This window comes from Pempheris klunzingeri, chromosome 14 (assembly GCF_042242105.1).
Source record: "Pempheris klunzingeri isolate RE-2024b chromosome 14, fPemKlu1.hap1, whole genome shotgun sequence".
Lineage (NCBI taxonomy): Eukaryota > Metazoa > Chordata > Actinopteri > Acropomatiformes > Pempheridae > Pempheris > Pempheris klunzingeri.
Genome location: NC_092025.1, coordinates 21,829,122 through 22,117,479, shown reverse-complemented (window position 1 = coordinate 22,117,479; position 288,358 = coordinate 21,829,122). Strand labels below are relative to the sequence as shown.

At 40.6% G+C, this 288,358-nt stretch overlaps 2 protein-coding genes across 3 annotated transcripts; both read left to right on the top strand.

The window, feature by feature from the left end:
- The first annotated feature begins 45,467 nt into the window (after nucleotides 1-45,467).
- ncam1a (neural cell adhesion molecule 1a) lies at nucleotides 45,468-115,918 on the top strand. 2 transcript variants are annotated; one of them, XM_070844237.1, is made up of 16 exons: nucleotides 45,468-45,586; nucleotides 49,132-49,269; nucleotides 49,997-50,114; nucleotides 53,610-53,770; nucleotides 54,286-54,428; nucleotides 65,078-65,228; nucleotides 70,773-70,957; nucleotides 71,538-71,634; nucleotides 73,800-73,967; nucleotides 78,863-78,988; nucleotides 90,517-90,641; nucleotides 91,404-91,584; nucleotides 108,641-108,848; nucleotides 110,348-110,464; nucleotides 111,060-111,521; nucleotides 115,773-115,918. In XM_070844237.1, exons 2-16 carry the CDS (start codon nucleotides 49,221-49,223, stop codon nucleotides 115,891-115,893), a joined length of 2,412 nt encoding a protein of 803 aa, XP_070700338.1. In that variant the 5' UTR covers nucleotides 45,468-45,586; nucleotides 49,132-49,220; the 3' UTR covers nucleotides 115,894-115,918. The 2 variants fall into 2 exon arrangements, with proteins under 2 accessions (XP_070700338.1, XP_070700339.1); XM_070844238.1 differs by lacking the exon at nucleotides 111,060-111,521.
- Nucleotides 115,919-144,176: 28,258 nt separating this feature from the next.
- On the top strand, nucleotides 144,177-277,825 carry zbtb16a (zinc finger and BTB domain containing 16a). Its single transcript, XM_070843473.1, has 7 exons — nucleotides 144,177-144,356; nucleotides 147,590-148,916; nucleotides 196,295-196,392; nucleotides 225,987-226,073; nucleotides 263,765-263,935; nucleotides 273,240-273,410; nucleotides 276,962-277,825. The coding sequence occupies exons 2-7, from the start codon at nucleotides 147,679-147,681 to the stop codon at nucleotides 277,189-277,191; spliced, it is 1,995 nt and encodes a 664-aa protein (XP_070699574.1). The 5' UTR covers nucleotides 144,177-144,356; nucleotides 147,590-147,678; the 3' UTR covers nucleotides 277,192-277,825.
- The last annotated feature ends 10,533 nt before the right edge of the window (nucleotides 277,826-288,358 follow it).

The following is a 288,358-nucleotide window of genomic DNA, read 5'->3' as shown; positions in this document are numbered from 1 at the left end:
TGCAAATATGAACTTGTGCCGTGTTTTTTGAATGTGTTTTTCGAATGTTGGTTAGTTTCAGCTAACTGACCACTGTGTTCTGACTGGCCTCTCGTGTTCCATTTTCTCACTGTGTGGTTTAGAGTTGACAGATTCAGTGTGACACTTTGGTTTGAAACAGATTCCCAGAGGCCAGAACTGTGCTCAGCTGTATTTGTGTGACTGCCACTAAATATGCAGTGGTAAAAGGACACAGACATATGAACTCAATCATTCTTTTTAATGTTATGGGATTTTGAAACCCAATGATATTCTTTATATATGTTTGACCAGTTCTCACTTTGTTTAAACGATATTGACAGGAATTCTAACTTGAGTAATGTTTTATTACAGCAAGATTATGGTACAGGAAAACAAGTGACCCTAACTGGTTTTGTCTTGCCTCAGCTAACAACAACATTCCCAAATATGATTCCTTAGCAAGCAAGCAATCTGAAAGGGTTTTTGCTCTTGAACAAAGGCTTTGTGTGTGTGTGTGTGTGTGTGTGTGTGTGTTTGTGTGTGTGTGTAGCCAACAACAGTCTCTAGCATAGGGGAAAAAACTTGAGGAGGCCCAAATTAATAAAGCCATATATTATAATGTAAATCGGCTATAATCTTTTATAGACGGTGGTAGTTGAAAGTGTTTACAGATGACATAATGAATTACTTAAGTAAATACATTAATAGAATTTGGTCCTAGCTGAGTAAGTGATATGTAGATCAGAAGCATCATTTTGGACAAGCTGTAATTTCCCAAAGCTTCTCTCTGATAGCCCTGAGAACATTGCCTTAAAAATAATCTAATCTGCTCAATATTAATGCATGGATTGCCGTGAGAGATCATGTTTGGACATGAATATCCCAGCAATATTATCTAGATGATAAAAGGCTGATGCTGCAACTGTGTTATGCTGTGCAATGATTTTCTGGCTTTCATTATAGGCACCAAACTGAATCCCCCCTAGTCTTTATTAAGCAAGAGATAATTCTGACACATTCAGTTATTAATTTGTTAAATGCTCTGTAAAAGTGTGTCAATGGGGAAAGTGATTTCTGGCACAACTCCAGAAATCACTCCAGCAACACCTGTACCATAAAGAACAACTTTATTGTAAGACTATTGTGTGTGAATGGGACTATAATTATTGTTTCGAGAAAAACAGAAAAAAAGAGTTGAGTATCATCTGCATAAGTATGATAATCAATAATGTTTTGAAAGATCTGATTTAACAGCAGCATGAGTTCAATAGAAGGGGGCACGTTTTGGACCTTGTGATACTCCACAGGTCATACTGTCCTGCTTGTAAGTAAAATTTCTCATTTAGATGAAGTAATTCCTGTCTTGCAAGTAGGACTTCAACTACCACAGAGCAGAACCAGAGAGGTCAACAGTTCAACAACTCTTCCAGCAACAGATTATATGATCAACTTCGTCAAAAACAGCAGTGATATCTTACAAATAACAGAATAGAACGTTTGCCTGTGTCATTAGCCAAAAGGTGCAATGTCCTGCAAGGATAGTACATGGGGACTTTACTTTAAACATTCTTCACACTGTGTCATCTGTTTTTCTTATGTTATGGGTCCGTAGCAGACAGGACACAACATAATAAGTTATGTTACTGACTCGACAGAGAGAGGCGTACATTCAGTTGACCGGGGCATCTTTCTGCCAGCGCTGCGGGCTGCAATGTTGGTGGGGTTATATTCATATCTCCCCTATGCACTGGTTTGTTTGTCAGTCACATGGTAGACTGTGTGTTTCTACTGACTTTTATTTTCTGTTAGGACCCCAACTGTTGCAGGCTACTGCCTAATTTGAGTCATTTCCTTATTCTTAATAGCACTAATTAGCATGTATAAACCCTCTGAAGGTGACATTCAACTTCTGCTTGCAGAATACATGATCGGTCATATCAACCCTGTACACTGAAATACTGAATGTAATCTTTCAGAATGCTGCTTAAGTAGTATTAAAATTTCGGTATTCATATTAACTGTTGCCCAGAGCTTCCAAAAGAGCTGCTGACAATGGTTAATTCATCAGTGCTAATTTGCTGTATTAGAGAGAGAGATTGCCTGCGGTGGTTGTTTCAGCATTTCCCTTTTTTTCCATACTTACTTTTTTCCGCTTCCTTCCTCACTACCTTTCCCTGTCCCTTATTCCACACCTTGCATGTTGTCCAGACATGCATGGCTGATGCAGTGCAGCTCTCGGCTAGTATTCCCACTTGGCAACCTGGTTGTTAGAACTTGTGTATACATATACACTGTGTGTGATGGAGGTCGTAACGATTGACGATGACCTCTTGTGGCTGTGCAAAAAATAATGTTGTCTTTCAGCAGCAAAGTTGTAGTGTGACATGCTCAAAACGTCTTTGGGAGATAGTGGATGGATGGGTCGACAAAGCATGTGACTTTGAGACCACAGACAGTTCCTGTTGACGGTGGTTTCTTTTAACCATTACCAAAATTGCTCTCTAGCCTTCACAGAGAGGTTTTTGTGCCTAAACCTAATCAAACCTTACAAACTATAGCTGTGGCAAGTTCGAAGTACAAAAACATAGTTTTGCCAAGTTGAGTAAAGCCTGTAGGGACACTGAAGTTTATCCATCCTCCCAGGTCTTAGCAAGCACTATGGTGAATACAATTTTGTACAATCTGATCCAAATGATGGCCAAAACTATGACATTAACATGCAAATTGCTAAAAGTAGGAATTATCCTTCACAACCCTTTTTCAAAAAGTACCTCAGTAGTTGGAGGGGAGTGATACCCGTTCTCTTTCCCACCCACACCAGGGATTCAAACCAGCAGCCTACCTCTGACCTCCAGGCATCCCACATACAGAGCTGCTAGAGGAGACAAATTTCCTTTGTCCCAACTTTCCTGTGGTTTTCCCCTGCTGAGTGTGTTTTCTCTCATAGTTTGACACACAGTATGCCATTTCTACACACACCACATCTCACCATCAATATCTGCTGCTCATCTGGAAAGAGAGGTGAAGGTCTGTGCAATATCTTAGGCCCTCACATTTGCTCAGAATCAGGCGCTGTACCACAGCTGTTTTATCAGAGCAGATAAATAGCTGTGCCTTTTAAAGAAAGAAAGAAACAAATGAGGTTGCCTCAAGGTTCACAACGTATTCTCATGCAAAAAAAGGTTGGATTTCAAGGTATGACATTCCTTAGAGGGAAAAATGTTTGAGTAACCTTTTTTTATGAAGTATTTTCCCTTATATATGAGCTACGTACGGCTGTTTATCAGCTGCAAAAGCATTCCTCCCACTGATTTCTGCTTTTTATTATTCGTTTGTGATGCCTGGGTTGTGCACCGATAATTCAGTATATTCATATTCAATGTTAAAGCTGTCACTGAAAACAAACAAAAATGTTGATTGTTGCTTCTGTTTCAGTTAAATTAAAATTCAGCCAGATGGAAAATACTCAAAGGCACAATTTTGGTGATGAGGACTGAGGCACTATCTGAAACCAAAATGATACAAGGTTACCTAAAGAGTGCAGACTTCCACAAAGAGTACATGATTCTTTATTTTTTATTTTATCTATTTCTTCATAATTTCCATCAAAAGACACGTGACAGGCAAATCTGTGTTTCTAAGGGCAGCCAAGGTATACACCGCATTCTTCCCAATCTTACCAGTATTTTTGCTCTGGACCAAAGTTATAGTTGAACAAATAGACAGATGCCATTTAAATTTCAGTTTAAGTTTATGCAAAATTTTTGTTTTAGAATATGAGAAATCTTCATATTAAATGTGATTGTCTTGGGATCTTCAAATTTCTCAGCTATGCTTTGAGCCCCGACTATAACTGTTCTACATCGCTTTGCCATCTCAGAACTGAGGAGAGTTTCGTTGTTTTTACAATCTTAAATAAAAAACCATAAAAATAAAACCACTTTGCTCTGCTGTGGCTGAAAACAGTTGTCGGCAGAGCAAATAATTTAGTTTAGCTCTGCATTCTCTGAAAAGATGAAACATTGTTTGTGTGATAAATTTATAGTCTCCCTCTCTTTTTCCTTCCTCCCTATCCGCGCCTCCCCATTGCTGCTGCCTTGTGACTCCTGAACCATCTTTGTGTTGCATCACCCCTCTGTGTCTACTTAAAGGTAAGAATCTAGTCCACTATGATCACTTGTGGTGCTGCTATACAGGACATTAGCTGTATATGTGAATGGTACACCCATGCATTTGATTCTTTTTGAAAGTAACTGCGCAGTTAAATCATTTTACTGGAAATCCTCATTGATTTGTTAAAGCGTCACATCAAATGTGATGGAACAAGATCAACTTTCCTCAAAAAGCAAGAAAAAGATAGAGCCAGGACTCCTGGGCAATAATCCTGGGCAATGTGCCTTTTACTTCAGACGGGTAGCAACAGTACACGACATGAAACCCCAGGATAGAGCTGAAAAAGTGCTTGTTTTTGAGGCAGCCCCCTTATTAAGAAGTGAAACATTCTTAAATGAATTCTGGGAAGGTTTGAAGTTAATCTCTCTAACCCCCAAGCTCCTCCACAGCCATTAGGAATCAGCCATCAGCCTTGCTGCCTTTGAAAACAATCAAAGCTGTTCTTCTGCTTGTGTTGCTGTTGCATTGGCATTTTTCAAGCTCAAAAACTGCAGAGATTAATTTATCAGGCCCGATTATCCTTCTGATGCTGCTGTTTGGGGGAAACTAAATGCATGTGTGAATGGTGTTTCTCATCCGGTGCTTTTGATATTAACTCTTTTTTGAAGATAACGACTCACTTAAAGGGCACACCATTCTATTAAAAAAATCACAGAGTATGTTACAGCATCAGCCACATCAGACTCAGTGAACATGATTAACCGTCCTCTAAAGCACGAAGTCAGAAAACTCCTGGGACTCATTCTGTGCCGTGTCACAGTCTCCTTGCTGCTCTTTACTTTATTCATTCTACGTAGTGTAGAGCTTTACATCTGCCACAGATCATGGAGCAGGACAAAAGAATGTCTTCACCTTTTGTTTCCAGCTATGATTGGAACTGACTGTTAAACGGAGCAGGAATGGTAACAGACGAAACTAATGTGGGAGCGTCGTACTGTATGTGAATGGTAAAACCATTTTGATATGCTTTTAAGATAACACAGTGTAGCGCCAACCTACCGCATCTCCAGCATAACTGTGTAATTTGTGGTGGAGGATGACAGGAAGTCATAAACAAAATAACTGAAGCACTTAACTACCTCTGCCAAGTACAACAGTCTTCCCTTGACTCCAAGCAAACATTTGGAAACAAAACAAAGTCACCGTTCAGTTCTGTATTTCATTCAAATTGGAAGTGCATTTCCGTTCCTGTTGGATCAGACATTATTTGGAAACAAAGGAGATTCAATTAAGCAGATGCAAGAATAGGAACCAGAAACACAAACCAGAAAAAAAGGAATATGTCTTCCCTTTGTGCCTTATCTCCCAAGAGCCTGCCACTGCAATCCTGGGTCTAATCTCCTTTTTGTTTTTGTTGGCATTGTTTTCCCTTGTGTCCATCACGCTTTTCTACTCTTATGGTTTATCTCAAATTCAGGGAAACGTACACAAAAACACCCAAGGCTGCTTAAAGTGGGGGGGGTGAGGGCACTGGCAATGGGGACAAAAAGCTTTTGGCCCAGTGAACTAACCAACAGCCTCTCTTGACAAAGGTTTGTATTGATTTTCTGAAGGACCAACAATGTGTTAGCTATTACCAATGCTGGCGCTGGATGCTGCATTCTTCCTTTGCACAATCATAAAAATGTCAGACATGTCAGTTTCTTTAGGCTACGCTGGCATGATATCAGTGAGGGTAGCAGCCTGCAGTCAGAACCTGGGTCTTCCCATCAGTGATGAAATTTAGATCAAACGCCGTCCTGGAACAGACCCCAGAGAAGAGGAGTACAGGAGCTACTTATTAAGGAAACAAAGCCATCCTGAAAAGAATTTGTGGCCAAGTTAATCTCCCTAACCTGCACACTCCACCGCCACTATTTGGCATCAGGCACGGGTGGAATGATTCCTCTGAAATCGATCAAAGCTGCCTTGCTGCTGCATTGCATTGCAGTGGAATGTTAGAAATCACACAGTCCAGTCCACAGTGTTGTTTTCTATTGGCCAATTCTGCTGCTGAATCAGCTAAAGCATCATACCCACAATCCACACAGGCAATGATGTGCACTTGAAAAGACCTTACATTTTAACTACGTGGATGCAGTTCGAGTCTATTATACAAGTGACAGCCACAATGGGTAGTAGTTAGTACTACCAAGAATGCAGTGCGTTGCCAGGATGGCCCAATATTTTAATGCTAGAGCCTTTTGCTTTTTGACTCACACTTGTCGTCTTAGTGATATGAGTGTGAAGTATGAATTTTTATGATGCAGTGCTTATATCAGCCAGAACATTGCTTTAATCCTTGAATCCTTTAAACCTATAGCAAATCCTCTATAGTGCCACTTTCTGAACAGTTCCAAATATATAGAATGTCTTTTAAGTCCTATCTTTTGTCCTGACAGACATGTCATTTCCACGACTTCCACTTCCAGCCATTCAAAAATCTCACTGCTATTGTTTTCAGCCACACTGGTTTGATTAACAGATGCCCCTCTATCTATAATACAAAACAGAGGTGACCACTGCTTGTTTATCCCACCTAGGCTTCACCCAGGCCTCCACCACTTTGACCAAGTGAAGACTTTTTGATTCCATTAACTGACAAAGATAGCATAGCAAAGCCAAATCCAGGTTTCAAAATTCAGTTCAATCATTTATTGTCATATGTAGAGATAAAAACAAGCTTCACCGCACAATGAAATTCTTGCTTTGCCCTTTCGCCTTCAATGCCGCTGCAGGATTTTAAAAAATAGACAAATGGATGGATGGAAAAAGAAAGGAGATACATAAACTAGTAGTAGCTATACGAGAAAAACTAAATACAATTCAAGTAATATTACAGTTCAGAGTAATAAGATATGTCTGTTGCGGAAACAATGTCTTCATTAAAATATAGGTGACATCACAGATCCATGTCTGCAGTCCTTGTCCGTAATGTTTGGGCAGCACTGTGTTTGCCTGTAATTTGTGATAAAAGCACACCTCTGCTTTATTAAATTAATTAATGTAACAGTGATACACGGTCAAGGTTGTTGAAGCAGTGAAGTTCCTTGAAAGTTTTGGTACCTTACCGACGGACTGACAGGGTGACTTATGCTGCTGGTCGCAGGTAAAAATACCCATGGTATTCTTTGGCACATTGATGGATATGGCCCAGATGTTTCCTCCCTGCATTTCTCCTTCAGAACAGCGGCGCTCTGTGGAGCAGCTAAAACTGCATCATTGTGACGCAGCACAACGTTCTGCTGAGTTTGATAGCAACCCCCCCTCTGAAACTCGACGTAGAGCCTGGAGATGGTCATTATCAGCTTGTTGTTCAGGATGATGCAACATGAAGCCCCATTTCCATAAATAAACTCCCTTTTCTCTGTAGCTCTTGAAGTCATTTCTTCTTGTCTGATCATCAGCAGATGCTCAGCAGGGTCGTTGATTGGTGTCATGGTATCAAGCAGTGAGTGCAGACCATGATGGGAATTAGAGAGTGCTGCTGATAGCAAACACTGTCTATTGTCTACAGCCCAGCCCCGAAAGAGATAAGTAGCTGTCATCAGCAGCTGACACCTGACCAGTCCTCTCAGATTAAGCCAAACTGCAGAGTCCAACAGAGAACTTCCTCTGCCTGTTCTTCAGTCTCATCCTGATCATGCTTCCTTCTCTTCCTTCTCACTTCTCATTCTTGTTCGCTTTTCTTTAACGAACTCGTTCTTCCTGATTCTGCCCTATTAGGTTACTAGTTTGGTCTCCTTGTTCCTTGTTTTGTGAGTCAAAAGGAAAATTCTATATTTTTGCACCTCAATGCTGGTTCCTTTCATGTTCAGACTGATAAACAGATCAAGCAGAAAAGACAGAGATGTCCCACAGTGGACACTGCACTGAGGCTAGCAGGCCCAGCCAAATAAGGTCAATACAGGAAAGAGACAAGCAGAGATACAGTACAGCTGCAGCAGTGCATTAACAGCAGCCACTTTTCATTTCTTTGACAAACCCATTGACCTGCTCCACAGGCAGATGGAAGCAAAATGACGGCAGTAAATTATAGTGGGAGGCTTTTAATTTGCAAGTCTGTCCTCTCTTGGAAAACAGCTGCATTTATTTAGTGTGTGGATCCGTTGTGTTGCTACCGAGCAAAGGATTCTGGGTGTCATTTGAACAGTTTTAGAGGTGAGAAGACAGGATTGAACGACCTTTGAACACTGCAGTTTTTGTAAACATTTGGCCTGATGGCAACAATCAGAGAGCTCACAGCTTCACCGCTTGTATTTCATGTTTGAGTGTGTTTATATCTGCTTCTCCCTTGAGTCCCTTGAATGTAGTGTTTTATATAAAGCTGAATATGAATTTGAAATGTATTGTTGAATTGTTTATTTTGAGTTTACGTCAGAATAATTTAATCATAACAGTCTCATTTAATTACAGTTTGAAATTTTGCAATTTAAAGGACCTTACCTTGTCAATTAAGACTAAAATAAGGCCTTTGTAGCCTTGACAAGCCATGTACTTCAAGTCATTCCCAAACACAGGTAGTGAGAAAATGAATTTCAAAATTAGAAATGGTGGCCATTATTTGTAATGATTGTTCTGCAAAGAGCCCAGGAAGCAAATTAGAATATTATACAAGGCATGCCCAAGTGATTGGACTGCATACATAATAATAATGTGAGCCTCGAGTCCATTCATGAGTGTTTTTTGCTGCCTTCACAATGGGGCCATTTCTGGTCAGTGTTACATATCTCAGCAATTTTTCCTGCAGAAGAAGAAGGAGAGGGAGGGCGACACATCTGTTGTGCAGTATGAGGAGAGTCCTGCTACAAAGCCAGCATCCACCCTTATTCAACCATGCATTTGCAGAATGGTCTATACATTCTGAGGGATAAATGAATGAATTATTTAGAGCCAACCGCCTTTGCTCCGGCAAAGAATAGGGTCTTATCGTGTGTCATGCTACTGATGCAATCTGACACTGAAAATCAGGAACGGTGTTTATTATCTACGAAGTGGCATACTGTGTACTGTGTAGGTGTTAGCTGCCATTGAATCATGTGGTGCTAGACATGATTTTGTCATTTTATGTTGAGAATATAAATGTTTGGACACAGCTAGTTGAACTTGTGGATGATGTTGTGGCTGACAAAGCATAGCATTCAGGCTTTCCTTTCACTCCCAGCCCATTCTGAAGGCACGCTGAGGGAGGGAAGGGTGCTGCTCATCTCCATTATATGTTGGAAGTACTAGGATTTCCAAACTATTCAAAGTCTCTAAACATGTCACCTGTGTGTTTTTTTTAGTTTTGCTCAAACCACTACTGTTACCACTCTTGTATCTGTACGCTGAATACTGTTTAAAGCTAAAGCAAACTTAACTTAGACTGAAAACAGGGGGAAATGGCTTGTCTGACTCCAAAGATGACAAAATCCACCTATTAGCACCTCTAAAATTCACCAATCAATATGCTGTATCTTAATCTTGTTTAATCCATATAAGAACATTTTATGGAGGTTAAGTACCAGTTATTGGTAGTCACCATCTGGCAATGCACTGCCAAAGAAGAATAAGTGTGGGGATGTTGGCAAATATTAGATTACTCCTGAGTAGTTGACTAATGCTCAGAGCACTGATTAGGTGTTTTAACTGTACTGTGTACAGGACTGAGCCCAGGGCAGCATCTTGTAAGTGTTAACATTCAACTAAGGGATTAAGTAGAATCAAAACTAACTATTTCTAGCCCATACAAATGCTTTAAACTTAAGCAAACACTAGTACATAAGAAGACCCAAGAGTTCAAGTGCATAAACATCACAGGCACAATGAATGTAAGTATGCAGAAGTAAGTCAGGTATGTTTACAAAATGTTATAGGATGCAACTTCAGGACCAGATGTTCACAAAACATGATGGACTCAGTCAAGTGTCCTTTTGAGCGACATGCTTCAGTTTACTGTTTCCACCTGCCACCATGTTAAGCTGTTTTCCCCCCTGAAGCCCTGCTCATTGCATCCTATTCATAGGATTACTAGAGATGCAGGTGTTTCCATAGCAACTGCAGTGCAGGCAGTGGCAACCAGGCTATGGTGGGGCCTGGTGGCTGTAATGTGTGTGTGTGTGTGTGTGTGTGTGTGTGCGTATGAGTGCATATGTGGGTGGTTGAGAGTGTTTGTGAGAGAAAGACGTGGAAAGAGAGGAAATACAAATAAGACACTTAAGAGATTGTGTCCATTTATAAAACTGAAAGTAGGTTTCCACTCTACCGCTCGTAGCTTGTGTACACACACCATGCACACACTCGCGCAAAAACACATACACATTAACCAATCGCTGCTGGTGGCAAGGAAAGGCAGTGAGAGGAAGCGGTCTACGATAGCAAGTGGTGGGCTAACTCTACGTTTAAATAGCACTGTTGCATTCAGTCCGTTAGCATTGTGCGTAAAGCTGTCTACTGTTGCTACTACCCATTGTTGCTGTCCGCCATGTGCTTCGTGATGACATTACTACTTTCCAGGATTATCCTGACGAACATGTGGTGTTAATCACCTTAGCAAACAGGCATTGTGTCTGGAAAGAGGTATTCTGGCTGAGACAATCCCTTTCCTAAAAATGCTGTGGATGCATACAGGGAATTAGCACAGGGTGACATCATCATTATGGATGCCAGCTTTATATTGTAACAGTTACACTGCAGCTGGTAAATACCACCCTGATGATAATTGAATTGGAGATATTCTGTCTTCTCATCATGTCTGTGTTTTTCAGTCTTACTTCTTTATTTCTTCAAACAACATATTAAGATGGAGAAGCACAACAAATGCAGACGGGACAGGAGTGCTCAGTAAGGGCTTCATGAGTATGAAAATGATGTGACTCGTATGCTTTGGCCTTCAAGTCACCAGATCTCAACCCAGCTGAACACCTTTTGGAGACAGTGCTCTCATCCACCATCAATGGTGGAAGGAGAGGGGATTTATTTTGGATAAATTATGTTCATCCCTTCATGGGGGTCAAGTTACTGAATTTTTGACAAGGAGCAAATTGTTCTGAGTTGTAAGTTAGTTAGTTGTTACCTAGTTAGTTGCTCTTACAATCAACCATGTTGTTATTTGTTAAGTGACCCCTGTATTTGTGCATATAATGACTGTGCTCCTTCTAATTGAAAAGTAGCGTGGCAGTTGCTACACCGCTGAAAACACACTTTCTACACTGTGTTTCTCCTTTATTTTTGGCTCACATCTTTCAACGCCATCCATCATGTATCAAAATGACTAAGATCATCTTGTCCTCTGTTTGTTTAAAATAACTCACAAAGACGCCCAGAATAGACATAGCTGCCAAAAATGTGCATGTTAATAGAATAAATGCAGTTAGTTGAACATATTCCAGTGCATAACTTGTTTTTTTTTTTCTAATTTTCTATTGAACACTATGCATTAAAAAAATGCATTGCATATATGTGAAATGTGTTTGGAAGCAGATACGAGAGAAGCGCTTTGTCTCCCCCAGTGAGATGAATGAGGTGGACTCTTTTTGACATGAGATAATATCAGGTTTTCACCAGTGGATTTACAGCAGGGGCACTCTCAAAGACGCAGCGAGAGATCAGATGGCCCACCAGCAGTTAGGAAACACTGATAAGTAAAGTAAGACTCCAGTTTTTAACTGCCATAATGTGCTATCAAGTTTTTTGCTGAAGCTGACAGTTGTCACATTGCATATACAGTGTGCTTTAGCATTAAGAGACACACATGTGTAAGCAATTTGTTGGTACAAGAGGATAAAACATTAAGGGCACAGTTCATTGCTTTCGTTCTGTACAATCTTAAAAAGTAGTGGCCAGATTTTCATGAAATTTCGTGAGGGTAGTCCTGAGTACCGATCCTTTTCATTTTGACATTCCATGAGCTTTTCTGAGAACCAACCTGATCCTTGCACTATTCTTAGTACAAGGTCAAATAATCACTGCTCTCCGCAGCAACTTATCTTATCTGCATGGAGCTTCCACCTGTGAGCACCTTTTCACCCACCTTTGCATCATCCATTTAGCAGCAGGCATGATTTACTAAATACAGAGACAATGAAGATTTTAAATCGAGAAAATTCAGTAACAATATGAAGGAGAGCTGCTTACGCTGTGTTTTTGCTGCCATGAAAATAAAGCCCTTAGTCTCATTTCACCATGCACTGACAGATTAGTTTGTGCTGAATGCAATTGCTTGACTATAAATACTTTGGCATCATGCCGTGTAGAGTTCATTTCTGTTCTGACCTGTTCATATTTGTAGATATTTTTTTGCTTATGATAGTGATTGGGTCATTATGACTTCTTTACATTGGCTCTTGATTTTATCTTGCTCCAAGTAGCAAAAAAATGTCTTTAAAAAAAGCACAAAGACACCCTATTTTGTATTAATGTACCCTTGGGTCTTGTTTAAATCACATCAGTATAAAGAAATCCCTTCACCATTAATAGCTCTACCAAGCACTTTTGAAAGAGCAGAAGTAGGAATATGAAAGCAGTGTTAAAGAAATAATAAGCTCACGAATTAAGGGAAATCAATTAATGGCAAACACCCACTATCTCTTTCTCTGTGGTGTTAATACTGACCCTGAACATCACACCGTGTTTGTGTCTGTTCATCTTGAATTTAGGAAAAAAGCAGGACCTAAGATTATTTAAATATGCCCATGGAATGTAGTTTCTGTTGGCATTCAGGGTAGACTTGAGCAATAAATCAGAGTGAAGAGGCCAGTTATAAAGGCAGCAGGGTTAACTGGCTGGTTTGCTACATAAAAGGCAGAGTCTGAAGGCCAGAGCTGCTTAGTGAGGAGACCCATTTGGCATCTATTTATCAGGTGTACACTGAGCAGCGTTTTTTAATGATTTGAGTGGGTGTAAAATAGACCAAAAGGAAAATTCCACCCACCTTCACATCCACCGTTGCATATCAGCCTGTGATGTTCAGTGCATTCCAGGAGTAATTTTCTGATGGAAAGTTGGAATGTACTTTCATGTTGAAGACATTTCCCTTAGTGCGCCCTAAACTACCCCCCACTTACTGGTTTCAGAGCCTGTCAAATACATGTAGGTGATAGGAACAGCACCAATACGAATAGCGATAAGGATAATTATAGCAACAGTGAGAGTTTCCAGACAGGAAAGAGTGAAACTGGCATCCCTCTGGTACTCAGTACCTTATACTCCTCCAAAGCCCCTTAGGAAATCTCCTGTGATCTGAACTTGTAAAAACCCTGATCCTTTCATGGTTCCAAAGAAATGAGGTTTATATAGGTGGTTTGAGGAGGTTTAATAGCGATTAGCTAATTAACAGCAGGCTCCGTAACCTCTTCAAAATGCCACTTAATCTTCAAAGAATGCCCAGAGTGTGGAAACAGTGATGAGCAGACCTGAAATCAGTGTTGAGGAAATCACTAAATATTGCACTTACTCATTAGACCATGGAGAAAACAATCCCATCAATTATTACTTAACTTTGCATTAGTTTCTTCAAGTCCTACCAGGCCTCATGCGTCATTAGAAGCAATTTTCAGAATTTCTTACAATAGTGACCACTTGAGCGTCGTGCTGTGGCTACCATTGGTTGTGCTAAGCTTTGTTCAGGCCAAACAGGATGCAAAGAAGAAAGTTCTATTTGTGTGTCTTCTCATTCAGCGCAGCAGGGTTATATGTAATTGGAAAATCATGCATAACTACAGTAGTATAATAGCTTTCTCCAACTGGGCACCTTTTTGTTCCCTCAAACATTAGTGTTAAGACGGTCTGCGATTGGTCAAGCAAGTAAGTCCATAGAACAACAACAAATTCAAATGTTCTTGGCCGCCACCAATAACTTTGTGATTCCATTGAATTGAATTGACGTCGGATCAAAATTTCACTAAATCCAGAAGTGACTGAGTCCTAAGACCACGTAACCTAAAAGCTTAAGCTGTTGCGCTAAGCTCTTTTGGTTGTGAAACCATTTGAGAGGCTGAAAGAAAACCTGCTGTTTAAGAAGCCAGACCCTTTTGGATCCACTCCAATTTGCTAAAACATTGACACTATTTCAAGATTTTAGCAGAGATTTCACTGCCTCCAAATCAGCAGCCTTAACAGTATGACTGCAAGCTGTGGTTGGCATGTTCACAGGATGTGCTAGATTCCTTGCAGAGACGACATGCTTGACATCTGGTTGGCCATGTTGTGACCGCTGGAATTTGGTTGCATTGGTGATGTTAACTTTGTCTTTCATCAAATGCTGTCTGTAGGCCTACAGCTGATCAGAGACTCATTAAGATGTACAATTTTGTCTTACAAATACTGTAAGATACAAGGCTACACACACTACAAAGCTGTGATTTGCTCTTGCATTTTTGTTGAAGCTTGAATTTTATGTTTTTTAAGACATTGCAGAGAGTTAAAGTAAATTGAAACCTCTGATCTTCTTCACATGCACACCATCACTGTGGTGGGTGTGAATTTTCTCTATGACTATATATTCTATAAAAACAACTTAATTAAAAGGTAAAAATGAATCTATTAGAGAAAACTAGTGGGTCTTCTGACCTACTGCTAATGAATTTGTCGCATTGTGTAGTGGAGCCTTTCAGAAGCTTAATACACTCAAACACATGACTGGTCATTTTGTAGCACTCAGTTTCAATGTTTCTCTGCCCACTAACACTACAGCTTGTGGATTGTGCAAGACAAGCAGATAATAGATAGAGTGATGAATAATATTTGTAATCAGGAATCCATCATGCCACTGCCATTTAGCTGGGCACGTCCATATTGTTTTCCTTAAAGAGTTATTAGGATTATGTTTTCTGTTGCACCATCCTCAAGATTAGAGATTGTAAAAACACCCCCAAGGCCCTTCCCATGGTTGTCTCTACATTACAGAATCTGTGAAGCACTGGTACCCACCAGGACGCATCCAAAACAGTCCCTTTGCTTTGTCAACACAGTGTTTATGTGAGCGTAATCAGCATTTCAGCTATATGTTGTGTTACATCGTTTCATTATGGAAAGACCTTGTTGCCATGTCGAACACTATGCAGTCTCTTCTCATTAGGGCAGACATACAACAATGTGTCATGTCCTAACTCGCGCTAAGTGTATTTTCATGTTCATTTGTGCTCTCCTGTTGCCTGTGTGACTTGTTCAGATAACAAGCTTATGAAACAATCAAGCATAACATATTGTATAAACAACAGTCCTCAGAGGAATTGCTAATTGGAAAGTGTAGGTGGATTGTTACAATATATACGAGACATATTTGTTAACTATTGTCCATGAGGGCTGCATCATTTGTGGAGAAGAAGTCACTTCCTGGTGATTAGTGTAAGAAATGATGCTGGATATATCGAGCTGCACGCTTTGTATTTTGATGGCTTCAAACAGTGTTGAAGAGTGAATGAGGACTTCATTAGCAAAAGATTCTGTGATAAGTCTTCTTGTCATGTGTAATGTCAGTGGGTGTGGTGTAAGGATCTAGTTATTTTTGACGAATATTCTCCTTTGGAATACTAGTTTTTTCTTAAATGTTGTCACTTCCCATACTCCCCATAGACCACCCACCACCTTCCATTGATGCTATTACTTTAAAGGTTCCACATTATGCAAAATGCACTTTTCATCATAACTGTGAGTCCCGGTGAGCTTAGAGACCTCTAAACTCTGAGTAAAGACGTTATTCTCTCTTGTGTAAATGTGTGAAAGCATGCTGTTCAGATTTGGCTCCCCTTTATGATGTCATAAGGGGATCTATTAATCATGTAGCTTCCTCCATCCCGTTCAGCAGGCTGACTATCCCCACCCACTGAAAACCTCATGACTTTACCTCGCTGCCTGCCAATGGTTTTTCCTCACTATCACTGACATGAAGATGTCTGAGGCAAAAGCAAAGCAGCAGGTTCCTCTGTTCCTCTAAAAACGGAGCATTCAGGCAGAGGCTGAAAACAGCTGCAGCAGCCGTGACTGCTATTAGAAGAACAATGTGTTTTTAGAGCATTAAACCACCTTTAATACCTATTTGATAGCACAGCCTTTTTTTTTCTGTTATTTGTCACACTTGATCTACATATTGGTTCATTTACTTCTCACAAGTATTTCCATACTTGTGAGGAAACCCTGCAAGGTTATATTCAACTGTTCACAAGAGGAATTGGCAAGCTATTTCAAAGATGACACTAACTTGAATTTGTTAGCGATGGTGAACCCCGCACTTATCTTGCTGTGTCTTCAAGTGTGCTCAAAGGAATGTGACTGTCTCAACAATAAGAATGTTTCCCACCCCTAAAGATGAAGAAGGTTGAAGTTAGTAACTAAAGTAGCAGAGCAGTCTGTAAACAGTGGCCCATTACACACAGATTGTGTAATAACACCATAAAAAAAGACTTGCTATTTAGCCAGCTCCACTTTTTTTAAATGAAACAAAAGAGTGAAATAGCTGCCCCGGTGTGTGATTTGTGTGTGTGATAGCATGCTGGCAATCTGGAACCAGAAGAGGTGTGACGGGCGTGATGTGTAATATTGTTCTTTTAAAGCATGTTTTACAGACGAAGAGGCGTCACATTAGCACAACATTGCCACCGTGAAAAGGCTTTAGTTTTAACTTTGTTTTTCACCTTTAGTTTATCCTCCAAATATAATTGATTAACTTGGGATTTGCTTGCAACCAGATATTCTGGCTGCTTGTGTTTCTTGTCCTATCTAACTCTGTTGTAACAATGTCTCAAGAGATGTTTTACCCAATCACATGGACCGCCCCTGCCACTTTGGCTGAATTAAGGGATTTAAGCGTGACTCAGTGACATTTTTGTGGGAATGGGACGTACTTGCTTTTTTGTAATACTGCTGTAACCACACATTCAGCATGGGAGTCATTTCCTGGTCATATGAACTGATTTGGATGAAAAATATTTTCAATCTATTGTACTGTTGACTCAGTCTAGAATAACTCTTGTGTTACTAGTGTTTGTGTTCCCCCCCCTCCCTGCTGTGGAAAGTCCAGCCCTCCATTTCAAAATCTCATAGAAATGCATGAGGCGTCGTAGCTGCTTTTGCACTCAACACATATTAAGAGTAACTTTTCATTTTGAGTTTATGAGAATTTATGACCCGTTAAATGGATTAGCGTTATTGTCAAAAGAGCCACAAGTCAGCGTAACCATGGTTTATGTATTCTGTATCCATCTTCATAATGTTTCTCTCCCAGCTATCACAAGCCAAAATAGCTTAAAGCAAATGAACAGAAGCTACGTTTTTTTTTTTTTTCCCCTCCTTTTAATGGCAATCAAAGAGGAAACCTTGGCCTGGGCAGCAGGGTTTTTTGGGGACAAGACCAAAGAAAACCAACCAACAAAGAAGTCAGCGTCCTAAATAACAAACCCTACTGCTTAAGTCTATCAAAGTGTGTTTTGATGGTTTTAAGTTTCTTCTCATCTTGTCTCTTTGAAATTGTAAACCTTGTCAAAAGTGGGTGTATATGGCAGGACATGTACATGTCTGGAGGGAGTAGCCGTTTTAAGAGCATAGAAATTCATTTCCCTTTTGTTTCATATGCATATATACATAATTGGTGTAGGGGGTTGCCATAGAAACCACCATAACTCAGATTAACTCCTGACAGCGGTCGCAGGCAAAATAAATGGCTTTGGGAATTGGGGCGCACTCCACATAAGCAGAGAATTGGGGTAAATTTAGCAGCCCTCAGAAGAGGGGGGTTGCTAGAAACTGAAGCTAAAATGGAAGAAAGCAATAAGTTTGCTTGTTTCCTCAGAGCATGAAAAAGTGTTACTGGGTAACCTGTGCACTGGTCTGCCAACAGGGTGAGAGATAAAGCCAGATTATTCTCCATAAAGATGAGACTTCAGTTTCACTATGGGATGTGTCGTTATCAGTAAAATAGATAGTGGACCTCTGTGCTCCCTGATAGGCAGAACAAGGAAATCAGCAAGGGTTGAGAAAAAAGTTCCATTTGAAAATTTCCATTTAAAAACAGGACCACACACACACACACACACACACACACAGGCACATAACTGAAGTGCTGATAGCTTGTCTGTATCAACCGTAACCATGTCAGCGGTCATTTTAGCAGACACTAACAAGTGACCTATTTTGTATTTTTATGGATGAGAGCTTGTTGAATAAGTGCTAGAGGGAAATTCATAGGGTTTCATAAATGACAGTGGTTCATCTTTGGGAAGCATATATGTACATTTGTGTGCATGATTGTATATTTTTGTCTGATGGTGGCTCTAACACAGAGATTTTCTGTTAGGACAAGCATTTCAAATAAGTCTGGCCATTCGACTGACAAAGATTCTCTTCACTTCTCTTCAGAATTCACTCTTGACCATGGACCTTAGAGAACCTATTACGTATTCAGACACAGTATATATAACTTGTAGCCCACGACTTTGGATCTCTTACCATTTTTACTGACTTACTCTTTTGCAGACAGCTATTCCTTGTCCATTGTAACAGTGGCTTTGGGTCGGAGCTGTTAACCCACCTGAGAATCCAGAAGTGTAACTTCCAGTACAAAGTGTTTGTCCAATAGTTCAAATGCTTTTGTTCCTCTGCCCTGACAATAATACAATGCAGGGAGAAACATTTTAATACACCACCTGTCCACTAAAAGTGTGTGTCCAAAAGCCACCTCACATTGACGACCCTCTGTGTTTTGTACCACCATGTACAAATGCACTCTGGCAGTGGCACTAAACAGAACAAAGGCAGGGAGTGCAGAAGAACACAAGATGTGGATGAAATGCTCTCTGGCTAAATTGAGCTCCAGGTTGTGCTTATGTAGACCCCCCCTCTCAAATCTTGGCTGCCTTTACAATGTACATCTGGGCCCGCGGGAGCCTCCCTTTGTTTCTGCGGCCAGAGGAAAACAATAGATACTCTGGGTAAAGCACACTAGCAAAGGTGTCTGTTTACCATGACAAAGCTGAGGGCCACGCAATGGTCACCATTGCCGCAAGCAAAGCGGCTGACCAACATATAAATCCTTCAGCTAAACACACGCAGTCACATACACAGTCTGTGTCGTGTACAAACACACGCATAAACATACACACAAGTATAAACCCAAAGAAAATACAGAAACACACACACCCCTCTCTGTAACACACCACCCACAGCTGACCACAGCTATGCAGCACACAGGATGAGAGATTGGAAGCATTTGGGGAGTTCCAAACACTGTTTCTTTTGTCTCTGTCTGCTTTTCTTCAGATTCACATTTTTAGGAAGACTTTTGCAAGCGGTGCAAAATTGAAATAATCAAAGTATTCACTTGCCTCTTGCTGTTAGAAACCTTTTTCAGCACTCGTTTGAGTCACATCTGATGTGAGCTGCGATGCGAATCCTCTGCACCTCTTTTGTCATTCTCATTTCATAATTCTTACTCCGTGTACAAGGATTTCTTGGCATGGACATCAAGTGTGGCATCTTGTCTTTTGTCCTTAAACAAATCATCAAGCCAATGAATGTCAATCAGAAACACAAAATGTTTCACCTTCACTCATCTTTGCTTTTTCTTTTATTCATACAGTCTGTGGTAATAAAGATAAACCAGTCAAACTTATACTGTACCAGTCCATATGCATCGGCACAGCACACATTACTTAGATTGCTACATTTAAATAGCCTAATTTTATGTTTTTTTAAGGCAAAGTCAATATCATGTTTTTATTTTATTTCAAAAATGCTTGGCAAATGTTCTCTGGATTGGATTGGATTGGATGATATCCAATTAATCAGAAACTTGGGACTTAAGACAAGCTTGCTTTATCGATTAACAAGCAAATAAATATTCCAATTGAAATCTTAAAAGCTTTTTCAATGATTGCTCATCAAATCGATGAATACATTAAATTCAGAAAAGAATACATTGTCTATATGATATATATTTATTTTCCCAGTTACACCAGACATCAGCATTTTAACAGTAATATTAACAATATAAAGTGTGTGCTGTGAGTGCCTACGCATGACTATCATGCTTTAGTTTACATGAACAGATTTTGTAGGAAGACATTAAATATGTTTCCCATAATTCTTTATTTTGAAAAGTGCTGAGCTTTAAGCTCTGAACAGTAAAGCCTTCTTATCCATCATTTTGCTGCTTCAGGTAAGCAGATTTTTAGCCTCCATAGCTGTTTGCAGTATTGTAATGAAATTACAGAGTTGGATTACTAAACATGTTGACCAATGCAGAATGCACGCTGCATTTATCTATACGTTTGTAAAATTTCATCAGCATACTGCATGGCTTCTCAAGAAAGGACGCCAGCAGTTGTTTCTCACAGATAGTGCTGTAGATGATAGTTTTCAGACCAGCTGGAGTGGAAGCCAACAAATGTACCCCCTTTTTAAATATTATTTGAGCTGAAAAACAACAAACCAGAAGGAAGGAAGTAGCCATGGAAGTATGGAATCACTACCATGTGCTACATTTAAGAAATCCTTCTTCGGTATATTGCTGAGAATGCTCGACAATTTGGCAATCAAAAGAAATAGTAGATTGAGTTTCAAGGAGTCAAGCGATCCCCTGAAGGCATGCTGCATACTAACTGTTACCGTTATCGGATTCTCCCCATGAGGATGAGCAGTCAGATAGTGTGTTGCTTGCTGCTTTGTTGATAACACTGGTCAGGGGAGAGAGCCAGGGATGGCACTCTCGACTGCAAACAGCAGATTGAGGAGATGAGGCAGGCCACGGCAGAACCGTTTGCTTCAGGGCCAAAGGGTAGCACTGCTATTTAAAATGTTGCATCAGGGCTTCATTTGCTGCATTCTAAGATGTTGGCTGTAGACTGTGTTTATGCTTGTAGCTTCATGCATTTAATGTTTGATTTAAACATGCCAAGATTTGGCATCCCAGGCTTTCTGTCATGCCACCTCTGTAGTGTTAACCAACCAATCAAACCATGTTTGTTTGTTAATGATGCATATTCTCATTTGTGACATTAGGCTCTGTTTTTTTTTTTCCACACAAGATAAATAAGCTAAAACACAAAATTAAAACACTCCTAAAATTGCTTGTTATTTGCTTGTGCTATCCATGGCAATGACCAGAGCGGACAGATAGACAGATAAACATGTCACCCAGTCACCATTTGGTGAATTTTCAGGCCTCCTCTGAAAATTCACAGCTGGAGGCACTTAAGAGATGCTTTCAGCTGAGACACTGGTTGTTATGATACGGAGGATCCATGGAAGTAAAAATGTCGGCACTAGGTAGATGACTTGCTCTGCATTCATTCTAATGTTGATATTGTGGTAGCCCAGGGATGTCATCTGTTGGATACTCACAGACCAGCATTGTTCATTTCTCAAGCAATTGTAAAATTAGACATTATGCACCCCCGTATAGCTGGAATAGAATGATCCTTTGTTTCATAACCACATTTTCATACAGTCCAAAAGTGAAGATCAATTGCAGTTCTATGACTATACATATTTCGGTCTCCAGCATATAAAGTGGATAGGCCACTGTAGATGGCATTCACCCCCCTGATGTCCAGGCCCTTACTTTGTTTCTATATGGCACATACCTCCTGTGATGGCAATTAGCATTGGTGCAGGACATAAACCGTGATCTGCAGGAACATCCATTGTGAATTTAATTCCTAGGATACTGGACTGCAGTAGCAGAGGAGAACAGTCAGCAAAACAGTCTCCTCTTCATTGTTTAAGAGAGACTTTAATGGTAGGCAGTTGCAGTTTTAGTCTTAAAACAGCCCTGCTCTCATCCATCTGACCTAGATGACTGAGAATCTCCAGAGACTGAATGAAATTAGATCAATGTGTGGGTCCTAAAAAGGCCTAGACGGTCAAAGTTATTGATGAAGTCTGCCCTCATTAGTAACGCTGGCAGTTATGATTGCATGGCATTATCTCCTCGATATGAGAAGCAGATAATAATGATACTCAGCAGCAAAACATGGTTGGAAAAATCCATATGATGAGGCACCACTATTTATAAGTCAGACGCACCATATGTACTTTTTGGTAACTTGGGAACTAAAGTCAGCTTACTTCTGGCTGCTTGTCCTCATTTTTCAAGGACAACTTTTGTTTTTTGTTTTTATTGCACATTAGCACCAGTGGGCTGCAGTCACCAGTTCTCTTCCTCCTCTCTGTCTATTCCTATGTTACTCTTTCCTCTGTTCTCCTTCTTGGCACTGGCTTCATTCTCCCTCCCTGCTGCCTTATGTACATACATTATTTAACAACCTGAGGAGTGAAAATGCTATAATAGAGTGTCTCAGCATCCAGCTGGACCACAGAGACATGTTATTTTTACCAATCTCCTTCACCCCATTCAGAAGGTTAAATAATGTATGTGTTAGCAGCACATCCACTCTGTTGGATGCAGGGGGTGCAGATGGGAGTCATCAGTATGCCAAGTATGTCATTAGGATGACACCATCCACTGACAGATTGCAGATTTTGAACAAATTTCACCATAGGATACTTGCAGCAAAAATGAGATGGGATAGAGAGGTGGTGCAGGAATCTGATTTCATTTGCTGTCTGCAAATACCCCTCGCTGTCTGTTTTTTAGTCTCCGTGCCTCACTGTTGAGCCTGGATTCCTCATCCTGTGAGTTTTTATTGCATCCCAGGAAATGTGAGGTTAGGTGAGAAAAATACTGAGGTTTACGTGTTGCTTCTCACTCACTCTCCTCCTGCTTTAAACAATCCGATTTGTTCTTCAGCATTGAAGTAGATGGATGTCATGCTTCTCTGCTTCACCTCACTTTAAAATAATAATCTTTGATATTCTTATCACCACCCACTGTTATCTAGGCTCACAATGACTTTATCGCAGTGCCTTTCAGCAAATTAGCAAAAACTTCCCTTGATCCTGCTGCTCCAAAACAGCTGCACTGTGCTTCATTCACATGGATACACACAGACATGCCTGTAATGCCAACAGACGGTGAGTTAAGGCCTTGGTCCAAGTCTTCTGTCATCAGGAAAACACTAAAGGTAATGATCAGGTTGATTCTCCTCATTTTGATCCACTGTGTTCACTGTAACACCATCCACAGTCTAAACGGCATAGGTCAGGGTCTTACATGTCTTACATTCATGACATGACAATGGATCATGTTGCACATTAGTGTCAAGTGACCTGTTTGTCTTGTGACAGGTGGCTTTTTTTTAAACATATTTCTTTTAAAAGCAAGGACCTGCTGGTTGTGCTGTGTGCTGTGCTCCTTGTATGGCTCCTCCAATGACTGCAACCCTGCTTGATGTTATGTAACTTGGGAGTGTTGAGCCATTGACGCAGCTCACCCTGCCATCAGACTGTTTGCAGAAATAGTCAGAACTGTTGTAAGCCCATTTTGAATTAAAGATCTCTACCTTCCAAAATGTTTATTTGCAACTGACATCAGTCCATCTGTTATGTATGCAATGAGCATACTAAGTAGGTATTCACATTTTGTTAATTACTGTTATTATTCATCCATTGTCTCTAATTATTACCTTCAGCAACAGGTGTAGAGCATTCACTGCCACTGCTGTGGCTTTTGGCCGCAGAATGGATCCATTAATAGCAAACACCGTAATTAACGCAGGTGAAACGAATAACCCACCAAATCACCCATTTATAGTGATGCAATGCCTCTCTATTTCAGAAGGGCAGTTGCTTATATCATCTTTTTTTCATAAAATACTTTCTGACCAAGCTTATCTGGCTGAAATCTTGAAACCTGTTTGTTCATTTAAAATGGCAAATTATCATTCCTACTTTCACTCAGTAATGGTGTTTCCAGATTCAGTGAAGCCACAAATTCGAAACTAATGTTTTATTTAAAATTGTATTGCCAATATTGATATTAAAACTGAGTAGGGGGTTGTCATACCAACTTCATCTCAAAATTGGCCATCGTTTTACAACTACTTAGAAAATGATAGATGCAATTTGCATAAAGAATTTACACATCTTCTTCTCAGTCATAACTTTTACGCTGGTAGGATCACACAGACGCAGTGTGCGTAAGATGTGAGTAATATATGATGATATTCTCCAAGTGATATTGATACTTTGTTCTTTTTGGATAAATGTACATAAATCTGCTCTATAATCATATAGAAAAACACTTGTTTGAGATCTGGCTATATAATCAGTTGTAACACTCATGTGCCAGGTAATGGAACAACAATAACTATTAACATGTAGAAACTGCTACTGTTCTTGCCTGTAATGTGTCCGAACTTATACTTATGCACATACAGTAGATATAATCAAACATGTCTGATTTATTTTTTATTAGGTAACACCTTTCTAATTATATTTGAGAACACACTGGAAAGTGCTGCCATCATCAAAATGAAAAGGGCAAAGAAAAAAAACCCAGCCACTATATTCCCTTTCTGCATTAAAGCCCAGTCTCAGGAAACTGCATTTTGAGCAAATGCGAGAGCTATCAACTATTTAATCGATGGTTCTCTGGCCTTTGTTGACGATGACAAGTGTCACATCAGTTGTCCTTTTGAGGAAGATTTATTCCAGAAAGAATTGGACGGAGAAATCCAATTAAAATAGAATCTGTCAGGAGCAAAGTCTCTTTAGATTGAATATGGGGATTCTGACTGAATCCCTCTCCCTCCACATCTCAGACTTGCCAGATAACTTGTAGATCACAGATTTTCCTCATTTCCTCACGCAACACCCTGACAAACCATCTATTCTGTGTCCTACCTTCCAATCAGTTTATAAGCTGAGTCTAATGCCCAGCGGCCATCCACTGAAGTTCAAACGCCACATCCCACAGCCAACTGTAGGAGTTCTGCATTTCCAATGTTGATGTCATGTTCGTAATCATGTTTAAACCAGACAAATTTATTGGGCGACAGTGAGGGTGGAATGATCGGGGGGGACTGCGACCTAGGAAATATGTGCCTAATGTGCTTTAAGTACTGCTATAAATTAGTTAGCATATATTTCATGGTGAATGCTTGTTTCACTTCTCCTGCTATGTTGTCCGTTCGAGCAGAGTTTCTTTGAAGGCAGAGACATTTTTGGAGAATCGTTTTGGATAATTGTGATGAGAATAAAGTGCTGTGGCCACAGTGATTACACAAAAGTTAAGTACAGCTGCATGGCTAATGAAGTTGACATGGCGCTAATGCTCTTGGTACAGTTCCATTCATTTCAGTTGTCAATGGCGTAACGAGCTTAAGTTCATCATACTACTCTATTCAGCAGGATAATTCAGAACCTTTGAGCCGCATCATACACTGTTCAAAATAGTGAGTCCATGTATTGTGCATGGTCAGTATAAATACTATACACAAGCATAATGATCATGTAATATTTTATGGTGCTCTGTAGAAAGTGGCATTTGATGACATGCTTTAGATCAGTACTTATTGCTGTGGGCTGCTTTGGTTTAAAATATATAGAAAGGGTGCTTATGAGAAGTGATTGTGCACCTTTGAGGTTCACTGTATGTCTGTCATTTTTTGCTTTTCAACTCTGAGAAAATAACCTCTGATCTCACAAATCACTTTGCATTTTCTTAAACATAGTGGTTGGATTTAGCATTTTTGCTTGTGATGATTTACATGTTGAGTTTGTGCATAAATGAATGTAAAAGATAACAGAGGCTTTTTACAGACTTCCAAAATGTGATTGTGCTTTGTGTGAAAGCAGAAAGAGATTATACAGTGTTGTTGCAAAGTGTGACTTAATGATGCCGGGTGAGAATTCTTACTCAGTCATTGAAGGATTGCTTTAAAGTAAAAATGAAAAACTTGAATGAGTACAGACATCATCAGGTGTAACACATAATCATTTCAGAATTATGTGTCGCACACAATGTGCCATCGATGTCCCCCTATTGTCCGCCGATGCTTGTTTTGTTTTCAATTGTACTTGCAGTCACCATCATGAGAAGTCATTCTGCATTTGCTGCTTGAAGTTCCTGTTTTTGCTGTAACCTTGGATGTACAGGCATTCAAAAACTGTTTACTGTTGACTGTAAAGAAAAGGTCTGAATTTGCTAATGAGGGAAGATGTGAGATTGTAAAGAACCCCTTTTTGAAACAGATTCATGAACATTTATCCTCAAACTTCAGAAGAATTAACTGCTATCACAACAAAGAATATTTTTTCCCCGCTTATGTTCTTGATACCTAATTTCTAGCTTGTTACTGAATCAGTATGCAGCAGCAGACGCTCTCTACTGTCTCATATGGTGGGCTGTGGCTGTTTTCTTTGATTGAGATTACAAATACGCTGTGGGAGCTCAGCCCAAAGTTGAGAACTGGATTAAGGTCTCCCTATTGCAGCTGAAGGATATCCAAGTTGCAGCTGTGTGTAAGTGATAGACGGTTGCGAGAACAAGTCGTCTTTCAGGGGATCGGTATCATCACTCTGCTGGGTGATAGACAGAAGAGGGTTCAGGAAAGGTTACAAGAAAGTTCTGAAGCCGACTCTCAGCTACACCCTGGTGATGTGTATAAACGGTTACTGATGAATGTCCTTTTGTTTGTGGAAGTGCTGTCAGATGAAGCTTCCATCACAGCGAGCATTGCACGGTCAAATGAAATGGCTCAAGAGGAATGAATTAACAAGCCACACTCAATTATGTAAAAGAGTTTTATTCTATCTCAAGCAGTCAATGTGGGATCCCCATCAATTATAAATCCTGAACCACATCCCAGCAGTTATGGTTTCTGTTTCTTAATATCTACTCTGGCTTCTTATTATATCATCCACTGGTATGTGACTGAGTTTCTTTGGTATGCGTTTATGTCTGTGTGGGGATGATACTGAAAGTGCTTACAGAGAAAGGGAAGTGTCTATGTTCCTGTGAGGGATGGTGTGAGGAGTAAGCACAGAACTGGCCAGAGGCTGTAAAGCGATTGCAAAAGATTCAATAGGATTTAAGGTTAGCCTCTGTTCATGGATTCTGCCATATCCAATACTCACTGCAGGCTCAGTTTGATTCAGTGTGCTATAGGCTGAGGTGGCTGAGGTCCCTGTACCCTGGACACCCGCCACATCTTATCCTCCCTCCTCCACCACAGCTTCTACTACCCCATACGCACACATACAAGTACCTTCCAGTTTGCTTTAAAATTGCAATGTTTAGCATATTTAAACACCCATATATCACTGTCAGATTAATTGCAATACCTCTGTATAATTACCCGTAACAAATGAGAACATGGCTAAGACTATGTCTCACACTAGGGTATCGTTATTGCTGGTGTTTCTCTAAATTAAGAGCACTTCCTGTGAACCACATTGCATTATGTTGCAAAGGAAACATTTCTACTTGTTCCCCTCCTCCTGTCAAGTCGTGCTCTGGCCGTGTTTGTTTTAAAGATTACGAAGGACAGCTGAAATAGCCTTTCCAACGGAACAACAGCACCTTGCTTCTCCTTTGTGCTGTAAAGGACACTCTCTTCGTGTGATAGAGTTCAGATTTTCCTGCAAGCTGCCCTTTTTTGTTTATTTTTTTTTTCCCAAACCAATCAGTAGCAAGTGATGTGTCAAACAGGGAACCCGTGGCAGGAGCAGTTAACTCCTCAACAAGATGATGCCCCCGTTCTTAATCCCACCTACAAAGCCCTAATTGGTCGATTGTTTTTCCATCCAGAAAGTCAGTGAGGAAGCAGTCAATGAGCACGATGCCAAATCTATTTGAATCACTGAGTGAATCAGAGATAAGGGCAGCCAGACAAGGTCAGTAAGTTTGATAGTGTATGTGAAAGTCTATGGGCTTTTGTAGGATATGTCCAAATCTGAATTGTAAGCAATGGAAGACGAGTAAATATGCATAGCAACTTCACAAGAATTTCATTCTGTTCCCATTTTTCTCGTTACGCCACTCACCACCATTGATTCTGACCTCATTATCAACCAACACAAATGTCTCCTGCCCCGCATGGCCCATTAACAGGCAGCAAAGATACAAAATTAAAAGGGATGTCATTGACCCAAAAGGGCAGACAGTAATAACAAAAGTCAATCCCTCCATGAATGTGCTAGACTGATAATGATAAACTCTTCAGCAGAGGTCAGGTCAGCAACCCATCTCTGAGAAACACAAGATCCACTAGACTCATTCTCTCCCCCTCCACCTATTAGGATCTGGGACATATTCCATTCTCCTCTGGCAGAGTGACAGATAATGTAATCACTGGGCCTTTGTCTTTATTTACTAGGTTTTATTTCGTTCAGCTATTTGATGGGATCAACTTTTGAGGGTTCAAAGATTGTCAGGGAAGTTTCCCTTAAATACTGAACTGGTGGGTTCTCTAAATTGTGATATGACAGATCCACTTGAACAGCTTCCATAACACCTTACTGTGTCTCCCATATCTGGTTTTAAGATTGTAGTAAGAAATTGAACCCAGATTTCTACATTATCTCTCCACAACGTATAAGTGTGACATGTATCAGGAGAATGGTATCTTGGAAGGCTTGATGCGATAACCATTCGACCCTGGAGTCAGGGGGCTCTCTGAGGTGCCTGAAGGGGAAGCTGTGACTGACTCCATTTCAGCAAGTTTATCTAAACCACTTGCTGCCAAAAATGCCTCTCGGGTCATTTAGCCACTGTCAACAATTCAGATGAGGCTGCTGGCCCATGAAGGATAACACAACGGCAGCTCCTCAGACACTCTACGTGCGAAGGAAGCTTTTAGTCAGAAGCTTTGTGTGAGCCAGAAAGGACAAGGTTTTTAATTAAATCTGTTTTGGGTCATCATTTATCTTCTATGTTCTTATGGACGGCTTGTCATATAGAATGTTAACCAATTACAGCTCCACTAATCAATATTTTCAAATGAACAGAGGCATTAATTGAATGTGCAATGAGAAAAGGGTTGTTCATAGTCGTCTCTGCAGTCTGCAGCTCCCCTCAGCTTTAAGGAGCATTTTTGCCTCTTTAAGCTCATTGTCTTGTTTGGCCGTAGCTAAAAGGAGAGTGAATAGTGGTGCTCATTTGTCAGGAAACTTGCCAGGAAATGTAATGGATGTTCAATGTTAAGAAAACAAACGTACATCCAGAATATTGACAGTAGTATTTAGGTTATGAGGCCATAACTCAGCTCTTTTTTTTTCCTGAAGTATTAATCTGTCTCTGGTTATGAATATGATTTTAATAATGAATAATAATGATTACACACGAATACAAGCTGAATCTGTAAATTATAGCATTGCTACAAATATTCACATTTTTCCAGGGGCTTTAGCGGTAAATAGAACGTGAATGACCCCAAGCTTATGATCGGCCTCACAAGCCCAGCCATGTAGGCCTGGTTATTTATCTGTACATTATTTATTGCAGAGCTGGCATCCATACACCGTGTACCAAAGGCAAAACATAACCTGGTGTAAAGAGAGCACAACCATGGAGCCCTAAGCAATGGAACCAGCTTACAGAATGGCAGATACTGCCAACGGTGCACATATTCTTTCCTAATAAGTTTTCTTAGGCTTTTGTTGTCTGTGGAGTTCCTCCATAGGTACAAACAGCAGATCTACCGTAAGGCAGGTCATGATACATTAAAAGCTAAATAGAATGTGATCAGGAGAAGATTAAATCACAACCGAACATTATGATTGTTCTCTAAAGCGTTGTGTAACTCTTGAGAAACGATCTCGGTAAAAGGATTTTGATCTAAGATGACTACTGCTGTACTGGTATATTAGTTTCTTTGGCATTAGTATGCCATGGAGTATTCTGTTGCTCTGCAGTGATTATCAGCTTGGTGAGATGCAGGGCCACCTCTGGGTCAAACAAAGAGAGGATGGGGGCAGCGGTTTAGCCCTTTTGGCCTCATTAGTTAATTAGGGTGCAGACTCGCAATTTCATTCACAATGGCCTCTGAGCATGCAGAGAATTCATGAAAGATACTGGCCTGCCAGAGCCAAAACAAAGCTTGGATGGGAAAGCGAAATGGAGACTGTGTGTTCCCATTTAACTGTCAACTGCTTTTTGCATACACACTTGAATTTGGTTCTTGGATGACAAACAGTTTTTCTAACAAAAAGGGAAGTTCTTCTGTGTATTAGTTTTGGGCAAAAGAAAAAATCCTGTCTGCAAATGTTGCTCATGTGTCTACAAGCTATTATTGGGCACCTCTGCTATGTACTTTACATAGAAGTGTTTGTAGGCTGGACATCTCTAGAGAGGATATAACTGCATGTGTTTTGATTATTCAGTCCAACTGAAATCCCTTTTTCGAACTGTTCTGATCTTTGATCAGACTGAGATAACATAACTATAATCTTCTACTTTAAATACCCATTATCTAATTTAGTATATTGTATTTTTCTATACTAACAATTAAGGCTTAATGTTCTCACTTGGGGATTTTAACATCCCGGACTTACAGAAGTCTAGAAAAAGCTACAGTCAAACAGTTAGTAAACATTAAGGTTAGATTTTTCATGGGCATGATGGAAAAAAGATAGAATTACACTGCTGATCCTGTAGCACTCGTCCTTTTGCTGTTGTTTTAACTCTTAACAGTTTTCAAGGAACCATTTAACAAATGCAAACAACAAATTCAAGTGATTCTTTCATCATTGACTCTTTACTTTGCCTGGAGCTCCAACTTTACCAGTTTAATTGTACTTTTGCCCTGATTAGGTGACTTTTCTCCAGTTTGTTACTTAGAAACTGCTGCATCATTAAAATGTTCCTGCTGTAAACATTTTCAGGATTCCCTGTGCTTTTGGTAAAGGTCTCCGCTGAAGAACTGAGAGTCCACACATTCTTTCTCGAGGAAAATGCATTCAGCATACAACCATGTCTGAAACATCTTAAAAGCCATGAGCTGTATTTGGTGCTGAGGAGTAAGTGCTGGAAGTGGAAAAGACAAAAAGGAGCTCTGCTGCATGCCTAAGTTTTTCATTTTTGGAAGTAGAATTATTTTTGTAGTTCTAAAGAAGACATGAGTTGCCAGCAGTCACCACAGCTGAGTTTGTTTTTATCCCTCGCAGAGTTGAGTCAGCATAGACCAGAATAGTCAGACTGGTTTACACTCGTGCTAACCGACTTCCTGCATGCACATATCTTTAAATATATTGTATAACATTTGAGATAAATAAGTCATCAGCAAGTGAATACAAAATACTGCATTCATGCTGTAATTTTATTTAGAGGGAACTGTGATGTCCTTGTTTTCTTATGAAGGTGAAGTGATCATTGTTTTGGTTGAGAATCTGTTGTAATTTCCATCCTCTCTTCATTAGAAAATGAAAACAAAACAAATTAATAAACATACAGCTTTTTTCTTTAGCAAAATTATAGCTTAGTCTCAGTTGTATTGCTGTTAATTATAATGCACCAGGGGATTTGACCTTGTGACAGAAAGACCCTGTAGGAAGTTAATTGGTAGGAGCTGAGGCATATTCAGGTCAGACCTGGTTCAAATTACTCGGAAATACTTTTCATGATCTGCTTTAGCTGAGAAGTGCAGTTGGAAGGGTTTGCAAAAAAAAAAAAAAAAGCTTTGCAGAACCAACTTTTTCACTGCATATCACTGAATTTTCCCAATTGGGTAATGACTACCATATCATACAGATTACAACAAATTACTTGCTTCATGCTACTAATGATATGTCAGTCGTTCCATCCACAGCAGAAAACTCAACAAGGGAGTCAGATTGTAATGGATTTTTTTAATGGGTAGTCATGGTTCCCAGAGGATTCCTAATTTTGATGACCCGCTTTTTTCGTTGTTTAAAAAAAACACAGAGTTTCCCTTCAGTCAACATTTTGTTCCATGAGATAGTACAATAAAGGCAGGATCCATGAAATTGGAGATGGTTATTCATGTTTTTTCATCCAGGGAGGTTAAATTCCAATATAACTGATGAATTCCCTTTTCCCTAGCAACATGCCAAAGTGTTCCCTTATACACGAGAAGAGTCAAATCTTACCCTGAAATTTACAGAGAACATTTATACTCATCAGATGGTGGGCTATTTTGATTCTGGATACTCTAAAAGCCTTTCTGTTGTTCCAACATCAATTCAAAATTTCAACTTTGTACACACAGTATCTGCTAATGTACTGGGCAGAGTGCCATGGAATTTCCCGAGCTCAGTCTTCCTCCTCAGCTACAGCCTGCATGGGCAGCTAGGAGAGCTTTAGATCTTTGCCATGTGTTTCATAATCTCTAGACATTCCACCCTTTACCCTGTAGTTTATCACTGTAGTTTACACTGCCAGATTCATTCTGTTTTTTTCATTATGCTGCCCTTTTCAGCCTCTTGGCTTTTTATGTAGCATTCCCTCAACTTTTGATAATTAGGTGCTGTCAGAATTAGAGTAGAATGAAGAATAAATACCAAAATTAGTCATATTAAAAAGGGGCATTTAACTGTTTGGCCTTTGTTTAACATTCAAATATGTCAGAGGAGGAGCACCCAATGGAAAAGAATCAGTGAGTTGTTTTTTGGAGATGATGAGGTGAGACAACTGAGTACATTTTTTATCAATATAGGAGGGCAAATACGAGCGTAGGAAATAGCCTATGTCACACCATAGCCTGTCTCTAACACCGTAAGTTGGTGCAAAAGAGCACTTTAAACCGTTTCTTTTTGTAGCACACATTTGTGTTCCTCCACACTCAGTCCTACTCGCTCGTAATGCACTTGGATGACAACTGAAGTGGTGGCGGGTTGCTGGAATGATGGCAACAACCGTAATCCTGACAAAGCTGCGCTAGTGAATGACTGAAAGATGTGAAGAGAAGCAGCTTAGTAGCTGACACGTCTATGTCAATTTGATTAAGGCCTGACACCCACACACAGCACATAGAAGTGGCTGCTTAGTGCTTTGTGCAGTTTCTCAAACTACAGCAGGTTAATGATAAGTGGTGGAGACAGTTTGGAATGTGCTTCCAAAAGGCTAATTTATCTGGCTCCCAAACAGAAATTGGAAACATAATACTGAAAGTTAGTTCTGTGTGAAGGTTGAATATAACAGCTGTTATGCACATTATAGTCATTGCTCACCTGTAGATTAATGTAATTTTAAATTACATATGAGTGTCCCAGCTATATAATTCTTCTGTTAATTCTATAGTGTTAATGCAGAAGTACTAAGGTTATTACTCTTATTATCAAGGATGGAGCTTAATGTCATACTAAACGCTGCACAATATTAATAGCTTTTGGATTTGATGATTAACGATAATCTATATTTAATGGTACGTGTTCACAGGATTATTGGACAAGGGGGTGGTGGTTCCCAGCAGTGGACACTTTCACTCATGGACTGTCTGCTCATACAGGTTGTGTTTAAGAATAAGAAAAATGACAAAACCACATAGAAGACACTACTAATGAAGGGTCATAACCCTTTTGTGTGGAGTTCAAACTGAAGTTCTGGGGATAATAAATTGCTGAGAGCCATATGAGGTGTTTGTGTGGATTGACTGGCAGGAAGAGAGCGTACCAGGAAGGCATGATGAGAGCGATGTCTTGGCATTTATGCAGTGCTGTACAGGATGTACTGTGGGTTTTGGCAATGCCTGCCAGGAATCCTTTTTGAAGTTTGTGGAGAAGCTTCTTCAAGTCTGCAGGGGTTAGAGAGGGATTAGGAGAGCTCGGGTCTGGGTCTGTGAAGTCCATTGAGACATTCTTTTCTATGTGATATCAGGGAGTACAAGTGGACTTGACATACTGACGAAGCTATGAGATGTTAGAAGAAGGCAGTGCACTGTGTTCAGGTGAGGTCATATCTTACACTCGTACTTGAGTGGTGACTGACGCATCATTTTTCTATGTAGTCTTTTAAAACCTTTTCAGCTTTAAATTGCTAAGTTGCTAATAGACATTGCGAATTGACGTAATGGAAGGTATTTTTATTGATGAGATGATGCAGTGTTTTTTCTAATAGGAGAAGAGCACCGTAGAAGTTGGAGGTTTGGAAGATCGGATGATTTCTAGTTTAAATCACTGAAATAAACTTCTCTATTTCCCTCTGTGACACCAGCTTCATCAAATCTATGGCAGACTTCAGGTCAAATGACAGTTTGCTGCTACGTTCACCGAGCACAAAACACACTAAAGCCTTTAACCCACTGAAATCTCAAACTAGTTTCCTTAAATGCTCAGGTTGTAGAAGGAGGCCACTGTAAATGGAAGAGGGTCATGACAACAAGACAGACTTAAGACCCAAATTTGAGGAGAATAATCATGAGCTGTAGCACATATGCCTTTAGGTCTTTGATTTTTTTCTTGCATTATTGAGAGTGAGAAGTCAGGGTTGACTCACTCAGATATTCAGCTAAGTCCCACCTTAACTCCAAGCTATGCTTCAGTGCCCCCTCATTACAGGGCATGTGAGGTGAATACTTGTATTAGAAAATTCCTTTGGACTCCATAGATCTTGGTCTTAGAGATGTGTTTCTCTTACTGCTCAAATCCCACTTCAGAGACAACCTTATGCCAACCAGGAGTTCTCTAAACAATCTGAAAGTGATTTGAGTTCTGTCAAAAGTGTGCCTGCATAGCCCTGTTATTAATATAAGATGTAATAGCTTCAATTTAAGTCCAAAACTGTCTAATAATATCTCATCATAATAGAATTCAGCTCCACATTAACTCCTCGTCACTGCCTGAGAGGAATTAAGGAGGAACCTGTCTACCTAATTTCACAAGAGATGGAAGAATAAAATGTGTTTTAGGAAATGTGTTGTAACAGTACGAAGTCAGTGTTTTTTCTCAGGTCTACATCCTCAGCGCTAACATCTGCTTGCTACACAGTACATCCTCAGACGGTAGCACTCTGAGCGTATGTGCTGGTGATGTATGCATCCCAGTGTGGTCCTACAGGGTGCTGTCTGCCCCTGCATAGTGTGTGCTTGCTCCAACATGACTTGCATGTTAAGCACCAACAGCTGACTGTTGTAGCCTCCTTGTAATGGAGCCAGTTACCACCGACTGCCAGACTCCAATTAGGCATGCAAAACTCCTGATCCAAGACGAGAAGGAATCTGCTTCAAACTTCAGAGTTTCCCCAGCAGAACCGACTGTGTTTTGCTTGTTTGCTTCACAAACTCACACGACCCTAAGATGAAATAACACTGGCCATGAGACCTGTATAAATATTTGTGCTGTTATATAATTTGAATTAAAGAATTCGACTCAGTTGATGCCAAGATGCTAAAAGCCTGTTTACAGTAGCTGCTCTAAAGTCCATAATTCTCTCACTAGAGAATGGCCAGCACTCTCATCTTTACTCAGCGGTTATGGTCATTGTTTTTAAAACCTCACAGGCATATTTGCTTCAAAGAGTTGGGGGATTATCAATAAATTAATACACCATTTCTAATACTGCTTCTGAGCTTACCATGAGTAGCTTTGAATGTGCTCTGACATCTAACTTCTTTTCTAACTTTCTCATATTAATAACTTTAATAATCAAGCTGCTGACAAGCACTTCACTAGGCAAACATAGGGTGTGTGTGTCTATGTATGCATGTATATGTGGTTAAGGAGGAGTTAATTATTTCAGTTTCCTTGAGCTGTAATAAAAGACACTTTGTTTATTTAAGGATAATACCAGCATCATTTAATTTTCATCCCATTACCCTAAATTCTTATTAAAGGTGGGTTTAGACCGTCAGTAGGTAAGCATAGCATTCATTTCTTTGTTTTTATGTTTATGTCTCATTAATTAAAACCTGTACGGTGATTTATTAGCATAAAGTAGTTGCATTTAGGCTCAAATGTTCTGCTATCATGTTGCTTTAAGGTCAGAGGAAGTTGTGCGTGACCTTGGTATTTCAAGCACCCTGACCTCGGCCCTACTCAACACTGAGACAGGGTTTGTAAGAAGATATTAGTGAACAAACAGTACCTATGTGGAGCACCTGCTGATAAACACTGTGGGACACCATCCTCCATGTGGATACAGTGAAATAACTTCTGGTGTCTCAGGTTGCTGTGGCCTCTAATTGCCTGTGTGGATGGTTTCAGGCAACAACCTGCCTGTTTTTTTTTCTGAAAAAGAGAATAGGCTGCACAAAGTTCTGATGGTGGAAACTGTCACCTCTGGTTATAGTTGTGTGCCCCTCAAACGCTTGGAGTACCATGTACATGGCTCTGAAAGTCTGCAGGGAGAGAAAGGCAGATTGTTTCTGCAAACATTTGGTAGAGGCAAAGCTGCTGTGCAGTATTTTCTGTGAATGACTGAAAGTACAGTGGATGAACCAGACACAATTTCCACAATTTTCATGGGGTTTCGAAAGTTATAGCATATTGAGTCACTGTATCCAAGTTAACTAGTTAGCATGACTGTGTCTCAACAATATCCTCTCAAGGAACAGTGTAAATTGCTGTTTTCACTCACCATCTTCATGCATATTGATTGAAAATCTGAAAAATTGCAAATATTTGGTTTAACCCTCAGTATGGATGGTTGGAAGTCTAAATTGAGTCTCAAGTCCTCATTTTTGTGAGTGAAGGCTGACCAAGTGTCACACCTACAGCACAGATCATTATTCAGATCACACTTGTGTTGAAAAAAAACACAAATACTAGTTGCCACAGACCAACATTACTGGAGGAACTGGGATGTTTTAAATAGATCAGTATTCCTGCCAGATATAACTGAGAGCATGCAGCCATGTACATGACAATAAAGGATGTAATTCTGAGAAATATCCAGCGGCTGTCTGCTGTTACAGAGTGAGACACAGTTTAGATTTGCTGTGATTTACAGATTCTTCTCACCCGTGTATCCACACATTACTTTCATCTCTAAAAACATGCTAATCTGACTGATAGTAGTGCCATTCGTTAAAGAGCAGGGTGCTGTGACTGTAGGTGTCTGAGTGGTGGAGTGAAGAGAAAAGAAGGACTCTTGAGAGAAGACAGAGAGGTTTATGAGTCTTTAGAGAGGACTGAGGACTGAAAGTGAGGGACAGGCTTAGTGGTAGATATTAGATTGGTGTCATGAATGGACACATCAGGGCACAGATAGCTTCATCCTTTATCCTAGCTCTCTCCTCGCTATGCACTCCTTTCTATCCTTCCTATTAATCTACACCTTCCCCTGAAGCTCTTTTGCTTCTGGGCTTTTTAGTTTACCTTTTATTCATCTAATTTAGGTCAGGTTTTCTAAATTTCAGTACTTTGATATAAGCTTTCATGCTGGTGTTTTTGCATATTCCCGCATATTTACAATACATTGTTTATAATTAATGTTACTTCCAACCATCAAAACTACTCAGAGTTAACTCGCCAAGTGAATAGGCTACATGTTGCAGTAAATGCAGATACAATATTATAACCATTATTTAAAAATATCACTTTTTATTGAAAGAACTATATTAAATCAAACGTATATCCATCCATTATTAAATGAGAGATCTCCATTTTATCCAGTTTTGTCAACTATATTCATCAGAACAGAGCAATTCCAAATTTCTCCTAACCTATAGTGTCCACATGTGTAAGTCAGTGTACACTTTACTACAACATACTGTATCACTGTACGAAAGCGCCACATAACACTGCAGTTTAGCTTAAAAACCACCTCCTTTGCATCTGAAAAGACTGCATTCAAATCCAGAGCACCTTCTCTGGCAGTCAAGAAGAAAGAAACCAAACTCGACTCACAAGAGAAAGTAGATTTCTGTTTTTATATGTCCTCACAGTGGGGTGTTGCCCAGATCAAAACCTCGCCTTGTATTTGTTCTGGGGGCATAGTGTACCTAACAATGCCATGGATATTTTTTATTTTTGGTCTACAGCAGCTCCGACGCCCCTAGTTTGAATCAAATGTCAGAACATATTTTCATTGAAAAGGGAAAAAATGAGTCACTATGACTTTTATTCCTGTTCTTTGTCTTACTTCAATTTGGTTAACTAACTGATCGATTAGCCCAATCTTTCAGCTCTTAAGTCTGCCGGTTCTGTATCAAACTCATGTACCAAACTATACTGTTTTCCTAAAACATAGAATAATACTTTCTTTTCTTTTCTTACTCTTCATTGTTTACCACATGGACATGTAGACAATTATTCCTCTCACTTGAATTGTGTTATCTGTATGTTGACTGCTGTACCAAGTTTGTTCTGTCGTATTATTACACTGAGTGTGAGCTTAATTCCTAACAGGCATTGGCTTAATTAGGTTTTGAGATGGTTGTGATTTTAGTGGGACATATTCTCAATGGAATTTGTCTCATATTGATTTCTCCTTTTAATACTTCTCTTTTTTTGGTCTCTTTTCCTTTGTCATTTTTGGCAACCGGTCCGAGCTTCATCCGAACAAGAAAAATCCTGGTTCAGATGAAGGATTTTGAAGAAAAAGTGTTCCTACTCACAATATGCTCTCAGCAGAGACACAGTCACACTTTTGCTTGACGCATGAAACTCAACAGCCACTTCATCCTGGGGACACTGAACAAGTGGCTATTAAGAGGCTACACTGAGAAAATGAAGCTGGGAGTAGCTATCTTTCCCACACCACCCGAACTCCTTTTGTTGTCTTTAGTGTTGCAGATATGATCTTTTGATTTTTTGGCCAGTTGTCTTAGTCTTAGGAGGCATGGCTAGGGTGCATGCTATCTGTGATCTTACTAGATGATGGAAAGAAATGGATATGTTGTTTTCTTTGTATCTACCTCCAGCCTGTAAAAGCAAACAGACCGTGGGTAGTGGATTTCCATGCCTCTAGAGCTTGCATGCTAGCCTGGAACAAAGGCCAGGCCATTTACTGCTTTACTGCAAATCAATATGTGTATGACTTCATACTTAGCCATGAGGAATACACTATTTTCCTTGAATCATTTAATGAAATCAATAAAAGATGACCTTGACCAGAAGAAATACAGCTTTTCTTGTCTGTTCGATTGGCAAACTTGTGGTATTCACTGTAACCTGGCAATCGACCTTTCACGCTGGATCTTCTCTTAGTAGCAAAGGTGGAGGTGCTGTGATGCCGTTATACGACCACAAAACCTGCTAGATCACCTATATACCTGCTTTTGAACAATATGACACTTGCATGCTTGTGTATTCTGTGTGTACTTAAAGGATTAAAAATGTATCAACCTAGGAAAGACTGGAATATCTTACTTGAGAGCTTAAAATTTGCCCAACATAAACACGAGTAAAAATGGCAGCACTCTGAGCGCTTCTAAACACAAAGGCTTATTGTTTACATCCACGCAGCTCTAAATGCTGCGTACACCCTCATCTGTCCAATATTGTGGCTGAGGTTCAGCTTCACGGTATAATGATGATGGCTTTTCACATTATCAAGTGTGTAAGAAAAAAAAAAAGAACAACAAAGGCCTCTGTTGTGACAGTTTCTTCTTAGTCATGGATGTTTTTCTATAGCTCTGAGACTGTCGCATTATGAAACACCAAAGTTTCGTTGTGCTGAAATGATAGTTGGCTACCTGTCTTTGAATGGCGAGTCCTTGCAGCCATTCCCATGAATCTCTTGGTGAGAATTGGGCTGAGACTGACTCACTCATTTGTGTGAAGTGGCGACATGCTGAAGGCTCAGCGGGATTTCTCTGTCAAGCTCCGGATCACGATTCGCTGGTGTCTCTGCTTCGCAGTCTGTGCTCCACTCTCATGCCACACATCACTGAAGATAGGAGTCTTAAATTAAACCATGTCACATCAAAAAATCATCACATCTTCTGTCATACTGGTGCACGTGTGCTCATGATGACATCCTGATTAAACCTTTGAAAATGATTACACATTTTAACACTTGTCATTGAAAATGTAAAATCTTTTATTTCAACTTGTTAGCACGCACGAAGGAACAAACACCAGGTGTTTCTCTGCACTAAAACTCATCTGTGTCACCGTGTTTAGCTGATGCTGAGAGATGAGGTGCATTAGAGTCTCAGGAAAAGGATATTCTTTGATTTTTAGTATTATGCCTTCTAAATCATCTGTCAGGGGAAGCAGGGATATGGAAAACAAGTGTGAGGGCACCCTGGGGTGACTCATTCAGGTAGCTTATATAAAAACTCAGTGGAAAAAAAAAAATCTTTAGGTTATGATAATGAATATACTGAATATAGCTGCTGATGACTGAATCTTACCCCAAACTAATTGGAAATGCATATCTGAAATGTCAAATTCTTTTTTAGTCTTGAGAACATAATTGTCAGTAATAACTTAGTAGCCATAAAGTTGCCTTCCTTCCACACCATGCCCTCTTCTTTTCTTCTCAATTTACTGCTGTCATGCGGTGCCTGCTGCATGCTTTCTCTTTGTCAGGTTGTCACAGGTTCATAGGTAGAAGTTTCAGTAACAGCTTACACCTTGGACGTGCTGATGGCAAAAGGTGCAGTTTCTTTTGAGTGAACCACAATGCTATAAAGTGCAGTCATCCATCACCTTTTTTTGCTTTCGTTCTTTACTGGCAGTGCACAAGTGACGTGCCATTGACATCAAATGACTTATTTAGGATAGAAAGAGTGTACAAATAAGGAGATAAATGCAAAAAAGAATTAAGAAAACCTTCAGCCTTTATTAGCAAAATATTTTGCAGCTCACTTATATCTATTATAGACATGAATTGTATATAAAAACAAAAAATATGTAGTATTGTTTTGTATTTAATTCCTGCAGACATTCATGGGTTAAACATCAGCAACTTGTCAGACAGAGACCAGAAGAATGAGAGCTATGAGAATGGACAGGGAGGACCAAACACCATGGACATTTTTAGACCGCAGAGAGTTAGAAAGTTGTAAAAATGACAGTAAAAGAGGGTGTGGGTGAGTGTTATGGTGCTGCTCATTTCTAATTGTAAAATGTCAACTGCTGTACGTGCTGTAGATGCTCACATGTAGGAAATGGATAGAGAACTCAAAGAATACATTTCACATTTTACTTGACAGATGTAAGAAAGCCTCAGCATTGTGCAGAACAGGTGAACAGCAGGTAGCCAGGAAGGCAAAACATCTGCCACATTTTCACGTAGTGAAAAGCCTCCTGAAATAAGAAAATGTGCGAAATAATGTTTGCACAGTTGGCAGTGCCTTCTATTTGTACCATATCCTCAACAAGTAAGCCTGCTAACAACTAGGCATTTCAGAAATGTCCTTATAGAAAATCTAGACTCATAACCCATCTGCACATGGAGATGTTGCACTCTAGTGAGCATGAAAAATTCATCCCAGAGTTTCATTCAAAGAGGGTATGCCAGAAAAAAGCTTGTTCTTTTGAGCAGGCAAAGCAATTTGATTTTTAAGCCTTTCCTTTTTGTGCTTTGCCCCTGTGTCACCACTCCTCTTGCTGGAACCAGAGACTAATATATATTTTGTTCTATCTTCTTTGCTTCACCCAGCTGCCATCCAGGTGCAAATCACGCCAACACAAGGAGAGATCAGCGTAGGAGAGTCAAAATTTTTCCTCTGCGAAGGTAAGTATGGTCTCAAACATGAGTCATTTAACACCTCATACAACAATATTGGCAGTACTAATTGAGATCATTTGATAAAAGCGATACAAGTCAGAGTCAGTTATAATAATGAGACCAGTGTACTTGTGGATAAAATATAAGCAATTCGAGATATTAAAAAAGAGCGGTTTATTCTGAGGAGGTGGTGGGAAGTTGAGATCACAGTCGGGCAAGGAAGAGAGCTTAGAAGAGGTGGGAGAGGAGTGCAGTCTGAAGAGGTAATGAGTGAGAGGTCTTAGACTTCCTGTGTTTTCAGTGTTAGATGTGCACCTGTCATCTCGTCTGAGATACAGGTGGTATTTGCATAAGGTAGGTCAGCTGGCATTATAGAATATTCAGCACATGAATAAAAACCTGCCAGTCAGGCGGTTATAGCTATTATTGAGCTTCGCCTAGAGAGCCTGTAAACTTAAACTGTTCTATTCACCCAAACTACAAAATGGTATCTAACCATGCAGATGATTGTGACTTGACAAAATCTGAATTACTGTCACCATTACGCAATAAAACATAATCTGAAATAGTACATGCAAAATTCCACACACCTCAATTGCATTGGCATCAGGTAAGAAATCAGCCTAGACCAATTAACCCTCAAGTATCTGCATGGTTAAATGGCACTGGAGTAAAGTTTCCTGTAGTTTGGGTAACCAGTTGACCATTGACCATCATTTCTACACTGCTACAAGGATAAAACTCTCTGTGCGATTAAAACCAAGAAAGTAAAACTATCTTTGTGTATGCGGAATATGAAGCGTTTATTATACTAAGTGATTTTTGTACTATAAAGGAACATGGCTTTGCTTGAACTCTAATTCTCCACTTGAAAAGAATGTCAAATGCATTTAGGGCCCTTTGTGTTCCTCGAGCGATGATATGGCCTTAATATGTTTCAGGGAAATGAAAAAATGTCTCATCTTGCACTCGTCTTTATAAAAAATGAATGACATGGAAGAGATGTTTGATTTTTTTTTTTTGCTCAGTGAAATTTGCCTCTTACTGAATAATCCCCAGTCCTACTGAGCAAATACAAATTATTTATACCACACTTTTTATGTTTTATTTTGCAAATTTAGTCTGATCTTGAAAAGGCATCAACTGTAGGGAGTTGGGTTTTGATTTAACAATAATGTTTCCAAGTCATCGTCACACAAGGAATTCTTGATGTATGGAGTGGAGATGTCAGCTTTTTTTGTATTATAGAAGCGATAATGACTTTCATCTTTCATTTTTACACGTTTAGTCACAGAATGCTGTGATGTGAGAACAGCTTTTCTTAAACTTGCTAAAGTAGTTGCCCATCTATGATGTAATACATGAGGGATGTAACTCAATATGAATATTCAAATATGAACAGATAATGCATTCTGGACAGATGCAAATTTACAAATAATGTTGGGAGTTCAAACACTACTACTACTAATGATGATGATGATGATGATGATGATAATAATGGCTGAGGTCCCCAGACACAGCTGGAGGGCCAGAACAGCAAAGGCCCAGTTAACTTTAGTGACGAGTCACCTCAAGCAGTGATCAAGGTCATAGATAGCAGATCACAGGCATATATGCAAAGATTTATAAACAAGCAGGAAAACCTTACAGTCAATTCTAAACCTCACAGGTTCACAAATCCTTGCTGTCCAATTAAGGACAGTGGGCGCTTCTCTCAGTATGTGTCAAAAGCCTGGTGGCAGTATTTTGTATCAGCTGCAGTCCTTAGATGTTTTGCCAGCTGATTCCAGAATAGCATACACTGCAATATTCAAGTCTTGATGAGATAAAAGCATGAGTGACCTTCTCTAAGCCTGCAGAGGAACAGAATGACCTGATCTTGGTTAGCTGTCTCATTGGAGAAAGGCATGACTGCACCACATTGGTCACCAGTGCATTAAAAGACAATTAGTTGACAGTTGGAAATAAAATCTAGGTTGCTGGCCTCTTTTCGAACATTAATAATAAAGCACCCATAATAGAGGAGACATTGTTAACAGTGTTTGGGCTAGAGGGGCTTCCTATAAACAAGTTTGATTTTGAGTCATTCAACTGCAGTAAATTTTTAATTTCAGCAAGGCAAGACATAATGTAAGAAACATCCGTGGTACCAGGCTTTATTGGAACATTCAACTGGGTGTCTTTCCCGCAGCAATCAAAATCAATGTCAAATATATGTATGATGAGAGATGCCCAAAAATAGAACCCTGGGGAGCTCCACAGAAGAAAGGAGCACAGGAGGATCTCCAAGCATTACAGAGAAAGACCCAGTGGACATATATTGTAGGAGATTAACCCATCTAGAGCCACATCACTGATGCCAACATAGTTCTTCAGATGGCTGATTAAGACACTATGGTCCACCGTTTCAAAGGCTGAGCTGAGGTCAAGATGAATTGAATTGGAATGCATTCATGTGTCGGCACGTAGTAAATCACTGCTGACCTTGACCAGAGCAGGTGTGCTATGTAGAGCACAGAAACCAGACTGAAACTTTTCAAAAATTATATTTTTGGCCATAAACATTCGCTAACATCTTTAAAAAATGGCAGCTTTGAGATGGATCTAAAATGACTTAAAACAGAGGGATCTGCAGAGGGCTTCTTTGAAGGGGATAAGGAGGGGAAAATACCACTGGACAGAGAAGAGTCAATAATAGCTTAAATATCTGGAATAACCATCTGAAATACAGCCTTTAAAAACCAAGTGGGAATGAAGTCAGAAGGGCAGGTGAAGGATTTAGAAAGTGCAACAGTGCCTTCCAGGGTTGAAAGAGAGATTACATTGAAGTGGGTTCATGTTGAAAGAGGGCAGGAGTCAACATCGAGCTCTCAGAATTTAGTTTTGTGAAAGCTGCCGAATCTCCACTGTTTTGTTCTAAAATTAATTAAGAAATTCCTCCCATGTCTTTGGGGAAAAAAAAAAATCAACTGGCTTTCTGAACAGGGAACCAATCACACAATTCATGGATTTAAAAAGGATTCTGGGAAATGCAATACAAATATTTAACAAAGCTGGAGGCATAGATAGGCTAATGCAAATTGCTACTACTAAAAAAAACAAAATTCAACTTTCTTTCCAATTATAAACCTGTCTATTGTATCTCCTTGTCTTATTCTTCTTTTTCTGTCTTTCAGTGGTGGGAGATGCTAAAGACATCGACTGGTACGCCCCCAGTGGGGAGCAAATCCTCTCCAACAGGCCAGACATTTTTGTGAGCCGCAGCGATGAAACGACGTCGACCCTCACCATATACCACGCCAACGTAGACAGTGCCGGTATCTACAAGTGTGTGGCAAAGAACGGAGACAAGGAGGCTCAGGCCACGGTCCAAGTGAAGATCTTCCGTAAGTCTCATTCACCATTACCATTTACAACAATATAAATTAAGTTGAGTTTGAAGGCTTATGAGATGCCACAACTCTCCATGATGTTTGGTAATATTATGAGGAAGGACTTTACTACTCTGGTCACGGCGATCCAAACACAGTTTTACACAAAGTTGAGCTGGGTTAAACTTTTTTGCTCAACACCTCAGCAGAGCCTCTATGTCAGTATCCATGCCTTGTCAACAGCACTGTCTTTTTCACATAGTCCTGATGTCTGTCAAAACACGAACTAAGACTTACCTTGGCTACCTTCCCACCCCATCTGTGATTATGTAAAAACTAAACCAACAAAACATGTATTAGAGAAACAGAAGCTCAACCATATGGTGCCTCGTTACACTGCTAATCAACTGTGAGATTTTTTTTTTTTTAAAGCAATGTAAATATGCAGCATGGCAGTTTTCACATTCAGAGGTGTCAGTCTAAATTTCTAAACATGAACAATGTTTGTATTTGTCACATCTCCTTACAGAAAAGATCACCTTCGAAAGTGCTCCCAGCCCGCAGGAATTTAATGAAGGCGATGATGCTGACATTGTCTGCGACGTGGTCAGTTCACCGCCACCGACCATCATTTGGAAGCATAAGGGCTCCAAGATCCAGGCTGCCAAAGATGGTGAGCCAGTTCAAATAAAAGTGTTCTAATACTTGAGCTACTTCCTCACCTCCGCCCTGCCATCCACCTCATCCCCCTCACTTCCTGAGCAGTCACCTTACCGTCCTGCCAATGCCGTCTGCCAATTCATGCTTTCCAATCAATTTGCCACACTCTCCTTCATCTCCCTCTCCTCCTGCCTATCATCTATGAACAAAGCCATGCATTTTCACTGGGGAAGTCTTAGACCTCAGATGATGCATGAACATGGAAATTGTATTTTTTCGACCCCCAAGAATTGGTTATTGTCACCAGAAATGATGTCTCAGGGCAGATTAGACTTTAAATTCCCCAAATAGAGGGAAAAATACTCTGGAGGCTGAAATAATCAGAAAAACTGAAGAAAAAATGGAAAAGCTGAACGGTAAGAGCAGAGCTAACAGTGAATTATGTGTCTGCCACTGCTGTCCCTAACAAAAAAGAGAAAATGGAATCTAGACACAATGCCAAGTTATACAGGTCAGTTAGTTCGACAAGCTAAATAGAGAGGTAACTTTATATTTTCTTATTATACTTTTATATTGTCACCATATTTCCTCTGACACAATCTTTTTTTAACACAAAAAGACATTAGGGCTTCGAGAGATCATACTACAGTTCACAGTTGGGCATAGTCCTGGGCCCACCACTTTTTGTCATTCCACTGAAAATGTGTCTTTTACATCAAATACTCACTGTCTGTAGGCTTGAAAGGTCTGAAAAGTTTGTAGCTCACTCTCTAACAGAGGGCGGAAGCTGTAATCTCCTTCGATTTGTAGCCGTTACCATGGATTCGTATGGCGAGTCACGGCAGAAAAAAACAAAACAAACAAAAACATCAAAAGGTCTATAGAAATGTCTCAAACCACCCCTGCATTGTAATCCTTTTTTGTACTGTTGATTCCTATGTTTTAAACAATTGTTGTTTTGCCAGTAAACACTCTTTGGAGCTATGAAGTGTGACAAAGAACTAAGGTATTTTGATCTGTTATGGAAAAACTGTGAGGGTATTGAACATAGTAAACATCCAAATAAACTCTGTAGAGATGAAGAGTCCTGCAGGAGTGACTGCAGCTGTTGTCCACCCTTGAGGAAAAAGTTTGACATTTTTCAGGGTTTGCCCTTTTCTGCCAATAAGCTGAGGGGTGCCGGACTGATGGAGATATATTAATGTACAATGTTTGTCAATAAGTTCATTTGGCAACTTCAAGCAGCAGGGAGCATTAACAGCATTGGTTCAGAGCAGCTCTACCTCAGAAATTCAACTGAAGCTTAAATCTTCTGTGTGAGGACTGAGGCGGATGAGGACTGGGTTTTGTTTTACACTTGGACTTGGCCTATTTTCACCTTACAGTAACCCCTCCTTCGGTGACCGCTGGAGAGCCTGGAGTCACCACAGTGCTGTGCTAAGCCCGCCTTTATTCTTGGAGCCTGGTCAAGGAATGTGTTTTTCACTGGAAAAACCACTAATTGTAACCGACACTGAAAACTGCTTATGCAATTTTCCTCGGAGCAGCAGTTGACCCAACCATGTGCTGCATGCTGCATTGGTCCATCAGAACTGTTTCAGTGTGAATTAAGACCTGGATAATGAAATGTTACGTTTTTTTGTGTTGAAATTGCTTCTTAAACTTGCAGAATATCGTAGTTCACAGTTCTGTACATGGAGGACAGGAAGCAGTAAACAAACAACAATATTGTTGAAATCAGTGGTGGAAGTTAAAGATAAATCAAAACATCATAATGCTCACATACTACAGAGATCCTACATTTCAAATGTAGTAGTAATAGCAGCTAAAAGTACTCGTAATGTAGTCCCTGTATTATTACTGATGCTTTAACATACTGCAAAGGCTGCCTTTAAATGCTGGAGCTAGAGTAGGTGAACAATGTGTCATTTCTGAAGAAGATAAAATGTTTTATTTACTTAAATGTAATATGCAAATGAACAATTTCAGAGAAATTTTGAGTTGTGTATTCCAGTATGAGTGTTCTGATTCTGGGTGATGTGAGGAGCCCTGTATGGTTGCCAGATGCTGGATGTGATAGAAGCATTCATTCAGGAGTACATGACGCCCCGTATGAGTGATAGTATTTGTGGCAATGATAGCACTGAGACGACCTCAGGCAGTGAGTGCTAATATCACCTGCACTATAATGTATTCATAGCAGTGGTGATATCATGGAGATCCATAGGCCAGTGTTACAACAGGTGTCAAAGCACACCCGTGTTGAGCTTCCTTAATGTGTTTGTTTGATTGGCCTTCATTAAAAGTGGCTCCATGAGACGAGGCAGGATGGCTGTTAGAATGTGGGCTAAGCAGTTTACTGCATTTACCTATTCACAGTCAGCTTTGTCCATTTTAACCTGCAATTCTGTAAAAAAACAAATCTAGCTGTTAAAAAGCCAATTAAAAGTACGTAGTGGAGACAAAGCGAAACGTAGCATAAAATTGAAATACTTAAGTAAACCTCTTAATTGTATTCAGGAACAGTAAATAAACTTAGTTACCCTACAAAATATAATCAGAATATAGTTATATAATAAGAATAAAGGTGCATCTTAATCTTAATCTTAATATGCATGAAGTGGTTTTATAGCACACAGTCTTTCTTTACTTTACACAGCGAGCTTCTCTATTGAACAGGTGGAGAAATCAAAATCTCCTACCTACTCATCAGCATGGAAATTGAAATTGCCTTTCATCCCCAACTGGCGTGTGAAAGTTGCGCTTAAGAAGTACACCCTAAATACCCACAATGTTTAATCCAGTGAGTTGTAAAGTATACACTGGTCCATTTTTCATTTGTCAAAGTTGGGATGTTTAAAGAACCAACAACAAACAAAAATGACTCAGATCTTTGCACTAAGGCTCTTAAATCAGATGTGGTCAGAACCCTGGATTTTAATATTGAGCTAGAAGCTTTTTCCCATAAATGTGTGAGACCCAACACATGGTTTCAGTTAAAACAGCTCACTCAGTTACTGCGTTTATGGATGGTGTAATTGAAGGTGCAACTGTTTTTCAGGCTCTATCATCCTTGTAAAACACTGCTGAAATACATTTGGTGTAGCCACGGTGACACCCTGGGCTCTCTATATTCCGGTTAGAGCTTCCTGTCTGAGCATTTAAGTGAAATATTTCAGTCCTTAAGTGTTCCTCTTGAATCTTTACTTGATTTAATGTACACGGATTTTTAAAATTCAAGGAAATATCTGAATAAGATCTGAGATTTCTTAGATTTACAAATGTGGTCTTACATTTAGATCTCTGTTATTCACTCACAAGAATTAATTCCTAATTTTGATTTGGGGCTGCTACATAATTTCGAGCAGTCGAGCAGTAAACTGAATAAAGTGTTGCATAACAATAGAAAGCAAAGTGTCATATATCTGTTAATATTATTGTTATCCATACAGACATTGGATTGAAATGTACTGCCTTTTTTTGTGTTAGGATGATCTTGATAATCTTGAATACCATGTATGAAAAATCAGTGCTCTCTGTTTTCCTTTTAATTTTTAGTGCGATTCAGGATCATTAGTAATGGCCACCTGCAGATCCGCGGCATCAAGAAAACAGATGAGGGCACGTACAACTGTGAGGCTCGTGTCATGGCCAGGGGAGAAATTGACTTCAGGATGATCAAGGTCGTTGTTAACGGTAAGCAATGCATTTCTTTCACCTTCTGCTCCCTGCATGTCCTGTTGCTTAACATAGTAGTGTACAGTAATGATGACCCTGAAAACCTGGAAATTCTTTTTAAAGCTTCAAATATGGTTCACTTGCCCTTTTTATCCCAGATGGTGTCAGTTGTTAAGTTAATCTCTCAGGTCATCTATCGTGAAATTTGTGTCCATGGTCCCCAGACAATGATTCCTAACCCCTGACTTTTCCTTCAGCAGCACCATATCTGCCTGTACATGCCAGACATCAACATCTAATTGGCAAAATTACTTTGTATACCACAAAATGTCAATTATGCTAAAAATGTATCTCATAATTGCATGATAAGGCAGATTAGCCTGCAAATTGCTCCCCACATTTCCTGCAAGAAATTAATGTTTAAGTTTCAGCAGGCAGTGCTCTTTTCTTGTCAGAAGTACAAATAATGTTTTCCATGAAAGACCACTAGAGTTGTAGACACACTGGCTGTATAAAAGTTTTCATTAATGGCAACTACTACTGTCCTACTGTGTATCAACCATGACAGGCAGTACCAAAACAGGGATTAAATCCCCTACGAATGTAACAAATGATTAGCTTCATTCTTCTTCATTCTCCATATCTAGACGGAGCCCCTTCAGAATACCTCCTCCAAATTTTTGTACTCATGTATGCACTCATTACCTATTCTCTATCAATTTTTGCCATTTCTTCTTTCTTTCAGTGCTTCCCACCATCCGTGCCAGGCAGTCAGACGTCAACGCTACAGCAGACATCGGCAGCTCGGCTCTGTTGGCCTGTGATGCAGACGGTTTCCCTGAACCCATCGTCACCTGGGCTCAGTACGTCATTCACTGCCGTCATTGGCCTATTTCGATGAGTAGGACCAGGGGTAGATCTGAGCTGTCACTAAAATTAAGCCCAACTTCTTTTTCTTGACCTCAGGGGAAAATGAACGTAAAGATTTGAAGTAGGATGAATTATAATAAGATGCACTGAGCAGAGTGAACTTGCTTGTGTCGCCTCACCAAAATCAAAGACAAGGTGGCCAATAACACTGAAAGCAAATGCCAAGGCAGCCTGATAAGATACACTTGTATGAGCATGACGCAGAGCAATGTAAAACAAAGAAGCACTTGAGCTAAACATCTTATGTCCTAATTCTGGTTGTACTGTTAGAACTGTAAGATCAGGGGCCATTTGCATAGGTCCATATGGTTTTCATTCATTTTAGGGATTCTGTGTAAAACTGTAACTCTTCTTCTTCTGATTTTTATTCCCTTAGTTTTGTCTATGAAAAATGTTAATAAGACCAAGAAAGAAGCAAATCATTTATAAATGTTGTTTCCAATCAGACAACGAAGCTCCAATTATAGAATTTTCACAATTCAGCAATAATGCTTTTGCTCCCTGCAGTCCTGAGACTGTGCGATGAAGAGATTATCTGATGACTTTACTTCTTAGCTAAAATCTGTGAATCTGAAACTTTCACTATACAAGCAGTAATCAGTCCCTAATGCCCATATAGTGTTTTGTCTCTTGCCAGAGCAGTAGGATGGTGCTGTGTCCTATCATAAAAGAAAGTCCTTCCTTAGTGTTTAGAAAACTATCTTAATGGCTGCAACTGATACTTCCAGGTCAGTTCAGTCAGTTACAAATGTTCCCAATCGAATAAGACCTCAGGTTTATCTTTTGGGCAGGCGAAGGTTGAGCTTTATCAATGACACTACAGCGGTTAGACAGTGCCCTTCAGTAACACGATGCACTTTATTGCCTGTATCACGGCTGGATCCGGGGGCGATGTAGTAGTCTGGTGGATAGTTTTTTTGGGGATGTTGTTGGGCTATCTCTGCCCTCTGTCTCCAGCTGCTGGACGTAATGACAATGGCAATGTGCAGACAGACCGAGGACATAACACTGCATGTGTTCCATTACGTTACTGTCTTACAATATAAACTCTATGCATGTGACCATTAGCATACTGAATACACAGTAAGAAACAGAACATCAGTTAGAGTTCAGTTGGTGTGTGATGCCGACATTTACATGTCAAGTGTCAAGATCCAGTGTAGTCAAGTAAACGGGGGGCTTAAAACAATACATTTCTAAACAACATATATCATTTATTGGTTTCAGAGCTTGTTGTCAGTTCAGTCTTATTGTGCTCAGACTGTGAATGCTCCTGTATTTCAAGACTGTATGTCTCAGTCTCCTGCAATCAACTAGACGACCTGGAAACAAAGTCTGGAATTTACTTGTGGCTTCATGTCAACTTTTAACTGATGAAAACTCGGCCTTTCTGGCCAATCTCTGTTCAAAGTGTTTGTGCCCCGTTTGAAAAGATTCATTATGCATGACGTACATTTTCGGGGAATTAGTGTTGTAAGGTGTAAACAGGGCATAGATCTTAGTTAGCGTGGCCCTGCATTCAAATGTTGTGAGGGAGACATGATTGAGAAATAGGCTATACAAATAGGCTTGTATGAGGATTGTTTGGCAGGTTTCCACTCTACACACACTACTGACATTGCATGTCATTTCGCCTGCTATAGAAAACCACACTACCATTTCTGGTTCGTGTGGTTTCTAAAGCAAGCACTAGCGCTTCTGTAAACCTGTAGTGAGCCTGAATCTGCACCTGGTTGTGCACCAATGCGTTAAAAACACAAATATGAGATGGAACACTGGAAGTGGAGATAGAGAATAGGTGGCATATTTTTGTTTATTGGTGTGCAAAGAAATGGGAGAAATTGCACAACTTGTCTTTCCAAGATCATCTCAAAAATGAACAACTTGTCAAATCCCATTGCCCTTAAAAATAACCCATATGTTTGGCTGATATCAACAGAATGGCATCATTTCTCAGTGCCAGTCACTACTGTCAAAGTTGCACACTGTGTTGGTCCATCCACTCACACCAACTTCCTCTGTATGAGGTTTTGAGGCTCTATATGAATCTCAAACCACTTCCACCTTTGTTCCTGACAGATAATGCTTATGATTCACATGGCTGCTATAGAGGTCACCTGTCAGGTGAACATGAGCTTGGTTTAGGCATCCAAACATATGACTGATGCTAACTTTTCAAAGCTTAAAATACCAATATTATCAATCTTATGCATGAAAGTTAAATGGAAGATTCTAACTAGTGATTTTAATGTAACTCAATGAGTGTTATTTCACAAAACAAGAATCACCACTATCTCAGTGCTGTTGAACTAAAAAACAAGCCAGTCCCAATCACACAACATCGTGATATATAGTGATCTCTCTAGCAAGTGATATTTGGCATAGACAAGTACAAATAGTGGTAGTTGACGGACCTGGAACTAAATCCAAACTACAGTAGAAGCAGCTATTGGAACCCAGACATACATACGACCCCAAAATCTCTAGATTCAAAGTGTCTCGTACCTTCTAAGAAATAAGTATCGACTTCACACACAAACTTGGTAATGGATTTACCATTAGCTGATTTACTATGTGTCAAGTAACTGTATTCAGTATGAAATTTTGATGCTTGATTACTACTCAGTTTTGACAGGTATGAATAACCAAAAGGCCTTTCCCTTCATACAGCTGTTTGCTCAATGTACTTTCATATTAATGGTGCATCATTTACGGCTGTCATACAGCGGGACCACCGCTGTGCAGAGAAATCTTTTACTAAGGCTTTTTTTTTTGCAGAGATGTGAGTGAATAAGACTATTTAACACTCTGATGCTGCTCACAGCTGTCATCCATGCAGCAAAGCTGATGTGTGATGTGGGTGTTGGGGCTGAGGGTGATGCAGTTCCTGGCCAGAGGAGAGTTGAGACAGACAGCGAGGGTGTAAGGAGGACAGATGGGTTAGGCTGGGAAAAAACAGAGGGGTAAAGCTCTATTTGTTATTTGTCATTCACTGTCTGCCAGCAAAATGCTTCAGGAAGGCTGTACTCCAGGAATACTAATACTTAATTCCTCACAAACAGGATTCTGACTTCTTGCGAAGACTTCTGATTCTCAAGAGCAAAAGAGAGTATTCTCAGAACTGGAAAAAAACGTCATCAAATTGGTGTATGGCCTTCTTAGAAACACAGATGTAAGGGCTAAAGGAGAGCTGAGGCAAACAAAAGCTGTGGAATTGTTGGAGACGTACTCTGTGGCGTACAGTACGGGACAGATTTTTTGGTCTCCCAGCCTTTGTTGCACACCAGCTGCTCCCTTTGTGAGATAAAACCCCAAACACATCATTGTCACTGAGTTAAGAAAGTTATTGTATCCCCCTCAAGTTGTGTAAGCAAACACTTATGATGTGCACGCTGCCATGTCTTTTCTCTGTCTTCTTTCTGCTACAGTAACAACATTGTCCTTGAAACGGGTGATAAATACAGCCTGAACGAGGATGGTTCAGAATTGGTAATAAATGATGTCAAGAAAGTGGATGAAGGAGATTACACTTGCATTGCCAAGAATAAAGCAGGAGAGAAAGCCGAGGAAGTCAGCCTGAACGTGTTCGGTAAGAGAATAACTCCATTGGTTTACTATAGCATAAAGAACACTGTGGCTCTTTTTCTCACTCTGGCCTTTACTTTTGTACTTATTGACATTTGCTGTACACTTCTGCACAGCCTTTCCAGTGGCTGTGTGCAGGGTTACACAGCGTGAAGCATACAGTGTAAGGAGAAGCATGTCCTATTGAAAACTAATTAAGCCACCTCATAGAAAGATATCACACTAGAGTTTCTCTTCACGAGGGACTTTGCACTTGCAGCCTTATGTAATCATGTGCTTGCAGCTCTATTATAGGTCAATGGGGTATGAAACCACAACTCTAATGAAGCCTCTCTGTATACATTGCTACTGTAGTGCTAACAATATGTAACGGCAATGTAATGCTGCACTAAAGAGTATTTTTAACAATGGATTAAATTACCCTGCAAAGAATTATCTGCTAACTCTGCAGCAGCACTACTTTTTTAGATTTTTTAGCCTCTTAACAGCCATGATTTGCATTTCTTGTCTTGCTTCTAGTGCAACCCAAGATTACCTACCTGAATAACCAGACTGCCTCAGAGTTTGATGAACAAGTCACCCTGACCTGTGAGGCCTCGGGCGACCCCACACCCACCATCTCCTGGAGTTTTGAAAGCAGGATATTCACTGAAGGAGAGCAGGTAATCTTTTTTTTTTCTTTCTTTTTAGCTATTGTGGACAATGACAAGCAGATAAATCATTCAAACCAAGACAGGATTTTTAGGATCCTGTTTTTAGGATTCGTGTTTGTATGTGAAAAGCATCATGCCATATAAAGACCTTCTACTTAGTCTTAACTGGCTGAAAAAAACACTATCAACAAGTCTTTTAATGGACCAGTGTCTTTGGGAAAGGAATTGATTTATGATGTATTCAAAACATTTCAAATCTCATTTTGGTGTTTCACACAACTCCATTTAATATTTCTGGACTTTGTCTACACTATATTCTTAATAAAATACAAAACCTGTATCCACATTCCAGTAACAACAAAATCCATCATGTTTGACTAAGTCCTGAGGGGGTTCAGTTGCTCAAAAGCGTCAGTAAACCAAATGTTTAATCTTGCAGTGCTTTATTTCCAGCCACTCCATCTGAGGTCATTAATAACCAATCCATTGGCCAATCAGCTCAAACTGCTTACTGTGTTTCATACACTCAAAACCTCTTATTGAATCCTGCATTACCACCTGAATTAGCACCTTGAACAGTAAAGTTTGGTTCTACCATCTCTCTAAATTTTCGGCAGCCTTCTCCACTACTGCAGGAATTGTACTGATGATTTTGTACATCATGAATGTGAGAGGGGAGAGAGTGCAGATTGCCATAAAACCAATTTCCAGTCAGTGCCATGGTAGGATATGTCAGAGAAGTAACATTCGACTTCACCCCCCATTAAGCAGTAGCATATATAAATATATATATATGAAATTACTATGTCAAGTGCTTATTGGAAACTCGCATAAAATTAACTTAATTAGTGCAGTGCTAAAAGCCAGAAGCCCTGAGTTCTCCGTGTATCTCAAAGCCAAATTGTTTTGATCATCATCGATGCTACTCTGGCAAACAGCTGCGATTATCCACTTTGGATTTAAGTAGGCACTTTTTATCAGAATGAACATGGTATAAGAGCAGAGAAGTCTTTGCACGTGAGGCCTCATAAGGGCTATGCATCTTTGTCATGCTGTGGTGTATATCTTCGTTTTTCTCTTCATGTCCTTCAGGGACACTGGAGATAACACAGGATTAAACCTTTGTCTGTACAACACGGTAAAAGGCTTCTTAAAACGTGTGAGCTATGAATACCATCCTTATGCATTTTCTCCATTACAGTGTTCACAGCATGTTGGCACTCGCCAGCCTGAAGAGAGAATCTCATCCCAAGTCCATTGTTATGCTCTTATCAGGTCTTTAAAATGGTATAATTTTGAAAATCCATCTTAACGGTCTTTTCTGACAACAGACATCATATGAGCAGTAGACGGATTAGCCACTTCAGAGGGGTAATTTTCTGCTGTGAATGCAGTAAACAGTATTAAGATAATTACCTTCCTGCCTCTAGCAGGTTTGTGGATTCAGAAAGATTCACATACGTTGATTAGTGCTTCAGCTTGCATTAGATAATACAAAAATGATAATGTATCTTCATATTACTCATGAAAATAATGAAAGTTAGGTACTATGTGTTACCTTTGAAGAGTTCTCCATCGCCTGGGTTTTGGATTGGTACTGGTACTAAAATTTACTACCGTGCTGCAAGGAAATAATATGATTGATGAATATTAATGATATAACTTTATAGGTTTTTATAGACTATTTCTGCGGTAATACTCAGTCTGTGCTGCATTTTAATCACTCCCTGTCACGCCCTATATACTAATTTGTGATTAAAGTAAGTCATTGTAGCTGAGCTAATCCGTCCATCATCATCGGCATTCAGCAGTACATGAAATCTGTGTGAGGCTACAAGCTGAGTACTGCTGAGAGGTCTGTATGTGTTTTTGATGTAGTCAGTAACCATTAAAAAAAAAAATACAGAGTAAACAAACAGAAGGTTTGGCTTCTAGTTTTGGCTTCATGCCACTGTCTCTGTTAGATGTTTTCTAGTGCACTCTCTTACAACAGAATTGTCAGTGTAATATTGGTGCTCTTCTCCTTATATAATCAAACACAGTTGTATGAATGTTACAAACTATATATGCATGTAACAATAGGTGTGCTATTCTTGGAGACGTGCACAGTAAATGCAATGAAAGCACCTGTCCCGGTGTGTCCCAAAGGACACGAGGGTCCTCAGTTGCAAAATATTTGGGCCACACTGGCCTACTTTAATTCACAGCTCTGTCAGCTGTATTCAGCTAGCGCTGTGTGATGAATTGTGTCTCAAAGCTGCCATGTAGAGCATTCTTTAACAATAAAATCTTCAAATATTTCACTGGGAACCATTCTACCTTGGAAACATTTAGATTTTGTAATTTCTTACGGTCAACAAATCCTATTGAAAGACCAAAACCTACACGGTGCTAAGGCACGATTGCATATAAAGTTAACAGAAAGCCAAAAGTGGGCACTAATTTGTGTCTGCACATGAGTGAAATGTTTGCACTCATCCCGCAGCTTTAAGACTCCGGGTCGTTGATGTAAATAGAACTGGATAAAGAAGAGGAAATTAACAGAATAAATGGCTTTGTGTCACATTCTGTGCTGCTTTTTTGTTCAAGGGGTTTCTCCTCAGGAATAAATATCATTCAAGTAATGAGGTTTCACTTTTTCTCCTTCCACCATCTGTTATTAGGAGAACTTTCAAATTTTTGGCTCGTTTTGTGTTTCGTGCCAATAACCAATTACGGCAATTTCCACCAAATTCTGTGGAAGCGGAGAGCTGTGGTTGTTTGTCATCAAAGGCTCTGATGAATTTAATCCAGAACCTCCCTTGTATTATGAATGGTTTTCTATTTTTGATTTCTGCCCTCAATTCAATAATGCAAAGTGAGCATTTTTAGACTTTTAAAATCTTGCAAAAGGGGGTGCTTTAAAAAAGGGCCCTGAAAACTACTCAAGCTCTCTCTCACAAATCTTAGAGTAATCGTTTTACATTAACTTATTGTTAAATATGAAGGTATGGTATGTGACACAGCAAAAGCATTCCAACTTCAAGCTGAATTAGTCATTGAAATAAGTAAGTCACTGTGAAATTAGTCGCATGAATTGAAATAAAAAACATGGACTGTGTACAAAAACACGAAGAGCAAGGACGGATGAAATCAGGGATTTCCAACATGCGGAGGCTTTGCTTTTACCTGACTGTGCAAATGCAGCCGAAAACAGTCTTGTGGAACTGGGTGTTGTGCCAAGAGTTGAAATGCATGCAAAAAGTGTTTCTGCTGGTGGCATCTCATCCTCACTTTCATGCAGGAGAACATAATGGCATATTTCATAGGAAACATTCCCCATAATGATTAAGAATGTGCCTAAGAAGGTGCAGATTAAACATATGCTTTTGATGGCTTTCCTTGTAGCACCACCCTCAGGACAAGCTTTCAGTCTTTTTTTTTTTTTTTTACAAATATTATAATCACTCTGCTGTTTTTTTTCCATCCACTACTAGCTGTGTGTTTGACTTTCCAGTTTTTCCTATTAACCGTGCCATTTATGACTGCCAGTCAGTGGATGCATTCACACTGCAGAGTGCGTTTGCAGTGTGCTGAGTTTCTGAATCTTATCTTCCACCTGCAAGACAGGACTTGCCCGCCACCACTCACAGTTGTCACCGAGTATCTTCTTCCATTCACAGCCTGTCATCATCCCTCTCTTTCCTATCTATCACGGTCAGATCAATTTTGATTTAACGCCGCTGTAATCAGAAAATCCTGCTGATCATTTGGTAATGGCTGTCACTAATTTTCATTGGCTCGTCATTCATCACTGGTCCGTTTCCTGTTTGGCACAGTCTGCACTCCATTCACGTTCTGGTTCTACATCATGCCAGCCAAGGTACAAGAGCGCAGACATATTCATAATGATGTGAAATGACAGAACAGTCATTTTACTGGCTGCTGCTGCCTCTTTTGAAATTCACTGTCTTGTAAAAAGTGTAGCAGATGTTATAATTGTATCGTGTCTTGAGAAGGGATTTCAGTTTGATACTGAGGTCCTTTGCACATGTCATATTATATGCTTTTTTTACTCCATGAGATTAGAATTATCTGTAAGTAATTGTTATTAACGGAGGTGGTGTGCACATAACTGAATGAGTTAATCAAAAGACAGAATACCAGGTTGAGAAAGCCTCTGATTAGAAAAACAAAGTCCCCAGATACCGGTAATGGTTCCCTCATAATTAGTTTCAGTGCCCTGTTTTTCTTAGTGTGCCTCCAAATTCTCCCTTATTACAGTACATTAATTAATAGCCGACTGAGAAGCCCCCATGCTGCTCTTGGAAAATATGATCCAGTTTGGCATTTTGACCACTTCTGTAAAATCCCAGAATGCAGCTGAACTGCCAAGCCAGACATCCTGACCTCAGCATGACAGTCCTTTTCACTTCGAGAACCTTGAACTTAATGATGGTGGATTATGCTCTGTTTTGAATTTTAATAAAGTAGTATACATATATTTAACTGTGACAGAATTAATTAACTAATTGTATGTAATACATCTTGGCTGAAAGAACATTCAGTCTGAAAGTAAATCCCTCTCATCTTTATCAGTGTTTTTTTTATTTGGCTAGTTGTCTTTACATGTTTGTTAAGAACAAAACCAGTATTTATTGTTAACATTGTATACATGTCCTCTTAAGTATAAATCATGTTTACATTCCTGCTGACCTTTCCATAGCAGTGCTGTAGATGTTAGATTATGTTATGCTACTTTTCAGACAAGCATTGGTTTCTATTTATTTCACTGGGCAATGGAAATCAATGCACAAACTTGAGTCTGGTAATCTTTCACAGTAAACATTATGTCTGCATTAGTTTTTATCAAAGTTACATTATTGTTGCATACTTACAATACCAAGCAGACACACACAGTTCACCATGACTGATTACCTAACTCGCCTAACAATTTCAAAGCCACTGCAAGTTGATTTCCCTACCAAATGAAAATGGATGTAAATTAACCACCTGGAAGGTAGAAAAATGAAAAATCTCTGATATGTCCTGGAAATCTATTGGCAGCAATGAGCTAAAACACTGGTACGGTCCTTCAAACATGAAACCATTGCACGTCTCCTGCAGGTGCACTCATTCTGTGTGGATCCTTGACAAAAGCTTACTGTGCTCCACTGTGTCGCTGTTTGTCTTTGCTTCCTCTGTTTGTCCTCTCTAGGCTTCTTGGACGCGACCAGACAAATATGAGGTATGGCTACTAAATATGGTAGCCTGACTCTAGTTGTAATAGCCCAAACTTACACAGTAGACCCCCCCCCTCCTTTTTTTTTATTGCAGAGCAGAAGTGTTGTCAATCAACCTACATTTAATGCTCACTCTATTTAGTTATGCACTAAATATGTAGACCGTTAGACGCGTAGTACAGTACATTTAATCCATTTAGCTCCAGTACATATTTAGACATGCCCTATTTACTTGTCCTTGTTTATTTTTGTCAACAAATTTCATCTTGAGACATAAACAGTCAAAGCATCTCAAAGTAAATGTTGTATTATTTTTTTGCACATACAACATGCTGCTATTTCCTGCTGCATGGTCTGGTTAGTTCCCAGACTAAATGATTCGGGGAGGAAACGGATTCTTACATTGGGTCGTTGGTCGGCCAGCAGTTATGTACCTCCACACAGAAAACACTGTCTGCTCTGCTGTGTGCCATGGCACTAACTCACCAAGCAATACTAAATGTTAACAGAGTGATTTTGAATAGTGTAGCCTACTATCAAAAGCCTGGAGTCTGCATGTTTTCACCTCAACTGCACCTTCAGTCAGAAGGAGTCAAATCATCTGGGGCCTCATTTATATAACAGTCTTACTGTGTCTGCTCAACCAAACAGGATGTCTTACTTACCCCTGGTAATATCGAGGTAAGGCTATCCACTAGTCTTCTCTTTAATTTAGAGTTAAAGTTTTGAGATGTCGATCTCTGAGATGTCTGTGTCCATCCCAACATAATGTAAGTTGATGGAATTTCATTTGTAGTGTGTTCATTTAAGGTGCAGACATTACAGGGACTTGCAATTAGTTTGGTCTCAAACTTAAGCATGTCATAGGAAATGATGACAAGCATATTCATTCATAACATCCTTTCATACATGAGCTCCCTGCTGTAGTTCATTTGGACAGAAACATGCAAACTCTTGGCCCTCGTTAAAAAAAGAACTACTGTCCTCAGACACCATATAACAAGCTAACTTCACTCACTGCCCCACAAATGACAAGGAAAGGAATTAATTTACCATACTAAGCTTCACTGTGGAAATACTCAATGGACACCCTGAACCAATGTAACCATTAATAAAAAAGAAAAGCACATGATAAATGAACTTGTTCAAGAACTCTTCTACCACCGACAGCGTGCAGAGTGTGTGCACACACCCAGAATCCTAACCACTCGCTTCTTCTAAAAACATACAATTTGCCTCTGACTGCTTTCAATAATTTCATCAGCCGGTTGCATAATCCAGTGCTTGCATTGCTACTTCCCCTGTTTTTGTGAAATGTATTAAAATTATCACATAACATCAGTGTGTTCAACACATCCCAGCATGGGACCGATGCTGTGTCACATGGTCACCTGGACTTCAGGTTGTGTGATTTAAGGCTCTGCAGAGCACAGCTGCAGCAGATTAGATGCACTATTGTGTACAGTTCTGTATGTGAGACACACGTACATTGGTTGTAGATGTATTTATTAGTATCCCATAGGTCTTCCTTGCTTTTGTAGACTATTAGTTACCATTAGTACATGCACTGTAAAATATAGCCTCATGCTGTGGTTAAGTGTTGCTCTTTGTAAGTAGATGATTGCCAGTATAAAGATGTTTGTCCTTAACCCTTTAGTGTTCCCTTCTCGCACTGTTTTTTAAACTGCTTGTCTCTACTGGGTGAGAGGAAAAAGAGTAAGAACAGTATGTTTTCAGATATCCATATCTGGCTGTGCAAGTAAAAGCATAGAAGACAGGGATACCATAAAACTAAAATACCAGTCTTCATGCTTTATGTGTGTGAAGATCGGCCCATTGTTCTGCACAACAGTAGACATAGAAATGTTATCATGTTAGATATTATAATGTAGCCCATCTTAGAAAGTCAGCTGCTGATGAATGCATTTCTGACACCACGACAGTGATCAAACTAATCTATTGTCACCGATAATGGCTTCAGCCCTGCTTGCTTTAGATGGTATCTCCATTCAGCTCTGTGATAGGCGTAAATATCATGCTGCTAACAAGCAGCTACTGTATATGATTAGTCACACTGATAAATGCATCCTGAATGGTGATAATATGGTAAAGAGAACTGCAAAGTATTTACAGTGTGCCTTTATTTAATTGAGAAGTGCACTTTTGAAAGGAGAATGACACTTGAACTATCAAGGTCTGATTATAATAACTTGCCTACTAAATGCCATTGATGTCAGCAGTCCTGAATAGACCATTCATGCAATCCGCTTCAGCTCATAAAGTCAGCAGAGATCACATGACTATGTTGTATTAACCACAGATTTGTTTGAAGGTTCATCATTCATTACTAAAGTTGGTACTCACACTACACCAATGACAAAGCTTCTTGCAAGGCATGAACTCTACTGTTAGCAGGATATCTGTATAAGGTGCAGGGAATAGCAGATGAATACTCACCACTAGTCCATCATGAGCTGCTTTGTGAATTCATGGTAAGTGACTCAACAGCTATGTCTCTCGATCACCACGGCCCCCTCAATGTCAATGTTTTTATTCCTTTAGTTGACAAGGACCACTTAAACCATTAGTTTTAACAGACTGTTTAGTTCCTGGAGGACGCACATGTTCACCTTCATGTACAACATGCTGCAGGAAGATCCTGCTCCCAGTTTGGGCGATTTTTTTGTCTATTAGTTTTTAGCTTGTGTGGCCAGTTTAAGACATTGTTGACCATTTAATTACAGTATTTCTATCAGTAAGAGAGGGCAACCTATTGTTTAAAGAAGGTGACCAATGGAGAGGGCTTTTTACGCAAATGAAGGTGTCCATGTCCTGATTAGATTAGATTAGATTAGATTAAATTAGATTCACTTTCTCGTCCAACTCATTGGAATTTTGTCTTTGGCTTCTCCTGAGTGCAGCAAAGGTGCCTACAATACCCATAGGACTACTCACCATAAAATACATACAGAATGTAGAATATATAGGCGTGCAGACAGCCAATAAGTGACATAAATAATGCTTAAAGGTTCTTAAAAGTTCAGGTTATGGGAAGCCGTGGGTTATAAGTTCTAATGTTCCTGTGTTGGAAAAGAGCTATAAACTATAGGTTCTCACGTCTATGATACGTAACCAGCAGGCTGACAGGTTATTCCTCCAGAGGGAAATGTCGCAACAACTTTTTGGATCGCTCACTATGAAAATGAGACTCGACAGCTATGTGACACTCAGTCACAGACAGATTGTAAAATCGTTGGTGATACATATAAGATGTTCATCTAATCCCAGTAGTCAATCAATCGTTTATGACCCAATGCCTGACAGACTATTTATTCCCGTCATGTTGTTAACATTTTCATTGCTACCTTGTTGTCTTGTTAATAACGTGGCCTGTTAGAATTATTAGATTCTTTGTCATGCTTGTCTTTCATGTTGACTGCTGACAAACCAGAGTAATTCAACTACAAAATTCTCACATGCATCAACATCAACTGGTTTGAACATTTGTTCCCAGGCGGCATTTTGTATTTCCAGAAATCCATTATATGACATTTAATGCTGGATTAACATCTTTTTATAAAGCCCCAGTAGGGCTGTAGGTGTTGAAAGCAGCATGTACAAAGAGTGAATGGGGTTTGTCCACCGCATCACTGATGGATGCAGCCTGTGCAGATTCTGGCTCACAGTTGTAGTGCAGAATTTATGACAAGCAAAGCATATGTATTGACAGGTTATGTAAGACAGTGTCAGTCCCACCCTGCAAAACAAAAAGCAGTGAATTTACAAACAGGGAAAACTGTGAAAAATAATTTCCATGCTCTCCATTACAAGTCCACCTTTTGTAAATAATTTGGCGACAGAGCTGTATGATTAGAATTTATTAATTAATCCTGTTCAAAGGTCTGCCTGTTCACTTCCACCCCTGTTGTGTCATTTAAGTATTATCCTCCTTTAACGTTATACCCATTTACATTCCAACTATGTGCCCAGTGCAGACCCTACCTGTGTCACTGCAGTAAGACAAGATTAATGCTGCCCTTTCAAAGTGTTCCAGGACACTCCCTCAGATCCTCAGTAAACAGCAGAAATGTTTCTGCCACATCTGCATCCTCCTGCTCTGCAGGGGATAGCGCTTCACACCATAAAGCTAATACAACTAATATCATTCAATTATTTATAAAACATAAATGCTGAAGCACCTAGAATGCCTGGAATATTAATAAAAAAATCATGACAGCTAGAAGGAAGATGTATATCCCCTGTTGGTTTGAACTGTGTCGCCCAGAGGCAAGAAAAGCTGTTACTGTATTTTTAACAGCAGAGTTTTTATAGGGCCCGCTACATGGGTCCTCTTCATTATTCATGCCTTTCTGCCTGCTACCTTCTGCAGCGTATTTTCAAAATTTTATCTAGTTTAGTGTCCCGGTGGATGGGTTGCATTGGCTTTGTATGTGAAAATGGTCCGATGTGGTTACTGACAACAGTGTGGAATAGAGAACAGCCATTCTTTGGCCTCATATTTGTATGTGGTTACATGCACACTGCAGATCAAGCTAGGTTGCATTAGCAAAAAGGTAAGTGAGGTCATGGAGTGTACTGAGATGTCAGCTGCACACCTGTGCTGAGAGCTTGCTCTGCTTAAGGCAACCCTTAGTTGACCCCGCATATGCACAACTAAGATTCAGCTAAGTAGGCAGGGCAATAAAGGCAGATGAAAACAAGGTTTAACAAGCCTTTTGGCCCACCTGCAATTAGACTGTTACACTAACTCTAATCCTCCAACTAGACTGCTAAATGGCAGAGACAGTAATTGACACTCTGAAGGAGTTTGCAGTGTATTGGCCTGGGCTTTGTGCACCTGCTCATTCTCAAGATGAAGCAGGGATAGTTTCTCAGTGGCCATGATATCCTAAGGGACAATAAGTTGCCTCCAGCTGTAATTTTATTACATCCACACTGGAAAGGATAAGACTGTGTGTGTGTCTATATTTTTCTTATTGTCAATAATATCAATGAAAACACTTTGGTTCTTTTTTTTTTTTTCATTAAAAAATTAAAGACACTTCCTTCCAGTCTGTACAAGATTCTCTGTTTTTCCATTCTGTCTTTCTCTATTTGAACTACTGAACTTTAGGTCACCTGTCATTCAAACATTATTCATCACGGTCTCTTTGTTTGGAGTTTGTGTTCAGATCACAGTGCATCTTGTATTTTTTTACCGTTTAATTCCAAACAAACCTGATGCCTAACCTCATCACCTCTCAGGCTTGTGTTTTCTTTCTTTTTTCTACTTAGTGGGAAGCTTCCAGTGTTTACACCAATAAATATAAAAACTCTCAGAGACAAGCAAGGGGAATTACAGGATAGAAGGACATGCATTCATTTCAATGTCACACTTTCTAAGTATGAATAATTACTTTCTCCTCTTCTTTGTAGAGCCTTGATAGAAACATTGTGGTTCGCAGCCACGCACGTGTGTCCTCTCTCACCTTGAAAAACGTCCAGTTCACGTATGCCGGCCAGTATCTCTGCACCGCCATCAACTCCATCGGTCAGGATGACCAGCACATGTACCTGGAAGTCCGCTGTAAGTCACCCAACTCTTTTTACACTATTCTGTTTTAGTTTGTAGTGTCCTAATACAACATACAGGAATGCATGCATGAATGAATGAGTAAATGAATGAAGAAGAGGGAATATGGAATTTTTACTTTTCATTTCACTCTCAGAATGAAAGCAAATAAGGTGCCGTATTTTGAAGTTGAACTTAGAACTTATGCTTTTTATTTTGACTTTTTTAGAGTTCTGACATCAGTACCTGATTTTCAATAATATTTTTCACACAGTCAGAATCCTATTTCAAAACAGAGTGACTGCTGCACTACTTAATGACTAATATAGATCAAAGAATAAGTGTCAGTGCTAGAAAAACTCATCAATTCTCCGCTGAAACAGGGACTGAAGTTGTTAAGTCAGGATATAAAGACTGAATAATTCTCAAGAAAACTGTAATTTTTCCAAAGACAGTCTTCAGATGAAATGACACAAAATCATTAAGTCAGTTAAAAGAGTTTGTCTAGTTGTAAATTGTAAAATTCCTTTCTTTGACGGTGATACAGCAGCATTCTGTGGAGTTCAGTGCACTCCAGGAGTAATTTCTTTGGAAATGATGTTCTTGGTGCCAAGATGTTTTTTTTTCCAATATGTCTATTTCTGCTCAAGTAGTGATTTCCTCTGTTTCTTAAAATGGTTTTTGACAGCACCCTGAGAACTTTTCTGGGCTTTGTTCATTAGCTGTTGATTTTACCTGTTGGCAGAAAAATCAATAATGCTCGCAATATAACAGTAAGAGTAAGAGTGCATGTCTTTCCAGTCCAGGAAAGCTTAAACTTCAGGCCTTTTATTTAAACCACAACATGCGTTGTAATGTTGTTTGCATGTGTACATTTTTTTTTCCTTGTGTGATTGGCTGATGTTGGAGTGAAAGAGATTGAGATTTTTGATTCTGATGGGCTGACAACAAAACCTGGAGCTGGTTTCACTCGCAGACTGAAAGACTAGACTAGTATTCCATGTTCAGAAAGAGTTGTGCAGCCAGTTGCACCAGCTGACAGATCAGTTGCTACTCTGCTCATTTCTCTCATCCCCGCTCGCCCACAATCAAAACATTGTTGCAGAGAGTTTCACCCAGTGCATTTTCAGAGCAAAAGGGAGAGAGAGACGCTACTATCAGAGAAATCAAGAGGCCTACAAGACTATTTAACTATAAAGGAAGGATTCTGTGCTTGTGGTGTGTGTTCTTATCTCAACAACTATTCATCTGATCTACTCCACTCTTGGCATGTGTATGGCTGGGGACTGAGGGAAGTGCAGTGTCAAGTTTGAAGTTGCTTGGATGTGAAATGTTAGAGATATTATTAAAAGAAAACATTCAGCGGATCTTGACCTCTGCAATATGCCAGCCTCTCTACATCAGATGTGTGTGTGAGCCTGAGTGTGTATGTGTGTTCTTCGCACTTCTCAACAGCTGTTCATTGGCGGGTGTATTGCTGGGGACCCATGGAAGTGCAGTTTCAAGTTTGAAGTTGATCAGATGAGCTGCTCTCTAGAACAATGCAGGGGGCCAAACCATTGGCCTGCTCCGAACAGCCACGCATTCCCAACTGCATTAGTTTTATTAAGAAAGAGAACTTAACGTATGCTATCACGTGAATGATATTTAGCTTTGGATAAAACCGACGGCTTCAGTCAGTTAACATTTACGTCTTTGCTTGGCACAGGCTGCAAAGAAAGTCCCAAAAATAATCCAAACCAAAGTAGGACCACAGGAGGAGCTTGTAGACCACGGAAATGTGTCAGAAGATGCAGTTTGTGCAGCCACCTGACCCAGGCCTGTAATAGGATGCTAATGTAACCATGATAGTGAGCTTGCTTCAAGTTGCTTGGAGGTGTTCATATCCATTTAGGGTCAGCAATGTAACACTAGCTGCCCCCTTTTTCTTTAAACCTTTGGCTCTACGATCTACATGGGTCATTTATTGTCGATGTAAACACTCTCAAATTAAAATTGAAGGTCAGAACCTGAACCTCATATTCACTGTTTCACTTCAACTCTGATGTGCTGGAGTACAGAGGCAAAACAAAACTGCCTTAATAGTTAGAGACTATGTATCTAAACATCAGGAGAAATGAACATACAAGCATGATAACAGAAATGTGCTTGTGTCCTGCTGTTGTGTTTTGGCATGCGTTTTCCCATCAGTAACTGAGCAAACTCAAAACATATGCTTTGAAAGATTTTACTTGCATAATGGAAGCTAAATTGTACGTGATCTTGTTTTGGAAATCTATCGAATGTTACCTCTGTGAAAAAAGAAAGTGATGAATAAAGCCAATGAATGTTTAATTGGATTAATAAGCCCTGCTCTCAATGCACCAACAATTTGCTCAGAGATATAATCACAATGCAGCATTGATAGAGTTGCTTGAGGGCTTGCAGTTAGCTAGAGTAATCAGCAAATAATCAGGTAGTTGATTCACTGTTGCCAAGCAATTATCGATAAGAAAAGGTGCTTTGTCTTGAGCACAGCTCTCACTCTGTCCGCTCTATCACCACTCACCCACTCACACAATGAAGACGTTATCTCAGCATAGAACTTCCTATCTGCTGCACAGCATGATCCCATTAGCTGGGCTGAGTGTGTCTATATTTTTCTGCTGAAGGACTGATAGGAAAGTGTTAATATCTTCACTGTTTGAACTCCTTTTTTGTCAGCGGCCGAGGTTTGTTTTGCTTGAAAGTTTAATGAAAACACTATTTGAGCTGCAAGCAGGCAGGTCACCTCTTAGTAGTCATCACTACGTCCTGTTGGGTTTACAGTCAGAAATGCCAGCATTTCTTTTTTTGTAGTTGCCAAGTTCGAAACACAATTACAATCAGGATTGGATGGTAACAGATTCAATGTAATTGGGATCAGATAAAAAGAAATAATCTTCCCAGATTGCATTTATTATTATTAGTTATATATTAGTTTATAGTTATGTTGTCAAAGACTACATCATAAAATTTTTGCTCACATCTTTAAAATATGACAATTTTAAAATTATCAAACTATTTTTCATGTTGTACTTGTTTCACATGGCGGCTGAATAACCAATTTGTAGAACTCAAACTTTTGTGGTTGCATCAATTTCTTAGAATAACATGCAATATTTTTTACGTCTAATACTGAAGTAATCCAAAAGTAATCAATAAATTGTTTGTAATCCAACGTTACTAGTTACTAAAACTGGTATGTTGCAAATTGTATGTACTTTCTGAGATGGTGCACCAAAAAGACAGTGTGTGAGACATTGATTGGTTGATTGATTGTTTGGTTTATTGATTGATTTAATTATTTCTTTATAGACCTAGTCGTTGTTTTTGTTTTGTATGACTTTTGTGTTCTATGTGATCTACATGAGCACCACTAGCAGACACATCCCTGTTATTTGCAGACATAGCTAGCTTAGACCAACAGACTGGGAGGCTACAGAAATCAAACAGGTAGGTCACAGGTATTGTAGTGAGTCAATGAGGCCCAAAAGCAGAATTGATGGAAGGAGCGAGAATGTAATCAGTGCTGCAGGCATTTGGGCATCTATTGACTGAGCCTCTTCCATCAATCGCAGTGGCAGTTCTCAAGGATCCAGAGACTGAAGTAAAATCCCAACAATGTCAGGGGCCACAGCATTCCACGGCACTCGGGAAGCAAAGCATACTTCACTGCATTCAGGAGCACTGCTCAACGATATGAGGAAGATATAATAAAAAGGAAATAATACAGTAAAACAGTCAATGATGAGGCAAAATGCAGGCTCAAGGTTAAGAGTTTTGACCACATGATATCAATTTAATTCAGCGAGCATGTCAAAGTATTGCTAAATGGGGCTCACAGTATGGGATGAATGGAGCTGTGTTATTGGTATCTCTGCAGCTTTCATAGGGCAGTCACAGAAAGAACGGATGTCATGCGGATCAAACCAGAAATTAACTATAAAAATCTGTTTTTGTAGGCAGTTGGAAGCGACAGTGTTCAGCTCTGTTGTTTTTGTTGACGCGATTCTCTCGCTGATGGCACTCAGCCATTAGAGACATTAAAGTTTTCATAATTGCTGAGCTGAAGCATCTTGCAGTAAAACAACGCGTTTACTTTATGTCATAAATGAAATGAGCTAAATTTAATGTTCCACAAATCCAGCACAGGTCGTTATTAAAGCTGAAGTAGATATCATAAAAGAACTTGCATGGGATGTATAAATGTAAGGCAAATACAGCAACACTTTGTATTTGTTTACTATAAAGACTGCAGGTTCTGCTGTCATTGCTCTGATTGCTCCAGCTGCTTTTAGGAGTGAGTTTTAAATGTTTTTTTGATTACAAAGATTGCTAAATGAATTATCTCACTGGTTGCCATGATGACATCTGCTGATAATGCTGAGAAGATGAGCTTCGGGGAGGGAAGGAAATATTGCCTACCCACAATTTTTTGCTCCTGCAATAAAAGACTCTGTGGGCCTTTCGCAGCTGACTGATTTCTATCAGTCCTGTGGATTTTTTATCCAGAAATTTGATGGGTTTGGTGATAATGCGCATGTTTGTGTAAAAAGGATAGAGTCACCAGAGCATCACATTTTTCCTTGTTCCCACATAATTCTGGAATGACTTCAAGATTTGGTTCTGGATTATAGAAATATTACATTAAGATACCTGTTGGATGAAAATGAGAATGTACTTGTGAGCATTTTATTCATGTTGGCAAAATGCATGCACAAACCAAAGCTGGTCGACCACTCAGTTCTGCCAAGTTGTGCCTGTCCAAAATAAATGTTTGAGGTCCAAAGAAAAATCCTCAAGTTGGAATAGAACTCGTGCTCACGCCTGCCGAGACAGGTCCTCTAGTCTGAGCTGTTCCAAGATGGATCTTGTCCTGTTCCTTAGCTGTCCCAGACGCTAGGACAGTGTTGAAACATTTTGATTTTAAAAAGAAGTGTGAGCAGAACAGTAATTCTGAGATTCTGAGACGTAGCTTTTCATATTTAATTCTGTATAACAGAAGCATACACAATCTTCTCTTACTTATCTGTTCTATTGATTTTGTTAGGACATGTCCACTTGCTAGCTATGCCTTGTCTGATGATATTGTCTTGTTTTGCCTGGATGTGCTGTATAATGTTGGTGTTTACTTCTATTTGGCACTTTAGCTTCATATATAAAAGAAGCTTTTCCAATCGATATTGCTTCTATGTGTTGACTATTGTATGTTCAGTCATTTTTTTCTTGGGGACATTGTTCCTCTAAATGGAAGATTTTTCTTTGGAACAATTTTCAATTAAAGTCACTGAGAAAAGGAGAAAACACATACAGCAAGTCCCTAATTTCATTGTACCGCAATGACAATGAAGCCTATTCTATTCTAAGTCTACCTCGAAGAGAAAAATATGAACATGAAATGAATTAATTTTTCCTGTGGTTAGTTGATCCATGTATCATGGCCACATGAACCAGACTGAAGCAGTTAACACTTCAGATTATCAGTCTGCTCGCCTGTTGTAATGTTTGCCATCTTTACTCCCCTGTGTGTTGCTGCAGATGCTCCAAAGATCCTGGGTTCAGTGACAGTGTACACATGGGAAGGAAACCCCGCCAACATCAGCTGTGAGGTGGAAGCTCACCCCGGAGCCTCGGTGGTTTGGTTCAGAGACGGCCTCCAGCTGCCTTCTGCCAACACCACCAACCTGAAGATCTTCAACACACCAACCATCAGCTACCTGGAGGTCTGCTGCAACATTACTGACATAGAAAAGCAGAGGAGTTACTAGAATACAAAGCGACAAATTATGAACTATTTGAAGCAATTGGAAATAGTTTTAATTATGATGTGATTCTTAAACAAAGCTTCATAAAGGCTTTTTTGTATATTTTTGTATAATTGAGTCATATTAACAGAAAAAAAACAACAATGTAGAAGTAATGTAAAAAGGAATTTCTATTTGTTTTCCATAGATTGAAACAGGAAAACACATTGTCATGAATAGCTAACAAGTAATTCCCAAGCAGCTCTGAATGCAATAATTGAGTAATTATTGAGTACAGAGTGCTATATACAGTGTAATGAAGCAGTGTAATGATTAGTTCCTACAGCAGATATGCGTTGCATTTGCATACCGGCCCCAATCCAAATGAATCACTCTTGATGAATAAACTGCTGAATTTCAATATCCCAATAAGTACCAATTACATCCAACGATGTACATACATATTCAAGTTTTTGGAGGGTCTTTTCAGTTATTTCTTCACAGGTTCTCACTACATGATCTGATGTTTCTCAGTGTTTCCTCTTTTTCTCTCTCTCAGGTTACCCCTGATTCTCAGAATGACTTTGGGAGCTACAACTGTACAGCAACCAATACGATGGGCACCGAGTCCAAGGAGTTCCTTCTTATCCAAGCAGGTTTGTTCACCAAAAAATCAAGCATTACATTTAACTGAATGTGTGAAAAAGTTCATTTAAAATCCCACATTTGGGGTTAGTGGGGAGTGTTGGAGGTTTTAGTGACTTCATAACCCACCCATGATGTGGCAGCACCTGCCTGTTCAGTCTGTGATGCTTTAAACCAAACCACACCACCGGGAAGAAACAAACAAGATAACATTTGTGACTTTACCGGCTCATATTGCACAAGAACTGAATACCACCCGAAGCTTCTCTCTCCCATGTCAATCTTCACCCAACCAACGTCATACTACCCTATATGGTTCTAACCTTTCTGTGTGGGAAGACAGGGGGTTAACAGCTCAGCAATAAAACCAGGCCAAGGGCCATTAGAAGTCAGAGATAACATTTAAAGTGAAAGGCAATCAGAAGGCAGTGTAGGAAGCTATGTAAAATATGCATATGAAATCCCAGCAGCAGACCTTTTAACAAGCTGTAGTCAGTCAAGTGATCTTTTAATAATTCCAGTAAAAATGGCTTTACAGTAGTGAAGAAGCGAGGTAATGGATGTATGAATGACAGTTCCCAGATTTCTAGTGAATTTTCTGACACGCCTAAACTACTGTTATAGTAATTTAGGCTCTTAGTTTAGATACAAAGAGGGATAGAGAAACAAATCTATTCAAAATCTGGATTTCTGCTCCATCAGCGGAGATGATTAGAATCCCTGTTTTATTTGTATTTAATCGAGAAAAGATCTGAAACGTCCACTTCTGACTGTTCTCCTTGAGACAATTAACAGCGTCGTAGCTAAGATACATCTGTTAATAAATGTATGTATGAGGTGTCCAAAAGGCAGCTTGTAAATAGAAAATAAATTCAGACCATGCAGTCCACAAATTCTAATTTTCTTTGCACTGCTTTTGGTTTGTGGAAGCTTCATTTGGTATACAAAAAACGTTTCGGATCCATTAGAGGAGGCGGGTCACTCAGGACTTTGTCTAAATACAGTGTAGTTGAATTAATTGTGCTAACAACCTTTGCTGCCACTGTGTAATATATTGTAGTCCCTCTGAGGTGTTTTCTCTCTGCTTTTTCATTTGCTGCACAACTCATCAGTATGCTGAAGTGACTCCTTCCAAGCATAGCTGGTCTAAAAGGGTACTATAAATCCATAAAGAACCTCTCTAATATGTCTTCACCTTATTTTCCACAGTGATATGTAAATGAGAAAATTCAACATTTAGCATCAGGCAAAGAGCTTCGCTAAACAATGTAATTTCAATTTCAAGGGTAATTAAGCAGTTTCTGCATTATATACTAATGGTACACAATGCAGAAAAGATTAGGCAGTTGTATTATTACAGAAGGAGGATCATTTTCAGTCATGTCTGTTTGTCTCTGTTTGCATGATGCTGGTGAATGTCTCTTGGAGGTGTGCAGACATACATACATGGTTTAAGGATTAGATGATTCATTCACCTGCTCTGAGATTAACATTCAGTGTTGCTTTCTAATTACCAGCACTGAACATTGGTTCCAGTACTTGTATTCATACAATGCAATGGACATAATGCCCACCTGACAAACTGATTGGCATTATTCGGTCCTTCCCATCGAAAGATAAAACATCAGCATTACAGTGTGAACTTCTAAACTGTGTAGGATGCTCCATTGCTGTGATACACTTACTTATACACTTAATGAATCAGAGTACAGCTCAGACTGGAGGTAAAAGTGTCCGGCACATCAGTAATCAGGGGACATTAGGCTCTGGGGTACCGGAGGCATGTGAAAAGAGCTGATGTGGAGCAGTACATTATCAGGAGGTGTTGCAGTGGCTGGTATCAATCTGAGCCAATCACGTCAGCTCCTTTAATGCCTTTAAATGCCATGCTCTCCCTGCAGTCTAGTAAGGCACACGTACAGTCCTGCAACCTTACACTGTAGGGACACTTAACTCCTTCATAAAGTCATGCTTTATTTCAAAAGCCCTCACACAACAACCTAATGCTTCTATACAGTAATATCTTCCAATAACTAGTATATCATAAGACAATAAAAATCCAATGGGTTGTAGTCACTACATTGACACAAGCAGTAAACAGTGTATACTGTGTATACTAGAAGGTATTTTGCATATATGTGTTTTAGAATGAGCTTTTGTGTGCACTCTTTTGCAGAGGTTCCATCAGCACCAGAAATTCAACAAGTGGAACCCTTCTCCAGCACAGCAGTGGTAGAGTTTGACGAGCCCGACTCCATGGGGGGCGTGCCCATTATCAAGTACAGAGTGGAATGGCGTCTGCCTGGCCAGGCTTGGATTAGCAGGGAGCATGATGCTAAAAACGGTAAGTTATCTCCTGACCAAGGTTCATTGGATGGCAGAGGCATTTATAAAAAGCTGTGTAAGTTAGTAGATTTACGAACACAATTTCAGAATTAATTTTGGACCGCTTTTGCAATTTCATTTTGTTGATAACTAATGAAAAACACCTGCTACGACATAGATCTTTGCCTAAATGTGATTCAGTGTTGAATAAGTCCCTGAGCCCCCAGCACTTGCCTGTGTTCTAGACGTTTATTTATTGTTTAATGAAACACAAGTTGCACGTTTGCACACATGGCCACACTTCCCCTGCTTTCATCATAAATCTGCATTCATTATTTTTAAATCTATTTTAAGAGGTGTTCTAAGACACCACCAAACAAACCGCTGCAACACATTTAGATATTACAGGAATGAACTTAGCAGCTTCGTTGTGAAGTTCTGTCCATCATTGAAGTGCTTGCAATATAGACTCCTGATATATTGTTTATTCAGCCTCCTTTTAAGACTCTCTTCCTTTGTTGGGTTTACTTTGCAGTGTAGACAGTTGTAACTAATGCTGGAGTAGCAAGTTTTCCTGCAGGATATTCAGCCATTGAATAACTCTTACCCTGGCATCTGAAGGGACGTGCACATGCATCTTCATTTGTAGAAGAGCCAATAGGAACACTCTCATGACTGAAGTCTCCCATCACGGGCTACATTGTTTAAAGCCTGAAAACAGGGCTGAGAGAGCAGAAGTCTAGTTTTCTCTCAGATCACACCAGATGACACCAAAAATAAAGTGCCGACCCCAGCTTTATGATGCATCCGCTGCATCAGCTACACTATTTCTCATGCTATTCTAGTCTGTAGCATCCAAATGATGCATCTTGCTTCAAAAGGAAGAAAAAGCTTGAATGAATTAAGGATTTTTCTTTGTGTGTCTGGTCATTTACATTACCCATCTTGCATGTCATTATTCAGACACATATCTAACAATAATGGTGACACTGGAAAGGGAGACTGAAAATGCCTTTTCATGGTGCAGCTTTCACAAATATATAAAATTATGATGTCCAAATTCTGGCAAAAATAAATAAATAAGAGTCCTCAGGTGTAACATCAGGAGTACATGGTAACATTAGCTACATATTCTATGTTCATTGCGCACAAAGGGAACTCTAGTGTCAAAACGTAAATCCCAAATGTAGATTAAGTTGCAATGCAGCAATGCAAGTAAATACAAAAAACAATTAATTCTTCTTTTTCTTCTCATTATTATAATTACTATTATTATAATAATAATAATTATTATTATTATTATTATTATTATTATTATTTGTGTTGTTCTTGTTATTTTAGTGTTGATTTCCACATGAAAGAAATATGGATCAAATCTTCAGAAAACAACAGCCAGCAAAAGCAGTTAATCCAAACATGACAGTAGCTGATGTCAGGAGAAGAGGTGGATCACACAGCGTCGCCTTAATGACAGTCAGCTCAGACTCTGACAGGCCCCAGATAATATCCCCGTCCCACTGAGGGTTTGTGGCTTTTACAAATCTGGATGGTTCTGGTCCTGGCTGCCACATGGGACGTACCAGTCAGTGGCTGACGGGATCTGCTGTCAGCTCAAGGCCCAAGAGCCGCCTGTCATGGCAGCGTATACTCAAAACAAAACACATGCACCCACGCACCAACACTAAATGTTACCATACATATCTCATTCAGCCACATCAGCTACTGCGCATCCAGTAAAGTAAAGCCTTTCCAAAATTCACTGAATGGAGCTTGTCTTGTAGCACTGTGCACATTTGTTATAGTGTGTTTGTGACATTGATTAGTGCAATCAGGAATACTAAATGCTTAGGTATTTAACATACAATGGAAAGTATGTTTTTACTGATGAAGAATTATCAAGTGACTGAAATGTAACAAAAAAAAAGGCTATTGAGTTTCAAATGTATCTCACAATATTGTGAATCAGGGCTGCCATCACATGTTTGAAAGCAGTACTGCCAGATATAGATACCACACCCATCACTGTCGGTCCATTTATAGATACCCACATCTGGGGTGAGCATGAAGCTAGTTAAAGTAGACCTGCTGTGCTTTCCACTGCACCTGTAAACCTGTGTTTTAAGGCTTTCTGTCATATGTCTTATGCATTTTCTAAATGATCATGTGCCTGTATTGAATATGGTCTCTGATAAAACACCAATGCACTGCAGTGAAATGTGTGGTGCAGAAAGACTGAAATACTTTACCCATTTGTGTTAAAATGCCAGCAGACGTGTCATTATGGTCGAAGTGCCGACAGGAGGGACTGAATACATTGATATTTTTAATCTGTGTGGCATTTTTGTTCAATTTCAGTTGAACTTAAAGGATAAAGCCGGTGTTAAGCTGTTTTTTTGTTAACAAATCCAGACCAAACCCAACAATAATTATTCCGTCTCTCAGTAGTTTCTGACTCTCCTACCCAGACCCATCCATTCTTAGTGAAAATATAAATCTTTTTAAATGATTCACAAATAAATAGTTTAGGCACTGTGTGTTTTAGCAAACATTATTCAAGCAGGGCTGAAATAAAAAGGGCATGTTTTGGTGACTATTTTAAACAGCAGAAAGGTTGTTTCCTGTGTGGGATTGAGTCAAAACAAATGTCTCCATGTTTATGGGAATGAAGCAACATGTCAATCTTTGATCAATGATGCGTTCATAATAGTTCCACCATGAGTTATTGTGCTGTAGTTCATGGATTTCTTTTTTACATGACATTTGGCTCCAAGATTACAAATAAGACCAGACGCAAAGTGCTGTTTGGCACAAAGTCATGTAAACTGCTGGTGAACATCACAGATTGCTTATTTGCACAGTGTTTGCTATTTGTTCGCTTGTCTTCACTATTGCTCTGGACAAGGCCCACACACCTTCCTGTCAGCAGTTTTTCAAAGGGACTGTTTATTACTACATTCCTGATGAATTTTTAAACTGCACTTCTTCAATACTGTGATCACCACAGATCCCTTTCCAGTCACCTCCATTGTGTTTGGACCATGACAAAAAACCTCAGTGACGGATGCCTCAAAACCTGGACAAACAGCCTGTGAAACGAGCCAGAGCAGAGGGATTCTCTTAATTAATTCACTGATTTAGGATTTAATGCGAAACAAGTTGCACATTGCAGGTTTAAGACCTGTTTGTGTTTAATTATTGATGTTATATGCTGCCCTAATACCTTCAAAGATTGATCTCTCAGACATCATTACACAGCCACTGATGTTGCAGTAATCTTAGACTGCAGCACCACAATGATTAACACACCAAAGTCAGTCAGATTTGTAATGATTGTTGTGATTTGTGGAGATAACCTTTTAGAGGAGCTGGGGAAACCAGCGTGATATAATCAGTGTTAAATTACTCCGGGCTAGCTTGAAATCTCATCTGAACATGGATGGTTTCAGCGGTGACATTAGTTTTACTGATGTTTGCGGTGCTAAAAGCTTAGTTGTGACATAATTTGGCCGTATGCTTTTTGGCTGTATTCATACAGTCTCCCCAAATAGTCACTTATGCATGATTTATTCTCAACGTCCTTCTCATTGAGACATTAATATGAAACACAGTCAGATTTTTTCTTAATAATCACTGTAGAGACTGTAATCGATGTTTGTCAGCTGTTTAGCACCGGGACCTAGATTTGTTCTCATCCATGAAACTGTTTTTTTGTATTACATAGTGATATATTGGCCACATGGCTTTATATAACAAAAGTCCAGACACCAGTGTGTGTGTGTGTGTGTGTGTGTGTGTGCCCTGACTAAAATGTCAACAGTGCCTTATTAATATGGAAATAACAATGTCTGTGTAATGAAATGCAGTCAAACATATGATTTTTTATTGTTTTTACCTCTAGAAAAAAACACTTTCAGCATCTATTCTCATGCTAAATATTATAGCTATCAAAATCTCAATGGGTGACTAATTAGGTTAATTCACATCACCCATGAAAATTAGACCTAAATACAGTAGCAGGCTTTCCTAATGCTCTCTTTGTGTACTACATGTGACAGTTTTTGTGTTATAACTTACTTTTAATCTTATTTTCCTGCACTAAAACCACTACTCATTAAATACAGAACCCCACTGTAATTAGAACTTGACCTTTTCTTAGCATTTGCTGCTCTGCTTTGCTACTGCGCTCAGTGTCTACCATTACATGCAAGCTGGTCACGCAATTTATCTTTGGTCCCATGTTTAAACCATTTCAGCCAGCGGCTTCTGTCTGTTCTGAAGCTATAGGTGATTTCTGATGCAGGGGAAATAAAAAATGATCACAGCACCAATGGTAAAGGCAAATACTGCTCTGGTGATCTCAACACGTTCACATCGATACATCAATGTGGTAACCTGGTCGTTGTAATGAATGTAATAAAAGCAGGAACAGAAAGCAAATGCGGGAGCCAAAGAAACTAAATCAAAACCAAAAGAAAAAATGGTGATGAAAAGATTATTACAATAGTGCACTGGAGGAAACGAGGGGACGTATTTATGCACCATCAAGTTTCACAAGGTGGCTCTAAGATTTCCTGGATCCCACATGAAATGATTATAAAAATAAAACCTAACAGCAATAAGATCACACAGAATCAATCAAACACATACGGAACAGGATCTGAAACAAAAACCGCAGAAAACAAATGAAAAGAAAAATAATTAAACTATCCAAACAAAAATAGTTCAAACTAAATTATCATTAAAATGATCAATGATTCATCAGTGTTTGTTTCAGTCACTTTCTTTTTGTGCTATGATAATAATAATAATGTTTGCATATAAAGATCTAAAGAAGAAACATCTATTGTTCCCTTCTTTCTTGTTCACCATTTCTCGGTTTCCTGTCATAGAATAACACCACTTTGCCTCCGACAGACATTACCAAGATCACCATCGATGGCCTGATGCCGGAGACCACCTATGAGGTCAAGATGTCCGCCATCAACGGCAAGGGCGAAGGCGAAAGCAGCCCAGCCAGCACTTTCAAGACTGAGCCAGTCCGTAAGTACTGCCTTTGCTGCTCATGTCCGTGCTCTCAGTGAGACCCCGATGCTTTGAACCTAATGCTGTCGCTCACTCCTCTGCCCGCTCATGTCTTGCTGAGCCCTGATGCTTTCATCCCTACAGTCCTCTATTCTAAAGCCAGCTCGTTTTCCAGCCCGGCCGGACGGAACGATGATTCACTGTGTCACTGCCACTTGATAATCCAACTTGGTTAAAGGTGTTAACTATGCGAAATATAACCCGTGTAACCTGCAGCACTATTACTGTATGTGCCTCTTCCCTCATGAATGTTTGCAGTGTGTAAGGCAGACCATGCTTCCCTCCATTTATCAGACCTATAACTCAGGTGATTTAGTGAAAGTTTACTCGAAAGTGCTATGCATTCTTAAGGCTGATTTATACCTCAGTGTGAAGGAATGTCAGTTCTGTATTTATAGTTCAGTGTCAGCACATATTGTTCATATAGCAGCCAGAGGTCAAGCCCTGCTGAAGATTGCTTACATTTTGTGAAGGAAATGGCAGCGCATGATGAAATGTTGGCGGTAGAGAAAATGTTCTCTTTAACTGCGTTTGGAAGAAAGCGTGAGTGGAGAAAGAATCACCTTAACAGAACAAGGGAGATACAAGGAGAATACCAACTTGTCAGGAAGATAAAAGGAGGGTTTGACCATGTCGTATTTGTTCGTCAACCACTTTCATCAGTTTGCTGGTTGTGTGGAAGCAACTTGTTTTCGCCTATCATATTCTTACCATTTCAGTTTTTCTTTCTTTTCTTCAAATCACAGCTGTGTTAGACATATGGCATTGTGTGCAACCTCACAGCAAGTAGCAGGTGCACAACACCTGCCATCACCAATCAGAACGCGATGGCTTGACATAAAATGTGTCATGTTTGTGTTAATTCAGTTGCAATTATGTCAGATAATGCTCTCTCACTGAAGTACAAAATAGGCTAATCATCTCGAACGTCTAAAGTATATTTCTCCAGTATTGTTTGATATAATATCGGATAACTGCACAGAAACAGTGTGTCATGGGAAAAGATTCTTGTTTCCTGAGAGCAATTAGTATAATAATGGTATATTCTTGTATATGGTTTCTCTTCTTTATGTTTGATGGCACAAGTATGGTATTAGTTCTGTATGGCAATCAAACAGATGATGATAAGGTAGACGTTTGAAGGAGAATTCTACTTTATCACAACTTGGGTCTTATTTTCATAGCTTTAACTACCAATGTAATTATTCATAATAACACAGTACTCACCAAAGTAACTCCTTAGATTGGACACACGGCAACATTGCTCCAACAAAGTCAGCCAACAGTTAATCCAGATTATCCAAACCAATTCATTTGGAGGTTAAACCAAAGGTGAGCACACCAGCAATGTTGGTAATTATCCCTAATTGTGCAGGAAATCTGTGCATACCAACTATGTTAAGTACAGTGGGTCAAAACTGGGCCGTCAGACTGAGCTCCCTTGGTGAGTTGCATGTTATTAGTAATGATAGAAATGATGACCCAAACTACTAAAAGAAGAACCAGATCGTAAAGAACCAGAATTATCCACTAATCCGTCTATCCACTGTGGAGCTAGTTTACCAAGGCTACAATTAGAGGGCAACAGACCTATTTCTCAGTCAGCATTTCAAATCAGGGTCATGAATAAATCTTTGTTTTATTTAGTACCAGCGTCTATGTCATGCCTTCATCTGTGCTTCTTTGCCCCACTGCTTCTGTAGAAATAGAACTCCTCAGCATCCTCCCTAGTTTTCCTGTTTGCCTAAAGCTGAAGAAAAGCTCTGTCCTACTTCAACATCAGCAAAAATCAGCGTGTGATGTATTTATTGAGCTTATGCTCATAAAACTTATTTTTTAAATTTATAAAGTTTTCAAGACTTTGAAGAACCAGTTTAGTTATGTGCATGTTGTCTTGTATGTTAACTTGCATCAGAGTAACCTAGGGGAGATTGTCATTGATAAACCCAGTGTCCTCTTAAGGAAACACTCAGTCACAGTCCTCACAAAGTTAGCTGCAGAACAAAGCCAGAAAGCCAAATAACATACAGCAGCAGTGTGACAGTGGGTTAATAATGTGGCAAGATGTTTGCCCTCTCTCATTGTTCATGTTTCTCATTTCATTGTCTTTGTTTCCTCTTTTTATTTTATTGTTTTCTCATCATGGTTTTCCATCTGCTCTGTATTCCATTGGGCTTCTCAGGGTATTCTTTCACAAGTAAGTTTCTTTTCTCCCTGTCTTGTCCACTTTATTTTCCTCTGTACGTGTTTCCATCACCACAGCATTTATTTGCTTTACTTTGATTGTTTTCTCAGTATTAGAACATTGCTTTAATGATAAAAAAAAACAAAAACAAACATGCTACGATAATGCTAATGCAACAATGTTCTTGACCACATGATGTCTTCCATAGAATATTCCACATAAATCATCACTCAGAACCTCAAAACCTTGAATTTACTCTTGTCTTACATAAACATCAGAACTCATTTCATTGCTTTTTGTACTAATTTTTCAGACGGCAGTCCATTCCGTCACTCTAATGTGGCGTCAGGTTAGTTTTACAGTGTGATTGACTGATATAACAGAGCATAGTTTAGCGTGTAGCCAGTGAGTTATTTGTGCTGTAGTCCTTAGTGCTGCTGCTTCTTTAGTATTGCTTGCTCATAAAGTCTTTCTGTTGGTGTCCCTCTAGTGCAGACATGTCAAACTCAAGGATACGGCCCGCGAGATAATTTCATGTGACTATTAAGAATGGCCCGTCGGTAAATAGCACTCCCACCTTTCATACTACAAATCCCACAATGCACTGAACAGCTGCCGCGCTAGTCAAGACCCGTGCAGCAGCCCTCCTCCCGCTGGTATAATGACACACCAATCAGCGGATCAATGCATCGTCAGCACTTTTATAGTGACACTTAAGTTAGCCCCGCCAAAATAAATGGCTGAACGAAAGGTGGGAGGCAGAGTTTTACCTGTTTGTCGATGCCGGAGGTAAACTCATGTGTCTTGTTTGTGGAGCTAATGTAGCCGTAATTAAAGAACATAAACATAAGACGACACTATGAGACAAAACATGAGGATAAGTACAAAAAATACAAAAATAATTTTATTTATTTTATTGAGGAGAAGTTGTTGAAGTTTGGCTGTTTAAATTCATATTTCTGAATAAAATATGTATTATTATATTATATACTATAATAAAATAGTCACTTTTAGACTCTTCACTAAATGTTGAGCCCATTTGGCCCGCGACTTAAACCGTGTTTTAAATTTTGGCCCCTTCTCTGATTGAGTTTGACAGCCCTGCTGTAGTGTAAAGTATATTGTTCCTGTGCACTGCTGCAGTTCAGTCAATGAGTGTTATATCAGGTCTTCAAAGAAAGTATATGCCCTTTAGAGACAACAAAGAGGAAGACACTTGTATTATCATGTGGTAATTAATGTGGAAATGGAATATTTACTGCTTGTAATGTTAAAAGCTGAGCAACTTTGCACATAAATGACCTCGTATGCAAGCATAAGGTTTAGTTATTCAGTCCTTCAGTTCCCAGAAATCTTTAGGATTCCTGTTCCTGCCTACAATGTGCTTTTTTTTTGACAATGGTGTCTCAGAGGTCATAAGAATGCTTATTAAGAAAGACTGTAAATAGCTTCCTAGTATTTTTTAGGTACCGGTGGGGAAGAGCTGTCTTTGCAGCTTTCTTTTGACAGAGCACATCCTTACTGCTGCTCAGGAAAAGGTTTTAGACATTGCTTTAAAAACCAAAATTCCTGATTGGTGTTTGTTTGTTGTGAATACACCAGTTCTATGATACTATGATACTAGTGTGTATGAAAATGCACTAATTGCTGCCCGCAAGAAATCCTTGACATCGCACTGGTTGCATCTTTTTTGCTTCTGTGTAGTATTCAGTTTTGGACAATTGAGTAGTAGATATGTGTGCATTTTTTTAAATCATCACCTTTGGCATCATCTTAGTTGAAAGAGAATATGTGTGTGTGTGTGTGTGTGTGTGTGTTGTGCTTGTAAGTGTGTTAAGCTTCAGAAGAATGTAGGCTAGACTTTGTAGAAATCTGACAACTTGAAGTAATTGCTAGTTGCTGCTGTAAACGAAACCAACAGTACCAAAACAAAAGCAGTTGGCAAAGTACAAAAGGAAAGGAGGCTGACACTGTACTGTACACTCACTGCTGAACAAATGAACGCAGCATAGCATGCACAACAATCAATTTGCTGAAGTCTTACAAGCACTGCAAAATAGTTGAAAAGGATTGTTCTTGCTGAGAAACTGTGTTGATGAGAAGTTGAAACAATGTTGATGGGATGACCCTTTAAAGCTTACAGGCATTCGCTCTGTAGCTATAAGGAGTTCCATTTCAATACGTAAGTTGTGTTTCTATGGTCTTAAAATCAAACTCTAAGACCAAATCTGTGTCGCTGTCAGTTTGGTTGAAGACAAAGTTAATATTGATGTATTCCAGTGGGTTGTTATGGTTGTTGTTACACAGCATTGCTGATGGCTTATTCCCCTTACACAGGATGTTTGTGCGTCACAGTGGGTAGATGTTATAAAATAAGAGGTCATCGTTCCACTGGAGCAGGAAAACCAAGCTGTCCCAGCCCTGAGTTGCTCTAGTTGAGGAGAACTCCAGCTCCTCTCACTGTGTTTTCACCATCTTTCAGTTTCATCAGAGATACCACCCCCTATCGCTGCTACCAGTATGGCCCGTAGTGAGTATGCCAGTCACACAGTGTGCAGTGTTCCTCTCTTCACCTCTTACCTGCTTGGCCTTACAGTTAGATGTTCTTTTATTTCTGGTGTGCCTCATAGAAGAGCTCTTAAGCCCTCTGTAGAGCAAAACGGCAGCGTGAGTTTGGCAACATACTACTGTAGCTTTGCTAACAGACTTGGATTCTCATAGATTATGATTTTACTAACATTTGTCAAAGGATTTGATGGTTGCACTTCTAACCACCTGCTATAGTGTTGTGTATGACGTAGTAACACAATGTCTCTGATCATGAAGAACTAACACACAATACATACACAAGACTCCCCCTGATTGTGGTGGAATGATTTTGGAATACATTTAAAGCACTGCAGGTTATACTAGGTTTGCTGTTACCTGTTTATTTGCAAAAATGCACATGTCAAAGAGAAAGACCCTGGATCAGTGGCTGCAGAACTCTTTGCTTTTTTTTAGAGACAGTAGGTTTTACCATAAAGTTAGTAGAGGCTCCAGGCAGCACTTAATGTTTATGTCATAGAATTACTGTAATAACAAATATTGAAGTGAGTCGATCATTTAAGGTGACTAAACACTAGTTTTGTCATGGACGCTGTTTGGCCCCCATATAGCTAAAGTGTATTTATGTATTCAACGGTCGCCATCTTGGATCGTATGACAGCGTTGATTTGTTTTTCATGTAAATTCATTGATGGATCGGTGGGTCACTTGTGACAGCCTGTCTTGAGGCATGACTGTACTAAAAAGATGAGGTGCCACCCTTCAAAGATGCTTTTTCCTCCACTTCCCACCGAACCTGTTCCTGCCTCTCTGCCATCTACACGTTTTAGTTCTTATCTGAAAACACTCTTTCATTGTAAACGTGGAGATAATCCCATTGTTACTTAGCAGTGTGTCTATTCAGCTGTGACACAGTATCAAATCATCTGACATTCATGACAGAGAAGTTCACACTAGTCTTAAGGTCTGTCTATGCAAACAGTAATGCAAAGTATGCTTGCTGTGACAGCACGTCCTGAACAACGACTAAGAGCTACTATCAGTCAGGCCTGCTTTGCCTGTTGAGAAATCCTCCACAGCCATTCAGGTAGCAGAGCAGTGACTGGCACTAATCAGCAACACTTGGAACTCCTGCTGATATTTTATTATTATTTTGTACAAAGAGCCAGTAAAATTAGAACTGATTGCAACTAACCTATCTAACTCTGCATTGCTTTGATTTGAAGTTTACACAGACCTTAAAGCAACATTTTAGGTAGCACTGTGTTAACAAACATGACTTGTCTGTTTGCTACGAGGTCATTGGGATAATTATTGTATGTCTATTGTTTCCTCTTGACATCCTGATGTGCTGTGTGAGATTTGTACATTATGTCCTTGCAGTGTTTCTAACTAATTCTCTCCCTTAGGACGCACTTTTAATAGCATATGTCAGATACATCCTGGCTTAACATTAGATTTAGGGAGCAGTTGTTCATATATTTGCTCCAGCAACATATATGTTCCAGCAACTACTCTGTGTTTTCTGCAAGTGCATCACCCGGAGCGAATGTCACAGATGTTTGTTTACTATCATCTGATGCAGACCTTATTTCTCCTGATGTTTCATGTGCTCATACTGTCGTCTGCTGTGTTGTGTGTGTTATCTAGTTGGCATGATTTGTATTCCCAAAGCTCCAGAGTTTCCTCTGCACTTCTTTTGGACCTGATTTCTTATTCGTCGCAGGGAAACCAAACACACTGCTGTTTTCTTCTTTCTTTAATTTGTCTTTAATGGCAGTCATGGTCTTGGGAATGATCGTGCTTCAAATTCAGATTGGGCATTAATGTTGCTTTGCTATTACAATAAAGGAAAACCTGTCAGAGGAAAAGCTGTTGGTTATCTGGATGTATGAGGCAATTTTGGGTGTATAGTTTTGGTTGTATCTGAAATCTATATCTGAATCAACATTATGTATTTGTTTGTTTTTTTTAATTATTGATGCCCTACATTTTTTCCAAAAACCAAAACTAAAAGTCTACAACTGCCTCATATATTCAGTAATGTGTTTTTTTTTACATGTATTCAAAAAATAATCTGTTTATCGATTTATGTATTTCTCTTGGTTGTTTGTGTTCCTTTTGTTTCATTTTGTCTTTAACATATTTGTTCATTTGTTTAATTCCGTTGACATGTTTTCATCATTTCAAAAATGTTTTGTATGTTTCCATGTGCCCCCGCCCCCCCCCAACCCACTCTCCTTCTCCTATATTTTCCATTCAACCAATCATGTGCGTGCACATCATGTGACTTTGTCATATGGCTCTTGCATGGTGCTGATGATGTCGTCTTCGCTGGCCAACAGAAGGTAATTTTTTTTTGTTTAGTTTGAGATCATAAAATCAGCAATAGTCATTCAGAAGGCATTTATTTAAATTAGATTCATAAGCGAGACATTAAAACGCTTTTATTTTACCATTTTCGTCCATCCATCTTTAGGCCGTTCTTCAAATATGTACTAAACCTTTAGTAAACATGCATTTCACTTAGTAGTCCACAGAATTTCATCATCTGCATTCATCTTAAGACTTTCTCTTCTTTCTAGGAAACACCTTTTGACCATTTCCCAGTGCAGTCATAAGATAACACCACAGGACTATTCTCCTCTTAGTGCCTTATTACAAAGAAAATCTAGGCAATTTAATATAATCATGTAAGAAATACACAACAGGGCACCTTATTTTTACTGTGGTTGTCTGAGTTGGCTTGATGTTTATGACCCCAAGTGTTCTGCTTGCATTTGTGCCTGAATTAATATGCACTTGTTCTTATTTAGATCTGATATCCAGATACAGATTGTATTTTAATTTCAGGTAAAAATGGGGTCATTGGTTTAAGTTCCTTTGATTTGAAATTTGAGCTAGCCAAGAATTATTTGAAGCTATCTTAACTCGATCATGAACAAGACGTTTTAATGGTACCCATCTGTGAAGTAATTCAACAACCATGTGGTTGCTCCTTTCTGTAGAGGCACCAATGAAACAGTAATTAAGATGAATGGATTACTAAACATATTTCAGTTGAAAGAAAACATCTATACGTTGAAACACACCAAAATACCTGTTCATTTTAGGGGCAGTAAATTGCAGTGGTGCCACACATGCTACAGATCAGCTGTTCTCAGGCTAACACATTTCATTCCATCTGTCTTTTTAAATCTCACTTTGCATTTGTTCTCTCATTTTGGTTTACTTAGAAGCCATGATTAAGGTTCCAGATGTCTCAATCAGCCATACTGCTGCGCCATCCAATCATATGAGGGCTGGATTAAACTTTTCATGCATTTCCCCATTAAATATCCTCTGAAAGCTGTTGAATAAAATTTAAATTAAGATTCATCAAACGAGGAGCTGGACTAGCTAGATGAAAATTAACAACTTCATTTACCACCGTATTAGCTTAGATTAGTTAAGTGACATCCAACACACTTAAATGTTTTATCTTTTTATTATTTACCATGTTTTTCAATCACATTTAAAAATCACAGGAGCACCACTGACTGCAATTGGCATTGCATGTTCTCTTAAACGTAGCCCTTATACTCATCCACAAAGCTAACTTTTCTTATTTTTCCCAAATTATCTACTGTAGCTCAGTGTCTCTCTGATTTGACTCACAGCAGCCCTTTGCATTACTGCAGCATGCAAGTTTATTTCCTGTTTCTTGTTGCATCCTTCTTCTTCTTCTTCTTCTTGTTCTGCTGTTTCCCAAAGAAAACTGTTTGTCCTGTCTGCATGTGTCTGTGTCTTTGGTGTCATGTCATCTTGGTTCTTGCATTTCTATAAATGCACCAAGAACTGGACAAAAATTCAAAAATTCATTCTAAATGCAACCACACATATTCCACATTTTAAATTATGAATTTGGCTCAATTATACTAACTGGGTTATATTGTTAGCAGCAATTTGAGATAAATACCAGAAAGTCTGATAGAGATTTCAAGATCAGAATTGTGAAAATGAAATGCTTTTGCTATTAAAGAAGAATAATTGGCACATACTCCTAAATAATATGTACTAACACCTTTGGGTGCAGGTTACTTTCAGTGACATTCACAATAACATGTATAATTCATTAAATGAATCTTATTGTTGGACAGTGTGGTGCATGGCATTGATAAAAGAGCTCTGTAAATGCTTACTGTTGGTGTCACATGTTTCCTCACAATAATTAATGTTAATATTGGCACAAACACAAATGGAACTGTTGCATGAATTTCAGCATTAAACTTTGCACCTGATGGAACTATGAACCCATTCAACTAAAATGAAGAATTTCTATATCTAACAGCATGTTTTCAATAACTCCTCTTCAATTCTATCCACCTATCTCTGAATGTACGCTGGAAGATGAGGGAGGATGCTGTATCAGGTCGGGCTACATGTGGAAATATGCCTCCCACATATGTGTCAGGTCATGGGCATAGATCCACATTTCCCCTCCAAATGTGTAGCAGCACCCAGCACTTCCAGCCTGCATGGAGAAGCCTCTCATTCTAACCAGTCCTTTCTCTGTTTTAGCCTCAGAAAAAAAAAAAAAAAAGAGCTAACCCTGAATGATGCTCTTGAATACCAATGCTGAATGTACCAGTGCCTTCCTGCCACCATGTTATTGCTGCTGTTACTAACTAACACTGATTCACTTCCAGCATCTGTCATGTTCACTCCAGTTTAGTGGAATGCAGTTTTCAGACCGTGCACTCAGATACATTTGGTCAAGAAAAAGTGCCTTTATCCTTCAGTTAACTACAACTACTAACACGGATGTTTGAAATGTTAACTACTGGGTTTGGATACAGAATGCTTTGTCCACTTGAAATGTATGCCTATGTTATCTTTTTCCTTACCTACTCCATGCCTCACTAACAAAGGCATGTACTCAAACCTGCATCATAGATTTAGATCATATATCTCATATCACAAGTTTTTTCCTCTTCCACCTGCTCATGGGCTGTTCTTGTTAGCACAGGGCAAAGGCTGTAACTTCACAAGGGAGTCAAATTAATAACAAGGCTAACTGTGTGTAACCAATATGTGCATAATTAATGAGTTTGGCTTGTTATCCTCCTCCCTTACAACAGCCCTCACAGTGGCTTGAAAGTAACAGCGAACCTCACAGCACACGTCCCACCTCGAACTTTCCCTCCCACAAGTCGATGTAGATATTATTATAAGTAATAGAGTAACATGTCCAATCAAGGCCTTCAGGCTCATTATCCAGCGACGGAGCAGTCATTACTCAGGGGGACAGGGCAGATAATGTGGAGCCTCAAGGAGAACAATACCACAGCTATTAGTTCTGAAGTAGCCATGCTGCCCTCTGCCCCTTCAGGCAGCCCTCAAAGGGACATTCCACCCAAAATCTAGGTTTTTATAATAACATACTCCCTCACTGCTTGAAGTTGGTTCCAGCAAGTCTTTCAAATTTACCAACAAAGCACAATGGTCATGGCCTTTACAAAATAAGTCATTCTCACTTTTTTATCTTGCAGTCCAATAATTGTCTCCCAAAACGGTTACAAATCAACAAATTAATTTGACTGCTTCCTGATCTGCCACTGCCATGGTTAAAGTTTAGTCAAGTTAAGGCACAAACATCTACTTTTGTCAAAGTTAGGGAGAACTGTGATCATGGTTAAAAGAAAGCAGCAATGATTCATGATGAGACACAAACGACTCTTTCAGACTCATTCATCAACCCTGACCTCTACCTCAAGAGATTTTGAGGCAATACAACACTGTCACACTATGTCCACCTTTGCGTCTTACAGACAAGATTCATAATTCACACTTCCATCTTAATCCTCAAAGCTATAAATATTTTACACCCACCTTTAAATCCGTGGGTGGTGAGACTTCAAAAAAACTACAAAAGAACATCTAAGTCGTTGATCTGTTCCTGGTAGAACATTGAGTTTGATACTAACTTTTCAACATACAGTATGTCATTGGCTCTCATTGTATAATCATGTCCTATATAGGGCTTAATACATTTTAAAAGTGATACAATACACTAACTCTAACATAACTCAAACCCTATCCATGTCTGGAAATGCTGCATAAACACTGAATGAAGCTAAAAGGTTTTAATCCCACATTGTGTGTGCGCATGTGTGCATTTGTGACAAATTTCGTCTGCAGCTGCATGTCATTACATTTAATTTAACCATTCTCCCACACTAACTAATCAGATGTGACTGCATTTCTTTTAGGATAATTGCATTTTACTGCATCTCTAAGGTCATATTATCTTGATATTGACGTAATGACGTAATTTCCAATAGCTCAAACATGCATTACTGTTATACGCCATCATGGAGTTTGCTTTAAGTCACCATATTGTATCATGGAGGCAATGACCTACAGGGAAGAGTTCTCTGGTCTCTGCGGTCTCATTATTTCAGCTTAGAGCAGAGAAAAACAACAAAAGGATGCATGCCTCAATCAAACTCCAGTTAACACATCTACATCTGCATTATCTGCAGTGTTACCCCATTGTAATGCTTGTTAAAGCTTGGAGAAAAACATCTTAATACACTAATGTTTGAATCTGCATCAGTTTATGGTTTAGCTTTGCTGACCTATGAGACAGAACCACATTTTGATACAGCTGGAAGGTGAGAAGCACAGTAGGAACATTGTGCCTAAGGATGGTGTTGAAATAACAAGCATATTTATGGAAACTAATCATAATTCCTTGATTTGTTCTGTATAGGGGAACCCAGTGCCCCCAAACTAGAAGTCAAGCTCCCAAACAAGGGCAATACTTTTAAAGTCAACTGGATCAAGCAGGACGATGGTGGTTCCCCCATTAAACATTACCTGGTCAGATACAAGGCTGTGAGTATACTGGGCAAGGAGGTAACTTGATACCACTTTGCTATTTTGCATTTTTTTCTCCAATTCTTGCAATAGTTTCATAAGAAATCATATGAGATGCTTTGAAAGGCTCATCAAACCAACCGGAATCAGGAATAAACTGCTAGCATGTGTCCAAAAACACTTGACACCAACTCCCAAGTATGTTAAAGCACCATTTCATGCCAGTCAGATTTTGAACCCTTACAATGTGGACCTTCTCAGATATAGTTATGTTGATTAAGTGACCAAATTTTACTTTTAAACAACGTTATTGTAATTGAGTGTTTATTTTCTTCTACCAATTTGGAATGAAGAGATGTTATTGGAGTAGTTGTCAACAGAAAGGGACACTGTCAGGACAGCCCGTAAGCCATGATCCCCCAGTGGCTTCGCACCACTGAACACTGTGTGTTTAGTAGAACACCAAGCCAGAAGGACCACTGCCAGCGATTGATTCTAGTTTTGGTGGGCCATCGTTTTTCCCTGTGACACCCAGCCTCAATCTACTTTCATTGGATTTAGTAACTGCACCTGTAATTTAGACTGAACTGGGACCAATTTGTAACTTAAACTACCAAAAGCATGCATCTGAGACCTGTTTTAGTACATCTTTGACCCACTTTGAATACAAACATGTATTTTCACATCTAAAATGACACTTTCCGCTGCCTGTACACAATGACCATAATCTCATTTGGTTACATGGTTTTGAGATTTGTCCTCTCTACATTCCTGTCTCAGAAACATGTATCTGACTGGAAACCAGAGGTCCGCCTTCCCCATGATAGTGAGTATGTGCTGCTGAGTGGCCTGGACTGGAATACAGAGTATGAGGTTCATGTGGTGGCGGAGAATCAGCAGGGCAAGTCGGAGCCTGGCATCCTCTCCTTCAGAACAGCTACAGAGCCCACTACTATTCCAGGTACTACTCCCATCATCCCACCCTGCGCATCCACACAAAGCAGCTACAGTACACAAAGGCTTCCACCGTGACCATCATGATTCTTTGTTATCGCTACCTCCTCATTCAAAGCTTGCTGGCAGTATGGTCTGACATGGAGCATCCATCTCTGCTGTCTGTTGGGGGAGATGTATCTTTGATGTCCTTATTGGTGACAAAGTGGAAATGTATGACACTACTGAAGTGAAAATCAAAGGCTATATCATTTGCACATGAAATACTGTGGCCTGTTCGGTAGGCTTAAAATGACAAGAGGACAGTGCAGTCTCACAAAACTATGTGAATGAGCACAAACGTTGAAATGCATACAAGATGCTGTAGTTGTTAATAATTAGAAGAATGTACTGCTCCACCTTGAAAGGATTGTATTAGAGCAATATGAAGTGGATGTGAAATGATCCCATTAAAACGAATGCTTACATATAAAGAAATAGTTGTGTGTCAATAAGCAGATGAGTCATTACCTCAGCTTAATATGTTGGCAATGAAGTCATTGTTTACAGGACTGTGGGATTAGTATTCTTGTCCTTGCTTAGGAGCAGAGAGTTCGACGTCCTATTGTAGGTTTTCTCTGCAGTTTTGAAAAGAAATCTTTCCAGACTCAAAAGCCTTCATACATGAAAAAAAATTGAAGAGACTGAACATAAAATGTTAATGTGCCAAGTTAAAGGATGCAATGGATTTGACAGCTGTAACATACACATAAACAATGTCAGGAAAAATTGTTGAGGAAGATAAATATATTTATACAGTAGCTAAACAAAGATAAAGTAATCTGCACATGTGAAGTCATCCAGCAGTTAGAGCGCCACATGTGCCTCAGAAGTTCACGAAAAGTCCATCTTTGTGTCGGTAAAAATACACAAGTTGTGACGTCGAGCTGGGTCGTCTGAAGTTCATTCTCCTTGGACCCCTGGCCTGCAGTCTTTCTTTCTGCTGTTAATGCCAGACCCCTGCTTGTTTAGAGTTACGTCTCCTCCACCAAATCCTTTCCGCTTGGAGAAGTATATTTCTTTGTTTTTTCATGCACAGAGCATGTCATTTTGCACTTTAATACATTGTGCTCATTCCACAAAACGTCAGAGGCCAGACTGCATAAACTCAACAGTAACCAATGAATCCATATGAAGAGCAGAAGGAAAAGTCACTGTATTTTATTTCTTGCCTTGATGTTCAGCGGCTACAGATAAAACTCAGCATCGTGGTACTCTGCTCTCCTGCTCTTCAGTAGCTCCTAAAGGCAGCCGTTTCTGCTCATGTTCAGTGAGCAATAAAGTCAAACCAGATATCAGTCAGACCCAGAGCGTTTTGTTAATGCCAAATATTTCTGTACCGAGGAGGTCACGGTCGGCCTTTGCTCTGTTGTTGTGTTGTGTATAAGGTGCACGTTTTAACTTGGGCTGCCTCCCCATTACACTATACCTGAGCTATAAAACAGGTTAAACTTTCTCTTCCAACTACAGTATCTTTATCTTCTATGTTTTCTTTCCCCCTGCATCACCTTATATTTCTTCCATTGTCACCTTCAGTGTCAGGGTTCACTCTGCCTGCCCTATTTCTCCCTCACACAAAGAGAAACCTTGATTGCTTCAACCAACTTCAAGACTCTTTAAGAAATTACACCAAATTACAAACTGTATTTAAAGCGATTGATGAGCGATGTCACATTCATGAGAAAAGAACTATTATTTTCAGTATTATTAATTATTGATTAGCTTTGGGAATGCGTAATGTTTACCGTTATCTCATGCTAAATAATGCCCCATAATATTCTAGGTACAATATATTATTGTTAGTGTTCCAAATTGGTGGAATTGTGATGGAGATGAATGAAAAGACATTTCTGGAAGGAAAACAAATGTTCCCAATGGGCCTTAAATCCTTAAACTTCCCTCCTACTTGTCACTGTAGTTCACAACTGAGTTTCAGAACATGTAAAAGCAGTCATTTCCTTAAATACGGAGATAATAAAGACAAGAAAATGAACTATGCAGTTAAGTTGGGAGACTTCCAGCATACTTAAAAACCTATAAGATAGCACCCTTTCAGCTTTTCAACAGTTAACCAAGAAATGTAATCATGGCTATTAGAAAGATTTATGACTTGTGTGGAGTCAAAAAGAACATTTCTGATTGAGCTATTCTTTTACTTTGATTTGTATTTTACAATCAGTCCATGATTTATTTCATATTTCTTCATCTTCTTTTTCCTTTCACTATTCCATTATTCATTTCACAAATGTCCATCTCTCCCATGGTCTCCTTCACCTTCTTTCCACATTCTCTCTTTTTATATTTTCTGTCTGCCTCTATTTTTCTCCTCTACTGCCAGGTTTAGTGGGTCTCAACGTTCACGGTCCATTACTGACCTGAATATACAGTGTTTGGCCTAGTTAGGTGGGGATGCAGCCCTTACAGTCTTTGCATGGTGCCACTTCCAACTGGATTAATTTTGTCCGTTCTTTACCGGAGACCCTAAAAGGCAGCGGCTGCCAGTGCATGGCCTGTAAAGAAACCAGTTATTTTCTCTTTCATGCGCTTGCTGGGCAACAGCCATATAGCAGTGGGAGGTTTGGATCACATATAATAATACCAGAGCAGGAGGTCAAATGAGCTTCATCCAAGTCAGTCCCCCTTTAATTCGCATAATTACTTTCATTTATTTTTCTAGTTTTGGAAAGAAGTATTGCTTCCAAGTTGCTGCTGTTTTTTTCTCCACTTCAAGGCAAATGGGAAATTACCAAGTTTTATTTTTAGCTACAACATCTGCATTTAATTTTAGTAGGTTTCACAGCTGTTCTTGGTTACGTTGTCTTAAAACAGCTGCACTTTTGCAGACTTATTCAGGCTCTATGTGCAAAATTGGCACCGTGATGCAAATTGTTAATGCAGGTTTGATCCAAGGTTGAATTTCAATCTGTTCAGATTTGTTTTCTGTTCCATCATAGAAGCACATGCTCAGAAAACAGTCACATGTACAAAATGCCACAAAGACATATTGACCAAATGCTGAATGCATTTTAGAATGAAGGATTTCTGAAAACGTCTTTGTTAAGCTACCTTCCACTTAGTAAAAAAACCCCAAAAGCTTTCTATAATTAGGCTTGCCGTTATTTGTGCTCTCTGCAGGCACAGCTGGGCAGCATTTACATGCCACACACTGACAGAGGGCAAAGTGCTGCCCAGCTGAGGAGAAATAAAACATCATCATAGTTCTCATGTGATGGTCAGATTTAACACAGTCTTTGTAAATTAACACAGAAACTAAAGTGGCAGATGTTGACAGCTGATCCATCCAAATCTCCCCAGCTACGGTTGATATTGGAGTAACACTACGAACAAAAAAGAGCTATTAACTTTTGCAGTTTTGATAACATGAGATCACCCATTCATCCATGTCATAGACTTGACCTTCATAACCAGCTTCTGTTTTGGATGTGTGGTTTTGCATGGGCCATTCTCCCTGCCATGACCAGTGGTGTAATGGTAGCTGAAGAAGTGGCTCAACTGTGAATCCTACCCCACCCCCTTTCTTTCTACATGTGCACACATTCAGACCAACCATCTGTCTGCTGAAGTAGTCTACTACAGTAGTAGATGTCTTAGTGCTAGTGCTGAAGAATCATACAGGTGTCTGTGAAAATAACGCTTTCCTTTATATTAAACTCAAAAGAGCCCCCGTGGTTGTTAATAAACCCTTTTTTTGTTTTTCCCCGATGATCTCTGCTCTTGTTAGGGGATGACTGGCTTTTCCAACAGTGGCTCCTTGAAATGTCATTTATATTCCACCAAATTGCAGCAGCAAATATGTATTGAAGTATTCATCAGCATAATGAGGAAAATGTTTCTCATTGTGTCTGCAAATTTGCAAAAATGGAAATCTTAGCATAAAATGCCTCTAATTTATGAACCAAGGGTTGTTATGTTGTCAGTAATGTGTACTTTCCTCTGTTATGATTTTACATAACAATTAATCAGTCACAATAAAACCCATTCTTCATAATTGCAAGATTTTCTTATATATTATATCTCTTATATATATATATATATATATATCTTATATATGATGCTGCTGCTTCTGCACATCAAGTCAGTAGCTGATGCTACAGCAGCAAGCCTTTCCAGGATCACTACTCTACAGCCCTGGAAGGGAGCTGCTAATTGGATATTGGAATGGTTTTTTTGTCAGTTAATATACCAGACTTTGGCCTACGTTTCAAAGATACACATTGCAAAATAAAGGGCCCTACTGTGTCTATAGTTTCTCCATTAATGATCTATCGGGTGAATTAATGAGGCTCTTGGATCAGGTTTACGCATCAGTGGCAAGCAGGCATATACTTGGATTTACCTTACATTACACCACTGGCCATTACGAACGAGAAATAATAGCCTGACTCCCATGGATATGCTCTCGCATCGAGGTTGTTATCTATCTGATCCTAAACTCTGCCACTAATCTGCTGATTAAAGTGACTGCTTGTGTATACTGAACCTTAAAGCAGAGAGGTTGGACTGCAGTGGTGTCTTTGAAATGTCTTCCTTTCTGTTCTCATTTCCCATTACCTTCATTTCCGTGACCCTCCACCCTTGCCTGCCATGAGCCACGTGTCATTTGCCGTGCTACTAACATGTTATGACTTCTTTTTACGTTGATCCTCTAACTTAGACTTCCTTTTATCCCTCAATTCAGTCTCTAATAACCTTTCAAACTTGTATTTCTGTATTTCTGACCTTATTTTTCTATCTCTCTCCCTCTTTTCCCTCTCTCTCTCCTGCTTCCCTTTTCTCCGTGTCCTCTTCCTGTCTTCATGTGTGATCTTCTTGGGCACCTATGGACCATGACATTGCCATACACACAAATTTCTTTCTCTGTTTTTGCTTTTATTATGTTTTTTTTTCTTGTCACACTTTGCTATTGCTATTATTATCGCTCCAAAAACTCTGATGTGGATATTAAAATATCTCTTTGTCATATGTGGTTGGTCACTAACCTCAGCTACCCTTGGTTGCCGATGTGTGACCTACAGTCTGGCAGCTCTTCTGCTGTCCATGCTGACTGCGCTCTGGCTCTCATAAACTGATTTCATTCAAGGAGAAAGAGGATAGTCTGACCCTTTGAAATCTTTGGGCCCAGACTCCTTTGCTTTCTATGCCTTTTGACCCTTGTGCAGCCACACACAAGATAAAAAAAGATGAAGAGTCAAGACATTGGTTTTATGACATTATTACAGGGTGCTCAGTACTTGCATCATTCTCAAATTTTGGGGATTTAGATTCTGTTAATATTTTGTTTTCATCTGTTTTCATGTTGTATATGAATAGAGTCAGAAAGGGAACATTTTAGAGGGTTTTGTCAATGTTACAAGTTGGACTTGAGTGCTCCATTGGGATACAATGTAGACAAAGTGCTGCCACTTTGTTTTAGCTACAATTAGTAACACATTCATAATGCCTTAATGTGATCTTAAGAGGGTTGATAAATAGAATAATTACCTTACACTGTTTATTATGTGTCTACAGTGTGCTAACCGGAAATGGCAATTGTGAAGAGACTTTTATTTTGGAATTTATTGCCTATCAAATAGACACATCATTCCACTGCTATGTCACAAATGACATAAAAGCATGAACACTGCATGAAAGCTGACACAAGGCATGATCCAGTATTCATGAATGTGCTATGCAGCTGCTTTAAAGCTCAGCCAGTCAAGCATTATGAATGTGTTAACCGGGTGAAGAGTACAAATGCTGTGCCTAATTTCAGTTTTTTGGATACAAGCTTGAAATGTCCTGCCGTACAAAATGAGGAAAGATAACATTAGCAGAAATATTTAGTATTGACTGTGGTCAGAGTATTCATTTTTCAAAACATTGTTACTTTTCGACATATTATTATGCTCACTTTCAAATCCATTATTATGTAACCACCTTGTCAGGAGAGAACAAAAGGCTGTGGAGAAAAACTAATCATGTTTTGTGACAAAGTGTACATACTCTTTTCAAACTGACCTTCAAGAAACCTACAAGAAATCAGATGTTTTTTGATGGTTCATGTTCTCTTTTTACCTGAAAGCAGAGAAATGTCTAAAAAAAAAGATACACGCGAAAGCTGTTTAACACTAAAAATTTCATTTTCAATAATGTGAAATTATTCTATTCTCTGAGACATTTTTGTAAGTACATATCAGTGTGTTTCCATGTAATCATTGTAGGGTTGAAATAAATCGTGTTTCTTTTTCTTTCATGAAAGTAATGGCTTTCTGAAGCTTTAGCAACTAAACATGCTGAGATGTGTGACGCAGTGCTGAGTTGTACTGACTGTTCAAAGCCCTTGTTTTCCTCTGGAGCTTTAACAAAATGTCTGTATTCTGCATTCAGTGTTGTATTACACCACACACACACGACTGTTAAATCCAGATGTTGAAAGAGTAGAAACCTGGCTATAGTCTAATTGAATAAATACAGTATGCATTTTTAACAAGAAAATGAACAAATGGTAAACAGTATAAACCGCAGAGGCTCATTCATGTGAAAATAAAACTAAAAAACTATAACTAGAAACTTTATAATCCCAAGCTACCTCAGCTTCTGTTTTTGCATTGAGGGGCATTTTCAATTGTTGGCCAATAAATAGTGAACACTTTAAGTTAAATAAAGATACGACTATGCACTTTTTGTTAGCAACAAAAGCTACTTTTTAGTACAGTAGAAACATCATGGGAGCTGTAGTTTTTGAATGCTAATGAAAACTTCATTATCATATCTGTTTATATGTGGAGATTTGTGAAATAGCGACACTTTTAGATTATAATATAGACGGGACAGCACTTTCATGTTATCACGTCGCAGCCTTTTGATCGATGAAAGAAACTAACTGATTCTGGGCAGAAGCTTCCCCAGAAATCGATATGGTGGATTTGATGCCAAATTTAGGTTAGTGTGAAGTAGTGTCATCCGTAGCAGAATGAGCTGTAATTTAAAACCTTTAGAACAGATCAGATGTGCAGAAGCAAAATGAGAGCGGCTTGTTTGGCAGGTTTTTGTTATAGCTAGCTAACAAGCTAACATGAGCTAAGCATCAAATCAATGTATTCAGTGTTGAGCCAGAAACAAAACAGAAATTTGATTATTATAATTGTAAAAAATACAAAATACAACCTCTCAGTGACCCTAACCAGTTCTGTGGGATGACATTGTTTTTCAGTGTCTTCTGTAACCATTAAAAACCACAGTTACAGGAAGATTCTTATTAGTGTTTACTGACGTGTCGCTGCTATGATTAAGGGTTAAAAAAACGACTTTGTTGAGGTTAGGAAAATGTTGTCATCATTATTAAAAGACAGAAACTGTTGGTAGGAAACAGGAAGTGTATAGCAGTGTCCGTCTTTGCTTATGACAGACCAGAGTCATATATTTCCCATGGCCACTGTAGGTCTTTTTCTGTTCAAAACATACTTCCTTTTAAGCATTTGATCAAACAACTGATTCTGTGTTTTTTTTGGAACAGCAGTCTTACTATTAAGGTAGTCAAGCAATAAATTTAGACATTTAAAAAGCTCCTTTTTGACACTAACTAAGAGCTATAAAATGGCCATCAGAGTGTTGGTTACTCAAAGCCCTCTATACAGTTTCCATTTGTTCAAATATTTGTTCCATAACCTGCTCTGCATCTCATTAACGTCCTGCAGAGTCATGAGAAGTCAGAAGATGCAATGCATAAATGAAGAAATTACAGTAGAATCACCTACGACCATGATCAACAACAATTACAATTCAATGTGAGAGAATTAATAAAGCATTGATACATTTACAGTAATCGGACAGATGTGAATGGTGATTGTTTTCCCTGACTTGGTAAAGAAAACATTGGAGAGCCTGCAATGTGGTGACCAGTGATGAATACATTTTTATACATAGTCATTTCAAGGCCAAAACTATTCAGTCATTTATCAGGATTTTTAGTTGACAGTTAAAAAGTTACTCACCATGCACATAAGAAAAAGACCCACTCTTGTGGTATCCATAACTTTATTTAATGGTAAATTTTGCTTTCTGCTCTTTTCATCCACTCCAGCATGGTGTTGGAATAAAAGAAAATCATTCACTATTTTACACACAGAACATATTTATTGTCTGTTGCCTATCAAACACATTCTCATGGGTGCTTGAATTCCTATTTGAAAAACAGAAATGCACAAGGTTACATCTTAAGCAGTGCTTGTGGCAAAGAGCACTTCAACCACTTCAACTCCAAGTAAGCAAATGTCAAAGGTCTTTCCATCTGATTTGTAACCTTTGAAAGGGGCTGTGGAGGGAATGTGATCGTGAAGAGGCTCTCTGGCTGTTACTTAGGATGTAGAAGCACCATAAACATAAACTGCTTGCTGTCTACAAACTTACATGCCTGAAAGTAGAATAATAGTAATATGTGGTTAAGCCCTGTTTCTCCAAACAGGAGTGAAAAATACCCTTTTTTCCCTTTCGGTGGTTTGCTTCAGGCACTTCTCATCTCAGAATGGCCTTCAGGCCATTCTGAGTTTGGATCTGAAATGAGACTTGCATTCTATCAGTTTATTATTCCTGGCACTAGTGTTTAATCTCAACTAAGTTCTGTCAGAAGGATAATAAGAGCTTACAACACCCTTGAGGTCTTTTTTGTCAGTTGTTGGTCCCTCCTGTTGTTCATCAGTGTCTATTGACTGATGATAGTGCTGATCAGTGCTGAGTGATTTTCATTTTTGCTAATCAGGACCTTCATCTAAGTGTGTGCATCAGACTTACATGCAATGCATATAAACAGAATATTTCTCCTCCCTGAGGCAAATGGTAAAGTCGCCCACTGCATACAGACTACAGCCAGAGCTGCTGCTATTGTTCAGGAATTTGAGATTCGCTCTCTTTGCATGGCCTGAAACATTTTCTCAGCTTGTTAGTTCAATTTGATTAATTGATCCTATCCATATAAACATCTCATTAAAGTCAAATTAGCAGATCTGTTTAGGAAATGAAGCTACAAATTGTATTTATTCCATAATCTAGAAATGTTGCTCCACTGTTACTTATGTCTTTATCTACTTAATTGTAATTATTCGCACCTTCGATTTTCATTACAGATTTCAACTACACGTTGTACTTAGTTTTGTAATCAGATTAATCAGATGGGGATAATTCTGACTGAATTTTGTATACAACAAAAGCATAGAACAATCAGAAAACCTACAGTAATCATTTCTGCTTAACATTATTGTCTATATGAAGTTAGATATTTTATCATAAAGTTAAACCCTTTCCTAATTCTTCCTCCCCTCATCTTCTACTTCATGAAAATGAGTCAGCAATTTATATTTATTTAAAGCCAACATACACATCCGTTTGTAGAGCCTGTGGCCTCACTAGTAACTGGAATCTTCATTTAAATGCTTGAAATCCCATCCAAGCAGACACACTCCTTCCTGCATGAATAGTTTCCAAAGATCTTAATCAGTCACTTGTCAGCATCACTCTGCTTCCTTGTGGCCTAAAAGCAAACAGAATCTGAAGTTCACGTTATCTTAATGGTGGTGCAGTGCCACACTGTGGAAGAGCTCTGATGGAAGATACAGACATGGGAATTATTGAAGAAACTTTACTGAGCCAGATATGGTCGGTGTAACACCCAAAGAAAGAAGATTAGAAGATGGAAGAGCAAAGTCATGAAATAAACAGTCGGCGTTGATTTGGAGAAGATCTTGATTTGAAATTGTTATTAAGTTATTAACCTCTTCAAACACTTGATTTCCTCCCTATTTGCTTGCTCCAATTCATACTTGATATTCAGTGCTGCATCAAGTTGAAATGAAACTTTTCACTGGACTGTGGCACTAGTTGAAGTTGTTTTACCTACATAAGAGGCTTCTTCAGTGAGTTTTAAACCTGCCAAGGGTCACACAACCCTTTGAGAGTCCTTATAGTTAAATGGCAGCCATGTGGGAGTCGAAGTCGAAGTAGACTTATAAGTATTTAGTCATTTCAAATGAGAAAACTGACAACATGTAATATACTCTAACAAGTCGGTATTTATGCTAAAAATGCTTAATTTGTGAGTATGTTGTTGGACACTAATTTATGTAATGCAGTGCAGAAAGGAAATAGAAAAGCTGCTTAAAACTACAATTCACTGGTGGGAGTGAGACGTCTCAAGAGTGATCTTGGAAAACCAGAAAAAAAAAAGATATGAAAAATGTATAATGTCTGTGATTACGCATATTCCATAATTTCCTATTGGTAAAAAGTACATAGATTTTTTTGTACTGTAAACTAACTGCAAAGACATAATGATATGACCATTAGTATATAGTCTGTACAAGTAGTGTAGAATAGAGTATGAGGGTACTGGCTCAGTTGTACTAAAGGTGATGCATGCTGGCAATGACCCAGATGATGCTTTCCAATGTTAGGGGATCTGCAGAGGCAGTAGAAAGGCGGTGCTGCAGTCCCTCCCTCCCCCCCCCCCCCCCCCCCCCATTCACTGAGGGTTGCTCACATTAATTGCTTTCCACCTTCATTAAACCATCTGCCAAGGAGATATGAGTATATTATTTCTTAAAGCTGTATTTTTTCTTCTGTAGAAGGGCAAATACTATGTTTGAACCTCTACAATATGATGTGCTGTGTATTTGGGGGCTTTGGTCTCTGTAATGTACAGATGTGTACAATCCTCACTGCACTTCAGCGTGTTGGTATTGTTAATATTGTTGATGCTTCAGGGTGTAATCCCTCTGGTGAAATGAGCGTTGCCTCACTGCATTACCAGGATGAGTCCTGCTAACACACAAAATGTCTTGAACTGTACTTCTATAGTCCAAAAAAGAGTCTCATTTAGATTTAACCGTGTTATTGATTGCTGCATTCTGTTAAAATGATGCATCCCAATCAGTCGCCACTATTTGAATGCAGTGTTTTAATAATTTGTACACATTAACTGCCAATATGTAGGTTTTTCATGAGGGTAACGGTACAGTCTAGCAGAATGTTAATGCTGGATAGTGACCTATTGATTTCTCAGGAATTTGTGGTTTTCAGTGAAATTTAAGCCTATCACATGCAGTCTCTTATCAGCAGTCTTCTGGGGAACTGGCTCAGTACTGTACCTGACAAGCCTGTAAAAAGAAATGTTTGTGTAGTCCATCCTGACACGTAGATTTGTGGTGAGAACACTCGTTGAGAACCTCCCCCCAAGGCACTGAATACATGCCACATGATTTATTGTGCCTGTTAAAATGCAAATGAAGCAATGGGCTGAGGAAAAACTGTTGTCCGCAACACGGCAGTCACCTATGAGTACACAGAGCTGTGGCGCACTCCTGCTATTTTGATCACAGCCATCAGAGAAAATTAAAGATTGCATACTACAGTGCAGCCAAGGACGGGAAGATAGTGAATATAAATGAAATGTCTAGACAGACCATGGGCTTTGCTTTCGCTTGAAAATATATGTCATATAAGTGAAATGGATACAAATTTAACATGTTTGAGAGGTAGACAAACTGAGGAAGACATGTTATCTATCATAGCAAATGCTATTCCACGGTGGCTGGTTGCTAGGTTTTAAAAAGGACAGGAGGGAAAATCATGTGCTATTGAAGGCCGAAACGTCTACAGGATTTTTAAAGATGTCTATTTTGAAGTCTGTATTTTAAGACTGAATATGTGTCAACATGACTGTCCTAGTTCAAAGACCCGGAGAATTGTGGCCATCATTCGCCCTAATTTGTGTCAGTTACTTGTTAAATGGTGCATTCAGGCAGTGCTTCTCAACTCGTAAAGTCTGGAAATTTTACATGTCAATAGTAAAACTGTCACATAAACTGGACCAATGTAATTGCAGGATGTAAATAATGGACGCCTGGGTTAAACTTAGCTGCTTGAACATATTCATCCCCACACAGGCTGGTTAAATCTTTTGTGAATATTATTAGAAAAATCATGTGATGGAGAGAAATCTCAACTCATACTGTAAAGTTGAGTAATGGGTCGGTCAAGTGTTAACAATTAAGTGTGGTTTATTTAATGGAAGGGGTGAGCTGGTTGCCCCAAATCACATTTGATTGGATAAATGTGTGTGTTTGTTCCCGAGGGCAGGATGAGTCTTCAGAAATAATTTACTATTGTACAGGAAAATAGATTCAAAGAACCATTAACACAGGCATTAGAACTAGAACAAAATGTCATAGAGTATGATCCTGCTACTTTTGGTTATAAGTGTAATTTTAATTCTGAAGTGTACAAGCCAGCAAGAATAACGAACCATCTGCTGCATTGCAATCTGACCCATGGTGTCAATTCCTGGAGGAGAAACGGATATCTTTCTCCTCTATGATAAATTTGTCTTTCTGTGATCAATCAACAATATAAAAGACACCTCGAGGCACCCTTGCACATTAATTCAGAGGAGCTGACATTTAATCCAAATGTTTATGGTTGATGGATTGGATCAAAGTCTGGTGTAGCTGCAATATGTTGATGTACGTAGTCTACATTTGGCCGATTACAGCACCTACAATTATTCAACTCCCACTGCCAATGAGGTATATTGGCAAAATTTCCAAACGTTCAGCTGTGTTCAATGAAGAACTCAGACATGAACAACTGAAATAGCTCAGCACAACTAATATTGCAGGTGGTTTCTCCAAATTCAACAAAATATGGCACTTTTAATGACTACTGCAGTCTCAAAATTATTCAACCCCCTGAATAGAATCCCTCATAAGAGCGCTAATTTGCAAATCAGGTGCTGTCTCAAGCACACCTGATGCAACTAATCAAGGGCCTCATTAGTCTCATCATGTGTGCTTGAGATAAAACACATCAAATACCCAGAATGGCTAGGGGTTTGTTCACAGTGGTGTTTGGTTGCCTGTTAGAAATATGGGTACGTCAAGAGAATTGTTCAAAAAGTTAAGAGAGGAGATGATTGCCCTTCACAAATATGGAAAAGGATACAAAAAGATAGCAAAGGAAATGAATGTTCCTAGAGATACTGTTGGAAGCATAGTTTGCAAGTTCAGAGCTAAAGGAGCATTGGCTACACTACCTGGACTTGGCAGAAAGAGGAAGCTATCAACAGCTGCCACCAGATTTCTGAGGAGGCAGGAGGCCAAAAACCCACGAGTGACTGCAAAAGACCTGCAGCAAGACTTGGTGGCAGCAGACACTGAGGTTTTAGTTTCTATAGTAAAGCACATACTAAATGCTGAAGGCCTCCATGGCCGAACTCCAAGACATACACCACTTCTGACCCAAAAGCACGAGGCAAGTCAGCTCCATGAAACCATATAAATAAGCCACAGAAGTTTTGGGATTCTGTTCTGTGGAGCGATGAAACAAAACTGGAACTTTTTGTGTCTATGGATCAGCGGTATGTCTGAAAAAGGAGGAATGAGGCAGACGCTGAAAAGAACACCCTGCCTACAGTGAAGCATGGCGGTGGCTCTGCTGCTTTGCTTCTTCTGGCACTGGAAACCTGCAAAGATAGATATTGGAGGGCGAGATGGATTCAATCAAATATCAGGAAATCCTCTGAGAAAAGGTTATGCCATCTGTGAGGAAGCTGAAGCTTGGGTGCCATTGGACCTTCCAACAATGATCCCAAGCATACCTCAATGTCCACCAAGGCTTGGCTTCAGAAAAAGTCCTGGAAGATACTAGAGTGGCCGTAACAGTTGCCTGACTTGAATCTCAAAGACAATCTCTGGTGGGATTTGAAGAATATTAGAGAGCTGGAGGCTGTTGCCCATGAGGAATGGGCCAAGATTCGTCAGGAACGCTGCCAGAACCTGGTGTCTGGTTGTGCTCTACTAAGCACTGATGATGTTTGTCAGGAAGGGGTAGAATAATTCTGAGACTATAGTCGACATTAAAAGTGGCATATTGTGTTGAATTTGGAGAAATCACCTGTAATAGTAGTTGTGTTGAGTTATTTATATTGTTCTTGTTTAAGTTGTTCATTGAACACAGCTGAAAGTACAGTTTACAATGCTGTTTTTAGTCTTTTCATGCAGTTTTGCTAAGCTTGGGTTGTAGTCAGGTTGTTGTACATACTGTGTGAATACAACAGTTGCAGTGTTACAGACATGCAAAAGATATTTGCAGCTTGTCTCTAACCAGCTCCTTAACCACATCTTCAGGGAAGTGGGTATTCATATCAGTTTACATAAACTAAAAGAGGGTCCTCAAACTGCAAAGTGCTCACATCCACCACAGATGGTTTGATTAGTCTTTGCAGAGCCCAAACTATGCAAGGGAGACTTTTAATGAAAATACTTCATATTTGATTGGGCTCTGAAAAGCCTGTGTGACACAATAGTGGTCTATTTAGTGATATACTTTTATAAAAACAGTTCCAGAAAGTTCCAGTGTGATGAACTTGTGATGGTATAACATGGTAATTCGATTTTTTACCATGTTTGGCAGTAATTATATTGACTTAATAGACTGTACACAAACATATTTATGACAGTACACATTGATTATGAAAGGACATTTTATATCTGGCTCTGCATTCTGTTCCACCTTCATGTCCTTTCATGGGACAACATCAAAGTGGCCACTTTGAAAAGCATACTGCCCAGCACTACTCAAAGACTCAAAAGTCAGCTAGCAACACAATATGGGTAAGTTAAAAAAAAGATTCAACTTTATGCAAATGCATTCTGACGCAAAGGAGCAACAACCGGGTGACAACCAATCATGCTCATTTTGATTTCCTCAAGAAGTTCAAATACTCAAATACATGAAAGAGCTTCAAACATGATTGTCATGGTCAGTGGCTTCCCAGTTCTTTGCAATACAACTTGAATTAGTTCATCGGACTTGAATAAGAAAAAAACTTTGCTGTGAGAATCAACTACTTTACTGTGCGTCAGTGCAGTGCAACATGAGAAAAGTATGTAAATGAGACGAGATACTGCATGCTCCTACTATTGATATGCTGACATGATTGAATATGACAGTATTTGTCAGGATCATTGATTATTTACACTGTGTGTTCCATGCATATCTATTACGCACTGTGAGTCAGTAGGTAAGCATTGCACCACAAATGTTTTTCCTGTTTGAAGCATTGTGGTAAGTAGCTTTTCTTTTGTCCAGTGAAGTCACAATTAGGTTTCACGTTACAATGTCTTTAGAGAGTTCAGTGTCATCATAAGTTGTCAAAAAGTGGAAGGACAACAAATTAATCATTAGTCCAGTGCTGCAGAAATGTCTTAAAAATGCCAAAACTAATGATTAGAGCCGAGACAGCCATTCTTGAAATGCAGAGCCGCAAAGCCTTAGCTGTCTTGGACCTCCAAATCCTGTTTCTTCCATCCTGTGTGTAAACTGCATGAGCATTTGTTATTGTGGAATAATATGTGGGGGAAAATAACCTGCATTTGCACTTTGCCCTCAAAGTGGAATTATGAATGTGATGGCTGCTTGTACATGTGGAGATAAACGGCTGCAAAGAATCATTTTTAACTTTAAGAACATTTTGGAGCAGCTGAAAAGGATTGAATGGGGACTAAGAAAAAATCACAACAGCTGTAAGTTTGGTAACTTTGTTTGTAGGGTTTATAAGAGTTGTAAGTGCAAGGTCGGCCTATGAAGCACATCTCCAATGTTACCTTTAAAGAAAAAGTCTGTTTTGAGTAGTGTTTTCCTTTGACGAGTTCCTTACTGATAGATTACAATTACCATGTATTTGTATTCCAGTGGTCTGCCTCTGAAAAGCTAGGGCAAGGACACATTGCACAAACAATGTAAAAAAAAATTTCCCCATGGATTTTCAGTGTTTTGATCCAAGGCCAAGAAATCTTAATGATTATATATATTCTGCTATGTTGACCTGAGTGTGGCCTGAGTTTTCTAAATAAAAGTTTTCTCTCATCTTTTTTGTTGCTGGAACTTAGTTTGTTACTTTTTAGACGCCCCTGCAATTCAGCACAGATTTCATTAAGTTCCTTTATCAAATCACTGTCTAATTAATAGTCAAACCATGCAAGTGATCTTTGAAAAGCATCTGACCTTGTCAGAGTTTTGTTTTTCCTCATTGAACTATCTCTTCATTTACCTGATAGATTAGCACAAACTTTGCAGCAATGTTTTAACAACCATGTTTCCGAGAAATTCCATTTATATACCACTAATTTGCAACAGCAAGTCCTGAATGCCTCCCTACGAATTTCATGGGTTAAAATAGGTTCAATGGGAAATACTTTCCCTTCAATCAGTCCTGGTAGCAGTTACATCTCCCTCAAAACGTCACTGGCAAAAAAGAGTGGTTGTATATAAACATGCTTTACAGCAGCAGACAGGGTTGATCTTGATGACTTCGGTGATCCCCTGGCTTTTCTCTCTGCATCAAATGTCTCAACAACTACTGGTTGAATTGCCATGAAATTTGGTACCGACATTCATATCTGTATTTTTTCATTTTCCAAATGTTAATGGTAAAGTCATGAATGCGTCAAACATGTAAGCCTGATAATTATTAGTGTGATACTTGGTTTGTATATAGTACACACTAATGTTGAACCCTAGATGTTTTCCACATCCACTTCATCTTCATACTGATTCAGATGTGTGATTTTTATTTTTATTTTTGTCATCTTTGGAAGTTCTGTTATTGTGTGTGAAATTGAACACCTCAAGTGCAACGGCCATGATGATTTTCAAGAGTAAATATCGAGTTGCCATAATGAAAGAAGAGATGAGGGTTTTATTGTGTTTCAGGGTATTAGTTAGGCGGCGCCTCTGCCATGATTCATCGATGTCTTGAAAGGAATGACACACTTGAGGTCTTGACATCTGAAAAACTGAAGCTGTGTGTTAAAAGTTTGACTGCATTCCTCATCACCCCTCTCTCTTTCTTTCTAACTTTCTTTCTATCCCCTCTCCTTCATGTTAAACCCTCTCCCCTCTCCTAACTCCTCTTCCCCCCCATCTTTCTTGCCTGTTGTGCTTGTGTATCCCCTCTCCCTGTCCTTGCCTTTCAGATGCAACAGGCGGAGGCTCTGGCCTCGGCACCGGAGCCATCGTGGGCATCCTCATTGTTGTCTTTTTCCTGCTGCTGGTGGGTGTGGACGTCACCTGCTACTTTCTCAACAAGTGTGGACTCCTTATGTGCATTGCTGTTAACTTCTGTGGGAAGGCTGGGCCGGGTGCGAAGAGCAAGGATATCGAGGAGGGCAAGGCAGCATTCACGTAAGTGAACGTCATCTTTGCCAGTTTATGACTTTAATGTATTGCTCAAAGTTGCACTAATCAATATTTTATATAAACAATAGATCAAATTACTGTGTAACATGAAAAGATCTGCTCACAGTTATGGTCCCGCCCACAGCAATTTTTCAAAAAAGCTCTAAAGCTCCACAGAATGCTACCTGCCAAGAACCAAATGGACAAAGTTAGAGGCTAGCTTGTGAATGTGAATTGAAGCAATATGTATGTGCAATATGTAGAATGTATTTATGATATGTATTCTGTTCAGCATGTAGAAATAGAAATGTCATAATGAGACAATGTGGCTTGAGAAGCAGTCAGTCTTGGAGATATTTCAGAAGTCATGTTCTGTTCTGTAACTCTGAGCAAAACTACAAAACTGCAGGCTCTTGGAAGCACAGTATTACTGACTTATTTTGTAAGATCACAGTGTACAGAGTGTAACTATGTGTGCAACTAGCTGCATCTTCTCACCAGTCTTTGTGCCCGAACCTATTGCTACTGCTCTAGTTGCTACAAAGCATATTTCCCAAAATGTTGAACTAAAAAGTAAAGGTTTGTTTAGCATTGAGGGGAAGCCATAATATCCCTGTGCCAATGTAATGTCCTATTACATCTCAACTTCATGCTGTTTCCTTCAGCTCACCTAAACCACATCCTAGATTTCCAGACTGTACAGGGATGTTTTGATCAGGTTTGGGGGATAAAATCCAATCACATTTCCAACTTGAAAAGCTGTTAGAATTCACAAATAGAAACTGACTTCCTACTGAAAACATTACGCCACAATTAAAGTGTACAAGAAGAATTCAGAACTGCATTTAACAGATTACACTTGTAAACATCAAATTATGTCAAATTCAGTTATTGCATGTTAGTCATTGTTTGATCAAATATTCTGTTCAATATATTGAACTGTCTCTCATCATAGCAGCTATCAACTTCACAGCACAACACAGCAAATAAATATTTCAACTAAACAGCTCACATGAAACGGATTTATTTAGAATGATTCATTATATGTACAGAGTTGATATTTGGCACCAACATGTCACTCCCAGCATGCAAAGACTTTAAAGCTCAGCACATTCAGAGAGCACTGTGATGATAACAGACAAGCCCCCAGGGGAAACCTTCAATCAGAGCCTGCAGGTGGATGAAGGTGGAGGATGATCAAATGTGAGAAGAATGAAAGTGTGTCTGACAGCTTAAAGGACTATGCTAGTATGCTAGTGTTTTTTTTTTTTTTTCATATTTAACCCGTTAAACACAGATTTAGTTTAACATTGCTGCTGAGTGTTCCTCAGGTGGGTGGGGTGGGGTGGACATGTGTTACACAGGTAGATTGTGTATGTTGGACATCGAGTTATCTGTCTGACGTAGCATAGTGGGCCATGTTCTTCTGTGATCTGCCGACGTTAATCAGGTTAACAGCTAATAAAGTTAGTGTTTGCTTGCTGTCTGTTGCCCGCCAACAACAGGAAAGATGAGTCTAAGGAGCCCATTGTTGAGGTGAGAACAGAGGAAGAACACAACCCAAACCAAGAAGGAGGGACCACCACTGAGCCGAATGAGACCACACCTTTGACAGAACCTGAGTGAGTACAGAACAGGACCACTTCCCCTGTCTGGGGGGCGTACAATCGTGTAGTTAAAGACTGAGAGGCCTAAAAGTAATTAACTTTATAACTACCACTGTACATTGTTACAGATCTATAACTTAACAGAACTCTTGACCCTATAGTCTCCAGATAACCTGTAGTTTCTATAGAAATAATCTGCTTTTATCTTTTCACACCAAAACGTAGCAGTTTTTACATGTAGTCCTGAGAGAGGCTGCCAACAGCAGACCCTGCTTTTTCCTCAGTCTTTGCTTTATTGTGAAAAGCATTTTAGCATCCTGATCCTGAAACCCCTATATAGTTCTATAGTTTGTTGTTGTATTGTTTTTTTTCTTTTCCCCTTCACAAATATTTTGTTGCTAACATTTGGATTGTGTAGATTTTACTTTTTTTACTTCAGCACAGTAGCACTCACTCTGTCTTGTTTATGCCCTGACCTGCACTCTCCCTCCCTCTATATTTCTCTTGTTTTCCTTTTTCTTTCTTCCCCTCACTTTTCTGGTGGCTCTATGCTACTGCCCCTGTGTCCACCTCCCACTCCTTCCTTGTCCTGCTCCTCCCCACCAAACAGGCCTGCTGCTGCAGACACCACCTCCACGGTGGTAAACTTGCTCCCCTCCACTGCCACTAACTCTGTTGCTGAGAGCTATAGCACGGCACAGAGCAGTCCTGCTAGTGAGAGCACCACGCTAACCACCAGCGCCTCCAGCCCAACCAAAGCTGCCCCTGCCAAGTCCTCCCCCACAAACAGCCCTGCTGCCCAGTCCAGCTCGCTTAAAGCTAATGCCCAACCTGATGTTGGGCCCCTGGTTGACCTGAGCGACACCCCTAAAGTCCCCCCCTCATCCAACTCAACACCCCCTGTCTCAGAGCCAGTCAGCCCACCATCTGCTAAAGCTGACGGGCCACAGAGCCAGCATGACCCAGTCAAAGCCCCTGACAGCACCCAGAATAAGGACTTACAAGTAGATGGCCTGACCAAGGATGCGCCCAATGCCCTGTGCACAGACTCGACCACACCAGCCCAAAATGAGTATGAACACCACCATAACCCCATTCCTCAGCTTGTCGCCTCTGCTCTGGTAGCATCCCAGCAGCCCATAAATGTGCAGCTTTCTAAGGAAAATCCACCCTAAAATATAGATGCACTGGTTTTGGTTTCATTTCATCACTTGCACAATTTTACATCTGCCAGATATTTTGCCAGCAACAGTAGGTACAATTTAGGTTCAATCCTATCAAGTGTCACAATTTGTTCTAATCAATTCACTGTCCCAGAATTTGTGGGAGGCAAGTTAAAGTATTTATCTAGATTTTTTTCTTATATTCTCTGAAAATGCATCAAGCTTTTGATAAGTCACAGTTTGATTAACATAAGTAAGAGGCAGATTTTGGAAAAGTTTAAGGATAAAACTTGCAGCCTAATGATAGAACAAAGCTGAATTGATTGGCATTGCGTTCATTTCACACAGATGCTGAAAAGCTCACTGGCATACAAAAACAAGAGGCTCAAAACCTCCAACAATCATGAAACGGAGATCAAAAGGTTTCTCATTTTTCATTGCATTGTGAAGGAGTTGAAGTGTGCAAAAAAGTGAGGTTACAGCACGGTGTGTCAGTCTCACAGACTGTGATCAGTGCTTCCAAGCACAGCTGCCTTTCAGTTAATTTTTACAGTGTTGCCTGATCACCGCTTCATGTTTGGCTGTGGGTATGGCACTATATGTTCAATAAATATATATATTGAAGGAAAAGACCAGGATACCAGTGTCTCCACCAACAGCTGAATGAATGAAATGCAGCCCAAAACCATACTGCAGAGGGAGCACAGCTGTGCCCCAGTTTTTAAAAGCTGTATAACTCGCCAGCGATCCTGGATTTTTACATACACCCACCTTTAAATCATTCTGGTCAAACTAAATTCTGTTCCCTAAACAAAGTTATTCACAACACCTGCCTTCAACGTATCTGCTGAAATCTACTGAACATCTCTGGTTAATGATTATTATAAGATGCTTTAAGGGTGTAATTTTCCTTTAAGAATGCCAGATGTTACAGTCTAATGGGATGCCACCAGTCAACAGATGCCTGTCTTCATTCAACCACCACGTTCACCTGTCTGTTTGCTCACTCAATAGAGTCAACCTTTCTCCTTCCATGCAGCCTCTTTGTATTTCACCCAGATTATCTCTGTGATTAACCAGTTGCTGCATCATTATGGGCAACATGTAGCTGAATGATGCTCTTGTAATTGTAGCAACACACCTTGTTCACACTCCAGGGCTTCCAGTAATACTTACGTGAGCAGTAGCAGCACTTCCAGTACTCATACTAACAACAGAAAGTCTTGTTCACTCTGAAGAGTAGAGAGAGAGAGAGAGAGAGAGAGCGCAGAACTTGAACATATTGAATACAGACGAACATAGTCCCTCTCAGTTGTGCAGGGTTGAATGAGCTTGTTCAAGTAAATTAAATTCTCGTCACAGAATGACCTTCAGCAGCATCACTTCCTTGTTCGGTGTCCTTGTCGTTTTTAGAAAGGATGATATATAATGTAGACTAATGGAAATACCAATCTCAGAATCTCTCCAAGACACCTTTGTTTTTTTGTTTTTAAATTCTTATAGAGAGCCCTTATTTCAGTGGTGCTATAAAAGGTTAGTAGTTGGAGTTTTGCCCCTGGGGGGTTGCAGATGTTCCTGATTCCTGCCACCCATTGAGGATGGTGAGAAAGCTATGGCAGAAGATGAATTACAGAGGCTTACTGACAATCAGTCCTCTTTCTCTCCCTCCTTCATCTCATGCTTTGCTCAGTCAGATGGCCAGAAGATGTCAGTGATGAAGTATGGGGAATTGAGAGCTAGTTGGAAGCAGGGCTCTTGTCAGCTCAACATCACCTTCATATAACCAAACTTGTCATTGGAGGGATTTTTCTTCATAACTTTTTGACAGGACTGAAGCACAGCTCTCCCACTGATCTATGCGGTGATCCTTCTTCAGCATCCCAACACTAAAATGTCTTGTCAAGCTTCTTGTGGGTTTATTGGATTTCGGTGTGACGCACACCTCCTCAAGGGCCATTTTTCACTCTTCAGTAGAGAAGTTTCTTTGTAGATCTTTCCACAGACTATAGAACCCTACATATCTCATAGATGATAAAGGTTTCAAACCAGATTTCACTCATTCCATGTAGCTTTGAATTGCTCTTGATTGTGTAGGAGTATTTTTTTTTTAGATGTTTCAACATAACAGTGGCCTGGGTAGCTATAAATGAGTGCACATCCTTCAAGTACATTAGGTAGAAGTATAATACACTTGTGTGAAAGCAGGGTTGTGCCTATTGCCTTGACAGTGACAGTTATGGATAATGCTGCATGAAAAGGTTTTACAGTTTTAAGGTGTTGGGTGGTTACATCATTTGTTGACTAAGCCAGTCGATTAAGGATGAAATGTGTTGAGAAGCACATTTGTGCGACATTCTCAGAAACCTGTGACAAATCACAAAGACGTTTGCTGATGTTTACAGTACAAAAAGTACCATTCAGTTATTTTAACTAAACATGTCCAGAAGATATCAAGTGTAGATGGACGCTGACATGGGTGACTTTAGTGCAGTAGTTATATAGACATGTCAGCGCTTTGGTTGATATGTTAAAAAGGTTGTAAGCTGAATTTTAAGCCTGTGTAGTCATGTGCTGTGTGGATTATTGCTTGTAATGCACAAGTTTATAGACAATGAAGGTGAGCACAGATGAATTTGGTGCTGAAGGCAGTGGGTCTGGCCGTGACCTACTTTACTTTACTTTGCATAAATGCATAAATCTGGCCTGGCTGAATCCAGAAGGGTCGTGTATTTTTCATTTTTTATACAAAAACTATGAAAGAAATCTGTTGCCTGATCAGACCTGCAAAGTGTTTCACTCAAGACTCATCTAATCTAAAGGAGGGCTGAAATGTGACAGTAGGTGTGCGGGGCTATACATAATGCTAAATAATAAATCACACAATCATTGGTCAGTCGGTCTGCAACACTGTCAGGTCAGAGCTTCCCCATCACCAACACTGTGGTGCATGACGAGGTGTCTCTAAAACTAACAGACGGATGAAGTCAGTGGATATTTGAGGTCTTCTTAGGCTGAATGTTTTTGGTTTTGAATGTTTGGATTTTCAGGCCAAAGTTCCCACCTGTACACATGAATGGACTTCTGCCAAATGGAACTGAATTTAAGGGTGTGTTCATGCTCACTAAAGGAACCTTTCCATTTTGGGTGCTCCGTGGGCTTCCCTCTAGCACCACCATCAGGCTAAAGCTTGGATACAATAAAATGGTATCAGATTTGCTGCCGAGGGGATTCATATTGCCAGCCCCACTGCTGCTCCACAAATAGTTCAGTGGTAGTATTGTCTGATGTAATGTTCTTTGCAGCCTCTCGGGGATGCTAGTGAGCTTTAGACTTGCAGCCTGTTTGTATGGACAATAACACATCATTTAAAGTAACATCAGGGATCAAAGGATTCAAGAAGACATGTATGTGTTAGTTTTAAGTCTGTTAGAGCTGGATGTATTTAAAGACTCGGTATATAGGGCAGCTGCTGGCCTAACTTTGTAAGGCCCACAGAGAGCATGTATATATGTCAGCAGAAAAAAGAGGTGAATTGAATTAGAGTTGCTGTTTGAGAGCTTATACATAAGTAGAGATGTATGTTACACAGCAGTGAGGCGCTACATTGTCCAGATGGAAGCACCAGCAGCATATTACTGTAAATGTATTATAACAAAGTGCATGTGCTAACAGCAGCAAATGTTCAACTTATGTGAAGTATGGCTTTAAAGTCTCTTTCCATTGTGTCTTGACTCAGTCCAGACAGTGTGTAATCCTCTTGTATATTGTAGTTTGTGTTGTAGGTTATGCCTCAGTCTTTCATTCCTTCATGCATTGTGCCTACTGTACCGGTCCTGTCTCATTCCACATCGCCATTCATTGTTCCTTGAAAATAGCTGTGACATCCATGTACTCTTATTTGATGTCTGGCGAGGATAGTGAGCTTGATCCCATTATGTGTGAAATGCATTCAGTTCCAGGAGGGAAAACAAATTCCCTCAAAGCATCTTGCATGTTTTCCCCCCCATTTTTTTCTTCCTTTCTTTGAAAAATGACACAAAAGGCAGCTCAGAGCAGACAGTTTAGCTGTGAGAGACAGACTTACTTATTCACTGTTAACACAATCTCCTCTCTTTTTGTCTCTTTCTGGGTCTCTCTCGCTCCTGTGTTTGTCCCAGTAGCGGTAAGACTGTGAAGGATGATAACACTAAAGGCGACACGGAGGTGAAGAATGCCACGGCTGAGGTGAAGACAGTTCCCAATGAGGCTCCCCACACGAATGGCAATGAAAGTAAAGCGTAATCTCTTCACCCAAGAGCAGCGGGAACAAGAGGGTGTTTGGGGGGGGGGGTTGGGTGTGGGTTTTAAGGTTCAAGGGGGCGGGGGGTCACAGTCACTGAAACCTCAAAGCAATGTCATACACCACCCGATCGCGTCAGAAAAAAAGATCTAAAAGCAACAGAAAAGCTTAAAAAAAAAAAGAATCATGGGTTTCTTTCTCGAGTGTCTTCTGACCAGGAAAATGTAAAGACCTCATACACATGCCTTAGTTCCTTTTACGTCAGCTCCTATTTGGTTATTTGTCACAGAAAAAAAAATTTAATTCATACTCATAGTTCACCCTCTTTCTTGTATGTAATATCAGATTGACCAACTGTTAAATAAGGAACAGAATCTCTACTATTTTCCTCTAGGTAACCATGGTTGGACTGTAGCTTTACTTCACAGATTACTGCCCTCATTATGTACACACATGTAAGAATGGTCTTTACCAGTACTACTATTCTTTATGCAGTATGGTCATCATCATGGTAATGGATTATGGGTCCTTTTTCCTTTGTCTATATTTTGTTGTGTTAAATAATGTGCAGATGTTACTGCCTATTTAGCTTTTTTTTAATGTGTTATTTCCAGGGTTAGAGATTAGAACATTAGCATGCCTGTTTTTGCAAAGTTACTGTATTTCTGTACATGTTGCTGTCATTTGGTTCCTCTTTTAGACGTTTTTTTTTTTTTTTTTTTTTCTTAAATGTTGTCTCCCTTTGGTTCTGGTTCAGAAATCATTTAGTCCAAACTATGAGAAACGGAAGAAGACACCAGAGGAGGATCATAATGTTATGAAAGTCGATCTTCGGGGGGGTTTCAACCCTGTCTCCCTAAAAATTCTGTTAGTGTGTATATTGGTTAATGGCTTTGGCTAATACTTTGTGAACAAACATACCAGGTGCGAAGATAATGTTCACTGGCACAAGAGTTGCTTGGTCAGTGACTATTTTGCGCTGAGTATGAACATTTTGTTACTTTGCAGATCTGTTCATTAAAACATTTGCTTATTATGCTAACGACATTACATTGATTACGCTAAGTTTCTTTCTAAATGTATTTACAGCTGAGCTGTATATGAACATAATTTTTTTAGAGACAGGGTTGGATTGGGTTTAGGTAAGGGAACCATCACACTGAAGATTGTTCCTTTTCAGGGGCCACATCCCTCAAAGCCCAATTTTCAAGACTGAAATTGACATAACTCAACTTGCGTGTCCCATTCCAAAAGAGAAATACTGCCTTATTTTTTTGAATTTGAGGTAGAGTACAGGTGTGTCCTCAAGTCTTGAATATCCTAAAATCCGCCACTCAATTGTTTTACACTGTTTTCATTCCTCATCAACTCGTTAAGTCAGAAAATGATCATGTGACCAAATATGCCAAGTGTATTTACATGGTCACTGGTAATTACAGTATATGAGCTGGACCAATGTAGCCAGTAGCCATGTAGGAAAAGTTAATGTAGTTATTTGGACATATTTACTAGTTAGAGCTCTACCTGAACTACAGTTCGAGGGCAACTTCCCCGACCTCTCAGGTTGATGGGATGGGAAATAGAAAACATGCTAAGGTGAATCCTTAGACTGTTTTATCTTGGGAATCCGTTAGCCTTCGCCGCCACCACATGTAAACCACATTGAAGGAGGTGGCGCCTGTAACAGAACACAGCTTGTGGATGATATTTGGTTCTCTTTAGATCAGTGTAGGAACACGCCTTTATCTCCTGTCGTCCCACACATGTACACCTCAGCAGCTCCAGAGGTCTCCTTTAAGCATTTCGGACCAGTTCTCTACCTGACAGGTTTGAGCTTAACTGTGATTTAAAAGGCCACATGTGTTCTGACAAAACAGTTTCAGTCGTCAGGTTTGGACGAAGAACTGGACACGTTTGCTGAAAGAAAACAAGCCCTTCAGGCTTGTCGGCCAAACTCGTTGAATTATTTATACAACAGTTTCCTCTGCCTGCAATTGGTCTCGAATATCACATTTGGTTTGTTTCCTTGGGGTTAACAATCTCTACCTTCTTCTCTGGTTCATAGCCATCGTTGCCTTCTCTGTGCTAACCGCTATTGTCCACTGCTTGTAACTGATTGGCCTGAGGGCTTAGCTCGTTTAGCTTTCTCCACCTGTGAGTGACCAAACATCTGTTTCCCTCAGCCGACGTTTTCTCTCTTTCACCACAACTGTTGTCAGTGTGAGTTTGTGTCACCACTGCTTCCATCATCTTGCAGTTAAGTCTTTGATTAGTTTGTGCCTGCAGTGATGTGACATGTATTGTAGCTTTAGTGCAGTTTATCACTTTATTCTAAATACACTTTGTCACTATATTCTTAGCACAAGGTCCACTTACTGGAAATTTTCTGGAAAATGTCTGGAAATTATTGAACGAGCCTAGAGATTTTTGTCTTCATCTGGCACTCTAAAACAGGAAATTAACGTTTGTTATGTTGAGCAAATAATGCAAAACCACAAGTGAATGTGCATTCGCTTGACTTCAGTAGTACCACCTAAACGGACTACACTGATTTCCTTGAGCTGTTTGGCCCACTGTGTCTCCTATAAATATGTCTGTTCATTCATCTTCAGTACCCACAGCTCACGAGCATCATGCTAAACATAAGTGAAGACAGCGTGCTGGGCAGCTGAGACCTGTAGTGTTGTTTGATTCCATGTAAATAAAAGTAAGCATTTTACTGCTAAAACAAAAACCCAAACTGCTGCAACCGTGAAAGCAGGCAGGTGACTGCGCTAAGTTTTGGCAGTGATTAGCATCCTTGCTATATTTGGTGCTAGTCTAAGCATGGATGGTTTACTAATTTTGATGCACACATCACCAGGGATTGATTTGAAAAAAAAAAAAATGCTGGGTAAGCAGCAGGAACACTGCCAAAAGCACATCGCAACATGACGATCACCACCAGCTTAAAACAGTCCAACTGTTTCTTTCAGCAAGGGAAGCTAATGCTGGCCTGGCACTGATCAGCGTAGTCATTTTGAGCACATGCTGACATTGTCCACCAACATCTGTGATCTCATGTACCACCAGCATCACTCTCTCATCTCTGTCCAGCTAAGAGCAGTCACAGTCCAGCTCAGACCATCCAGGAGTCAGCTCTACCAATCTGCTGCAAGCAGAGTTTTTTTTTTTTTTTTATCCAGTTACATTTTTGGTTCATAACAGTAATATAATGCTGAAGATTGAGATTTTGGAGAGAATGTCAATTTGCTGGTTATTAACCATGCTACATGCTAACATTTTAGCATGCACACTGGACAGAAATACCCAGACAGAAGTGACTTTGTTACCAACTCTCATTATGTATTTGGTAAGGTTAAACTCCCCAAAAACAGTCTGGCACATTCAGACAAATGGAAAAAGCCCAAGCAGTCACAGGTCATAAGGATCTCTAGGGGGAACTGTGCTGAGTATAACTCTTAAATTTGGCTTAAATTGTGAGACTAGTACTGGGTCAGTGTCTGTAAATGAATGTACAATCTCAAGCCATTAAGCATAGCCTCTCAGTGGTCCTTTTCTCAACGAAACTGAATGAACAACAACTTTGGCCTCTTTTAACTAACCAGGAAGGAAATGGGTCTGTGGTGTTTATAGGTTTTTCTTTTCAAGCCTAGAAAGTAAATGAAGGGATTTCACAATGTTTTTCAAGCCATAGTACCTTGCTATGGATTTGGGAGGTGAAATGATGAGTGCGACCATCTTTTTTTTGTACAGTGTTCCTCCTACTTTAGACTGCAAGCTAGTACACTGTGAATGTGTGAATCCATTGTGTCCTTTGTCATAGAGTTGAGCTAATAGTTTGATTGTGAAAAGATGTAGCTGATAGTATGCGACAGAATCCCCAGCGTACAGAAGTCTGACAGCAGCAAACTGGAGAGACACAGTGCCTTTTGAAGGAGAAAATGGTGGCATGCATTCCATTCCTCTCAGTGTCTGTCCATTAAAAGTTTCACATCTTCATCTTCCTGCCGGTTTTGCTTTTTCATTTACTCCATTTGACACATGTTAATGTTAAGCAGCGCTTTGGTCAAGTTGTACCGTATATACAGAATGGTTGAGTCAATGTGTCCTGTTATATCTGACGGGTCCTTTACACTGTCGTTGTTAAGGGACGCTTCTGGTTTATCTTATTTTGGTAGGTTTTGCCATCATTTTCTATTGTTATGCTGAACAGTGTACCCACAAATTTAATTCCTGTGGCTGCTTGTGTTTCGCTGCCAATTAACCTTGTGAGAATAATGTTAGCACAACAAATAGAGAGGACGGCTAAAGCTACAAAAATAAGAGCCAAACTACAATAAACTGGAATTTCCCTTAAAAAGAAAATATTTGGACATACTGACACCTCATCCTACATAACTGGCATTACATGAGAGTTACATCCAGCGAGCCTTTACATCTAAGTACAAGACACAATGACACTTTTCTCAGGTCCCATGTTCTCTAAACTATCTGAAATTGGTGGATTTGTCTGCAGCAAGCATGCAAAATATATTAGAAGTGGATATTACATCGTAGCTTTTGATATGGAAAAAAAAGTTTCATGTATTGTATTGATCTTTTTTCAAGTGTTGTGTAACTTGTACTATTTCCCAAACTTTTTATTTTTGCCTTACAAAGCTCTGAAATGTAATTTAAAAAAAAAAAGGGGGAGAGGTGTCCTAAGCAAACTTTACTGTTTCTGCTGCTGAGTGAAAATATACAAAAAGTCGTTTGTTTTGCTCGACAACAAGGTTGAAAATATTCCGTGATTGCAAATGTGGGACCAGTTATTGTGCAAGTTTACGTGAAAATTGTCTGCACCCATTGTCTCATTTGTGGGGGACACTGGGTGAGCAAGTCCCCCTTGTTCAGATACCTCGAAAATGCAAGAATGACACAGACACAGCCTTGCATTTTTCTCTTTGAGTCTGCCACTTGATTCGGTAGAATAAAGACATCGAGGAGACTTTTTCATCTGGCTCAGTGGCTGCAAGGAGACAAAAGCAACATGAATTTTTCAGGGTTTGAAAAAGAGAAAAAACATTCTGCCAAGGTTCTTAGTCTCACAGTAAGAATCACCAACACACAACTGTTTATCACCCAACTGCTTCACAGTCAGTCAGACAGGAGACTTGAGCCTCCACTGCCAGCAGCTGGTTACTGTCATTGATCCAGAGCTCCCTGTTCTTCAGCTCTTCTCTCTGTAAACAACAGCTCTCATACCGTAGGTCAGACATTGGTAAGATACCTCTCCTGTGTCTGTCTGTCCACTGTCACCGGTGTAAATACTGAATACTAACTGAGGAAAGAAGGAAAACACATCTGACTTTGCATTCTGCCAGAAATTCTTGTGTTCAATAAAAGTAAATGAAAAACAAAAACTTCTTTAAGTGTCTTTCTTAAAGAGGCTTATCATTTAAAACGCAATGTATTCATATCGTGAATAAGATTTAAAGGGCTTATAATGTTACAGTGAACAAGAATTAAGCTGAAACCATCTTCAATGTGAGAGCAGTAATAAAAAGAAATTATACAGAACATTAAACATTTATATACAATATCAGAATACAGATGAAAACATTACAAATAATCTGTACGATAAAAGATACATCAGACCTCCGTAAGGTTCACCAACATTTTAATGTACTTTCTTTGAAGGACGTAAATTAAGAATCAGTGAAAAACTGAAATGTTTAGCTTCCAATTGACAAAATACCACCAATACTGAATAATGTGTGCTGAAACTATGCTGAGTGTAGGAAGTTATTATGTGATACTGATATCAAATAATAACTTCCTATTTATTTACTGGTAAGATGCATAAACAATATTTAAAAAACTGGACCTTGTCTGCGAATGCATCTGTAAACGTATTAGAACAAATATGTGCAGCTCAGACCTGCAGCAGCTGTATGCTCTCTGCAGATCTACCAAATGTAGAAATCTAATAACTCTTTAATGTTGTGCTATTCTGAATGCTGATTCAGATCTGGCAAAGCAGCATATACAAATGGATATGAATATGATGCTTTGCACAAAAGTAGCACAATAAAATGGGATCAGGGGGGAAAATCTCTTCCTTAAACTTAAATGTGTTTTTCCAAAATAAAGCTGTGACATTTATGCTTTAACATCTTACATTTCTCTCTTACTTGTTCAGAGTTTTGGTAATCTGGTCTTCAGCACGCAGGGAGAGATATATTTGAATGCACCCAGGCTTCAGCCTTGGGTGAAGGATAGATATCAAACAGCACAACTCCACACACTTGTGAAACTTTATGAAACTGAATTCAACATTTCTACTCAACATTCTGTATTTGCACAAAATCTGCACACTGACGTAAGAAGATAATCCTAAATTTGTTTCCATTTTATCTGCCTACACTATAGAATGATTTAGTTGGTTATCACTCTATTGTCTTCATGGTATGTCATGTTAACAATAAAACAGTTAAACAAAAAGAAGCTACTGTACATACACACACTAATCACCCACTTTTTAGGGACTATTTTTCATTCACATCAAGACAGACTTAAAGGATGTTCAGTATTATACTGCATGTACATCTGTGCATCATGTACTTCTGTGTATTGACCACTAGACAGCAGTGTGTTCCCAGTCTAGATACACACTGAACCTCACATACACAAGGACCTACATCATCTAACAGCTCAATCACAGGACTCACTGTTTTTACATGCAAAATAATTATTATTAAAACCACAACTGTTAAATTCATTCCAATATTATTTCATCTTGATTTAAGAAACTAAAAATGACCCAATTCAGATGACGTACCAGAGAATCATCTCCTCACATATTATGTATTGCTCACATTTCAAAACCAAATTAAAAACAGCCACAGCCACATGGATCCCTCGCTGTGATGCACTGAAGACTCACGAGAGCTTGACAAAGACCTCCAGGAAGATCTTAAGTCATTCTCTGATTTGTCCAAAAGGTGGCAGGCTAATTCAATTTAACAAGCAAGTCAGTGATTTGTCATACTGCCTTGTAGAAGACATCACTTCTAAACCACTACTCTACACACTAAATACTAATCTATAGCGCGTCTAACCACCACGCGTCACTTTGAATCAGCTCTGCATGACGCCGGACAAATTGAGCGAGGACACTCTGCTTTTAAAGCTGAGTTTAAAAATGTAAAACGCCTCTACATTAAAAATATAAGAAAAGTCTGACAACTCCTCCATTCCACCACATTTCAGAGGAAAACCACATTTATTTGATGGCAGGAGATACAAACGACTATGTGACTTTCACATTCACATAAAACATATCAGCAGGTGTTTTTAAGAGATGGCATAGGAACTGAGTCACGTCCACGTTTTATCTGTTTGTGCACAAAAAAGGAGTAATTCCACAGCACCAAATTACTTCTGCTCTTGACATTCAAGTATATTTTACTGCTAAAACTTCTTGTGAATGGAGGAGAATTTTTATACTTTTTCAATCAAGTAAAAGAATTTAAAAAACTTATTGCAACACTGGAACAAAGAAAGTCATTGAGTATATTTACATGCACATTACCTCTTCTGAATGATAAGTGTAATCTGATTTCAACTGATTAATAAGAGACAGAGATTAATATGTTTCAAAGGAACCCATCATTTAAATTTAAATAAGACTCGGTGTTGAAAATTATGTTCAAATTGGCATTTAGACATCCTCAGAGCTTCATGACATCCCTCTTCCCGCCTGCTGCAGACTTAATTTCACTGCTCCACCACTAACCCCAACTTTGCACACACAGATTAGGGTCCCTTTCAGGAGAGCCATCCCTCCCCCATACTATAACAATGATCCAGTGTGGTCCTCTGTGGTCTGGGATTGATCCTACACACAGATAACTAAAGGCACAGAGCCTAGTCTCATGGCTATTACCTGTTTGAAGACACATTCACCTCAGCGGTCACACACACACACACACACACACACACACACACACACACACAGCCTTGAGAGAAACCTTGGGTTAAGCTGTTTGATACACACTTCACCTATCTGGTTTAGAGCGGACATTAGTTAATGTGTGGTAATGAGTTAATTAGTAAAGTGGCCTTTATGCAACCATCAAAGCCTCCATTAACATATTTTACACTTTAATTCATTGTCAGATTGAAATGTACAAACCACAGTTGTAAAAGTGTGACATCACCAGTTCAGTTTTTCTGAATGGACACTTCAAAAAGTCAAAATGGAAAAGTGGATGTGGTCTGGATAGAGCTGAGGTGGTAGGAGTAAGGAATAACAAGGCAGAAACACCATCAAACACACCCTTCTGTAATCCTTAATATCTCACAGAGTGTTCTGAAACACCTTGTAGCTGTTTAATGTTCCCATTGTAAGGTTATATGTTTTTTACTTTAAAGGGTCATTCCGTTTTTGTTTTTTTTTACAACTTGGGTCTGGGCCTGGATCATTTGGCCATGATTTCCATCAGTAATAATAACATCATACTCAAGTCCAACCGCACAATAAAACTGGCATCTAATTGGATGACTTGACTTAAAGGTCTTCCATGATTAATGTGAAAATAGATGACCAAGTGGTTTGCAGTAAGTAGCATCTGTCTCATGACAACTTAGTTCCCCGTTTCAAAGGCTGTTTCAGCATTTCCTCACTGACTTCCCCAGGAACCATCATTTGTGTGATAGCTTGAGGAACTTTCTGAGATGGACCATTGGAGAGCTTTAGGGGGTGAGTCACCAGCCACGTAGATAAGAGCTGTGCAGCCTGTCCTGAATACACAGTGGACGGGTCAGTTCCTCTGCAGTGTCCGGGATGAATGACTGAAGTAACAGCCAGAGTTTTAAGATGTTTGGATGAAATGAACTAATTCATGATATTTTGTGACACAAGCACATTTCCTACATTATTAAAATCTTTTAAGACTAAATTTACATAACAAAAATCCATGTGGAACCCCAAATGTGGTTTTTTTAACGAATGCTACCTTTTTCCTTTCAAAATCTTTCAAAATTGACAACATTTTTTAGAATGGAAATATCTGAGAGCAGATGAAAGTGATAGATGAAAAGGACATTTCAGCAAGAAGATGAGGAAATTTTACATGGTCACAAATAACAACCAAAATATTTGAAGAGCAGATATGGTTTACATTCCCATCACTTCTTTTGCCTGTTAGATTTTTTGGAAATATAGTTTATTCCTGTCTGTCAATACAGACTGAACAGTGCATTTTTCCCTACATGGAGTGCTGCAGGCCGAGGTCAGCTTTGTTGAGAAAATTAGAGTATAGGCTGAATATAACAGAGATTGAGCTGAAGTTTGTTTTGAGAAATACAGAAGCAAATGTTTGCACAGCAGATTCTCTCTGTCTCTTTTTCAGGCTGTTGAGGAATATTTGTTTTTTCATGCAGAGCCACATTTTAGCATTATCATTTCCAGGCTACTCCTATCTTGTCCCTTTTTGCTTTTGCCTCAGCAAAGAGCCAGTCAGCCATGCATTCCTATCCAGAACACTCTGCTTCATCTCTGCTTCCCAACCTTTAAATCACATCAGAGTTACATCATAGCACACAGACACACACACACACACTTACTTCCTGCTGTGGCGACCATGCCAAAAACATTTTCCTCACAGTCTCTTTCCCTCTCTTTCCCCCCTTTTGTCCAAACTGTGCTGTTGTAGCAAAGAGTCATCATCTACATGGTTTTATCTGATCTTTAGTTTGAGAAGAAACTGTTCTGTTTTCTTGGTGAAAGCTTTTATCCTAATTATTTTGGATGAACATATAGAGTATGTACTAGTGATGGGGTACACCAGGATATTATGTTCAGTCCTAAGAACATTTATCTGATGAGATTTTATAGATTTTTTATAGAAGTTATTGCTAAGGTTAAAAATGAAAAGGCAATGGGACTATTATCATTATTATTATTTTACTTTATTTTAATTATTATAATTAGTAGTAGTATTTACATATTATAATATTTGTCTATATCATTTTTGGTATTGTTTATTTTTTAATCTATTTTATTTAATTATACTGTATTTACTAAATAGTAAATATGATTATTGACTAAAAGAAAAGAATCCAGAAAATAAAAAAAGTGACAAAATTACAGCATGTCAGACCTGAATGACATCAAAATGTGTGCGGTAATGTTTTAATGGGGTTTTAAAATAATAATAATAATGATAATAATAATGATAATGATAATAATAATGATAATAATAATGATAATGATAATAATAATGATAATGATAATGATAATGATAATAATAATAATGATAATAATAATGATAATAATAATGATAATGATAATGATAATAGTGACACAACACAAACAGTTATTATTATTGTTGTTGTTGTTATTATGGGGTGTGTAAATAAGAGATAACAAATAAAGGGGGTCTAGATGAGGGAAGGGGAAAACAGACCAGTAATAATTTAAATCAGTGTATTGTGTTTCAGGAGATATTGATTTTTACCACTGTAAAAGAGTGATACATCACTCCTAAGGTATGAGAAATAAATCAAAGTAATATTTTCATTTGTTAAACTCTTTGTCAGGAGCAACCACTGCTTTAATGCTTTAAGAATAAAGACACTTCTTATACTGTATTTCAAAATGAATCAGTAACCATAACTGACAGATTTGTATAATACAAGTTTATTACACTTTTTTTTAAATTATTTAAGTAATTCCTTGTTAAGATCATCCAGATAAAGGAAAATGCACATATGTAAATATTTAGTGTTCACATACATTTAGCAGAAACACTGGTTACACATTTTCCTTCCTGTTTTGGCATTTTCTTATTGCACTGGACCTTTCAAAGTAATGCACCAGGAGTTCCAGCAAATTACAGAACCTTCGGTTTTTGATCACCAAATCTTCAGAAGGGGGCTTCTTCAAAGAAATAACTTCCCACTTCACTTCTTAAGCTGAACAAAAACTCCTCTTAAATGAATGGCTTTTGCTCACAGCTTGTGGCCGCAGCTGGCAGTATTGTTGCCCACTCTCATCCTCTGGCCACAGAACAGACAGACAGAGGATGAAGGGCGATAGAGGGGGTTGACACAACAGGTACACACATGAAACGACTACAATTATTGCCTTCCCTCCTCCTCAACACCGGCGTCTGACTTGACAGGCTTGGGGTTGATTTATTTATCTTTTTTTCTAAGGGTGATTTCCTCAGATAACTTTTTTTCCGTCTTGCGTCAGGAGGAAAAGCTCAGGTCAAGACGATGTTTGATTCTCTTTTTTTGCTTTAATGAATCACATAATACCTGCACTGCAGGCCATTGATCATCACTTGAGGCAGGGATACAAAAAAAGAACAAAAATAAACGAAATAAACAATACCTCTAGGAAGACCCGGCCTTGATAGATAGTCTTTTGTTTGTTTGTCTCTAAACGTGTCCCTTAGCTATAATATCCATAATAAACTGTGAAGGTAGTCAGGCTATGGACAATCTCATCTAAATGAGCCTCTTGAGTTTAATAAAGTTTGATTATGATTCGGGAAGGACATACATGGGCAAGCAAAAGATTCTGCATTTTAAACAACACTGTGTTGAGCCACTTCATCTGCTGAGGAGAACCGTGTCCAGAAAAAGATGATGAGCGGACCTTAAGCCATCCGAGACACTAGAGGTGCTGTCCAGGTAAAAATGTAGGTCGGAGTAAGATTTTGACCAAGCAGGAGGACAGTCTTAACTCTGTGTGTGTATATATATATATATATATATAAATATAGACATAGCTGTAGTTAAAGGTTTTGTTTTGTAACTTATATTTACATTTAGTTGAATATGGGTCATCTCTCAATTGTGCAACATTCCCTCTGACCTCCATCTTCCTCCCAAACTCTCGTCTCTTTTCATTCGGTGTGGGCATGTCAGCTCTTTGAATAAGGGGTCAAGTGCTGTTGCTGCCTTCAGGTTTGAGATGGATCCTCTTTACTTGGCCAGCTCTTGTGTGAAATGCAGCCTTGAGTTACAGCACACATGCTGGCTCCTCGTATAAAATCTCACTCCAGGTGAATCTGTCCAGGAGCACACTGACATGCCAGAGATGTGAGCAGAGACGGCGCGAAAATGAGTCGCCCTAAAATGAAGTAAAGACAGCATTAAAGTGAGAAGGTTGTGCTGCTGCTGCTCTGTTTCTGTCTGTTCTACACCACTATGTCAACGTGTCTGCGGTCACTTTTTTCAAGGGTGTTAAAACAACCATTGATTATGTATGCAACCTATTGTCGCCACGGTAACGACCTACTGTGGGGAGTGATCATGCTCTTTTTGAAATCAAGTACGGTAATTTTGGTGTCTGAACCTGATCAAGTAGTTTTGGCGATCAGTTCTATATCGTAACAGCTGAAGAAGGTGAAGAAGGAAAAACATTGTTCTGCAGGTACATGTTACCTGACAATGGTCCTCTCTGGTGATGCACTTTCTATTATTCTTTATTTTTCCTGTAGCTCTGCTTGGAAGTAAAGATAGTGTCAACTTTTTGGCTAAAGACACCGTAATGATGTCACACTGGGGACAGACGGCCTCAGGGCCTCCAGGCCCTGACCTGGTATGCTCAGGGGTGCAAAGCTGGGCCTGGGTCCAGGGATTATAGAAATGTACTGTTAGAGCTGTTGTTGAGCCGTTTTCGGGGAACAGTTTTTGTTGTACCTCTGGCCTGTGTGATCATGGCCTAAGGCACATCCACATTTGCTTCAGCACTCAGACCATGGTTGTTGACACTGATCCTTATGTGCATTGTTCCCTTCCTTTTTCCAAATGTGTGCTGAATAGTAAATGATGAATAGTAATGACTGGGTTGCAAAATGTATGAATGAGTGAGTTGCATTATGCTGCATTTGTTTATCGCTTCTATATTGTTTTTTCCATCACATCGTATGTCTGTTGTTTATGTTCATCCTCCTCCTGTTGTGGCTCCTGATGCCGTTTTGACATTGGCTATAAGGGTTTTTCAGTGCTCTCCCTCTTGACATTGAGCACCTTTGCAGTTACTGACATTCTGCTGACATATTGTTGATCAATGCATCTGTAGTTTCAGCTCATATAATGTCCTCTTTGTCGTCTGCTCTGTAGTCTGACATTGCTTTGAAAACTTATACATCCAAGTGCTGATTCTCAGACTCCTTGAATAGCTGACAAACTCTGCTAAACTGAATCCAAGCAGGAATCAGAAATTTTATTTTGTTGACCTCGCTTCATAGACGGCTATGAAGTGTTCTGTATCAATACAATACAACATTACTCGTACTTCCTCAATACTTTTTATTTTTAAAACACTTTTCTTTATGGAACTTGGTTTTGTCCTCCTACACCAGTTCTGAATATTTATTACTAACGGATCCTCAGGAAACTCTTAGTTCACTGCTTCGTGAATGTGGCCATGACAGTTTTGACTGTACTGATAGTCAGCTGCACATCAGTTCTTAAGAATAACTGAGATCTGAGATATTCATGCACGTGCATATATGTGCAATCATAGTATATTTATTTATATATATTCATATTTAAGTCTCTATTGCTTTTGTTATGGCGTGATTAAGTTTTACTGTGAATGTTATTTTGGTATTTTCATCAATACTTTTTGTCCTCAGGTTTGTCTTAATATTCTGCGTGCCAGAGGAGCACAAGATAGAACAGCGAACAGTGTCGAACAGCAAGTATCAAACTTTCCTGAACTGCATGGCTCCGTGTCAGTTATGTCGTATTCCTTTTGGGAGAGAGTTACAGAACACACATAAAGAAAAACATGTTCATTGGTTGTGCTGTGGTCAGGAGGGCGTCACAGCTGCCTGAAGGCCAAAACAGACAGGGTGAGGAGGAGTTTCTTCCCTCAGGCCATTCGGGTCCTGAAGTGTACAGAGGAGATTTGCAAATAATTTGATATCCATAATTCATAATTCATACACCTGTTTTACTGATGTCACCATGACTTCTACATGCATCTTCTATTCTTTTGTTAGATCCATTCTACTGTATTTGTCTATTTTTTTAGATTTGTTCTGATAGATTTGATGACGTGTGAAGATCTCATTAGAATCCACATTTTGTCATCATTTATTATCATTTTGAGATGCTTGCATTACATTACACTCACCAAAATAATTGCTGACATCTGAGAATAGAGCAACATTGCTGCATTGAAATCTGACGCAAAATGCTGTAAGTCTGGCTAACCTGCTGGTTGTTTACAACCTGTCTGATCATTTGACTTCTTAAATTTCTTGCCACGACAGCCTCTTTTATAGAAATGTCACTGCATACACAGGTCTCAAGTCCCTATTTGCACTAAATCAGACACATTTCACATGAAATCTGACTGGGTTTTGAGACTTTCAAACTATCTATAGACTGTAATTAAATTTGGTTAGAGGATAAACGAATAAAGGTTATCCTAAATGATTGCTGCACAGATATTGGAAACAAGATGGAAGAGAGAAGAGGGACAAAGAAAGAGAGAGATGTGCTAAAGGATTAGCTGTGAGGAGCTTCCCTGTGGCGAGCAGGCCTTCTTTTCCGCAGGAACACTGTAAGGTGATTACTGTGTCGTTTGCCATCGGTCCAGTGGTTAAGCACTATGGACACAAGAGCTTGACTGCCTCCATTCTGCACAATGGGAATTGGACTTTTTACATGCCTTCCATTTAGCAAACTCTGGAAAAAGTGCACTCACTTTGTGAAAGTTTCAGTTAAAAAGGTTTAAAATAATCAAAATTGAAAAGCAGTCGAAAAAAGAGAAGAAGAGAGATGTTGCTTTGGAATTCTGCTTCACTTTAGGCAGCTGGTTCCTGCGTTTGTGTGTGTGTGTGTGTGTGTGTGTGTGTGTGTGTGTGTGTGTGTGTGTGTGTGTGTGTGTGTGTGTGTGTGTGTGTGTGTGTGTGTGTGTGTGTGTGTGTGTGTGTGAATGAAAGCCAACGGTGGCCTTGAAGTGTAATACCTTGGCCAGAGGAGGTGTACAAGAGGTGGTGGACATACACCCACCTAGACACCGAGCACAAATGTACATGTAGCTGCACAGAGTAATGTATGCTTGGATGTTTTGATGTTTTATTTGTGGCCGGTTAGTGTAAAAAACACCATGTGAGCTTTTTGAGACCCATTGACTGATGAGTCATGTCCCTATGAGCTGGGTAGGACGCCTTCAACACCACATTTCTTTTGTTTGCATTTTTTAATAGTTATTTTTTCACATTTTATTTCGTTCTTTATTGTATTTATTATCAAACGAAAAAGTGGAACCAAAAGTGGTTCCCAACAGCAGGTACACATGCACATCAGTGCTGGAGGAGATGTAGGCTACAGTTTAACGATGTAGAGCATCAATCTCTTTTTCAATTTCAATTAAATTAGTTATACACACTTATTTGCAGTTTGAGAAATATAGGCATAATTTGCGTTGCAAGGTGGGCATTAAAATCCAACATTTAGAAGTAGACTCCAAAAATAACTCTTTCTGACTCTCTAGTTATATCAGTGTGTGTGTGTCAGTGTGGTTACAGGTTAAATGTGCTTAGGCTAGTGGTGATGATGGATCTTTCAAGGAGGCTGAACAGTTTGGAAAATAGGTTGCTACTGCTCAGTTTGAGCTTTTATTGGCAAAGAGACAGCGCAGTCTCATCTGTTCTCTGCTGCTTTCTAATGCGTCGTGTTTGAAAATAAAAATCTGTTACCGTGTTGGCAGGTCCCTTTCATCCCGTTTATTATCTATGTTCTCTAAATCAACTGTGGATATATTGTCCTTTTTTATATGAATTTATGCTCCTTACAGTTTTTGGGTGAAGCAGAGAAGACGAAGAAGAAAGGTGGCAGTGGAAAAGAGAGCGAATAAGTTTGTGTCGCTTTCAAACACCATAACTGCACAAATAACCGACATGAAAATCTCTAAATAAATAGACGGTATTGACCCTAATATAAAGTGAATTTATAGAATAATTCCCACAGATGTCTTTTTGTATATGTATGTCAAAATCATATGTCATTATTTTCTCTACAGGTACCCCTGCTCTAATTGTGCCTCCCCAAGAGTTTCTGCTTGCATGACGGTCCATCATTTTAATTTATTTTGACACAATATTTTCACCAAAAAGAACTTGATGCACCATACCAAGCAGGGTAGCCCACCCCAGCCCTAACCCAAATATTACTTCTACATTTTTGTCCAAACCCACGCCGACCCTGTGGGTGCCAGCGGGTCCTGTCAGGCTTTGGTTGGGTGTCACTGGCCACCTTCTACTCTGATTGCACCATATTTCATTGATAACCAAAGGGCAACACCAGCAAGCAAATATATTATTCTTACAACAAACTCTTTTTTTCAAAAATTCGACCTGAAAGGCGACGGTGGATTTCCCAATTTGGAAAGGATTTCAGTTTCTGTGTTAAGTGGGTCACCTCTCTATGCACAGTGTCCAAGAGGCATGAAAAGCCTCCAGTCTCATTCATGGCAGGGTCTTGTGTGAAAGTAGACTTGAGTGGGCCGAAAATACAGAATAAGCACTGGGTAGCACAGTAGGCTGGTGAGGAGGAGGCTGGGGTATACACTGATCTAAACATCCTGTTTATTTTTGAAGCTGTTTTGCTATTCGTCATTTTCCTTTCATGAAAAATAACTGAAGTGATGGATTTGTTCAGTTCTTTTGCCATTATTTTTCTTCAGTCAGTATAACTGTGTACCAGCTGCACTGACTGCAGCTTATACAGTAAGTGTCACAGAGTATTACTGTACATAGTATTGCTTAGTGATGTAATGGATTAAAAGACTTTACACTGTTTGAGCATTACATTTAATCTAATACAACATTATACCAATCATTGGACCTACATTTTAATCTTTTTCCTTTTCTCTCAATCCCCCTTTTTCCTCTTTACTGCCTGTCTCTCCACATCTATTTCTTCACCCACCATTTCACCACTGAGTCCTTCCCTTACTCATTACAGTGATGTGAGATTAATTTAAGTACACAGACTTTGTGCTAAACTAGTCTATCTCTGGGCTTTTTGGCCCTTCCAAGATGTCCATGCAATCTCCTCTGAAAGGAAAGAGGCTATTAAGCAGCCCTTCAAGAAAGGATGGAAGGAATCAGACCGAGGGCAATTGAACACAGGTAGACAAACAAATTCACACAGTGACACTGGGAAGAAATTGAGGTGTGTGTGTGTGTTTGTGTATGGTATTTCTTTAGATGTGCCCTTTTAGTTCTTTATTCAATTATTCAACAAATATCCTGAATGAATGAACGATTTCTGCTGTTTCAGTAAATAAAGCAAACATTTGGTGATTCACACATTTTTTTGCTTTAACAAAAAAATTCTTCTTTACAAAACTCAATTTTGTAAGATCATAGTCAGGTGTATGATTGACCAATTATACCAAACAGATGCTAATGATCATTTAAACAAACAGCTGTAGGAGGGTTAAAACTGGGTGAGGAACAGCCAAACTACCAAGGTGAGGTTGTGGAAGACAGTTTCATGTCACAGGTCATACATCACGGCGAGACTGAGCACGGCAACAAGACACAGGGTAGTTATACTGCATCAGCAAAGTCTCTACCAGGTAAAGATTTCAAAGCAGACCGAGGTTTCAAGATGTGCTGTTCAAGCTCTTTTGAAGATGCACAAAGAGAAATGGGCAAGTAGATGAAAGGAACATTATGCTTACTTCCCTTCAGAATCAGAAGAAACCAGTGGGACCCAGGTGCACCCATCTACTGTCCGGAGAAGTCTGGCCAGAAGAGGTCTTAATGGAAGAACTGCGGCCAAAAAGCCAAACCTCCGACGTGGAAACATGGACAAGCAACTCAACTATGAACGAAACCATTCGGAACTGGGCTGCAGGAAGAATGACAGGTCTGGGTGAGTCCAAATTTTAAATACTTGGCTGTAGCAGAAGGCAGTTTGTTCGCTGAAGGGCTGGAGAGCGGTACAATAATGAGTGTCTGCAGGTAACAGTTAAGCTGGTGGAGGTCCCTTACAAGTTTGGGGCTGGATTTCTGCACATGGAGTTGGGGATTTGGTCGGGATTAATGGTGTCGTCAATGCTGAGAAATACAGGCAGATGCTTATCCATCACGTAATACCATCAGGGAGGCGTCTGATTGGCCCCAAATTTATTCTGCAGCAGGACAACGACCTCAAACATATAGCCAATGTCATTAGGAACTATCTTCAAGGAGAACAAGGAGTCCTGGAAGTGATGGTGTGGCCCCCACAGAGCTCAACATCATCGAGTCTGTCTGGGATCACATGATAGAAGATAGAAGGATTTGAGGCAAGATCTGTGGTTCGTTCTCCAACATGTTTGGAACAACCTACAAGTGTACCCACAAGAACTGATGCTGTTTTGAAGGCAAAGGGTGGTCACACCAAATACTGATTTGATTTAGATTTTTCTTCTGTTCGTTCACCTTGTATTTTGTAAATTGATAAAGGTGAACGACCAAACTTTTGAAAGTATTCTTATTTTAGAGGCTTTCTTCACACCTGCCTAAAACGTTTGCACAGCACTGTATATAAAATATACTCTCTTGATCTCAAATTTGGAAAGTGCAAACAGGTATGATATAAGTTAATTGCTTTTGAAAATTTTTTGAGAAAAATGTACATATTTGAATTGTTTAGCAGTTCACATTTGAGCATTTGTGCAAAACTGACACTGTGCCCTCCCATTGGTGTGAAAGGGAGGCCGTTGGAGTGAACAAAACAAAAAGGATGATGAATGTGCTCAGTGCAAACCCATTTGCACCTGGCATAAAATTGTGATCTGAATATATTTTCTAGACAGGGAAGAGTTCACGTTAATGCAAATGTAAATGCAGGCAGAACACATTTGAATAGGAATGTGAACAGATTGGCCGGTCAACTCCTGGCACTCATTGTGATCTCAGCTAGGTGTAAATGCAATCTGTGCAGTTTGGCCACATTCTGAAGAAAGAAATCTGTCCAACAGCCACCTAACTATTGCACTAAAAAGCTCTATAAAGCCACAGTACATGACCTGTTCAGCAAAACACAGCTGGGGAACAGACACAGTTAGCTGGTGAACATACTGGAGCATTTAGCAGCCAAAGAGACACATACAGTATTTCCCTTAAGAGATGGCTGAGATCAAAAACGGTCAAAATGGGAACTAACATTAAAGTTACATCATGTCAACGGGCCAGTGACACAACTCCATGTGAATGATAATATTACTCCATAATGGCTGGATGTTTGAATAAGCAGCTTTTGCGCACAAGCTCATCAAATCAGCTTAAAAAGTGATGATATATCAGTTTTGTGCTCACACCTTGTTTCCACTGCCCACAAGTGGCCACAAGAATCAGTTACTGCATTTCTAAAGTGTTTTTCTAATGTTCAAATGAAAAAGAAAATGCCAAAAAACACATTTAGTCTCACATCTTTAGCCCCTTGCAGACCACATCTTCAATGGCCCCCGTACTTCCCACGTGCTTAAACAAATATTAAGGCTGTGAAACAGGATTCCCTGAAGAAAGACTGTTCGATGTACAGTGAAATCCCTCTGGTTTATTTGGTCGATGTCTGCCTCATCCACTCTCACTGTACAATGCACAAGGACTACCTGAGGCATGGGAGAGAATTGATCTCCTGTCAGATTGTAACTGGGGCTCTCTCCTCTCAGATCACCACTTCTCTGTTGTGATTTCTTCAACCAAGGAGATCAGCTCACTGTGGTGTAGAGTGTAAATGGGTTCAAATATGTTAATTATTAATGAGAAAATTACCCCACCAAAGTCCATGTGGGGTTTTGTGTTTGTCTGGGCACATTTGTGCCAGACTCCTTTTCCTATGTACCACCTGTCTAAACCAGAATAGATTCAGACCTTGAAGCTTTGTTTTAGAGCTGAGAATTGAGAATGGCAAGAAATTTGTGACAGACGATAAAATTTTAACTAAAAAAGAACTAAAATGACTGTGATCTGCTTTTTCTTGTACAATTAGCCTCATCGGTGCTCATTTAGCAAAAAGAAAATGGTGAAAAAGATGAGTTGGCTGTGTCCTCACAGATACAAAAGTGCAGGGAAAAACATGGAGCTTATAGAGAAAAGATGTTTTGCCTGCTGCCCTCTGCCCGCCTTGTCTCTGCTCATGCCTTTGTTCTTATGTTTTGATGCTCATATTTTGTTTTGTACTGAATAATCTCCCCTCAGGTGTGACAATACAAGCTCAAAGCTAGGATGAATCATCAAGTTAATGTTGTCCTCCCTTAAAAAAATAGTGGCCTGTCACACACACACACACACACACACACACACACATAGTATATGTACATTCCTACCAGTTTTCTGTGTCAGCTGCATGACTACCTGCAATGTTAGATCATAAATTTCTTCAGTATTGTGGCTGGACATCACAAGGACACATCTATTATTTGAATGTGGTTGCAACTGACCCACTTGCTCCATCAGTGTTACACTGTGTCCTTGATTGGTCGTATTTGGTTTTCAGCTGCTCATTTTTCACTTTCAGTGAATCCAAATGTCCTCACAGACTCAAGGTCACACAGACCTTGCACCTTTAACCTAAACACCTACACATCCAACAATGCTGCCACAGAGTACTGACAGACCTGGAGTACACTTCTATGTCAGTGCAGCAAGGTGAGAAGTCAAAGCAGCGCAAGTCATCACAAACTTCATTGAAATTGAGTTGTGTTATCTTGTTGACAAAGAAGTTGTACAGAACCCAAGTGAGTCATCTCAAGCGCTCTGTTGAAGTATGTAAAACCCAAAAAATCCCCAGGGGGCAGTGCAGTTTCCAGAATCAGGCCAGTTCAGGTCTTCCTTCCAGGAAGTTTAGAGCGGAAAAATCGATGTTGGCATTTGGCCTGTTTATGGTGAGTTTCCACTATCAATCATATTTTTTGATGCAGTTTGTTGCACACAATGATGTAAATGCATGCTCCAGAAAGAGTTACACTACACCACTACAATCCAGGGAAATATTGTACTTTTTACTCCACTACATTTACTTGACAACTACAGTTCCTTCACAGATTTGGATTTTACGATGATGACACACTGTATTGTTAAATACAATAATGTGATACAGGCCCACCCACCACCCCAACTTCTACACACATTATCTGTTTCAGAACATAAAGAACACTTCCTGCACTGAACATTGGCATCGGGCATAAATCGAGGGCTGCAGAATTGTCCATAATAAATGTAATCGTTAGGAATTCTGGGCTGCTTTACCAGTGTTTAATGGCTACCTCTATATACCGTCATACAATCAGTCCTTTCTGGAAAGGAAATGTTTTGTGGTAGTAAAAAAAAAAGTCATGGTGCCTTTCATGCACAAATGTATTTTCCAAGATGACAGATTAGCATGACTTTGGTTGACATAGAGATGAACCTTTCTTTAATCTACAACTGTACAATTGTAAAAGAAAAGTATAGTCAAATCCTTTATGAATGAATTCAGCATTTGACTATAAAACATGTAGAGAAGTTTTTCTCTGTGTGTGTGTCAGGGAGGTATAAGTCTTCTTTATCAGATATCAGATTCTATATCACATATCAGATATGATATTTAGCCAAAATCCACAGAGCCAGTAAATCCATAAACAAATATATTAGTCATATATTGGTCTAACCTCAGTATGTCTCACGATATTTTTTTTTATTGCTTTTTAAGTTGAGAAATGCAGTCTGCCTTTCAGCAGACGTAACTTCAGATGATATTTTGTCATATTTCCTCCCTTTTAACACACAATCCCCATGTTGCAATGCTCTGTCATTGTTCAGTGAAGAAATGATTGCAGAGTCTTAGGTCAAGGTACTCTTCAGCTGAAACTGACCACACAGGCCCAGTTTGTTGGGCTGCCATTCTTTTACTATTCAAGACAAGAGGAGTATTGATCCAGAGGATTCTCTTAAGCGCTGAAGTTTGTCCTCTGAGGGTGCAGCTGAAGGCTTGGAATGGAGAAGTAAACAGGCACTTGGTAAATAAAACACCTAGGTCAACACAGCCATTCCACCCATTAACCTGAAGCAGGTTTGGCCATTCTGTGAGGTTACACAGTGTGTGTGTGTGTGTGTGTGTGTGTGTGTGTGTGTGTGTGTGTGTGTGTGTGTGTGTGTGTGTGTGTGTGTGTGTGTGTGTGTGTGTGTGTGTGTGTGTGTGTGGAAGTGGACAAACCTGTAACTTAGTAAATACAAAGAGCTTGGTCGTTCAGGGGTCAGAAAAGTTTAAACCGATCTGGCTTTGGTTGAATGAAGCAATAACGGGACAGTCAGTTTTTTTTGTTTGGAGTTTATAAGACATGTGTCATCCTTTGTTCCATCTTCTGACCGAAACTTTCCTCAGAATTTGTAGAAATTTTATTTGTTTCTTCTTTCTAAAAAAATAAAAACCAAACAAACAAAAAACCTTGTTGCTGAACTGTCATGTATTTGCAAACGATATTTGCAGTTATGTAGCCTACTTGAGAGGCTGAGGGTTAAACTAAGATCTTAACTGTGTGATATTCTGCTGTAGCCATGAGCACATGGTGAGCAAAAAGTACTTCCCGGCCAAATCTGGCAAAGGTCTAAGGTGAGGGTCAGGGGTCAGAGAGGCGTGGCCTCAGTGCCGGAGACGCCCCCAGGTTTACACAAGTGAAAAAAGAGTCCATTCAGTCTGGCTGCATGGACAGAGTTTCACAAAGGTCCACTGTGTGAGGCCTATACCCCCCCTCCCCTCCACACACACACACACACACACACACACACACACGCACACCTCCTCCAAGCGCCATGCCTACACAGGACACAGACAATGGGGGGTTTTTGGTCAGCAGACCAACATACATGTTAACCTGAAATACTTTCCTCCATTAGAACAGAAATGTTCAAATCCATCTTTATTTGCAATGTACTTCATCTTCTAACCGATCCGTTATTTATTTATGGTGCTTCACCAAGAAGAAGGATAAATAGCTATGATAGAATAGTAAGAGAACAGTACAGTAATACGTTTCTATAATTCATGAAACAAATGGCTCTCAAAAAAACAGTAAACCACAAAATGCAAATATTATAGTTGCATTATTGTATATTTTTTCTTACTGTCGACAAATCTCATTAAACTACTGAAACCAACAATGTGTCCTAATACTTTCCAGCTTTTGGCCCCGAGCTTATTCAGACCCACTGATCTAAATCTTAAGAAATGAATCAGTATCATTTTATTTTCAATAAAGGCTCAATTATTCTGTGAAACAGCTGGGCACTGTAGTTTTTAGCGAGCATTACTCAAACAGTAGTAAATAATGCATTTGTTGGGGACTATTTTCAGTGGCAGATTAAAACACATTTGGTGCTCTTGTGAGTATTCACTGCAGCAGGCCGTCTATGTGGGATAGACTGGAGATAAACAGCGCCTGTGCTCATGGTAATGAATAAACATGTAACCCAGTGCAATTTTGTGGCTCACTGATATGTATTTAATAGTTATTGGACAACAATGGAGGTATACTTGTTTACAATTCTCTTGTCTTTTGATGACAACAAGAAAAACATAGAATATTTCCAGCTTTGTATATTTTATAGCTGCTTTGTGTCGATTTATTAGATTATAAGCATTTACACATTTAGATGACTCTTTTTGCCAAGTCTGTCTAGTTCGGTTCAGTGTGGTCATTCCAACTGCTGTAATTAATTTCAGTGTTAAAAGTGAAATCACATCTATTCACAAATCCCAAGTGTCCTTTGAATGAGAAAACGGCTATTTCATATAGAAAGCTAGTAGGAGGGCACTTGATGAGTGCAAAACTAATTGCTGCAGATAACTGCTGAGATAAATTCACCAGTCCTTCATCATAACTGCTAATTTTACATTTTCAAGGTTATTTAGTTTGAAATAAAACACAAAATTCATATTTGCATTTTGTTCTAGTCGATCACCTCCTTTCTCTACAGAAAAAGAAAAAAACTGTGGGAACACAATGGGCGCGTGCAGCCTACTGTAGATAACCTCTATAAACCTCTATTGACTCACTGACAGTTAATGGTCCCATTTCTAACCTCAGCTACAAACCAAAACTTCCTCCAGGCAGCCCATCTTTTTCTAACTCTTGGTATTATTTTAAAGTGCAGTGATGATCTGGTTTTTATAATTTAGCTCTCATCTTCCTTTCCCTCCGTAAAACGGTGGATTATTGCCAGATTAAGGGAGTGCCTTTTTCTTTATCCCTGGGTAAGCCTGCACAGCACGCAGCTCAAAGGTAATGAAGCACTCTGTGATCCGTGCCCGGATGAATCTAAAAATTCCCAGAGCACCACTGTATTTTAAAGGAAATGAGATTTCCCTGAAAGCCCCCTTCAAACCTATGCTTTCCATTTTGAAACAGCTCTAAACTGTGTGACTACTTATAACCTGGTGCAAGAACCCAGACCTGTTGCTGTTTTAAAATTAAAATAAATAGGAAGACAGAATTATGAATGGCAGTGATTTTTTCTAAGGAAAAGGAATAATGCTTTGTGTTCTTTAGAAGTGAAAACCTGAATCTGTAAGCTTCTCAGAAAATAAATCTAAACCAACATTAACCAACATTTTTAGTTTTGTCATCAAAATACAGTTCATTTTGGCAATGATTGGACTAGATTTGATGAAACTTTAATGATTTCAACAGGGGGAAGTGGGTCAGTGCAGCAGTGGCAAATGTGACATAGTTACTAATATAGCAAACACATTATTCAGAATTGTATTGTATCAGCAATAAATAGGTACTCTGAATATTTAGGATCATATTGATATTAGTGAAAATACATTTACATGCGAGCAAATGAACTAAATGAAAACCATTTTTCTAGTGTGTCTTAGTGGTAATTTTGATAACCGTTGCTCCTTTCAGAAGGTATCAAAACTATGGGCTGTTCACTTACCCTATCACAATCAGTCGTGGTGGACCCTGGTTGTTTATCCCAACAGACCACCAACAAGTCCTCCTCCTACAGGCCCATTTTAAAATTTTGTGTTTCCAAGATGATGGCAAGTATTAAACCTCAACTCTTCAAACTTCCAAAACTTCCAAATCTATAGAAAATGGATGATGTCACAGACATACACCACATTCACATTTTTCTACAGTTTATAACCATCACTAACTTTGTCTTCTCAACAAAGATCAAGTCTGACAAACGATGTGCTAAACCAATATAAAATGGTCTAATGGTTGTAGAAACTAGAAGTGAAGGAAGTAGATGTGTGAAAAATGAGAAAAGAGCTTTAGAGAGACCTTCAAACCTGCCTTACTATCACACATCTGAACTGAACTGCTGTGTAATGTCATGCCAAAGTATTTGTCTGTCATTGGTTGTGTGGAATGTTTAGGTCAAACGAGGCAGCTCTTGATAACAAAGAAGACTTACAACCCTTTTTTTTTTTTTTTGTCCTCCTCAGCACTGCGCTACAAGTGATGAAAACACTGGCTCTTTTAAGTAACCCGGTTTGTTTTGTTCACCTGTCACTTGTGAACCAACTCATGAAGAACTCCTACCTGCCTTTGGCTCAGTGGGTGTGCATTGTGCTACTGGGTTTTGCTTAATGAATGAGAGTCTGTCGCTGAGCAGCAGCTCTCTTATGCACAACTGGGCATGCACCATATAGAAGCAGGGTTTTGGATTCACTCCTGCTTGTGAACTGAGTTAAGTTGTTGCTGTTTGGAGTCATTGATTCTGATCCATTGTACGTTTTGACAATTTCAGTGACTATATCCTCACAGTCCGCTAGCTGTCCATTCTGAGTGTGTGCTGAAAAAAAAATGTGGCTTGGACCGAGCCACACAACACTAGCAACAGCCCATCAGCAACAGGACGCATTCATGCTTGTGCACAGGACAGGAGGAAGAGGAGGCAGAGGGGAGAAGAGGAAAAATGGGGCAGTGTGAGCGAGAGGGACAATAAATCTGACACATGCTAACTATCTAAATATACTAACTAGGTGAATATCAACAAACTCTAACCAGAATCACTGAGTCCACCTGAAAGAGTCATTCAAAAAGAACGAGTCTTTTGCAAATCTAACATCACTAATGACCACAAACCTGAGCAGGCTGTCAACCACTGGTGACTGATGGAACATGCTGAGTGATGTGCTGCAGACGCTGAATGACCCCAGCCTCCCTCTGATAGTTCTCTGACCTGACTCGCTTCCATTTTATCAGCCTCGGTCTGTGAAGTGTTGATGTGAGTCTGAGACGCAAAGTTGGCTAAACTCATCATCCTTGATGATGAGGCCCTCCCAGCTTCTTGGGCTCACTCACTTGGTCTCTATTTGAAATAGATCTATTTCTATTTTGACCTCAGAATTCCCTGTCTGGCTATGAACTGACATGTGTGCCTGAAATATTGACGAAAGTCATCTATGTATGTGTTTCATCGTACCTAATCTGCAGATTAGTATTATGTGAGCATGTTAGTATCCTTTTTTTAAAAACCAAAAATGGATCAACAAAATAATTAGTAGAAAATATAAATAATGTGCTAGTACATCCAGTCGATGCTGGGTTATTTCAACACATAACTGAAAGCGCTACTCTTTGTGGATCAACAAAACCAACTGGATCTGGGGAACACAAACACATTTACACATTCACTGGGATCATATTTTCCTCTTCCCTCTACTGCTTCAGTCATGATATTTAACTCAAACAGACAGACCATTTGTATTTCGTATTTGTGATTTAGTGGAAGCTTACAAGGAGCACTGTAGTAAAATGAATGAACTATTAAAGAACAGCCTTCAGGCAGGGACCCTGTTTATTTTCAGAGAAGCTCTGAAGAATGGTTTTACTAAAAAGGACTCCATAAATTATATCAGGCCAATTCGCTGCATCCCTGGTTACTGATCAACAAGAAAATCAAGAGAATAACAATTAACACACTGACAAACTATCTGAGTGAAAGAGGTTAATCAAGGAAGTATTTTTATAAAACAAGAAAGGACGTCCCCAGTGCAGTTTCTTTTGTTTCACATTTTTTTTAAATGAATGTCTATATCTTAAAACATCCTCTTCCTCTGCAATAAACTCAAGAAAATTACATTTGATTCAAGAAAACTGTTCAAATCCAGTGCTTGATTATTTTGCTCGTTGTCACACAGGGCCTTTGTACATAAAGTTATTGTATCCCAACAGGATAAATGACTTCATCTTAAGTTTCAGTTGCATTAAAAGCATGTTCATATGATAAATTCCCACACCTGTGTGGACTGATGTGTCAGTGCCGTTGGCTGGCACTGTAGAGCCTTCCTCTAAGAGCAGACCCACACCTACGTACGCTGTAGTCATAAGTGGGCACATGACCGAGGTATCTTCGGCTCAGGTATCTGTCACAGCTGCGATGTCTTGCAGTGGATGGTCCGCACCAGCTTCACCACTGAGGGATGATGAATCTGCAGCCTGCTAAACTTTGATATTGTTGAGCATTATGCATTGAAGGGATGAATAATATAATCTGATCTACTAAACCACTTTATATAATCTGCTCCTTCCTCGTCTTTCATGGTTTTCTTCAACGTTCTATTGCCAGATTTACAAATTGTAATACCAGTAGTAGTTTGGATTGAGAATGAATTTTCTTTGATATTTTGAATAAAGCAAGAAGCAGAATGGGGCACTATTGTAGCATAAAAATACAATTAAAGAAAATAAGAGATCCTTCACAAAATCCCTCCCAGCTGCTCTCAGCTTTTCTGACATTAACACTTTCAACCTGTTGACACATGATAACTTGATGTGTTTGCACATTTCTACACATTTTTGGCTCGAGATCGCTCTGTGACCCCTCCAGTGGCGTTCTTGCAAACTCTTCTGTTTTTTTTTAATATTCAGGTAACAACTTTTTTTTAAAGCAACTTCAAAATTCATCTGGTCCTGGAGGGTGGTTCTCCTGCATGGCTTTATTTTTTTTTTTTCTCCAGCTTACCTTTGATCCACCTGTGCTTAAAACACAAGTAGAGTTTCAGTGAATGAATTAAAAATGTTTTGAGGTGGAGGGGAGAGGAGGGGACTTCAGGAGCACTCATGCTTGACTTTTCTTACAGGGTCGCCAATCCAGTAAGTCTGCCCCTGGCTGCAGTATGTATGCATGTGCATTGAAACAGCTGGAGGGAGAAGAGTGTCGCTCACCTTTCACTGCCATACTGTAACGCAGCCGTTTGACATGAGACAGCCCCCTAGGTGTCTCACTTTCTTAGTGTTTGTGCGGGCTGGAGCGCAGCGCCGGCTGCCCGCCTGCCTGCTGCTCGTCTGGCTGACTGGCTGCGTTGACGTCAGCGCCGTGTTGATTTGCTAAGGCGAGAGAAGAAAGGAGTTAGTGCGTGTTGAGAGAGCGGGTACTGCGAACTGCCTTACTATGCTGTAGCCCCACTCCCCCTACACTATACGGAATCAAAACGTGCAACTTAGGTGAGTACCAATCCGGGCTAAACGCAGCTGCAGTTTCCCGGCGACAAGTGCCAGACCCGCTGCTCTGCATGCGTCTATCACTGTTTTCTCTGTGTACTTTCATTCACCATGTGGATGTTTTGATGCATTTATAGCGCTGGGGATCGTTCTGCTTGTCCCCGTTCAACCTCATGCTGAAGTTAACAGCAAACGCGACTTTGGCAGCGCAAGTTGGATCTGCGCACCGGACTGCTGGATGAAAACAAGTGTTTAGCTGATTGCGCTGCAAGGTGTTGAAGTTTGCATTAACGCACGGTAGTCTATTGTAGAGATGTTAAGGTTGACGTAACCCCCCCCCCCTCCACACACACACACACACACGCACACACACACACACCTCCCTCTCGGTCTGGTTTAGTATGCTGGAGATCGCAGCCGGAGGACGTGAGGTCTGGCTGTTTCACCGGGAGCCAGACAACACATGACGCCCCGCTCCATGTGACTGACTTACTGGAGAAATCGCGTTTGCTCGTTTTCATGGAAATTATGCAATTTTTTTTGACAGCGACACTCGTGCCCGTCCTTGTGTCTCCAGACGCACCAGTGTGGCTCATTTAGCCGTGATGACATCATGACGAGGACTGGGGACACGGGTCTTTAATCCAGAAACAATCCCAAATCCAGTCACTGTACAGTCAGACTGCAGTTGATTGACAGGCAGCTTGATGTTTGATTGGTTACCAATAATCGGCTCGCAGTAGCACAGACGCGGCACACTGTGAAGGTGGGGAACTGGTAACAGATGCAATGGCAAATTGATTTGTTATCGAGACTGTCTGATCTCTCTCTCTTCCCCCTTTCACTCTTTTTTCCTTCTCTTTATCCTTCAGGCATCTCTCCCTCTCCACCATACCTCCCTCTCGCTAACCGTACAGAGGCAGTATCTGAGTATTTCACCCTGCCTCAAACAAAGTCCACCTGTGCGTCGGTCAGAGGAGAGCTGGCTTGAATCGGAGAGAGATTCTGGCAGCTGTCTGTCTCGTGTGTACTTTTTTTTTTTAGCACGCTCGGTGCCTCTGATTGTCCCCCTTTGAGACGCTGTACCATTTTGCTTTCTGCACATTTGTGTGTGTGTCAGTGCGGCTCGTGGTCCGGAATATTGAACGCTGTTTATTCTTGTTGTGGCTGGGTCGCCAAGGCGCGCTATGGCAGACAACTCGTGATCAGATTGATTATGCTGCCTTTCTCTGAAGTCGGCCTAATGTGGTTATTGTCAGCGGGCTGCGGCGAGAAAATCTCCCCTGGTTTAATGTACTTAATGTAGTGCGTGGTGTTTTGCATAATGCATAGCGCGCTGTATAATTTGTCTGGTGCGGCTCGCCAATATTAACGCTGTCTAGACGCACGTAGCCCCGTCCTTTTATTAATAGAGAGCTAACAGACGCGGTAAAGTCCCCCAACAGCAACTTTGCATTGTGTCCCGGTGAAGCCACAGCTTGGTTTGTCGTCCTCAGAGCGCATCAAGCATTTGATGGTTTACGGGGCCATATATCGCAGCTATTGGCACACCTGTAATAAAGATAATGTCGGGTTTTAGGCTTGACCTCTGCTGACTGAGGGGCTGAGCTCAGTTAAATGAGAACCTGTGGTTTCATCATTACCCACCTCCTATATCGATCTTATCAACGTGCCGAAAAAACAAACTGTCCTGCGTCCCAAAAGCCGGCAAGACTATTTCTTTTCCACCATCCTCAAACAATAGCCGGTCTCATCCTGCACATCGAGCACATTCACATTTGGACCTGTGTGGCTGTAGGTTTTTTTGAAGTGACCTTACAAATTTGGGAATTATTTATGTGTATTTTAAAGTGGTTTTCTAGCTGGAAGGCTGATGATGTTTCCTCTTTTATTTTCCGTGTCTCTCTGTGTGTATTGTTCTCAGGCAGGAAGAAAGAAAAGACATTCTCACAAACTTCTCTTTTTATTCCTTCTTTTCTTTTTTCTTTTCTTTTTTTTTAAATGAACGTCAAGCTCTTTGAAAATGAAACTGGGGTTTCTGAAAATGAAAATGAAGTTTTTGAAAATGTAAATTTTGTCAATAGAAACTGATGAACGGCACTAAAATGAGCCCCAATATTTGTTAGAAAGCTTCACATGTTGAATAGATTGATTAGACAAGAATTGGACTTCAATGAGCTCATCCAGGATGTGGGTCAGTGGCACAGTCATCCACACATTCATTCATTCATTTAGAGTATATATTGTGGCAAGACTGTTTATTTAGTGGTCTTAATGAAGAGAGCATTGTTTCAGTGTAGGTCATAATAATTAGCTGACAAATTGTGTTAATGGGAGTCATAGAGACAATCCTGTATCACTGAGCCTGCTTAGTGAGACTCTTTAATTCAAACCTCTCTGTATGACTTAAGTGAGGGCCAAAGTATTCTGTAGATATGAGATGGAGCAACATGTTGCCTTGTTAACTCGGATAATCAAGTTCAACAGTCGCAGAGACAATAATTCATTTGGAAATTCGACATTAGTGACTAAGAGCAGAGGAGGGTGTTTGGCGCTGCAGCGTTGTGTGCTTTTGCCTCGTCCTGCTTTCCTTTCCATCCATTTCTGGCCGCTGCTCTCTGCTCCCGTCTGTGATGGGAATACTGAGTAAGATGCTATTTAATTTCAGAAAGGCTGCTGACGGTCTTTGTGAGCCAAGCAGCAGTGAAAAAGCACAATTCACACTTGTTTAACCGTGTGTACATCCTGATCAGATAACCAAATGAAGACATCTTTTTAACATAGCATATGTCGGACTGATTGGTATGCAGGGTGAGCCTGTTGGTCCGCTCACAAATTGTCTCCCTTCAGAAATGTACGGTCAATACTCTCCGCTGATTTTAAGAACAATGCCTCTGCACAGAGTGTTTACCATCCCTGCAGGAAATTTGCAATTTGAAACTCCACTGACTTCACTCTTGCAATTTACAAAACAAATAGTGCTGTTCTACAAAACATCTATTGACATATTAATTCCATTTATGTTTTCAAAATTATATTTATTGAATGTGCTTTGTATACTTTTTGGAAATTTGACTTGACTTAATTTTTATGCATGTTTTGTCTTTAATTAAAAAACAACATTCACTTATTCAGTGACTTTTGCATTTGTTGCATTTGGAAGTGTTTCTGCTTTTGCATCAGATATTACCAGAACTGATTCTTTATTTTTTTTTTTATTCTGATTTTCCATCCAGGTTTCTTCTTGTTTACATAGATCGCTAAAAACACTGCTGAGCGGGGAAGGCAAGCCTCATGAGTCGGCCTCGTGGATTGCATCGACATAATGGATTTAACTAAAATGGGTATGATCCAGCTCCAGAACCCCAACCACCCCACTGCCCTGCTGCAGAAGGCCAACCAGATGCGCCTGGCTGGGACTCTGTGTGACGTGGTCATCATGGTAGACAGCCAGGAGTTCCATGCTCACCGGACTGTGCTAGCCTGCACAAGCAAAATGTTTGAGATCCTCTTCCACCGCAGCAGCCAGCATTACACCCTGGACTTTCTTTCACCAAAGACTTTTCAGCAGATTTTGGAGTATGCTTACACTGCCACACTCCAGGCCAAGGTGGAGGACTTAGATGACCTTCTGTATGCAGCAGAGATCCTGGAGATTGAATACTTGGAAGAGCAATGCCTCAAGATACTGGAAACCATCCAGTCCTCAGATGAGAATGACGTAGAGGTCAGTGTTAATGATGGGAGCACAGAGGAGGATGATGAGCGCAAAGGCCACAATGGAGCCAAGAACTCCAAAAAGCATTCCATGGAGAATCCCTACATGTCAGCTAACCAGCAAGTCTCCATCATGGCTGGCATGGTGGATCAGAGTCCCTCTGTCTCCACCTCCTTCGGTGTCTCCACCCTGAGTCCCACCAAAGCTGCTGTGGACAGCCTGATGAGCATCGGCCAGTCTCTGCTCCAGCAGGGCTTTGCGGCCGAACAACTAGTCCACGGTAACTCCCATCACCTGATGACTGAAATCAAGACTGAAATGATGCAAGTAGACATGGGTGGCAACGGCCATGAAAGCCCTCCGAACATGGAGTCAAGTGCCTCCAGCAATGGAGAGCGAAGTGGGGAGGACAGGAATCGAGACGGTCCAGGAACACCAACCAGGAGCAGTGTAATCACCAGTGCCCGAGAGCTACATTACGTCCGCGATGAAGGCGTGGGCGACCCTCAAGGTGAAGTCAGCCAGATGGGACTGGAAGCAATGGCCGGAATGACAGAGAAGCATCTGGCCTCGCTGTACTCCCTACCTGTCAATCATAAATCAGACGCCATCATGTCCATGCCAGCATCTATGGCCTCTGCTCTCCCCATGTCCCCAGCCCTGGCTATGTCTATGGACTTCAGTGCCTACGGGGGACTCCTGCCTCAGAGCTTCATCCAGAGAGAATTCTTCAGCAAGCTTGGAGAGCTGGCAGTGGGCATGAAACCAGACAGCAGGAACCAGCATGAACGCTGCAATGTTTGCGGTGCAGAGCTACCAGATAACGAAGCTGTGGAGCAGCACAGGTAAGACGAGTTTTCTTTTGAGTAGCATTTTCCTTATTGTTTACTGTTTAGGTCTTGATTTTTTTTGTCCTGTTCAGCCTTTCAGCACAGTCGTTTTTTTCTTCTTCAGTGAATCACATTTTCAATGGCCTACGCAAGTTTTCAGGCACTCTGTGCATCAGAAAGTGAAAGAAACAACTTACTAATCATACATTTTAGTTATCTGATTGCTGTGTAATAGGGACTCAATTTACGGCTTTCCCAGGTGTCAGTTACCTGTTTTTGGCAGTACATCTTTAAAAGATTTGCTTTGTGGAGAATGCTGGAAATCAATTGTTTTCTTTTGGCTTTCTTAAGCTAATACCACTCATTTTGTATGTGAGTGATTAGGACGACTAAGAAAAGAAACCATCCAAACAGCTGTTTAGTATATGATTAAGTGACGTCCTTTGAAGGACACAAACCTTAGTTTTGTGTGACTGCAGGCCCGGAGATCCACTCCTTCAGTAACTGCCAAGCCTGCCCAGGTGACTGCCGTAGCAGTGCTGTCGTAACATTGTCTAAGACCATTAGCCACATCTTACAAGATGTGGGCGGCAGCTATCACACACACTTACCAAAGTAGCGCCCCCCTATCCTGGACCTGACTCACCTCCCCTTTCCAATAACTGCACAAGGGGTTCCCTTATTAGCTTGATAATTGGAGTAGACGGTCAGCCCAGGAAATGAGCGCTGAACCTGGGCTCTGAGACAAGGAGGTAGTTCTGGGACAGGGGAGTGGCAATAAAACCAGCACAGCACTATTTCAATCAATGTATAGAAATAAATCTTAACTCCCGGAAACTTTTTCGAGACTGCATTTCATGTCATAGTAGATGTCATGTCATTGTATGTGTCTCTGCCTCTGTCAAAACTGAATCAATCCAGTCAGGGGACAAGCACTTGCGTCACTTCTTGGTGGATTTTTGCGCCATCAGTGTATTTATGACTGGAGGCCTTTTGTTACTTGACAGCCACCTTCTCACCCTGTAATGTTTGCTTAAATCGATAGGAATGCAGGAATGGAATGGTTAAAGTTCATCTGAGGATTTGAACCCCATCACCCAGCCCCTCATGCTTGAGCCAGTCTTTTGGTATGCATGGCTAAGAGTGGGGCTGATTGAGTCCAAACTTCTCAGTTCATCTTAAATCTTGTCTTTTAGAAAATACTAAATATTGCAGAATGGCTTTTATCCCAAAGAGAAGGGTCTTTGTTTGCAGCCTTACACTATGTTATTTTGCAGGGTTTTTTATTCCGTTTCATTCAGGTGGTTAAGTCAGTTACTTTGTAGTTTTGCGGTGTGGGCAGTTGCTTCTAAAGGTCTGCAAATGTGTGTGGCCTTCATGATCACTGCTCACTATTCATTCATTGAATAATAGAGAAGTTTTTGCATCAACTGACTGTTAGTCTTTTAAAAAAAAACAGCAAATGGAGGAATGAATTTTGAGCTGCTTATGATCGGTCCTTCTTGAGCACTGCTCTAAGATTTAACGACCACTTTAAAATGCTTTATAATTTCAGTGTAAGATGCATTAATATAGTCTCACTGTGTTAAAGGACAGGCTACACTAGAGTCTGTCTTGAGAAAAGTCTGGCGTGTGAAATGGTTGCCTGTGTTTCAAGAGGAATTTCATCAATTCGCTCAAGCTGGGAAATCTTGTATCAAAGGAGATTTCCAAACCGTTTCATGCATTGATCTTCCCGCTTCGCCCCATAGCATACTAATGGGTTAATTTAGACTGGTTGATACACCGACACGACACTGTTTAATATTGTACACGCTGTCCTGACAGCCTCCTGAAGTGTAGAAATCAAACATTGCATCATCCGCTGTCTGCTTTGCTGTCCGCACATGAAAGGTCTGCTGTGCTGCCCTGAGATGTTTGATAATTCAGACGCTTCTCGTGTCCTCACAAATTCCAATGTGGGTCATTTGATAGTATATCAAGTCCATGCGTTTTTTTTTTGTGTGTGTACAGCCTGTCAAGCTGCCTGATTCTTTTGATGTGAATACAAGATGTTTTATTTCAGACGAGCAGAGTCGTGTTCCCTCTGACTAATTACACATCACTTCCCCACAGCCACTGTGTCAGGGTCACCGCTGCCTCTGCAGCAAACACATAAAAAAGTTGACAGAGTTCACTTGGTGCTGGCAGGTCAAGTCAAACATGAGTGTAATTGTTTCCAGATGTGGCACAGGTCATTGGTGTGAGGTGTCTGTGTGTGCGTCTATGTTAAAATGAATGCACCAGAAAGTACCCGCTTCCTGTATAAATTTAGTCTCTGCTCTCCTTCATTTCTCCGTGTCCTGGATTATATCATAAAAAACACCCCACCCACACTGAATACGTTCTGCATTGGCTCCACAAGTCGGGTGTGAGGAGTCACCTGTGGGATGCAATAATATATGCCAATAGGATGTGTAAGCACAAGAGACGCTACCTGTATTTGGGCTGCGTATTGAAATTTCTGCACTTTTTCTTAAAGATGAAAAATCTGGTACTGATTCAATCATCATCTACCATTTGGTCAGATCACATAGCTCTTCAGTCAGATCAAACTTATGCACATTTTAGACTACTTTATTTACATTATTATTTATTATTATGTTAAGTTACTGAATGGCAGGTTATCTTTGGACAACATGCAAAATTACTGAGCTCTGGCTTCTTTTAAGGAAAGTATAAAGATGTATTGTTCTGGTGTCAGTAATGACACTCTGCTACTGTAGCTCAGGTAACTCAGCAAACTTCAAGAAAGGGCCGGATGTGATTTGAGCTAGTGCATGTCACGTCCAGCGCCCCTTCTAAAGAAGTGTATGAAGCTAAATTAAGGGCCGCACTTTTAAGGTGTCATAGAGGTTCCGCTGACTGAATCCAAGCAATCCCCATCTGACCACAACAACTTTTCCATCTCTCCTCCAGCAGTCCTCTCCACTGACAAGCCCTAGATTTATTTCTTAAAGGAAGCCCAGGGTGAGTGTTGTTACTGCTTCGGGGAGACAGGATTACAGCAATATTTTAGTAACCCTTGCTCTGAGAAAATAATCAACACAGGAAGGACCTGAGTGATTATTGGGAAAATAAATGCATGATGCAGGGGGCTAATTCTGCAGTGGTGGGGGAAAGAAGAAAACCCTCCACTGCTTGGTATTCCAAACACAGCATCCAATTCACGGGAACTAGCCTTGGGTTTATCTCTTTCACTTAATCGTCCATTCTCATGCAAATGACTGACCCTCTCTGTAATGTACATCACATAAGTGAAAAAAGAGCCTATTTTAAAGGAGAGCTTTTCCGGCATATAGCCGTTAAACATTGCTGATAACATCAGTGCTTTTACTCTCTCTTTTCATAATACAGCCTGGGGTTTTTTTGAAGAGAGGAAGAGGGGGTGCATGAATGAGACAAGTCAATGAATTCCTGCCTCTCTTCTCCGTTTTGACTCATGTTATTTTTTATTATTGATGACAGTGGTGAGGTACTGGGTGGGAGTGGTTGAAATAATCAGCCCTGCATTAACCTCCACACGCGCACACACTCATGTGTTCATTACTTTTTACACACATTCCCCCCCAGCAGCAGCAGCCAGCTCTCACTCTTCCATTTCCTCTCCTTTTGTGGCGAAGGAGTGCGGAGGGCGCTCTAATACCCCGGGCCCCAGGTGTTTAAACAGTGGGCCCAAGGCCCTTATCTGTGCATATCAGAGTGGGACAGATAACCCCTGGCACTCTTCCTCAGTAAACCAAGAGCAGATTGAGCGCAGATAGCGGCCCATAGCGTTTGTTGCAGGTGATAACGATGTATGCACACACACATATACTCTGTACATTGAGGTGAGGCCAGTGGAAGGTATACAAGTTGTTTCCCTACACTGACACTTGTGTGCTTTGGTCACTATCAACCATTAACCACTGCTTTCTTACTTTACATTCATGCCATTAGCAACGGAGTAGTTGGGTTCAAATGGCCGAGGTGTGTAAATAGCTTAAGATGGAGTACAACAAAAGGTCGGTAGATGCTGGCTGTTTGGGAAGGCAAACCATGATGTCAATAGGGAATATTGCTCTGTATCTTCACTAAGGAGATACTAAAGCTTAAAGAGAAGTTTTACAGCAGGTTTGCTTGATTGGAAGGTGATTCAACCTCTCACAATCAACTGTGTCCCCCCTCTTTGCCTAAATTTGGAGTCTCTTGCTCCATTTACCTACCGAGAGTTTCTCAGTCTGTACAGTAACTGACAGTAAAAAGAAAAACCCCAAAAATTCAGATGAGTTTTCTGAGATTTGCAGAGAATCTACGCATTGGCTGAGTTTCCTGTTGGGCTCTGTAGAAAATTAATGGACTTTTGATGGTGCTGCTTATGTGTTCAAAACATTGCGAGTGTTTCAGTGAAACAAACGCTGCTGCAACTATCATCAAACAGCGCTGATGTCCATGAGGGTCTGCTCAGGTCTGTGTGATTTCAATTCCATGGGACATTTTTGTGTGCGGACCCAAATGTGCTAAACAAATCAAAATGATGTTGACATCATTTTTTGACTTCACATTCACATTTTGATGTGTGGAGTGCTCTTCAGTGGATAGTTGTATGTGCAGAACCATGTGTGCATCCCATCTGCTTCCTGCTGTCTGCGTCCACATGCATTTTGGACGATATCAAAGGCACATAAATAACTGTGTTAGCAGTAAAAATGATGGTTAACAGTGTGTTCTGAAGTAGGTAGTCGTGCTGTCTGAGTACAATATTCACCTTTGGATTGAAAAAAAATAACTCAAAGTAAAACTGAAGCAGTTTCAAGCTTATGATCTTAACCTGTGAAACTGTGGAAGCATTTTGCTGCTTTCTGAAAGCAGCCCAGCAACAAAGCATCCATTACATGGCAGTGGATTACCCTCTATTTGAAATCACTCAGTGAGCTAAGTCTCCCCGGCTTGCACTCAGAGGTACAGTACATGTTGGTGTAATAATCCAATAGCACAAAAAACCTCACTCAACGAAAAACACCTCTCCAAGAAATACCTCAACCACAGACAACAGTAGAGGGATTATTCAAGTCTGACTGCCACATCGTCTCTCTTTTTATCCTCACACAGGTGCTTTTTTGCCCTTATTGGAGGTGTGGTGTTTGTTTATGCCCCTGAGGAGCTGGCGCTTTGACCGGGCCCACGGTGATGGCCACAGCCAAGGCAGCTGCTGGCTGAGGCCCAATTATAGACAGGCTTTAAAAGGCTCTGGTTGAACCGTAAAGATTTACACCGCCATCGCTCTGATCTCAGATCTGGGCTCTGTCCTCACTGTCAGGATAGGGAGATGTATCGATTAAAGACTTAACACAGGGGGCTACATCATGTGGAATGGACTACACACGCACAGACACACACACACAAACACAAACCTTAGTACAGATCAAGCGTTTTATTGTTGTGTAGTCAGGTGGCAAGTCATCATCTTCCATCTGGTAAAGCTGCTTTTTAGAAGGAATTGAGATGTTTTTTTGGAATGGGAGGAAAAATGGAAGGACAAAACCAAGAGAAAGAGAGGCTCAGTCTAATATCTAGACAGTGGCTATGGCAATGGAGGGAGGCGATCTAATCAGCAGGCTGATTAGATCGCCTCCCTCCCTGAGATAAGAGTGGAGGGAGGTGCTTGTGCAATAAAAGTTAGCAGCGTGACTTGGTCCGACCAGCTGCCTCTGTGTGGCTAACAGCGCTCGGCAGACGTGGCCTTAGCTGATGTGGTCTGGCAGGGACTGCTATGAAACGAACACACTGAGGCCCCTATCTTTTGTCCCTGTGGGGGCCTTGTGGTCTGGAGGGAGGGATAAGGATAACATACTGTACTGGAAGTTGGCCTTGTGTGTGTGTCCATGTGAGCGTGTGGGGTTTTTATCCTTTTTGTTTTGTGTTGTTGTGAGGGGATATGGTGGGGGGCTCAAGGGGAGTACTAATTACAGCCAGTTATCAGGTGACATGCAAATGTGTTATCGGCCTTAACTTCCTGATGTCTATCTCTGGTCCTGTGCTGTAGCTGTGAGTGTTGGCAGGGGAAGAGGTTGTGCCACTGTTTCTCTGTAAATGCACAGTGAGTGTATTCTAGATTTAAAAAACAAAACAAAAACATTATTAGACTTAACAGACCTTCTTCTCTTTTTTTTTTTTTTACTGTATTAAGGTGCATGCATCATTGTCACCTTTCCCATTAAAAAAGAAGAAGTCAATAGAATTAGAATGATCTGGCCTTAGAGCAGAGTGGGTTTTAGTTCTAGTTCATAGAGCCCTGCCTCTGTTCTCCAGCTCCTGAACGCTCTGGGTTCTAATCCCATCGATATCCCATTAGCATCCCCTCTCTGGGTCCCTGCCACATGAAAGAAGATGTGTCGGTTCCCCCTCTCTGATTCTATTGCTCTGGCAGACCGTAGGGAGGACGGCCACAATGAGCAAATGTGCTAGAGCCAAAGGGCCAACCCAAGTGTGCTCACAAATGTCCTGTGAGTGTGTGTGTGTGTGTATGTGTGTGTGTGTGAAAAAGCTGCCACTGCCACCTCAGAGGCCCCCTAGCCTCCCTGGGAAGTATCAAACCAGAGCCCTCCGCGGGCTTCCAGCGAGAGAGCTTCTAATTAGCCTCTTTGTTGCCACTTGAATGGTTTGCCAGAGATTGGCAAGGGGCCCCAATGGAGTGATACCAGCACGCTAAGAAGCTGGTCATAAAAATTACACCCCATTCTTTCCACCATCACCTGTCACAAAGGAGCTCTCAGGTAGGAAACTGAAGCCAGAACAGCGCCATGGTAGCTTTTAATCCACCTCTTCAGAGCTAACATCCGTGTTTGCTCAACAGGTGAATGCTGGAATAGTGCTATAGACTAACCGCTCTCAAGCTGGGAGGGTCTCGGCAACAGATGAAAGAAAAATAAATAGCCATTATAACTTCCAATGATTCCTCTTACTGGACTTACAAATGGTCATTATGCTACTGTAGGATTGCTAAAAAAAAGTTGATAAGACACGAAGCAGCATTTGTTACATTAAAGACGCACCATGCAAGATCTGACCAGAATTTTAGTTTAAATAATTCAAAAAATAAAAAAAAACACACACCTGCATCTGGCAAAACAAAGAGATAACATTGATGTGACTGCTGGAGAGAGATGAAAGAGATGAAGTTTGATGCTGAACTTGCCAGGTTACTTCTATACTGTTAACAGCTAACGTTGGCTATTAAGCAAAACTTTAGTGAAACTACAACACAAACGGTACCAAATAACGGTGTTGGTGTTTGGTTTTGCTTTGGCTGGTTTCTTGCTGCTAAGCACACACTATAATGTAAACTATAGGCTGACGCCACTTATGAACATTATAGGTTAGCAGAGTTATCTTGAACGGTGGACGGAGAAGGTAGAATGCTGCCCCCCCGACTGTTTAGAGTCGGTGGTCAAATCCCACGTGTTGCAACTTTTTAAAGTAGGTATGCAACTATGATGGAAAGTTTAGTGAAACTAATTTAGCCTTAACATTAGTAGAAATAAACTGTGCTAATGTTAATCAAACTGAAAATGAAACTTAATGCAACAAGGGTTCATGGGTTCTCATGGCCACTCAACATGTCAATGTTCCTCTTAATATATGTCAAATTATTTAACAATTTTTTTTTTTTAATTATTAAAATCATTTTATTAAGATGATGATCAAAACAATTTGAGTGAAATATTTCAGAGGCAGAGTGCGTCCTCCTATTTCATACTGCTTAGCTACCAGCATGTTAGTCAGCAGACCACTAGCACCTTATTTGTAATTCATTATTTATTTTTTTCAGTGATTTTTGTCCAAAAATAGTTCATTTAATTTGACATTGTGAAGTTAATCTCTTCAGTTGTGGTATGAGGATGCAATCATACTGTTTTACTGGGATGAGCAGTCCACAAAATGTGTTAACTGTTAATTTTTATTTATTACCAAAAAAAATAAGCTTTTTTCCTTTTTTTTTTTTTTTTAACCAAAGATGAATGGCATTACATTTTCACAAAGCAGCCTATGTGTCTGTCAGCTATTCAGAACGCTTTCAGATCTATACTCGTGGCATCTGACATGCTGCTTGGTGTGCGTCGTGGCAGGAGCGCAATGAATGTCAAGGCGACTTGGAGCTTTAGGGCCGACCGACACGTTTTAAGCTCCGCTGTAATCCAGGAGGGATCAGTTGGGTAAATCATGGCATAAAGCTTAAAACCATAATTGATTTATGTATTTGCTGACCGAAGACGCCCAGAGAGATTAGAAGAGGGAGAGAGCTGATGATGGATAGGCTGGCCCCCTCACACAGGCTGCGTTCAAGGTGGGGGTTGAATTCAATTGAAGGGAGATTTGTCTGCTTGAAAAGCAAGAATGTCTGAAAACAGAGCGCAAATCGGAGAATAAACGCATACATCATTAAAAGTGTATGTACAAAATCACAGCAGTGTATTTCTTTTTAAAGGGCTGTTTCATCTAAAGGCGGTTTTATAACATTTGGTTTATATAAAGGCTCCTTCTGAAACACTTGCTGATATTTGAATTGTTTTAAAATCATATCATGACACATAAAACTGTGCTTCAGCCGTATTGATCAAAATTGCATCACAGCTAATTCGGCTTTAGAGTTTTCCTTAGACAGCCAATGCGGTATTGACCAGTTCTATGACAGGAAATCAATCAGTCTGCTTTGTTGTATATTTATCCATTATACTCTCATGGCCAATACCTGGGCACAAATCCACAAACACATATTTCCTCATTGTACAACACTATGAGTTTGGCTCTTGCAAGGCCAATAGGTTAGGTTTTTAGTTTAAATGTTGGGTAAAGTCCCCCAGAAATACAGCAAAGTATCACATTTTATTTACTTGTTTACTCTAACTGTACCTCTACAATATGTTTTCAGTAAAGGTTTTGTCTGGTGCCAGGTATATGATTTGAATGGAGAATATAAATTCCTTTAATTTTGATTTCATCTATTTAGTTTAGTTTTTATTTTTCACTTAAAATATATATATATATATAAATTAATATCTACATTCTGTAAATGTCAGATAACCTATTGTCAGTGGTCGCCACACCTCTGATTGAACCCAGCAATTACAATGTATTGTATAGTGATGAAAACCAACATTTGTATTTGTGTATTTATATTTAAGTTTATATAAGATCAGACTCATATGTCAGATTGACCACTGATGACGTACTTGTTGATGATGATGATGATGATGATGATTATTATTTGATATTTTACTTAATTGGTCAGATGGCTTTCCTGCCATGACCAACACGTGAATTTCTCTCCTGACACATTATGAATCCCCTCTTTCTTGTTTACTGCACGGCTGTCAGGCATCTCCAAGGTCTCTCTTGACCGCTTCCAGATTGTTTTGTGTTTGTCTGTTTGTCCCTGGGCTCTGAGAGGCGAGAGCGGGATAGTAAAAGAAAAAAAAAAAAAGCCATTCCATTTCCTGGACTGATCACTGAAGCGGGTGGCTCTGACATGTCATGACTCAAACAGCATCATTTCTGCCACTCCTGTCTCGCCGCTGACCTTACAAATGATGCTGTAGGCTCCCGCCATATGCCATTAAGCATGGTGTAAAACGGGATGGGGTTTTATCCCCCCCATACGTGTGGCAGTACTCAGGCACCCTCTGCAGCTTTCACTCCCTGCTCTCACCTTTCAGAAAAGAAAAGCAGATTACAGCGGCAGTTTTCTCTCTGATGGTTTTGTCCGTATACTGTCTTTTTTCTCCTCCTTCTTCCCTGCTTGTGTTTTATTGCCTCCTGTGAGTGTTGGTCTGAGGCGAGGAGCTGGAGCTTCCCTAACAGGTGTTTGGGTGCTTATCGCCTACGTCTGTGCCCTTATCTCTGGCCCTCAGCTTCCTGCATCCTCTCTCTTGCATGCCTCAGAGTGGGGATATATTTCACTTAGCCTCTGACCCGAAACCTTCCTCTATATCTCTCTGGGTCTCTCTCTCTCTCTCTTTCTCTCACACTCTCACACACACACACACACACACACACACACACACACACCTTGAAGGACTGGCAAGCCAATAGACAGGACGAGGCTGTGAGAACATTTCATCATCGTCATCACCTAACTCTTTTCTTTTCTTGCCTTGATTGTCAACAAGTCAGCAGATTGATGATTCTTGAAGATAACTAAACCAAATCAATTTTCCTGTTGATTATTTTCTTAATTAATTGATTAATGGTTAAGTGTATAATACCAGAAAATCCCCTAATGTCTAAGGTCAGATCCTTAAATCCCTTAAGTGTCTGTTTGGCATTTTTCCTAAATAAATGTCTTAAATTACCATCAAAATTGTCCAATATATTTTTTGTTGTTTGGTCAATCAACTAATCATTTCAGCACCAAATTCTACATATTCATTGTGTAGCCCCACTAACGCAGAACATAAAAGAAGATCCTGAATATAAAAAGTTCACAAACATTTTAGAAATGCATGCGTTATCCTCCAGCTGACACAGAATGATCCAGAGAGAAGCAAACCGTAGAAATGGAGAGGAAATGTCTTAGTGGCTTCAGCACAGAGTGAGCTTTGATGGTGTTTGGAGCCGAGAGTTTGATCCAGCATTTTGTCAGAGTGATTGGTCTCAGGCTTTAGCCCCACCTTCACATTCCCTCTATCCTTCCCTGCTCCCAAGTCTCACACAGGGACAAAGGCTAAAGTGTCTGTGGGATGGGGTTGTGATGCTGGTTTGGAGGGGGTTGACCCCCTCGGAGGACCTGACAGGGGCCCTTTTTTTTTTCTAATCCCCATTCTGAGTGGGCACAGAGGGGAGAGAGCCCACAGTCTAACACCCATGAGAGAGTCTATTGTGAGCAGTGGGCTCTGTTACAGTAGGATGGATGCAGGGGTCTCAGGCCCAGATAAACGCCAGGGTCAGCCAGGCCCCCGTTATTTACAGTAGGCCCTTTCATTGCCCGAGTGAAACAGGAGCCAGTGGTGGAGGTGGAGGTGGTGGGAGGGCTTCAGGGGACGACCACTGTTTGTGCTCAGCCAGGCCTCCACTATAGGTCAAAGAGCACGGGGGGTGGGGCCGCAGGGGTTACAGACCTGACTTTTGTCTGTGTGTTGGGGGGTTTGCTGCTTCATAGGGGAAAAAGAAAAGGTTGGGGGGGTGGCTTCAGAGAGAAAAGGCGGCAGTGATGACTTCCACACTCCCTTTTCTGTGATGTGACATAACTAAAGGATATGTACTGGAATATACGGCTGGAGAAGTCCAGGAACGTTAACTTAGCTGGTTTAGGTTTGATAGCAACTTATGTTAGCTGTAGCTAATTAATACTAATATGAGTCTGGTATGAAAACTCGGTGCCTCATTGGTATCGACCTAAGTGCAACCCTAACACCAAGCTGCCTTGATTGTCTCATCAAATTTTTAATCTACTCATTCTTTGATTGCATCGTTGATTTAAATCTAAATTTTGCCAATTATGTACTCTTGTGCTGCTCGTGCTTACACAACACACTGAGCTTTTTGTGAAATTAAAAAAGGGGCTTTAAAGAAAAACACTCTCTTATACAAGATCATTTTTAGTATTAGTATTGTGAGTATTGCTTCTGCTTCACAGTTTGATTTATTTTAATCAGCTGGTATGGAAAAACAGGCTTGAATGAGGCTGAGAACCTGCTGCGCCTTCCAACACAAAAAGCAATAGCAGGAGTGCAGGATTTTTGTGTGACGTTGGTTTTCCAGGGGTGTTGCTCAGAAAAGTGAAAATTCAACACCATCACAAATTGCTGCGTGCTCGCTTCAGTTATCCTGAAGTGACTCGGTGACCTACATAAAGACAGAAACTAAACAAAACCCGCTATAGAAGCTATAGAATCAAACACACTAAGAGAGGAAAATGGTTGACAGGAACTTTGTGTAACCCAATGCCTCAGATTCAGTTAGTTAGGTCATCTTTATTCTCACCTGACATTCAATACTCTGCAATAATCCCTCTTTACTACAAATCCAAAAGCCAAATGGTCTCAAAACATCTTTCACCTCTACACTGAAGCAGTCGCTGTCAAGTACATTTATTAAGCTTAATCCCACACGATCCATTACCAACCCAATTCCTGTTTGTTGACTTTCATTAAGAAATGGGAACTTGCCAGCACGAGAAAGAGAACCGGTACCATCTGCCAGAAGACTCCAGCGTAATCTTGCCATAATCTTAGTGTCAACCTTCCATATTAGGAGGGGAGGACGGAGGGAAAAGCCAGCAGTACAATAAGGACAGTCTCTCAGGCATTCATTTGGCGGAACAGATTTTATTATTTTTACTTGGACAATGACATGAGGGGTTAAAGGTCGGCAGGCGAGGACTTTACAGAAGAAGCGCAGTGCGATGGGGGTGTGTAGGAGTTTGGTTTGACCCCCCACCTCTAACCCCTATTGTCCTCAGAGAACACAAAGGCTCCTGTCAAATTCTAGTGGTCAGCGCTTCGGCCAAACCCGCCAAGCCGCAGCAGCGAAAGGTTTGAATCTGGCCGAGGCCGCACTGATGACCAATCAGAGACAAAGAGACAAACGTCTTTTTCAAACGGCTTCTTCCAAAATGTACAAAGAGCAGGGAAGAATTGATTTGTTCTTTATCTGACCTTTTGTGCAGAGATGTCGTTGACGGTTGAATAAATACATTTACACACCGACAGTTTTGAGATATTTGTACTTAGCTTGACTACTCCTTGGAAACTGTGTACTTTTGCACTATAGTAACTTGTTACTTTACAGATTGATACTTTTAGCCAGCAGCATTATGATCCACTTATAAAATGTGATGAATTACCTTTGACAAAACTGCCCAACGTGTTAAATATTTAAATAAGATAATAATATAATAACATTGGCAGGGGTCAATACTGCCTGCATAGTTTGAATATGTGTAATAAATAAAGTTTAAAAGGTGAAAAGGGCTTCTAATAAGGCTTTTTAGTAAGTAATTTGAAACATTTTAAGAGTTACATTTTTGTTTTTTATCCATCCCTTTTATACTGTATTTAGTCTATTTGTTGAAAATGAACCTTCCTGATAAAAATAAAAATTGAGACCTGCAGGAGAAGTCACACAAAGTATTTACAGGTTGAATAGAAACCACGGTGCTATTTAATAAGAGGTTGGAGAGCTGAAGGTTGGATCTTATTAATTAGGATATTTAGCTTTTAAAGGGGGAAAAAAAAATCATATCGTGAAGTCTTTCATCCTTAAAAAAAAGAAGCCACACATCAACACGATGAGCTTGTGATGTTTAACCTTCTATTCATTCGCTGTCTATTTGTTTGGGATGAAGGAAGGATTTATTCTAGTCAATTCTATGAAAGAGAGTTCATTAACATCCAGGATTGGCCCCAAAAAGCCACGTCTCAAACACGAGCGGAGCTCTGCAGCAGGTATTCATCATCAGCGACTGTCCTCATTCATCCAAAATGTGTCTGCGGCTGAAGCCCAGCTGACATTTCTCACCTCAGGAGAAAAAAACATGCAAAAAGTAAAAATTTGTTGGATCAGAGAGCACGGCTACTGTGCGAAAAGGGCCTGTTGGCATTACATTTTCTCTGCGTATGTGTTGCTTTCTGTCCCATAAACACCCTTGACATATTATGGAGGAAATCAAAAGCCCAGGGGAGAGATGTGGGCTGCATGTGTGTGTTTCTCTTTTCTTGACAAAACAGAATCTTTGCACTGCTTATAAAAAGGACAGAGAAGTTCATAACAATTACAGCAGCAGACTATGAGAATAGAGAATTTGATAGTCAACTAACCTTTTTAGATACTTTATTGAGGAAAATACCAAATGTCCTCTAGTTCCACCTTCTTGAATGTGAGGATTGTCACTTTTCTTTGTTTTATATCAGTGTAAATCAGTATATTTAGATATGATTTGTTTGTTTGACAAAACAAGATATCTGAAGATTTCTTAAGCTCTTAAGATTAATTGAGCTCTGTTAACTTGTGGCTTTTGTTTTGGTTTTATATGAAGGACATGCTCCACAGATCAGTCTACTGAAATCCATACTGAAAATAATCAAAGGTTGCAGATAGCAAGGAGCATTCTGATGAGGATGGAGGAGCTAATTGGCCGACTGCTGATGTCTTCTATCGTGTACATTATGCGACTGCATACGTTTCTTGTCGGCTATTTTCTTGAAATTTTCTGTCATTTTTTTTTTTTTATTGTCACAAAAATAAATATTTTCATAGACATTTCTAATCCCCAGAATGTAATTCTCTTAAGCGGCTTTTGGTGAGTGCTGTCATGCATATAAGCTTTTAAATGAATAACTATTTGCAAAAATAGTTATTAAACACTGAAATGAGGCAAAATGTCCAAAGAAAACCGAAAGTCCAGTGATGTTTTTATGTAGCTGTGGTGAGGGAGGAGCCACATTAACTGGTCCGGTAATGACCAGTTAAATACGTCACTAAAGGCTGGTGTTGTGCTGCTAATATGAACCGAATCTCAGATTGTCAACAGACATCATTTTTGATACTCTTGTCTGATGTGGAGGTAGTAGACGGCAGAAACTGTAACGGCCGGCCTCTCTTTGTTAGCATGGCAGCCGGGCCTGTACAAGCTCTCAGAGGTCAGTGGACAAGGTACAGCTTTCACATGGCCCTGAGGTCCTGACCCCCACCTTTGTTGGCCATATTCACCCCCCTCCTCCCAGTGAGGACCGAAGCCCTTTGAGCGGAGCCCTCAACCCCCCGCAGAGCGCGCCCCTTCAGCACATTAATAGTGCCACTGGAACTAATTGCCCAACCTTAGATGTGCTTGAGACCCAGATTGCCTCAGCTGCCAGTGCGCCACAAACCCCCCAACACTACACCCCAGCAGAAGAAAACCTTCAAAAGAAGAATCGCAAAATTGCTGGTTTCTCTACCCAGTCCTTTGGTAAAACACAGCTCTCTCTTCAAAGGGCTTCATTTATTTCTTTGTGTTACTGTAAATGTGCATCTATTCAAGCTTGTTTTGAAAACATCACCCTCCCTTTTCTCGCCGCGCTTTCGATTTTTGTCTCGCCATTCAGCGATGGCATTGGTTTCGCTTTTATTCCCGCAAGAGGACTGACAAGTACTCACTATGTACATCGCGCCTTGGCGAGACCTTCCCACACATGCCATCCACCGCCATTTTGTTGCTAACCCCGTCAGACGCCAAATCACCCTTTTGTATTCGGCACACGTATCGGTAATCCTTCCCATCATTCTAAAATATTTTCTTTCAGGTTTGGACTTTGAACTGCGAATTGCAGTACGGGTGTAAAGTGGTGTCTAGCACCAGACTGTTGCTGTTCACACTGTCACGTCTGCCGTCTCCTTGGCTGCATTCAGCGTCACCCGAGTTCAAAGAGACCCTGAAAAAGAGGGAAGCAGCCTGAGAGGCGTTTTATGATTTTATTGGGCCAGAGGAAGCATTGTTTGGGAAGGTGTTGGACCGTTATCTGAGCTCTTAATATCACTACAGACTGTGGCTGTCTGCTTGCTTGTGGATACATGACTTTATAACGTATTCACACAGAATTTAGTTGCAGTGCACCTTTACTGGTGCGGAAATGTGTGCGTTTCATATCAGATCAATATGATGCCTCTTTCAGGTAAACGTCCAGATGTACAGAAATGTTCTCCCTCAGCAGGTCGGCTCAGATCAGATCAACCATGCACAGGCCAAACTCTTTATTTTTGTGTTAATACACCAAAGTCAGTTCGTATCTACAGATGCCAGAAGCATTTTCACAATCCGAGCAAAAACATAGATGAATATAGATTAGCATCCTGGCAACCGTTATTCTTTTATTTTGATTTTCTTGGCCATCTCCGACACTGGCTGTGACGGCACCAAAACAATGTGCCTATGAATTTATTTAAATGGTGAAGGAATATATTAGGAGAAAAGTCGTTGTTGAGTTCCACTTGAAATCACATTCATTGAAATAATAATGTTTCCCCCTATACTTGATCACCATACATGAGAATAAATAGTTAAATGTATCTACAGGGGACCCCATATTTATGCTGGTAACGGCGGGAAAAAAATGACAATTTGACCAATTGGTGCCATTTTTAAAACAGCAGCCCCATTGGGACACTCCTGGCATCAGCGCTCGCCTCGGTCCTCAGTTGAGATGGCATTCTCACCTTCCACTCCTTGTTCTAGTACCCTAACAAAATGTTGTGTACTTTATTCCCTCTCAAATGCAATACTCTAACGTTACATATCTTTCCTAAGAAGTGAATATCTAACCACTTGGTCTCAGATTGACCTTAATAATCCTCGTTACTTGAGCAGCCAGTTGACTGGCGCAACAATATCATTCAACAGTTGGGCACATTTAGCCTAAAAGCAGTGGAACCATCTAGACCTTTGGCTACGATATACAGTAACACAGGAAAAGGCAGCAAGTGACTTTAATTTAGAAAGTACTTTAACAAATAGAAAGGATTCCCCAGGATTTATCACATCTGTGCGGAGATCAGGGAGTTGTGGTCTTTTTTTTAATGTCATGTGATTCTTAAAACACATGCAGTTTTCATAAAACTTGACTGGTGATGTTTTCATGGGGGGGGGTTCTTATCCAAAAATACCTTGTTTACTGTCTTTTAATTAATTCAGTGAGCTCTTAAAATGCTGGTTGACATGCACAGGATCAGAAGACACATTTACAGTGTGTTGCACATCCTGCTCCACTTTATTTTCATCCATACATTTGTATTTGGAGTGGCTGGATCTCTTTGTATGCATGTCTATTCATCCTGACCTTCCTCTTTGCTGCGTTATGCTTTCATCTGCTGTAATATTGTCCCAGGCTTCATACATAGAGCGACATGGTGTTAGTCCACAGGAATAGTCATGGCCCACCTTTGTTTTAACATTATGAGCGGAGGAATATTTTGGCCAGCTACAAATATTACCAAGTGGAAATTAATCATATTTTAGGAGATTCTTATTTCATATTCAGCTGTTAATCAAATAAAAATATGTTTATGCCATGTGAGATTAGTTATTCGATGAATTAACTGATTGTAATATATTAGGGTTTTTAAAAAAATGATTATCTGCATGGTTTCAGGGGCTTCATGTAAGTTTGTAAATGGAGACTCTTAAAGGTATATGGGATGCTTTCATGTTAATTAATCATTTTAAGGTGTTTTTACCTCTTAATAATCATGTAAACCCTGCAGATATTCCATTTAACACACTAAAACCACTTTCATTCCATTGATTAGAATATCTTATGTGCATCATGATTAATAGGTAAATTAATTAAGCTCAATGTGAATGATTAAAGGTTTCAGTTTCACAGTGTGATGGTGATGACATTTGAAGAAAAAGGAAAAAAGGAAAATCTAAAGGAGAGTTATATTAGAAACTTTTAGGCATTACACTTTAATTGGTGGCTAGTCAAGATCATCCACGTGATGGGGTTGTGTGGGAGAATTGTGACCTCAGCCCTGACTGTATTTATGTCGTTCCCATCAGCTACATTAATATAGTAACTAAAGGATGTGTTTTATCAACACAAGCTGAGGAAGTGTTTTGCATCTAGCACCTGCAAGACAAGCACGTTGCATTGGCAGTGCAAATGATACACAAAGCAGAAATGGCTCCAGATTCTTGTACTGCAAACCCAGACATAATGTCAGCTTAGGTGTGATCCAATGTGCAGGCAATAACGTGAAATAACTCTCCACTGAAACCAAGACTGAAGCTCTGTGAGGTTCAACAACTCTTCAAACAGATAGTAGAAGCTCCTTTCAGAAGTGTTCAAGTTATGTACCTGCTTTTAAAAGGAGCTACTTCATCCAACAGGTTTTGACTAAGCAAAGGTAGCACTTCCAGTACCATCAAACTGCATATATAAGATACATAAAAATATCCCCTTCACTTCATATGAATAGCTAACTTGTCCAGACTCCCAAATGTCCCTTTAATACCACATCACAGTCTGTCATTCCAAGTATGTCAGACATTTTCTGTAGTTGTAATCCCAGAGCAACCTCCATGTCTGCCATATATTTATCCAGCCTTATCACTGAGAGCCCAAACTGCACAGCGGATGCACAGGATGAGGGCAGGGAGCAGAAGAGGAGTTCGGCCATGTTGTGACATCCCCAACCCCCATATCTTTCTCTCCGAAACACTCAAAACCTCTCTGCTTTTCTAGGACAGCGTGTGCCCGCTGAGACTCGCCAGCTCTACCTGCTCTCCTCAAAACGTGGCGTCTCATACCTCAGTTGCCATGTTTGCATGCTGACAAATAATCCATCATAGGACAAATTTCTTTCTACTCCTTTAAATAAACTCCACTACAGTAGCAGCAGTGTGTCTGCCGGCCGGTCAGATAATCCTCCATGGAAATGTAGCCGCTGACAGATGTGTGCATGGCTATCAAGAATTATAGCCACGATAAGAGAGAGCGAACTTTATCCTCTTGTAGCAACAATACAGTGATGGAGCTCTGCACTGTTATTATATGGTAAACATCCTGGACATGATGTGCCAGCTGTAATCCCATGACCATGCATTTTAAATCTCCATTCTCTTGTGGACGTCTTTAATTCTTGCCGATGTAAAATAAATCTGACATGAAGCAAACTGAACCGTCCCTCATCTCAGGCCGACCTGTTGATCGGTCTTTGATGAGGAGGAGGTTTATCATCATGAATCAGTGACATCTCCAGATTGCCTTTTTTGTTCAACTCAAATCAATTTTAAAATTACATATAAAAAGGCAGTAGATTGGGAGTGAGTGTGTTACTGTAAAATTGATGATTAACTTTCTGTTCATTGCCAAGTTTGCTATTTGTTTCAGCACTAGCTGAAGTTGTGGTATGTGTTTATTTTTACAACAGTGTTTTTTCTGTTAAGTGATATTTCAAGTCAAATCAATAGTGGTTAAATTAACACGGGTTGATAATGTTTCCCTGTATTACCCCAGAATTGAGGGTGCTTACATGCATGTTTATGACTACGAATTTCATCAGCCTAGATTTTAGTGTCAACTTTCTAATCGTTGCCAAGATTTATTTCTACATTAACAAAAATCACATTTTGAATAAAAGCTCCAAATATGACCTCCTTCACGCTTAAAAATGGCAAATATTCCAAGATTATATGTTTTGGCAAATAAAACATCAACAGCTTCACTTGGCAGAGTAGTTGAGGCGGCGTGTGAAAAGATTTTGTGACATTTGAAAGTCAAAATGCTTTCATACATGTTAAAAAATGAATTCACAAATGTGTGGAGATAAACGGTGGCCTGTCATCACAGTATGTTAATCAATTTTAGGTCACCGCAGTTGTTTGTGGCTTGTGATCAAGCAGATATGTCCAAAATATGAGTGTGCATGGTCATCAAGCACCCACCTTGTGTTCTTTGGGAGCATGGTAGGATCCACACTATGTAAATTAACATCTCATTTTACGTTAATTAAGGCTGGTAACATTCGCTGAGAGTCGCTGAATCACACAATGTCACCCTCTTCTTCCCCTTTATTCCAGCAGCTCTTTTATTTGCACTATGCGGAAGTTGTAAATAGTGTAGATGCTCTACAGGCAGCAGTAGCACAGTCAGAAGCATGTGTTTTGTCTCTATTTGGATGTCATTAGCAACTTGAATTCATTTCTCTTTTTAAGGAGTGTTTTGTAATCATCCAAAAAGGGAAGGTTCTGAAATTGCCTTGAATGTGAGGTGCTGAACTCATGATGATCAGGTAGAATGAAAAGGAAAAACTCGCTCTTTAGTGTTTAATTTAATGTTTATCCAAGAGCCAGGTTACATGAAGTACTAAGAGAAGGGTAACATCGAGTTCTCTACTCATGGCTTCAGAAAAGAAAAGCCTCCTTCATCTGTTATTATACAAATGAAAATGTCAGAAGCTGCTCTAAATGCTTTGAACAGGGCTCTCGAGTGTGAGGGCTTATGACCTTGTAGAAAATCATTCTTGCTGAAGGGGAGCGTGCATCACTATAAAACATCACAGTGAAATTACAGTTAACACTGAATGTGCCCTTGCCTCACTATCACCCCCCTCCAAACACTGCTATTTCATAACCAAATGAAAGCTTTTTTCAAACCTGAAGTGCCGATACTCAGGTTCCTCGTGTGGTTTTGCTAGTGGCACATATTTTTGTCTGTGTGTTTGTTGATCGTCCAACGCTTTAATTAATACCAAACCCTTTCAGGAACTAAGGAGCTGACTTCTATGATGTTTTCTGCTGATCTCTAAACCACCGTCATCCCCTTTGTCAAGTCATAAAGGGTTTGTCCATATTTAGTATGTCACTGTGAATATTCCTATATAGGACCATAAACTACGGTAGTGGGAATGGAAATTTATACAACTGGCCACTGAAGCTGACTGAATATTGCAATAGTGGCAACTTTAATTTAATGTCTCAACAAAGCAGAACAGAGATTCGACAGATTTAGCCATTTATATCATACCGCTGCCATATGGCAATGAAAGTGTGTCACTTCCATTCAGTGCAGTGAAACCACAAAGCAAACCAAAGGTCCAGCACTGCATTCTTATTTTTCCACACCATTTTTCTGACCTTGCTGCTCTTTCTCAGTTGCTTTCTCCAGAACTCTTTTTTTTTTTTTTTTTTAGGCCAGGTAGCATTGCAGCAGATCAGGCTCGACTTACTGTAAAATTTGTCGGATTAAAGAATCTTCAAAGTTTCAGAGACATGAAGAAAACTGGGCCGAGACACGAAGAAAACATGTCTCGGTCCGGCCTCGTGTGCTTGCATCCAAGATCAAGCAGCAGTATATTAACATCTAATTCATTCATTTGCTACTTTGCACGCATTTGCATAATCAGTATAACTGTGTATGTAGATGTTCAAAACATGTGGCAGCCCTTGAGATAATTTGTGGTAGGTTAAGTGAATAGTCCTCTTCTTTGTGGGCCGCGATGTACATCACTACTTTTGCTGAATACCCATCTTATTTATATGCCGTGTTTATCTCCAATATTGTTGCCAATACGATGCCTGATACCACCGCCATGCTTTTTTAGTAACTTAGTCTGGGAAATATTAACATGTTTAACCCTTTTTTTATTTAACGAAATAAACATTTGTGTAAAATTTAAAAAAAAATAAAATATAGCCTAAAGTTAAAATGGTTTTAATTTAAAATAGGAAATATCTAATTGAAGAATAATCCAACAAGTTAATCTCCTACTTCATCACCCAGCCGTACTTCTATGTAGTCTCAGGAAAAGACAAACACAGTCACTTCGTCACTTCCTGTGAATCCAGAGAGAGCTCGAGCACACTGCATGTTATACAAAGGCTAAAGCTCTCCTGCCACATTGTTTTTCAGTTTTGCCAATAATCAGACAGGTGCACAGACGGCAAAAACCACAAAAGTGACATTTATTTACAGGTAAAGGTCATCCAATTACTGTAAAGTAGTTTTATGGTCAGCCATTGTATCTGGAAATATTCTGAGTTGTCATGATAAGGGAAAGCAAACCGTGACAGCCGAGCTGCAGCTTGGCTGTTTGTGGCTTCATACTACAGGAGCCAGTAAATCTAATACTCATGTCTTCAGTTCGCCATCATTTTTAAGGCATGTGTTAAGATGCAGCCTCTCCACAATTCTACAACTTGACACGATTTTATTATTTATCAGTTGGTGGGTGACAAAAGTGCTATACAGCTGTTTATTATCCCACCACCTCCTAATTGGTTGATGGGTATGTTTCCCAAAATATGGAACTAATGAGATCAGCTCTTTACATTTCACTGTCGCTATTTAAAACATGCAAGCCACTGATTTCCCCAAAAACAAACATGAGAGCAGAACAGCAGCACAGGAGAGCAAACAGGGCCTCAGTGACTCATGTGTACGGCTGAGAACATCCCTTTTCCAGCCCCCGCCTGCGGTTTTGGAGATCATTTGGCCGCGCCGCCGTGTCACTGTCACCGTCTAATCTCATTGGTAAGCCCCAGGCATGCCACAGTGTCCTGGCTGCCCACATCTGAACAAACACCCTCGGAGAGAAAGACACCAACCTTTCAGTGAAGTGACAGAGGAATGATGAGCGAGGGAGGGAAGCATTAGCGAGGGGAAATGTACAGTGCAGTCACCGGCACCTTTCTTGATATTCATCTTAACGGTGTAGGTACAGAATCGTCTGTCCGCCTACAAGTGATAGAAGTGAGTGGCTTTAGGCAAGAGCAGTATTGTACAACAATATGGAGACAGATGCATATACCAGGAGCCTTCCTTTATGTGCTTCAGAACTTGAAAGTTATGGTACAAGTAGGGCGGAAAGTTATGATACAAATAGGGCGGAATGGTATGAGACTCTGCAGTATGGATTCAAATTGTGATTATTTTCTCTAAGTTTACCTCCAGGCTTGTATTGGTGCTCTAAATACTGTAGCATTCAACAAAATAAGGTTGTAACAAGCAGTCACAAGCTGACCAGTCTCTACATGCAGTTGCTTATTATCTTCCCAAACCAGTCAGCCAGCAAAAGTAACGGTCCATGAGGAAAAATAGCAATGCTGTTGACATTTAGTAATAATTAATAATATATCATTAGTGTTTTATAGTTCATGTTACTTAATATATTCGAGAAATAATCACGGCAAAGAAAGATCAAAGATGGAATTATATGTCTTGATGGCTCCTCTCCCTGCTGCACACATACCCGGGGGGGAAATGCAGAACATATCTAAAGGGGAATCGGTCTGATTTCATTAAGGAACAATAACCAGTCAAGTGTGTCCTGATGCCGACAAAGCTATCAACATTCAGTTAAGCAAAATCTAGTCAGACAGCAAAATGACATAAAAGGCACGAGATGGACAAGGATGGAAAAAACCAGGTGATGCTTATCTACCAAACATCAGTCGAATCCGAAACATGACGTCACCTGGCTTTCAGGTTTACTGTCAGTGCAGCAGAAGAGCCTCGTGTCCTTTTTGAAAAACACGCGTTAAAAGGTATGATCATGTTTTTTTAATGAAACTCAGCTCGGCTCCTTTTGTTCCTAGTTTCTCCAACTTTCAAAATTCAGCTTTAACCAGTTCAGGTAGGCCGGGTCTTTTGCACGTCGACGTCGCTGCAGTGTCATTCTGAATGAACCAATTAAGAAGGTCAGACGTGTTCTCTTATTCTACTTCCCCCCCCACATCCTCCATTTTTTTGTAACAAAGCTAATTAAAAATGGCGTGTTTTGTCTGACAAGGCCAGTGCCAGTCACAGTGCTGACTTTGTTTGGAGGACCGGGATGTTGCCAACAGGAATGAGTCCAGCAGAGACTATTGAAAAGAGAGCTCATTTCCACGCTTCAAAATAACACCAGGGAACAATCAAGGTCGTGTTTATTAAAACACATCAGAGAGGTGGACTCCCCGCCAAAAGCTCTGCTCAGTCAAACGCAACAGCCGCTCTGTGATCACAGAGAGAAAAATGCATCGGGCGTCATTTTAATAAAATGATAAGGTGGCTGGATCCACATGGCCACGCTGGGCCGTTTGTTTTTACAGCCTTTTTGGGGACTTTGCAGAATTAATCCTCCTTTGTAATCAATTCCTCTTTGTATCGCTCTCAATAATAAAGCAGACTGGACTGAGAACAACACAGAGGAGACATTTGACAAAGAAAGGTCTGAGTGTGTGTGTGTGTGTGTGTGTGTGGGTATGTGTGTGTGTGTGTGGGCACGTGTGTGCAAGTGTGTGTGTAAGCAGCTACTTCCTGCAACAATAACACAGCGTGCGTTATTTGAACTTATTCAGCATCTGGTGAAATGAGCACAGACCTCAAAATGAGGAAGTGATAGTGACATGGAGGAAGAGGAGCTGCTTTCAGCTCCGTTTGATAGGCTGTTTGGAATCACTCACATGAGCAGATTATATTCTTAGCACATCCACTTTGTACATCATTGAGTTTACTAGAGTGCACTGGGCAGCTTGTAAAGGAACTGGGATGGAGTATGACACTATATATATATATACAGCAGAGTCCAGCAAACTGTTTGTTTCTATCATTTATTCAAAACTTATCAAAGGTTTTACTAAGTGATGCCATAAAAGAGTTTAGGCTGCCATTAAAGGATAATCTGGCTCATTACAACTTTGGTCTTGAGCACGGAGGTTCATTCTCAGCTACAGGAAAACACGTCTGTGATTAAACTAAACTTCTGCTTTAACTGCTGTTTTTTTTTTGGATCATATCGTACAAAAAAGCTGGTAAGCGAACATTGAGTTTAGAATATTTATTCACAGAAAATTATTAAACTCACAGAGTAAATTGGTAAAATCTAGAATCATCATTTGAAAAACAAAATGAAGGCGAACGGTAAAAATGATCACTGACTCCTCGTACTTGTTGCCTGGTTATACTTTGTTGTCGTTACGTCTTGAGACGAAACACTTACTTGTTCAAACACTCACATAGCGACTGTGGATCCACTGACATCATCATTTGTCACCTTTTTCTTTTCTGTTGATAAAACACAGATCTTTAATGTGGGAGACATAAATAAAATCTTAGTGAGAGACGCAGAAAGAAAGTGGACTGATAAGATTCTGGTTTAACGTGAGCAGCAAGACATTGTTTTCCTCAAACAACGCACGCATAACAATATTGTTGGCAGCGTGTCGCATGTTGTGTTGAAGTTCATTATTTCAGCGTTTGTTTGGGGTGAGACAAAAACAGTTTGTAGATCTTGGCTAGCAGCCAGCCTCCGTATCACTACCTGCTGTCCTGAGGTCTCTCTTTGGGTTACTAGCTTCACTAAAACTAACATCAGCCATCCTGGATAACCAGCATGATGAAGCTGGTTATCGATTGTCTCTGTTTTTTTTTTTAACAATTTTTATTTGTGCACTTGAGCCATGCGAGTTTGAGAGTAGCTGCACTGCCCAACCATTACTGGGAAATGTGGTTTAGCTAGTATCTTAGCTACATGTAGCATCACCACCCCCTATTAGTGGCCTAAAGAAAGATTGATTTGACAGAGTCCAGTCCTCAACGTTGTCCAATACAATCGCGGAGTGCGACAGGAGGCTGTTTTAGTGGTGCAGTGGGTGGGGTCAGGGTGAATACCCAACTAGCCAAAACAGGTCTAAACAAGACCCTGTCACCACCTGTCCCCTCACTGGGCCTGTTTGAGCTGGAGATAAGCAGCCGCCCTGAGCTGATACACAAACTTTTTAAGACAGTACTCGTCTCACACACACACACACACAACCAACCACAACCACAACCGCACACACATACATACACACACACACACACACACACACACACAACACGCCAGCTTCCGTCAGAACTCGACATGTGTTGAATTGATGCCTTTGCCGATGCCATTGTCTCACGGCCTTTGCGTTGTTTCCCTCTTGGACAAAGGTCATTCATCGTGACAGCATAAAGCTCTGGCCATTAGTGGTTGATGAATGACCCGGCCTACCGGTCAAGCCTTGACCTCCCTCCTCCCTCCATCCCTTGGTGGGGTAATCTACTCCTTCTCTCAGGACTTCAGTCAAAGTTTGAAAAGTGTTCAGCCTGTTGGATGTGAAATGTGGACTCTCAGATTCCAGTTGGTCAAGCTTTACTGTATCTATTTGCCCAGAGGCTGGTATTAGACACACACACACACACACACATATACACACACAGGATGCTTTCAGTCCTTATCTCTGCTGCTTTTAGGACAGCTGTTGAGTGCAAGCAGCTGACCTCTGACCCCTAGCACCACTAGGCTCCTTCCCTCCCACCAATACCAGTACAGCCAGCAGGATAACCCCCACCCCTCTATAAATTCCTTCCCCTGCAACACTTTGTTGTCTGTCTGGTGTTTGTCCAAATAGGAGTTTCGCAGCATACATTCCTTCGAACTAAATCCATAAATGTTAAAGACATATCAAACTATTCATTTGGATCATTTATTAAATTAGAAGAAAAACAACCGTGAACCGTCTCTGTGTACATTTTTAAACTCACCATACATAAGGAGTTAGGGTCAGCCAGTCACTCCTTGCATACATTTCTTTTTTTTCCCCTGGTGTGTGTCTGAAACATATGTTAGGGACTGGAGGTCTTTTCAGGTCATGCATGAGACTAAAAAAAACAAAAGAGAGCCTTTACTTTTCATCTGTGCATTCCCTCTGTCTCTCATTGACTACATTAAAACCATTTGCTCTCTACAGAGGTGAAGGGGGGGGGTTCTTGTTTCCACCTAGAGGGCACTACTGCCTTCAACATAAGAAACGTCCATGGCAACCTGAACACACACACACACACACACACACACACACACACACACACACACACACAAAGATAACTGGACTGTACAGCAAAAGTGCCAGTGTTCATTGAAGTCAGAAAGTGTTAAAATCAGCACTGTCGGAGCTTAGAGGAGACCAATCAACACTTGTCAACACTGGAAAGTTGGGTCAGGAGAGCAGTTCAAACATACTTTGTTCCGCCAAAAGGACAATTCAAGGCAGTAGAGTCGTTGTGCTGTGGTGAACAGAGACAACAGTGTTGGTGGAAAGTTAGTTTCAAACAGCGACTTGTCATTTGAAATTTTTTAGGGAGCAAATTAACAATACTACAGTAGAAAAATACTCCAGTAAATGTTATTAAAAGTAACAACTAACAAAAGTAAAAGTACTCATTCTGAAAAATGGCCCTGAGTGTTCACAATATATAAGTCATATTCTAATGTCTCTAGTCTTACTTTATATTCAGTGAGATCAATGCGGAAGAAACATAGTGTATTAACAAGTAGAACATTTGATGTACTTGTTAGAGGAAACACATTTTTGGTGTTTCATTGCAAAATGGCTCAAATTGTTCAAAGCAGTGTTTGAAGATGCATTCAGATCCTAGTAGACACATTACAAGCTGAAATTGTTCCACAACAAGTGAAAGTCCTGCATTCAAAATGTGTACTCCAGTCAAGGACTTCAAAACTGTACTTCAATTCAGTAGTTGAATAAATGCACTCAGGTACTGACTGAAGGTAACTGTTTGGACACACGTGACACTTCAAACACATGCTTTGGTAATATGGCTGGAGCTGCTGAGTGTGTTGTCAGTTATTGCTTCAAGATGCATTGTAAGACTGTTTCTGTGTTCTGTAAAAACCTCAAGCCAAGCTCATTTCTATCAGGACTTGTGTGTTTGGTCCATAGTATTCACTACTGATGCATATTACATTCAACGCCTGAACCCTGACGAGTGTTGTCAAACCCTTTTGTTCTGAAGATAATTGTTATATCCTGTCAGTTGCTGCTGTTGTAATACTTATCTACTTAAGACCATATGTGGATTATCTTGCCAGGTTTATTCCAAAAGGAAGAAATCATGTAGAATCTACAATATATAATGGTAAGGATAAAACATGACAGCAAGGGTAGATCCTCACAAGTCAACTTGTTTTTTACTTGCCATCATTCTCTTTAGGCAGCATTTTAATGATTTAACTTCACTGTTTTTAGGGCCAAGCTCTGCAGAAAAGTGTTGTATTGCAGCCAGTGAAGAGCAGGAACAGTGCACATCCTTGTGCACACACCCAGATTTCTCTGTGCTCGCTCAGACTTAATTGTCCTCCCCTCGTCTTCTGCAGTGAGAAAATTTGCCAAAGTGCCAAATGAAATTGAAATCAACTTATGTGTTAAGCAATGAGCAGGGGAGAAAGAGAGGCACGGCAAACTGCACTTGACCGCTCTTGACAATAGCGCCTGCTCCCAACAAATGCGCATTGATTAATTAATTAGAATCCCTTATTAGCAAATTGACTGTCTCAGCTGATTATCAAATTCAGTTTCTTTATTAGACGCAGCTGCTGTGCTGCTGCTCTGATGCTCCTTCTCTGCTCTCTGTCTGAGCAGGCCACTCAGCTCCAGAACAGCACTCGTCCAGCCGTCTGAAGCAGTCCTCTGTGAGCTAACAATCAGACTGGACCCACTAAATGATTCCTCTTCCAGCATGTAAATTCATAGTCTGGTGAGACTGGATCGTGATGTGTATTTGTATGTTGTATACACATGCTGTGTGTTTTTAGCTTCTTATTTTTTATTTTCCAATGCTGTACAGTTTCTGTTCATCTCTGTACGGTACCGTTTAAAACTGTGGGGAAAAATGATTTAAATATCTAAACTACATTTGCATGTTTAGCAAAATGGTTAGTTTAATGGTTGGTTAGAATGGACAGCTTGTAATAAATAGGCTGAAACATGCATTAATGGTATGATACTTTAATTTTGTCAGCCTGTTGGTGTTATTTGGTAATTTTGTTTTTAAAGTATGTAAAGGCAGAAATGTATCCCAAGGTGACCCTGCTGAGTGGGTGCAGTGGGTCACCCTGGTTTATAGCACTACTAACCCCTAAGTCATTTGACAATGTGGGTTTCAGTGAAGAGCTTAACAGTCTCAGTGCTGTTTCTGAGGCTTTTCCACCCTGATTTCATTGAATTTATGCTAGAAACACAAAATCTTTGACACGTTATGGCATGAAAATGGTCAAATTCAGAGATATATGGCACTGGCCTGTTAGTTGTTCCCTGGGTGAGGACAAAGAGGGAGGCGGCATTTAGTTTCTACGGTCTACGTCTCTGAAACAGCCTGCCAGAGATCTTAAAGAAATCTTAACACATACCGTTTAGTCTTAGCATTTTTCCTTTAATCTATGTGCTTCCACTGTGCTACACTGGTCTCTCTCTTCGCCCATGTTTCTTATTTTCCTATATTTTCATTTCCTTATATTCCCGTTTATTTTCACTGGATTGTTATATTTTCGTTGTATTGTAATTTTTCAGGAGATATTGGATTAACAGCTTTAAATGATCAGTTTACCCAGATTATACAGATTTTCTCACTCACCAATAGAACACTTGATATTTGTCTGGTTGGTTTCTGCCTCCACCCTAAAACAAATAAAATCATAGACAAAATCACAAGAGCTAAGTGGGAAAATATTTTGTAATTTGGGCGTATTGAGCCTTTAACTAAGCTTCCAAAAATCCATATCAGTGTGATTCTTCTGTGCCAGAGCTTGGCCAGAGACTTGGTCATTTCTGTTAAGGACTGAAGAAATGGTGAGCAGGCATTTCATTTGTCACTTGTGCATTCATTGCTGGTATGCATGCCGTTTTAGCGAGCTGGAGTCATATGATGATTTGAAATGGTGATAAAACAAGCGAATAAGGAAACAATCGTCTCATTGACCCTTCAGCTAATGATATGTTGACCTTAGGCAGCATTCTTTGCATCCACACAGTCGTGCGGGCATCACAGTGGGCCTCACAGATGACCCTGTTCACCCTGGCTGAGCCAGGAGGAAGGAACACACACACACACACACACACACACACACACACACACACAGTGGAAGTGACGGCGGGCCCATAGTGGAGCCGATGGATATCAAGCTCCATGCGCCAGGGGGAATGAAAAAGTTGACAGTGTGAGAGCGCTGACTGGCCGCCGGGCCACATGGATGGGCCTGTGTAGGGCCATTGTGGCTGATGGCTTTGTCCAGATGGTTCACATACCTTTAGTCGTGCTCTGGGTGAGGAATGCGCTCCCTCGGGACAGTTCCCGACCCTGGAAACAAGGGCCAACATAAACACCCATCCCCAACCCCCACCGTGGCCCTCACCTAAAATCCCTTCAATCCCTTTTAGAGCTGATGAGGTTGCATCAGTAAGAAGAGTTAAAGAAAACTCGTAGAAAAGCATCACGCCACTTTAAAATGCAGGTTCTGGTTGTACTTATCAGGATTTGTATTTACTTAATACAGTAAATATTTCCATCCTTCTCCTTAAGGTGTTTGTGGATGACACATTTTGGGCAGAATCATGGATGACAAAAGTGGCTCGTCATAGTATTGGGATGCAGTGTACTGAGTAAGGCAGTATGAGTGTGTGTGTGTGTGTGTGTGTGTGTGTGTGTGTGTGTGTGTGTGTGTGTGTGTGTGTGTGTGTGTGACTGAGAGTGTGACTGAGTGTGGGATTATAGCCTGACTAATTACCTTGTAAAATGCTGTTCCTTCCATTTAAAACACAGCAATGCCACAATACCAATAAACAAGCATTATTCCAAACAAAAACGGCGAGAGTGCGGCCTGGAACCCTCTGTTCCAGCTGTCTTGTAAACAGCGGTCGTCATGGATGGATGATTTTGTTCCATTTTTATCGGTGAGCATATAAAATGCATGTATTTATATTTTGCTATCTTTTGCAAAGGGGAAAATTCCACATAAGTCTACTCAGCTGTTTTCAAAGATAAGTGTTTATTCTGACATACTTGTACAGGGAGGAATTAGAGACTGTGTCTGTTTACAGTACAACTCTGTGCTCTAGTGCGCCTCTTCTTCCAGCATTGACGGGTTTCTGCTTAACAACAGGTGAATGAATTTAGATTTCTTTGCGTTTTCTCCATATTCTCCTGTTTTTAGAATTGTTTATCAGCTGGAGCCAAAAGACGACAAAGTCTAAAGGAGAGACTGAGCAAAATGTGTTTTGAGGTGAGAAGAAAGGAAACCTCCTTGCTCTCGGCTGAGATTTCTCCTACCAGAATAGGCACAGGGGGCAACACGACAGCACAGAGTCAGAAACATGTGATGGTGGTGTGCTGCAGTTAAAAAATCCTTCTTTTTTGGCTTTAAGGATTTCTCTAAAAGTTGTTGGACAGCTGGTGTCCCCTGACTGTAGCTTTGTGGCTTTGCAGGGCTGCTCTCAGTAGTTCTCTGCCAAAAAGGGATGAAAGCAAGTCAAATTTACAGCCTTGCAAGCAGTGGTTGAATATGTCTGTTTTGATAATAATTGCTCCCTAATCGATTCTTATCTGCACTGTTGTATCCAATTGTAAGGGATCCATATAAAAAAACATTTAGTTTTTATGTTGAAACTGAATATTGGACAATATATTGTTATTGAATTTTTTAAAACTCTCTCATTTCACAATTTTGCAGGCGTTCTTTATATTTTAAGCCTCAAAAAACTGAATTACAGAGCTGCATCAAAGCACGCAAAGATGTAAGTAGCTCTGCAGTGAAGCAATTGACAAGATTCAGGTCTAAATCAATAGTATGATGAAAGGAGATGGGAAAATAGGCTTCAGGTTAAAAATGGCTGAAAGCCAGGCAGACTACTGTTTCTATCCTCTCCTCCTCCTCCTCCCTCTCTTCCTCCCTCGCTGGTATCGAGGCCCGCGCTCCCTCGCACATCTGTCGGCATGTATCCGCCGCTCAATCGCTCTCGCTGGGCCACGGCGGGTTCCCTAACAGCTCAGTATGGCTCTTCCATTAATCAAAGACACTTCCAGTGTCCCATTACAGAAACACTGCTACTCGGCCTGTCTGAAGCTGACAGCTCGCCAATTCATCTTCTAGGAGAAAAAAAAGCCATTGTGGCACGCCAGTCGCCTTTACCTGTTCAAACGAAGGGCTGTTAAGAGCGCAGGAAGACCCCTCTGAAATTGTTTTCTCTAGGTCAGGCAAACAACAAAAAAGGTAAATTGCTTGTCTCAGGTAACACACAGGGGAAGTTTGGTGGTGGCAGTGGGTGCGAGGGGGAAGTGGGGTTGGGTGGAGGAGTGGGTCAACGACAAAATAAGAGGATGGAGATGTGTTTGTTAAGAAGCTGATTTCAATGAGGCTACAGGGGATGAAATGCACCGATGCTGTTTACCGAAACAGCCTAAACACTGCTGTGACACCAAAGAAGACCTCTGCAGAGGCTGGTTGCCACTAAGTAGATCTCCTTATACCTCCTCTGCTGCCTGAAGACAGCAGTTCAGGGTGTTTAGCCCTTTGTGGCGGTGAGAGGAAATTTAAAACTGTCAGATAATTTCAAGAGGGAAACTATATAAGATAAGACAGCATCTTATTGGTGTTGAGGCACCGCAGCTGCGTCTAATATCGTAAACTAAAGCAACATTTAAAAATGAGCTAAAAGAGGCTAAAATATCCCTTTCACATCACACATAGTGTTAATAGTGTTAATGTTCATATACTAATGCAGCTTTAAAATGTGGCCTCTGCTCTGCATGATGCAGATGAGCTGAGCTTAATGTTTAGAGTTAATCTTTGCATTGTATTCTTCACAAACTTAAATTCAGTGTCACATGTCGGAGAATGTGTTAATCCCTCTTCATTTAAGAGTTTCTGACCTGGCAAGAGTCACATTAATGTGGTGAATGTTCAACCTGTTGAATTTGAACTTGCACACAGATAGAATTTGGCTTCTCTTTGGAGTTTGTATGAAAGTTCCCAGGAAATGTTGTCTCACTAAACTAAACACTAAGTACATGCAGTGTGCTGTGCAGACATCACACACATCCTCTGAAATGCACAAGCTGAACCAAAACTTTTTTGGAACTAACAGGAGGTCAAATATTAAAAGGAATAAACTCGTGTGAAGTGCCAAGCATTGAAATTTTAAAAGCAAAGATTAAGTTGACATGACAAAGTTTCAGTCTTGAAATTGTGTCCACTTAAATTCCTGTTATTATTTCAAAGTAGATCACTGGCACCCAGACTGTAAATAGTTTACCCTGTGCAGTTTAAAAGGAAAAGGCAACGTGCACTGTGAAAACCCAGCTGCAGCTCAGAGTGTGTGGCTCAGAACTGGCAGCTGGTAAATCCAACATTTTTAGCTTTTTGGAAGAGGAGGAGTGGTGAGTGGCTCATTTACCAAACCAAGGTAGTGTTTTGGCCATTTCTTTACAGCTCAGTGTGACGATGTTTTTATTAAGATCAAATCTTTCTTTATAATGAACACATGGACAGGGGAAGTGAGTGAGGCCAAATGAGAAAGGACAGCTTGTTCCCTCCCTTCTCCGCTTCCCCCAGCCCTCCCCACCCCCTGGTCGATTTGATTGGCATAATGAGGTGAAGGCTAGTTGGCACAAAGCTGCTCCGGGGGGCAAATGTAGACATTATTATTTTGTGGGGTGTGTATGTGTGTAAGAGGGTGTCTTGGCAATTCTCACCCAGGCCCCACTGGGCTATTAATTACCCTCTCTGTAACATGGCATCTGCTGAGACGGGGTGATAAAGCGAGCACTGCCAACGTGGGCATAGCTGCTCTCTCTCTCTCTGTCTCTTGTCTCCGTAGACCCCAGCTGCAGTCTCGCTCCGTGCTTATTGGATTCCATCTACATGTATGATTGATTCAGCACCTGAACTGTGCTTTTCATGACAAGCAGGCCAAACGCACACACACACACACACACACACACACACACACAGAGCAGAGAAAAGCACCCCAGCTGGCAAATATTTAACCAACCATGAGACACGCTAAGATGCCCGCTCTGTTCAAGTGGGTTGGGACATTTTCTGAGCAGCTGTTTGATTTGCTGTTCTGGAAGAGAAAAGGATAGTTTTCTTACCAAATGAACTGGTTACAGCGTGTTTGTGCGTTTGTGTGTCTGGGCTTTTGTTCTCCTATACCTCCTTAAAGCAGTTTTGATTTGATGGGAGCGGAGACACCGAAAATCATCCACATATTTCTTCAAAGATGTGCTTCCTGTTTCAGTGCGATCTCCTGGTCAGCTCCGGCAGCCTCACAGATTCACCTTTGTTAAACTTTAACTGAGCTCTGCTTAAGCTGTACCGAGCTAATAGGCCATCAGCTTTTTCCAAATGTTGGCCTGTAAGTATTAAAAGTTGCTGTTAAATTGTGACTTACATTTATGACATAAATGACTTATTTTTAAAGCGACATGACATGCAACCTACGCCATAGATAAGCACCTTGTAAATCTGTGGTGTATTTGCATAATCTTTCATTTGTGCTGTGTCTGACAGACAGTTTGGTGTGTTTTTCAACAGCATCTTATTTTGTAGCTACGTCCAAGAACTCTCTTCATGCTTTCAGTGTCTTTTTTTTTTTTTTTGTAGGAATTTATTGAACTAAAGAACAGATTAGACCATTTTGGACACAGTTGCAAAATCAGGACTAATTTCTGACAATATTGGATTACATATACTGTGATAAGTTTTTATCTTTTATCTCACCTGCCTTAGTAGTTAGGGATACAAACACACACTAGTTGTGCCATGAAGAACATTTAAAGGTCCTGTTTGTTGCTGAGCCCCCCCCCCCCACACACACACACACACTCACCCATGTCTGGTGAGTCACAGCATTAGCAGGCATATCGATTTCTTCCTTTATGCTTTCTCTAACCACTTGTAAAGAAAAGGTACACCCACCGCCCTCTCACCGCCAGGCTAAACCACCACACCACACCAAAGTCCTTGCAGCAATCGACAGAATAATAAATTGTCAAAATTATTAGCCAATGTCATTACTTCACAAGTAGTGTAAAACATTGCATCATGTGATAACAATAATTCAGTTAGTTTTAGTCATCTTACTCCTACTGTCTATCCAGTGTTCTTTCTAAAAAGCAATTCCTGCTCAGCGTATTAGATCAAATGATTTTATTCCACTGAAATGTCTTCCTACAATGTCAACCCATTCCAAGGTGCAATAGTGTCACATTTGGACAAGTTAGTACATTATCTGTCAGATACTACATTATCAGTTGACTGTAGTGGTGTGTGATGTTTTCCTAGCTGGGGTCAGGGAAAGTCTGCTCTCGAGCGGAGGGAGCGACCCCGGCCTGACACCCAGACGCTACTATTTCAGTGTTCTAGCCCTCTGGCCAAAAAGCTGTCAGCACATATTTTATCCTTTTGCTCGCACAGTATATTTTCCCTCTCTCTCTCTTTTCTTGTAGGAGCTCTTCTCTCATGGTCTCCTCTCCCTCTGTGTGTATAGCTGTGACATTGACCCAATACAAGGTGCTGATAGTTCCTTACAGCGTCTTAAAATCATTCAAGTTTAATACATATGTCCAATGTAATTTTTCAGCCACGTTTCTGTGCAGAGTTCTATGTACTTAAGGAGAATAAAATGCATCCTCTTCATTCACTAAACCCAGCAGGACATCACGCTGCTTATCACTTTACATGCTGGTCCTCTGTTCTTTATTCTGCTCCTTTATAGTTTAGCAACATTTGAAAAGGCTGTTTGTCACAGCTTTGTTTTTAGATTGGTCTCAAATTTAATGCCTAGTAGCTTTAAAGCCTCTTACGTTTGCCTTTTGGAATCTCACAGTTTACCTGATGCATAAATTATGGTCCATTTTCCTTTTTCCTTTCTGCAGTACACCAGCATCATTAACTGGGCTGCCACCAGGCAGCGAGGACTGGCCCAGCACAACACAGCAGCCACCAATCGCTCTGTTATTAGCTATATTTCACACACACACATCCATACACACACACAAACCCAAAGTCGCACATGACCCTCCACTGTGCAGGCAAAGGCACTGATTCAAGCCGACAGAAATTCTTGGCACAGACCGCCCACTCCATTCACTGGCTGCTGTTCAGCTGTCATACTCACTTGCTAAAGTTTTCTCCCTTTAATAGGGTGCTGTGCTGTGATGTGGGTATTAATATAAGCTGTGGCAGTCGTAGGCAATATGTTTATCCATAGTTAACACGTTTGAGGTCAGATATGATGAGACTGAAAGATGCTGCCTTGTTACAGCAGCACAGAAGAGACATCAGGTATAAATAAGAACAGAGCAAGCTGTGGTTACGTAATATACAAAGTCAGGTTCAGAATCTCCGGGGAATTTCATGAGGCTGCCAGAAATAGGAGCAATTGTCAAGCTTTGTTATCTTTTTGTTGTCTTTGACTTAGCCCAGTCTGTACTAAGTCATATTTAATAGAATTCTTTTCCCATAAGGTTTATTTCATTTCATGAGAGGAACATTTGGATCACAGGATTAGTGTCGTGTGCACAATATGTTGGACTACGACCACAAAAAAAACAAAATTTTAGTTTCTCTTCCAAGTGTGAATTTATTAGAGTGGTCAACAACTGAGTATATGGAAGTCTTGGTCTAACCGACAGGTCAAACACCCCCCCAAACATTTCATATATCTTTAAAAAAGAAAAGTTATTTCCTTTTGATTAGCTAATCAACTATGATTTTGAAATTATTACTGTATTTTTGCATTATTGTATTTAAAATATGAAAACTATACCTACATATGAATGTATGAATGTATATTTATGGCAAGTGAAAATGCTCATTTAGTCTATATATACTGTATGTACAGGTATAATGTATATAAATAAGCACTATACAAAGGCTTTTATAGCCGTAAAGGCCATGCAGTATGTAAATAACATGCAAATATAGGTGAAAGGATTCAATGGCCAGAAAAGTGAAAACAAAAACATTAATTCTGTGGTACTATGATGTGTACAGGAACATATACCAGAGTATCACACGGTCTCATCCCCTCACACACACACACACACACACACTCTCTCTCTCTTTGAGATGAGAGCGACTTGTTTACTGCAGCCCCGCAGAGCTCCGGCTGGGGCTGTTTGGGATGCCCGTGGGTGCTGTGCAACTCTTGGAAGGCGGACGTGCGGTGAATGACAGTGCAGATGGCCTAGCGCCACCGCTGCCACCTGAACCTCCCCAAGCCGCCCGACACACATGCAGATACACACACACACACACACACACACACAAGTTCCCGAGGTCAGACACATCAAAACAACCTGCCTGCGGCCATCTCAAGTGTCAAAATAAGTCTTTTTTTCTCTTTGTAAACACGTTTATTTCCCTCAGCATAGATACAGTCATCCCTGCTAATAATCTCATCTGTGTTATTTTGTACGGATAGACACACACACAACACACACATCCACACACACCGTCTCTCTCAGGCACACAAACACACTGGCCTGCGACTATCTTTTCCCCAGAATGGGATCTGTCCGGCGTTACGAGGTGTACAGTAAATCAATCCCAGAGGCATTGCATAATAGTTTGAGTGCTGTGTCCAAATACCAAAATAATCACCTTGTCAACTGGTCTGTTCTGGCTCTCGCTGGCTACAAATAATAAAATCACAAGGTCCCTCTCCTCTTTCCAGACAAACAAGAGTGTTTACACTGAGCAACGTTATGAAGTTGGGACACTGCTGTTGACGAAATATTGATAGTGGGCCAGTATTTCCTGAGATAAGCAACATCTGGTCAACAGTAGTAGTCATAAGTATGGAGCAATCACATGCCATGTGCACGTCCTCTCGCATATGCAAGCCTGCTCGTTTAGATTATTAATGTTTGTATCCGGCTCTTCATTTTTGAAATGCAACAGTCTGGGTTTCGGTTCTGTGACTGCAGGGCTTTCAGAAAGCCAACGTTTCTTTCTTTTAAATCTTTTAAATGCTTTTACAAAAATTGTAAGTGTTAATCTGTCAAACTGTCACCGGCCTGTCTTTTCAGATTATGTGCAGCATAAAACAATGTGGAGGAAATGTTTGAAAAATGAAGTACGTGGCACTGATCGGCAGATTCTCAGGGTCTAGGCCTGTTAAAAAGGCCCAGACTACATAAAGCTTCACACTGACCAGCTTTACTGACCCACAGAGAGAAATCAAACCAGCTGTAGAGCTGATCAGGGTGAAGCAATGAACAGCATGACGACATTTTGAGATTTACTAATCATGTAGCTTGTACTGTGTGTCAAGCACTTGCTTGCATTACTTAAAGTTTTACAGATTGAAAAGAATACTTCATCCAAATATCAGATTCATATGCTTTTACGGTACTGTAGGGCCAACTGTTCCCCCTTTCTGTGGAAATACTTTCCTCCATGTCAAATCTGTTTTCAAATGAAGCCTTCTGGATTCTCCCTCTTCCTGTTAACTGAAACAGCAAAGACAAAACTTCTCACCAAGGTCAAAGTTTGATCCGATGCCATCTAATCTGATCTGAACTCTTCCTCCACTCACTTCCTCCCCGCCACTATCTGCATTTAACCGCTCCTTTTTGTGAGCGCTGTGCCATCACACAGGTTGTTGTTGTCGTCGATCTTGTTGCAAAATGCACCTTTTATTGATGTAACAGGTGCTTAGCTCGACTGTGGCAGTCAAAATAACACATCTCCTCCTCTGTTTGGCTTTCAGAATGGAAGCTAAACTTAGACATCTTTGAGGTTTTTCTGTCACTTGATGGAAGGTGATGCCAATGCATAATGCATGAGGAGAGAGGGAAGACTTCGTCTGGCTGCTTTTTATAGACCACCAAAGCTCTGCCACTGCGCACACACCTACAGAGATGCACACACGCCAGAGCCAACCGTCTCACTCGATGCGATGTAACCTCTCACAGATCAAGACAGCAGGAGCAGCAGAAAAACAGGAATCGAGCAAACTGGCAACATTGTAGGGAATAAAAAAAAAAAAAAGAGACAACAAGACACAACAGAAATGTTGACGTGCTATTTTCAGATGGCAGGGTCTTTTGATGCTCGAACCGAAAGAGAGGCAGAGGGAAGAGGGAGCAGCGGGGCTGGTGTTTGTCTCAGAGATGGGCTTTAACAGAAATACTTTATATGTGTGATCTTACACGCTCTCCCTCGTCTTTGTTCTCACCGTTCCAACACTTCAGTGGAAGTGTCTTTAGGTCTAGTTAAAATGAGAAAAAAGGAGTTATCACACAAAGGGGGAACTGGGGATGTCAAATTATTTGCAGGCAAAGCCAAGCTTCTACTTTTGATTGCAGACTTTGCAAACACCATTTGCTCCCCTCAAAAGTGTGGAGTTATTTTCTCCTTATCCCTCTAATCCTTATTTAACCTGGCTGGTTGACTAAGAGTACACTGTCATTTATAGTAATGACCTGAGGGAGAAACTGCAGGGAGCTGCGCATATACACACTCACACCTGTGTGCCGCCGCATAGTGACGGCCGGAGTCACTCTGGTAACTAACCATTCGTCTGCTGCATCTGCTTTGGGTCAGGGTCTGTTAAAGAGAGGGTGGTGTGCTCATTGTTCGAATTCTAAAACATCCATGTCTCTCATTTGTCTAGCAAATCTGAATTTACAGTGATTTATCCATCATGTTTTACAAGTTATGTGGCTGATAACTAACTTGACACTTACATGCAGGTCCTTCCAGCAGCAGCACCCAATTATTGTGAACTGTTTTTGTGTTCCTTTCCCAGTTTGTACCTTGTAATTTAGTTCACTCACCCACAGGAACTGCTCTCTTTGACTGATTTCTTCTTAAGTAATCTGAGAAGTTTGAATACAACACCCCTTAGTATTTAGTTTTTGCCAAGGGGGCCTTTGATACATTTACTTCAGTAAAATCTATTTCTGCCTGTCTGAGGATTTGAACCACAACCTCTGGGTCATATTCTCTCTTCATTGTCACCTTTTATTGAATAAAAGGACTTTGTCAAACGGGGAAAGCACTTCACGCTGAGTGGAACTGTAGGCAAGAGGGTGAAATGGCTTCCTGAGTAACGCTGAAGGTATTAGAGAGTGAATCCTACCTTCTAAGCTTTGGGGGAATCTGGGTATCTAACTGGGATTAGCTTGAAATAGTGTCTTATTGCCCAGGAAGCACAATTAGAAGTTCCTCGGATTATTCCCCTTCTATTACCTGAGAACCCAGGCTCTTGTAACCACATGTGCTTAGGCAGCCATCATGCTTGCGTGGTTATAATTAACACAAATGTAAATTTTGTTTGCGACTTTGTTTCAACACTGTGACACAAAAACGGTTGCTGCTTTCATAATTGCATTGATATTAAGACTTTAAGCACACTTATCATAATCACAGCTGAGAAGGAACACAGCTTCTGGCTTTCTAAAGGTTAATTATTGATCTTAGCAGCACATATCGGTGATAAAGTGTTCCAAACTCAAGGTTTATCATTCAGTTACCATTTCTTTGGCAGAAAGAAAATCAGTTTAGTAAACTATGAAATACTCACTGTTGCTCATAAATAAATGAGCTTAATGTCTTGTCATGTTCTCTTGTCAGCTCTGTCAGGCCTTTCAGGAAAAAAGGCAGCAGAATTTCTTAACTAATAAATGATGAAATTGATGACAAAATGCATCAGGGGATTCACTGTGAGAGGCAGCACGAGCATTCACGCTAGTCATTAATTAAGGCTTCACCAGCAAAACAAGTTCTTAGAATCCTTAACCGATGCCTACTGACAACACTTTTCTTCCTTCATATCATTACATTCATCGCTTTTCTCTAGCGCTGCCACTTCATCTCGCACACCAGATGCTCAGATGTTGTGCAAGCTTTGTGGCTTTCTTGGTCCCGTCATGTCTGAATAAAGCCATAATGAACATTTATGTAACAGACACTTGTGTCTCGACGACAAAAGGCCATAATTGATAAATGAAGCCGACAATTTTTAACTTCCATGTCTGAAAGAGACTTAGAGGCCTTGAGAACATGATGGCATTTTAAATTCTTAATTCTCAGGTTTAAAAGGAATCTCATTACAACATGGTTATATTAAACAATAGCAAACTTTACTCAGTGCACGGCATTTTAACTGCATTGTTTCAGCTTGACAGTAGCTTACTCTGTTCAGAATGCATTTTGGCTCTATTCAACCATATCCATCATCCTCTTATTCTTCAGAACAAGTAGCAAGGAGTCGGAGCACATGGTGCCAACTGGAAGCAAAAGGATTTATTGCGAATGTGCTCTGTAGAGACACAAAATGCTGCATGCCTCACCTTTAAGCTACATGTAACGCCATTAGTTTGTGCAATATCTTAAGTAGTACTGCAGGTTAGAGCACCTTGTGGGCACTAGCTCAGACGTGACTGATTGGATTTTAATGAAACTTGTGTATATCATTAATCCAACCACTTACAGCCTGCTGTCAAAATTGCACTCATTATCAAAATTACACTGATAAGATTTTGACAAAAGTTGAGAGAAATGATGTGTCTCAGCATCACCAAAGGTTTGCATCACAATTACAAGTGACACATATGTTCCTGATTGGCCGACACCAAGACTGTGTCGCTCAAGCAAGGACACATGTTTACTGTTAATTTTGTTATTGTTTTTACCCCGACAATGTAATATAGCTTTTTTTTTTCTCTCGAGACGCCCTCAGGGCAAATTTGGGGGTGGTAGTGTCTGTGATATTATAAATAACACAGTGAGGATGAAAGGCAGTGGCACTCCCCCTCCCCATCCTTCTGTCTGCCTCTTTTCCTCTTGCCCTGCTACTCATCTATGCTCAACACGAGTGCCTCAGCGTTCGCGTGTGTGGCTTGAATTTATATGAACGTCTCCCCGGCGGGGGACAACGGGGGCCAAGTCATTGATATGTGCAGGAGGACTCAGGATAAACAGCCCACGCCGACCGGTGTTACGCCAGCCTGCCTGATACATTTTGATTGAGCAAAGACAGAGGTGTGGAGTGGGGGTAGGAGGGCAATGGAATTGGGGAGGCTTAAAAGCAGGGATAAAATGACAGAAAGGGAGGTTTTTTTTCACCTGCTTCTCCTGACTGCCACAAAATGAACCCATGTAAATGTTTAAAAGAACCACACATGGTGCCTTAGATGCTTTGGATGACTTTAACAAATAGATCAGATGCCATGATTTTTCTCATCATTGTTTTTTTTTTACCTCTAAACACGGGCTGTTGTTTAGTTACATCTGGACAGGATCCTTCCTTTTGTTTTATCCTGATGATTCTTTTGTTTCATTGAGCACCGCCACCACTGTTCCCCTCTCACCCTCTTATTCCTCCCACCATGTTTGTCTGTGCAACATGGTCAGCCCCCTAATGGACTGGAGATTCATGCTGAAAAAAGTCCCTTGTTCCTCCTCTCCGTCTCTCTCTCTCTCTCTCTCTCTGTCAGAACCAAAGTAAGAGGTGGCAGTGGCACACTGCGCCACTTATGGCCACATTAGGATCAGCCACCAAAGTGTCACCGAATCGCCTCGTGCATCATTTTGCCTTTGTTCGCCATGACAGCGAGTTGTGTGTGCGGCGATGGTCCTTTCCCAACCCTGTGCTTTTATCCCCAAATGGATGTACCACTGGTTGGGCTCTTACTTCCAGAGTGCATTATCCACTTATACCATGGATCATTTTTAAACCTCAAGTCTTTTTATTGACCTCTGTTTGTAGAGCAATGCTTATTGACCTGTCTTTGCTATTAACGTCATGTTACATGCTCTATTATTATTGCAGTTATGCCGGGTGCCCGTTGCCAGCGCTTGTCTTTGTGCTTATGCTAGCTTCACTTTCGCTTTATAACATACATGGCATTAATATGCACATTATTAATACTATTACAGGTCGTTAATGATCAGGTCTGTGGTATGAATTTGAACTTGGTGTTCATGGACAACCACAATGTTTGCAGCTATAGTAGCATAGCCAAGTCAGCTCAGCATTGTGGTTAAATGAAAACTACAATCTGACTGTCACAATAAATGCATAAAATCAGCAGTAATATCATGTTACTACATCTTTAATGATAGCTTACAGCTAACACACACTCAGCATGGTTTACAATGCCACCAATAAATATGAAGGCCAACAAACAAAATCTGAACCAATTTCTTTCAAGTCAATTTCCTTGACACCTTTTTATCAGAACCAAATGCCTGAGATGTCCACAAGATGCCCACCATCCCTCTGCTACTAAAATCCAAGCTCCATCCAGTCGCCCTCCTTTTTTCCCCAATTATCAGTTCTTTTTCTTCTGACCAACAGAACTAATGAACAAACAGTCACACACACACACACACACACACACACACACAGCCTTTCTTCAATTTACCACCTCTTATCAATTGCCTCCCTTTATCTTTTAGTGTTTTCTTCTCTCCGTCCCCCCTCCTTCCTCTCTCTGCAAAGCTTTTATTTACGAACATCATTTCAGGTTGTTTTATAGCTCCCTTCACAAACAGAGGATGGAGGAAAAAATGGAAAAAATAAAAGATGAACGGATAGATGAGGATAGAGAACAATGCTCAAGGCTGCTGTGGGAGAAATAGATTTTAGGTGAGCAATGAGAGATAAGTGCAAGTCATCAAGCATGGCTCTGCTTGGTTTTTCCTTTTTTTTTTATCAAATAGTTTTGTGTTATGAAATGGTGATGTGAGTTGAAGAGGGTATCAGCATGAGCTTTCAAGCCGAGTCATTTGATTTAATGAGGTTTGGCAGTAGTACCACTGCCTCTGTCAGAGTTCAATCATATGAAATCTGGATGACTCAAAGCCAGCAAAGGACGATGGAGGTCTTTCGGTTATTTTATTTGTTTCAGTGTGTAGTATCAGCAGATCACCTTATTTTAACGGTGTCATATTACAAGTAGAGGGGTAGGTGGGTGGCTCGGGTCTTTATTTCACCAAATGCTGTGCTAGTTATGATATATGGCCAGCCAAGTCCAGCGGCAAAATTGGAAAATAAAAAAAAGTTCTGAATTACACGAGGCAAGCTGTTACGGCTCAATAACCCAGGCCTGTAATCGGCTCACATTTCAAACACACACACTCGCATTCACACACCCTTTGGTTGGGCAGGTTTTTATGAGGAAGCACACGGCACGAGGTGATCAGCATATGTTTTGTTGACATAAATTTAGAATTTATTGCCGTTGTCAAAAGTGACTGTTGGACAAAGTCGATTATTAACTGAGTAAATGGCCTGAGAGAGTTTTATGTGAACTTCCTTAATGGCTACAGTCAGTCTGTTTCAAATCACCCTCCCTCCGTCTCTCCCTCCCCGAGCTCCCACCTACCACACACACACACACACACACACACACACACACACACACACACACGTATGCACACGCACACACACCTCTCATCATCTATTTCAGAAGTACAACATGAAAGCAGACAGTTACAATGGGATTTGAGAGAGAGAGAGTGTGTGTGTGTGTGGAGAGAGGTCTATCCAAGTTAAATCAATGAGCTGGGACAAAATACTGTAGTATCCTTTTACATATCATTAAACCTTGTTGAAGCTGAACTACAGTATGTTATTAGATCTGTATAAATACACAAAGCATTTCAGAGTGTATAAAATACACCTCAAATGCTGAGTGTGTTTCATAAATGGTTGGGTCGCCTACTTCCTCTGGTCATCAAACCAGCGAATCACGTTCTAAAACACTCATCTCCACAAGGTGACTTTGGTTTCCTACCTTGTGTGACCCTCATGGTTGTCCACAGTACAGGTTAAACATACCTGATAGTCACATTGCTTCAAAAATAGAGCAACATGTCTGATCGTGTCTTTATTTATAGTGGGGTAGAAATCTGAGACAGCAGACAGAGTTCCTCACACGAAAAACCAGTTAGTAAGTCAAGTCAGGCCGATTGAAACTTAAAGTTAGCACACTCAGCTGTGTTCTGGCCCCAGAGGATCAAATGTGATCTGGCTCAAATGTGACCCACACAGGCACACAGTTGCTAAATTTGGCCAGTGGGTGTAGACTTTGGCTGATTTGGGTTGAGAATCAGCCCTGTTAGCTGCACTCAGGCTAGCTTTTAGCCATTGTTACCAGCCAGAATTGGACTTAACCTGGTTTTGATGCATTAGTCATCATGAGTCTGGATCATCACAAGTCTGGAATGCATGTGGAAACCAAGCAAGCAGGTTAAAAGGCAGTGCAGGGACAGGCCATTTTGGCTTTGCCTGGTTGTTTCCCCTCCTCAAACAGCTTTATGTCACTGCAATACAGTTTGTACAGTAGCTACTGCAGCTAACATTATCCTAATTTGTATTCTCCTATTTGTTTTCATAAAAAGTACTTACTTGAGAAAAGAAGCTTCTTACTCTGCTGACTAAATATTGTTAAATGCCAAACGGAAAGGTGTGAATGCTGTTTCAATAGGACAGCTTCTAAAAGTCCTCAACCTTTCCTTTAACAGACTGAATTATTGGAATAGATGCTGTTACCATTCTGTTGAACATCAAGTAATGTGCTGTTTCAGTGGGTAGTGCTAGCTATTGCAGTTGAATTTAACACACTCTCAGCTAAGGACGTACACACCTCACTTTGCTCATCAACACTACATTTACGGTGAAAATACATGGCATTGCTTCCACTTCTAGTGGCCTTAATAAGTCCATCCATACCTTATCAGTGCTCTGTCTGGGGGGCACAATGGTCAGATTGAGGAGGGACACAAAAGGCCTTTGAAAGGCTTTGTGCTCTGTGTGTGTCGTGTTGTGGTTTACCGCTTGCGTGTTTTCCCCTTATCTGAGTGAAAGTGTGTGAGTGCATCACCTATGGTCCTTTTTTAAAGGAATTTAAACAGAAAAACCCTGTTCCATTCCTTTGTCCCTTTTCTTGTTTGTTGGTGAATTTGCATCGTTCATGTGGATAACTTGTCAAAGACAACTTTGCAGTACGATATTTTTTCATCCTCCTTTAGCTTTGCTTTAGGCAAATGCTGCTATTTTTCATCAGTCATGGGGGAAGAACTCCAGCGGCTATTCATTTGTCCAACCAACAGCAGCCTGGTCGCATTTTGATACTGTATTGTAATGGCCGTGTGCCTGCTTTTGATTGAAGCAACACATTCAGATGTCTCTGCTGGTTACAGAATTGCATTCTGGGAAAAGCAGGAAGTGGAATTAAAGTTCATTTAAGTACATGGCATTATGGTAGAAGTCTTGGATTGAGTGTACAGTCATAAATTAATATCTAACGGTGTAAGACTATTGTTTCTTTTCTCAGTCTTGTCATTCATCTCTGTCACTTTCTTTGCCTTTTTTGGTTTTTAAGTGTCCCTCTTTCTCTTTTGGGGCCATTTGGCATTTATAGGGCATTAATTACTCACTGCTTGCCAAAGGGCTGTCATTCAGCCTTTAGTTTCCAGGGTCTACCGCACCACAAATTCTAACCACTCCAATGGTCATGACTTTTTCAACTCCCCTGCTTTTTATTTTAACATCTCACATTTTTTTCCGTCCTTCCTGTCAGGTTTCAAGGATGTTTAGCAGCAATTAATTGTCACTGAAGTCATACTAGACTTTATTGCTTAATAACTCCTGCAGCCACTACCATAAGACATGCTATAATCTCGCTCTGTCTGTCTCGCTCTCATCCCCGCTATGTCTCTCCCTACCTATCCCTCTCGAGGCACAAAAGAGAGCTGTAAATCAATTTGCATTCGACATCTGACATCAATCAGTCATGTTTTGGGAGAGTGGCACCACGTCCTCCTCTGCGGCTTTGTTGAGAGATGCTAAGATGGATGGCTGTCATCTCGCCCAAGCTGAGCAGATCTCTTATCAAGGGCATTGTTTCCCCAAGAATGTCTGGCTTTGTCTGCCAGAGGCATAAACTCACCTGAGTATAGAATCACGATTTGTCCTGTGCAAATCTGGGGAATATTTTTTCAGTTTTGTACCGAGGTGTTCAACATTATTCAAATCTAGAAGCGTGCCAATTAGCATAGCGAGTTATCAGTGGTGTTTTTTACCACTTGTCGCCATCTTGATTTAACATGATCATAGCATCATTATCGAAAAAGATTACACTTGTTGTTGAAGCCTCACTGTGTGAAAGAGCAACAGTTTTGGAAGATTAATGTGCCAAATTTGAAACAGCACCAACCTGACAAACATTCATTACAATCGTGGGAGCGTGTGTGCCTTTGTGTACCTCACTCGAGGCAAGGTATTTGAAGTTCTCGGGAGGTTTAAGCCACTGTGGCAGTTGTTTGGCAATTCGTGTCACCTTAATTGCTTTAGAGCACTTTCAGATATCTCTCAAGAATAATATGCTTTGTACTGAGCCATGGGGCCTTTGAAGATTTCGTAACAGAGAGAGTCGTGAGGCTAGACTTTCTGTTGTCAGATGTTATTTAGTTACCTAACCTTCAAGGCCTTTACCACATAATCAAATATTGAACCTTAGTCCTGTCTGACCTTATGCACTTAAACTATGTTACAGCCTAATGACTGTCTATTTGGGAAAAGACAATTCATTGCAGATCAGATTTTACTTCAAGCTACAAATCATCTTATAGTTTAGAGAGCAGTAGTCAAAAACTGGCCCATAAATGGTTCATAACACTAAGTAGCTGTCTCGTGTGTTTGTGCAGATAAATCATTCTATTTCACTTTATTGCTCTTTATCCATCTGCGACACTTGAGATGTTGGGAGTTGATAATGCCCCTGCTTGAATAGCATCTTGTGATTTACAGCACCAAGTCATGGTCTGGTGCTCCCTGCAGAAGAATGTGTGTGGTAGTTGAACGGCTTGCTACACTGATGGTTATTGTTATGTGCTGATGTTATGACTGATGGAGTCTGACATTTTCTCTCAAATTACAATGTACCCAACCAGTTTTGTACTGAAAGTCATTAGTTGAGAGGTGTTAAAAAAAATGCAGGAATATTAATCATTGCCTGGTCAAAGCTGTATTGTTTAACTGAGCCCTGACAATGAATGTTTGTTTTGCTCTTTGTCAACAGGAAGATGCACAGTGGAATGAAGACCTACGGCTGTGAGCTGTGTGGGAAGAGCTTCCTGGACAGCCTCCGTCTACGGATGCATTTGCTGTCTCATTCAGGTACAGAAATGAAACTAACCTCAAACCATGATCACTGTTGAGCTGGCAGTACCTCCTGTTTTCACTGCTGAGTCTCCTGTTGTAGGGAATCACTGATGGTATATTTCTGAACAGAGCATTGATTATGGCTATTACGGTTACATTTTAGCATTATATGTAAAGTTTCACTGCTGCGAAGGAGAAAAGCCATGAAGGGAAGTGTGTGAATCGTGATAATTTGAAGCTTTGTTAGGATTTTTAACACAGATTTTAACAGAGGTCAGCGAGGAGCTCCTTAAGGGGCTATTCCAATGTTTTTGCATGTTTTAACCTTTTGATTGCAACGCACCTTACTTTTGTCCTGAACTTTTTGATGATTGATGATTTAGTTTACTATAAGTATATGTGATTCCTGATAAACGCACAAAACATGGCACTGGCACGATCCATCCTTAAAAGGGAGGATGAATCTCTCTTTCTTGCAGATTTAAACTCTTATATTCTAGAGCTGAGTTAAGCTTTTACTCTTACACCTCACAAATGAGGTTTACAACCATTCACAGATTCAAAGTAATCAATTTACTATGAGCACACTCTATAATACATCAACACTGGAAATCTTTACACGATATATGTATTTACACTAGATGTCAACTTTGAAGTTACTGCAGCCCTGGAGCTCAACAAAGGGATAACTTGCCTTACACGCTTTATCTCACTATAAATATACTAGTTTTGAATATGTGAATGTGGAGCGTAACCCAGTTTCAGTGATTTGTGGATTAAATAAGTCTTCAGCCCAGTAAAGCTGAGCAGCTCTGGGAAACTTAACCAAAGAGGTGCCTGCACATCATCATCCTGTCATCCTACACCTCTGTGACATTAGAGGTCTGAAAGGGAGTACAAGTCAGAACACAGGACACATTGATTGGTCCGGTCTGACACTATTACACCCACCCCCAAACACACACACACACACACCCCAGCAGTCCCTGTGCTCTGTGCCTACTTAGCACAGCACTGTTTTAATGGCATGGGCCTTCTTTTATAGGCAGCAAAGAGCTCCTCGCTCCTACGACTCTAAGTGCAGATGGTTTATTGAGACACTGTAAAAGCCATGGGACCTCTGAGGAAACCCCCTCTGCACACACATACACAGAACCCCAAATCCACGTGTTGATGGTGACCCAAAAATTGAGCCCTCTGTTTTGTCCCCAGCATGTTTTCCAGCAGGACACAGTAAGTGGTCTGAATTGTCTGTTTGGCATTGTTGTTGTTGTCGGTGTTGAGGACCAACAACAACAATCATGCTACCCCACACCCCCACTCCCCTAGCCAAGTACTGTCTGTAAGCACAAGACGATAATTACCAGGATAGTTTGTTTGTTCGCATCTCACCAAAACCTAAACAATGACTGAGATGGATACTGACACGTCTGCTATGTTGTGACAAAGATGAATGACAAACTCATGCTGTGCCAGTGAATTGGCTCAGCACACAACTCAGCGTGTCAAAAACAAAAGTTGCTCCAAGGAAATATTCACTGTTTATTTTAAAATTACACCCCATTTTCACAGTCACTGCCGCACATACATGCTGCCCTCCTCGGCAGAAAGATGGGCTCTCTGTCGCCGAAACATATTGGATGCCGAATGTTTCAGAGATTGTGTTTCCCAGTGTGTGCTCCATCTGAGCTTCCTCAGGCGTAACGGCCAGCTTGGAGCTTTTGCTACCTCATATTATGCAAGTTAATGGCAAAGCTAAGCACGACGTCAAAGTTTTCCTCAAGTCAGGAGCTATGCCAAAGTGACATCTGAGGGTGAGTCGAGGTAATCTTGTGCTCAGATACATGTTGCCCTTTTGCTGAAGTGTGTGTGTGCAGCTCTCTGCATGCTCCAGTGGGGATTAGCCATAAAGAGCTGACCTCTGGCTGCAAACACGGATCTTCGTTAACCCATCGGCGAACATAATGTTATACTTGGTGTTTTAACCAATTATGGGATTTTGTCTTCGTATTAGTTCTAGTAGCTTTAGTAGTAACACTAACCATTCAAAGCCAGTGCCAGTGTACAGGCTCATTATGTATCTGACCGGTTGAATACCATTATTTATTACCCTTTCTAATGACCAAATGTCCAAAACTTACAGTAACTATAATATGAGTGCCTTCATGTTGTGTTACATGAAATTATGCAGATGCACATGCAATGTTATGATTTATATTCTTCTTCTGGTTTTGTATATGTTACTAGAAGATTGGTGACAGAAAACTATAGAAAAGCACAAAAGCTCATAACCACTCCTCTCAGTAGTTTAAAGTGACAGACAATGTCATGGACTGAAGGGTGTCTGAAGAAATGAGGAGGAAGAAAAGAAATTCATGGTTGCACATTTTGTTTTTGACAGTGTTTGCAGACAGTTTATCTGCTCTAATATCGTGTGACCGATAGCAGACAGTTAGCAGCACTCACACTCCAAAAACATCTGAATGAAATCTGTTTATGTCTAATTTTGAGAGAAGATGATGATGATTGAGTCGGCCATAGAGGATCAGGGAGAAGGACGGAGAAGGGCAACACAGACAGGTGTGTGGCTTATGATCAGATCAAGATTGCTTTTCTATAAGGCGCTAGTGTGACCACCAGTGTGAGAAAAGGTGTGAAAATGATTTGGATGAAAGGCACAGAACATAAATCCTCCAGAGGCGCTCATAACAGTTTAGACCACACTGAGGGAATCATTATCTGACTAGATTTTCAATACAAAGTAAATGAATTGAAAATCTTCTGTGATATCAACAGGTTAATAATAAGTCACATTTTCTACCCATCGACATAAGGTGGAAACTCTGTTGATAGGAGATCAAATGGAAAAAAAGAACATTGAAAACTCGAAGGAAGAACCACATACTCCACCTTGAGAAAGGCAACCAAGCAGAAGATGTGGGCAGTGTATTTTTAGAAACAGTGGCAGCAAGTGCACAAACTTTTTTTCTTTCGTTCTCTTTTTTTCTTCTTTCCAAGCGGGGCTGTGTTGACGCACGACATCAACCTGTACTGTTACACACATCAGTGTTGATTCATAGCCGCTTTGGTCTGGAGTAAAAGGCAAGACAAGCGCTTCTGTCGAGACGAGCGACGGTTAGCGAAGAGACAGCAGTGAGGCAAAGCCTCTTTGATAGTTTTTGTTGTCTTTTTTTCCCCTCCTCCACCTCCACCTCCACCGTTTGACTTTCAAGGTTTTTCTCGGTCTGACGCCGCGTCTCGATTTTTATCGTGTCTCTCTGTAATGATGACACTTCACCGAGTCCCAAAACCCTCAACCTCAGTCTCTACTCCCCTCCTCCTCCTCCTCCTCCTCCTCCTCCACTGCCGCCGCCATCATCCTTCAGCTCGCTTCAGAAAAGACAGAATATTGGGGAGATGAAGCGAGAGAGTGGAGAGGCTTTTTGGTATGCGCAGCGTGTCGTGGATGTGGAGCGTTTCAGACACTGCTGCTGCTGCTGCTGCCTCCTCCCTCCCCTCTGCTTTCCACTCTGTCTCTCACTCTCTGTCTGTCTGTCTGTCTGTCTGTCTGTCTCTCTTTCTGTCTGTCTCTCTGTGCTTGTTGTACGGAGAACTTGGCGGCTCGCCAGTCTGGGCTGCCTGCCACCACTGAGGGTACAGTATGTACAGTCTACCTTGTGCCAGCTATTTATTTTTTCCCTCTCGTCTCGTTCTGTCTCAGTCTCGTTCTCTCTCCATGTTTTTTTTTTTTTTTTTTTTAATCTCCGCCTGACGTTTAGTGTTTGACAGCGTTTGCTGAGCCAAAGCCTGCAGATGGGGGTTCAAGCAGGGTGGAGAGCTGTGACTCAGCCCCTTTGGGTGCATTTTGAGGGCCTAGATGTTGCTTTCTTTAAATCATACACACTGCTGATGGACAATAATGCCAGTATTTTGCAAGCTTTGACCAATTTAATGCAAAATAATTGCCCTGAAAAATCCCAAAAAAATTCTGTTTCAGCTAGAGTTGGATTTGATTCCAACGCAGTTATACCTCAGTGAAACCCCTAAATAAAAATAGTAATAGTAGACAGATATGTGTCAGTAGCACAAAGTCTCAAAAGATGTCTATAATTTGAGCTTAATGTCAGATTCATAATCGTAACAGTTCCCTGTTCAGATTTAAATCAGAATTTCTTTTCCAGTTTTCAACTTTGTAGTACTTCTTATATTGCTGCTTGTGTTTTGAAAACATTTAAAATTTCAGAAGTTTGGTTTCTTTTAGTGAAAAAAGGCTTGTAGAAAAATATTTCTACATCTGACAAAGATGTTTAACTCAACTAATTCACACTCCTGAGGTCTTAACCTCCTTCTCTGTTGAGTAGATGTCAACTGAGCAAATTCATCCGCTGAAGGTTTTTCTCAAACCAAGGTAAAGAATTTCCAAGGTAAAGAATTAACCCTACTTGAACGTGAAGAGTGTAAAAAAAAATTCAAACAATATTCAGCACCGAAACATGACATTAGAGTTCCTTCAGCTTAAGAGCTTCAGACAGACACACAGGTGTACTTTTAGTTTAATGTCCAAAAAACACATTTTATATATATTTTTTTCCGCTGTATCAAAAACAATCTTGCTTTTACATCCAATTCTTGTGTGTGTGTGTGTGTGTGTTTGTGTGGGTGTCGAAGCTCATCAAACAAGACCAGACCAGACTGATATGATTCACTCGTTTGTTTTCTGAGTGAGCCTATGCGGCATAATAAGATTACCAATAAGACTCTCCCTGAACACCCGCATCGCCATCTCTGTTACTACCAACTTTTCATCTCTCTGCCTTTATAGCTTAACAGACTTAATCCTCCGTTTACTGTATGTATACATAGTGAAGTATTCCAGGATTAGCCGACTGAGTGTGTGTGTGTGTGTGTGTGTGTGTGTGTGTGTGTGTGTGTGAGACCTGAAGCACATTAAAAAAGATTCATCTTTATTTAACCAGCAGTAGCAGGCTAAGTGTCTTGCTCAAGGGCGCAGTGTGATGATGTATGAATGGAGAGATGCTCTCCTTAATGTGTCAGCTGGCAGTGAGGGAACCAAAAAGAGTATTTAAGTATAGAGCAGTTTGCACCATCTGCCTTTTTTTGACTGCCTTTATTCTCCTTTCACTTACTTCACTGATATCACATGTTAAATCTATGTAGTGAGTGTGTAAAAGTCTTTCAAGACTTTCAAGTAACATTAAGAAGTGCTTTGTGAAATGGAAAAAAGGGTTCAAACATGTCTGTGCTCTTCAGACTCTTCAAGCTAAATATGATGTCCATGTCGGATTGGCATTGATGTCAATCTGTGCAAATAGCAATCTCTCTACTAGGATATAATAATTCTCACTAGAGGCTTTGGACTACAAAACCACTAACAGAAAATCTTGAACTTTATAGTCAGTAAACTGTTTCAGACACAGCTGGCCTTTAGCCATCATGCTCACAAGCTCCATCACAGCTCACCCACGAACCCATAATGTCACTACATCACTGATGGAAATGTGACTTTACACGATAAGCTCTTGGCATTTCAGGTCATATACCAGCAGTGTGTGTCACAGGGGCTTCATCAGTTTGGTATTCCTGTGTTTGGTTTGTGCATTAGTCAGCCAGTACAGTGTATTTAGAGTGAGTTTAGAGTTTTAGTGTTTCTGACCAGCCTGAATTCTTCTTTTATGACACCTAATTTCCTAGCATAGCATTATGTTCCCTGTTGGTTGATCTTTTTGGGAGAAAGGCTTGAGTAGGTAGATTTCTAAAGCCTCTGTGCATAGAAATAGAACATTTTTGATGATAGCAGCACCCCAATGGTAAGGTCAGAAAAGACACTGCAATAACCAGTATTTTACCTCTTCCACATTCAGAGTCCTCTACCTCTCTTACTACCAGAGAATGCCAAAGAAGCAATGGCATGATTAAGCAGCCAGCTGTAGAGCTGTATAACGGAAAGAACATTTAAAAATAACAGATAACCAAATCACCAAATGGATTTTATACAGAGAAAAGTGCCCTACATAGAGAAAAGTCTTAAACAAATCTACTTAGCATCTGTGAACCTGAATAAAATCTAATTCTTTATATCTTTGGTCAACAGTTTATTTGACCTGAACACAGCACACATTAACTAACATTATTGTAAATGTGCCAGAATTAGCCAAAAGTCTAGTTTTCCTGCTGTCTCTGTCCAGATGTTCATCTTGGCTCCCTAAAATTAAAAGCTTTGTTCCAATCTGATCCCAATAAGTGTGGGAGTGACATGCCCACGTAAACGTCCAGAGCATTTAGATGAGGAAAAATGCAAAGAATTTGGATATGAATACGGCGAGGCGGGAGGGCCGCTTTCCCATTGCTCTTTGTCTGCGTTTCTATCTCCGTGGCGTTTGTTTGGCTGTTTGGCTGTCTGCTGGTCGGCTGTTTTGGCGTTGGGCCGGCTCTTCCCTCACAGTGATGACAACATATTTGTGCCGGCAGGTCTGGATGTTCTGCCAGCATTCCAGCATTTATGATCGCTCGCAGATGTGAGTCCAGGAACACACTGTACTGTACCCAAACCCAGAAATTAATGAAACTTGACTGCCTTCCAGGCCACAAATTCCTAAATGTGTGTGTGTGTGTGTGTGTGTGTGCCTGTGTGTGTGTATATGCATGAGTGAGAAGAGAGACAGGAGACTCAAGGGAGGGAGGAGTGGCAGGGGGGAAAGTGCTATTAAAAGCAAGTAGTAGAAAAAGAAATAGTTTAGAGGAAAAAAAAAATCAAAGTATGTTCCAAAGTGTTAAGTGGTTTGCATGTACATTTTTTACCACAGCTGATGTTCTGTCCTGCATGCATGCACGCACACACACACACATATATATATATATATATATATATCACTGCTGTTTCCCTGGGTACATTAACGCAGGGTGACAGACAGAGCGGATAAACAGCAGTAGCTCATGCTTTAGAAGCATAACATTACGCCTGTGCAACTTAAAGCTCCCCCTTCCCCTGCACTTGTTGTAATACTTCCCCTGGCCTGCTGATTTACTGTTCCAAATACTACTGGGATTATGCAGCTGGACAAGTCTGAACTGGGTTGTATTACATGAGAGGAGGGCACGTCAGGGACAGACAAGTGAGAGGTGACACAAGGCAGGGGTCGCCTTATGATACTGTAGCATCAGCCGTCGCTGTCAGACTGATATTTTTATTTCCCTACCAGAGACAGGGGAAGGAGGTAGGGGGGACAGAGGGAGCAGAAGTGGGGGGGGGGGGACTTGTTAGACCTCTGTCCTGAGCAAATGTGACCTCACTGGTAACGTGTTACTCTGAACAGCTGCGCTCCTTAGCCAGAACTCAATGTACCTGTGCCGTGGGCTTCCTGGAAAAGCAGTGTTTTTAAAGAAATAAAACATAAAAATAGCCTGAGCGAACAGTATGTGAGGCATGAACCTCTGGGTGATAGTCTCTGGCTGACCAGGTTGACAGCTCTGTGTCTGGAAGCACACTCAGACTAGATGGCCTGTTGCCTTGAATGCCATTTTGCTCGGCATGGTTCTACCTGACACCTGTAGCCGCCTTCCTGGAAGAGGCTGTGTGGGAATTAACTGTAACTTGCACTGCTGAGAAATCGTGTCACTCACGACAAAGGATGCCTCTCTGTCTAATTACATGTTTTGTGGCATGTTATTGTCAAGTAGTACAGCTCATATCGTACTTTGGTTTTAGATGGCATTTACGAGTTTTGAGGGATGTGAAGCAAGATGGAGATGTTGGTAAATCCATCTGTCTACTCATTTGTCACAGAATGTGTTGGCGATTACTTGAACACATCTCAGTTTTTCCAGATGGACTGATATAAGACACCATTTACAGAATACATTCATTTACACGAGCTGACGGAACAGCAGCTAGCCCCAAAATGATACCAGGACTTTGTTATTTTTATGTCTGTTTAGAGCCATTTAGGATCCCCAGAGGATGAACCCGTTTCAATGTTGACATCTTTTGTGCACCATCTGATAACGCCAGAAGAACAGTGCCTCTTCCTGTTTTGTAATCCCATGTAGATTCAAGACCAGTAAAGGCCGTCAGTCCTCTTGTCGGTGATCTCGTTCTCCTGTCGTCTCAAAAGGCCTGATGCACTCATTTGTTGATGCTACTGTACGATGTGAGTGTAGCCAGACCGTGAGCTCTTCCATATTTAGATAAGGATGTAAATCAATTTGGCTATGGTGAATCCTTGTTCAGGTCTAGAGTTGTCGGCTGCATCGCGGCGACCGCTCGCTTTTACGGTATATTAACTAATCTTACTCATATGTCATGTTAGATTTACAATTACATCCCCTTTTTCAAGGAAATTCAGTCATGCAAAAACATGAAATTGATATAAACAACAAGAGCCAATGCAAGTGAAGTAAAGATTATCAAATTGCAATGAATAGAAAATCAGTGGGTGAAAATGTTACGGTCAGTACATATAAGCTAACGTAGCTGTATTTAGCAAATCTACTTGCTTCAATGTTCAAGATAAAAAGAACCACTAACAAATATACTTTTAATCATACTCTAATGATCATACACTCTTATTTATAGTAAGTAACATCATTTAGAAAGATCTGTGCACGCTCAGCTTTTATTTATATGATGTGAAAAAATGAGTCCTGCCTCCAGCATAAATACTACTAATGAAATGATTCCACAAGTAATCAGCTTTTGTCAAACAAGCAGCCCCAGCAGATTAGTTTGTAATCAAATTACTGCAGTCCTTTTCCTGTGGTAGTGGTTACTCCTAAAGCCTGTCAATCAAAAAGTTAGACGAGGGCGTTCAAAGTTGACTTTTCAGCCCTCTCTATTTTCAGACAAGAAGAAAAAAATGCGAGAACTTGATCCTTATTCCCTTTATTACAGGGATATTGCAGCTTTAAATCCTTTTGGTTGCTAAGTAGCGAGTGCCCCTGTGCTCCCTTAATGGGCCTGATTTGGTATTCCGCTCTGATGCCAAGTCTTATTTTTGTATGCGAGACAAAGTGTTTTGATGGAGGGTGATTGCTGAAACGTCTGTGTGTCTACCAAAGGCTGCTTTTCTCTTTTTTTGGTGGAGAGTGAGAGTTTTATGGCCTCTCACAGTACAGTACACTTTGTGCCTTCTGCTCAAAACAAGAACACAGTCGATTGAATTTTGGATTCGCTTCATCATCCCTCCCTCCTCCCAGCAGCTTTGTTGTCAGCGAGCAGCATGTGTGTGTATGTGTTTGCGTGAGAGAGAGAGAGAGAGGGAGAGAGAGAGATGTGAGTCCTCACTGTTGTGTGCTACATGAATGTGTGTGTGTGTGTGTGTTTGTGTGTGTGTGCGTGTGGTAGAAGTCAATTATTACAAAAGGCTTCCAATTAATTTGCTCTCCTGGAAATTCGAATGATACTGTAGAACACACACACTCATAAACACATGTGTTCACATGATTCAAGCACACACGCTCTCACTTACACACAAACATGTGGCAAGCCACACACACACACACACACACACACACACACACACACACACATACACACACTCTGCTCACCATTAACTTGAAAGGAGGGAGAAGATGCTCAGGCTGCAGACATTTGTTTGCTCCAGAGTGTGATGTTAAATTAGGTCGTGTGTGTGTGTGTGTGTGTGTGTGTGTGTGTGTGTGTGTGTGTGTGTGTGTGTGTGTGTGTGTGTGTGTTTGGGTGGCTCTCACTGGCTGAATAGTGAACATTGCTCAAGGGGGCTAAAGCAGGATCAGGTGGAATTGCTCGGTCTGGACTCCAGGTATTCTGGGAGTGTCTTTTTTTAGGCAAAGGGTCCTTCAGACTGTCTCGGGGCGTCCAGATGACAGAGGGCCAGAGCTGATTGTGAGTCCCCAGTGGCACTTATCTGGACACAAAAAGTCTTAATTCTGAGGCCAACTTACCAGAAAAAAATAGAAACCCATCTGTAGTGAAATGCAGTCAGGTGTGGTTGAGTGTTTAAAAAAAGGAAACCAAAGTTTACCAAGGAAAACTTCAGTTATGTAAAAAAAAAAAAAAAGAGGGTGTACATGTGTGGTACTGGCAAGGTCCAGTTGTGCAGTTCTGTATAGTAATTAGTGGTATCTGCCACATTTGGAGGAGGTGCTGCAATGTGTATCTGGACAGCACATGTTGATGTAAGCCCTGTTTGAATTTTTATCTTGTTTTTTATGTTTCCCTTCGATTGTAATTATTATTTGCAGATATTCACACAGATCTTTGAAGTTACACAATCTAATCTCACTTCTTGCTTAATGTGCCAAAGTAGGCTAACATGCATGTGCAGGTGTGTGTGCCGTCTGTGTGTGTGTGTGTGTGTGTGTGTGTGTGCCTGTCTGTCGTTAAAGGGTTTCTGAATGCATTACAAATATCCCCCTCCCAAAACAAAAAAGGAAAAAAGCCATGGCAGCGATGAGAGGTGGGTAGTACAGGGGGGAGATAAGGTTGTGAGAGCAGGAGGCTAAATTTAAATCGTAATTGGCCGACTTCCACAAGCTTGTGGGCATTTTAATGAGTCATAATAACTTCATTTAAAACCAGCTGAGCAGAAAATAGATTGGAGAGGAGCCTGTGGCTAGTATGGATTTGTGTTGAGTGTGTGCATGGGCGTGCATGTATTGAGCAAGACTGTAAAACCTACAGGCACGCACGCACACACACACACACACACACGCACGCACGCACGCACACACACACACACACACACACGCACACACACTAACTGGTGCGACATGTATCCAGGACAAAATAACACAGAGCTGCTTTGCATGCAGTGTTTGTGTGTTGGTAGACAGTAAAGACACAATTAACACATTTCTAATGTGCTGACCATGACAGTGTTTGTCAGACACACTAACTCTACTGATAGAACTAATTCTGCAGGTCTCAATATAACATCAAGTGTGCAAAAGAGCAAACATTTAAAAGAAAATGAAAGTATACAGTCGAGATCAGAGGTGTGTTCACTTGAGCCTGATAAGACCTGCCAATGTTGGCACATATACAGGAATGATTGACATACCGCACATTTCCCCTGTTTGTTTTGTACCTGGGTGAGGTTGGGGTGAGACCAGCTCCACTGTTATCATTAATATTTATGCATAAGATTAGTTTGATGACATAATTCCCAGCATACTGATGCTCCACCCTCCCTCAACCTGAGCAAAGAGCGTCACTGTGTCTGAAATGGCTCAGTGCTGACATTATGGTGCACTACTTATAGTGGGGTCTTCACTGTTATGTAATGTTCTCAGGATGCCAAGTGATAATTATATTCTATTCAGTGAACTCTAAGCATCCCATAAGGCATTGTTAAAAGTAACAATGGTCAACTAACCAGCATCAAGCTGCACAGGCGAGTTTCTTCCTGTCGTGATGCATGATGGTAGTTAGCTGGATGAAAGGAATCTCATCCCCATTTAAAAAAAACAAAATGGCGAGAAGCATTAGTTTTATTCTCATTTATTTTCATCTGTAACTTCAGCTCATTTCTAAAGAGCTAAAGTCTGTGTCAGTATGTTGTATGTCAGTAAAACAGCCCAGTAAGGGTTCCCACTGTATTGATTAATCCACAGATCATTGTAAGACTGTCTCAGTGTCACAGACCTTTTGTCATGTGTGCTAATATTCAAGCGTGAAATGCGCTGTCTGTCTGAGGCTGATGCGTCTTGTAAGCCGTCCGGTCTGCTGTGAGCACAGCTGAAGCTCTGTAGCTGTCAGCCTGCCGAACACTTACTGTCGCATCAAATCAGTGCTTCCACTGACGATCCTCTCTGTGTATTGTTACCATCATACTCACGAGCTGGACAGGGAGTCACACCTGGTAGTAAAGTGAGAGTTATTCCATGAGACAGACAGCATGTGACAGAGTGCTGCCAGAAAAAGAGTAAAACTACTGTCCCTGTTTCAGTAATGCCTCTGATTTTCTTCTGCATTACACCCAACAGTAAAACATTGTTGCAGTAATGATATAACAGTGTGTCATACATTCACGCTGCCTATTAGATTTTCACTACCACTTGTCGCAGTTTCTGTAATGAGCCCCTGGTATGCACTGACATCGACAGAAATTGATGTCAGGCAATCAGTTTTGACAGCTTTTTCATTGTGTCATGACAGTGTATGTAATTAGACAGGTCCTACATGAGTGTAGACACTCACATGTAACTCTGTTCACATGTCTTGTCTTGTCTGGTAGATTATTGCTCCGCTGGCACCCGAGGGCTTCAGATCAAGGCTGCAGTTTGCCATTGGTATTTCCATGTTAGATAAATAGCCAAATAAACACATTCCTCTATATGTTAAGTGCACCATGTGACCGTGAATAGATAATGATTGAGTGCATGGGTTATTTTCTTTGCGCAGTCCAGCAAGCGGAGCTTTAAAATCTTGCTTTTTCATGTTTCTTACTTATATTATTGAAGCAAATCCAAGACTTCCACTCATTCTTTTGACAGTTTGTTCCAAATGTTCTGTAGCATACTAAAATGTGTTTGTAAGTTTGAATGAAATGGCTTTTTTGTTTTTTTGTGTTTTGTTTTTTTTTTTTTTGCAAGGGATCTAGATTCTGTCCCAACTGGGGACACCGAGTGGGGGGGGGATTGTTTGTGACACAAATGGTAATAAAAGTAAATATTCTCTCAGGCACGACCTTTTATTGCATTATGTAAGTTGGCCAATAGCTCTGGGAAACTTTTTAGATCAATTTCGCAGCGCAGATTAGAAAGCTATGAATCCCATTTATGGAAGAGCTCCCTCATGAAATGCTCTTTGAAACTTTTATATTTTCGGATGAAGAGAGAATGAACCCGGCTAAGCAAAGATCTGCCGACGGCACTTTCATGTGGGGGGAAGAAAGAAAGCAAGAGAAAGTGAAAGGAGACAGAGCGAGCGAGGCAGAGGGAGAAGATAAAAGCACTCCCAAAGCCATCTGGAAGTAGCCAGGACACACAAGGATTGCTTTTATGCTACTAATTCCACTGGGAGGTGCGACATAAAAGCAAAGCATGGATATTGTGTTATAACTGTTGAAAACAAGCAAGTGGCCACAGAATACTAATATGGCCGGTCAGAGGGAAAAGCACTTCAATCCAGGAGTAAACAGGCTTTTTGGATGGTCCCCCAGAGGATTTTTAGGGGGGGTAGGGGGTACAGGGTGAGTACTGATTTGAAAACTATTAGTTGATTATCTTCCAGACAGTTTCTGAACCTCTCTGTACAGACTTTCAGGCTGCACTGTACTATGTAGATCATCTGTTTCGTTTGATGATTATTAGCTCTGGGCTCTTTTTACAAGAAGCACGAATACTGATTATCATTGGTTATTGGTTAGAATTCTTGGGGACGCTGGCCCCTTAACCGCAACATCCACAGTTCAAGTCCAGTCAGGGATCTTTGCTGCTCGTCTCTCTCCCTCACGTCCTGTCATCGCTCTACTGTCTGTAATAAATGCTCCTCCTCCAAAAATGTGAGACTGCCTTTTTTTCCATTTTCATCTCCCGTTTCAGAAGATAACATTCAGTCATGATTTCAGATGACAGTCTTGGCTGTCATCTTAATTAAAACATGATGTGATAAATCCTTCCCGCCCACAGTTTGTAAACAGATGCCCCAGCTGCTCTTACGTTACGCTTCAGAGAGAATGGTGAGGTACTGAGGTCAATACATACGTCATTTCAAACAGAGCTCTGCAACCTTTATTATTCTAATACTATTTGCTGTTGCCACTGGAAACGACTCTTATTTGGTTTAATTGAGCTTTTTTTGAATAAACCAGTTATCATCATCTGTAACCTCAACAGTAAATCCAAAATCAAAAGTTTTAAAATGTTTCCATGTTGCAGTGACCAATAGCTGATTAACTTAAGCCAACTTAAGGGGTTTCTTATTAGCCTTTTTAGGGGCTGCCCCACCCCACTGGATTTGCATGACATCAGCTACAACTAACACTATAACTGTGTGTACTCATGCCACAAACAACACTATAAAGTGAACAAAATAGTAGTATTATAGCACTGTCAGCCCTGTTAGTTCACTTATGCCTCAGGCAGTCTGTGGGAAGTGTGACATTACCCTGCTTCTTTCAGCTCAGTTATAATGTCTTCATGCACTGACCCAAAACCAGTTTGCCTGATTAACTGGTTTAAAAGAGAACTGCATGTAAATGTACCCAGTGAAAGTTCTTAAGGAGGAGCCTTTGCTTCATGAGATGTCCGCTAAATATGCAAACACATCTCTGTGGGTTAAACTGAAAGACATAAAGAGTACAAAGACATAATGAGTGCACCCAGCATGACAACAGCACACACCAGCGGTACGGATGTTTCTGTCAAACTGTCACCCACTTTCAGACTCAGGCAAACCTTTGAAATGTTGAAAATAAAATTCAATGCAAACTGGGAATGTTTCCATCACTTTGGTTGAAGTGAATAAATCTGCTCCTTGAACATCAAACCCAGCTGAAACAATGGTAAGTGTCTCACCCTGGTCGCAATTTGCAGCAAGTGGCACAGTTTAGCACAGATCATTAAAGCTTCATCTTCACCACGACGGAGTGAATGTCAGCTGGTTGATAAGTAACAGAGGATATTATAGATTTCAATTCTAATAGAACGTGTTTGTTTTTTGGGCTTTTCCAAATCTAAGTTTGTCAAATTCGTGCAAACATAGTCTTGTTTCGATGAAAGTATCCAGCGAGTTTAAAACAATATATAAAATGTGAATTCAGTAACGTTACATGAATACAACTGAAGAGAATAAATCCTAAACATTAAAATATATTCAGCAGAAAGAGGGATTTTTTTTTTTAGTATTGATTTGTATTGATAAGTCATGGGCCAAGAAATAACACATTATAATTAAAACATAATATTTTATCACACTGACTAATTATCATGCAGCGTGGAGAGACGACATTTCGTTTTAAGTGAGCACAATACATTTAACTACATCCTTTTTATGGTCCAGGTTTTCATATTCAATTGACACCCCGTAGAAAAAACCTAATAATAAGTTAATGATAGATTAAATGAAATCAAATTTACATCCACCAGAGATTTTCCCTGATAACCCAACAAGGTAACAGCAGGGAAAGAGAGGGGGGAAGCCTACTCAGAGAGCAACTAAAGAGGACAGGCGAACCCTTTGAACCGTACAGTCACCATTTGGCCTATTTCTGCCTCAGCTGATTGTATCCCCCCACCACTACCTCCAACCGCACATATACACACACACACTACCCGACTTTTGGCTGCCTGCCAAGAGCTGTCATTGCCTCTACAGTATCAGTTCTGCTGTATCTATATCCAGAGCTGTGTGAGGCCCGTGCACAAAGTGACGGGTCTGCAGGAAGAAGAGGGCCGGCAAATCCTCACATCAAAACAGTGTAACAACTTCACTTTGGTCAAAAGAGGAATATTAGTAACAAACAGTTTTTGCTCTGCTTTTTGGAGTTTAAAGTGCCAATCTTTTTAAAAGCAATAGAGGAATTTAACATTAGAAAAATACACACAAATAACAGTATTTAGTACCTGAGAAATCCAGATGATTTGATTTTTCAGAAACCTCCTGACACCATGGTTTACTTTCAAACTGACAAACATTACAATTAATAGAAGGTGTGAAAACCAGTTTATCCTTGTCTGTTATTTATTTAAGACCCAATGTGTCTATGTATAATGCATTATGCATGCCCTAAGCAATGTCTATTAACTTTATTGTAGCTCAAAATGAAAGCAGCTGATGAAGGACGGCAGAAAGCTGAGCTCAGGCTCTCATAAATGATAACTAATTGGATCTCAATGTCATCTGTGCTGTGGGTCTGGATAGAATCTGAACATGGGAGATTTTCTTCATCTTTTTTGACTTTACCCAACAAATGGTATCCTCACTCTGACACCCCATTTAGGGAAAAACAGATGACTTAATGGAAAAGAGCTGGTAACCCCTGTATGGTGTCATTTGGCAGATAACACAGCTTGATGACTACAAGTTCTGTGGTATTTTGAGGTAAGTTTATTCCCCCAAATAGCTCTTGTTGTGAGATTTCCCTAATTGATCCGATTTGCCTGTTTGAAGTCAGGACTTATTATCTTTTATGTGGAAGATTTAACAGGGTGGAAGAGGGGATTTTGGAATCAAACAAAATAAACAACTATGTAAATGAATGCACCTGAGTGCAGTAAAAAAAAAACCTACATGTTTCAAACATTTCCTGTTGTTCAGCCATTTGGATATCCTATCATTTACACTCTTAGCCATGCCTCCAGTTGTTTCTGTTGGCTCAGCTTGTCCTCCTTCCTGAGTTGATCTGACTCACATTTACAATTGTTTAGCAATGTTCTAGTTGTCATATTGGCAGTAACCAGCAAACATAGGGACACTTAACTTGTTGGGCTTCTGAACAATTTCGGAAGAGATTTGATCACCTCTTTCAAAGTACAGTGTTCCCAAATCTTGCTCCAAGGGCATTTAAATCCTGCCAGTTTAGAATTCCTAGTATTTCTCTGCCAGTTTACACTATTCCCTCCTTTTTTCTTTGTCAGAGTTTTATTACCCAGGTGATCACTGTATTCCCTGCCTTCCACTCAGGCCCCCTGACTCCAGCCTTAATAAACTCAGCATTGCCTTTGACAATGTGTGACTTGAAAGCAGGAAATAATGGGCCCTAAACACTAAATCTTTACAGGTTATTGACCTGGGGAAAGGGAGGGAGAGTGTGTATAGGGGGGCGGCCACCAACTCCTGCCATGATTTCTCTGTTCATTTGGCCATTTTGGTTCACTGTATACAAAAAAAAAAAGAGGATGGAGGTAAAGGGAGACGACTTGACAGAGAGACAGTGAAAGCTTTTGTAATGCCGTAGACATTAGTTTCCTCAGCATCTGACAAGAATGCTTACGCTAACATGAAAACTGGGAGAATGAATTGTGTGTCCACCTCACGGGAGCTCAGTGGCTCCTGTTTCACCGGTAAAAGTCTCAGCGTTTGCTTTGGTTTCATTCTCCAGCACTCCTTCGCAGTCATTTTGCTGCTGCTGAACAAAATAAAAAAGTAGGGCAACAAGTGTTGGTTCTGTGTCTAGATTTGGTGCAATCACCTTAAACCTCAACCCACCACCAGCACCCCCCCAGGCAGCTAACGACAGCCAAAATGAGTTTTCCTGCCCCGATCCAGCAGCCATCTCATCCCTTCCTCTCTTGAACTATAAATGCATTTACAGCACTGTAAAGAGGATGTCAATTGCTGGATTCCCAGCAGCTGGCTTGGCAACAGTCTGTGGTGGTCACAGGGGCAAGGGTTCAACTGCTGGTCAGAGTCTCAGGTCTGTCTGTCTCCCATCCCGGCTCACATAGAATGAAGCTAATATTGTATAAAAATGTGCTTTCTGCCTGGTTAGCGCTGTGGTTTAAAGCTGTGGGTGTCAGCCTGTCCATCATGTTGGCCAGATTCTATACATCTTGGTATGGATATTCATAGTACCCAGAGGATGAAGAAGGGCTGTCCTCGTCAGAAAAATACAGCATTGATTGTTTGGTCAAGCACATGTGAGAATTACAAGTTTAATTAGTAGATTAAGTTGTTGGTAATTTGTGCGTCTCTGATCAGCAGCCTGTCTTTGGCCAAGTGGGTCTTTGGGAAGTGGTTAGTTGTAGAAAGTGTAACATTCCCATTAGTTCTCTCACCAACAGTCTACGTTGGTTTCTTTAAACCATGGGCATGATCTTATTCAGGCCTTAATTAAGTTGGTTAGTTGACTAAACTTAAGATCATAAAACGGCACACAGCACGATGATACTGTTGAAACAACTGCAAACTCAAATGAACTTGTTGAGTTGAGACGGTGCCGTCAATGGACAGTGGAGACTTTTCTTATTGCCTCTGGTATTTTGTTGGATATTCTTCTGGTTGCTCCTCTGTGAATGGCTTTAAGCAAAACAGACATTAAATTAGCGCCTCATTCTACATACTAGTTGCTCTAGACTGACCTTGAACTGAGTGCCTGGTAGATTAGTTTAGATCTCTAAATTCTGATATCAGGTATAGTTCCTGATAGGATTTATAATTGCTAGATACTAATGGATACTTAATAGTAAAATTCAAATGTGTGCACTTAAAAGGGAACTCCACATATTTTACACATCAAAGTCTGTTTACAAGTCTTGCGGAGTAGCACAGCATATGTGAAAAAGTTGTATAAAGCCTTTTGTGGCTCCAGAGGGAGCTGCACGAAATCTGATAAACTGCCTCAAGTGACTGAGTCAGTGTCGGTTTGGTCTGAAGGCTACAAGTTTGAAAAAGAAAAAAATCAACAACAAAAAAAATCATTAGCAGTCCATCTCTGGGTAAGTCATATTTCTGCTGCTTAAACTCTGTGCACTTCACAGCCAGATCGCTCAAATTCCCTCCGAGAAGTTGTACTTCGATGCAGTGAGTTCATAGCTTTAAGTTTTGTCCAATCTTTGGGAGCATTGTCAGCCGAACATTCAGTCCATGACGGCTCCGGCGTTATCAGGACTCCAACACTCATGTACACAGTGCTGTGACAGGGACAGACCTCTAAACTTCCTCGTGCCATCGGTGTGCATGAGTATAAAGCGTCATATACTGTTTGGTTCACTAAACACAAGTACTGTATGCATTTTCCAATCGATATCTTAGATTCATTCTGGGTAGTGAAGCATCACACTCATTTAATTCAAGTTAACCTGAAGTTTAGCTCAATCTGGTGTCTCTTTAATCAAGACCTCTATCAACAGACTTCCGTAGACTCAAACTGCAGTAGGTCACTCATGTTAGCATACATTTTACCAGAAGCCCACCCACCCCTGTCCTTCCAGGATCTATTAATACCAGGCCCCGAGGCTTGTGAGAAATGGTCCACTTTGGCATTTTAGAGCAGCCTAACTTACTTCCTGCCTCTTCACACCAGGAGAGCCCCGGGTGGTTCCTCTATGCATCCAGCTCTTGTTTCCTTCCTTGCACTGCTTCACACACATCCATGCACCCACATACACACTCACAGCTACACACCTCCACCCATGGCCCTGAAGATACCTTTGCGTCTGTGGCCCGCAGGAGCACACGGATACATGTCAAAGCCTCATTTTCTCCTGCCTTCTTGAAAACAGAGGGGGGTTGGAAGCGAAGCTGAAAACACATGGCACCTTTCACCTCTAGGGGCAGCCAGGGAGGAGGGGAGGCCAGGGGTTTGAGAGGGTGGGGGTGTTTTGAAACACTTGGTCAGTGTCTGGCAGAGGCAGGGTAATTGCTGTTACTGGACAGCAAGACATAACATATATGGTTGTGTGTCTGTCTGTGTCTGTGTCTGTGTGTCTTTATGACCTGAATCTTATTTTCTTTATTTTGCCATCATTCCTGGCAGTTATGATAACATTTTATTTACCATCTTCATTTAACAGACACAGGTATATGACGCTGCTTGCTGGTTTTATGTGAGAGACCACGGGGCATCGCAAACAAAAGCCATCAGACAATAATAAACTTTAGCTTTGAAACGGGCTTGTGTGGCACCTTTTGTACTCAGCTGTAAAGGTTTTCTAGTTATATCCTGATGACCTGGTTTCAACTGTTTTCTCATAGAAAAGATGACCAAGACCTTAATAGTGAGTTGTACAATGAGAATATAGATTATGTTATTAATAGCAATAACCCATCCTTGTAATAAATAATGTTTCAAGGTGCTTTGTGCATGATGAAGCATTCACAGCCATGCTAGCAGCTTTTTAAGACTGTTTAGACTCATTGTTGCTTTGAGCAATGTTGTAGGCCTACTAACTATCACTAATCAGCACTGGACATGAAATACAGCTAAGACTGAAATGACGATGGGGTCAGATGAAAAAACAGAGGATCATCAAATTTACTACAAGTCATCCTGTGAGGATGATGAATATCATGGCAGTCCACCCAGTCGTTAGACATATTTTATTAAGAAAACTGAAAAATGTCAGCCTCGTAGTGGCACTAAAGGAAAAGTAAAGGGATCATGAAATTCATTAGGATTCATTCTACGTGGACAGTGAATGTCTGTACATTGTGTCATGGCAAAACGCTCGGTCAAGATATACAGCTCACTAATCACATCAAATGGAAGAAAACTAAGAATACTCAGGTTAAAATCAGGATAAACACGTTTTAAAACTAGATCAGACACTGTTATTATATCACGAGTTGTCTCCAAAGCCCCATGCTAACACTATGTACCCAATACCAAATTACCACTAATCTGACTGTACTTATTCCAAAATAAGAAGGTATGGCAGCTCAGAAAGCTAAAGAAACTGTTTTAAATAATGCATATATGTTCGTGTCCATTCACGTCAACGTGCACTTAAAATCAGGTTTCTCTGACGTCAAGGCAGTTTGAGGACGGGAGAGAAGGAGGTAGATGGGAGCAAGAGACTGCGGAAAAGAGGAGGAGGGATGGATGGATTTGTGGACTGAGATGCCCTCGATCTCCCAGGGGGCAAAAGCTCTGGAAATGGCTTCGTCGTTTAGAGAATCTAAGGCAAAGGAGAGGGAGAAATAAACAGTACAAGAGAACAGGGAACAGTGAGGGCAGGGAACTGTCTGTGACCTACTGGACAAACAAATTGGTTTGCAGGCAAAATGGATTAAGAGGTTGAGCTGGGCAAAAAAACAAGGGTGACTGATGTTGCAATGTGAGCTCATCCATTTTGAAGGGGGGCTGAATTTAGAGGCTTCATGTGGAAGTGTCTTGTGTATTTTCCCGTCCTCTCTTTGTGTGTGTATGTGTGTGCATGCAAACGCTCTGCAAGTCAATATTTGTCTGCTTTGCCACGTCCCTAGACATCCCATTCGGCGCAACAGACCGTAAAGCTGTCAAATGCGACCTGAATATTCTCTGTCTTCATCTGTTTCCTCTTTTTTCTCTCCCTCCCTCTTCCTCGTGCTCTCTCGCTTCCCTTTGATTTCTTTTTCCTCTCCGTCGATAACAATATCATCGGGAGCAAACATGTTCCTGTGCTTTTGATGGCTTGCCTACCCCCTCACCCCCCCCACCCCACCCCACAGAAAAGCAAGATTATCTCCTCTTATCTATAGCGCTGTGTTAGCTCACACCATAAAGTCATTCCTGCGTGTGTGAGTCTGTCTGTCTGATATTTGTGAGAACCACTACGTGTTTTATAGTGACTGCAATATCTTCTACATGGCACATTATGTACTGTGTGTTCCATGCGCAGCTACTTTCTGTTTGCCCTACCATGCCAGAGTTATCCTGTAATTGGCTTGTCAGGTCGTTTTACCACTAGCTCGCTTATTATTTGTATCAACATCTCCAAAGCTTGGATCAAACAGGGCTAAATCTGTAACGCTACTTACATGGTGGTCACCTTGACAAGATAGACAATTTCACTTTCAAACACATGTTCTAAAACAAAACCTTTCCTCTAATCCCACGATTCATATTATATGCTCCATTGGCAACAGATTGTCTTCACGAGTAGTTGGTAATAAAGCAAGACGTATTTTGAGATTTCTGTCCTGATTGCGTTCGATCAGCTACCTCCTGCATGCCGCCACCTGTCACATGCTTCCTGGCACAAGGTTTATTCAAGCTAAAAATGCATTTGCTGCTCTTTGCAACTCTGTCCCTGCACATGTAAAGATGGTTGAAATGAGTTCTGGTGGGTTTTCCCCGTTAAATGCTCTCAACGGAAGCCCTCTCGATGCTACTGTATATGTGCTGCAAGATAAGTTGTGGTAACTTATTGCAAACTCGACCTGTGTGTGTGTGAGAGTGTTTTATTATTTTGAGAGGCAGCCTGGCACGGGCCCAGTCTTTTCTGAGCCTTGATAAAAAAACGTGCTGGGAGCATGGCGGTACACACCTACTCCACTACAGGGTACAGGCAGTACCGTGGCCTGTCCTCTCCAATTGGCAGTCTCTGTGCTGCTGTACCACTGATAAGAGGCTGGTGTAAATAAAACTGTACAGCACGGCTCGTTATAACGCCGAAGGTAGAGCAAGGCAGCAAGGAAGGGAGGGGGGGGGGGATGAGAGAGAGCGTGTGGTGTCTGTACTCATTGTTCTGACAGCATACTGCGTCTGTGTGTGTTCCTGTGAATGTGCGTGTACTTGTTTTGCTATTTGTATGTGAACCAGATTGAGTTTCAGATGCTGGGAAAGGGGACTTTTTTTGACACTTATTGTCATTTTGCATATTGCTTCACTTTTATTTTATGGTGAAGATTAAAGGCATGAATCTAGAGGAGACGGCGGAAGTTATTTTTTATGGTTCTGGGAATGAATGGAAGTCCTCACAAGTGTAATGAAACCTGTGTGTGTGTGTGAGAGAGCGTGCGTGCATGGGGGAGTAGGCGGGGGGATGTGTGTTTATGGATTTTTGCTGTTTTTTGGTACTGAGAGTACTGTCTTACGTAAGCCATTTATGTAGGCTCAGTGAACAGCCAGGCTATGTTTTTGTTGGTGACTGCGCTTGTCTGCTTCCCTCCCTCTGTCTCACACACACACACACTCACACACACACACACACACTCACACACGTTCTCGCTCCCTAATCTGTCTGTCTGCCTCTCCCTCTCCCTCTCTCTCTCTCTCTCTTTCTCTCCTGCCCTGTTTACACTGTTAAAAACCACTGAATGTAATATTGGTCGTCCATCGACAGATACACTGTAATTAGCCTTTTTAATTTCCCATTTAGCCTTCATGACTCCTGAGAACAGATCATGCAGCCACTTCCTGCAGAAATATGTGCACATACAGTAAACTGTGTCCTGCCCTGCAAAAACCTTGGCTGCGCATGAAGTAAAGTGGAAAAAAAACCAAAAAAAACTGCAGCTTTCTTGCGTCAAGTTAACCTTCACAAATTCATTTGTGTGCAAAAATCAGCCAGGCAATTAGGAATTAAGGCCTCTGCGACTCCTCAGTAGTCTCTTAATGTTTGACCTAACTCTTGTCATTGTAAAATTAAGTATGTTTTTTTCAGGTCAGTGTGCATTTTAGAGAAAATGTGTGATGGGGTAATTTTACTTAGGACAGGTTTTTAAACTAGATGGGAACATCTACTTCAGCATAAGAGAATATTATCCCCAGATTTACCTCGCTCAGCTCAAATTCAACATTTAATTTGCACATTTGCACGAGACACACTCACTGTGACAGTTTTTGATCAAGCTTTAGTTTACAAGATGGCAAACTTAGCCTATAACCTACTTGGTTAATCCAAAACTTTTAGACAATATACAACTTTGCGAGCTCAAATCACATGAGGCTGATAGATTTTATTATGAAAAAAAAAGGAGATTTAAATTCCACAGGTTGACTGCAGTGTTGTCATAAAGACAGCTGGCATTTTATTCACACGCAGCAGGGCTGTTTGTTTTCCATGTTGTTTTTACATGTGACGGATTGTCCGCAGTTGAATTTGGTATTTTATGTATTACAGCAGGCTTATTCTCTTGGAACAGTCGAGCTCTATTGTTGAACCTTTCCTCAATGTGGAAGCTCTTAGACTGGCATTTTTTGTGTAATGAATGCTAAATAGTGTCATGCCATCTCATGCAAGCGGGCATGTGAGACCATTCGACAACTATTTTGATGACTATATTGCAGAAAACAGAAGGGTTTTGTATGACTTGCCTTAAAAACTGCAGGTTCACTGTTTTTTCTTTTAACGAGACACTTTCACTTAATGCCAGCAACATGTTTAGCTGCCAAACAAGGTCATTTAATGCATGTGTTGCAATGGGAAGATTGATGTCTTCATCAGATTATGAAATGGCCAGCGGTTGAAACGCAGGTTTTTCTCTTTTTCCCATGCAGTATGAAATGTTTAGCTCCGCATCAACATGGTGGCCTACTTTCTGTGTGTCGCTGAGAGTAGAGACAGGCTCTCTAACTCTTATGTTTAATTCTGTGATTGTCTTTGATGAAAGATTCTGTTTAGACTGCTATCCCCAAGGGGGGACATCTGTTGCATACTTAGCATATATGCGCTACCTGTGAAAGAAAGTAGGTTGGAACAACAAGTGTCAAGTCTGAGTGTGGGTACACAGTCACAAAAATATTTAGTCTTCCACCGGAGATACAGCCCCAAACAAACAGGCCCTTTCTCTATGTCTGACACATTCTTTTGAATGAGAAGAGCTTCTGAATGGCAGCATTATGAGATCACATAGCTGAGCTGGATGATGTGAGTGTGGTATCGGTGTGTGTGTGTGTGTGTGTTGTTGCACCCAGACACACTTATCACACCCACAAACTCCCAAATGGGCACTGAGGTTACTTTTCCCCTGCTCTCGTCTCTGCATCATAACGTAACCATGGTTTGCATTTGCAACTCAGATTCCATGCACACATGGAATGAGCGTAATAGCAAATAGGACAATGCACCATTGCACACCACATTATTTAGGGAAATGGGAGAATGAGCACTGAGTATGTCAGGGGAAATTACATGCAAGGGAATGCACCGTCACTTCCCTGTGAGGCCTACTTGGTGGGCTAATCCACAATCCACATGTCTAAATGTTGCCACTGTAGGAGGAAGCACGTAGCAGTTAACTGTAGTGAAACGCGCATGAAAGGAAGTGGTTAGAGAACCTAGTCAACCCAACAGACTGTAATCACAAGAGATTTACAAGTCAAGTCAAAATGTGAACGATAGGACTGTGACAGTGTTTAGACTGGAGGTGACAGTGGTCCTTCATGTCACATGACTGGGACATAAGGCTGACTTGAGTCTTTTTCTGTACTGGGTTACTCATGATTTTAGACTTTGATTACTGGGATGTTCTGTTTATCAGGTATTAGGTTAGCACTAGACTCGTTCTCTACTTATTCTTTCTATTGTATCGTATGTTTACACCCAGAGCTGATGTTTCCAGACACTTAGCAGGGCCTGCTATGGTAACCTTACATCCTCAACAACACTTCTGCACCTACAAAAAAAACAAGGTTATCTACTGAATCTTGTTATCTCACTTCTTCTCTACTCTGTGCAATGGTAGCAAAGTTGAATCTAATCTAACCTCATGCAAATAACATAATGTGCCTTTTCAGCAAACCAGATATGAACCTTCTACCACCAAGCATACACTTACAAACTCCACGTAAAACTGCAGTTTAACAATAGCTAATTTAACTTTAGTGAGATGTTAGTGCTGCAAAAAAAGTGACAACGTGGCACCATGTGAAGGAACGCTTTCTTTACAAAGAGGATGAAGAGACTGTGAAGACAGATCTAGTTTACAGTGAAAATGGGACTGCGATATTACTCTTTGCTCCCAGGCTTTGTAAGAAGTTTACATGATTGGCAGGGAGCCCTCTCCGGCTTGTTCTCTTTTACAGCTTTTATGAAATAACTGAGCCACACTGCTCTGCAACAACACTTGTGCAATATTTCAGAGAGGGAAGCGAAAAGGGAAGCGGCTTCAGTGGCACCTGATCACCACCCCTTCCCCACCTCCCAACGTGCACACACACACACACACAACTCAGCAGGGGTTGTGCAACTTTTATTATGTCAGCTAAGGGCTGAATCTGTGACAATGTGACACAGGACTCCCTGCTTACAGAGTGGACTTGGCACGCCTGCCAGTTAGAGATTCCTTTTTTTTCTTCTTCTTTTCATTTTTGGTCTTTTTAATTTTGTGAGAGGTCATTTTTAATTCCTTCACATTAGTTTTCATTCAGTCCAACGTCTCCTGGTGAGCAACAGGGAGATCCCACCATTCAATGTTTGTTTTGTGCAAATGAAAATCTCTCCAAATGAAATGATAGATCGGGTTCATTTCGATGTTTAAATAAGGTCCCTTTTGATTTGACGTTGTAAATGGGCCCCTGGTTGTACAGAGTCCTTTGTTCGCTGAGAACTATTGTTTAGAACACACGTAACAAGAGTAACAGCTGATGTCAAGTTGGTGTCCCCTCTGTCTTAGTTATCCCATCTTTCCTAACTAACAAGTTCACCCTTTGCGATCAAAGGGGCCTCTAGATTTATCGCTTTAATTTGGCAGGGAAAATGGCTGATGGCGGCTGTTACTAAGCGGAGGGGCCCCTGTTAGCACTTAGCTGGCTAACCAGAGTGACGGGCATCTGGCTGGGTGGCTGCCTGGCTGTGTGTACCCTGGGTTCCTGTGCTCCCACTTTTCCTCCCCCCTTTGCCCCACGGTGACCTCACACAACTCCATTCTCCTTGAAGCAAGGCACCATGCAGGCATTTCCCGACAATTTATGTCCTTGTGCCACAAGCAGGGGCATGCCCTGCACTAAAATCCTATCCCTGGCCCATTTAGCACACTCCTCTTGGCCTCCCAGAAGACTGGTTATAGTGTTGCACCTCTGTCTGTGGGGCGGAGTCATTACTTATAGTAACCATGCCAGTGTTAAGCTGATTTACTACAAATCACCTATATTTTATGTGTTATGTATATATTTTGTACTGCTAACCATATTTGTGGATGTGTTTTTCTCACCTTCCAGACATCCATTATTTTCTTTAAGCAGATTAGATTTGCTGAGCATGAATGCTCTTTTCCAGGAACACACAGCAACACACTCGCACAGTTACACACATTCACACCTGGAAGCTTCCTGGTACAATCACAGTTTGATCTTTTAGCCACTGAGGAGCCCATCTGAGGCAGCAGGGGGTTAAGTGCCCTGCACAGGAGCTCCTCAGTGGTGGCAAATTGTGGAGGGAAATTGTAAAGTGAACCTTGCTTTTCATGAAACTTACTTGTGACATGATATTGACTGCGATGGGCTGCTTATTTTCGAGCAGGTTTCAGTTCATTGTGAATTGATTTTCATAGATTATGGAAATGAATTCAGCCCAGTAGCTAACTGTAAAGTAACAAACCCTCCTTTTAAATAAAGGCTCTAGGACATGTTTAGGGAAATGGTCAGCAGTAAAAGCATTATTGTGTATTTACTTTGAGCACTGACTATGGGTAGCACATGATGAAGTCAGGGTTGTGTGGTCATAAAATTGTTCCAGTCGGTCCCTGCAAGGGCAATCGATGAGCTCAAATCAATACGATGAAAGGAGTCCAATGCAGGTTAGCAGAGCAACTGTAGCATGCAAAAAATAATAATTACAGTTGATCCAACAATGATGAATCAGGGAGTTAAAGAGGCAACAGAGAGGTGATTAATGCAAATGAGGGACATCGGTGGGTGTGTTGGGGGATTCTGTCTACATCTCCACTACATGTCTTGTTCTCCAAAGGTTAAGTGGCTGCTTTTGCCAGCTAATTCGGCCATATGCTCATCTGTGCATTTGACACTGGTGCGCCATACGCTCGCACTGCAAATTATGCCTCTTGAATATGCAGCCAATTAAAAAGGACATTGCTCACCAGCTCTGCCTGTTTAGTCTAGAGTTGTTAAATGGACATCAATCTTTTGATATCGCAGGCAAATGTAAGATGTGCTTGCTTTAAAGGTTGCATTACAGTGGCTTATGATCTAGTCACGCTCATTTGTGCAGCGTACCATCTTTTGCATAACTTGTTGCATAAGCACTCTACTGGCAGGCACGCTCTGTCATGTACGGTCCGTGTCATTTCTGCTTTTGGTAGAGCTTATTACAGTACAGGCCGTTCCCTAATGTCACTGCGGTTGCAAAACCACACAAGCCATCTCTCCCTGACTTTTTTTTTGTCATCTAAGAATCGGCTTCCTGTTTTCATTGTGTTCTCTTTCTCTCTCTGGAGGTGTCGTAACCCACAAGGCCGTGCCAAGAACAAACCAAGGTCTGGTTGGGAGAGATCACTCTGTGCTTGAACTGGAAACAGACACACACACACGCATTACACGCACATCTATTTTGCACATACACAATATCCAGATGTCAAATGTGTTGTGTGTTGTGTGTGTGTGCGTGCGTGTGTCTTTTTGATGTGTGATGTGTATGGCATGTACAGTGCTTGTTGCCAAGCCATAAAAAGTCGTTTGCCTGGGCCTGATCTGATGTGCCCTCCAACAGCACAGTGTGTGTGTGTGTGTGCATGCCAGTCTTCTGTCTCTTCTTTTATTGTTGTACACGGTTGTACACATTCATAAAGTACAGGTGAACATGGCAATTCAGACCATAGCTTAAGGGCTACATACTTGATCTTACTTGCATAAACATGCGGTGTGGTGCAACAAAAGTGAAAGAGTTCTCAACAATGCATTTGTGGCTTTGGGTTAAGAGCTGGATTGTATCAGCCTTGTATATTAGGCTGAAACAATCGGAAATATTAAAAGTATTGGTTTGGTTCGACAGTATATACTGAAATAAACTGTGTTCACTTTTAAATATCTATCTGGAAGTTAAAGAAATTAGAATTGCAGAATAGTTGAGCAAGGAAATACTGTGCTTGTGGACTAGTCATAGTCTTACTGAATATATGGGGAAGGGGAAGACTCCTCCTGCCATTATTTGCATATTCATTCAGTTTAGAGCTGAATCCGACCAACCTGAAGGCGGATAGTTTGACTCGTCAAATTAGAGAGCTAAATGTAGGCTAAATTGAATATCACAATACACTCATTAAACAATCAAATCCTGAAAAAAATAATCTAAATTCTGTAAAACGAAAGAGGAACAAATTATGGCAGCCCAAGCCTTCAGATAATACAGTATCAAACTGCAAAACACAAGCATGTTGTCGATCAATTTTCTGATAATAGTACTCTGCCAAACCGCATAATGTGGATGTTACTTGGTCGTTTACAAGTGATGGAGGGATTTCAAGCAATATTTTGTTTATTATCACACAGGTTGTACATGGAATAGGAAAGATTGGGTCTTAAACAAGAAATTTCAGTAAAAATGAACCATAATTAAAATTATCTTGACTCAATATTCATTCCTTTATAGATAAGGAAGTATTGTGCATGTGGCACATTTGTTTAGAAAGTCTATAACAACAATACTATACTGTTGTAGGCCAATAACAATACTGATATTTGACAGTGTGAAAATATCTGATAAGAATAAGAACATATTGGATTATTATTAGTTATCAATATTAGTTTCATGATAAGAGAAGACTGTTTTTTCAGAAATAAGTAAATTAATCATTTTTTGTTTCGTTGTGTTTAGGCGATATGTATGCTGATTCCGACATATGTGCAATAAATGGATTTTATCATCATGATGTATTTGTTATCTTAAAGATTCACTCTGATTCACTCACACGACTCACTCCATTTCCTCTAACCTCCAACAGTTTGTCTTTAAAAGTTGCATTCAAGGCAAGAGATGTTTGTGTTGTGGTTATATTCTTAAGCCTAAACTATCACACTCACTGAAATAAAGTCTTCGTTTCAAATTCTCATCATGATATATTTTTGCCTTGAATTTCCCTGATAGGATTCATATCTTTTACTGTGAAATTAAATTAGAAATGTGTTGACAGGTTCATGTAATTTTCTTTTTTATGGGGTTTATTTTATCTCCACTGTGGCTTTAAGATGCTATTTTTCTCTCCATTTCATACACCTTTCCCAAATGTGCTGTATGTGTGTGTGTGAATGTCTAATAAGCGTCCAATGCTCTTGTCTCTTTCTGTGTAGCTGGTGAGAAGGCCATAGTTTGTGACCAGTGTGGTGCCCAGTTCCAGACAGAGGAATCCCTGGAGGCTCACCGGCAGATCCACACCGGTATGAACACACACACAGTCAGACATATCATCATGACACCGTAGACATAAACAAAAAGATACGAGCGCCTCTGCTTTCTCTATATGTTTGCACAGGTCAAATTCATACAGAAAGTTCCACTTGATTTTATTCTCCGTATACTAATTTGTGAAATAGCCTGCAGACTGTTTTTAAGATGATATGCTTATTTTGGCAAGACAAATTCTTTTAAAACAGCAATAAAAAAAGTCAAAGTTGCAGATGTCTTGTAAAACTTCTAAGTATGTGCGTCATTCAGATCATATTCGAACAGACAAGCATTGAGATCACATTGAATCACCAGGTCCCCTCTTGATTCACATTTCCAATCTGTTTGTGTATTTTCACAAACCAGCTCGCACGTTGTGCTGTGGTGTGTGTTGTGGTGGTGTGTGGGGGCTCATTCAGCCCTCTCTGGCTAACTGGAGCCATGGATTGACAGATAGATAGATCACATCATCTTGGATTAGTCCCACTCGCCCTAAATCAAGACAGACCCAACAGTAATCAACAAACCCGGAAAACTTGGCAGGCTGATGTTGTTTATCAGTGCTCAGCTATGAAGATGGGAGGAAGAGGACGATCTAGGTGCCAAGATGTAAATAGGAAGAAGTAAATCCCCTTTCAGCAGATGTGTGATGGCCCAGAACTGTTTCACTGCTAGTGATGAACTCTTTAATTTGGGGGAAAGGATTGTCTCAAATTTCCACCTCTTCGTTATGCAGATGGTCTGCTGCGACTTGCTATGTGTAATTTCTTAAATTTGGACATAGCAGTTGATTGATGTCTGTCTGTTGATACAGTTTTTATAGTTTCTTATAATAACTTGCCAAATAACAGCATAAATGTCAACATTAGTGTAGACGTCATATTGTATGTGTACATGTGAAGGGTTTTGTGCATTAGAGGTATTAGTATTAGAGGAAAGAAGAAGAAGAACCATGAATGTTCACAGCCAGTTTTAACGGCAATTTAGGACACGAAGGAAAGTCTAAAGAGGAAACATCTTATCCTCTGGGGAGCATGAATGTGCTTGATACGTTTACTAGCATTTTGCCTTTTTGCAGATTTTGATATTTCTCAGAGGAAAATGTCAGCTGGTCATTCACCAGCTGATCGACATTGCCACTGCACAAGATTGTCAGTCGTGAGAAGAGAGAAAAGAGTGCTTCCAATGCACAGTCAAGCCAGAAACCAATCCCCAAAATAGCCGCACATCATCATTATCATCATCTTGTGTTTTGTCCTTCATCTGAAGTCGTGACCCTCAGGCTCTCAATAGCAGATCCCATTGGGTGGCTACACTTTTTCTTTGCGGTCACTCATGCCCCCCTAAACTGCTCCTCAACTTTTGAGAAGGGATGGTGGGGTGGTGTGGTCAGGATTCTGGGGGGGAGGGGGGGAGCTACTCCTGAGGGGCATGCCCTCAGCCAATCAGCTCGTTGGAGGTAAAGAAGGGTTAAACGAGGCTAATGATCCCACAGCCATAACAGCGGAAAGGAGCACTCTAAATATAGGCATTCCAGTCTGGAACGAATGGAAGGGGCTGGGTTTTGAGGGTGGGGAGGTGGGGGGGCAGCTGAGCCAGGGCCAGACGTGTCTTCCTGCCAGACAACTGGCGCAGCAGCAGCAGCAGCAGTAATAGTATAGTAATCATCCATGTGTTGAGCCCCTCTGAGGGATCAGAGTCTGAAAAGTGGGCTCCAGTGGAATATGACAAGGCAGTTTCATTGCACCATATGATTCTCTGTTTCAATCTCTCTTTTTGCCCTTTAAGTGACTCTACACCTACATTATGACGTCCCCAGCTCCTGATTTGACTACTTGACATTTTGGACTCCCCACCGTGAAAGCATGGCACTCATTTTCAATATCAGACTCACTGATTACTGTCACTACTGTGACTCAGAATCAATATACTTTACTCTTGCCATAATTATGGAAACTAAAGGTTAATGTTTCGCTATGCAATGTAGTATTTCACAATTTGTATATTATTGTGTATTTCCTTTAGCATGTCACAGCCATCAGAATAATAAACCGTTATCTACAGAGCTTTATGCAGACGTTTCTTTGTACTGCAAGTCCATCCTCAAGGAGAATATCAGTGTCCCATTCACTATTCAGATCTATATATTGTGTGTGTCCGCTTTATGTTTCCTCCTGTAATGTAAGCAGTGATTGCATTATATCAAAATTACCTTTTAAATGTATTGTTCAACACAAAAACTAATTCAAAATCCAATCCAATTCAGTTGAATTAGTTCTTTCATTTGGCCGTCAAATCCTCCACACAGGAGCCTGTATCATTTGTGGCAGACAATTTGTTTATTGCTGCCTAGATGTGTCTGTGTGTGTGTGTGTGTGTGTGTGTGTGTGTGTGTGTGTGTGTGTGTGTGTGCGCCATTACATATGGTGACATTCAAAGTATTATTTATGCACTCAGCGCAGGACTGAGCTGAAGGTTGAAAGCATTTAGCTGGTTGGTGCATTTCCAGCAGGGGAGTAACGGATGAGATGAGAGTGAGAGTCAGAGTGAGAGGGAGAGTGAGAGGGAGAGTGAGAGGGAGAGGGGGTTAACAAACAAGTCCCTCTCTGTGTCTCTCCCTTGAACTTTGTGGAGACTTAACAGGAACTTGTCTGTTGTTGTCTGTTCTATTGTCCAGTGGGATCTACTGGTACAACCACAGGTATATGTCCTCTTCAGTCAGGACAGCTGACATCTCAGGAGCGAGTTTTAAGCCAGAAACACACCATTAACGTACTGCCGTTTGCATATCTCATGAAACTTATGCATAAATCAAATCTGCACTGATGCAGCTTGCCATCAGAGCAGACACGTAACATCTGAAGTCCATCGTGAGTTTTGCCCTGACGAGACAGAAGGAGCCTATTTCGTATCAATTTAGTTAATTTCCCACTTGACAGGCCACTCCCTCCAGCTATGGCTTGTCATATTTTATAGTATCATCTCAAAATCCCTCAACAATGTCTTTGTTCCTTCCCACTGTGACACCTTAAAGACCCTCCAGTCGTAGGATTTGGGAAGTCTGAATCAAATACAGGTTTACTGTAGCGATGGACACCATTGGAATTTACTTTTTACATTTTGCTGTCTCTGAGGTTACTCAGTAGTTTTGTCATCATATCTCAATTACAGGCCAGATTACCATTAAATTCACTATGATACTCAGGCTAAAATGTCAACATACTCGCAGCATATAATCTAATCTAATGGGCGTATATTTCACAGTCCTATGGGGATTAATTGTTTTCATTGTAATGACCTTGTGGACTTATCTATTTATTTTTTGGAGCCTTTACATCTCAGAATAGCAAAATTATTATTGTTGTTCATCTGGTTCAACATTTTTTGTCATGGGGTGTGATGAACATGGCAATCTTTAGGTTGCTAGCAGGGTTTTAGACTTAAATTACCTTCTTTATATGTCTAGAAAATGTAAATAGTAGTATCCCAGCAGACTATACAGACATTGAATAAAACAAAAGAAATTACTTGAGATACAAAGGCAGCTCCAGTGGACAGTACTGTGTTAAATCTGTTTGAGCCAGAAAGCTTAACAAACACGGATTTATTTATACAGAAATGTCTGTGTGTACAGTACCCAAGACACAAAACATCAGAGAGGGCGTGTGGTGGGAGCATGGGGTTACTGTTGGCCATCAAAGCCAGATTTGATCTCTGCCTGCCTCTTGGCAGCGCTTCAGCCCTTGGCTAATGTTCTCTGATGACAATATTTGGCCTCTGAAACTGTGGCTGTTTCTTGCTGCTTTGAATAGGAACTATTGTGGCATCTCCTCCGTCGGCCTGATCAGCTGCAGTCTGACTCAACCTCTGTCTCTTTCTCACTTTGTCTGTCGTCTCTTGCTTTTAACCGAGCTGCCCTTGGTATATCACCCACCTCTCTATGTTACACAACAGCCCTTGCACTGTATGTGGGACGTATAGAGGGTGGTTATCCAAAACCATGGCATAGTTAGGAGGCTGTTGAGGCATTCCTGAAGTTGTCATCATTCCTAACGGACAAGCTCTTTTGCATGGGGAAGTTCGGGTGTGTGTGTGTGTGTGTGTGTGTGTGGAGGGGTGGAGAGAGAGAGGGGGATCTGGATGCCAGGGGAACTAGCAGCAAAACATCATGTGGCTGTTTTTACCCACTGAACTCGTGCAAATGCACACACACTACAAACCATCCCTGTTTTTAGCAGTGTAGTGCAAGATATACACACTCAAATAAAAACAGGAATGCCTGTGTTCAGGAACCGAAGTCACTTGTGAGTTGCATTACATCTACTGATGGCTAATTTTTGTCACATATTTTCCCAAATTGGATGGCATCACATCAGAGTCTCTCTCTTTCTAAACTGGGACTCGCCTCAGGGCTTTTGTAAGCAAAGAACACAGTGTGTCTGGCTTTCATGGAGCGCTCATCCTTAAAGAAAAACACTGCTGTCATGTAGAGTTGTAGCCCTTTTGCTAGTCTTTGTCTTGTGTCCAATTGTCTCTCAATTGTCATGCATTATATGCACTGTGAAATCACCTCTTTTTAAAGTTCTAGCTTTGCACTGTTGGCAACCTTCCAGATAAAAACAACATGTAAAACTACATGCATATAGGGAAGATTTCCTAGTGGAGACTTCTATTTCATCATGTGGCTATCTGCTGATTGACAGGAAGCAGAGCGTAATGTAATGTGCATACTGATATGAAGCCACTCCAAACTGAATTTTTATTTTGAAATGTCTAGGCAAGTATGAAGGGCAGTTACTGACTTTCTCTGAATGGAGGAGAAAAAGCCCAAATATGCAGTAATTCTGAGTGATTAAGCGACATATTAAAGAATATTAAAAGTACAAACCCAAGGTTTGCTAAGCGGTCCTCCTGGCTACTTGTGAGGTAGATGAAAAACCCTATTGTCAGATAAGAAGACTGCCCACCATCTAGTGAATTTGTATTTTCAAATCTCCTCCTCTAACACGTTTTTGGAACGCCGTGAGTGCATCCTGCAGGGTCGTACAACAGTCCTGGACGAAAGCTAATATAATCAAAGCCAGGGGCAACTCAGACCTTTGGCACAAATATTAAAAACACTTTAATTAGATTTTAAGTGACTTCACATGATGTAATGGTGGTCCATAGCCCAAATGTCCTCAAATGCCAAAGCATGCCAGAGTTTTTTTTTTATTTAAGCAGCATTTTTCCTTTCAAAGAGATTTTTTTTGTTCAAAATGCAAAATGACATGCATGAAATGCCATACAAGCAGCTGTGTCCTCCTTATCCTCTGGCAGCTTTTACTGGCACACAGGTTAGGCTATTTATCTAAAGCAGTTTTTTCAATGTCAAGATGGGCATCAAATGTAGCTGTTGTATTTATAGCATTGGTTTTCAATTTATGGGCCAGAAAAAAATTATTTTATCTTTTAATGAGGCCTGGATTTTCCTTTTTTAAACCAAGGACAATAAAGGGCTTCAATACATAATGTGAACTCTTCCATTGAAAGGATCAGTAAAAATTTAAGGAGCTAGTTATTGTTTAATATGGATTATCATTAATGCATCTGCTTCATGAATCTTGGGACAGTTATTCAAAGTGCAAACAGTCTTCAGAAGTCAGTGTTTCTGGCAGAAAAGCTGTTGTTGTCCATTACTGCCATACACTGTGTGTCATTTCACTGTGTCACTGTGTCACTCTTTCTGATATCAGCTGTAAGCTGTTGCCAAAGCTGTTTTAATGTGGATTTTGTTCCACACCATAATAACCTATTGTGAAACTGTAGTGCTCATTTAAACATGGCCACATCCAAAGTGTCATTTTTAATTTGCATTTCCAGTAAAGCCTCTCCCCGTCGGGCCGTACAAGACAGTTCTGAACTCTGAGAAGCTGTTTTTTCATTCTGTCTTTATCTGTACACCTCTGCCGCTATCTTCATCTCTTTTTTCCATTAGATTGTTTTGGTCCCTACCATAATTTATAGCTCTTGTATTTTATTGGTAAGGTCGACCACACTCACATTCCACTTGATTAAACTGTAGCCTGGTGCAGAAAAGAAAAAGGTCAGAATATGTGCACAGAGAAAGTGGCTCACAAACAAAAAGAAAGCAAATAAATTGAAGTGAAAGTACTTTTTTCCTCTGTATTTTCATCTGTCGGCTGATTTTCTAAAAAAAATGCAGATTTCATTACAAGGGTTTCATGCATTTTACAGGCTCTGCAGGCTCTATAACTGCCAATCTGAACCATATATATCCACAAGTGCACACTTTGTAATTTGCACTGCAATCTGCACATTCATCTGCCAGACTGAGGCCGCATTCAGTATGAGCAGTTGCCTGTTATTCAACATGAGCTGTGAGTAGCGCTGGAAACGACTGAGACTGCATCTCCCATGTGACCCGTGTAGAAATGGGTTCGGAGTCCACAAGCCTCGGAAGAATTTGTTGTCCGACTGTTGGCGTTCCTGTTTATACATGAATCCTCTCCATGTACATACACACACACACACACACACACACACACACACACAAGGCAGTGCCAGAGAAAACTCACTTATAATAGGAGGGGGAGGTTGTTCTCTAACTCTTTTCTCTTTCCTTCTGTCTCTCTTTATCTCCCTCCGTCCTTTTTTTAAAGTCTTGTAATACAGGGAAAATATGCAAACCATGGAGTGGCAATAGTGGGTTTAGCCAGTGGGAACACAGCGTGATTCCAGCAGGCCTCTGCCGCAGAGTAAACACTTTCTTTTCTCAAGCCAGAAATAGTTTGGCGAGAGAGAGCGACAGAAAGGGAGGGAGAATAGAGGAGAGACAGGAAAAGCAAAAGAGAAAGAGGAGAGGTGGAAAAGGGAGTACAACAAGGTTATGATTGAGGCTCTCATTGGTCACATCATTTCTTTTCTTCCTTGTCGTCTTTCTTCCTCGTAAATTGTTCACATCGGTGGCCTGGCAATTAGTAAACTCAAATACAAGCACACACGCACACACACCGTCCAGTCATGTCACTCAAGCAAATTAAGCCAATGGCAGCACTACACAGGGGTCACGTCAAAAGTGCCGATTGTCTCAATCACATTAGTCCAACATTGGCATCTGTTTAGCATTTAGTTAATTGTGATGTTATTAAGTTGTCAGTGAGCATTAGGGTGGCGATAAGCAAAGCAAATATTCTTCCAGCCCAGGCAGGCAGCGCCACACATGTTGCCAATGCACACACTGATATGCACACACACACACACACACACACACACACACACACACACATAGGTGCACACGACCCCAACGGACCCTGCAAGAGTGAATTTAATTCCACTCGACCTACTGCTCACTCTTAACTCTGGTTAACTGTTAGAAGAAAATTATCACCATGAAAATAAGCATGTTTATGAGCCTGTTCATCACCACTGGGCAGATGTGCATTAGCATTATGACTTTTGGTCACAAAATGTTAGCATGTTGGGTCTGTGTCATCTGGTGAGTCAAAATGCTGATTAGCACCAGGCTAGCACTCAACGTTTTAGCATAGCACACATAATGGAACAAGCTGTCCGTGGTCGAAAGGCAGATTATCTGCCCGTTTGTCTGTGCCAGGCTGGCCAGAGAACTCACACAGGGCATTTTGGGTCACAGCCGGTATCAGGTGCCACGTTCACCTTGCCAGGTCAACACTGAGATAGGCAGAGACATACAGAGATGAACATCTTCTTCTATTCATATCACATATCACATATCACAAACAGGCGAAAGACTGCAGAGCACATATCTATGGCCTCATGTTCAGTGTCAATCAGGCTCAACATACATGATGGCAAATATGTTCTTTAGCCTGTTTTACTCAAACTAAACAATAAAATTTCAGATAATAATAGAAAATGGCACAAAATCCATTGTAACACCTTCAAATTGCCTGTTTAGTCAAAAGGAATCAATGTATACGTATGTTAGACTGAAGCAGTAAATTCTGAAAACTGTACCAAGCAGCCTTTTTGGGGGGGTAGCCTACTTTTGCTGGATGATAGACTTCACTTATCAAAATTGTTGTTGATTAATTTTCTGTCAGTCAACTAATTAATCAATCAAATCAATAGTAAGTGGTTTCTGTCTAGATATTTAGGGTGGTCACAGCTTACTCTATATTCGCACAAGTTGTTGCACTATATGATATCTGTTTTCTCTTGAATTGTTTGTAAGATGATCTTTTAAAACCCAATGGTTCCCTTTACCTCTGTCTCTGTAAACAAATACCTCCTTCTCTTTGCCTCCCTCCATTTCCCCCTCCTTGGCACTCACTCTCACTCACCTTCCAAAATAAGAAGAGTGCAAGTGGTCAGAGACACTATCGGTGGCTAAATTAAATCAAGCGGCTCTAGCTAGACTACAGTCACTCCTCCTGCTACTAACATCCTCCTTCTCCCTCGGCAAACAAATTTTTTCCCAGATAAGATCTAAATGAGTTTTTCCAGGCGGAGGAAGACCCTCCGTTTGGCTGATGAATACTGTTCATGGCTGCAGTGTGACCAACACCCGGTGGTAATCATCCGCCATAGTAATAAATGCTATGCACAGTGCCCTATGTGAATAGGGGATGTGTGGTTTGTGTGTAAATGAGATAAAATGTGTGAATGAGAGTTGGCACTGCTACGTTACCCAGCACCCAGCTTCATTCATTGAGAAATACCCAACTGGGCCTCTGCACTGCAGAGCCTCAGTGCCGCGGCTTAGTGTCATGGTGGGCACAGTCGCTTTGAGGCATCGCCACAGGAAACCATGGGACAACAGCATGTCAGGAAGGGAGGTAGTATTCTTATGTGGGGGAAGTAGGTGGGTGGGATCCAGTAGCAAATTGGGATGTCCGTAGTTGTGCAACAGACTGGCTGCAGGAGAATCCCCACATGGATGGATCATTGTAAACCAGGGACAGCAGCCACACATCCAGAGAGACCAATAAAATGATGTGGTATGGGCAGTGGGAGGATTGGAGGGGGGGGGCGGATTATAGACTCCCAGAGGGCTCTGCGATTCACGGGCCATAAAATGGAAGTCAGCAGGACACACTGCAAATCTGGCCAGCCAATATCCACCATCCTCTTACTCCCTCTTTCGACCCTGAGGATGTGTTTCAGCCGTACGTCACAATGCAACCCCAGCGAGCACGTCCCGTTGTCGGACAATCTCAACTCCCTTGGATGCCGCTATTCTCCCCCGTTACATTTGCATGTCAGCCGCTGCGGCTTTGTTCAAGATCTGCTTGGTTAAAAAAGGATAGATAAGGAAAGAGACAGAAAAGTGGAAATCTACGAGGGCCTTTGCCATCCGGGGAATAAAAAGGCCGCTTTTGTCAGGAGGTCCCCTACTTTCAGATATCCCATCGCATTTTAACCTTGGCAAGACGAGGACTTTGAATATAAAAGGATTCGCCCAAGAGAGTGAAAGAGAGAAAGAGATGTGGAACACTGGCCCCACGTCAACAATAGCTAGGGTTCTTTTGTCCACAGTGTTATTTGAAGTAAATCTCCCTCTGTAATTAGATTGGAGCTGTTTGTGGACATCTTAGGAGAGCGCGTCAGTGTTAAAACAGCAACGCGCGAAGGCCCTTTTAATTTACAGTGCAAATACCTTTCGATTAGCGTGGAGAGAGAGGAGGGGGAGTAGGGACTGAGGAGGAGGGACAATAGAGGAGTCTTTGAATCCTTTTCTTTTTGTTGTTGTTGTTTGAGAGTGGGAAGAGGTTCGAGCAGCTCTCCTGTGTTCTTTAATTGTGAAGCAAGGAGATTAGTACGAGTGCTTCCAACCTTTCACCCCAAACAAAGGAGCCATCAGATCCAGTTGCCTAGTGACACGGGGTTTCACACCGGCAAATTTAGCCGCTGCTCCTTGTGGTACATCTTGAGAGAAGGAATGAAATCTCCAGCTTCGTGCACCCCTATGCAAACCATTTCTGTCCCCATCCGTCTGACAGCACCCTTAATGGCACAGAGCAGCCACGCTAATGAAAATGGCTGTTCATCCTCACTCCAAGTCTGTCTCTCAGACTCATATAAAAGTTAATGTACCCGTGACAATGACATTCAGAAAACCGTTTAGCTTTGGGCAAATGCTGCATTTCTTGGTGGCAAGAGCAGCCGGGCACACAGAAATGTCCTTTTACGCTGCGTGCAGCTCAATCAAAGGGCACTTAGTAGTGTCATATTGATTATAGGAGCTTAACCCCCGTCAATCTCTGATGGGTCATTTTGGCAGCCTTCCCGTAGATAGCTTCAGTGAGAGAACTGGCTAAACAGGAAGACAGGGGATCCCTCAGCTTAAGTCACTGTTGGTCATTTCTAACATAACATAGGCACAGATACATATGTATGTGTGTGTTGTCTCTTCCTCTGTCTTGCCTCGGAAGGAGAAAATGATTGAGGCAAAACAAGCACAGATTCTGGACAAATCCCAATTATGAAAATGACTTTTAGACCTAATTCATTATCGCACAATTTGAATGTGATTTCAGCTCCCAGTTGATAAGCTGACTTCATTTCTCTATAGAGGAAATGAGCTACTTTCCAACCACACTATAAGAGAACAACTTGGATCACTTTACACACAAACAAAGTGGCTTTAATATCAAGTTAGATTTCCAGCTTATGTGTTGTCCATTGATTTTAAAACCATTTACAGCAGCCCATATGAGCTAATAGAACAATAAGGCTGCATTACACTTGGAGGTAAATGGGAATTTCCAGGCGGGTGGATCTTAATTGTACTTTGGGTTTGTTCCAGGGTTTTATTTCTGGACAACCAGGAGAGAAACATGGATGTTTGCCAGATTTTCTTTTCCCAGTAGAATATTTTGCTCTTTATACACATTAGCTACAGTAAGCCCAGCTTTGCTTGACTAGATTTACACCATGTTAAACTCAGAAACTCGAACCTGAAAGGTCAGGGGGTTTTGCATGTTTTCAGGTAATTTACCACAAAACCATGACAATCTCATTTATAATATCTACCACAACAGGCAGTCATTTGTTCCCATTCATTTCAGTATTGCATGAAAATCATCTCCAGGGGTCATTTTAAACTCAGACAATCAGCCTTGTTATCTCATGATACTTCTTATATAGAGCAGGTCAGAGCCAAACTAAAGAATTCCACTTCTTAACATATTTATCTACTTTTATACTGCATCTTTTTAAATTCAGTTCTAGTGTTTTCTTCAGCATTTTAAACCGTTTTCCTAGTTTAGGCAGCAATCGGTTGCCATTTATTACAGTACAGGATGAAAATGATGCTTTCATGACTGAGCACTGTGTCATTGTTGTTACTGTTTGCAGCATTGTCACCATATGGGAATGCATTTGTAAGTCAGTGGCTTTCTGGCAAGCAAGAAGAAGACTTCAAGATCACAGTTTCTGGTTTGCTTTCAAATAATGCTAAATGTTGTATACTTACAGTTAATAAACTAAAACATTGAAAAATGATAAAAACCCTTTTTTAGCCCTTTTAAAACAGATTTTTTTTTTCCCTTTCCACTTACAACCAGCATTGTGCTTCATTTAAGTGAAGGAAATTTATGCAGCTTATTCAGTAGTGGTAAAGGGAAATGATGTGTGATCGAACAGATCTTCGATGCAAACCAAAGGCCTCATATGTCATGTCATTAAAACGTATGTGCACATAATAACAGCAAGGAGACGATATAGCTTATTTTTAAACAGCATCCCATATTGCTCAGTGAAGGAGAGTGCTAATCTGTTAAAAAAAAAAAATTGATTTCACTGTGATGACGTGTCTCAGCTACAGAGGAGTGACGTCTCTCACCTCAACTGGCCTGGCTGAATTTGGCTCTTGAAGACCATGTGGTGGCTTGAAGCAGCTGCTGTACTTTCGACAGGGAGGAGTGAAACAGAGAGCAGTCATTGAGTTGGGTTTGTCTTGGAGGTGGCCTGCTAGGACAATACTCCGAAAAGAAACTCAAGTGGGACCCATTACACCCCGCAGAGGGCAGACTCTTATCAGTTAATAGCAGGTTTCCCCCTGAGAGCAGATTGTTTTGATAGATGGCACCTGGTCAGGCCTTTGCAACCAGCCACAAAAAAAACACTTGTGTATGCTAGATAAGCTCTGTGAGGGGAAAAAGAGCATCCTGTGAGTGTTAATTTGTGCGTGGAGGTAAAAGCACACATATGTATGATGCTTTCTGACTGTTTGCCTCTTGGAATTTTCTTGTTTCACTCCCTCTTTCATTAGTTGCTCATAGTAACAATGAGTCCTGTGCGTGTTTGCTCAGGTGTGGTGTTAGCAGTTCACCTGATTAGACGGCATTCTTGCTACAAATTACACATTTTATGTGCTCTGTTTGGAGAGAATGCTGTGACCAGGAATGCTTTGATCTTAGTTGCTGTTGAGTTCAGCATCCTGAGTTGTACATTAATTGTTTTTTTATCATAATTTTTTGTCTTGAATTGAGTAACAAAGGCTATAAGATATAATGACCTGCACAATCTCGCCTGCTATTTACAACTACTCCTGATTGCAGCTGCCATAAACAGAGTGGAAAATTAGTTAATGTGTTTCAGGTTGTCTGAAAGCAGCTGACATGAAACAAAGCTTTTCCGCTAACAAGTCAGAATTCTAGTTCAGGTGTTAAACATTTAATTTCCAACTAATTTACAGATTTAATAAAACACAAGTGGCTGCGAAACATTCCCCGGCAAGCAAATGCCGACGACTGATACACTCGAGCAGGTTATTAAAGTGTTTAGTCATCTTTATATCAGATCAAAGTTAAGACCCGTATCACGCAGGTCATTCATAATTATGGTCTGTTTGGTTTGTCCTGAACTGGTTCAACAAGATCCATGACTCTTATCTAACTGACAAGCCTTTGTTTACAGTCTGACTTGCCTATGATTGGAGGTCAAAGATTGCTCAAAGCCCAGTGAGCTCGGATCCCTTTTGTTTTTGTTATCAAATTATGAGTAAGGTGATGCAAATGTTGACATGACATCAGTGCAGAGAGTACAGAGTGTTTCAGTTATCTTTTTTTCTAAAAAAAAAAAAAACGTCATGAGAATGTGGGTGAAGCAACCAGATGAGAGTTCAATGATCTGCATTATTGAATACAATATGAGTTATTGTTGAATATGAATGATTTCATATAATGAAAGTGGAAAATGTGTCAGTCGTGCATATTAAACATTATAATGAAATGCAGAGCTCTTTCTCCGTGCAAAAGCCCAGACTTATTTAAGAGCATTAAAAGCTCTGATCCTTTTTTCCAGACGGTGGAGGGAATATCAGTCATATGATGATATTTTTCCCAGTGATACCAGTAAGGCCGTGATCACTGTGCACCTTTGCTTGTTGTCTTTGCTGCCCTTCATTGCTGCTCCCCCGACTCTAATATGTAAATGTTCGCTTGAAAATTAATTTAGCATTTAATTATGTATTTATTCACAAGTAAATATGCCAAGTCTCTGTGGTGTCAGCAACACACTCGTAAGTCAGTGGCCAGCTGTTCACTGTACACTGACCTTGACTAACTTTAACAGCTTGGGAGCAACAGTATTACTACATAAGAAAATCAAACGTCTCCTGCACAGAGGTATGGTACAGTCAGCTCGTCAAGTGTAGGCGATGAATGGTACGAAAAACAAAGAATGAGGCTCAGCTGTGGAACAATGTAAGACTTAGTGATATTTAATTTTATATTTTCTTTCTACCTTTTACATGCGCTCAAATATGAGAAAAAATAAGAAATGATAGGTGTGATATAGAGGGCTTCAATCAGGCTCCACATCCATTATTATGTAGTGGAAAAATACCATTGCATACAGTCTGACTTCTAAAACGATAAAATGTAATTTTATCCAGATGTTTTTTATTAATTCCATTGAATTATACTAAATATAAAAAATACACTACAATATGCATCTAATCCAAAGTAGAGTAGAAGGCCTGTTACAATAAAAGAATACTTTAGGCTGCATTACATTTTGTAAAGATACAAATTTTTTTTTCATTTCTACACTCAAATTATCAAATGTGGTTTAAATATGCTGGAAAAGTGAATCTAGTCTACACAAATATTTAGCTGCCCTGTGTTGTCTTTTTAGAAGCATGTCAAAATACAAGACTTTATCTCCATTTATTTGGACTGATTAAATAAAACTAATTTAGACTAAATAGCCGTGGATGAAAATCTGATCATTAAAATGCTAAGAGATAACACAGGATCATTTTATTTAGCAGTGATTTGATGTGTTTGCGTGACATTTTCTTCAGTTTTTGACATTATTCTTTAATAGCAGAAGCATATTCAGAGCGTTTACTAGCAACAGAGGTGTTTACTGCAAACAGCAGGAAATGCAGCAACTTTTCTACAACTAAAAGAGATAAAATCATTTGAGAATCGCTGTAAATAGTTTGAGTGCTTTAATGAAAATTCTGGCACCAGTTAAAAGCAAAATGATGAGCTGCATGTCAATGCGGTCTAGGGGTTTAACCATTGTTGGCAGCTTTTTGTGGAATGAACACTTTTTTATTTTGTGGATAATTTCACTTTAGAGAAGATTTCCAATCACAGCTTCCTGACACAAAGAGGATGAAGTTAGGGAGTTTGACAGGATGGAACAAGTAGATTTTTACTGAAAAATCTTGAGCTTTTATTTTTGAACCCTCCACCCTTGGTCAGTAAAAAGGTCTCCTACTAAGGAATGTCTGGGGGTGGGTCCAGTGGTCCGACTGTGGTGTCCCCTTACAGTCCGGCTGACCAGCAGGCTCTGGGAGGTGATTGATTGGGTGGTGCTGGGGCCACCAAGGACCCTCTCTGAAGCTTTAGAGGTTAGGGGTCACCTCCTCTGCAAATCTGCTTCCTTTTGTACAGTCGCAACACCAGGAGAGCAGTGTCACATCACCCCCCTCCTCTTTCTCCCCCATCCCTCCTCCCTCTGGTGTTCACCCTGGGAAAATGGGGGAGGCGTCAATTAAACCTTTTCTCTCTTTCGCTTCACTTCTCTCTATCTTCTGAAGTTGCTGCTTTAAAAAAAAAAAGAAGAAAAAAGCAAATTCTTTAGGTTGAAATGCAAAGAGGCGCTCAGGGCCAAGCCGCAGTGCTGTTGAAAGGGGTTTGTTAAGGTTTCCTCAGAATAAAACTAATGATAATGGAGCATGCAAGCTGTTGTAGAAACACTCCTTAATGGATTACTTAAGCAAGCAATTAGCAGTATACTAGCAGCCAGATATCAGCATCTGAATGCTTTAAAATATGTGTCAGTTGTAATGATGCTATGTGGCAATTACTCTTGTTAAGAGATTGATGTGAAAGTTGTTGAACTGAGGCATTGATATAATGAAAAAAAAATGTTCTGCTCCTTCTGGTGCTGCAGACAAGTTTTCAAACTAGACTCACAAACAAACAAAACCTAACTAGCATCTAAATACAGAACTGATTTAGGGAAGAGGGAATAGTTTGGGCTTCATGGCCATCCTTAAACACCAGAGCAAAGAAGATTCCTGCAATGTAATCCTTTGATATGTATTCAGTCCGAAGGGTTTGCTGAGGGATAACGTTGCAATTCAGAAAATGTGGCTGGTCCTTGGCCCTCAGGGGCCAAGCCTTTGTGGTCACAGGACCAGGATTACACTTTAACCCCCCACTACCGCAACCAACCAGCTCCCCCAACTGCCCTGGCTAAGGCCTGGGGTCAGGTGAAAGGCCAGGAATCTTAAACAGGGTAGAAAGGGAGGGAATAAAAGAGAAAGTCTGTCTTTAAACATCCCAAAATGCAGCGCTTTGAGTCCTGGATTCCACCACTGGAGACCATAGCTTGTGCTTTGTGCACCACCAATAAGTACACACAAGGTCTTTTTTTAATATGTATATACTTCTCTGTTCGAGTAAATGTGAGGAACTAGTTCTTGTTTGAACTTAACAAACGTCTGAAGGAATAACACTGACCAGTCTCCAGCAGCTGCAGCTCTAAAAGAAATGAATACGAAGAATGAACAGAAATATACAGAAAATGAGTGAAATGCGAAACCAGTCTTGCATCTGAGGTATATAATACATGAATGAAGTACACAATGAAGTAAAAGTTAATAGAAGGGGCAGCTAATCCGGTGTGTCTGTCTGTGCTGACATCTATTGTCAGCTAGCAGTGTCCATTGTCCAGCAGGTACTGATGACATGTGTGTGTCTCTATTAGATTTCTATCTATTGTCAGGGACAGAAAGTCAAACATTGTTGAGGTTTCTCCTCCGTCATCATCTGTAGAAGTCAAGGGAGTTTATTTGAGGACAAAGTTGTTGGTTTCATGGACACGGTGAGATACAAGTTTCTTCTCTCTTTGAGTATTTTCTACTTCAAACAAAGTCTTCTTCGGCATCCATGTAACACCCTTCTGTACTTAACTTGGTTTTTCTCACAAAGCCAGTACATGAAGCAGGACGCACTTAAAACAGGTGGTAGTCGGAGCTTTTTTTACTTAAGATTGTTACTTTCTGGGGGTGTTTGATTTTGGATTAGTGATAGAAGAATGTAATGTTCACGTCATTTTTGTTGACAGCACATGATCAGTGTTGACTGAGTTCACGCTCAGTTAATGAAATTTGTTGAGGGTGTGTCGTGTCCACAGACAGAATCTTTATTACAAACCAGCACATTGTGGCTCCACAGTGCTGCTCAGTCACATGTGAATGTGTATGAAGTCAGAAACGCCGGCTCTGTTTCTGGTTGCTGCATGCGTTCTCTCCTGCCCACCCAAGTGTGTGAGCAGAGGCTGTGTTTGTGTCTGGTGTGTGTTGCTGTCGAGAGTGTCAGCTAACTTGTTTGCAGGCCAGATGTACTGAGGAAGCGAAGGGGGTCAAGGTGGGAGAATTCCCCCCTCAAAAAAAAAAAAAAGTGTGGATTTATAGCAGCAAGTCTGGGTCAGAGAGCTCGTGGTGTCTCCCTCCCACACCACACTATAATTTCCTGGGTTCTGTCCACGGAGAAATATGGCCTGAAGACAGAGAGGTAGAGGAAGAGAGGAAGAGCTAAAGATAGAGCTGATGGAGCAGAGACACAGTGGCAGCACAAAGAGATGAGGAAGACACAGTGGGAAGATGTTGACATCAAGGTATACATTGTTTTCCATTAAACTCAAATCTCACAATGTCTGTCATTAAGATCCTTGATGGTTCTTAATCACACTCAAGGAGCAAATAAGAAGCTCATCACAAAATCTTTCTGCAAGATAAAAGCTGATAATGTTCTGCTTTTTCTTATTGTCAACCACTGAATTGATCCTACCAACAAGTATCGCCTGTGCAGTCAAATCCTAATGTGGGTTCTTCCTGTGTGCTGTGGAGCTCCATTGTTGTCCAAAAACCTATTAAAAAAACGTCAGTGAGCCTATTTGTTGCACAGGGTGATATGTTCTTTCTTTGCCACGCTGAGCACACGCTGTAGTTCAGTTTGGGTGAATCCCACATGTCCACAAGATAACCAAACATGTATGAATACGCAGCAGAAAATAGTCCCTGAGAAATATACTTTACTGCTTGAGTAACGTTCACTACAAACTACAGCGCACCGCTGTTACGCTACGTTACGTTGGCTTTTTGAAACTGTGGTATCATGAAACAAGTCGTTGTCAGCAGACGTTTTTCCTCCCATCATCTGCATCAGAGAAGTCACAACAAAACTTTATTTCTGACAGCTGCTTTTAAAGTTTTACATTCTTAGAGGGAACACACAGGCCTGAGTGCTGCAGAAGGGAATAGTTGAGTTGTTTTAGGGATGGACTAATGCGTTGTTTGCTGCTGGTTTGTGCTTTTTTGAAAAAATCTAGAAAAACACTGTCCTTATCCTTTAATAACCCCTATTCACTTTTAAAGGTTTCCCCGTCACAGCACCTCCTAAGTGAACCCTGTCATTTAGAAGACACCATATAGAGTCAATGAAGGTCATTCAACAAAGCCTAAAATATTATGGGAGTTCTTCGTGGAGCCTTTGAATCTTTCTGTCTGAATTTTGTGAGATCAAATTCTTTAGTTTGCCGTCTTTTTTTCCAAAATTATTCAGCAGCATTTTGGTTTTTGATGCATTGAAATTTTCTTCTTTTTCTTTAGATGGAAAAAATGCATGAAACAAAATAATTCCCAGTTTGGCCTGACAACTACTGCCACAATACTAAATATATTACCATCCTGTTACTCTGCAGTTAATTCTTAAGTGCGCGTGTGTGTGTGTCTGATCACAAGCCAATATATTTATAGAATATAGCTTATAGCATAGCAGTGATATGGTTTTTGCACATTTTCATTAATTCTTCAGCACAAACTTAGTTACTTGTTGGTCGAGAATGTTTCTGTAACCCCCCACTTAATTTGTCTTGTTCCTCTTTGATGCACCCAATTAATATTTGCTGCTGCTATGGCCTAGTTTCCTTTAGCATTTTAGAACAGTCTGCTCAAAAGATGCACAAAAAATGATTTCAGAAGATCTCAATATTAACCTGTTTTAAATAAACACAGTGGGGCCAAATGTAAACTGTTTTTTAAAAGCATTGTCCATCATGAAGTCATTTTTTTTTTGGCAGTCATGTGCTTCATACAGTCTTAAAAGAAGACAAAATGCACTGAGAAGAAGTGAAATAATCTCACATCATCGGCAGAATAAAAAAAGTCGAGGCTGCTATCAGATCAGGTCTCTTGTTAAGATGGCTGTTTTAAAACATCTCTAGTGTATACCTCAATTTAACAAGACTGTGCTCGTCAGCCTGTGCCCATGTTAGTGAAACACATTCACCCTCAGTGACCCCAGTGCTCCATAACAAACACCTGACCCTCTAAACTACTTTCTAATCTCCATTCTCAGCCATTAACTGTCTCAGCGGTGGACACTGAGGCTGTTAAGTCTTACCATATACCATATAAGAGGCTTTTTTTTTTCAAACTCCTGTGAACTGGAAGGTCATATGAGGACTTCTCCTCTTCCCTGTTGCTCTGGCTCTCCAGTGGGAACCAGTGAGTGTGTGTGGAGACAGAGGAGCGCCCCCTGCTGGTGATAGGCAGCACTGAGCCCCGCACACAGCTGTCTCACACATGCTACCCAGCACAAGCACTTTACTGCTTTATTCCCACTCATCTGTATCACCCTGCTTTTTATTCAGAGGTGACTTTATGGGGTCGTTTTGTTGCGATCGGTGCTATCATCGCCATTATATGATTATCTTCCACTAATCTCTCCAATGTAATAGTCCTGCAGGACCAATTTCTAGTGCAGGATTGTTTCTTATCTGCATTTTTAGGCAATCTGGGGCAGCAGGCTTCTCACTTCTCTCCAGAGATGGAGGCTTAAGATGATGGTCTTTTAGTAATGATTTCATTTCTGCCTTCAGTGAATCCCAATTTGATCATCATGAGAAAGAATATTCAGCTTAGCTCAATGGAATTAAGCAGCATTTTGGATTGTAGTATGAATGTGTAGCTGTGTGTGCTCATGGTGAAGCCATATCAATCTACATGAGACTGATGTATCCGTCTACTTTTTTGTTCATCATGTACATTAGTAGTAACATTATAGATGAAATAAAAGTCTTTATTTCTCAAAGATAATTTTAGGATTAGTTTTAAGTCCTCCGGGGTACCAGCTCTTTGTGTGAGCTATTTTAGAAACCACAGGTGGGCCGATACAGGTGGTTGTTAACAGTCCTGGCACTGAATATGCTTGTTTTCTCTCCTCTCGCTTTCTGTCTGAGAAGCTTTTGAGCCTCACTGAGTTTCTCAGCTGCCTTTGATTTTCCCCTACAAATGTAGAAAACACAAGCCTCCCCTGCTCTCATCTGCCTGAGCGTGCACACAGCAAAATGACTACATCTACAAGCTGCCCAGTGATATTGTGAAGTGGAGTTCCCTGGTGAAAAGATGAAAATAGGAATTAAATCAAAGCCACAATTTAGATATGTGGTGTGATTTTTTTCTCTCTCTCTGTCTTTGTCATACAATAATGAAATATTGGCTTTATGTGAGGAGTGGATTAGCAATTATTAGTATGTGCATATCCAGTTTGTTCTCCTCTCACCAGTTTGACTGTTCACAGTTGAAACTGGATGAATTATACAAAGAGCTCAGGCAGTGATGTTGTATTTTAATGGTGATCTATACAGTATAACACAAGCAGCTTATTTTCTTTGTGGAAAAGTCCTTAGTCATGTAATTCACTTGAAAAATAATGAATGAATGAATGAATTAATTAATTAATGATAGAGTTTTTCTTATTATGTAATACATTTAATGAGGATTGCAGCAATAAAAGAATATAAAAAATAGAAAAAAGAAGACTATTTTAGACTATTGTGACTATTTTGCTCTATTTGGGGTTTTTCTTAAGCTTAAATATGAATTAAATACATATTGTGATACAATATCCCCCTAAATCATTAAAAGGAAACTGGTTAATGTTTATAGTATAATGAGAATTTTGAAAAACGAAAAAAAAAGATCAGAGCAAAATGTATGTTGACCTGGAGATACGGGGGCTATTTTGAATCCGGTCCACATTTTAAAAATCTAGTGAACCTTTAGTGACAGTTTCACCTGTGAGTAGATACAGTTAAGGTGACGGGTTGACAGGACTTTAAGATGGAGGAGAGCTCGCTTCAGCTGGAGTTTTGTCCCCTCTGCCACTGCAACACTGAACAAACTGCCTCACTGACAATGTTTGTGTGCCTGGATTTATGAAAGCATTTATGGAGACAGTGTAATGTCTTTATCTGTATGCTGCTGCATTTACATCTGTGTGTTTCTCTGTTGAGCGGACTGTGAAAACAAATCTCCCTGTGGGACAATAAAGACTAAATCTAAATATTTTATTGATCTTAAATCCAATATTTAATACAAAACAGGCAAGTTGCACTATATTGCTATTAATTGCACCCACTGTATTGACAAATAAGCTTCCAAACTTTAAATAACAGCACATAAAACTTGCCGTTTGAAGATTAATAATTTTACAATTCTCCAGAATGTTTTAAAAACCTTTTTTGCTATGAAATAGACAGTCGAGATAAAAGGTCTGAAGTGGAGTGGGAGTTGTTCTGCAGCACATTATCCTGCATTGCATCCTTCTCCCATAGTACTCATGCATGGTCCAGTGGATGTTATATTATATCCAGTAGATATTAGCGGTTGCATGTATTTATGCTGCATAACCATAGTCGGCTGTAATCCTTATTTATATTCTGTTTTAATATTTATGTTCCATTTTTTTCCTGCTACTTGTTGCTGTGGCGAGCCACTTTCCCCCACAAGGGTTATTAAAGTTTCATCCCTTTTTTCCCCTCATTACTGTATATTATAGCACAACAGCACACTACTGTATGTAGCAGCACCAAAGGACATAAATGAATGAAACGAGGCCAAGACTTCATCACAATCGTAATGGAGACAGAGAGCAACCCTGCGCACTCCCCTCACATCCCCCCCGACCTCCAAATCAATTTCCTTTAAATGGAATTAAGTGAGATTGAGGCACACCACTGTATTAGTTCTTCAAAAAGCAACCCTCCCAGCAACTCTCACACACACACACACACACTCTCTCTCTCTTTCCCTCCTCCTCTTCTCCGATGGCTGCCGTTTTCCCCTCGATGGAGTTTGATCGACAAACAGCAGATCTATAAATAAAGGCTTTTCTTCCAGCCCACAAAGTCATGTCGGCCACTTGCAGTTTGGCTCCAAGGTCACAGCTGCCTGAACTCCCTTTTATTGCATTCATTCACCATTTGTTTGGGAGATGGCATTAAAAGCACTTTAAGCAAATTTAAATCTGTTGTTCGATGGAAATGGACACATAAAATGAGTGCATATTTTAAAAGTTCTCTCTGGTGGGATGCAGTAAACCCACCTGAACGCCTTTTTAATACCTATAATCACCACTTTGACTCCATACACATACATCACAGTAAGTGAGTGTTATCAGCCAGATGTTTCTCACAAATGGGGCCTTAAAAATGATATGAATCGTTAGGTTTTTGTTTTGTTTCAGACTTTTGTGTTAAAAACACACCGTGGTGTAGTTTGTAATTAACTCAACTGAACCTATTTATTAAATCTAATTAAATTGAGTTTGATCTCTTTTTCTCACTTCATTTAAATCACCAACCAAAATTACTAAAAATTTCCACATTCCTAACTTCCACTACCCCCAATATGGCTTTCTAGAAATAAACCTTGAAAGACTGCGACCATTTCAACACAATAAATATAATACTGTCTGAGGAGAGGAAACTCTGAAGCTGTGTGTTTTAAATGCTGTGTTGTTTAGTGTGTAATACAATTTATTTTTAGTCTTTTATTCGCAGTTTAGCAGGTAGTTTCAAGGCGTGTATACGATATCTGGTAATAGAGCATAATATGAAACAAAACATAATGATTTCTCCTCTTTATTCACTACAAGACTTCCAACTGAGTGCAGTGCTTTTTTATTCATGAGGATTCAAACAGAAACAATATCTGACTTCAGAGCTTAAATTCAGAATTTCAAAATAGTAATTTTGAAAAGTAAATCTGCCTTCGATCTCAATAATTCTGTTTAAAAAACGTCTCTATTTTCTTGCCTGATTTTTTCTCTCCCTCAAAATGTGGAATATTAATCTGACATTAATCAGAATTTAATGTAGTGTCCTCTTCTGTTCGCCTTTAACCAATATCATCCACCATTTTTAGTCAGGTCTAATGACCCGCACACCTTAGTCAGTGGTTTACTTCAGTTATAGACAGAAAATCCTCAAATACAGTTTAGTATTTCTTTTTAAAAATGTTCCTCAACACCCTGAGCACTGCTCGTTGGTGCTTAAATTACTGTTTTATCTACTGAGCCTTACTGCTTACTAGGTTAGTTTCTGCTTCACCACTTGTTATCCAGGCTCAAAGTCTGAGTGCAATCTGTTGTTCACTTCCACTGTTGGAAGGCTGGAAATGGCTGAATGCACTGCTGTGGCATTCGTGGTTTCATCCTTTGCTTATTTACTGCTAATTGTTTGCTTCACAGTGATATGGGCATATTGGGAGTGTTTTTGTTGCCCCACACAAAGGCTGCTGTCGCCTGTTATTGCAGCACCTTGATCTCATTGAGTTGAAGTGAGGTGTCAAGTGAACAATATTCTCATTTTACTGTTTTGTTTTTCACCTTGAAAGTCCTGCTGGTTGCCGAGAGTAGACAGTGCAGCGCTGCAGTGTCACTGCCCCGCCGCTTCCATGTGGCATGTTGACAAGTGTTTTGCAATACAAGAAGGGCACAGCCTTCACCTGCTCTTTTAGTTATTTTCACTGTGTTTCTTCTACGGCGAAAACCTCCTGTATGTGTGTTAAATGCAAACCTCCCGGACAATGGATGCTTGTAGGGCACTGTGACTTCTCTCAGACCTCCAACCCTGTACTCATCCTCTGTGACTCCCAACAAAAGCCCTACGTTAACAACATTAAGCCGGCCAAGAAGCATGCTCTCCCTATTGTACCTAACACCTTTATCATTCAGCAGCGATTTGGCTATGCTTCTCCCTGAGCATTCACGTATGATTTGCTCTACTTTTTAAAGTTACACACATCAGATAGCTCCTTCTCCCAACCCCTCATCCTTGGTTCTACTTCTCCCACCCCACCCCACCGCTCCCTTCCCCTCCCCTCCCCTCCCCTCCCTTCCCTTCCCTTCCTCCCAAGCCGTCTGAGAAAACAAAACAAACACCCTATCCTGTCCAGTGTGTCTGTGTCACAAGAGATCGAGGGTACTGTGTGTGTGTGTGCGTGTTGTGGTTAGGACAGTAGAGTGAGGTGCTAAAAGCCTTTTGTCCAGCAGGAAAGACGATGTCAGCAGCCACAGTGAAGGGAAAAAAGTGAGGGGGAGTTGGGGTCATTTGGCTTCAGTATTTGTGTGTGTGTGTGTGTGTGTGTGTGTGGGTCGAAGGACCTAAGAGCCTGTGACTAATGTGGGTTTGCAACCCTGTCCCCCCAGCCCCCTTTTCCTTTTACATTGTCTGCCCCCACTGTCCAGATGGCCAGTGAGAAGAATAAATCCTGGGAAGGCGAGGAGAGATTTGGGATTCCATTGCAGGACAGCGGGTAAAGGTGGGGGGTGACGGGAGGTTGACAGGGGTGGATTTGGGTGTAGTCACTCCCAGTCCGTGTGGTGCACAAACCCTTTTTTTTTTGGCTTTAAGGGAGTAGAAAGTCCCCTGTGAATGGCAAACGTCACTTTGTTGACTTTTACATAAGATTTTGGAGCTTTACTTGAGGCTCAGCTGTAAGTTTACGGTCAACAAAAAGGGACAAGAGAGAACAAACACTCTCAGACACTCCGAACAGCCTGCAACTGCAATAACGGCACGTGTTAGAAGAGGTGCAGGGATGAAACTAAAAGAATCTCACCAAAACTGCACCAAGACGGTATAAAATAGTAAAAAGAAAAGAAAATAGTAGTAATAAAATAGTGCTCAGGGCTGTTAAAAGCTTTTTTTTTTTTTTGCCTGAAGCAGAATTTGCCCTTAACTTTACTGTTCAGGTAAGAATAAGCAGCACAAACTTTAACTTTACTTAAATAAATGCCTTAACATCCTGTCTAATATCAGAAGCACTTAATAGAATCATAGAAACGGTGGAAATAATGACCAAATAATAAGCAATTTGCATCGAAGGTCACAGCTGGAGCTTTTTGAATACATTTCAGTTCTTCTGTGATTTTTTTTCTTGTATGCCGAACATGAAACAGCACGACTGAATGTAAAAATATAATATAAATATAAAACTTGTGCCAGGAATTATCTGCTCGAGTCAATATTACCTTCCCGAATCCATGTGTAGGTAAAGCTCCCAGTATAAAACCATAAAACCCTAAATATTTTTGAACTGAAGCCCTGAAGACACAAGACGTGTGTTCATAAAGTCAACAGGTGATAGACTTTCATATTTCCTGCCTCCACTTTAAACATCATGGGAAGCATTTTTTAAAATACCCTTTCCTTTTTATATTTCAAGCATATATTTTGTTGAAAAGGATGTTTTTCTATCTGTATGTATTTGGTGAGAGTGGGCTGATATTATCTTTAATTTCATGTTTGGATAACTGGCTAAACACGATGTTTGAAGATAATCTGCTATACTTGCTTCTTGAATTTTATAGATGTGAGGCGGGCGGGCGGGGCGGGGGGGGGGGGGGGGTACAGACAGGTCCTTTTTAAGGTGTTTAAGTAAACAGCATATCTATATTTTTTGGCTGTACGGGAGGACACAGTGATCAGAGAGGAAGGAAATGATGCAAGTGTTAAAACTGCAGGAGTTCCCCAATCGGCACATTATCAGCATACAAAGTTGTAAAAGAAAGTAATAAATTTGTCCAGACATGACACACAGCCAATCTGAGGTGGCATTTTTGGCACTTTTTGAATCCGTCTGGGACACTCTTCCTGCTTTTTCCTCCTTTCATCTTGTCTTAAACTGTAAAGAAAACCTAAATTAGCCTTCAGGTCTTTTAGATCGGGTTAGTTTAAGTCATTTTGGCCTGTCAGTGTTAACTATCAATGCTAAAGTCCTTTTGTTGTTGGGGGCAGTTTACGTTAGCATGAAGCTCCTTGTAGGTTTTGCAAGGCCCTTGTTGTTGTACCCAGTGAATCAATGTCTCAGAGTAAGATCTGAGGATTTTTTTTTTTTTATGTTCAACATCATTAATCTTGGTGACAGGGATTTACATCAGCCGACAGATTCACCGATATATTTAGAGCGAAAATGTCTCCATTTCCTGTTAAAGAGAAAAATAGGGCTGCATTCAAATGTGGTGCTTCATCTGTAAACACACAATTGAGCATTTTATGTGGAGAAAACTGGGTATACAAATGACTGAGCTGCGCAAATTTCTCCATGGGATACTCGAACCTCCTACTGAATGCTGTCATTTATTTTCATTGGTTTCCTGCAGTAATGGACTTCGCTTGAACAACATCTTTGTATTTAACCTTGAGAATGAAGCATATGAGTGCATATGTGCATTTATGTAGGCAGAGGCATGAGCGCAGGCACATACTTTACTATGATAATGATCATCTAACTTACTGTTTTTTTTCCCTAAAAGCACATTTTGTTGCTATTTCAGAAAGGTCACAATGAAAATTAATTATTACACATTTTAATTCAGCACTGACATGAATGCTCTATTAGCAGCCGCTATTAGATGTACGGGAATTTGTCTTGGTGACATTGGCACACACGGTACATTTAGTCACATAAAACTGAGAAACTACATAATGTGTCACTCTGTGTGGACATTTAAAAGCAGCATAAGTCACAGACAGTACTTGCAAGTGCATATACTTTCATATTCATGTGCTAATTTCACGTCATGCATAATAAGATGCATTTTGTATTTGAAAGAGCAGGTCAGTGACTTTGCCTTGCCACTTAAGTAAAGTTTGGTGAAATAAAGGAGACGAGTCTCTAAGCCTAAGATGAGATAACTCTGATGACATCAGGGGTAATTTGCTCAGACGTGGCAATGCTCTTCTCAAAGGTCTGTTTTCACTGGCTGAGTATTTCTACCCATGACAACTAAAGTGACATTGAAGTGACTGATGTCTCGATACTATTTGTTCTGTACAAGAACATTTTGACACAATCTACATGTGTGATGATGAACAAGCCTTCAAAAGCCCAATCTAACCAGACTCCAGTTTATGGACTGTTCTGGTCGAGTCATATGTCCATGTTCCCATGATTATAGCCTATTGGCCCTTTACCAGTCGTACATAGCAGGCCGGGCCCCTCCCGATGAAACAGGCCCCCTCCGACCGTCACAGGAAGAGCGAGCCAGTTGTCATGGCCAGGCTGGCTGAAAGTTAGGGAGGCCAGCTGTAGCACAGGAGCTGTTCCCTCTCATTTCCACTTCATTTATCTGCCCCCCTCCTCCTCCCTCCATCCATTCATCTATCCCTTCTTCCTTTCTCTTCCTCCCTCTGCCAGTGGACCAGCACTGTGCCCAGTCAGCTGTGGCAGAGCAAATGGCATCTCTTTGTTTCTTCACTCTCTCCCTCGGAGATTTTAAGTGCAGTCATATATTTGTTTTTGTCTGACATATTTATATATATGGAAACAACCAAGTTAAAGATATTAAGTCCCCTTTTTTTTCTTGATAAAACAGCACTTTTGTTCATCTAGTTTTTTAGAAGTATAGAAATCAGTTTTATTACTTAAGTAACAAGAGATATATGAGAGACTCTGGGGCTGGGTGGAGGGTTTTGCTTATAAAAATGATATCTGAAGTCATGCAGGAAATAAACATAAGTAAAGGAAACCAAATCACTTCCAGATTTGACCCAGTGTAGAGCCGAGCCAGGTCCAGACAGAGCTCTCTCTCTGTTTCCATTTCCCTCCCTCCCTCCTCTCCTTGGTATGAATCTGCCGTATCTCATTCCCCAGCGCTAATTCCAATTTAATTGCCAGTAGCCCGAAGCCTCCTCAATAGGAGTAACAAATGGTTTGATTCTGTAGACTTCATCAGACTGCATTTTAAATGCGACACAGTAACCCGGTGCGAATGCCAATGAAGCCTGGCGAGTAGCTCCTCTGTTTACTAATTATCCTTTTTCTTACTCCGAGCCACACTGCACAAGTTGTCTGATTAAATCGGATTTGTGGGGATTGGAGGGTGGGGTAGGTGGGTGCTCCGGTGGTGGTGGGTGAGGAGGGGATGTCGGGGGCGGCGGCGGTGGTGGTGGGAGGGCGGCTGGATTGGATGGCAAGTGTGGTCCGTCTTTGCAAATGATCCACAAGTCCACAACAAGAAGGGGCCGGCGGTGCAACTGTAAATCATGATAAAGGGCTTTGCCTCCGCTTCTCACGTTGACATTAATTCCCAGCCTGCATCGTTTATGATCTTTACAGTCAGCATGGTGGTGAGGAAAAAACAAACACATGCTGGTAAATAAATTCTACTGACATTTCAGTATTTATATCCACTGCAGTCGTGCAGGGGAAGGGTTTGAGATTCCTTTTAATGTTCTTGAAGGTGGCTGGGGTATGTATTTTAAATCAGAAAGCCTCTCAGGGACCATGTCTAGGAATACAGATGATTTCTTTCTCTATGCAGATGTCCTGTACGTCTTATTGTCAGCAAATCCCATTAAAAGACCAAAACTAATAAACCTATTTCTTGCTACTGAGGATGTCGTTTTTTTTTTTTAAGAGAGACTAAAACATTTTTTGGTGCTCTAGTGAGTATTTATAGCAGCAGGACTATGTGTTACCCAGAGCAACAGCGTGGCTCACTGATGTTTATTTAATAGTTTTTGGGCAACAATAAGCCTCTGTAGCACACAGGAATGAGCTACTGTACATCAGGCTTCGGCTACACAGACAGTCGTTGTTAGTGGGGGTCAATTCAGTGTTAGTTTTGGGACGTCTTGTTAAAAATATAATAAATACTGAAGAACATTTGACCACTGAATATTCTTAAAAAATGTATCGCTGTCTATCATTACATCCTACAGATCCCAAGTTAATGCAACAATAATATAAGTAATAATGTGCAAATGTGAAGTGCTCCAGTTGCTACAGTAGAGAGAGAATATGGTGATGCTATGATGTTGTGCAGATGAGGAAATTTGCACTGCTATAAAGACCTCTCCCTGTCAACTAAATGGCCAGTTGAGCTGCCATATGGTTGTGCTGACATTATCTCTGGGTAATTAATATGGCATCTCGCCTGGCATCTGGTGGCATTAATCTAGCTGGGAGCAGTTCATCTTACAATGTCAGCGCTGCTGCGGGCCCGACGTGAATTATCACTGCCCGATGGAACTGGGAGGCAGGGACGACGCAAAACAAAACACAGCAGGCCAGGGTTTGTTGAAAGAGCGGTTTCTTATAGTAGAGATTGCCTTTTCTTTGATTTCTTGATTGTTTTCCCCACATGAATAATGTAAAGAGTTATTGTTCCTCATTCAGCAAAGCTTTGAAGTCACTATTGGATTGATCGCAATCGGTGTATCGTCATTTTGTTATTTTTCTCATAATGCATCATTATTTATATACAGTTAGTGAATAAAATGAATGTGCTGTTCTGCTTAATACAAAGATGAAATGGTGTGAGGCAGTGCTTCCCGACCTCGTTGTCTCTTGACCCATAAAACAAAGCTATGTCTGCCTGTGCAGCACATGAATACAGTACGTCTATGACTAGTCTGACTAAGTATTCATCTGAATAATCTGTAAAAGCAGGACTCTGCAAGCTATTAAAAACAAGGTAAAAACTGTCCGGTTATCCAGAAACAAGTTACGTTCATTTATCTTTTTGCGTTAAATTAAATTTTCATGTTTGAGTGCAACAAGACTTTAGATAACAGGAATTTAGATAACATTAAACCTATGCATGACTAGTAGGAAGCGTTTTACGCACTGTTGCTTCAGTCGAGTTGTTTTCCGCCGCATGCAGATGTGGAGGTCTCCCTCTATTACCAACGCCTCTTTTTATTGTTCCTCCCTCCTGCCGGTTTGATCAGTAAATTGTTCTGAGGAGGTGTTATAGATGAATTAGCAGCAGCACAAAAACACGCCATCCTATTTGCTTCCCCTTGCCGTATACACAAACAAACAGAAAGAGAGGCCAGGCCGCTGTGTTCCTGTCTCTGCAGTTATCTGTCTGCGTTTTGGTGCACACATAAGAGGAACCAGACTGGAACTGCGAGCTAAGAAGAGAGGATGTTGTGCATAGTTGGATAACAGGATACTCTGAATGAAAAGCTATCAGTGTTGGGATGTAACTAAGCACATTTAGTCCTGTGCTTCAGTACAAATTTGACATACTTGTACTCTTTTCATGATACTTCTACTGCACTTCAGCTTCAGCTGCTTTACAAAAGGTTTTTTTTTTTTGCTTGTGTTGTTTTAAATTGAAACTAGCCAAGAATTTATTCAAGTGTTGAAGTGTTAAAATAATTAGTCAATTAATCAGTTAGTCAACTGACAGAATATTGATTTGCAACTACCAATTTTCATGGGAGAGCATTTCGTGGCTCCAGCCTCTCAAATGTGAGGATTTGCTGTGTAATTATTTTAGTAATTTTCAAAACGTATTTTTCAGTCGTTAACAGCTTTGGATTGTTGGTTGGACGAAAACAAATATTGTGAAGTTGTCACTTTGGGCTCTGGATCATTGCAATGGCATTTCTCCCTATTTTCAGAATTTTTACAAACCAAACGATTGACTAGCGGAGAAAATAATGAGCACAGTAATCCAGAATGGAAACAATCATTAGTTGTAGTGCGATATAAAATATTTCGAAATGAGCTCCTCAACCAACTCCAATAAAATATCCAGTAAAATCCAGCTTTTACATTAATGAATGAGTATAACAGGGGAGATTTTTACTTTTAATACTTAAAGTACATTTTCCTGATTATTCCTACACACTCTAGTAACAACTTAAGGACTTTTACTTGTAGCAGAGTGTTTTTACAGTGTGGTATTTATACTTTTACTTAAGTAAAGGATGTGAGTGCTTCCTCCACCACTATAGACTGTGCATGGTGAACATCAACCCACAGCTGAAAGATATGATTCTGAAACCCTGCGTCCTCTCCTGCTCTCCTGAAAGGTCATGACTCAAGCACAATTTCTTAGAATGCAAATAGCAGCTGTGTGGTCCACAGGTGAGGAGATGGTGTGGTGGCGTCTCCACACAGAAAAAGAAACATCATCAGGAACAACGAGCTAAAAATTCCTTAAGTTCACTTAACAAATTGACGGCTCGTGGCATTGAAATCTGTAACAGTTTCAGGACAGACTGAAATACTCATAAAAGTAATCCAAACTTCCCTAATTTAGCTAACTTAAAAATCTCTATCTTAAACCAAGATTGTTTACTTTCTTGAATTCAGGCATTAGCTACAGTTTGCATGTGACACACAGGAGATGATTGGCCCAGGTTGTTTGGAGTGATGTAATTTGGATGCAATGCGTGTTATGTAAACCACTTTAACAGCATGCTTATTTCCTCATTTCTGTATCCCTGTTGGCAGTCCTCATGCTTCTGTTAGCACCATGTGGTAGCTTTCCTGCACAGTCAATCCAAATGTACATGAGCTGTTCAGAATTAAATGAAAGCTTTAAACTAGTTTTACACAAAAGTACTTAAAAAGCTGGCCACCGTTCTTTCCATTGTGAAAAACAGATGGGTTTCCTAGATCGTCTGCTGAAAGTGACCGTTGGAATATATATGGATAAGAGCTGGGTGATCTTGAACTGTTCATAATGATCTTAACAGATGCTGTGGAAGCAAGGCAGACATTAGTCTTAACACAAGTACAATTTTTTAATTTCACTGTCGAGCAATCAGAAATTAGCTCCCACGACGGCAAGATATTTTTAGTATTATCCTTGGAAGACATTCAAAATGAATCCCTCTGTCTGAAACGTTGCTCTGCGTGAGACTTGGCGTCGAGAACAAATACGAGCGTTGGGAATGACGGTATGTTGTGTTATCTTGTGCAGTGTGTCACAGTGGAAGGCAACCAATTCTACATGTCGGGCACCTCAAAACGTCTGTTTCTCTCCTGGTTTGATGTCCATGTTGTGCTCCTTGATGCCATGTTTGCTGATGTTCCCGTCCCTGGAGGTCGATCTGTGGCCCCTCCTCTCTGACATCACTAACTCTGGGTGTCACTTAAACGAGAAAGATCGCAGGTTTATATTAAACATTCGAGTCACAGCATTCATAGCAACATTTTGAATCTCCTGGAGCCTGATTATACTCAGGAGTTTACCTGTAGCATGCTGTCCACTCTGTATGACACTGTTACTGCATTAAGTGTCTGTGTTATGTGTGTAAGATGGTGCTGGTTGTGGGTTTTAAGGGCACCTTTAGGTAAGAACTTTACACTGACTGGACAGTTAGCTTCCTCGCAGTGCTACAGACAACAACACTTGCCCACAGGGGATCCTGCAAGCCAGCGACATGCCAGGAATGATGACTAGAGTGTGAAGTCTGGAGTGTTAGGGACGTACCCTAACATTTCATTGGGGACCTTTTCCAGTTCGTACGAGAGTAAATTACAGAAGTCTTTTATTTGTTTGATGATGACAAGATGCATTTCTCTGGTGACGCCCCGTGGAGGCGGAGGTAAGAAGGTGCTCTGCGACCTTTTCAGAACGCCTGTGACCTGATGTGTGATGAAGCCTGATTGCAGATGAGAGTAACAACAAACGCTTCTAGTCTAGATGAAGCTAAAGAGCAGCAGGGACGTCGCCTCTGCTTTCGTTTGTCACACCTTTCTGTGCCGACGCAGGCAGGACTGTTGTGACTGGTGTTTGCAGTGACTGTCAGTTAGATGGTGGCAGCAAGCAGAGCTGAGAATTCAACAGAGCACCTGGTTGACTGTGTGGTTGTTGTGACTGTTGTGAAGCTTGTGTTTGTCAGTGTAAAGCAAGAATAGTCCCAGACAAGGAGGGAACAAATTGGTCCAACTGTTTTGAAAGCACCGCCAACATTTGTGCACTTCTATGGCTTAAAAATCTCTTCCTCCACTTCCATTAAAGTGACCTTGTGAGGAAAAATTAGATTTCTGTGCTGCATTGAAATGGTCAGATGCATATTTTGTTTTTAACATTTTGGCATTCCATCACAGTGGAAGTTACAGTTTCTAAAATTAGATAAAAACTCTAACGCTGGAAGGAGACAGAAGAACCACATGCTACAGGAGCGGTCGTGTTAATAGAGAGTAATTATTTTGACACCAACAAATCTTAAATCACATAAACCATGCACTAGGTTTTTGTTGCCTCACATGTTATTGTTTTGTTTTGTTTATTTCTTTGTCAGGCTAATGTTTACAGGTCAGGAATGAGAACTCACTGAAGATGAATCATATTTATGAGAGATTGAACTCAGAAGTCGGAGTCATTAAGCAGTACTTGAAGGCAGCAACTCACAAAGCCATCATAAATCATGTCATAGTGACTCTGGGATCATGTTTCTATAATGAGGCCTCAAACTGAGGCACTTCCAGTGAATGCAGGTGTTTTAGGATATACAAAAGACAACATTTAGCCACTAATCTGTCCTCTCTATAGATGCACTATAGCTTATTATAGATTGCTATTGACAAGAGCAAGCAGTAACAGAGGTTGAGGGCTGTGGTAATGGCCTGTGATTGAACACCTTGTGCTGAGGTCCCGCTGCTCTCTGCCTCATTAACCGTGGCAGGTCCTCTGTTCAGCACGCTGCATTGCAGGACGCATTTAACTGTCTCGACTACAGTCCAAGAAACACAAGCATTCGGGATGAATTTGACGGTTTGAGGGTTGTGGGGACTGTGGCGCTCATCCTGCAACATGTCTTTGCATTGTTAAGGTCAAACATGTCGGCTTCCTTTTAAGCTCCTAAGATAGTGCTGCATGCATAAAACATTTAGTACCTTCTGTGTGTTTGACCTCTGAAGTTTAGAGTGAGAAATGGTGGTTTCCACACATACGAGGAAGATTTTCAGGATTTTCTGAAAATGAGGAGGTTGAACTTGTGGAATCTGGCATGTGGCACCTTTGGCTCTCTGAGGGATGTTTTGAAGCCCATAGTTTGGTTTTACCGCTCATCGCTGATGTGAGTTAGTCGCCCAAAATCATTGAATCCAAATGTAGTTGAATCCTATCTCAGTAAAAGGATAAAATTACCTGTAGAGACCCTAAATGTCAGGCCATTAATTGGTGTTTTTAAGACTTTGTTTCAGAGCTGGTGGGCGGGCGAGCCGTGCTACCACATCAACATCAGTAAAAGTGCCTACCTCTATGGCCAGCCGCTACCTTTAGGCCATTTCTCTGCTCTGTGCCCATCCAGCCACTGTCACCTCCCATCGGGGAGTATTCCTCTCCATTACCGGCCTCCGTCCGTCCCCCACTTAAATAACAGCAGCCCTGCCACTCCAGACCCATTAAGATACTGCCGCCACTGCTGCAGCCACACACACAAACATCCACAAACTGCCCGAGCCTTTATAAATAGATGGTGGGAGAAGGAGAGAGAAGGCTGGTTAGAGGAGGTAAATTATTCCAAAACAGCCAAACAGGACTGAGACTAAGAACCCCCCACCCCTCCGGCTCCTCCAGCTCCTCCGTTCAGGTGTCACTTTGGGCTGACTCAATTTTACACTGTAATGGACCTCCTGGGTCAACTACTTTTCTCCCTACCTTTCCTTCCTTTTTTATCTCTCCACTGCTTCATCTATCAGCGGCCGACAACACCTTTACTCACTTTCCTACAACACACACACACATTATTCCCTGTACTGACTGTATAGTTTGTGCCACTTAATTTTGTCCACCGCTAATCAGGGTTCACACCACACTATACTACTAACTGTGGTTTGCAGACAAGTAGGGGAAACGATAGCGAGTAGGTAAGTAGCTTTCCCATATAGACTGTTAAGAAGATACAGATCTTGTCTCTCTGGGGTCTGAAGCTCGCAGGCGTGTTTGCATTAAGCATGCTCGGCTTCATCTGGGCCCTTTTTTTTTCTCAAGTTGCTACTTTAATGGTGCACAACGTCGTTTATTACCCAAACAACATGTTTCCATGCATCATTTTTCATGCCCTTACATGGTAGTGGCTTGTGCTTGGCATTGAGAATAGTCACCATTAGACCCTTCACGGAGACAGAAAGTGTCCAGTTCTTTGAATGATTAATGAGATGGAAAACTCCGTGAACCCATCCACTTCAATGATGTGTTTTTATGATTGGATGCTGTGCAATGTAGTTGGACTTTTTTAATGAAGTGTAGGATGGAGTGAAATAACAAGACCTCTCTCTCTCTCCCAAAGATCACCAACATGAGCGCACCATTATCGACTATTTGGTTTTGCATTATTTAGAAAGTAGCAAATTTAAATGTCCATCAGTTTCTTGTGGTTTGTTTCTTCGTATCATCTTTGTTCTTTGCCAGTCCACTTTTGTCTTTGTCCCTCATTTGGACTGTCTCATTCATCCTAATGTGACTCAACACTGTAACCGCCCTGACTTCAAAGTCACTGTTTTTTTTCATGTGGTGCCTTTTTTGTTCAGCAGCCCTATTTTTTCTGTGTGCGTGTGTGTGTGTAAGTGTGTGTAAGTGTGTGTCGGTGTCTGGGTTTCATATTTCCACCATGTCCACGCCTTAGCCTAAACCTTAGGTCAGAGGTCAGCTAACCTTTTACATTCCAAAACTTTTTTTTCCCTCTAATTCTCCATCTTGTCCTGAAGTCTCCCCCCCTCCTCCCTTCCTCCCTTCCTCCCTTCCTCTCTCACTGTCTCTGTCACTGATTCTGCCTCTAGACCACTTAGGCCATTTTCATTGTCTGCCTTTCCAAACAACAGCAATAATGGCATGTTACTTTCAGTCTTTAATGTGACCATGAATTTTTTTGGTCTGAAGTGGCCTGGAGGAAGCTGTCCTCTGCTTGTGCTAGTCCACTGACAGAGCCCAACCGAAGATACACGATAAACTAAGAAAGCGGGAGTGAGATAGAGAGAAAATAGAAGTAAATAGGAGGCATGTCTGTCAATCAAAGCCACTTAAGTACCTGGAGTCCTGGAGGGATTCCAGAAGCCATCGACCCCAGTCAATAGCCCTCTTCATTGATAAAAGCAGAGAGGAGCTGAAGAGATGGGCAAGAAAAATGCAACACTGGAGAAAACTAGCGTAGCACTAGTTACATGCCTGTATTGATTCACTGCTGACTGATCCTGAGGCACTTGTCACTTCACATTTTGAACTGAGAACTGAAGGAATAATTTGCAACATTTTTGCATTTCTTTTGTCAACTAATATGACAGTAATGTAACAATAGAACACTGAAAGGTGACAATAACATTCGCTGTTATAGACTCAGTGTCCTTGGCACAAGTCCAGAGGTACATAAGAAGTGAGTTTATGTTTGCTGGGAAGAAAACAGCAAGAGCAAGTGACATTAATCACAAATGAATCTTCAAAACAGTTGAAAAAAGCAAATGGAAGGGATAAGAAGGGTGAACATTTTTAAACCCATGCAGTAGCAAACATTTTGCAAAAACTCAGACATGTTTACTGTCAACATTTTGTGTGATTAAAAAAGAGGAAAGGAGAAGAACTCTATGAAAACTATGCCAATGAAGGCAAACTGTTGAGCCAAATGTGTACAGTTGTGTAAGCCACTTCCACGTGTGATCACAGCTGTAAAAGAAATACGAAATCCATAAGAACTTAGTCTAATACCGTGCATGCAGGCCGCCAATACAGGCTGTAGTGTTCAAGATTAGAATGACAAAGTGGGACTAAAAATATCAAGGTGGAGGAAACTTTGTGGGAGCATGAAAATCAGAGGGGTTTTTGCTCGTTTCTTGTAGAAAAGTGGAAAATCTGTCCTGATGCTGAGCAGAAAAGGTCAGAAGGTCACCAGTATATTAGTAGTCCTGCCCCCCCGTAGGGCTGACAGTCCGGTACCTCAGGCTTTCACTCAAGAGTGTTCAACAAGCATCTAATGAAAACTCTACACCCCTGCAGTCATGTCTGCTTTCTCTCCTGTACAACAGAAAGTGAAACATAGAGATTGAGCTAAAGTTAGAAAGGGAAGGTTTGTCAATATTTATTTCTCTCCCCTACATGCACCAAAGTTTGTTGTTTTTTTTCTCCCACTTGGTTCGTGCATCACTTTCTTCTACAACAAACTGAATCTCCCATCTTTACCTGCTATCCAGCAGCTCTTGTCTATCCTTCCTCCTATCATCATCCTCCAGCGGTGCATCCTCCCTCCATCCCCGTTCTTTAGCGTGTAGGGCTGCCGAGACAGTGATTGATCTGGCATGGAGGCTGTCGTGGGCCCTCCTCCTCCTTCAGTGGTTATGAACATGAGGCGGGCTGCTCTTCATAGATTTTTAAATTAGTGTCAGCTTTGCCCCAAAGATGTGTTATTGACTGATGAAATAGAAACTGAGCTCCAAACACTCAGTCCTTCCCCAGAGTTTTCCCCAGCCTGGTAATTGAAAAAGTGTGAAGGGAGTGTGTTCAAGGGAGCGTGCAGCTGTGTGTGTGTTCCCGTGTTTGTGATTTTATGTGTTTGTGTGCTTGCAACTGTGCGCTCTTTATCTCTGCTGGAGAAAAATGCACAGTGCTCGCTGGAGTCAAGATTCGATTGAAGTATTGCATAGGAGATCTTTATCTTTCTACTCACCCACTCTGAAACATGAGTATTGTGTGCACCTTTAATCCTATAAATACACTGTGCTGCATGTAAGCCTATGAAGGAACAGTTGGTAAACTGTAATATGTCTGAGCCGACGACATCATCTAAGTTTCTGCGAATCTTGTGTCTTAATAATTGTCCTTGCACCACCTTTAGTGTGATTTCTTTGAGCGTAGCGGCATTGCTTGTCTACCATTAAGTGCAGTGGGGGAGAGTGACACCCCCGGCTAGTTCCACAGTGACTGTGTTTTTTTTCCCGACATATAAAGCAAATCTCACCGTGGTTATTACTGAGATCTGGACACTGCAACACACTAAACAGACATTGAACTGCCCAGGAAACATGAAACAGCAAACATAATACATAATAGTTGTAATGAATCAGTGGCTGTTAGTAAATGAAATGACATCATGCTTCACAGCTCTCACCACTAACTCCGCCGTTGTGTCTTTTGCTCTGCAGGGTCAGACATGGCCATCTTCTGCCTGCTTTGTGGGAAGCGTTTCCAGACCCAGACGGCACTGCAGCAGCACATGGAAGTCCACGCCGGCGTTCGCAGCTACATTTGCAGTGAATGCAACCGGACTTTCCCCAGCCATACTGCACTCAAGCGTCACCTACGCTCACACACAGGTCAGTGGAGGCCCTCGCCAACCGTCCTCTTCCTTATGGTGCTGAGGCCAAGTTCAGCCGTGAATGGAAGCACTGGTGTGCTCCTCAGTGTAAGGGTACACCTCGGGTCGACATCACAGTCAGATGTCCAAATCACCACGCCGAGCTTGTAGTGACATGGGGGTGCAGTAGTTTGAATTTTGACACCTTCTGAATGAAACAAATCAGACCCAGGTGTTGAATATGCCAATTTTCCTTTTGATTTGCCATACTTACCAGCTCCTACCACACCGATGGATAATTAATTCCTCCTCCCATTTTACATCAGAGCCCCAGGTGTACCAGTGCAATGTTGCAGCAGCATCTGTGGACAGGAAGTTACTCGACTCTATTGGTCATGCTCAAATAAGAATTTGCAGTGAACTTGCATCACCATTCATGTCTGCCCCTTAATTCTCAAAAGAGCGCACTTGAATTTATTCAGTTTCAACTACTAATAGAGCAGAGCAGACAGGACAGAAAGGAATTCATATTGACATGAAGGATTTGCCTTAAAAAAAAAAAAAAAAAAGGGGAGTGTTAAGCCACAGGGAGTCATTTTTTAAAGATTTCATTTCATTTTTAATCACTGAAACTATCTGGCAAGATAGTGTAGGATTTGAATGTATTGAGCGGAGCTTTAATTGCTGAGTTATGGTGATGGGCAGCCACTCAAAGATTTTTGGTATCATCTCAGGAGAAAGTCAGCCTCAGTATTATTATGATATATTATTAGTATTATTTATCTGTATAAAAACAAAGCAGGGTTACCATCTGCCATGAGGTCCCAGATCCCCAGAGCAAAGCAGCAGGTTCAATGTGTGGCATGTAGATTTTTCTCATCATGTTTAATTTTAGCTTTATTTCTATGCTCTTCTGCACTGAAACACGATACCTGCTGGCATGATAAAAGCCTTAAGGTGTCACCCGATCATGAGGTCCTGAGTAAAAGAGGTTCACTGTCAAAATCTATTTCTACGTCCTTAATTATTTCATTTTATGTTGTGTTTACATGGTGCATATTCCTAAATTCATCCATGCTTAAACATTTTGCACCACCAAGTTCTGATTTTCTAATTTCCTCATGTAAACATCTATCTAGTCAGTCAATGGTTTCCCGTCTTACATTTAATATTTTCTCACGTTTATACAATCTTAGATGAATTTGCTTTGTGCTTTCATATAGAAAGTTTTTTTTCTCATATTACCATCACCCACCCTGGTGTACGAGGGTAATAGAATAGTTGACCTTGAAAAAAGTGAATTGCGTGAAACCATTGTGGGGGAAAGAAACTGCAAAAAGCCTTCAACTCTGGTTCCTGATGAAGACTGTCGTGGACAAATATAGCTTATTACAGTAGTGAGTACACTACAAAAGAATGTTGTTGTTTTTTTTAATTAATGCTTTATTTTAGGAGTTGGGAGTGAATTAGTGTTATCCCTACCCAGTTACACTGCAGCCGTGGCTCAGCTGAATAAACAGCATTAATTCAGGTCAACGCAAAATGAATTCTGCAGCAGTCAGACGACGCTTATTTACAGTGACTGTTTTTTTGTTGTTGTTTTTTTCTTCAGTCCACTAGTAATTCTCTCAGTGCCGGCTCTCTGCTGAGGCGAGGCCAGGATACTAATACATTGTTGCGAGGGAGCAGAGGTAGCCTGACGGATTGGGAGTGGAAAAAAAAAAAAAAAGAACGTAACCATGACAGAATATGAACACATGGAAATGAATCCCATTTCACCGGCGAGGGATGGATGCTTTTTTTCCCCCTCTCTCTCTCTCTCTTTCTCACCCAGCCGCCTGTCTGCGACCTTAAATAACAGTCTCACTGTCAGAGCCGATTTAGCTCACCAGCTCACGGATAAATATTTGAAACGAAAGGCAGTGAGATGAGAGCAGTCGGCCCTATTTACAAGTCAGGCGAATACACCATTAGTGTGTGATGGTGAAAGGGGCTGGGGGGGGGTTGGAGTAGGGGGTGGACTGAGCTGCTTGAGCCGCCTGTACAGTAGCGATGCACACATCTGCTCTGTCTAGCAGACATTGGAGAGGACACAAGCAGCGTCTCTGATCCACCTGCCCACCCGGGCGACGCAAATGTCACCTCAGCTCGTCTCTGGAGCTGCAGATGAGACCTTGCAGCCTCATGCCACTTTGAACCTCATCCCGCTGTGGGCGTGTGTTAATTCACAATGAGCCAGCCGTGAAAGCAATCGTTTAAATATGATGTGGAGCCTTTTGTCAGGGGATTATAAAGTCAGCAACTCACACAGCCATCATGAGCGCCAGAAATAGGTCCTAATTTACCCTCCAAAAAAACAGAAGTCGAGGCATGGTGCTCCTCTACATATACACTTTGATGTTAATAATCTCATTCACACTTTGCTGGGTAACAAGACAAACGGTGTTTAAAAGCAGACAGAGCTAGACAGCGTATCCACCTTGGAGAATCAGCCTTATAACTTTACCTTCATGTAGCCTTGTCTGTTGCTACAGACATGTCTGCCCTGCCCTCCTGCCTGTGGTCATCTGTCCATTTCCCTCTGACAGGTCTTTGTCGCTACCTTACATGTACCTTAACTTGTCGGTTTATATTCTGATAAAGTACAAACCAAATCTCTTTTAATAAGGGTGTAGGTTTGATTTCAGACACAGTGAGGACACAGTAAAGTCAGGGACTGTGTTCTACATTGAAATTCAATGTAAATTGCTGTCCTTTATTGTCTTTGATGGATGTTCAATTACAGTGTCTTTTCAGGAGAATGTTAAACATTAAATCAAAACATAAATTAGGTTTATAGGGTAGGATAAGGTTTGGGAGGTTAGGGTGTCCCGAGAGGCGAAACCCTCGGCAACAGAAGCTCCCACCAGGCTTGCCTCTATTCCTAAAGCTAATTGCTATGAGTGGTTTTAATTGACATTTTTTATCTATTACAAGTTTTTCTGAATGTCACCTGGACAGTAGCCATTACCATTCTGGTAGATGGGAAAGAAACACTCTTTGTGTTTCTTTAAATCAATCAGAGTGGTCCTGGGCAGCGATGGTTCCCTTGCAAAATGGTGTAGGAGGGGGGGAAGTTGCTTTGATGGAACATTAGATGGTATGAAAAGAGAACGGCACAGTAAAAGACACATATGATGACTGGCCTAGAGTGAAGTCCTGCCTATCCTTCAGCTGAAGGAGCTCAGTGGCTCTTGCAGGATGTTATTAAAACGATATGACAGAAGCTCCCTGTTAGATCGCACATGTTCCAAACATATTCTTTATGTATCATAACAAACATTCACCAAAAGGACTCAGCAGATCCGCGTTATTGCACAATCTAAATCTTCCTCAAAGCTCGGAGGTGGTTGTTGTCGTTGTTGTTGTCGTTTCACATAGCAACTGTGACATGCAAATAGCGGAACAGGAAAATTTGGACTGAAATAGTCGGCAATGGCAGGCTTCATTACCACAGCCTACTTCCTGTGCAACAGACGACACTGTGAGATTTTAGTGTGTAAACCAAATCTGTCTTTGAACAACAACAACTATTTAACGAATGAAAATGTTTTTTTTCCTCTAAAGACGTATGTTTAGTCTTTTCTGTTGCCTTTTATGTTATTAATGATCTGTCAGTTAGTGCAGTACAAAAGCCAAGAGGAAGATCCAGTGGGAACCAGCACTTCTGCTCTTTTTAGTTTCAAATCTGCTTTGTATTGTGGAACACTTTGCACCCGATTAAAAAAAGATCGGTTGAATACTAGTTTCAGTGCGGTACATGTGAGTGGTTACATGGCAGTGCGTGACTGTCTGTACAGGGCTGACCTGAGGTTATTACTGCACGCAGTGGCAGAGAGGTCATGCAGGGGATGTTTAGCTGTAATATTAATGTGATCTTATGCATCCAATGCTCCACCTGTTGACTGCTGCTCAGCATTCAGATATTACTACCTGAACCATCTGCAAAGTTTTTGTTTACAGATTTTGATTCTTACTTTATGTAAAAAATAATATTTTGCCAAGTTGCCGGACTTTAGGGAGCCGGCATGCTAAATAAATGAAAAAAAAACAACTGGATCCAGTTATATTAATCTAATAATGGCATTTCAAGGTCACAGTATTTAGGACAGTTATATGGCATTATTAATGAGGTTTGAAGAAGGCATGTGTTTTATCCAGTGGTCTTAAGCACAAAGACACACATGCACAACGTGCAAAAAGTCACATGTGCCTGCAGGTACTATTCAGAGGAAACAGGAGTTAATTTTGGCAAGAATTCCTCATAAATACCAGGAACTCAATTCCCTGTATTTGACTCTAATTTTAATGGACAGAGTGCAGCAGCTCTGTCTGCCATAGAAAGCTTTCTAGATATAGCTTGGTTATTGGTTGAATCACCATTCTGTTGTATCAACTGACAACAGAAAGCAGCAAAAAGCACTTTTATGGACATTCATTACGTGTGCTTCATTTTACCTGTCTGCTGGCTTATCTTTTGAAAGCAGCCTTGCTGGTGCGGGCTCTGACACTGGATCACCATTTAGGACGAGGGAGAAAAAAAAAACAGATTTAATGGTGTTTATTTCAGCATCTTAATCATGTCATCTCTCCTTCTCTCCCTCCTCCTCGGCTGCGTTTTCTTCTCGTTTTCGCCGTCTACCTGCAGTTTCATCACCTTCTCTTAATGTGCCAGGATATTACACATACTCAGCTCCATGTTGCCTCTTTGTATTCTTTATATACCTTTATTGTGTGTGTGTATATGCTACAGTATAGGTTCAAGCACTCACGCACAAATATACGATAATGGCTTTTAACAGTGGCAGTCACGGCAGCTGTGCTATTCCCCTTCCCACCACACACACAGACACACACACTCTCTCCCTTTACAGACCAGGCCTTCATTAATATTCCGTTGTTGTGCACTGTCTGTGTGTAAGTGTCTGTGTGTGTGTGTTTTTTTTTTTTAAACCCGGAGCCAATTTGCTGTCTGCTGTGGCGGGGTGTTTTGTGTTCGCAGCTGTATTTGATAGTGCTACAGCCAGAAAGAGAGTGAGAGAGAGATAGAGAGATGACTGAATTGAATTTAGAGGGAGAGAGAATGAGCCAGTTCTGGTGCTGGCAGTGATGGAGCCCGGTGATTTACAGCCTCTTACCGTATATAATGAACACGCCCTGGGTGCCCATGGGCACAGGCACCCTCAGTAGGCCTTTTGGGTGTCAGAGGAGGTGATAGGGAGATGGGGGTGTAAACGTAGAGGTGGGGGAGCGCGGGGGGGGGGGAGGTCAGGAGACGCAGGTGGTGATGCTCCGGGGCACCCAAGGGTCCACTCACTATGCTGTGGTTCCACCTCACTGTGCTGGGTCCTCATCTGTGGCCTCCCTGCCATGTGGCCACACCAGAGAGAGAAAAAAGAGATAGGAGAGAAGAAAGAAAGGCTGAGACAGAGGAGAGAGGACAGAGGGAGAGAGAGGAAGTAATAGTGGCAGCAATAGTGGGATGGACAGAGGACGTGTCCCCATTATTCTCAAGCCCCCGTGAGAATATCCTGACAAAATGAAGTCCTGTCTGGCCCTTTACATCCTCACAATGTGATTATAAAATTGTGTCTGATTTATTTAAAGCTCTGCAGTGCAACTTTGCACTTTGGCGTCCCCGAGTGGCTACAGGGGATAACATGCATGAGATGCATTCTGGGCACAAACAGGATGCTGGAGCCGGTCAGCAACCACTGTGTGTTTAAATGTGAACCACTCTTTTGTGCCTCAGCCTATATCAGACATGGCTGCATCTGCATCTGCACTCTGAGTGAATATCCAGTGTCTGTGAGGGAGCTAGTAGGGCTAGCTTGTCTTGGCTTTGACTAAATGGTGTTTCAGTTAGGACACAGGAATGAAGATGAGGAGACGTAATTGCTTCTCTGAAATGTATTGTGTTCCAGCGGTATTTATAAGCGCAGTCTTGTCATCAGTCTATAAATAAATAAATTGCCATTAGGCACTGGCATCTTGACAGCAGCAGGACATGAATTATTGTGAAGCATGAATAAAGAATGTCTATATACTGTATTGTATATGCTGTATTGGGCCTGATCAGCACACAGAGACGTTTACATGCACAAAATATTCAGGTTTTATTCTGAAAAAGAATATATTCTTCCGAAGCTGTTTACCTGGCTAATGAAAATGAATATTCCACTAATATTCCTCTTTACGTGTAGCCGTGCATTCTCCAATTAACGTGTCATTTATCATGTCAAAATATGGAAAGGTGGAGCAGCTGGAGCCGCTTGTGACATTTAGCTTCATTACATCAAAATAGATTTTTTTTTTTTTTTTTTTGTTCAACCGTGTGACCACAGCGCCCCTCTTTCATTCCTTCAACCACCTTCTTGAAAAGATCGGTGTTACAATATTGCTGCATATCCAAGAACCTGTTGATATCCACTAGAACACTGTGGACATGTTAATTAAAACTAACATCAGCATATCTAGCGTCATAATCAGAAAATACTTCGTTTGGAATGAGACCTAATTCAGAATCTGCTGCTTGACATTCAGACTAATAGTGGAATATTTGTCTGCATGTAAATGGAGTCGTTGACCAGGTTACACAAAGGACGATGGCAGCACCCTTTGATTAGATGAGGGTGCTAAATAATGGCATCCACGTACAACAGACTTTGCTATTAGCTTAACTCTTTACAAGAAGATAAACAGTATTCCTTTAGTTTAAGCATATGAACGATCACTAAAGCTAACTCAATACTCCTGTCTATAATTGACTATTATTATATTGCTATCATTGGTATTTGTCTCATCACACTCGGCACATGGTTGAGCTTCAGAGATATCAACGTAACAACAAAGCAACAGACGCTTACTTGTCGTTGTTAACTCAGTACTCTGAATATCACAGGCTGGATCACACCAGAAGAAAATAAGGATGTAAATCATCGCTGTCAGGTGAATGCAAACCACAATGTGGTGCACGCTGAACCTGACCACCCACTGCCTTAACACATCATAGAAAAAATGTTAGTAAAGTACACAGATCATCTTCTATGCCTAGCGGATATGAGTATTAAAGTGATGTGATCTTTTTAACTAAAGAACAACAATTGTAATGAAATGAGCTCTTCTGGACTAATTCAAGGTTTTTGATGATGTTCGCTAACAGCAGACGTGAGCACAGCAACAGGACATTAAGCATGAATAACCCTCCATAGGCCTCCTCTGAGTATTAGCATCCCACTCGCCGGTCTGGTCGCAGGCCCTAATTAAAGGCAGGTGAATCTGAGCTCAATTATTATTCTTGCAGCGTCGTGCGAGCCCACCGAGCTCTGTGATGGATTGTGATCTCTGCTGTGGTTGAAACGCTAGAAAGAGCACAATGTCTTACAGCGGGAGCCACTGATAACTTCACGTAGACAAATAAAGACTGTCACTTTTATTGATTTTTACCCAGCCCCCACCACAGCCGCCATATACACCCACATCCCCTGCTCCATCCCTGTCTCAGTTTTATCCTTCGCTCCCCCCCCCCCCTGCACCCCTGCACCCCTCCAACCCCATCAAAGCTTCCCTTTAATGGGAAGGTGTCCAACATCACAAGGCATCGAAAGCATTTTCTTCCATGAAAGTATAGCACACCCAAAATGTGATCTGCATTTAAAGGGTATCCACCTCTCATTCCTCTTTCATCCCTCTTTCTGTCTCACCTCCTAAATAAACCAAATAAGCACATACATACTGTATATATAGACACAGAATCCTGAATAAGATATGCAGGATGAAGCGAAATTGTCTCTTAACAGCAGGGCAAAGGCAGCAGCACATAACGAGAAATGCAATTTATTCCCTGGCACGTTGCTGCTCGGACAGGCAGATAATGAAAGGCATAGGTCATTGATGGTGACTTAAACCTGCAGCAGTGGAGTGAAATACATTAATAAATATCCACAACATTAGTTGGCTGGAGAGTTTAACAGGGGGGGCGGGGGCAAATGACGCAAGGAGTAGCTCCTCATCAAACACCAGAATACAATTAGTCTTTGGACAGCTCACGAGAGCCTTCTGCAAATCATAATATCCCTGATCATTGACATCTGAATATCCATTACAGCTGCCCTGTGGGGACCTGTACTCTGGCAGCCTGAGGAGCAGAACGTGATGCCCGTTGTCATTTTCTTTTCTAAAGGCACACAGACTGTACAGCAACTGTCATCCTGAAGTCTGAAATAAGTGTAATGTCTCAGAGTGGAAAAGTGGTTCTCCGTAAATAAAAAGGAAGAATGCATTTACCCAGTGTGAAAGGATTAGACAGAGGAGCCGTGAATAGAAACAGACAGTAAGCTGAGAGCGAAGAACATTGAAAGTGAAGATATGGAGATATTCAGATAGAGATATAAATTTATCTACAGCTAGTTTTCGTTTCAAAGTTTCTGACCAAGACGTCACCCTAAATGTTTCAAAGATTTAACAGTTGAAATTCAATTTTCTTTTAAGTTGCCTACAGATGCCATATGATGAATCGCATTGCTTGCGGCAAAAAAAACACATTCTTGCTCTTAAGGGGGTGGAAATCATTTGTGTTCAGTTGTTTTCCATTCTCATTACTGCCTTTTATTAAGGAAGCCTCACTGTATTGGTATTTCGGAACTGTACACGGCTTTCTTTCACATCACGCTGTGCAACGGAATAAAATAACAAAGAGAGATGTTCTGCTATTTAATGAAATGTGCATCCACTGAACAAGACCGCGCACAAATAATAACAGTAAACAGTAAAACAAATATATTTTAGAAGATAAAAATGATTGTTATTACATTCAAACAGTAAGGTAATAAACATATGCATCCATGTATACATCGTCAGGTTGTCCATAAAGGCACTGTGAGACTGGGGCTGCGTGGTCAATAAGTCATCTCATGGCCAGTGAACAGTCACGACAGACTGCAGTTAAAATTAAGCAAAACAGGAGTGCAGGATATTTGTAGAGGAAGACAAAAGACAGGGCACATTTGTCTGCTGGTGTTGAAGCCTTTATGTGGGTATTCGTTGTGCATAATGCCACCAAAATAATCACACAAACACTGAGTGATGTGGATCTCTTGAGGTATCACCACTGTATCTTCATGTGCAGGTAATGTAAGCAGAGTCTTCATACTCAGTCGTCCGTCACTCCTCCCCTTCAGTCTACGTCTCTTCATAAGTTCAGGAGCTGTTGCACTTTTGCCTTTTAGAAACAAGACAGTATCTGCAAATGAAGTAAATGTTGCTGCTGTTTCTCCACATTTCAGCAGGGGACCATCCATTTGAGTGCGAGTTCTGCGGGAGCTGCTTCCGAGATGAGAGCACGCTGAAGGGCCACAAACGCATCCACACCGGGGAGAAGCCCTATGAATGTAACGGCTGTGGGAAGAAGTTCAGCCTCAAGCACCAGCTGGAAACCCACTACCGTGTGCACACAGGTACGGCATCCACACCAAGTCCCACCGACAAAGAGGGTGAAAAAGCCACATTTATTGATGTTGATAATCAAAGGACTGGGAACCAGTATGTGCTGGAACTGTTTCTTGATTTCCAGCAGTTTGTCCTTCTGCTCAGAACTTCTTGTGCAGCATTTAAGGCGATAGCACGGGTTGCCAGATATGGCCTGTGAGCAGAGAATTTGGTTTTTGAATAGCAAATCTGGTAACCTCCATGTGATCAGAGACTCTGGGAAGCTGCAGCTTTTGTTTGCCAAAACATAGTTTCACCACGTAACATTTTTACATTTCTAGTGATGTATAAAGATTAGATAACCAAGATACAACATGCTAATTAGCTATCCATAGTGGGGCTGTTAGCTAACACCATCCTGTCGCCAGTCAAAACGCATTTCCCTAAAGTCGACCTACTCCTGAAAACATATTGTCCCCTTTATACAGTAATTATATGTTTTTGGTTTTAGTATTCTCACATTTCAATATAGAAATAGTTATTCCACCTGAAATCACATCAGTCTGGTCCTAATCAAGTAGGTTACGGTGCCATTTAGCCAATAATCATAGTAAAGAGACATCATCCCATTCTTCTACTTCTCCTGATTTGATATGAATGTTACATTATACATCATTTCCCCTCATAATAATACAGTATCGGAACATATTGATTTAGATTTGAATGCCTTGCGACCCAAGAAATCCGAGTTGCAAGCCACAGGCCAGGCTAGATGAATATCTTTGTTGCTGTGATACAGTAGATGGATGGCTCCGAAGACTTTGTATTGATCCCAGTATATTTAGAGCCCCATAAAGATGTTGACACAGTGATAAGCTGGGTGCCCTGGAGAATGAAGAGTGCACGCTACGTACCAAACCGAGTGAGGACACCACAAGTGCTCACCAGGGTGGCACACAGCCAAAGCCTTATGCTCCCTCACCATCGCTTTTTCTCCAACACACACACACACACACACACACACACAGCAGCACCCTCCCTTCTCCTATTCAATAAGCCAGCTGTTAAGCCACACTATCAAGGCAGCCTGTCCAATAATTGGCTCCCCTCCGTCCACCCTTTCCCCTTTTGTGTGGGGGAGGGGCTTTGCGTTAAGCCGAAGAGCAACAGCAGATAACAAGAGCAAGTGACAAGCTCACAGTCAAAGGCCACCTCGCACAAAAGGGAGCTGCTTGATGAATCATCGACATTGGCAACCTAACCCCCCCCCCCCCACCCTCCCGCCCCCTCCTTTCCACACATCCCAAATGCCAATGGCGGATCAATACCTCGGCCCCATTTGCAATTCATTATTAGCTGGTTATTTGAGGCGACCGTGTTTACAGTCTGGTTATCAATATCAACATAAAGCAGGTGTCCACACTGCTGCAGAGCAACGCATGACGACCTGCAACACTGCATTCATGCTTATTGGCTAAATGGCACCGTAACCCAAGCACCACGGAGGTCAAGGTTAACCAGGGCTCCAAAAAGAACAGACAGACCGAGCAGCAGAGGCACGAGGCCGCCTGTTTTGCCAGCACACATGTGTGAGGCTCCAGCTGAAAGGTGACAGCAAGCGCCGGGCCAGATCACTTCCGACAGCTCATTTCAAATGCCATTGGTAAAGGTCAGCATTTACATGTCTAATTTGCGTCTGCCGGCTTGAGCGCTGGTGGATTATTCCCTGCCATCACTCAAATCATTAGCACATTTAGGATGGCTGCTGTTGCCGAATTGAAATGTGCCTCTCGAATACAGCGGTCCCCAGAGCGAGAAAGCAGCACTGCACTTTGATTTATGACACCTTCAGGAGTTCTCCATAGCAGGAGCTGTATTTTGTGTAATGTACCATAGATTAGTTGATTAGATGAGGTTTATAAAAGGAGCACCAGGCATTTAAACATCACATATTATAAGAATTTGATCTAAATCTAGATTTTACTTGTACATCTAGATTGCCTGCGTCTGGATCACCACACGTCTGTTTGAGTATTCTCACAATTAAAGGATAACTCTGGTTTATTATAACTCAAAACATTATTTATACATGGTTTTAGTGACTGCTGCAGCCACATTCAGTAGTTAATAGCGCATTTTTCATTTTCGCCTGTTGCACAGCATGATGTGACAAAAAACCCTTGTGTATTTGCAAAATCACAATACAGTGGGGTCTTTTTAATAAAGGCAGTAATGGGGATTGGAAACAACTGAACACAAAGAATTTCCTTCCCCTCAACCACAAGAATAATTAGACGATCATTTAGTTAACTGCTAGAGGGATGGTTTGATGGACCTGACTGGCACTGTGTTGGTACAGTCCCTCAGAGGTGAACAACTCCACTGCTACATTTATTCACTATTATTCTTTCTCTTCTGAGTTGCACCAATTATTGGAGGCAGTTGAAATGACTTTATAGAGTCAGTGTGGTCTTTTACTGCTGCTCACTGCTCAGGAGGCAGTTTTCACCCCTGGGTTTGTACTTGTCACTTACTGTGTGCACAGTCCAATTATCATAACAACACCAGAATTTCTTGTGAGCCAAAAGGGTGAAATCTGTTGTCTCTAAAATGAAGTGATGGGATGTTTTTCTTTCCCCAAACCCTGACAAAGAGACTTTTTTTAGTCTGCACACAACAGGTTTCAAATGTTGCAGCCTTAACTATCAGCAGACAACATTGTAGAATAAAGAATTTAAGAATAAATTAGTTTTATTACACCGTGGATCTTATTTTTGTAGTTTTTGTAGCAAGCATTCATATAAGTGTTAAATGCTTTGTTGCTGTGTTGCTATAATCACCAAAATAAATCTGAAACATAAGCAGTTAGACAATCAGGCAGGTTCAAAACAAACCCCCAGGTGAGCCAAACGTATCTGACAGAGCAAAGGCGTGCTATGCTTACCATGGTTATGTGCAATTAGGGATTGTTGCCAACATTTCACTTGTGCTCACTTGCAGCATTACCTCCAAATACAATGTTGTACATAATCTACACCAGACAAAATACTGGTTTGTTTACAATCTGCCTTGATTGTCTGAGTGATTGTGTGTCTTTGGTTCTTGGACCCTGTTGTAGCGATGCTATTTTGCGCCCAGATTTCTGCAATTACCGTACGGTAGCAAAAATAAGAACCAGGTTGCCATAAATGTCAGAGCAATTTGGCTATGAAGGCATAGAAGGTCCAGTAATATTATACTGCTGGTATGTGCCTTCACAATGATGCTCTGATTTACCCCATTAGTTTTTCCAGTGCACTGTTTATGGAGCAGCAATGACTTTATTGGTCTTGGCAGTGATAGGTGAATTATCACATTGCATTAAGATAATGTGAAGATCTTTGGGTGTTAATGACAAAAGCTGCTGTGTTTACCACATCACCTCACAGACGAACACAGCTTTTCCTTCTCTTTCAATTGATCTCTGTATTCTTGTTTTTCCCTGATTAACAAGCACATCAAGCCTCAACAAGAACGTTGTACTGTCATTGAACGCCGCCATGGCTGAAACAATTGCTGTCTTCAACTCCTTTCTTCTTAGGTGAGAAGCCATTCGAGTGCAAGCTGTGCCACCAGCGATCCAGGGACTACTCGGCCATGATCAAGCACCTGCGCACCCACAACGGCGCCTCGCCCTACCAATGCACCATCTGCCTGGAGTACTGCCCCAGTCTGTCAGCCATGCAGAAGCACATGAAAGGCCACAAGCCCGAAGACGTCCCCCCAGACTGGCGCATAGAGAAGACCTACCTGTACCTCTGCTATGTCTGAGGCCGGGAGAGTGAATGAAGAAAGGGAGGGTACGTGTGAGGGCGGGGTCGGGGTTGAGAGGTAAGGGGAATGTAATTGAGCAGGTAGGAGGCTTGAGGCTGTGGTGGAGGGTTGACGACTGAGGAGCGTCAACGGCGAGAGACTCGAAAGCAAGAGTTCGTTTTCGCTTTTTTTCTTTTCATGCAATGGCGGCGGCGACCGACGGGGTGAAAGGGTGGTGATGATGGGACAAAGTGCTAAGAAAAGGAAGACTTGGACACGGAGAGAGAGATTCTCCACCATTGTTCGGATTCATCGGGTCATTCACTACATCTGCAACTGTGTTATTGTTTCAGGTCATTTCATGCAGCGCCATAAAGCGAGCGAGCTGCAAGGAAGTGACTTTTTGGATGCTGCTGCCACAGTGGTGAGAAAGCAGATTCTCAAGGGCTATCTGAACCCACACGTTCTTGCCATCAGTATCCAAATCTCTCACTCCATTTTGAGTTTTTTCCAAACAGGGGAAATGTTTTTTTTGTTCTACTTTGGCATTTGTTTGTTTACATTCACCCTGTTTGGTCACATGTGAATATGAGTATCAGTTTAGGCCCCCAGTTCGTTGTGTCATAGTTTGCTCTCCAAGCTTTGAGGAATTGCTGGCTTTCAGAAGCCACAACAAAGCTATCTTGAAGGGGGCACTGAGGCATATTTTCCAATAGTTTTGACCACACAAAGTGAACTGAATTAAAGAAACATACACTTTAGAGTTTGAATGGACTGCTTTGGGCAAACATGCCCTTAATCTTTTCCATCCCTAATGGGAAGTATACCCACTTTGCAACATCCCATTATCTGCCAGTGCAGCAGACACAGACCTTCACAGTCTTCACAGAAATCTGCCACTATAACCTGTCCACACATGAGGTCCTTCAGATCCGGGCGGTGGCGGTGAGATAGCCCCTGAGAATCAGCAGCGGAGCCAGTAGGCGTATGCAGTAGTTGAAACAGTTGAACTGGATGAATGGGAGCACTAAAATACTGCAAACCAAGCACCTGTTTGGTTGCAAGGGGAGAGATGCTAGTGCTGCTTTTTTGTTGTTGGAAGTCTCGCCAGTTTTTTCAGCAGTCTTCCTGGTTCTGCATCTCTGTCAGATGAGGGCTGGAGAAGGTCGAGTCACCACTGGGGTCTCACGGTTCTTCCTGGAGAGCCAAAGGCTAACTTGCGTCACTTTTTCATCTTATATTTTTTTAGCTCTGCATCGTAGTTTATCACGGCTTGATTGCACAGGTAAAACAAATTACGACAACAGTCTCTGTTTGATGTCTGCAAGTTATATCATTTTTCATTAAAACATAACTCGCTATTACAGTAAACCACAATAAACCCAGCCTATCGACCTACTCAGCAATAGATAACTGGACTGCTTTTATCCATGTACATTAACCAGACCGCTATCCTTATCTCACACTAATGATCAACTACACAAACTGACACATAAACAGCAACACTTTAACCACAACAGATCTGTCCATTCACCACAGTGATGGAAAACAAAATGGGAAAATGGTTGATGGCTGCTTTCCGTGGGAGTCCTGTGACTTTGACTGAATGTTGAAGAAGTGCTGGGAATGCCTTAGCCGCACACCTTAGCGTTTCTCCAAGGTGGCGTGGCAGGTTGAAGACTGTTATATGGCATCAAAACATGAATGTGAAAGACTTTCAGTCGGGTTTGTACTGAGCTGTGTCAAAATACATAGCAGGTGAATGCTGCTTTTCACTGAGAGTCAAGAGCCTGTAATTCCCAGACTGGGGGTTGTTACCACTCTCCTTCCTTCCAGTGGTTCAGTTCAGACCATTTTGCCCATGCAGCACCAAACGCTGTTCCCCTGGCAACAGCATGTACAGTTGTTTAGCTAGCGAGCTAGCAGCTATAAATGCTGTTTTACATTGAAGATGAATATGCTCGACCGGGTGTTTCCATGGGCCGCTTAAACTGATCTTAAGAAAGGGCTGAAAAAGATCTTCAGATTCAAACTTTAGTGTACATTGAGGCAAGGCTGCATCACCAGCATGGTAAAGCAGGGGAGGGACCCTTGGCCCCAGTCCCCCCAGGGGCCCCAGACATTTCCGTAGAGGATGTGCACCACTGGAGTAGAACATCAACTGAAAAAGACCTGAAGCTGGGCCCTGCGTTATCTGCGGTGTCACATTGCAGATATTTAGTTTAAATGGTGCATATTCCCAAATATGTTTGCAGTGATTTAAAATTAGCAATGGGGCTTTAGGCAAAATATGATTACGATGCTATGTGTTCTCCACTGAGAATGGGTGGAGGCCCTCAGTAGGTTAAGGCAGACGGAGCTATATGCTTCACTGTCAACACAACTGTATCTTGGAAGAAACAGGACTGAAACTGAAAGTCTTATTTTGCTGAGGGAGGAGGAGGTGGGAATTTCCGACTGTCTGGCGTCCCTGAAGTGCAGCATTTGCCCTGTATGACTTTGGCAGCCACAGGTATTACAGTTGAACCTAAGGCTTCAATGAGCATCACTGCATGTCACAGTGTTACCGGGGTGATCACATATCCAAATGGCCGGTGGAAAAGGGGGAAATCACTGATCTGACGAGACACGGCCCAGCAGCTTGCGGGCGACCAGTAAGACGGAATAAATCAGCTCTTTCTCTGTAGTTTTGTCCCTGCGCTTTGTCTCTCTCGTCTCCTGTTGTTGTTGTTGTTGTTGTTGTTGTTGTTGTTATTATTGACCTTGAGTTTGATCTCAACACATCGTACTTGAATTACCTCGTTTTGTGACCTCATGTTGCTTGTGTATTTTAATTTTCCCTTTTGTTTCATTTGTACACTTTTTTTTTGTTCATGAGCGTTTGTAGAAAAGATGCATTGCACAACATGATGAAGCAATGTGTACGCAGAAAAATTTAAGTGCCACGGTGAAGAGATTTTGTTTTTGTTCTTCTAATGTTGTGTATTTCTTTGTGCATTACTTGTTACCAAACTTGGTATTATTAACCCCGCTTGTTGATGAGCCGGAAGGTTTGGTCATTTGTTATAAAAGCTACCTCTAAGTTGTTTTCATTTTTTTTTTGGCAAAAGCACATTTTTTTGTGTTTGTGTTTTGCATTATTTCATCATTGCTACTTCATCTCATGCTTTTTTTTTTTTTCAAAAGTTGATTTATGATTGTCTGTGTTTTTAAGCAAAATGTACATAAAAGGGTAAGGGATAACAAACGTAGAGGTTGATAGGATTTGAAAAGTCATTCGAATGGATGTTTATTCTTCTCTTATAGTCTCCCCCCCTGCACCTCCAACCACAGACGACGAGCAGAGAAAAAAAAAAAAAAAAAAGCAATTTTGAAGCCTTAAGTGATGAGTAAGAGGGATGTGGCAGATAAGACGAAGTACTATTGCTTTTTAAGTGGGTTTAAAAACGAAAATTTAAACTTGAAAATATGTGAATAGAAGTGTAGTTTTGTAATGTGAAAAAAAAGAAGGTTCATCCAAAACGCTGAACCGCCCAGGACAGGTCATATTTGCAGTGATGCAGAGTGCGTTGGACAATTGGAACTGCAAGTGGTAATCAAAAAATAAAAACCAGAAGGTTAAAAGTAGAGATTCTCTCGGCTGACAAGCTCTCTGAGAAATGAGCGTATTCCTGAACAAGAGCCAACAGAGGCAATTTGATATATAAAAATTGTGATATTTTTGTATTCAGTGTCAGTCCTTTTTTCCATTTGTGGAGGGTTACAGCAGGGCACAAATGTTTGTATTTCTTTTTTTTTGTACCTGTTTTTTTTTTTTTCTCTCTGGGTGTGAATCATTTTTGCCTTGCTCCTCTTTGATATTGTTGGACAAAAAAACACGTGTGTGAACATATTGTAATAATAAGTGTTGCTTTCTGGATGTCAATTGCATTGTAGGTGAAGGACTGAATCTACCCGCCACAAATTTTACGAGTGTGTGTGTATGTGACAAAGTTAAAAAGCGATTAGAAGAAAAAAAAAAAAAAGAAAAAAAAAAAAAGAAGAAGCTAAAATACGGGACGGCAGGGGGACGCTGCTAAACCGACCAATTAGTACTTGTCATTCACACTTTTTCAATCAAACTTGACTGTCGGCATATTTTTTGTTTTTGTATTTGAAAAAAAAAAAAAAGAAGAAGGGATGGCATGTCCCATGGTGTCTTGCCATTTGATTCTCAAACACTGTGAGCTGAGGGTCTTTTCCACCCTCATATAATATCCACCCACTATAATATACCCAGTCACGGCTCAGTCTGAACCACCACAATGCAAGACCTGATCAGTCACGTTATTCCTATCATCGTCCTCTGAATGTTTTCTACTATTACGTGTGGGTGAAAGAGTGTGTAACTATGTGTGTGTGTGTGCGTATGTGTGTGTGTGTGTGTGTGTGTGTGTGTATTAGTGGAAAAATGCACTAATCAGATCAGATACAAAATAAAATGATATTCTATGCCACTTTTTTTCTCTATGTTGGAAAAAAATATATATACATTGGCATTGTTATAGTTCTTCCCTCAGTGTTCCTCCAATGTTTCTGTACTATCTTTGTGCCTAAAAATGGAATTTGTTCAACAAAAATATCCATCTATATCTGCTTAGTTTCTGTATTTTCAGAAGAAAATAAAATGGTGTCTCCAGCACCCTAGGGATGTCATGAAGCTCAAAAATGACCAGATATTTTATTTTATTTTTTTTAAATCCTGAATCGAGCAGGGCTTCTTTTTCAAGGACTGCAATAAACCATGAATGCTATTGAAGTAGCAACTGGATTTTTTCTAAGGCCGTACTCTGTGATTGGCACCCAAAAGCATTTATTTAGCGACACAAAACAAAGCATATGGGAGATGTACTGGAATCCAGACAGGCCGCAGGGGAGAAACTTTCGGGCCGAAATCTGCTCCATGGAATCATTTTTCTGCGAGCAAACCCAGCCTGAGTGCCGTTCTCCACTCCGATCGTCTGTTCTACGTGTTTTCTCTCTCTTTTTTTTTTTGTCAGCAACAGGTTTGCTGATGAGAACTTTATATTGCTCTTGAAAAAAATAGAAATAAGATTAAAAAAAAAAAAAAAAAACTCCATTTGGGTAGGTTGGCACTAGGGCGTTCCCCTTCTGCTTTGCTTCAGTTTTTTTAAAGTACTTTTTTCTTTTCTACAAAATGCATTTAGAAGGGGATGTTAAATTCGTCAGAGAGGAATCATGGCATCCCTGGAGCTGGCACTCTGTGTTTTGGTGTGGTGTTTCTAGAACAAAGTAGCCATTTCATGCAGTGTTGCAATGCATGTGCCATCGAGGTCTAGACTAAAAACTGTTTGAGTAACAAAGCACCAAGACATTGTATTTTTTTATATTAGCACTGAGGACCAATTGCCCTGTCGGACCAAGCATAACAAAGCTTTTTATGTAACAAAGCTTTTCTCTCTGTCTTTCCCTGGCTTGTCTGTGCTACTTCTCTCCTCCATTGTTGTGACAGCACAAGTGCCAGTCAAGTTGCTCTGTATTAAGAAAATAGTGTTTTTATTATGATTTGAATTGTTATAGTTTTTGTCTACCTCAGCACCTAATCTTAGCCTAATCTTAGAAGGTGCCCAATTATTATTTTTTATTTTCTTTATTTTGTTCTCTTATTGTTGTCAGTTGTATAATTTTTTTGAAATTTGCATTAGAGCTTTGCAAAGGTCCTTCGTCTTTTCCAGCGACAACGTGCTATTTTTTTTCCGTGGCAGTATGTTTCCTGTTGAGCTGTGCCACCAATCTATAGCCACCGTCTGTTGATATAGAGGTTGTTCTTTTTTGTTTCTTTCCATGTAGAATCAGACACCTCTCTTTGTAACATTTCAGTGTTCTCTGATGGAGTGTGAAAAAAAATAAAAAGGAAAAATAAAAGATTTAATGCTGCAGGTTCTCTTCTCCATGTTGTCACTAAAGTCAATGTTGTGCCTTTGATAGTGAAAATATAAAGAATATTTCTTTTTTTACATCCTACTAACAGTAGATTGTTTTTGTAGTGGAATTTTTTTGTATTTTTATTTAAGAGTCTAATAAAAATCAAATCATGATGTTCAGTTGTATACTTTCAATCTGCGGTTAGAAAAAAAATAAAAAAAATGGACTTCATGTTGTCTGTCTTAGCCGTCTTTCTGGCTCGATATCTGTTTCCTGAACTTTTTTAAAGAACAGATGGTGACAGAGGGATGGAACACAAAATAATTCTGCTCTTTAACATTACACAGTACTTAATTGTTTCCTTGTGTGATGAGTTACAATTTCTTGTAATTCTTGTATTTCAGTCCAGTGAAACTAAAAGACACCAACAGCTTCGGTGTCATCAAATAATTTTCTTACTTTCATTTTTAATATACACATGGTGGATTTTGTAATCTGTCAAAAGAGCTAAATATACGCTATTCATGACAAACTCTGCAAATTCAATTGAACGTAGAAGTTTTTAAGTAGGTTGTAAGATAAATCTGAAGCATGGCAGACCAGTAGCACATCAGTTAACAGGCAGGAAAATAGTCGCAGATGTTGAATCAAACTGAAAAGTTACTGTACTCACTTTTTTTGAACTTGCAGGTTGCCCAAACATTAATTCAATATCCAATCTGTCCTGAATAACCGCTAACACATAGCGGTTTGACATATTAAATATATTGCCCTGCTGTATCTGACTTCTTTCTTCATGCTCGACGAGGAGCGTTTCTACAGCTTCTGCCCCGCTGAACGGATTTCTGCACAGCAGCTGCAGGCCGTTTACTGTAACCTCTCCTGCCCCTGCTGCTATGCAACATGAGGTAAGCCAAGCGGGCCAAATGGAGCACGCTCATTGTTTTACTGACAGGTGAGGAAGTGTGGTGCAAAAACAGCTCCGCGGTAAATTGAGCTACAAAGACAACATGAACAAATGAATCCTGAATTAAGGAACATCAATTTGACCGAAGCCTTTAAATCCATCAGTCTTTCTAGTATTAAATTCAGAGAGAAAACCTTGTGCAGTACTCGTTCTTATAATCACGTTCTACTGTGTGTTGACTGGTTGTTGAAGTATGAGTGGCATCATGCCTGTGAAGGACAAAAGACGAATACAACTGATGCAAGAAAACGTTACCCACACGCTCTCATTTGATCCCTTCAGTCAGGTTTCAGTCACAGCTCCTGACTGAATGGTGCCACTCACTCTCAGCAGCCTGCTGCATGTTTCTACAAATCTTCACAGTTGAGGCACATTCTGCTGTCTGGCTTCACACTCGCCACCTGGCTGTGATGCGCTAATGGTAACTACTTCAAGCCTGACTGCCTTTTGTCTGTTCTGCCTCTTGTGCCATAGAGGTCACAAACGCTATCATTAGATATGCAGGCCGTGCGCACCCCTGTTGTCACACACGCGTGGTTGTCATTATAGAGGAAGTGAGCCGAGGCACGAAATTTTGGGGGTAGATGGACCTGAACAAGGTTTAGATGAGTCTTTTTTGTGGCAGGTTGTCGCTCATGTTGATCTCTCTCATCGCTGTAGCCGCTGATTAAACTTATGGTTTTGTATGTTTGGTCAATTTCACATATAACCTGCAAACACTTTGACATTCAGCAGAGGATGAAAACTGTCTCGTCTGAAGTCACTGTGGGTGGCGTTACGTTTCTCTCAAATCTTATTTGCTGCTACAAATGAGTTTTATTTATGACACGACTTTGTTTAATGCTCAATTCTGGTCAATTAAGGCATTTTAGAGTCTATTAAGCCTGTGCAGCAGACGTGGTGTAGTTCTGATCACTCTGGACAACCTTTAATCAGCAGGAAGACGTACGATACATTTTGTTGACAAAAACATGACTTCATCAGAAAAAACAGCATATTTTGTTTATTGATATTTTCTAGTAAACTGGATAAAATACAGCGAGCTGGTCATGACTGCAAAACAAATACGGACACTTTCACTTTGGGATGTATACTATTTTAGGAGGCAGTTGTGGATTCTCCACGTGCTCCCCAGAGGGTGAACCCAAAGGCATGAAAAATGTATAATTCCTAGAAGAAAAACATTTGAAGTTGGTGATGTGTTTCGCTGCACAACGTAGCTTTAAAATCTTAGCCTCCCTATTGATCCAGTTGGAAATGCTGCATTCGCACCACAGTGGGCAAATAAAAACCAAAACTCTTTCACATCAACCGTCTTTTATTTGCCACAAGCGGAGATCAGCTGTACTAAGAAGGACGTGCTGTCACTCTTGCTGCTTGAGCCTACATTCCAACATCACATAATACTCTATGCATGCATGCTCTGGAGGTTAATGGTAAAATGGTTGAAATGGTGCTAGGGGTGAATGAAGAAAGAGAACTTCTTAAAGCAGCGGGATTTAACCCTGAACTCGGGTATTGCAAGCTAGAGTTAAGAGTTAATATCACAAATGTGCTTTTGTGTGAGATTAATTTATGTCTGTTCTGCTTCATTTGCTTTATTGTCATTTTCTCTGGTTCATTTTCATCAAAATCAGTCTCCCAAGTCTTCCCTAAAATATTGCCATTGGTGTCATTTCTCCTCCGCTTTCCAATTATCATTTTACCACGACTACAATAATACAACTACAATACTTGGCATGCTGCACGCACATATTTGATCTTTAGTGAAGGTGCTAAAACATGCAAAATGTTCAGTATGGTCCTTTAATGTATCAGCCGGGGTAATAAATGTTCATTGTCAACAGGTTCCTGTAATTTTGTCCCCAATAAAGCAGAACGACACGAGCCTTTCTGTGCATCCAACAAGTAAAACTCTCATCAAAAGTGCCTCCAATACGTCCCAATAATGCCACATTTGCTCATTTCCTCTTTCTGGCGCGCAGCATCGGATCATGTCTTCAGTGTATTGAAAACTAATGAGGCAGCTCTCCACTTTCCCTGTCCACTTATGCACTCATTCCCAAGCATAAAACTGAAAACACATTGCAGCTCTGTTGTGTCTTTGTTTGTTTGGTTTTTTTTTTTACTTTTTTAGATTTTGGCAGAAAACAAAAACAGGAAATGAGAGAAAAAGCTCTCATTGTGAATGGTTTTGTTGCTTTGGTGTGACTTTGATCTTATTTTGGGGTATTAGGAAGGAAGGGGCAGGGGTTGGTGAATGGTTTGTCAGGATGGTAATATGAACAGTGAAGGGCCTTTGTGTTGCAGCACGAGGTTTCAGCTCTGATCTTTGACCCACATATCCAAAAGCTGGATTCTTTAGGTGGCCAGCCTTCACTACTTACTGATGATCTGATGTTATTAGCATTTTAAAATGAAGCTTTTAATGAGTCTCTACTGGTTTTATTAAACCAGACCACATGACTTCACACAATCACGGTCTGGGCATCAAAATGTGTCCGCCCTCGACATGCTCACATCCTGTCTCCAGCATGTTTTAAGTAGTTTGGTTCAAATGCAGCGACGAATCATTGGTTGCTCAGTTTAACAATTATAACGCCGAAGGTCGTTACATTCAGGCGCCTACTTGAGATTCAGTCAGTATGTGAAAAACATTAATGGCAACAGAGAAGAAATGTTGAACAACAGAAAAAATTGCAGGAAAGGAAACACATTCTAGATTCCCTGTGTGCCTTCGCTCGTATTTTTTCACATTTGTAGGACACTGTGAAGTGGTCTTTCACAAAGGCGTCGACTAGATAGTGTGCTAATTTCAAGAGGCGAAGGATGAGCGGTTGCCACATCTTTCCCCACACTATCACCCAGGAGAAGGCGATACGGACAACCGTACAGGTAGCATCAACGGGATAAACCCAGGCAGCCTATTTCCCCAAATAACATTGTGCTGATGTGAAATATTTGTTTATTAGCATAATTAGTAGCAGCTAAAATTGGACTACATTCTAAAGGCTTCATGAGAAGCAACTTTGTGTTTTGCTATAAATTTCAAAATAGATACACAAATAAATAAGGACACTTAAAATAACTGTAACTGCATCAAAGTATAAAGAGTACGTCTGTGTTTATTCGATCTACGGCTCTTTCATGCCGTTGGTATTACAGCAAGACACATTCTTGTCACAAAGAGATGCAGTGAATAAATACTTTGATGCCCTCCTAAGGCGAGGTTTGCAACAGCAACTTTCAGCTCGCCCTCCACACGGAGCATGACTGAGCGGCTGCTCTTTATTGGACCGGGCAGCCTGGCAGCCTTTGTTCGTTTTTATCACAGCCTGGCTCAAAAGAAGAAGTGACGTTCTGTGTGACGTTTTCGTTCCTTTAACATGCACCAAAGATGTGGCCAAACATTTCTTGCAAACAGAAGATTTAAGTCCATTTAAACTGCAGCTCTTATTGAACGGGCATTCTTCTCGTTCATTCATTCATTCACATCTTTTTTATGTTGTCGTTTATCTCTTTCACATTGTGTTGTTGAAAGGGCTGCACGCATTGATCCTGACATATGTTATTGATAAGTGATAATATCCGGTGACACCCACAGAGCATTAGAGAGCCCACGGTGCCTCACTGCTGCTGAGGGAAGCTGATGCTGTTGTGCGTGGTGCCCTCCTCTGGCTGTTGTGGTGAACTGCAGGCATTAACTCAAGATGACTGAGCAATGAAGAAGTTTGACTTTAGCATCAGGTTTGTAGCACAATACAAGCAGTACATGAGTGTTGTGCTGATTGTGTCTGTATGGATATTTAAGCACCTTAAGCCACAGAATAATGAGTTAAATAAATATCAGTAGTGTGTTGACACATTTAACAATAACGTGGTTCACAGGCAAAAATGATTACGTGTTATTATTACAGTTTACAGTTTAATCATCAGAAATAATCATCTTATTTTCTTTAAACACAAATGTGGGAGTAATAAATAATAATTTTCTGTCTGCAAATTGTCAGTTTCTCATGACGTAAGACAAAGTCAGTAAATATTGTATATTTTTTAATAATTCAGTAGTTGGAAGGATTTATTTTTGGACTTTTTTTTTTAAAAACAACAACAATTAAATCAATACAGAAAAATCAATATAAATGACCCAAGTGGAAATAAATACTAACATGCTACAAGAATGCTACTAATTATTCCATGAAATTAAAGTTCTATTTGAAAATAAAGATGTTGTTTGTTTTTATTATTTTATGGTTGGAATTTAAATTTCAAAATTCAATTTGAAATTGAGTC

What these genes read in the sequence shown, in the direction of transcription:
- ncam1a (XM_070844237.1), top strand. Translation starts at nt 49,221, where the DNA reads ATGGCCAGGGGAGAAATTGACTTCAGGATGATCAAGGTCGTTGTTAAC. An exon ending in GTTCCTTCTTATCCAAGCAG is followed by an intron (nt 71,635 to 73,799) that starts GTTTGTTCACCA and finishes ACTCTTTTGCAG; the next exon opens with AGGTTCCATCAGCACCAGAA. An exon ending in TTTCAAGACTGAGCCAGTCC is followed by an intron (nt 78,989 to 90,516) that starts GTAAGTACTGCC and finishes TGTTCTGTATAG; the next exon opens with GGGAACCCAGTGCCCCCAAA.
- zbtb16a (XM_070843473.1), top strand. Translation starts at nt 147,679, where the DNA reads ATGGATTTAACTAAAATGGGTATGATCCAGCTCCAGAACCCCAACCAC. An exon ending in GCATTTGCTGTCTCATTCAG is followed by an intron (nt 196,393 to 225,986) that starts GTACAGAAATGA and finishes CTTTCTGTGTAG; the next exon opens with CTGGTGAGAAGGCCATAGTT. An exon ending in CCACTACCGTGTGCACACAG is followed by an intron (nt 273,411 to 276,961) that starts GTACGGCATCCA and finishes CTTTCTTCTTAG; the next exon opens with GTGAGAAGCCATTCGAGTGC.